The 265,198-nt window shown below is 41.3% G+C and overlaps 2 protein-coding genes across 2 annotated transcripts in view; both read left to right on the forward strand.

The window, feature by feature from the left end:
• The window catches only part of LOC126109419 (uncharacterized), an 84,339-nt gene extending 77,901 nt beyond the window's left edge, over positions 1-6,438 (forward strand). The window contains exon 10 of the mRNA XM_049914454.1: positions 6,248-6,438. Within this exon, the coding sequence (XP_049770411.1) occupies positions 6,248-6,438 (191 nt within the window). The remainder of the gene's footprint in view (positions 1-6,247) is intronic.
• Positions 6,439-29,682: 23,244 nt separating this feature from the next.
• On the forward strand, positions 29,683-222,135 carry LOC126109420 (guanine nucleotide-binding protein subunit alpha-14-like). The gene is made up of 8 exons (XM_049914455.1): positions 29,683-29,818; positions 127,603-127,787; positions 147,314-147,468; positions 158,072-158,206; positions 167,425-167,548; positions 181,629-181,782; positions 199,608-199,715; positions 221,578-222,135. Exons 1-8 carry the CDS (start codon positions 29,683-29,685, stop codon positions 221,658-221,660), a joined length of 1,080 nt encoding a protein of 359 aa, XP_049770412.1. The 3' UTR covers positions 221,661-222,135.
• The last annotated feature ends 43,063 nt before the right edge of the window (positions 222,136-265,198 follow it).

A 265,198-nucleotide genomic window follows, 5' to 3' on the forward strand; every position in this document is an offset into this window, starting at 1 on the left:
CTGTTGTTGAGGACATAGAGAGCTTTGTGTATGTTATAAATTCTATGGAGGTTGTTGAACCACAACAGCCTACTATTGGCTGATCAGGCCACAGCTGCAGTTTAGTCGAACCCCCATTGAGCTGCCTTATGTTTTTGTAGCAGTTGGGCCTACTCTTACTCAATCTAACAGATACCTATCTAAAGTTACACCAAGGTGATGGAAAAAAATACAGGGAGCAAAGTGTTATCTATAACTTGTACATAAACCAAACTGCAATTTTTAGTGCTGAAGGACATGAAAGAGAGGTACTGGTTGAGAAGCAAGTGAGACAGAGTTACAATCTACCCCCCACCCCATGGTATTCAATTTGCGTATTGAGCAAGCAGTAAACAGAAGCAAGGAGACATCTAGAAAAGGAGTTAAAGTTCAGGGGAAGGAGATAAAAACATCCAATTTCGTCTGATACTGCAATCTTGCCAGAATTGGAAAAGAACCAAGATGATCCACTGAATGGAATGGAAAATGTCTTGAAAAGAGATTGGAAGGTGAACATCAATAAAAATAAAACAAGGGTAATGGAGTGTAGATGAATTAAATAACGAGAAACTGAGGGAATTAGATCAGAAAATGAGATTGGATGTAGTAGATAAGATTTGCTATTTGGTCTGTAAAATAACTGATGATGGCAGAAGTAAAGATATAAAATGCCATAGAAAGAAAAGCTTTCTTAGGAATAAAGATATAAATTTTAGAGTATGAAACATGTTCTTAAAATATTTGTTTTGAAGCAAAACTTGAGCAACAAACAGTACAGACGAGAAGAGAGTGGAAGCATTTGATGTACAGCACTATAGGAGAATATTGAAGGTTAGATGGATGGATAGAGTAACTAATGAAGAAATTCTAAGCTGAATTGAAGGGAAACCATTTTAAGGCACAACTCGACACTACAATTCCCACTAAAAAGGCATAGGTTACTAAAATACATATTGAGGCAAAAAGGAATAGTTAATTTGGTGATGGAGGGAGGTGTGAGGCATAAAAATTGTATAGTGATACTCACACTTGACTGCAGTAAATTAGGTTCAAGTGGTATAGAGTACGTCAGTTAAGTAGTTACAAAAAGATGTGCACAGCATAAACTTGCACGTAGAGCTGCATCAAACCAGTCTTAAGAATGATGACAACAACAATGATTTGCAGCTGGACCTCCATAGTGTCAGTTTTAGCACCTATGTGTGCTTGTTGTCCTCTTTTGAGTTTGCTGTTATGCCCCACTTTCTAGCCTATTAAGGCCTCCTGGAAGTTTCTTGTTGTGATGTCCCTACCTACACTGATGTGTCATTGGTGTATGTGTTTGTGGCAGCTACTCACTCTCCAAAAGACGACACAGTTTCACTCAGCTTGAGATTTAAACAGTGTGTACCTTCTTCACTGTTGCAGATGTAAGTGAAAAGACTCAATAAATCCAGAGTACACGCTGACATGTAGTAATTTTTACTTAGTACAAGATTACTTCCCCACTGAAGTCGGGGAGAATATAGCACAATAGCTACAAAACTGTATCTTTAATGCTTTTAAAGCATATCTCTTTATGGCAGGATTATGCACGACAACTCTTCTGTGCCTGGAGTAACTACTTCAGAAGTGTCCAACTTGGCGCAACTTAATCTACCAAAGTGCAATTAAGTATTTAATAGAAAAGATTTATAAAAGAAAACAAAGAACTTCAATAGTGAATAAAAAATGTATCAAAATTTGGTTTTCAGTGCAGAGTTTGTTATGTAAATAACAAATAACCGTAAAATTTCATCTTTGCAGCACCTGTAGGAAGTTCACTAAATTGGTAATTTTGCGCAAATTACTCTGCCAGGTATGGTCAGTAGCTATGTGTTAGACTACCAGTCAGTTCTAAGGTCAAGCGTTTACTCCTCAGGTGGTCCAAGAATTTTTTTTGGACACATGTCATTTCTTTCACCTGGGGCCAAGATTTCTTATGAAACACTGTATTTTCAACCTTTGTTACATCCTGTACCAGACAACGTCGTTGTTGTTGTTGTGGTATTCAGCCCTGAGACTGGTTTGATGCAGCTCTCCAAGCTACTCTGTCCTGTGCAAGCTTCTTCATCTCCCAGTACCTACTGCAGCCTACATCCTTCTGAATCTGCTTAGTGTACTCACCTCTTGGTCTCCCTCTACGATTTTTACCCTCCACGCTGCCCTCCAATACTAAATTGGTGGTCCCTCGACGTCTCAGAACATGTCCCACCAACAGATCCCTTCTTGTAGTCAAGTTGTGCCACAAGCTCCTCTTCTCGCCAATTATATTCGATACCTCCTCATTAGTTATGTTATCTACCCATCTAATCTTCAGCATTCTTCTGTAGCACCACATTTCGAAAGCTTCTATTCTCTTCTTGTCTAAGCTATTCATCGTCCACGTTTCACTTCCATACACGGCTACACTCCATACAAATACTTTCAGAAACGACTTCCTGACATTGAAATCTATACTCGATGTTAACAAATTTTTCTTCTTCAGAAACCCATTCCTTGCCATTGCCTGTCTACATATTATATCCTCTCTACTTCGACCATCATCAGTTATTTTGCTCCCCAAATAACAAAACTCCTTTACTACTTTAAGTGTCTCATTTCCTAATCTAATTCCCTCAGCATCACTCGACTCAATTCGACTACATTCCATTATCCTCGTTTTGTTTTTGTTGATGTTCATCTTATATCCTCCTTTCAAGACACTGTCCATTCCGTTCAATTGCTCTTCCAAGTCCTTTGCTGTCTCTGACAGAATTACAATGTCATCGGCAAACCTCAAAGTTTTTACTTCTTCTCCATGAATTTTAATACCTACTCCGAATTTTTCTTTTGTTTCCTTTACTGCTTGCTCAATATACAGATTGAATAACATCGGGGAGTGGCTACAACCCTGTCTTACTCCCTTCCCAACCACTGCTTCCCTTTCATACCCCTCGGCTCTTATACCTGCCATCTGGTTTCTGTACAAATTGTAAATAGCCTTTCGCTCTCTATATTTTACCCCTGCCACCTTCAGAATTTGAAAGAGAGTATTCCAATCAACATTGTCAAAAGCTTTCTCTAAGTCTACAAATGCTAGAAACGTAGGTTTGCCTTTCCTTAATCTATTTTCTAAGATAAGTCATAGGGTCAGTATTGCCTCACGCGTTCCAACATTTCTGCGGAATCCAAACTGACCTTCCCCGATGTCATCCATTCGTCTGTAAAGAATTCGTGTTAGTATTTTGCAGCCATGACTTATAAAGCTGATAGTTTGGTAATTTTCACAGCTGTCAACACCTGCTTTCTTTTGGATTGGGATTATTGTATTCTTCTTGAAGTCTGAGGGTATTTCGCCTGTCTCATACATCTTGCTCACCAGATGGTAGTTTTGTAAGGACTGGCTCTCCCAAGGCTGTCAGTAGATCTAATGGAGTGTTATCTACTCCAGAGGCCTTGTTTCGACTCAGGTCTTTCAGTGCTCTGTCAAGCTCTTCACGCAATATCATATCTCCCATTTCATCTTCATCTACATCCTCTTCCATTTCCATAATATTGTCCTCAAGTACATCGCCCTTGTACAGACCCTCTATATACTCCTTCCACCTTTCTGCCTTCCCTTCTTTGCTTAGAACTGGGTTTCCATAAAAGCTCTTGATATTCATGCAAGTGGTTCTCCTTTCTCCAAAGGTCTCTTTAATTTTCCTGTAGGCAGTATCTATCTTACCCCTAGTGAGGTAAGCCTCTACATCCTTACATTTGTCATCTAACCAACCCTGCTTAGCCATTTTGCACTTCTCGTCGATCCCATTTTTGAGATGTTTTTATTCCTTTTTGCCTGCTTCATTTACTGCATTTTTATGTTTTCTTCTTTCATCAATTAAATTCAATATTTCTTCTGGTACCCAAGGGTTTCTACTAGCCCTCGTCCTTTTACCTATTTGATCCTCTGCTGCCTTCACTATTTCATCCCTAAAAGCTACCCATTCTTCTTCTACTGTATTTCTTTCCCACAGTCCTGTCAATTGTTCCCTTATGCTCTCCCTGAAACTCTGTACAACCTCTGGTTTAGTCAGTTTATCCAGGCCCCATCTCCTTAAATTCCCACCTTTTTGCAGTTTCTTCAGTTTTAATCTACAGTTCATAACCAATAGATTGTGGTCAGAGTCCACATCTGCCCCTGGAAATGTCTTACAATTTAAAACCTGGTTCCTAAATCTCTGTCTTACTATTATATAATCTATCTGATATCTTTTAGTGTCTCCAGGGTTCTTCCATGTATACAACCTTCTTTCATGATTTTTAAACCAAGTGTTAGCTATCAGACAACGTGAAAGATATAATATGTTGCATACGATTACTGTGTGCATCCTAGTGGGCCCTGGATAAGCAATGGCCTGCAAATGTAGAAATTGCCAGAGTGCAGTGAGTTCAAAGAAAATAAGGATCACATTGTATACAACTGTCCTAAAAATAACTTAAATAAAAAATCACAAATTATTCACTTTTTTATGAATAAATTACACTTAAATTGCAGTTCTTTTATATTTTATGCATTGCTAATTTGCCATTATCAGGTCATCCCGTAGACAATATCTGGTACAGTAAATCTCTTATACATTTATGTTTACATCCATAGTCTCCAACCCTCTGTAAAATGCACGGCAGACAGCTCTTAGTGTTTCTCATTGTACCAAGTATTGTGGTTTCTTCTCAATCCATTGACAAACGGAGCATGGGAAAAGTAATGCATAAAAGCCTTTGTGTAAGCTGTATAAGAACAGAATACAAGATGGCGGGACAGAATACAAGATGGCGTCTAGTGCGGTTGTGTGTAGTGATCAAGTGAACAAAAGTTACAGTTGTGCCTTAAAAACAGGCGTCTATGGGAATTGTAGTTGTGAAATCGTGAAGCTAAAAGAACGAATTTCAAGTTTACAAAAAAATTGTGGATGTTTTGAGATATGACATTTCGCATTTAAGAAACGAAAATGCTGAGCAGCTGAAAGTCCCTCGCAACATGGCGCCTATTGTAAATAATCAGTCGAATTGCTCGACAAACAAGAGTAAAATTTACGAAAATACGTGTTGCTTATGTAAAAAGTACAACACTCTCAGTGACAGGATGTGCTTAGCTTGCACTAAAATATCAAAAGTTGCGGAAAGGAGACATGCAGAATCGGAGAAATTCCAGTGTGTAGCAACTACATCTAACGAACAAAATCAGTATATTACGCCTAAAACAACATCTAAAGCTGTGAAAAAATTGCGAATGATTCCTCGTTATACATTACGACAAGGAACAGGTTTGATGTGCTAAAAAAAGATGTAAATTGTGAACAACAAAGCACTGGGGTAAATAAAAACTTCATAGTTCAGGACAACAGCATAAGTAGCAAGAAACATTCGTACAACTGACACAGCACTAACACAAAAAGTTCACCTAAACACAAAAAAAGAATAACAGTGTTTGCAGACAGCCATGGGCGATCAGTTGCAGCTAACTTAATGCATCAAAGTCATAATAATTTCGTAATCCAAGAAAATGTTATACCAGGTGCACCATTAACTTCAATACTTGAAAGCTGTAACAACTTACAAGATCTCATAATGAATGACACAGTTATAATCTGGGGTGGCACAAATGATGTAGCCAAAAACGAAGCAGACAAGGCATTAAATGCTATAACATCAGCATTAATTAAGCTTCAGCACACAAATGTAATCATAGTAGGGATACCCCATAGATATGATCTTGAAAGCTGGTCTTGTGTGAACGATGAAACCAGGCGAACAAATAGGAAAATAGCCAAAATAGTGAAATCTTTCCAAAACACTCAGTTTGTAACAGTCCCTGAGAACAGAGACTGGTACACTTCTCACGGACTACACCTAAATGCTAATGGCAAGGAAGAAATGTCCAGAACTCTGCTTGCAGCCATCTCTCCAAAAAATCAACTGAAGCCTGCAATATCACTTGAGTGGAAGGATCCAGATGGAACTGAGCAAATAATACCACAGCAAGAAAAAATTACAGTACCAGAAATCGACCACAATGTTGTCAAGAGGACAGTAATGAACAATGGAGTAGGAAGATCAGTTTGTAGGAACAGGATATTCAAAAGTCCAAAAAAACATTGTGCTCCTAGAACATCCTCAAGATCAATAAAACCCAGAGTTCAAAGTGACATGTTTTTGTGGGAAAGTAAAGCAACTAACAAATTCCCAGGACTGGGTAGAAACAACTGGCCAAGCCAGCTAGTTAAAACAACAGAAGCTGTTGCATCAACTGCAGACTCTTCAGCATCACTTACTCAATCAAATGTGGTGGAGTATACAACTCCAGTTACTGCAACACCAGGCAGCTCGGCAACTCCTCCGACTGCACGGAGCAAGAAGGCACCTCAACAGCGACCTTGACAACTAGACAGACAGAAGCCAGGTTGGGTAGTAGACCGAGAAATGCAAGATCGCCAAAGAACAGGAACACTTATAGTGCCTGGATCCAGAACTTATGTAAGTGAACCAACTCAGTGCATTTTAAAGGAAGATAATCAGAGTGACCAGTTAAAAATACCACTAAGGCTCATGCACCTAAACATACAGTACCTTAGAAATAAGCTTAATATATTACAGGTTTTTGTAAGTGAACAGTCACCTCATATAGTAGTGTTAACTGAGCATGGATTAAAATCTGATGAAATTATTTACTGTAAACTAGAGGGCTACTCCTTAGCAAATAGTTATTGTAGACAGCAACATAAGGGCGGTGGTGTGTAGAGAGGTTATGAGAAAACGTAAAGTTATTGGGATTTACCATCCACCAAGGGCTGATGTAGTTAGCTTCATAGACATATTTAGTAGAGTAGTGGGATGCTGTGGTCCCAGTGACCTAACTATACTTGGTGATATGAATATTGAGGCAAAATCTTCCAGTTTGTGTAATATGAGGTTAATAGATACTCTTAACTCATATAATCTCATAAATGTAGTAAATAGTGATACCAGGGTAACAAAGTCCATATCTAGCAGAATTGATTACATTATACTATGTTAACATATTAAAGACAGTGTTCGGTGCTGGAATATGGATTTTCACTACTCTGACCACAAATGCCAGCTTGTAGAGTATGTAAACACAAGCATCCCAAAAATGACAAAAGTTATCGAAAATAAAAGAATCCTAAAAAAGGGTAACATCCTTGCCCAAAGAAATAAATTAGCTATAGAGGACTGGGATCTGGTTTACCAGACTGAAGGATCTGAAAACAAATGGGCCAAATTCTATGATACTATGCTAAGACACTTTGACAGATGCTACCCTGTTAAGAAAACACAAAGAATGTTCACCCATAACCAAAGTGCAAAAACCAACAGACTGATACTTCCAGCAAATATGATAAAACTCAGGCAAAACATCCAGGACCTGGATGTGTTACACAAGTCAACAAACCTGCAGGTTTTTAAGGCCAAGTACAACGAAGCCAAGAAAATCTTTAAGAAAGAGCTTTCAAATCTAAGAAAACAGATATATAGCAGTGAAATAGCTCAATCAGACAATATAGCCAAGACCTCATGGAGAATTGTAAATCAATTTCGCAAAGCCACGCCGAAGCCAGAAACTGAAATTTTAATTATAAGACATGAAGGAAACACAATTAAAGATCCTAATAAAGTCTGCAATGTTTTCAATAAATACTTTATATCTGCAGCTGTTAGTCCAATTAATAACACAGTTGTGAGTATGAGATAAAGTTCTGCCCCTTTGAAGAGCCACCTTTTGAATTCAAACAAGTAAGTGAAAAAGAAATAGGCAGGATAATAAATAACCTAAAGAATAAGTTCTCATCTGGATGGGAGGGTTTGAGTAGTATCGTGATTAAAAAATGTAATAAGGAATTAGTTAAAATAATCACCCACCTGGTAAACTGCAGTATCAGAGAACATACATTTCCAAATGTATTGAAATGGAACACAGTTAAACCAGTGCATAAGAAAGGATACAAGGAAGAGGTTCCAAATTTCAGGCCCATATCATTAATACCTGTCTTCAGCAAAGTATTTGAAGTTGTGCTGCTGACACAACTTAGTGACTATTTCTTGAAAAATAAGTTCCTAACAGAGACACAACACGGATTCCGAAAAGATCATAGTACTATCACAGCAATTACGGAATTTCTTCACAAAACGTATGGTGCCCTTGATCAAGGAATGCAAACAGCTGGCGTATTTCTAGACCTTACTAAACCATGAGTTACTTTTAAGTAATCTTGACACATACAATGTAAATGCTGCATCCATGCAATTGCTGGCTACATATTTATTTAACCGCATGCAGTGTACAAAGCTGACTTACAAAATCAATAATCAGATCATTAATTTCCAGTCCAAATATGACAGTCACACAAGGTGTACCCCAGGGCTCAATTTTGGGCCCTTTCCTTTTCCTAGTGTACATAAATGATATAGAGCAACCTTTCAACTCCCAATTGGTAACCTATGCAGACGATACCTCACTGTTATTTCTTGGTAAACAAAATGATAAGTTAACGTTGGTAGCAACTGACGGACTACAGCAAATAATTACTTATTTCCAAGATCAAGATTTGAAAGTTAATATCAGTAAATTTCAGTTATTGGCATTTAAACTTACAAACTCACACCAAACCTCTATCAGTAACGTAGGTGGAATTGAAGTAGTGGACACAGAAGGCTGCAGATTTCTAGGTATTCATCTAGATGAAAATCTAAGATGGGTAAACCATATCAAATTTTTATGCAATAAAATCAGCAGTTCATTACATCTAATCAGCCAGTTATCAAAAGTAGTTCAACATCAGACATTAAAAACAATTTATTATGGAACCATTTTTGCACAGATTAATTACGGGATAGAGATATGGGGTTGTGCTGCTGACATACATATGAACAGAATATTAACCCTACAGAAAAAAGAGCAATCAGAATTATCCATGGATTAGTGTATAGAGATTCAGGCAGGGAAATCTTTGTTCATCATAAATACCTCACAGTCTACTCACTGTATCTTTACAAATTAATTATATTTTTTGTGACACATCAAAACAAAGAAACAAAGTGCTCTAATATGCATGCCTATACTACAAGAAATAAAGACTATTACTACAGACAAAGAACAAAATTAAAAACAACTGACCATAGTACATGCATTAGTGGTCAAATATGGTACAACAGATTACCGAGCTCTATAAGGTGCCACAAAGGGAACTTATTCAAAGTGAAACTGAAACATTTCTTGATTGACAAGTGTTTATACTCTTTAAGTGAATATTAATATTAAACTAAAATAAATTATTGTACTAAACTTGTAAAAAAATGCTATGACGTTTGCAAAAGACACCAGTTGGTGTCTCCATGCAAAAAAAAAACTACAATAAATAAAAAATAAATAAATTACGAGGGCAGTTCAATAAGTAATGCAACACATTTTTTTTCTCGGCCGATTTTGGTTGAAAAAACCGGAAATTTCTTGTGGAATATTTTCAAACATTCCCGCTTCGTCTCGTATAGTTTCATTGACTTCCGACAGGTGGCAGCGCTGTACAGAGCTGTTAAAATGGCGTCTGTAACGGATGTGCGTTGCAAACAACGGGCAGTGATCGAGTTCCTTTTGGCGGAAAACCAGGGCATCTCAGATATTCATAGGCCCTTGCAGAATGTCTACGGTGATCTGGCAGTGGACAAAAGCACGGTTGGGCAAAGCGTGTATCATCATCGCCGCAAGGTCAAGCAAGACTGTCGGATCTCCCGCGTGCGGGCCGGCCGTGCACAGCTGTGACTCCTGCAATGGCGGAGCGTGCGAACACACTCGTTCGAGAAGATCGACGAATCACCATCAAACAACTCAGTGCTCAACTTGACATCTCTGTTGGTAGTGCTGTCACAATTGTTCACCAGTTGGCATATTCAAAGGTTGTTCCCGCTGGGTCCCTCGTTGTCTAACCGAACACCATAAAGAGCAAAGGAGAACCATCTGTGCGGAATTGCTTGCTCGTCATGTGGCTGAGGGTGACAATTTCTTGTCAAAGATTGTTACAGGCGATGAAACATGGGTTCATCACTTCGAACCTGAAACAAAACGGCAATCAATGGAGTGGCGCCACACCCACTCCCCTACCAAGAAAAAGTTTAAAGCCATACCCTCAGCCGGTAAAGTCATGGTTACAGTCTTCTGGGACGCTGAAGGGGTTATTCTGTTCGATGTCCTTCCCTATGGTCAAACGATCAATTCTGAAGTGCATTGTGCTACTCTTCAGAAATTGAAGAAACGACTTCAGCGTGTTTGTAGGCACAAAACTCTGAACGAAGTTTTCCTTCTTCATGACAACGCAAGACCTCACACAAGTCTTCGCACCCGAGAGGAACTCACAAAACTTCAGTGGACTGTTCTTCCTCATGCACCCTACAGCCCCGATCTCGCACCGTCGGATTTCCATATGTTTGGCCCAATGAAGGACGCAATCCGTGGGAGGCACTACGCGTATGATGAAGAAGTTATTGATGCAGTACGACGTTGGCTCCGACATTGACCAGTGGAATGGTACCGTGCAGGCATACAGGCCCTCATTTCAAGGTGGCGTAAGGCCGTAGCATTGAATGGAGATTACGTTGAGAAATAGTGTTGTGTAGCTAAAAGATTGGGGAATAACCTGGTGTATTTCAATGCTGAATAAAACAACCCCTGTTTCAGAAAAAAAAAGTGTTGCATTACTTATTGAACTACCCTCGTATTAGTCTAATAAACTCCCAATTCCTTAAGGAATCAAACTCCATGAATAAAACAGCTTCAAATGCCTGATTACTTTAGAAATGACTTAATGTGATGAATATTTGACGTAAAGGATGTAAATGAGAAAAAAGTTTAGAAACTGTTTGATATTATGCTTAGAGTTGGTTAGAGCTCACTAAGTGCACTTCATTCTGAAACACTGGATAATTACAGTCTGGGTAATTTGCACTCTATTTTACACAAAATCCAGTTTTTCACATATATAAATGTTTGTGAACTGTGCGTCTTACAGTGATATAGTTTTGCAGGTACATTCAGTTGTATATGTAGATATTGTTTACAAACTGTATTGTGAATAGAGTCAGAAGTAAAAAGTAATAAATTAAAACATCTGCCTGATGCCAGAGTTTGACTGCATGAGCAGGGAAAATGTGTGAAACAATAAACTTCTTTCCTTTCATCATTTTATGTTAGGTATCATTGAGAAAAAGTTTCGTGAAGGTTTGAAATTATGTTTAAAGTTTGCTCGAAGGGCGTCTCATTCTCAGATACTGAATGAATCAAGTCCAGATACATGCACGCCATCAGTTATGAATCCTCAAGACAAAAAAACTGTTTCTAACTCTAATACTTGTCTCAGTGTATAAAAATTTTTAACAGCTAATTATAGCTCTTGAGGTGTAGATTATGACAAAGTTTCAAATTTTCAGATTCAGTCAATAATGATGCAATATATTGAACATCAAATTTTTGTTGCCACTGGAAGCTGTTAGACAGGCAACCTACAACTTCTGTCGTGTTCCAGGATAGTTGTTTGGTAATATAGGTGTGAGCAATACATAAAGGGGCTGCAGTACATACCTACATACTTAATACTGGTTCTCAAAACTCTTTTGGTATGTTTTCGCATGACATTTGGCATTTGTCTTCAAGTGTCTCTCAGTTATGTTTTTTCAGAATGTTTGTGATGCTCTCTTGTGAATAATAGAACATTGCGACCATTCGTGATGCCCTTCTATTTATTTATATTTATTTATTTGTGTGTGTGTGTGTGTGTGTGTGTGTGTGTGTGTGTGTGTGTGTGTGTGTGTGTGTTCAGTATCCCTTTGCAAAGTTGCTGACTTGTTTTTAAGTCTCACTGTTATTCTTCAGCTAGTTAACAAGTTCTTTCAGATGTAAATAATTACATAACACATCACACAACACAAATGTGCTCACTAGCTTAGTTCATATGTGCTTGTTGCTTCAGACATATGAAGATCTGCGTTTAGTTGACAACTTTGGCAGTTAATTTTATTCTGGTCAACAGCTCACAAACAAAATGGCGCAAGTGGCAACACAGACAATTAACATAGCAGTAACTTTGCTCACTGAATACTAACCAATGATTGAATATGTGAATGAACGCACTCAGTAACATGAAGGTGGTACTGATTTTAAAGCTTTCTCCTGACACAGTGACCGAATGTTCACCGACAGCTGACTGACATGGTACATTAAATTTTGACCACCAAATGTTGACTGAATGTGTGTGTAACGCCAACATAAATATGTGTGCAGTATAAAAATTACAAAATGGTTAAATACTCAATAATTACATCTTGAATAATAATATAACAGGTAGCAAAATTAGAAAAACGAAAGGGCATTAAGAAGTGAAGTCATGTTGATTAACTAAAAGATGTATAAAGAAAAGGCAAAATGATACATACTATTTTATGAAGTGAATGTTTTAATGTGCACTGGAATTTCCAAAGAATGTCAAGAATGTTCTGGAAAGTTAAATTTTATAATTGCAATATTTTATAAACTAGCATGTTCTTCTAGGAAAGTTATACATTTTTGGAACCAGAAAAATTGGGGCTACACATTGATAACACCTCAATTTTTACATGATTATATTTTAAGATACAAACATTCCAGAATACAATAGCTTTGAATACTAATAATTTTTTAAACATACCATTTCTGGAAAAATATGATTTTCATTGCAAAGGAGAATGAAGACTTCAATTTATGTGAATCTTAGAACAATTAATTATTAACGGGATCAAATTTTGAAGAGCATATGGTTTTTGTGAATCATCATAAATTTACAACATTTCATCAAAGAAAATGTTTCCTTAAAAACTGATTATATGATTATTAGCAGCCATCTGATAACTTAGACTGAATAATAAAGTTTAAAGAAATGCAGCATGGATAAGGATTTAACAGTTTTTTGTAGTCATAGTATACGCATTACATGTATAGTAGAAAATAACAAAAGAAAAATATATTTAATGAGTGGAATTGTAGCAAGTTGAGGTATTCCACATTGCTCATTGTTTCAGTAGCTGACTTGTACAGACTTAAAAACCTACCAAGGTTAAACCTCTCGACAGAATAAAATGCAGTAACATACTCCATAGGACTGTGTCACACAATCAAATGTACTCTACGTTGTGCTTAGGAATAGAAGCTGGAATCCTAATACATTTGGAGGCAGATAATAAACAATCTTGCTTATTTGGATGGGTTAAACATTAAATCATGCATGAAAACTTCACAGAAACACACTGAAAGATGGTAGTCAATGATATTGTAAGACTAGAAACACCTCATTTAAAATGAATAGCAGCCAGATGGAATATTCTGTTTCACTTAGCAGTGTACATCATTTGGTGCAAGCGTATATTATGAAACAAGTTTTAACTGGGACAACTCAGAATTATACAAGTTAGAAATATGCTGGGAAAACAACTGGTCACTAAATATAAATTCCTTTCTGTGCCTCCTTGCCAAGGAAACATGGGAAGAAGTTTACAAAATCAAAGTCATCAATGAAAAGTTTAAGGCATTCACTAATATTTTCATCTTTTCTGTACACGGGTGCAATTAGATACCAACACTGGACAAGTTAGTTTGTAATAATGCTGATACTATAACAGGACCAAGATCAATAAATAACAGTAAAGTCATTGGATACATTATAAATTTTCAACATGAAGCCGTGTATACAACTAAAAATTCTAAAACACAGAAGCTACAATGCAAGAATAAGATACTATAACAATATGACAATACTAGAATAATACAGTACTGATACAACTGTATTACATAGGCCCTGACATGGTAACTTCTTGTGAAGTGTTTTCCCTACTAGTAGAGGTCCATCTTGCCTCAATTTTGTTTTTGAACATTAATTATACAGTTCCACATTCTGTTATGTATTATATTCATGAACTCTTTATTTTTATACACTACACTTCTTAATTAACACATTACAGCCTATGTATATAGTTGTCTTATTAGCAACGTCTTGTTCTTGTACTGTCATATTATTGTATTGTCTAGTTCTTGCATTGCAGTCTATGTTTTAGAGTTCTTTACTATATACAGTGGTTAATGTTGTAAACTTGTAACGTACTACATGATTTTATTCTGTTGTATTACTATACTCTCTTAAATCATCTAAAACATAGTCTTATGGTAACACTATCATTACAAACTGACTTGATAATATCTAATTGTACCCATGTACAGAAAGGATGTAAATGGACAATAAATAAATCTAGAACAAATAATTTCTGTCCACAATATTGTAACTTAACTTCATAATCATGAACAGCAGACCAGTGGGGGACGGAACATACACCAGAAAATGAAACTCTAGTGCTAGTTTATGATATGTACAACTTGATTTAATAAATTAACAAGCCAACTAATACATTCTTAAAATTTGAAAATTTGCAGTTTCTTGTCAGTGACCTATTACTATTCCACAATGATTCTCAAAGGTTTAAAAATAAAAAAAGGGATAAAAGTAAAAACCGGACACGAAGTTACGTTTAGCCTGACATGGTTCCCTAAAAGCCAGACTATTTATATAAAATAGAAATAGCCGGTTGGGTATTTTCTGTCGTTTATTAGTAATCAATTACAGTCAATTTTTTGCGATATCAACTTTAAACGTGGTAAAAAACAAAAGCTGTAAATGGCCTTATAATCTGTAAATTACGATAGAAACTAACAAGGGAAACCCCGCAACGCATCTCCCCTCATATTTAATGTACCAGCATTTCAAATTTGCAATGGCATATTAACCTGTAATCTTGCAATGTTAATAACTTAAATATGTTGCCTAGATAAATGTATTCTCGAAATTTCATTACTCTACATTAACTATTTTCGGTGTTGCGATTTTTTTTCCATCAATATATTTCACCTTGTTAGTTTAGCTGTAAGTGTTTTATTCTTTATTATCTTATGTTGCCGTATTTCCACCGACAAAAGGTCAACTCGTACAGCTTTAACCTCAGTTGTAGAGACCGTGAAGGCAAGACGCCTGAGATGCAGCCGCCTAAGGAGGTACCATCAGCTGACAGTGTCAGGGTTGGCGCACCACATCCAACAGACACACGCAAAGTCTCGCCGGCTCAGTAACTGCTCACAAGGGAATCTCCCCATCGCGGTCCCATAAGGTTTAGTGGTAAGATGGCCCGTCAAAAACTGAACACAGATCAAGCATGAACGAGGAGTAGGTGTATTAAACTGTGAAAAAAAAAAGCCAAATTGAAACAGTGGACGGAGAAACAAGAACTACAATAAAGAGGAGCCAAAGAGAACCGCGGCGACGTGGTTAAAGTGGTCATTGTGCGGAACTACGAAACGAGCGAGCCATATTCCCAACTCCCTCGTGCTGATTATTTTATTTTCTTTTTTTTTTCGCATCATATGAACAGTCCGTCAGTCATTGAAATACACTCCTGGAAATTGAAATAAGAACACCGTGAATTCATTGTCCCAGGAAGGGGAAACTTTATTGACACATTCCTGGGGTCAGATACATCACATGATCACACTGACAGAACCACAGGCACATAGACTCAGGCAACAGAGCATGCACAATGTCGGCACTAGTACAGCAATGCAGGCTGCTATTCTCCCATGTAGACGATCGTAGAGATGCTGGATGTAGTCCTGTGGAACGGCTTGCCATGCCATTTCCACCTGGCGCCTCAGTTGGACCAGCGTTCGTGCTGGACGTGCAGACCGCGTGAGACGACGCTTCATCCAGTCCCAAACATGCTCAATGGGGGACAGATCCGGAGATCTTGCTGGCCAGGGTAGTTGACTTACACCTTCTAGAGCACGTTGGGTGGCACGGGATACATGCGGACGTGCATTATCCTGTTGGAACAGCAAGTTCCCTTGCCGGTCTAGGAATGGTAGAACGATGGGTTCGATGACGGTTTGGATGTACCGTGCACTATTCAGTGTCCCCTCGACGATCACCAGTGGTGTACAGCCAGTGTAGGAGATCGCTCCCCACACTATGATGCCGGATGTTGGCCCTGTGTGCCTCGGTCGTATGCAGTCCTGATTGTGGCGCTCACCTGCACGGCGCCAAACACGCATACGACCATCATTGGCACCAAGGCAGAAGCGACTCTCATCGCTGAAGACGACACGTCTCCATTCGTCCCTCCATTCACGCCTGTCGCGACACCACTGGAGGCGGGCTGCACGATGTTGGGGCGTGAGCGGAAGACGGCCTAACGGTGTGCGGGACCGTAGCCCAGCTTCATGGAGACGGTTGCGAATGGTCGTCGCCGATACCCCAGGAGCAACAGTGTCCCTAATTTGCTGGGAAGTGGCGGTGCGGTCCCCTACGGCACTGCGTAGGATCCTACGGTCTTGGCGTGCATCCGTGCGTCGCTGCGGTCCGGTCCCAGGTCGACGGGCACGTGCACCTTCCGCCGACCACTGGCGACAACATCGATGTACTGTGGAGACCTCACGCCCCACGTGTTGAGCAATTCGGCGGTACGTCCACCTGGCCTCCCGCATGCCCACTATACGCCCTCGCTCAAAGTCCGTCAACTGCACATACGGTTCACGTTCACGCTGTCGCGGCATGCTACCAGTGTTAAAGACTGCGATGGAGCTCCGTATGCCACGGCAAACTGGCTGACACTGACGGCGGCGGTGCACAAATGCTGCGCAGCTAGCGCCATTCGACGGCCAACACCGCGGTTCGTGGTGTGTCCGCTGTGCCGTGCGTGTGATCATTGCTTGTACAGCCCTCTCGCAGTGTCCGGAGCAAGTATGGTGGGTCTGACACACCGGTGTCAATGTGTTCTTTTTTCCATTTCGAGGAGTGTATTTGTTCTCTTTCTGTAGTCTTGGCAATTGCCATACTATGCATTAGAAAATGAGTCACGTGGTAAGAACACGTTACTGTCGCAGGTAAACGTGCCGAATAGTGGGAGCGGACGAAATACCACACAGACGTCTGACAGAAATGAAAACAACAAATAAACGGGTTTGAACTATGTTACAACAAAGGAATTCAAGAGTCAAAACTTCCAAAACGGAACGAAAGTTCAAAAACGTGAAAAACTTATGTTTTGACAGAGCATTAAAAAAAATGAAATGAGCGTATGGCACTGTTAGCCGGGGGAGTTCGGCCGCCGCATTGTAAGTCAATTTTAGTTGACGCCACTTCGGCGACTCGCGAGTCAATGAAGTTGATAATGATGGAGACACAACGCCCGGCCCCCTGCCGGGTAACGAACGCTGGCCCACTGCGTGGTTGGCGGTAACGCTACCGCTACGCTACGCAGGCGGACACTGAGCATAAAGAAACTGTTTGACTTTGATGCTGTTTTCATTTGTTGCAGCTTATGTGATAAATTATTGTGATTTCATCATTTCCTTGGGAGTGATCATATTCGCATTCATTTGAACACCTAAATCGAGCAAGGAGGCATATCTCATTCACTGACCAGGTGTACAAATTAGGTGCGGCGGTAAGAGATTCCCATCATATGACACACGTACTGGCACTAATGCCGTGTATGACACACAAGCCGTGTTTTCCGGTGGAGGATTCAGCTGACTGGTCGCCTTGTCATCAAACGTTTGCGGTTCCCATTTGAAAGCCACTTCCTTTTGGCTGCTGAAAATAAACGTCGTGTGACTAGGGCCTCCCGTCGGGTAGACCGGTCGCCTGGTGCAAATCTTTCGAGTTGACCCCACTTCATCGATGGGGGATGAGATGATGATAAAACAAGACACAGTCCCTGAGCGGAGGAAATCTCCGACCTAACCGGGAATCGTACCCGGGCCCCTTTGCACGGCATTCCCTCGCGCTGACCACTCAGCTGTCGGGGCGGACTTTTTGGGCGCTAACAGAGTTGTCCGGATCAACTGTCATCAAAGGTCCCTACCGCACGCCTCGCTGTTGAAAAGGGGCGTTACACCACGACACAGACACCAGTTTAAATACAGTGAACAGCGAAAAACAAAAGAAGAAGAAGGAAACGTTGGCACGAAGGAGATTTGAAAACGTCTCGCCCGCATGGCACTCGTTGATCCATACACTCAGTTTTTTATTACAGAGGGCAGAAAACCTTAAAAGCGCACATGCTGGGCTACCGTGCAGGCTACCACGCCTGCTCTATATTCCATTTCTTGTTCTTGAACGGTTCACTGTTTCTATTTATTAATTTATTTATTTAGTTTTCTCGCAGTCCAGTACACTTTCTTCCTGTTTCCATGCTTGACCTGTGGCGGGCTGTCCGCTGAGCCCTCTTACCCCTAAATCTGAGGGGGTGCGATGGGAAGTCTCCCTTGTGTCTTCTTCCTAGCATAATCTAATGACAGAAAAGACGGTAAACAACATAAAAAGTTATCTATTTTTCTAACGGAAAAGAAAAAAAAATGTTTTTTGTGATTGTGGCGGCGGGAGGAGGTAGTTGGCATCGGATCGGCTGACATGAACATTCTACCTTGCCTCGTTCGCTCTGCGCATATTGTGGTTGTGACATTTTGTGTTAGGTTTGTTCGGCCTACGAAGAAAAACATTGGGCAAATACATAAGAGCAGCATTGGCCGGTATGTCTATATATCCTTATGGTATATCTCCTTTTCCCTCCTTTACCTCCCATCCTTACGTCATTAGCTCGGAACAGGACTTAGTTGAGCGTTCTCGTCGCTAAGAAGCCTAACAAAATCCGGACAGACTACAGTTGTGTATATTTAGCTGAGCACGGCCATAAAAAGCTGGACACGTCCGGCTAAAGCTGGACACCTAGCAATCGTATCACATACCAATGCAGTACTTTATCAAGTTTCAGTTTGCAATGAGTCCTTACCAATCGCATTATAATGTCTGGAATTTCATCTAATTTCTCTTTCGTCTCGGGTATCTTCATCTGTTTGCCAGACACTCCCCTGGTAGGCGAGTGGACAGCGCGATAGAATGTCATACCTAACGGCCCGGGTTCAATTCCCGGCTGGGTTGGAGATTTTCTCCGCTCACACGCAAGTCGGCGAAGTGGCGTCAACTCGAAACACTTCCAACAGCCGAACGGTCTACCCGCGGGGGGGGGGGGGGGGGCCTAGCCGCTCGGCATTTCCATTCATTTGTCAGACACTTCGCTTTGTACGTTAGCTATTCACTTCACCCATACACATAGCTTCTGTTGACGTGCGCTACTTCGTTTATCCTTCACTGATCTGGGTGAACTACTTCGTCTTTACTGTATCCGTACCCCGAAGAATTAAACAGACCAAACTTAAGTATATAACTACAGCACACACAATTCATGAACATTCTGACACAAAAACTAGAACTACGCGCAACAATACTACAACAAGTGGAACGCAAGGAAATAAATGCTGTATAGCAATCTTTCCTCACAACGCCATTGTGCAACAAATTTATTTTCGCTAGGTTTGAAAAATTTTAAAACAAAATCCAAGCGTTCGAATCTGTTATCATACAAAGAAAGCAACGTTTAATGTGTACTCATTTACAGATTTGGACTGATGTTTTAAAACTTACGTGTCTTCCAGTGTAGGTAGCTTTTACTAGTTTCGGCCTTTAGCTTCGGACGGCCATATTCTTCGTTCCTTCCTGTTTTCCTTCAGTTGTTATCACCGACTTGGCTGGGGAAAAGATGGCACAATACATGAATTCGTGTTTGTCCAGAATATGACACATAATAATTAACTTACATAAACATGTCTTTACTGTACATACTACATTTCAGTATATATCAGACTTTATTCCTATATTACCGTTCACTGCATGTCCCCTGTCGCCCAATATATAGACTCCCAGATATATTACTTTTGCTAATCACTCAAAATATTAGCTTTTAATTATATTTTACTGTGCAAATTTAATGCAAAGAAATTATTACACTTGATGTATTTTAATATTAAGGTACACTCACCAATTTATTAACAACACTGCAAGCAAATCAATATGACTGTTCTATAAAACGGTGCGGACAGTTTAATGGGCCGCGGTAACAAAGCTCTACGCACCATCGACCAGCGATATCTCGTGCAATATTGGTCGCTCCGTGGGTCGCTCACTTCGACTCCGCCACAGACGAGCGATCTACGTGGCAATTTCAAGCAGAATTTCGAACGCTATGTTTCCGTCTCGTGAGGTTTTGATGTGGAAAGTAAATTCCTATGTTTAGCTACAGTGCCAATAGATCCTCATATGTCGACTAAGACATGGAAAAAAACGAGATTTATTAAACCCGTAATGGAGTGCTTTTCTTGGGAAGTAAAGCTACGTTACAGAATACACAAAATGTTTCATTAATCCCAAGTGTACATATCTCCATCCCGCATTTCGTAAATATGCGGTATCTTAGGAGTCCTCAGTTCCTGTTTAATTTATAAAGAGAGCAAAGTTATTTGCAGTCTTGATGAGTGTTACGATTATTATCAACAGGACTACTACCGGTGTCTATATTTTTCTTGTAAACTGTACGAGGGAGAGTTCTATCATATGAAATGAAACTATGGCTGTAGAATGGGCTTTCCCTAAATATTTAAATTAAACATTTAGATCAGAATGTCAACTTAATGTTATGTCATTCTGTAATAATAATGCTAACCAGCAATGCTGCTATTGGCGACATTTCTACAGACACACATGTAAGACGTATGCGTTGCCGGCGATGGGCGAGGCATGGCAGAGTCTCTGACCAGAGAGTAGTATGTAGTTAGTTGTTGCTTGTCGCGAGTCGGCAGTAGTCTTGTGTAGTCTGCTGTAGTCGACAGTAGTCGGCGCGTGCCTGCGCGTGTCGGCAGTCTGCTCTAGTCGCGACTCTGGAGGATGAGTATTATTGTAGAAGGTAAAGAAGCAGCCTTGCGCATATCTAGTAATGTATATTAACTGTCATTAATTTCTTTAAAAAAATGCCCCAATAATAATTTTTATAATATAAAAGTAATTAAAAAAAGCATTCATTTCAATTTAAAGAATATTTCCAATGCATGATCATTCCTTCCAAGAATCAGAAAAAAATAAACGCCAGCATTGCACGAAGCTGTGCCAAAAAATTTCTACATAAGAGCAGATATATTTGCAGTTTTTATTGAGGGAAGAATTTTTCCTTTTTTATTCAGAATACAGGGCCGAGGCGCAGCGCTGCTGTCATCATAAAATTTACCAGGTTACTGAATTTTCTTTATGATTTTGGTGTTTAGGAATTTTTCTGTTTCTAACTTACCATTAAATGAGAAAAGAATTTTGTGGGTACATTAAATGTGAATGCATTTCTGCACGGAGACTATAAATGGGAACCAATTCTGTTCAGAGGTTACAATATATAAAATTCATTTAATTATTATTTTTGTGCGGAGGTTACGTTTGGTTCATGGTTAATTATAAAATAATTTTGTGGGGAGGTTACAACATAGACACATCGAGACTGCAAAACAAATTGCGTATACTCGAAATTACGCTATAAGATTTATGAATGAAAAAAGAATTGAGGTCTAATAAACCAACAAAGCACTGTATTAGGGCACTGGTAAGCATTACAAAGGCCACTTGGTGTTAGTGAAGAATGTGCTATATTCTGTAAAGCGTTTCGAAACAAGCTTAATAAATTACGATTCCTGTTTTTCTAAATTTATTTTTTATAAGTATTGGTGCAGATACGGAGATCTACTGCGACTGCTGCTAAACATAGCAATTCATTATTCGTAGCAGAACTCCTCGACACAGTGGCGTTCGTAATACTCAAGGAACGTAGAATAAGAACACTAGTTGAAATTGCGTGGCAAATCGCTTGTATATGGCGAGTTCTATGTGAGCGACCAATTGCAGTGATTTCACACGGCGAGCTTCAGATTGTTCTTTCAGATTATAGTGGGATTACGAACAACCAACGATCGATCGCTGCAATTCGCGGTTTGCCCACATTGATAAGATCTATGGACAGATCGCGCTGCCTGGCGGCAGATCCGTCGCTCGTGTGTGGGGCAGCAGCGTTAAAACTACAACGGAAAAATCTCAATGACGGGTGCGAAGTAAAAAGGGAGATGTTGAAGTAATTTTTGATGACGAATCTATTTCTCACTGAGAAAGTGTGCGTTAAATTCTAGCTTCCACGCGCTGCAATGCGAAGTTATTTCTTACGCATTTCGTATACCGGTTGCTCATCAGTATCGCGTGCATCTTCCGCTAGTTGCGAAGTCACAGACAAATAATTCTGGAGTTCACACGCATTTTTTACCACATCGCCTAACGCCTCTAGTTTACTTTCGAAAGATTTCCTACATACTCGAAAGCGATTAGCCATAAAACAAGAAATCGGCAACTGAATGCTTCGTTGCCCTACTAATCGGAAACTTGCCACTGCAACAAATGTAGCACTAAATTTTCGAGTGATAGAAATGCCACGCCCCACGCTAAAACTATGGCCATTCCTCGGAAGACACCGCATTGGTTGCAGTCTCTCTGCGCTACTGAGAACCCTACACACACGCACCAATCAACCAACCAACAATCTGGTTGTTTGTAGCACTGTTGACCAACCACCGACCAACTTTTTATATCGGGCGGTTGGTTGGGTTGACCACCCCACAATTTCACCCTATCCCCACCACTATTTCAGCCTACAAATCTCGCCATGTATAGCGCTGTCGTACACCAGCTTCTTAACCTTACCAATCTTCTTTCCCTCCAACTTCCCATCACTCTGCTATCTTTGTCTCCCTTGACCTCCAGAACGACTACGATCGTATCTGGCATCCTGGGCTCCTCTTCAAACCTATGCTCTCCCTATCAATTTTGTGTATCTCGTTGCTTCCTTCCTCTCGCGTCGTCCCTCCTATGTCACTATCCACAATTCCAACTCCCATACCTTCTATCCCTCCACAGGCGTGCCCCAAGGCTCCGTCCTTTCTCGTCTAGTTTATCTCCTGTACACTGCTGATATCCCCAAACCTCCCCCATCTGTTCAACTCATCCAATTTGCTGATGACACCGCATTCCTAGCCCTTCAGAGGTTCCAACGTACTCTCTAAACCCACCTTGACCAGTTCACCACTTGGTACAACCAGTGGCTCTTTCAGATCATCCCCTCCGAGACCCAGGCTATGATCATAGCCTGCATCACCCGCTCCTTCCATGACTTCTACCTTACCATTTATGGCCGTCCTATCCACCTACCCCCAAATACCTCGGTCTCACCCTCGACCGCCACCTCACCTGGACTCCCCATCTCCTTACCATCCAACACAAAGCCCACAACAGACTCTACCTCCTGAATCTCCTGTCTGGTCGGACATGGGGACTGCATCCTTCCACCATCCTTTGCACCTACAAATCCTTGATTCGCCCCATCCTTTGTTATGCCAGCGTCACTGGGATTTCCGCTCCTCCCAGGTTCTATAAAGCCCTCCAAATCCTAGAACATCATGCACTCCACCTCGCCTTCCGTATCCGCCTTCCATCCCCCACACATATCCTCTGCGACCTCATCCCCTTCCCCCACCTTCTCCTTTTCCTTGACCACGTCTGCACCCTGTATATCGTCTGCCGACTCGTTCCCCTCCACCCCATGGTGTCCCCCTTCCTCTCCATCCCCAGCCCATTGCTGCACCTTTAGCCCTCCCAGATGATGAGCTTCGCCTCCTCCTCAGCACTCCCTCTTCTCCCCCGCCCATCTTTTGAGTGGCTTTCCCCCTCCTACACCCCCTCCCTCAATTGTGCTCCCCTTCAGTGTCTCCTCACTCCCTCCTGCCTTGTCTTCCCTCTTCATCTCTCGCTCTACCCATCCCCTGACTCTTGGTGAGACTCCTGCCCCATTTTTCTCCTCTTCCTGCCACCCCCCCAACCCCCCACCGCACCTTCCTCCCGTCTTTTTCCCTCCTCTCCAGCCTCCAGTCCCTTGGCAGGTCCCTACCAGCAGTTCTTTATTCTTCATTTCTCTATCGTTTCCAGTACTTTTTTTAAAGTGCCTTGCTCTGTGTGTTTTTTCACTTCTGTGTTTGCCTCCAGTGGTTATTAAGTACACTTTGATTTGTGACCTGTGTTCCTTTAACTATATGTCGACTTTTTAACTATCCCCCATTGCATCTCCCCATCTTAGTGTATATTTTAACTCCCATCATCTCCATTTGCTGTGTTTTTTATGTCCCCCTTTTTATGTAATCACCCTTCCGTATTTTTGTAAAGCCAATTGGCTGAAGAGCGGTGGGCTGGGCCGCTGCCAGCCCTCTCCTGCCCATATGGGGCAGGGGAATGAAATTACAATAAAGAAAAAAAGGTGCTGTCGTGCCAACCGCATGAGACGTTGAACAGCTGTCTGTCCGCGGGAAATACACTCGCACAGTAGTGCAATACACGCACGGTAGTGAAATGGCAAGCAAGACAGATTCTGAGGGTGAGCGTCTTAAAATGACAGAATTATAGGAAAACTACAGAGGTGACAGATGACTTTGGAACATTATTCGTAAGGAGTATAGTAACAGGGAAGCAAGAAATGCAGCACTGTCTTCCTTTTTGTAAATATTTATACAGTTCAATTCAGACGCCGCACCATTGATTTTGAGGCGTAAATTACTAATATGCTAACGGCATATAAAAGAGAACTAAAGAAGAAATATACTTTCCTACAGTAGAAACGTTGTAGAGCAATCAGATTATAATGAACAGCACACAACTGTCGTAAATGTTTGTAATACATATTACTTTTTTTCCTTTATTTGTCTGCGACTCCCCCCGAAGGGGGCGGGCTGGCAGCAGCTTGGTACACCGCTCTTCAGCCTGTAGGGAAGCAGCCTACTCACGCCGTAATAAATTCACATCAGTCTTTCCATTGTGTGCCAGCCTAGTCCGCTGTAACTAGCTCTGACGTCATAAATGTTGCGCAATACTTTAAAAATCAAGTCTATAGCCTGAAACGTTTCTAGCATGTCAGGAGTAATACTAAATCAATATAAGTTAAATATCAGTTCGACAACTTTAACCATTTTCGAAATTTGGATGTTTTTCTGTAAAAATCATTGGCGCAACAGAAAAGAGCTAGAGACTTATAAATTTATATTTAGATTCCTTTTTCATAATAATTTAATAGAAACAGTACTTTGGATCTCACAACTTAAAATTTTAGTTGAAATTCAATATTTTCTGGTTTTTGTCTTAAAAATTAAGGAAGCAGGATAGATTAAGTAGGCTAATAAATAAGGCTAGGATGTTTATATTTAAGTAGAATGGAGATCCGCTATAATCATAAAGATGTGAGAAATTTCAATTGAATAACTATAAAACCATAGCGATAGCGTATCTCCAAAGGGCAAGTTCAGAGCTCGTCTACTGCGTGTAGTGTAATTAAATTAATTATCTCGCCCAAAATAATTGACTTAGCCACGTCAGACTTTTATTATGATTACTTACCTGTGTGCTGAGAGCTTCATCAGCCATCAGCAAAAGAAGCTATGATTTATTCAATGACTTAAAGTAGTGCATTACTAGCCCAGCGGCTAGTTGGGAGAGCCGATTTGATGAGGCGTTTCCTTAGCTGTCCGCACCGCGGCTTTATATATAAGAACGCTGCGCGAAGCAGGAAGACCCCAGTTCTCTCCAGACGCTGAATAGCACACCACCTGTGCCGGGAGTCGCGTCGCGTCGGTATCATTGCTATAAACAGCCTCGGGTGCCGTATTAAGTTACTCGGGATATGCGTAACCATGAAATCATTTTCAAGTGAAGTGTTAATTCTGGGATTAATTATCTATCTTCAGTTTGCGTATGTCGTATTTTCACGTGCCGCCGCGGAACAGACATTCTACCATTATTTAGCGTGGTGTTTGATGAGCATTCATTTAAACATTTAATTTGGACAGTTATAGTTGCATCAGCGCATTAGACTCTGAACTGCTCTGTTAGTCAGGTTGTGTGGATTCTTTTTTTTTTTTTATCTGTGACTTTCAGAATACAGAGAACATTTTTTTTCACGATCGTTTTTGGTTATGAATCCCAGACAATCTCCTAATTCCTCAGAGCTATAAGCTGTAGCTATAAGTATATTTCTCAGATGAAGTGGGCACTAGGAATTCTAATTACAGGCTTCACGTTTTACTAATCACTTTCTGGTTGCCAATATTGTAGTTAGAGAGCCAGTGTTGAGAACGGCCCGCATCTCGTGGTCGTGCGGTAGCGTTCTCGCTTCCCACGCTCGGGTTCCCGGGTTCGATTCCCGGCGGGGTCAGGGATTTTCTCTGCCTCGTGATGGCTGGGTGTTGTGTGCTGTCCTTAGGTTAGTTAGGTTTAAGTAGTTCTAAGTTCTAGGGGACTTATGACCACAGCAGTTGAGTCCCATAGTGCTCAGAGCCATTTGAACCATTTTTGTTGAGAACGGCAAAAGACAGCATAAATAATAGGAACATTTATATAACAATTAATTCCACCTGCTGGCCCACATATGGTTAAACGGCAGGAAAATGCGTTCTTTTATGCATCTTTTCTACTTTACATTCTACATTTTAAAACCAATTAATTCTACCCGCCGCCCCACAAGCCTACATAATTTTTAAAACTTAAGAAGATAAGAAACAATAAAAACAGGCGATAAATACAGTGATGTAAAATGTAAAACGGCAGAAAATTGTGGAAAGTTAAAACATGAAACAAATGGTGGGCGATTATAATAAAATACACAGGAAGCAGATAGGGAAAATAGTAGACAGACAATTAAAGAACACGGAGACATATAAAAAATCACACCCTGCGACAGCATGATGTCCATTCGCAACACTTCGGAAAAGACGCACAACACTTAAACCAATCACTAGGAACACTCCACTAAAAGGTGGGCATGAAGATGACACACCACAGGCAAGGGCAGTTGGGGGGAGGGGGGGGACATGGACAGAGGAGGGGGAAGAAAAAGAGAGGAGGACAGGAAAAACGAAAGGTGGGGGGGGGGGGACGAAGGGAGAGGATTCAGAAGGAAGGGAGCACGGTAGATATTATTTTAAGTGCTGTGTTAATGTGTTATCGATTGAAATATTGTGACAATTATGGCGTGTGAAGAAAGTAATACAAGACTCCAAACTAAACTGAGAAATTACGGTGAAGACGAAAGCAGTGTGTTAGAGCCACCGTGTAATGAATTAACTAATGTTCAAAGTAGTAATTCTGGTAATTGTGCATGGGGGAATGGATCAGGCAATAAATAATCGCGTAGGCAGTGAAACAGCTAGTGAAGAGGGTAGTATTGTCGACCGGTCGGTCGGCAACAGCTCGCCACACGGATCCGAAATGACAGGACACAATTTTGCAAATACCGTAGATTCAGCTTTTGCGTCATTACCCGTTTCTCAATCAAGTCAAGACACATTTTCTGCTTTTCAAAATGCGAATGTTGCCGGTGGAAATGCACTGCCGTCAAGTACAGAGGAGCATGTTTCAGACACCAGTGCATTGTTATTGCATTTAATGCAACAAATCGGACAACAGCGTCAAAAGTTAGACACGATGGAACAAAATCAGAGACAAACACAGCAACAGCTTCAAAAGTTAGACTCAATGGCACAAACGCTTGAACAGACAAGGTATTAATCTTAATAATGTTCAAAAGTCATCATAGATACAGGGTGTAACAAGAAGGTACGGCCAAACTTCCAGGAAACATTCCTGACACACAAATAAAGAAAAGATGTTATGTGGACATGTGTCCGGAAACGCTTAATTTCCATTTTAGAGATCATTTTAGTTTCCTCAGTATGTACTGTACTTCCTCGATTCACCGCCATAATTTCATACGGGATACTCTACCTGTGCTGGTAGAACGAAGTACGACACAACATGTGGTTCATGCACGATGGAGCTCCTGCACATTTCAGTCGAAGTGTTCGTACGCTTCTCAACAACAGATTCGGTGACCGACGGATTGGTAGAGGCGGACCAATTCCATGGCCTCCACGTTCTCCTGACCTCAACCCTCTTGACTTTCATTTTTGGGGGCATTTGAAACCTCTTGTCTACGCAACCCCGGTACCAAATGTAGAGACTCTTCGTGGTCGTATTGTGGACAGCTGTGATACAATACGTCATTCTCCAGGGCTGCATCAGCGCATCAGGGATTCCATGCTACGGAGGGTGGATGCATGTATCCTCGCTAACGGAGGACATTTTGAACATTTCCTGTAACGAAGTGTTTGAAGTCACGCTGGTACATTCTGTTGCTGTGTGTTTCCATTCCATGTTTAATGTGATTTGAAGAGAAGTAATAAAACGAGCTCTAACATGGAAAGTAAGCGTTTCCGGACATACGTCCACATAACATGTTTTCTTTCTTTGTGTGTGAGGAATGTTTCCTGAAAGTTTGGCCGTTCCTTTTTGTAACACCCTGTATATATCAGTTCGTGATATCCAATATTACAAATTTACTCTTTCTGATGGACACACACACGTCCAGATCGTCCGCTCTCAAAATTCTGCCATCTCTCTCCCCACATCCACCACTGCTGGCGGCTCACCTCCAACTGCGCAACGCTACGCGCTGTTAACATCCAGCTGCCCAACACTACAATAGCGAATATTCCAACAATGCAAACCAGCCACAGACTTCGCACAGCACGGCCAGTGATTTTCACGCAGAGCGCTACGTGACGTTACCAACATAAAAACCTAAGTAGCCTACTTACAAATGGACCACCCCGTATAGACCTTGTAGAAACCGATGTAACAACTGCGCCAGACACTTGTTGCCTTACACAGGCGTTGTCGACGGCAGCGCCGTATTCTGCCTGTTTACGTTGAAACGTCCCGTTAGAAAAATTATACATGACTGTGCTTAAACTGACACACAATATGTTTTTTGCGCAACGCAATCTGACTTTCAAAAATCCCTACCAAAGAATGGCCCTGACTAACATTAACCTATAGGTTTCACAAATCACTTACCTCACAAAAATCTTGGTTACTCGAACTATTGCAATACAGCAAGCGCCACTACTGCCAGCTAAATAAAAGATCCAAACTACTGAAGGCACTAACTACTGATAGGCATAGTTAGCAAATGAAAGATTTTGATAGAGAACAAAGAATGTATTTACCTTAATAGTCGTCAAAAGTCATATATATAGCAGTTCATGACATCCAATCTTACAAATTTCAAAATTCCGCCATTTCTCTCCCCACATCCCCACTGCTGGCGGCTCACCTCCAACTGCGCAACGCTACGCGCTGTTAACATCCAGCTGCCCAACACTACAATGGCAGACAACAATGCAAACTAGTCACAGACTGCACACAGCACAGCCAGTGATTTTCATACAGAGAGCGCTACGTGGCGTTACCAATAAGAAAACCTAAACAGCCTACTTACAACGTATCTCTGTATTTGGATTCGCACGCCTGTACCAGTTTCTTTGACGCTACAGTGTATAAACTCGGCTTTTTACGTGACCCCGATGTCGATTTGGGAGCTCAGCGCGGAAGAAACAGGGAAGTGCGCCGTCTATATGTAGGTGTGATCTAAGGCTGGGGGGAAGTGACGGACGACGGAAGGCGCGCGAGGAAGCGGTCGGCGAGCGTCCTGCCGCGTCTTCTGGCGAGCCGCGGCAGAGGCAGCGGGCGCGCCATGGAGGACGACGGCTGCTGCTACCGGGACGCGCTCAGCGTCTTCCTGGCCAACCGGCGGCTCACCATCGAGGTCCAGCGCGAGCGGGAGCTCTACCGCCGGCTGCGGGCCCGCGACGTCAAGACGCTGCTGCTGGGTGAGTCCCGCCGAGCTGACTGAAGCCGGCTGTCCAACGTCAAGTTCAACGTGCTGCTGAACGCTCAGGAACGATGCGACTCGTGCATACGGCACGTGGGCCCCAACGTGGTATACGCGATCGCAACGCACTCCAGCGGCAGTTGAGGGATGTTTCTAGTTCGTAAATCACACTGTTCACTCAACGGGCCAGCCTAAAATTCCCACGTGAGCTCTATTAAAACGCACATTTCATCCATCGTTCACGAAAAGGAAAGTACTATGTCCAATCTGTACCTACAGGTGCAGAGCGCACCAGTGTTTAAGAAGGGTAGTAGGAGTAATCCATCGAACTACAGACCTATATCATTGACGTCGGTTTGCAGTAGGGTTTTGGAGCATAGCCGGCCGTGGTGGGCAAGCGGTCAAAGGCGCTACAGTCTGGAACCGCGCGACCGCTACGGTCGCAGGTTCGAATCCTGTCTCGGGCATGGATGTGTGAGATGTCCTTAGGTTAGTTAGGTTTAAGTAGTTCTAAGTTCTACGGGACTGATGACCTTAGACGTTAAGTCTCATAGTGCTCAGAGCCTTTTTTTTTTTTTTTTTTTTTTTGGAGCATATACTGTATTCAAACTTTATGAATTACCTCGAAGGGAACGATCTATTGATACGTAATCAGCATGGTTTCAGAAAACATCTTTCTTTGGCAACACAGCTGGCTCTTTATTCGCACGAAGTAATGGCCACTATCGACAGGGGATCTCAAGTTGATTCCGTATTTCTGGATTTTCGGAATGCTTTTGACACCGTTCCTCACAAGCGACTTCTAATTGAGCTGCGGGCCTATGGGGTATCGTCTCAGTTGTGCGACTGGATTCGTGATTTCCTGTCAGGAAGGTCGCAGTTCGTAGTAATAGACGGCAAATCATCGAGTAAACTGAAGTGATATCAGGTGTTCCCCAGGGAAACGTCCTGGGACCTCTGCTGTTCCTGATCTATGTAAATGACCTGGGTGACAATCTGAGCAGTTCTCTTAGGCTGTTCGCAGATGATGCTGTAATTTACCGTCTAGTAAGGTCATCCGAAGACCAGTATCAGTTGCAAAGCGATTTAGAAAAGATTGCTGTATGGTGAGGCAGGTGGCAGTTGACGCTAAATAACGAAAAGTGTGAGGTGATCCACACGAGTTCCAAAAGAAATCCGTTGGAATTCGATTACTCGATAAATAGTACAATTCTCAAGGCTGTCAATTCAACTAAGTACCTGGGTGTTAAAATTACGAACATCTTCAGTTGGAAAGACCACATAGGTAATATTGTGGGGAAGGCGAGCCAAAGGTTGCGTTTCATTGGCAGGACACTTAGAAGATGCAACAAGTCCACTAAAGAGACAGCTTACACTACACTCGTTCGTCCTCTGTTAGAATATTGCTGTGCGGTGTGGGATCCTTACCAGGTGGGATTGACGGAGGACATCGAAAGGGTGCAAAAAAGGGCAGCTCGTTTTGTTTTATCTTCCGAACGCGAAAATATTTTGTTGAGCCCAACCTACATAGGTAGGAATGATCACCAAAATAAAATAAGAGAAATCAGAGCTCGAACAGAAAGGTTTAGGTGTTTGCTTTTCCCATGCACTGTTCGGGAGTGGAATGGTAGAGAGATAGTATGATTGTGGTTCGATGAACCCTCTGCCAAGCACTTAAATGTGAATTGCAGAGTACTCATGTAGATGTAGATGTAGATGTAGATCAATAAGGACACAGGCTTATAAAACTTCCATAACAAACAGTGCGGTACAAATTTTGGAATACTTCTCCGCATAAGAATAATAAATAATGTTTATTATTTCATCATTCCCACATTTTAGTAAAACCCCAAGGTCAGTCTTACTCGAGCACTGTTCCTACCCAGTAGCAGAATCTTTGCAACATATGAATTACGAAGCGTAAAAGAAAAAGGAGCAAAATATCTTTATACAAGTAGCGCAAGCTGTCTAGTAGATTAAGCCAATCGAACAGTCACCGCTCAAAAAAAGGTGAACTTATATTTACGTAACATCAAATATTATAGTGTATACTTATATTAAACTAATAATAAAGTAACAGAACCTAATAAAAACGCGAATGTTAAAGAAAAAAATTTGGAACTGTCTAGAGTGGAATGGTAGAGAGATAGTATGATTGTGGTTCGATGAACCCTCTGCCAAGCACTTAAATGTCATCTCATTACAAGTCGGTGATTCTACTCATTACGCTTTTTTTTGTGTGTTAAATCGCATTTTGTTCGTTGCATCTGCTCAGGGCGGACGTCGTAAGACATCCGTTTAACTTCGTTGTTGATCGATTAACTCAGTTTTTTTATTACAGAGGGCAGCTAACCCTCTGACCGAACACACTGAGCTACCGTGCCGGCTGTTGGAAACCTTAATTGTAGATAATTACTAATTGAAATTTAATTTTAACAAATTGTACCAAGAACAATGCGTTTTGGGTGGATCTTCAGTGTGTCGGTGCCTTCAAATAGCCTACTCTCATAATACGCAAGTTACAATAACTCTTTTGCCACGAATATGATGTTTCTCATTATTTTATTGGAACGGATCATACAGTTAACAACGGGTTTTCCAGTGATTCTCAGTTTGCTGGTGCTCAGAAACGGCATATACACATATCGGCTTGACATGAATGCCAATATGGCGCCTCACAACTCCGTACTGAAGGGAGACGGCGTGCGTGTGACGTAGGTGGCGTTGTGCCATCTCATTGGTCAACGCTCAGTCGCACGCTCAGAATATCTGACATGCCAGATATTGCTCTGCACGTTCGGAAAGACTCCTGAACGTGCTATTCGACGCTATGACGTCAGAAACTCGGCTCGCTCAACGTTCGGATGCACGGTCCGTGTGCCGACGGCTTGAGGTCGTGGGACAGCGATATGCACACAGGGAGGTTGCGGCAATATCGCGTACACAGAGTACATTGGCGCAGCTGTCATTTGCACCCAGGCGACGCGTGTGAAAAGATCCGACGATGGCTAGTTGGCGGTAGACGCATTGGGCATCCCATTTCGGAAATCGTTAGCGAATTCAATATTGTGAGATCGACAGTGACAAGAGTGTACCGAGAATACCAGATTTCAGGCATTACCTCTCACCGCGGACAAGGCTGTGGCCGACGGTCTTCACTTAACGACCTAAGGGGATACCAATCCGATTCTACACATAGTACGCTAAAGAACTTGCCCCCCTTCTAACAGCCGTGTACCGCAAGTCTCTAGAGGAACGGAAGGTTCCAAATGATTGGAAAATAGCACAGGTAGTCCCAGTCTTCAAGACGGGTCGTCGAGCAGATGGGCAAAACTATAGGCCCATATCTCTGACATCGATCTGCTGTAGAATTTTAGAACACGTTTTTTCTCGCGTATCGTCTCATTTCTGGAAACCCAGAATCTACTCTGTAGGAATCAACATGGATTCCGGAAACAGCGATCGTGTGAGACCCAACTCGCTTTATTTGTTCACGAGACCCAGAAAATATTAGATACAGGCTCCCAGGTAGATGCCATTTTTCTTGACTTCCGGAAGGCGTTCGATACATTTCCGCACTGTCGCCCGATAAACAAAGTAAGAGCCTACGGAATATAAGACCAGTTGTGTGGCTGGATTGAAGAGTTTTTAGCAAACAGAACACAGCATGTTATTCTCAATGGAGAGACGTCTACAGACATTAAAGTAACCTCTGGCGTGCAACAGGGAAGTCTTATGGGACCATTGCCTTTCACAATATTTACACTCCTGGAAATGGAAAAAAGAACACATTGACACCGGTGTGTCAAACCCACCATACTTGCTCCGGACACTGCGAGAGGACTGTACAAGCAATGATCACACGCACGGCACAGCGGACACACCAGGAACCGCTGTGTTGGCCGTCGAATGGCGCTAGCTGCGCAGCATTTGTGCACCGCCGCCGTCAGTGTCAGCCAGTTTGCCGTGGCATACGGAGCTCTATCGCAGTCTTTAACACTGGTAGCATGCCGCGACAGCGTGGTCGTGAACCGTATGTGCAGTTGACGGACTTTGAGCGAGGGCGTATAGTGGGCATGCGGGAGGCCGGGTGGACGTACCGCCGAATTGCTCAACACGTGGGGCGTGAGGTCTCCACAGTACATCGATGTTGTCGCCAGTGGTCGGCGGAAGGTGCACGTGCCCGTCGACCTGGGACCGGACCGCAGCGACGCACGGATGCACGCCAAGACCGTAGGATCCTACGCAGTGCCGTAGGGGACCGCACCGCCACTTCCCAGCAAATTAGGGACACTGTTGCTCCTGGGATATCGGCGAGGACCATTCGCAACCGTCTCCATGAAGCTGGGCTACGGTCCCGCACACCGTTAGGCCGTCTTCCGCTCATGCCCCAACATCGTGCAGCCCGCCTCCAGTGGTGTCGCGACAGGCGTGAATGGAGGGACGAATGGAGACGTGTCGTCTTCAGCGATGAGAGTCGCTTCTGCCTTGGTGCCAATGATGGTCGTATGCGTGTTTGGCGCCGTGCAGGTGAGCGCCACAATCAGGACTGCATACGACCGAGGCACACAGGGCCAACAACCGGCATCATGGTGTGGGGAGCGATCTCCTACACTGGCCGTACACCACTGGTGATCGTCGAGGGGACACTGAATAGTGCACGGTACATCCAAACCGTCATCGAACCCATCGTTCTACCATTCCTAGACCGGCAAGGGAACTTGCTGTTCCAACAGGACAATGCACGTCCGCATGTATCCCGTGCCACCCAACGTGCTCTAGAAGGTGTAAGTCAACTACCCGGGCCAGCAAGATCTCCGGATCTCTTCCCCAGGAATGTGTCAATAAAGTTTCCCCTTCCTGGGACAATGAATTCACGGTGTTCTTATTTCAATTTCCAGGAGTGTATATAAATGACCTAGTAGATAGTGTCGGAAGTTCCATGCGGCTTTTCGCGGATGATGCTGTAGTATACAGAGAAGTTGCAGCATTAGAAAATTGCAGCGAAATGCAGGAAATCTGCAGCGGATAGGCACTTGGTGCAGGGAGTGGCAACTGACCCTTAACATAGACAAATTTAATGTATTGCGAATACATAGAAAGAAGGATCCTTTATTGTATGATTATATGATAGCGGATCAAACACTGCTAGCAGTTACTTTCGTAAAATATCTGGGAGTATGCGTGCGGAACGATTTGAAGTGGAATGATCATATAAAATTAAGTTTTGGTAAGGCGGGTGCCAGGTTGAGATTCATTGGGAGAGTCCTTAGAAAATGTAGTCCATCAACAAAGGAGGTGGCTTACAAAACACTCGTTCGACCTATACTTAAGTATTGCTCATGAATGTGGGATCCGTACCAGGTCGGGTTCACAGAGCAGATAGAGAAGATCCAAAGAAGAGCGGCGCGTTTCGTCACAGGGATATTTGGTAACTGTGATAGCGTTACGGAGATGTTTAGCGAACTCGAGTGGCAGACTCTGCAAGAGAGGCGCTCTGCATCGCGGTGTAGCTTGCTGTCCAGGTTTCGACAGGGTGCGTTTCTGGATGAGGTATCGAATATATTGCTTCGCCCTACTTACACCTCCCGAGGAGATCACGAATGTAAAACCAGAGAGATTCGAGCATGCACGGAGGCTTTCCGGCAATCGTTCTTCCCGCGAACCACACGCGACTGGAACAGGAAAGGGAGGTAATGACAGTGGCACGTAAAGTGCCCTCCGCCACACACCGTTGGGTGGCTTGCAAAGTATAAATGTAGATGTAGATGTGGATGTAGAGATTCATTGGAAGAATCATAAGCAAATGCAGTCCGAGAAAAAAGTAAGTAGGTTACAATACACTTGTTCGCCCACTGCTTGAATACTGCTCACCGGTGTGGGATCCGTACCAAATAGGGTTGATAGAAGAGATCGAGAAGATCCAACGGAGAGCAGCGGGCTTCGTTAGAGGATCAATTAGTAATCGTGAAAGCGATCCAGTGGATGACTCTGCAAGAGAGACGCTCAGTAGCTCGGTACGGGCTTTTATTTAAGTTTCGAGAACATACTTTCACCGAGGAGAAGCAGTATATTGCTCCCTCTTACGTATATCTCTCGAAGAGACCATGAGGATAAAATCAGAGACATTAGAGCCCACACGGAGGCATACCGACAATCTTTCTTTCCACGAACAATACGAGACTGGAATAGAAGGGAGCACCGATAGAGGTACTCGAGGTACCCCCCGCCACACACCGTCAGGTGGCTTGCGGAGTATAGATGTAGATGTAGATGTAGATATCAGCGGTCGTTGTGTAGAGTTGTCGGTGCTAACACACAAGCAATACTGCGTGACATAACCGCGGAACTCAATGTGGGACGTACCGATACGACGAATGTATCCGTTAGGATAGTGCGGCGAAATTGGACGTTAATGGAGTATGGCAGCAGGCGACAGACGCGAGTGCCTTTGCTAACTGCACGACATCGCCTGCAGCGCCTCTTCTGGGCTGGTGACCACATCAGTTGGCACTTAGAGGACCGGAAAACCTTGGCCTGGTCTGATGAGTCCCGATTTCAGTTGATAAGGGCTGATTGTAGGGTTGTAGGGCCTGACTGTGCCGGAGACCCCACTGTGCTGTGGACCCAATTTGTCAACAAGGCACCGTGCAGGCTTGTGGTGGCTCCATAATGGTGTGGACTGTGTTTACACGGGATGGACTGGCTCCTCTAGTCCAACTAATCCGAACAACGACTGGAAATGGTTACGAGGTGTGGCTAGAAAAAAACCGGACTAGTACTGGTGAAACAATAAAACGAATGCAATAAGACTGAAAGTCGCGTGGCCTGTCACGTGACTCTCGCTCCGCCTACTGCTCGAGTTTCATCTGCCTCCTGCACTCAGTCTGCCCGCGGCGTCTGTTTTAAGTAGTTGACGTTTTGTCTGTGCGTCGGAATATGTTGAGTGTACAGAAAGAACAGCGTGTTAACATCAAATTTTGTTTCAAACTAGGAAAATCTGCAAGTGAAACGTTTGTAATGTTACAACAAGTGTACGGTGATGATTGTTTATCGCGAACACAAGTGTTTGAGTGGTTTAAACGATTTAAAGATGGCCGCGAAGACACCAGTGATGACACTCGCACTGGCAGACCATTGTCAGCAAAAACTGATGCAAACATTGAAAAAATCGGTAAACTTGTTCGACAAGATCGCCGTTTAACAATCAGAGCAGTGTCTGAGTTAACAGGAGTTGACAAGGAAAGTGTTAGGCAGATTCTTCATGAAAGTTTCAACATGAACAAAGTGTGTTCAAAAATGGTTCCAAAGTGTCTCACAATTGAACAGAAGGAACGCCGAAGAATGATTTGTTCTGACATCCTGGAAAACATTGAAAGTGATCCCACCTTCTTACAAAATGTTATTACTTGCGATGAATCGTGGTTTTTTACTTACGATCCCGAAACTAAACGCCAATCGATACATTGGAAAACTCCTGGTTCTCCACGACGAAAAAAAGCACGAATGTCAAAATCGAAATTCAAGGCAATGATGATTGTTTTTTTTGACATCAAAGGGATTGTGCACATTGATGGTGTGCCAGAGGGACAAACAGTGAATCAGCATTACCACATTAGCGTCCTGATTACCCTACGTGAGCGAGTCACCAAGACAATGCCCCAGCTCACAGTGCGTTGTCAGTGAAGACGTTTTTGGCAAAACACAACATTCCCATTTTAGATCATCCACCCTACTCACCTGATTTGGCCCCCTGTGACTTTTTTCTTTTCCCTAAAGTCAAGTCAGCTTTGAAAGGAACTAGATTTGAGACTGTTGAAGCAGTAAAAGAAAAAGCGACGGAAGTAATGTATGGACTTACCGAAAATGATCTGCAGCATTGCTATGAACACTGGAAAATTCGTATGGAGCGGTGTAGAGACCGAGGAGGAGAGTACATTGAAGGAGATAACATGAAATTGTAAATAATTGTAAATAAATGTTTTTTCCAGCATCAGTCCGGTTTTTTTCTAGCCGCACCTCGTATGTTCTGACCCAGGACAGCATTTGTTGCCATTCGTGGCGTCCATATTTCCAAACAACTCGTGCCGTCCATATTTCCAAACAACTATGGAATTCTTGTGCACGAAACTGCGGCATGTCACCAGGCTGCTTTGTTCAAATGTTCAAAATGTGTGTGAAATCTTATGGGTCTTAACTGCTAAGGTCATCAGTCCCCAAGGTTACACTCTACTTAACCTAAATTATCCTAAGGACAAACACAAACACCCATGCCCGATGGAGGACTCGAACCTCCGCCGGGACCAGCCGCACAGTCCATGACTGCAGCGCCAGTCTGCTTTGAAGAATGTTCTGGGCAAGTCGAAAAAAATGGTTTGGCCATACAGATCGCTCGATATGAATCTCGTGGAACATTTATGGGACTTCATCGATAGGTCAGTTCGTGCAAAACATCCTGCAGTTATGGACATCTATAGAGGCAGCATGGCTCAATATTTCTGCAGGGGAGTTCCAACCACTTATCGAGTCCACGCCACGTCGAATTGCTGCTCTGCACTGAGCAATGGTCCCGGGTTCGATTCCAGGCCGGGATGAAGATTTTGTCTGCCTGGGGACTGGGTGTTTGTGTTGTTCTCTTCATTCCTTCATCAGCATCATTCTTGACATTGCCTGGATTGGATTGTGTAAAAATCAGACTGTGTAAAAATTGGGACTTTGTACGGGCGCTGATGACCGAGCAGTTAAGCGCCCCACCAACCAAACATCGTCATCTACCCCGGGCAAAAGGATGTCCGACTCGATATTAGTAGGTATCATATGACGAGTCACCTCAGTGCGGCGACGCTGCAAGTACGGCGTCGCTGAAGGCAGCGGCGACCACAGCGTTCGAGTGACTCCGGCTGCGTTCGGGCAATGCGGGCAGCATTCGCCTGCGGTTGTGAGGAGCAGCGTGAATAAAAAAGAAAGGTCTCAGCTATTTATTGGGGTTCCGTACCTCAGCCGGTAAAAACGGGACCCTTATTGGATCACTTTGTTGTCATTCTGTCTGTCCATCCAACTGGAACTCTTTGTCTCAGGGTAGGTAGGTAGGTGGTAAGTTCCTATCGGAACAACCTGCTGAGGTCATCGGTCCCTTGTCTTACACACTACTTAATCCTTTGCCTTACGGTTTAAGTTCCGTTAGCGTGAGCCGTAAGTGGCTGCAAGGTAGGGATGCGCCTTACGGTTCCCGGCGCTCACACACGCTAAGGCTGCGCTGCACGACGCCTGGTGGCGTCCGAAGTCGTGCAGGCGCCGTCGGGATTTGCAAGTACGTGTGTGAGGTGCCAGTGACGTGACACTTCTACATGTATCGTAAATAATGACGGCTAGTTGCCCATTGGAAACGAAACATTCATTGTCTCAAACGCAACGATATATCCACAAGCGTTTTATTTCCATTTATAAGCAAACATACATTGATGGAATACATCTTAACAATAATATTCACAACAATGCAATGATCTAAGACTGCATAATATTTTGTACAAAACATTCTGGGACCTTTTACGTTAGTACGTTGGCAAACATATTTTCAAACGCAACGTCTTCACAATGACATGTACACGCATTTAACAGGCTTCGATTGTATGATATCGTTCAAAACAATCTGGCACATGCAATGCAACCCTGCACTTTCTGCATTCCCACGTTGTTTCGCTGCGTCGTTTACGCTTTCTGCACACTACACAAGCTCTCGCAGTAGAGATGGGCAAAGTGAAACATGTAACTGTTTCGAAACAAATGAAACAGTACAATGTAATGTTTCGATACGTTGCTTGGAAACAGTGAAACAATTTGTGTTTTGTAATCCAATAAACCTACACAATTTATCATCTTGAATGTCTACTGTATAAGTATGTCCATATAAACACAAATGAGGTGCGAAGACGCTAATCATATAGCAGGAAGTATGAAACTATCACTTAGGCGTCTTGGCAATTTCGTATTTCCTGCAGCAAATGCACTGCTTTCGTGTCGTGTGACTTTCATACTTTTCAAATGGCTGAGGACAGCCATAGCTGAAGACAGAAGAACCATCACGAACGGAACTGGAGGTGGGAGGGAACTGCAGAAACTACGGATATGCTACTGGGATTCCCACATTCCGTTAGTATGGCTAATATACCCATCCTGCTAATTGCCATGCACACAAAGGGAATCATTGAGGATAATAGGCACAGTGACTATAGATTCACAAATAACGCCAAATAATTCGAATAAATAACCAAATATAACAGAAAAAAATTTTGTCTTTCAAGGTGTTTCGAACCGTTACTATAAATTCACCATGCTTCCCAGCCCTTCCCGTACACCATTACACTATCAGTGATTTGTCAAACAGATTGCTTCCAATTATACCTACATCAAATTTATGTATATGTCTAATAACTGTCACTCTACGCCTTTTTTTATTCAAAATGTTGTACGCTTACTTGAGTTTCTTAATATGATTACTGTACATGAACAGAGAAGCGTATGTTATCAAAAAGTGTAATTTAACTGAATGATTTTCACATATTTATTAATTTGAATGTGAATAGTATGCGTTGTTTTATTGCTTGGTTAGTGTTTATAAAGCAGATGTTACGCCATTTCGGAATATGGCAGTCAGCTAGAAACGAAGCTTTATTTTCGGATATCTTAAGCTTCATGCTATTGCTTGTCAAAAAGATTTTGACACTCTTGAAAGTGTTTCATGAAGTGGTATGTTGAATGTGTTTCAGTGCCTGTGCCGAGCCCGAATCTCGTCCGACACAGAGGGGAATGAAACATCACTGTTTCGATACAATTAGTCCGTTCCAAGCACTGGTGGACTGAAACAGCCTTATTTTGAAACAACGATACAGTTTCTGTGTCTGGCTCGAGACCGAATCTGGCCCAGTTATCCGAGACAGGGGTGGAATGAAACACCACTGTTTCGAAACAGTGAACCGTAGCCGTTCCGAAACACTGAAACAGTTCCACGTATCGGTACACTGTATCGAAACATAGAAACAGTGGCCAAGTCTACTGCATAATATTTTGTACAAAACATTCTGGGACCTGTTACGTTAGTACGTTGGCAAACATATTTTCAAATGCAACGTCTTCACAATGACATGTACACGAATTTAATAGTCTTCGATTGTTTGATATCGTTCAAAACAATCTGGCACATGTAATGCAACCCTGCGCTTTTTGCATTCCCACGTTGTTTCGCTGCGTCGTTTACGCTTTCTGCACACTACACAAGCTCTCGCAGGATTTACTTTTGATGGTGTTGGATCAGTATGTTTGGGAAAATGTGCCCAATGTTGCGCGTGTAGCCTCTGTGGTACCATCGCCGGATGCTAATCGTCCCTTCCGATAATATTCCGGTAAAGGTGTAGTTTTCAACAGTGATTCTGCAATGTGAATCCTATATTCTGCGTAGCTCTGTCGTTTGCCGCAATGTATTTTATAATACAAAATGTACGTGTTAAATAAAGCAACATCAAATAGGTAAAAGAATATATTGCGGTATCCTTTCATACATTTTCTCCTCACAGGGAAGCATGCGAGCGTCTCATCTTGGTGATCAATTCCAATCGTGCCTCTATTGTATTCGACGACACATTTCGGTTTCCACGAGCATTGCGGAGAGATGTGTCTGTGGCAATCATTTCTGCTGTTGAATGTTTTGTGGAAAGCTTGTAAACGTCTCGATTATCTTTCCATTTTAGTGCCAATATTCCATTACAACACCTTACTGTATATTCTCCCTTCTTTAAGTCTGTGGGCAAATTTTTTCTGTTTGAGCGCACTGTTCCAATCACATTAGTTTTATTTCTGAGAAGTGTTTTGAAAAGTTTCGGTGAAGAAAACCAGTTAACTAAATATAGAGTATGCCCTTTGTGTAATAGCGACTACACTTTCAGAGGCACTACCACTAGCATCGCGTTTGTCACTACCTGTGTATATCTTAAAATCCTAGCACTATCCTGAACTTGACCCACACAATTTATAAATTTTAATACCAAACCTCGCTCTTTTCGATGGGTTAAATTGTTTGTAGGATAAGCGCCCGTTAAATTTCATTAATGATTCATCAATGGCAATATTCTCTTGCACTGTGTACACTTCCATAAATTTTTGACTGAACATATCTGTGACTGGCCTTAGTTTGTACAGCTTATCTGTGTTGTTAGCTAAACTGTTATTCGCTAGTTGCAGAACTGTACTAATGTGCAGAAGTCTCCTGAATGGCATCCTCTTCCTAAATATTGGCGTTTCTATAACGGCCAATACATGTGAATCGACGGTTTCCTCACTTCAGCCATGATTATACATAGCGCAATGTATATTTTTATTTAATTACAGCCGATAGGAGACCACTTGTGGTCTATTTCTCGTCTCTTCAGTTCATTGTTGAGTACGTCTTGTGCATATCTACTCGTCTCAGTTACGAAGTTTTCCCAAAATGTACTATTAAATATTACATAGAAAACGTCTAATTCTCTTATGCTTGTACTCACGTGCTGTAAAGCTGCTTCGTTTATTCCGGGAATTTCCGTATAAGTCCAGATTGTTGGTTCATTGTCTTCCTTTTGCCACATCCACGACTCTCATTGTCGCTGGTAGGTTTGCTCTTCTTCGTCAGTGTCATCTTCAATCACCAGCCGCTTGCACCGGTTTCGTTCAGGCGGTAAAACGTCGCTACCTCTGTCACTGCCGCCTGTCAAAATATCCTGCAAAATCATTGTTGGCTATGCCACCACATATCTACCTTTCCTCGTGAACACGTTTGCTACACTTCGGGAACATTGTGAAAGTGTTTCTGTAATGTCGCAGGTCCGAATACGCCGAAGAACACTTGGCCACTGTTTCTATGTTTCGATACAGTGTATCGATACGTGGAACTGTTTCAGTGTTTCGGAACGGCTGTGGTTCACTGCTTCGAAACAGTGGTGTTTCATTCCGCCCCTGTCTCGGACCAGATTCGATCTCGAGCCAGACACAGAAACTGTATCGTTGTTTCAAAATAAGGCTGTTTCAGTCCACCTGTGCCTGGAACGTACTAATTGTATCGAAACAGTGATGTTTCATTACGCTGTGTGTCGGACGAGATTTGGGCTCGGCACAGGTACTGAAACTCAACGTACCACTTCATGAAAGTCTTTCAAGAGTGTCGAAATCTTTTTGACAAGCAATAGCATGAAGCTTAAGATATCCGAAAATAAAGCTTCGTTTCTAGCTGACTGTCCTGTTTCGAAATGGCGTAACATCTGCTTTATAAACACTAACCAAACAATAAAACAACGCATACTATTCACATTCAAAATAATAAATATGTGAAAATCATTCAGTTAAATTACACCTTTTTTATAACATACGCTTCTCTGTTCATGTACAGTAATCATATTAAGAAACGCAAGTAAGCCTACAACATTTTGAATAAAAAAAGGCGTAGAGTGACAGTTATTAGACACATACATAAATTTGATGTAGGTATAATTGGAAGCAATCTGTTTGACAAATCACTGATGGTGTAATGGTGTACGGGAAGGGCTGGGAAGCATGGTGAATTTATAGTAACGGTTCGAAACACCTTGAATGACAAAAAAAATTTCTGTTATATTTTGTTATTTATTGGAATTATTTGGCGTTATTTGTGAGTCTGTAGTCACTGTGCCTATTATCCACAATGATTCCCTTTGTGTAGATGGAAATTAGTAGGATGGGTATGTTACCCATACTAACGGAATGTGTGTTTCTGCAGTTTGCTCCCACCTCCAGTTCCGTTCGTGGTGGTTCTTCTGTCTTCAGCTATGTCTGTCCTCAGCCAACTGAAAAGTATGAAAGTCACGCGACACGAAAGCAGCGCATTTGCTGCAGGAAATACGAAACTGCCAAGACGCCTAAGTGATAGTTTCATACTTTCTGCGACATGATTAGCGCTCTCGCACTTCATTTGTGTTTATATGGACATACTTATACAGTAGACATTCAAGATGATAAAATGTGTAGGTTTACAAAACACAAACTGTTTCACTGTTTCGAAACAACGTATCGGAACATTACATTGTACTGTTTCATTTGTTTCGAAACAGTTACGTGTTTCAGTTTGCCCATCTCTAATGGCGCGTGTACACGACCAGCTCCGCAACGTGTCAGAGACGTTCTGTTTACATTTGGCACGACGTCTCCCACGACATGCGCTTGTTCGGCGCGGTAAACGTACCACGTCTCTGATACGTCTAGCTGATGTTTGGCCAGGTCGGCACGCTACGTCTCTCACACGATATTGTAAGCTAAGGGGTTAATCTCACTTACGCTAAGGGCAACACACACACGCCTATGCCCGAGTGAGAACTCGAACCTCCGACGGGGGGAACCGCGTGAACCGTGCAAGGCTCCCTAAACTGCGCGGCTAGCCCACACGGCTCTTTTTCTCAGGAACGTGTGGGTGTATCAATCTGAAATTTATACCACATACTAAGGTTTACGATACCTTGGGGACGTAAAAACATGAAGCTTCTAATTCAATACAACCAAAAAATTCAGCCATTTATGTCACACGTTCTGATACTTGCAAACTCTGTCATCCCAACCTTTAGGGTACTTTCCGTTGGCCCAGAATCACGAAATATAGCAAGAAGCAAGGTTTCAAACTACAACCAAAGACAAAAAATCGAAAAATGTTAATTTATAATTATATTATTTATTTTGAGCTTTTCCTCATTACAGAGGCTTATCTCCAACATAATAATTTACTCGGAAATTACGATACAAAGAATAAACGTTCTTAATTTTTTTTTTTTTTCAAAATATTCCTCCAGGTGTTTCGATCTTGTGTGTCTTCTTCCTCTGCGCCCATTCTCCTCATTGTGTGGTGTACATTTTGGAGCCAGGTGGTCATAGGTCCTCTTCTTCTTCTCCCCTCCGGTTCCCACTCCAGTGTCAATTTTGGTATTCTGGTTTCCTCCATTCGTTCTCCATGCCCGTACCACTGTAATTTCTTCCTATCCATTGCGTCATATATTCTTTCTTTTATTTCCATTCTCCTTATTATTTCGGTTTTCCTTATCTTTTCTTTCCTGGAGATTCTTGCCGATCTTCTCTAGAGATTGTAATTTTTTAATGTGCTTCAGGTTAATTGTCCAGGTGTCCGTTCCATACAGAACCAAACTCTCTAATACGGATTTGTATATTAATTTTTTAGTTCTGCTCATTACATTCCTGCTCCATAAGACTGAGTTAAGCATCCAAATGACCTTCCATTCGCTACTAATTCTTTTCTCGATTTCTGACCCTGATTTTCCCCCGATTTCTAAAATAGATCCCAAATAACAGAAAGTGTTTATCTTCGTGATTTTCTTTCCTTCAATGTGCAGCTCATTAGTCAAGTATTTCTTTTTTTGGTAATTAATCTTCAAACCCCAAGTTTTGTATGCTACTGCTAGTTGATTGCACATATAGTTAGCATCCTCCACATCTTGTGCTACGACTACTTGATCATCAGCAAACAATAAATGATATAGGTAAACTCCATCTCTTATTTCTAATCCAATAGTATTACATTTACGAGACCATCTTCTAAGGCTAATACCTACATAGGTTTTAAATAATGATGGTGACATGGGACAGCCATGTAAAAGGCCTTTGCTTGGTCTAAATTTCTGTGAAAGGTTATTACCAACTTTCACTTGGTAAATGTTATCTTTATACATCTGTTGTATTATTTTCATCAAGGAAGGGTTTATGTTTGCCGTAGGTAGTGTTCTCCAAAGTAATTCCTTTCGAACAGTATCATACGCTTTTTCTAGATCTATGAAAATTAATCCTATATTTTTTGATTTTTCCGTATGTTATTCGAAATCTGTCGTAATGTTTCTCCAAAATCTATAATTATATGATATATAATTATGTAATTTATAATTATAGCACACGAAAATAAAACTTTGCCATTTGTTACCAGATTGTCTGCTAAGACTTTTCGTTTTTTTTTTTTTTAATGGGCAGATGTATCAATTTGAAATTTTTGTCACATTCTAAGGTCTACGATTCTTTGGCGGTATAATAAACGTTAGCGTCTGAGTCAATGCAGTCAAAAGATACTACCATTTGTGTCATATATTTTGGTTCTCGCAAACTCAGTCATCAAAATGTACGCGGTCGCTGCGATTGAAATTTGCCAAGAAGTAAGGTTTCGCAATACAACCAAAGGGAAAAAAATCCGAAAATTATTAACTAATAATTATATCACACAAAAAAACTTGTTATTTGTTATCAGATTGGGTGTCTGACCGTCCGTCGGTTAAGGCCATTTTTCTCAGAAACGTGAAGACGTATCAAATTGAAATTTATGTCACATACTGAGGTCTATGGTTCTTCGGCGACGTAAAAATGTTACGTTTATACGTCAATGCAGTCAAAAGATACGCCCATTTATGTCGTACATTTTGAAACTCGCAAACTCACTCATTAAACCTATAGAGTAACTCCACCTGATGTAGAATCGTGAAATTTGGCAAGAAGAAAGGTTTCACAGTACACGCAAAGGAAACGAATCGGACAATTGTGAATTTACAGTCGCGTCAAACGAAAACAATATTTCTTTTGTCATTTGTAATCCGACTTCACACTTGAAACTAAACATTCTCGGAACTCTTGGACTCCTTAGGAACGACATCTTGCCAGTATCATTGTAGATAACAGATAACAATCGTCGAAATAATCTATTCCCGGTATGTTTCATCTGTCGGGCAAAGTAAATCGCCATAATGTAATCGGATAAAGTAAACCACCATAAAGTAAGAATTTGGGAGTCACAAAATCCTGGCGTCGTCGTCAAAAATGTAAGAGACACGCCAAAACTGAGTGTGTTTTGTGCTGTTTCTGTTCAAAAGTTTATGTACCTTTTTTGCGGAGGAAATGGTGGGAGGAATGTCACGCCTGGACATGCTGCAAAAATTGGTTGTTTCCTCAACTTCAAGAAGATCCCAATTATTTCATTTTTATGTATGACGTCGCCCCGTCTCAATTCCACCTTGAAATGTGGCGTTGTCTTAACAACATCAACCCCACAATATTGGATTGGAAGAGGTGGACAACAAGATCTTGTTCACTGTTTTTGGCCTCACAAGTGTGTGTGAAATCTTATGGGACTTAACTGCTAAGGTCATCGGTCCCTAAGCTTACACAATACTTAACCTAAATTATCATAAGGACAAACACACACACACACATCCATGCCCGAGGGAGGACTCGAACCTCCGCCGGGACCAGCCGCACAGTCCATGACTGCAGCGGCCGAGACCGCTCGGCTAATCCCGCGCGGCGACTCCCAAGTCACCTTGCAATTTTTTTCCAAGGGGGTGCATAAAAGACAGAGTGTTTGTCACACCTATGGCAGCTTCTCCTCAAGAGCTGAGAAATGGAAAATGGTTCAAATGGCTCTGAGAACTATGGGACTTAACATCTGAGATCATCAGTCCCCTAGAACTTAGAACTACTTAAACCTAACTAACGTAAGGACATCACACACATCCATGCCCGAGGCAGGATTCGAACCTGCGACCGGAGCGGTCACGCGGTTCCAGACTGAAGTGCCTAGAACCACATGGCCATACCGGCCGGCTGAGAAATGGAATGTTGAAGCTGTTGATTCTACAGATAGGGACCTGTTGATTCGTGTGTGGAATGATGTGGACTATCGTTTCGATGTTCCTCGAGCAACTCAAGGCGCTCATGTTTAGTACATGGTATAGTGCCTATGTGAACATAAAGCTTTGAACCTTCATCTAACTAGTGCGCCATGTGTTCCTGTTTGTCACAGTTTGTTTGTAATAAACAACTCAAATCTGTTCTTTCTTTTCGAGTCACCCTGTGCTGTTTCTGGCGCTTGTGTTTCTTTTAATGTAATGTTGAGAAAACGATATCAGTGGATGCCATGATATCAGCTGTTTTTTCTCCGCGTCCTTCTGGGACCAGCGAGAAAGCAATCATTACAGCTGATTCATTTTGGACAAGTTGTGTGAAGAGGTGGCAGCTGAATTACACACTACAAGTACAGAATACATTTCCTTAACCTATTATCTTGTTCATTCTCTTAAAATGAGAGCAGATAAAAACGTTGTAGTAACATCAATGACAAACACATGAAAAACGTGTTTTACTGTGTGAGAAAAAGTTTGCACTAACGTCTTTTATTTGCACAGCTGCATTTGATGCTCCGTTAAAATTTCACCCTGTCTGATAAGTGCTAGATTTCTACTGCACGTTACTCGTTCGACACCCGGGGATCCTTCTAGGTCAATGATAGTATTGTGGAAAACACATGTACGTTTCACAATATCGCTAGCAAATTGTGGTGAAGTTTCTATTGGCTTCCAAAATATGCTCCACTTAGCGCACATTAACAAGAAGGTACATTCAATTAATCGTCTTGGTCTGAAATGGCATTTGTTGAAATGTTGCTTCCCCGGGAATACAAGAAGTCGACTGTAAGATTAATAAAATGCCTCAACAATGGATACGCCTCACCTCCAACAAAAAGAAAAGGCAATACAATTGATGTCTTTGGTAGCAGAAAGTCTGGCGGTATATTGAACTCCCCTTCTTGCTTCGAGAGAAATGCACTAGATCAATGATATCTACCACCACCGCTTGGCTTCCCATAACCTTCCAGCATCGCATATAATGAATTTTCCGTGAGCATCTGCAACTTCTTGTAGCAAGATTGAATGAACATGTTGATAGCTATAAAACATTGTACCAGAATCTTCTGTGCATTTTAGACGAATATGTGTTCCTAGAGAAACATTTCCAGAAGGCACTCTGCTGTGGAGTGGCTGGATGCAGCCCTGTTCTGTCGGTCTGTTAGCTCGTAGCATTTTTGTTTTACATGTTGGTATTCTGACTGCTATGGGTTTAAAATTTTTTAAAACATTATCAGCGATCTTTAAAATTAAATAATTACTATTAAAAACAGTCTTGATCACGATTTATTTAACAAGGTGACCGGTTTCGACCACTACTGTGGTCATCTTCAGACCATTGAGTAGGAACCCCTTTCTGTTGGAGAATCACAACAGAAAGGGGTTCCTACTCAATGGTCTGAACATGACCACAGTAGTGGTCGAAACCGGTCACCTTGTTAAATAAATCGTGATCAAGACTGTTTTTAATAGTAATTATTTACAAGACATTGATCACTGCTGTTCCCGTAATGCATTCAAAAGTAATTTAAAATTAAAATTTAGAGATTATTAATAGCTCCATCGCAAATTTTTATTTTATTTTGAGCAGTTATTCCAGCGTCGAGGGTCGGCGCTACTTGCAGCACGGAGTCCACCCGCCGTTATGGAGTCTGAAGATGGTTGTTAAATACACTCCTGGAAATGGAAAAAAGAACACATTGACACCGGTGTGTCAGACCCACCATACTTGCTCCGGACACTGCGAGAGGGCTGTACAAGCAATGATCACACGCACGGCACAGCGGACACACCAGGAACCGCGGTGTTGGCCGTCGAATGGCGCTAGCTGCGCAGCATTTGTGCACCGCCGCCGTCAGTGTCAGCCAGTTTGCCGTGGCATACGGAGCTCCATCGCAGTCTTTGACACTGGTAGCATGCCGCGACAGCGTGGACGTGAACCGTATGTGCAGTTGACGGACTTTGAGCGAGGGCGTATAGTGGGCATGCGGGAGGCCGGGTGGACGAACCGCCGAATTGCTCAACACGTGGGGCGTGAGGTCTCCACAGTACATCGATGTTGTCGCCAGTGGTCGGCGGAAGGTGCACGTGCCCGTCGACCTGGGACCGGACCGCAGCGACGCACGGATGCACGCCGAGACCGTAGGATCCTACGCAGTGCCGTAGGGGACCGCACCGCCACTTCCCAGCAAATTAGGGACACTGTTGCTCCTGGGGTATCGGCGAGGACCATTCGCAACCGTCTCCGTGAAGCTGGGCTACGGTCCCGCACACCGTTAGGCCGTCTTCCGCTCACGCCCCAACATCGTGCAGCCCGCCTCCAGTGGTGTCGCGACAGGCGTGAATGGAGGGACGAATGGAGACGTGTCGTCTTCAGCGATGAGAGTCGCTTCTGCCTTGGTGCCAATGATGGTCGTACGCGTGTTTGGCGCCGTGCAGGTGAGCGCCACAATCAGGACTGCATACGACCGAGGCACACAGGGCCAACACCCGGCATCGTGGTGTGGGGAGCGATCTCCTACACTGGCCGTACACCACTGGTGATCGTCGAGGGGACACTGAATAGTGCACGGTACATCCAAACCGTCATCGAACCCATCGTTCTACCATTCCTAGACCGGCAAGGGAACTTGCTGTTCCAACAGGACAATGCACGTCCGCATGTATCCCGTGCCACCCAACGTGCTCTAGAAGGTGTAAGTCAACTACCCTGGCCAGCAAGATCTCCGGATCTGTCCCCCATTGAGCATGTTTGGGACTGGATGAAGCGTCGTCTCACGCGGTCTGCACGTCCAGCACGAACGCTGGTCCAACTGAGGCGCCAGGTGGAAATGGCATAGCAAGCCGTTGCACAGGACTACATCCAGCATCTCTACGATCGTCTCCATGGGAGAATAGCAGCCTGTATTGCCGCGAAAGGTGGATATACACTGTACTAGTGCCGACATTGTGCATGCTCTGTTGCCTGTGTCTATGTGCCTGTGGTTCTGTCAGTGTGATCAGTGATGTATCTGACCCCAGGAATGTGTCAATAAAGTTTCCCCTTCCTGGGACAATGAATTCTCGGTGTTCTTATTTCAATTTCCAGGAGTGTAGAATCGAAACCGGCCACTCCAATAAAAATAAAAAGTTGCGATCGAGACTGTTTTTAATCTTTAAAATGCTATGGGATTATTTGTCGATTGTCATTTTTATTTGCAGTTCACTGCTGCTATTTGAGCTTACATAGCGTCATTTTGTCGTTTGGAGATAGTGAGTGGAACTGCGGACGCTAGAACGCGGAGTACCAAGTGGAAGAATCGGAACATTTGCGAAATATTCTTCTGTTTGAGTTCAGCAAAGTGGTGACAGCAGCGGAGGCAGCCAGAAACATTTGCACCGTGGGTGAGAATAGTGCCACTGAACAGAGCACGGCGAGAAAATGCTTTTCTCGTTTTAAGCAGGATAATTTTGACATCCGTGACTCTCCACGTTCAGGAAGACCTCCGGGGTTTGGTGAAGATCGGCTAAACGTGTTAATCCACAATGATGCACGTCACTGTACTCGCTGTGGTCATTCCACCATCACGTGACATTTGCATGCATTCGTCCGCTCCCGGTAGCTGAGTGGTCGCCGGCACGGTAGCTCAGAGTGTTCTGTCAGAGAGCTGTTTAGCCTCTGTAATAAAAAAAACTGAGTGGAAGGATCAACGAACGAACTTGAACGGATGTCATGTGACGTCCGCAACGACCAAACGATAAAAAAAAAGTGGTTAGCGCGACAGATTGTCGATCTTAAGGAGCTCCGGAACGCCCTATACTTGCAATGTTAAAATAACGCTTATAAATTACATCTTTCCTCACAAAGTATTTGAGGTAGGAAGTTGAACTTTTTACAGATTATTTATTGGAATATGGGCTACAACTTAACACAGGGATTTTACAAAATTTTAGTTCAGTTATTAAAGATGATTTTTTTTCAATTGTAATGAAAATTCACAACATTTTTTTGCAATTTTTTATTTGTACATTCAAAAATATACAGTTTTTTGGAAAAAGCCTGTGTTAAATTATGCAGAAGGTACTGTGTAACATTTACTGAAAGTTTGAAACAAATATGTTTGGAAGATCCTTAGAAAACATGTAATTAGTATGAGAAAATAAAAGTTTTGGGAATCGAGCGACAAAGATTGGATTAACTTTTTAGTGCATTCCAGGTCCATAGGATGGATTATCTTCATCCTCTGCAAACTCCTCCTCCAGCTTCCTCTTGTTCCTCCTCCTGTTTACTCTTGCTTGTATTTCTAGACTCTTTACAGCCCTGTCTGCAGCCCGAAGCCGTTCCTTGTCTAAAGCAAGCATCGCTCGTATCATGTTAGAACCTATCTTCATTCCCATATTTCTAAATACCTTGCACCTTACAATGTTGCCATCATTGAAAGTCGCAACAGCGTCATACACACCAAAGTGAATTGTTTCTATTCCAACAAATACAGTCTTGGGGATTCTCGACCATATAACACTATTTACACTTTCATTGGGGTTTTGAGTTTTTCCGTGAATACACTTTTTCAACAGCTATATATATTGAACCATCACAGGTTAGCCACAACACATACTTTATCTCACATCATTAAAATGTACCTGATGAACACGGACGTTAATAATAACACCATTTGACAGCAGTTTAACAGCGCCACAGTGGGTCACGCCCGTGTACAACAAATTTCAAAAAAAAATTAAAAGTAGTTGTAGTCTTCGGAATTGAATAAATTATATATCTATTAAAAGGTAATAGTCTGCAGATTCAGAAAACGCAAACAAAATTGAACTTTTCATGATTTTGAGCCTTTCCGGAGCCCCTTAAGGGCCCGGGTTCGATTCCCGGCTGGTCGGAGATTTTTCTCCGTTCAGGGACTGGGTGTTGTATTGTCCTAATCGTCATCATTTCATCCCCATCGACGTGCAAGTCGCCGAAGTGGCGTCAAATCGAAAGACTGGCACCCGGCGAACGGTCTACCCGACGGGAGGCCCTAGTCACACATTTATTTTCTTCCATGTAATCAGGAACATAAAAAAAATGGGGTGTCTGGGTAACGCATCCTCTAAGCCAAAATCATACAAATCAGCGGGTGGCCATATGTACAGCTAGAAATGGTTAAAATAAAATGGCTCTGAGCACTGTGCGACTTAACTTCTGAGGTCATCAGTGGCGTAGAACTTAGAATTAAACCTAACTAACCTAAGGAGATCACACACATCCATGCCCGAGGCAGGATTCGAACCTACGACCGGAGCGGTCGCTCGGCTCCAGACTGTAGCGCCTAGAACCGCACGGCCACTCCGGCCGGCTAGTTAGTTCTAAGTTCTAAGCGACTGATGACCTCAGAAGTTGAGTCGCATAGTGCTCAGAACCATTTGAACCATTTGAACTTCGGCGACTTGCGCGTCGATGAGGATGAAATGATGATGATTAGGACAACACAACACCCAGTCCCTGAGCGGAGAAAATCTCCGACCTAGCCGGGAATAGAACCCGGGCCCTTAGGATTGACATTCTGTCGCGCTGACCACTCAACTACCGGGGTCGTAGAAATGGTGTCTTTATGTTAAATAAGGAGAAGAAAGGAACGGTTGAGCCCATACAAAGCATCAACTCCACGTACAAAGATCCATAAGAGATGATGTTACGCATCTGGTGGAACAGTGGCGGTGTCGCGTACTACGAATTGCTTCCCCGAGGTGTAACCACCACTGCTGACGTTGTTTTATTGTTAACAACTGACACGTCTTGCAGACACAAGAACAACCACAAGAAAGACAGCTGAAGTGATGCAACTCGACGACAACGCCCAGCCGCATTCTGCTGTTGTTGTTGTGGTCTTCAGTCCTGAGACTGGTTTGATGCAGCTCTCCATGCTACTCTATCCTGTGCAAGCTTCTTCATCTCCCAGTACCTACTGCAACCTACATCCTTCTGAATCTGCTTAGTGTATTCATCTCTTGGTCTCCCCCTACGATTTTTACCCTCCACGCTGCCCTCCAATACTAAATTGGTGATCCCTTGATGCCTCAGAACATGTCCTACCAACCGATCCCTTCTTCTGGTCAAGTTGTGCCACAAACTTCTCCCCAATCCTATTCAATACTTCCTCATTAGTTATGTGATCTACCCATCTGATCTTCAGCATTCTTCTGTAGCACCACATTTCGAAAGCTTCTATTCTCTTCTTGTCCAAACTATTTACTGTCCATGTTTCACTTCCATACATGGCTACACTCCATACAAATACTTTCAGAAAAGACTTCCTGACACTTAAATCTACACTCGATGTTAACAAATTTCTTTTCTTCAGAAACGCTTTCCTTGCCATTGCCAGTCTACATTTTATATCCTCTCTACTTCGACCATCATCAGTTATTTTGCTCGCCAAATAGCAAAACTCCTTTACTACTATAAGTGTCCCATTTCCTATTCTAATACCCTCAGCATCACCCGACTTAATTTGACTACATTCCATTATCCTCGTTTTGCTTTTGTTGATGTTCATCTTATATCCTCCCTTCAAGACACTATCCATTCCGTTCAACTGCTCTTCCAAGTCCTTTGCTGTCTCTGACAGAATTACAGTGTCATCAGCGAACCTCAAAGTTCTTATTTCTTCTCCATGGATTTTAATACCTACTCCGAATTTATCTTTTGTTTCCTTTACTGCTTGCTCAATATACAGATTGAATAACATTGGGGAGAGGCTACAACCCTGTCTTACTCCCTTGCCAACCACTGCTTCCCTTTCATGTCCCTCGACTCTTATAACTGCTATCTGGTATCTGTACAAATTGTAAATAGCCTTTCGCTCCCTGTATTTTACCCCTGCCACCTTTAGAATTTGAAAGAGAGTATTCCAATCAACATTGTCAAAAGCTTTCTCTAAGTCTACAAATGCTAGAAACGTAGGTTTGCCTTTCCTTAATCTTTCTTCTAAGATAAGTCGTAAGGTCAGTATTGCCTCACGTGTTCCAGTATTTCTACGGAATCCAAACTGATCTTCCCCGAGGTCGGCTTCTACTAGTTTTTCCATTCGTCTGTAAGGAATTCGTGTTAGTATTTTGCAGCTGTGGCTTATTAAACTGATTGTACGGTAATTTTCACGGCTGTCAACACCTGGTTTCTTTGGGATTGGAATTATTATATTCTTCTTGAAGTCTGAGGGTATTTCGCCTGTTTCATACATCTTGCTCACCAGATGGTAGAGTTTTATCAGGACTGGCTCTTCCAAGGCCGTCAGTAGTTCCAATGGAATGTTGTCTATTCCGGTGGCCTTGTTTCGACTCACGTCTTTCAGTGCTCTGTCAAACTCTTCACGCAGTATCGTATCTCCCATTTCATCTTCATCTACATCCTCTTCCATTTCCATAATATTGTCCTCAAGTACATCGCCCTTGTATATACCCTCTATATACTCCTTCCACCTTTCTGCTTTCCCTTCTTTGCTTAGAACTGGGTTTCCATCTGAGCTCTTGATGTTCATACAAGTGGTTCTGTTATCTCCAAAGGTCTCTTTAATTTTCCTGTAGGCAGTATCTATCTTACCCCTAGTGAGATAAGCCTCTACATCCTTACATTTGTCCTCTAGCCATCCCTGCTTAGCCATTTTGCACTTCCTGTCGATCTCATTTTTGAGACGTTTGTATTCCTTTTTGCCTGCTTCATTTATTGCATTTTTATGTTTTCTCCTTTCATCAATTAAATTCAATATTTCTTCTGTTACCCAAGGATTTCTACTAGCCCTTGTCTTTTAGACTGACCAAAAACACTGTACCGGAGTTGGGTTTGGAAGTCATTCCGCACCCATCTTATACCCACTGATGTTCACCTTTTCCGCTCTTTATCGAACAACTTTCAAGGAAGCTCGTTTCAGGGTGAAGACGCGCTCCGAACATGTCTCGACGAGTTCTTCGCCTCAGAACCGCGTGACTTCTACAGTCGCGGAATCGAGAAGGTACCACAGAGTTGACTGTTGTGAATAGAGGAGGAGAATATATTATTGATGACTGAAGTCTCTACCGAGCGAGGTGGCGCAGTGGTTAGCACACTGGACTCGCATTCGGGAGGACGACGGTTCAATCCCGCGTCCGGCCATCCTAATTTAGGTTTCCCGTGATTTCCGTAATTCGCTCCAGGCAAATGCCGGGATGGTTCCTTTGAAAGGGCACGGCCGACTTCCTTCCTCATCGTTCCCTAATCCGATGAGACCGATGACCTCGCTGTTTGGTCTCTTCCCCCAAACAACCCAACCAACTAAAATCTCTATTATGTGTATCTGTCGTGGTTATTAAAATTATGGAAAAACACGATGAGCTTATGCACCAAACCAATACAACACTTGGCTTACAGTGGCTGTGAATCCTGTTGCAAATATCAGAGTCACGTCTGGGAAGCTTCTTCCGGCCGCCGCAGTCACGCCATCCCGCTACCCACCGCGCTTCTGCCTGGCCCCATTCCGCTACCCCAACGCGAAGCAGCGCTGATCTGGGGCTTAAGTCCGAGCGACTCCCTCGTCTAAACTGACTATTCCCCGCAAGTGAGTGCCCCTGGCGTTTTATTCCTGCGCTGTGTCTCGCTTCTCACGACTGGTCGTTTTCGTTGCACCTCAGCTAAAAGCTTATCATACGTCCGGCATTAGCCCGGATGGTCCTCATTCTTTTGTGCTGTGCAGGTTGCAAAAAATGTCCGAGATTTGAGAATTTGCGAGGATATTATTTTAAAATTTTAGAACTATATGTTCGACATTTGGAAATGGAAGAGGACGTACATGAAGATGGAATAGGAGATAGGATACTGCGTGAAGAGTTTGACAGAGAACTGAATGACCTAAGTCGAAACAACGCCCCGGGAGTAGACAACATTCCATTAGAACTACTGATAGCCTTGGGAGAGCCAGCCCTGACAAAACTCTACCATCTGGTGAGCAAGATGTATGAGACAGGCGAAATACCATCAGACTTCAAGGAGAACACAATAATTCCAATCCCAAAGAAAGCAGTAACTACCAGATGTGAAAATTACCGAACTATCAGTTTAATACGTCACGGCTGCAAAATACTAACACGAATTCTTTACAGACGAATGGAAAACCTGCCGCGGTGGCCGAGCGATTCTAGGAGGTTCAGTCTGGAACCGCGCGACCGGACATGAATGTGTGTGATGTTCTTACGTTACTTAGGTTTACGTAGTTCTAGGGGACTGATGACCTCAGATATTAAGTCCCATAGTGCTCAGAGCCATTTGAACCATTTTACAGATTAAGGAAAGGTAAACCTATGTTTCTAGCATTTGCAGACTTACAGAAAGCTTTTGACAATGTTGACTGGAATACCCTCTTTCAAATCCTAAAGGTGGCAGGGGTAAAATACAGGGAGCGAAAGGCTATTTGCAATTTGTACAGAAACCAGATGGCAGTTATAAGAGTCGAGGGGCATGAAAGGGAAGCAATGGTTGGGAAGTGAGTGAGACAGGGTTGTAGCCTATCCCCGATGTTATTCAATCTGTATATTGAGCAAGCTGTAAAGGAAACAAAACAAAATTTCGGTGTAGGCATTAAAGTCCATGGAGAAGAAATAAAAACTTTGAGGTGAAAGAGCAGTTGAACGGAATGGACAGTGTCTTGAAAGGAGGATATAAGACGAACATCAACAAAAGCAAAACTAGGATAATGGAATGTAGTCGAATTAATCGGGTGATGCTGAGGGAATGAGATGAGGAAATGAGACGCTTGAAGTTGTAAATGAGTTTTGCTATTTGGGGAGCAAAATGACCGATGATGGTCGAAGTAGAGAGGATATAAAATGTAGACTGGCAATGGCAAGGAAAGCGTTTCTGAAGAAGAGAAATTTGTTAACATCGAGTATAGATCTAAGTGTCAGGAAATCGTTTCTGAAAGTATTTGTACAGAGTGTAGCCATGTATGGAAGTGAAACGTGCACGATAAATAGTTTAGATAAGAAGAGAAATAGAAGCTTTCGAAAGGCGGTGCTACGGAGGAATGCTGAAGATCAGATGGGTAGATCACATAAGTAATGAGGAGGTACTCAATAGAATTGGGGAGTAGAGAAATTTGTGGCACAACTAGACTAGAAGAAGGGATCGGTTGGTAGGACACGTTCTGAGGCATCAAGGGATCACCAATTTAGTATTGGAGGGCAGCGTGGAGGGTAAAAATCGTAGGGGGAGACCAAGAGATGAATACACTAAGCAGATTCAGAAGGATGTAGGTTGCAGTAGGTACTGGGAGATGAAGAAGCTTGTACAAGGTAGAAGAGTAGCATGGAGAGCTGCATCAAACCAGTCTCTGGACTGAAGACCACAACAACAACAACAACAACAACTGACAAGAGCCACGGTTTCCCAGTCGTCTAGGGTCCAACCGATATGGCCACGAGCCCACGAGAGGCGCTACAGGCGGTGTTAGCAAAGGCACTCGCGTCGGTCTTTCGCTGCCATAGCCCATTAACGCCAAATTCTGCCGCACTGTACCAACGGATACGTTTCTCGTACACCCCACATTGATTTCTGCGGTTATTTCACGCAGTGTTGCTTGTCTGTCAGCACTGACAACGCTACGCAAACGCCCCTGCTCTCGATCGTTAGGCGATAGCCGTCAGCCACTGTGTGAGAGGAAATACCCGAAATTTGGGATTTTCGGCACAGTTTTGACAGTGTGCATCTCGGGATATTGAACTCCCTGAGGATTTCGAAATGGAATGTCTCATCCGTCTAGCTCCAACTATCATTCCGCGTTGGAAGTCTGTTAATTTCCGTCGTGCGGCCATAACCACGTTGGAAACCTTTTCACATGAATCAGCTCAGTACAAATGACAGCCCCGCCAATGCAGCGCCCTTTTCTACCTTGTGTACGCGACACTACCGCCATCTATATATGTGTATATCTGTATGCCGTGACTTTTGTCACCGCAGAGTATTCTTCTTCTTCTTCTTCCAATTTCTTCATTTGGGTCATCTTAGGACCACGCACCGATTTCAATGCTTCCTTCTTTCTTGTTCCTCCAGTATTCTTTCATCTTTTCACTATGTATCCTTTTCTCTCCTCGGACCATTTTGACCCTGTCTTCTTCTCCATTCTGCCTTGGAATCCTTCCATTTTTAACTCTTTCCTCTTGAAACACTCTGTTGCATCTTTTTCACTTATGTTGTTTCTTTCCAAATCTTTCCTAACTTCTTGAATCCAGGCTATTATTGACTTCCTCTCCCAAAGACATTTAAAAAAATGTTTGGTTAACCTGTTGCTGTTCATTCTGTATAACTGTCCAAAAAAATAGCAGTCGCCTCTTTCGTAGTGTTTCATTTATGTTTTCTATGTTGCGATAAACTTCTTCGTGCTTCTTAATTTCCATATCTCTGTATTTTGTGGTGGTCCAAGCATATATCGAATGATTTTTCTTTCTAGGACTACAAGTTTGTGTAATATGTAGTTCAGTACTAAACATTCACTTGCATACAGACATTCTGTTTTGACTACTGTGGTGTAGTGCTGTATCTTCAAATTTTTAGATAGACACATTTTGCTGTAGACATCCTTAGTTATACCATAAGCTCTCTCCATTTTACGTACTCTTTCTTCTATAGCGAATTTTTCTAAGCTATTTTTTTGGATAATTTCTCCCAAATATTTATATTTATTAACCCTCTTTATCTGGCCAATATCCGTTGCTAGGGATTCTGGACCATTTTTTTATATTTGTCATAAATTTTGTTTTTTCTGCAGATATTCTTAAACCTGCTTTGTTGGCTATTTCTTCATTTGTATTCCAGCATTTGTTAGGTTTTTAGAAAGAATGGCAAAATCATCCGCAAATGCTAAACAGTGAATTTCTGTACCTTTGTTTTTAGTTCCCAGTCTGACTGGTGACAGCTGAAACGTCCCCTTAGAAAAATTAATTAATTACTGTGCTGATAAACCTCTTACATTATTTGATTTTCAAACAGCTGAGCAGAACAAAACGCAATCAGACATTTCGCTCTATACCTTGAGTCGAAACAAGGCCCCGGGAGTACACAACATTCCATTAGAACTACTGACGACCTCGGGAGAGCCAGTCCTGACAAAACTCTACCATCTGGTGAGCAAGATGTATGAGACAGGCGAAGTACCCTCAGACTTCAAGAAGAATATAATAATTCCAATCCCAAAGAAAGCAGGTGTTGACAGATGTGAAAATTACCGAACTATCAGTTTAATAAGTCACAGCTGCAAAATACTAACACGAATTCTTTACAGACGAATGGAAAAACTAGTAGAAGCCGACATCGGGGAAGATCAGTTTGGATTCCGTAGAAATATCGGAACACGTGAGGCAATACTGACCTTACGAGTTATCTTAGAAGAAAGATTAAGGAAAGGCAAACCTACGTTTCTAGCATTTGTAGACTTAGAGAAAGCTTTTGACAATGTTGATTGGAATACTCTTTTTCAAATTCTGAAGGTGGCAGGGGTAAAATACAGAGAGCGAAAGGCTATTTACAATTTGTACAGAAACCAGATGGCAGGTATATGAGTCGAGGAACATGAAAGGGAAGCAGTGGTTTGCAAGGGAGTAAGACAGGGTTGTAGCCTCTCCCCAATGTTATTCAATCTGTATATTGAGCAAGCAGTAAAGGAAACAAAAGAAAAATTCGGAGTAGGTATTAAAATCCAGGGAGAAGAAATAAAAACTTTGAGGTTCGCCGATGACATTGTAATTCTGTCAGAGACAGCAAAGGACTTCGAAGAGCAGTTGAACGGAATGGATGGTGTCTTGAAAGGAGGATATAAGATGAACATCAACAAAAGCAAAACAAGGATAATGGAATGTAGTCGAATTAAGTCAGGTGATGCTGAGGGTATTAGATTAGGAAATGAGACACTTAAAGTAGTAAAGGAGTTTTGCTATTTGGGGGAGCAAAATAACTGATGAGGGTCGAAGTAGAGAGGATATAAAATGTAGACTGGCAATGGCAAGGAAAGCGTTTCTGAAGAAGAGAAATTTGTTAACATCGAGTATAGATTTAAGTGTCAGGAAGTCATTTCTGAAAGTATTTGTATGGAGTGTAGTCATGTATGGGAGTGAAACATGGACGATAAATAGTTTGGACAGGAAGAGAATAGAAGCTTTCGAAATGTGGTGCTACAGAAGAATGCTGAAGATTAGATGGGTAGATCACATAACTAATGAGGAAGTATTGAATAGAATTGGGGAGGAGAGGAGTCAGTGGCACAACTTGACGAGAAGAAGAGACAGCGAGCGCCACTACTGCCAGCTAAATAAAAGATTCAAACTACCGAAGGCTCTAACTACTGATAGGCATAGTTAGCAAATGAAACATTTTGATAGAGAACAAACAATGTATTTACCTTAATAGTGTTCAAAAGTCATAATATATATAGTAGTTCATGACATCCAGTCTTACAAATTTCAAAACTCCGCCATTTCTCTCCCCACATCTACCACTGCTGGTGGCTCACCTCCAACTGCGCAACGCTATGCACTGTTAACATCCAGCTGCCCAAAACTACAATGCAGACAGCAATGCAAACTAGCCACAGACTGCACACAGCACAGCCAGTGATTTTTAGAGCGCTACGTGGAGTTACCAATAAGAAAACCTAAACAGCCTACTTACATAGCCCCCATGCTCCCCACAAAAAATTTTACAAATTGCTTTGTGCAGTGACCAATACATATTTGTTACAATTTTTTTACAATTACAATAACAAAGAAATCAAATGCACACACTTATTGATACAATGTTGGTCAAAAGCTAAAATTTTCTCACAGTCCATAAAGACAGTCCTGATCATTCATCACAGTAAAATAGCAGTGTTTTTCTCAAAGTCTGAGCAGTAAAAGAAAATGCACACGGAAGTAGTGGATTTCCATGCAGTCTTGAAGAAGCAGTGTTGTCCTTCCAATGGATGGACAGTGCTGACTCTTGACATGCAGACAGGTAATGGGCCACAACAGAGCAAACCCACAGCAGAGTCAGTCGAAGTTGAAGAATATTGGTAGGTAGGTCATCACAGAGCAGACTGCTGTAGTCTTGTTAGAGATTATGGTATTGGTGAGTCATCAAAGGTGTAGACCCACTGTAATCCTTGTAGAGATTTGCTATTGGTGGGCCATCAAAGGTGCAGACCCACTTCAGTCCTTGTAGAGATGGCCAGCAGCCATCCGTTGAGACTGTGCAGGTGCACAATCACCATCGAAGAGTCTTGCGGAGAACATAGCAAATCGATAAACCACCACTTGTGCACTCACAAAGTTTTTTTCTAATTATCCTTAGAACCAGCAATGCTGTTAACCAGTCCCTTGCCGAATTATTAACACACGTGCAAACACTATCAGTCCCTACTTCTCACATATTGTCCATATACTATGACCAACAGAATCGTGTGCAGTGAAATGTAACGTACAAGTTACTTAATTTGATGAACTGGTGTCAATTACAATTTTATAACATAAGAATACAATAACACAGGTACAAAATACATCATTAAAGAACATAACAATACAGATAACATTTGTAGTAAAACAGGCTTTACAAAAGAATATAAATAAACATGCACATCAGTGTTACAAAAATTATGACATAAGTACATACACAAAGATCAGATTAACTTTTGAAACATCAACTTCACATATGAGCATCAAAACAGAACAGATAAATAATGTCTAAACATCTTTACTAAGTAGATGACAGTATTAGAAAAATTCTACAACATAACTCATATCAGCTAAACACATAGAGACAGGAAAAACACAAATTCACATAGTGTAATAACACAAAAATACAGGACAGGGTTTGTTTTCAGTGTAACATTTGGTACTGCAGTCCAGCCCAAAACTTCATTCCACAGATCTTTCGTCTTATTTCAACATTTGTTTCCACCAAAAAGTCCTATCCAAGCATGCTTTCTGTATTTATATGTTCACATATTTCTTACCTCGTTATTTATTTTCCATTATCTTACCTCATCATTTATTTCCAAGAAAATCCTACCTAAACCTGTTGTCCCTAAACCCTACTTTTTTGTTCATATCCTCTTTCAAAATACTTTTTTGGCCAAACCATTTTCTTATAACTTCTCAATGCATTTCTTTCCATTCATCACAACTCGTTCTCTTATGTAGCCTACCCCATCTTAAGCTAACTTAAATCTACTGAGCCCAGATGCTAAACTAAGGGATGAGGCAATGCAGCAGCACAAAACAATTAATACAAACAGCAATGAAAAAATGGAAATTGTCAAAGCAAGCAGCAAAAAAATATAAATTAGCAAAGCAATTGCAATATTACAACTAATATAAGGCAATAAGTTGTAATATTGCAATTGCTTTGCTAATTTATATTTTTTTTGCTGCTTGCTTTGACAATTTCCATTTTTTTCATTGCTGTTTGTATATAACTAATGAGTTTGTATATAACTAATGAGGAAGTATTGAATAGGACAGGGGAGAAGAGAAGTTTGTGGCACAACTTGACCAGAAGAAGGGATCGGTTGGTAGGACATGTTCTGAGGCATCAAGGGATCACCAATTTAGTATTGGAGGGCAGCGTGGAGGGTAAAAATCGTAGGGGGAGACCAAGAGATGAATACACTAAGCAGATTCAGAAGGATGTAGGTTGCAGTAGGTACTGGGAGATGAAGAAGCTTGCACAGGATAGAGTAGCATGGAGAGCTGCATCAAACCAGTCTCAGGACTGAAGACCATAACAACAACAACATAAGGCAATGTGCAGCAAACAAGAAAAATAAATCAGTAGTGAAACTGGCTTAACAGAGTAATACAAAGTGACATTCAGTAGCACTATGCCTGGCAAACAGCAGCAGAAAATGCAATTACTTATATCTAAACATGACAAAGCTCAAGCAGAAAAAATATTACAGTAAAAATGGCCATGTTTAATACCTATGTCACATCTTAACACATCTTAACTTACTCTACCAAAACAATTACCAAGTAGTTGAAAAGAAAATTATGTATGCAGTTACTGTTATCAATCCCTTCTTATTGCTCTTGCCATCCAAGTGCTCCTTTTTCGAAGAATGTGAATAGTAAAATTTTTGTTTAATAGATCTGTTGGCAGAAAGTGTTCACATTAGCAAATGCATTTAATTTTATTGTATAAAACCAATGTTGCAACACAGCTGGAAACCAGGTATCAAATGAAATAAGCAACTATGTACAAAGTAAAGCATAAAAATATCATTCAATAGTCATGTGGCATTTCAAAAGTTAGTAGAAATTTTCTCAACTCTCGTAGAAAGACGCTTGTCATAATCAGGTGTGCAGATGTAAGTATCTTTCCAACTAATGAGTGTGTCGTATTTCCGATGCTTTCTAGAAAGGAATGTCAATAGCGAGGTTAATGGCCTCTCCTTTTTTTTCCACCTGTGCCCCTGGAAGGCACATACTATTGGCTTTTTCCCAGACGACTGTCGCGCAGCTGGGTGCCCACGACGCTTTACGTGAAGGTGGTCACTTAACTTTCTTACCGAAATATTTACGACACCAGTTTGCACTACAGTGACATTTTGATACAAATAAAATTTCACAGGTCGAAATATTTGCATTACAAATCTGTAGAAACAAAATCCTATAAATATAAAAGTGTTCAAAAAATTTTCGCCGGCATTGTGATACATTCACGCATTTACACACATTTCATAACTCTTAAAGTACGATTCTTGGTTTCCAACACCCTATTTCACAAGTCAGAGTCCCTAACCACTACTCATTATTCCTTATCTTATTACACATATACATATTCGTCGACACATCTTCAATATTTCATCATAATAAATACATAGCATAATCAAATTCCTCATATAGCATCAGCTTATTGATCATAAACATACCTCAACAGCATAATACACATTGTCATCATAATAATAACATCATAAAAACTCAGCCAAATCTCAAAAACGTCGTAGCTTTCTGCAATAATTTCAAAACCTAAAAAATATTCTCTGCTCATTTCAATAGTGTCATCTGCCTCAAACGTACTTTAAAAATCATGATCTCATACCAAATACATCATTCAAAGCTCTCATAGTATTACAATGGTTCTGAAAAAATATGAAGAGTTCACAAAGTACATACAAAATACAGTTTCGTAAGTGTGAAGTTATCCAACTGTGTAATTACATAAACATCTGTCACTGACGTCGTAAAAAAAATGTTTGTTTCTCTGTTAAATTATCAGGTAGGTGTGTAATTCTGTGTTGGAGAAATATGGTACCGATGTGTAAAGTTGTATAAGCAAATACCATATTAGCTAGGTCTCCTTGTGCTTGCCAAACACATGGTGCAAAAGTAGGCGTGTACCCCCCTGAGGATTAATGTAATTATACCCTCAGGTGTTACAGATTACAGCAATGGAATGAAATGTATCACGGAAAACCTTTGTATCATTATACTTCAAATATCTTTAAAAATAAATGTTTTAAGTACAAAATTAATCACTCAAATACGTGTACTGTAGCGCTAAACTGTGCGTCTTGTTGTAAGATAATCTCTGTGGAAGTGTCGTAGTTATCGTCCTGCGAAAGCTAAGTTCTGCAGAAGCCAATGTACTTACCTCATGATAAACAAAAGTGAAATGCTGTGCGTATAGATATCTTAGTTATTACGCTTATTGCCGTGATGAAGAAAGTACTGTGCTGTAACGTATTTTTGTGCTGCGGAAAAGGCTGTCTCATTGTAGCTATACCACAAAAGTGACTACTAAAACATGTTTTACTTTCTAGAATAATTCAGAAAAACTGTGCAGATATAAAACAGAAACACCGCAAAAGCAACATTGTAAATTGTCACTCATTAGTAGCGTCATGATAAAATCGTGTAGCTGTCACATAAACTAACCACTGTGTCATCTGGTATCTCACAGAAAGTACTTTAAATCCAGAATGTATTTTCAAGTAAACCAAAATGTTGCATTAAAATCTCATTAGCAGTATTGGTAAATGCTCTAAGTAGGTGATCCTTATAGTCGTTACGTAATCGTGCAACTAACAAGCAAGAATGTACACACACAATAACACTGTGTCCTCTGTTCACAATAACAATGCATTCGTAATTTCTGTTTAAATAAGTTCTCTTGGTCCTTAACTGGATATTTAACTTCAAACATTGTTGCATGTTAACAGATTCTAAATCTGACAAAGCATACTAGTAATGTAAGTGATAAGTTATACGGCAAAGACAAAGTTAAAAACCAGATTATCTTTCAACAAACAGGTTTACATGTGTCATTACACACTTTCTGACATTTCGATTCAATGTTATGTAACTCAACAGTTAAATCTTCACGTGTTTGTTCGAGAGTTTGTTCCAATGAGTCTAACCTAACCTGTGTCAGATGTGACCTGTAATTGTTGTCTTCCTGTTTTCGCGTTCTGCTATTGTCAGTGTCAATTTCCAATTCTTAGTTTCTCTTCCCGTGTTGGAGCGCGGGTGTCCTCTGATATATGTAATTCTTGTATTACTTGTGCCAACTGATCTTGTACTGCCCGGATTTCTCTTTTGTATTGCGCATTAATTTGATTCTGATTTTGTTTGAAATCCTTAATTTGTTCATACTCTTCTGTGTGAGTGAAGGCTACAGCTCTTGTGTCATTCAGATCATCATCTACCTTTGCAGATAAGTTAGTGATCTGTTCTGAAAGTTTTTCTACTTTCTCCAATAGTGTACTTATTTCCTCAGGGTGTTTTTCTGAACCAAGTTTCAGAGTGTACATTTGTGTTGAAATCGTATCTATTGTGCCCTTTAAGATTTCCTGAGTTTATGCAAGTAGCATAACCGAATTGGTAGATGCACCTGGGTCACTTTTTGCCCACAAGGTCTTATAATTTTCATGAGCAATGGTTTGCAGTTGTTTTATGGCTGCTTTGTGATTCTGTAATGCATTCTCATGCAGCGAAAAAATAGGTTTCAAATACTCACAGCTTCGTGTTTTTACAACATTACAGACTTTTTGACATATCGATTCAATGTTATGTAACTCAGTAGTTAAATCTAACTTGTGAAGCTTTTGCTGTGTTTGTCTCTGATTTTGTTCCATTGTGTCTAACTTTTGAAGCTTTTGCTGTGTTTGTCTCTGATTATGTTCCATTGTGTCCAACTTTTGAAGCTTTTGATGTATTTGTCTCCAATTTTGTTCCATTGTGTCTAACTGTTACTGTGTTTGTCTCTGGTGTTGTTCCATTGTGTCTAACCTAACCTAACCTAACCATTGTGTCTAACCTAACCAAACCTAACCTAACCTAACCTAACCTAACCTAACCTGTGTCAGATCTGACCTGTAATTGTATTGTTCCTGTCTTCGCATTCTGCGATTATCAGTGTCAATTTCCAATTCTTGTAACAGTCCCTGAAAAGCTTCAATGTCATCCTTGCAACAGCCTGCCAAAATAATATGTCGCAAATGTTCAGAGAGTTTGATTAAGCAAATGCGGATGAGTTCTGGGGGGCTGTATGGGTTTGACAGGTACTGATTCTTGTGCAACATGTCTTCAAAATATTTCACAAGACTGGAAAATTCAGATTGTTCGAAATGTTTCATCATTATGATGCAATGTTTTACTCGGTCTTGTGTATCTTGAGACCAATATGCTGAGAGGAAGGCATGATGAAATTCTCCTTCACTGTGACAATCGTGAATGACTGATCAAATTCATTCAGCTAGTTCATTCTCTATGTAGCCACACATAAATTCTAATCTGTGCTCTATTGACCAGATGGAAGGAAAACAATGAGAGAATTGATGGAGGCATGCTTGTGGATGAATGTTGTCGCCAGATTTCTCAAATGTTTTGAATTTACGTGTAGTAATGAACAGATTATAGTCAAAATCATTGTGTCGGCGAGTAGCATATCGGTCATTGTTACGTCATGTCGGCGGTTCCATCTCAAAATTCTGTGCACCTTGCCAATTTCTTTCATAATTTCCGAAATGCCCTGTGTTATTATTTTGTGACTTTTCCGTATTTCTAAGTTCCTCTTCCCATGTTGGAGCGCCGGTGTCCTCTGATATATGTAATTCTTGTATTACTTGTGCCAACTGATCGTTTACTTCCAGGATTTCTCTTTTGTATTGCGCATTAATTTAATTCTGATTTTGTTTGAAATTCTTAATTTGTTCATACTCTTCTGTGTGAGTGATGGCTACAGCTCTTGTGTCATTCAGATCATCATCTACCTTTGCAGATAAGTTAGTGAACTGATCCGAAAGTTCGGCTACTTTCTCCAATAGTGTACTTATTTCCTCAGTGTGTTTTTCTGAACCAAGTTTTATAGTGTCCATTTGTGTTGAAATCCTATCTACTGTGTCCTTTAAGTTTTCCTGAGTTTATACAAGTAGCATAACCGCATTAGTAGGTGCTAATGAGTCACTTTTAGCCCACAAGGTCTTATGATTTTCATGAACAATGGTTTGCAGTTGTTTTATGGCTGCTTCGTGAGTCTGTAATGCATTCTCATGCAGCGAAAAAATAGGTTGGAAATACTCACAGCTTCGTGTTTTTTCGACAGTACAGACTTTTTGACATTTCGATTCAATGTTATGTAACTCAGTAGTTAAATATTCATGTGTTTGTTCAAGTTTGGTGTCTAACTTGTGAAGCTTTTGCTGTGTTCTCTCTGATTTTGTTCCATTGTGTCTAACTTTTGAAGCTTTTGCTGTATTTGTCTCTGATTTTGATCCATTGTGTCTAACTTTTGAAGCTTTTGATGTGTTTGTCTCCGATTTTTTTCCATTGTGTCTAACTGTTGCTGTGTTTGTCTCTGGTGTTGTTCCATTGTGTCTAACCTAACCTAACCTAACCTAACCTAACCTAACTAACCTAACCTAACTTGTGTCAGATGTGACCTGTAATTGTTGTGTTCCTGTCTTTGCGTTCTGTGATTGTCAGTGTCAATGTCCAATTCTAGTAACAGTCCCTGAAAAGCTTCAAAGTCATCTTTGCAACGGCCTGCCAAAATAATATGTCGTAAATGTTCAGGGAGTTTGATTAAGCAAATGCGGATGACTTCTTAGGGTCTGTATGGGTTTGACAGGTACTGATTCTCGTGCAACATGTCTTCAAAATATTTCACAAAACTGGAAAATTCAGATTGTTCGAAATGTTTCATCATTATGATGCAATGTTTTACTCGGTCTTGTGTAGCTTGAGACCAATATGCTGAGAGGAAGGCATGATGAAATTCTCCTTCACTGTGACTATCGTGAATGACTGATCACATTCTTTCAGCTGGTTCATTCTCTAAGTAGCCACACATAAATTCTAATCTGTGCTCTATTGACCAGATGGGAGGAAAACAATGATAGAATTAATGGAGCCACACTTGTGGATGAATGTTGTCGCCAGATTTATCAAATGTTTTGAATTTACGTGTAGTAATAAACTATAGTCAAAATCATCGTGTTGGCGAGTAGCATATCGGTCATTGTTACATCATGTCGGCGGTTCCATCTCAAAATTCTGTGCACCTTGCCAATTTCTTTCATAATTTCCGAAATGCCCTGTGTTATTATTTTGTGACTTTTCCGTATTTCTAAGTTCCTCTTCCCATGTTGGAGCGCCAGTGTCCTCTGATATATGTAATTTTTGTATTACTTGTGCCAACTGATTTTGTACTTCCCGGATTTCTCTTTTGTATTGCGCATTCATTTGATTCTGATTTTGTTTGAAATTCTTAATTTGTTCATACTCTTCTGTGTCAGTGATGGCTGCAGTTCTTGTGTCATTTAGATCATCATCTACCTTTGCAGATACGTTAGTGAACTGATCCGGAAGTTCGGCTACTTTCTCCAATAGTGTACTTATTTCCTCAGTGTGTTTTTCTGAACCAAGTTTTATAGTGTCCATTTGTGTTGAAATCGTATCAATTGTGTCCTTTAAGTTTTCCTGAGTTTATCCAAGTAGTGTAACCGAATTGGTTGATGCAACTGAGTCACTTTTAGCCAACAAGGTTTTAAGATTTTCATGAACAATGATTTGCAGTTCTATTATGGCTGCTTCGTGATTCTGTAATGCATTCTTATGAAGCGAAAAAATAGGTTGGAAATGCTCACAGCTCCGTGTTTTTACGACATTACAGACTTCTTGACATTTCGATTCAATGTTATGTAACTCAGTAGTTAAATCTTCACGTGTTTGTTCAAGTGTGATGTCTAAACTTTGAAGCGTTTGCTGTGTTTGTCTCTGATTTTGTTCCATTGTGTCTAACTTTTGAAGCACTTGCTGTGTTTGTCTCTGATTTTGTTCCATTGTGTCTAACTTTTGAAGCTTTTCATGTGTTTGTCTCTGATTTTGTTCCATTGTTTCTAACCTAACCTAACCTAACCTAACCTAAATTAAAATAACCTGTGTCAGATGTGACCTGTAATTGTTGTGTTCCTGTTTTCGCGTTCTGTGATTGTCAGTGTCAATTTCCAATACTTGTAACAGTCCCTGGAAAGCTTGAATGTCATGTTTGCAACGGCCTGCAAAAATAATAAGTCATAAATGTTCTGGTAGTTTGATTAAGCAAATGCGGATGAGTTCTGAGGGGCTGTATGGGTTTGACAGGTACTGATTCTTCTGCAACATGTCTTCAAAATATTTCACAAGACTGGAAAATTAAGATTGTTTGAAATGTTTCATCATTATGATGCAATGTTTTACTCGGTCTTGTGTAGCTTGAGACCAATATTCTGAGAGGAAGGCATGATGAAATTCTCCTTCAATGTGACAATTGTGAATGACTGATCGCATTCTTTCATCTGGTTCTTTCTCTAAGTAGCTACACATAAATTCTAATCTGTGCTCTATTGACCAGATGGGAGGAAAACAATTAGAGAATTGATGGAGCCACGCTTGTGGATGAATGTTGTCGCCAGATTTCTCAAATGTTTTGAATTTACGTGTAGTAATGAACAGATTATAGTCAAAATCATCATGTCGGCGAGTAGCTTATTGGTCATTGTTACGTCATGTCGGCGGTTCCATCTCAAAATTCTGTGCACCTTGCCAATTTCTTTCATAATTTCCGAAATGCCCTGTGTTATTATTTTGTGACTTTTTCGTATTTCTAAGTTCTTCTTCCCGTGTTGGAGGGCGGGTGTCCTCTGAAATATGTAATTTTTGTATTACTTGTGCCAACTGATCTTGTACTTCCCGGATTTCTCTTTTGTATTGCGCATTAATTTGATTCTGATTTTGTTTGAAATTCTTAATTTGTTCATACTCTTCTGTGTCAGTGATGGCTACAGGTCTTGTGTCATTAAGATCATCATCTACCTGTGCAGATAAGTTAGTGAACTGATCCGAAAGTTCGGCTACTTTCTCCAATAGTGTACTCATTTCCTCAGTGTTTTTTTCTGAACCAAGTTTCAGAGTGTCCATTTGTGTTGAAATCGTATCTATTGTGTCCTTTAAGTTTTCCTGAGTTTATGCAAGTGGCATAACCGTATTGGTAGATGCAACTGAGTCACTTTTAGCCCACAAGGTCTTATGATTTTCATGAACAATGGTTTGCATTTGTTTTATGGCTGCTTCGTGATTCTGTAATGCATTCTCATACAGCGAAAAAATAGGTTGGAAATACTCACAGGTTCGTGTTTTTACGACATTACAGACTTTTTGACATTTCGATTCAATGTTATGTAACTCAGTAGTTAAATCTTCACGTGTTTGTTCAAGTGTGGTGTCTAACTTGTGAAGCTTTTGCTGTGTTTGTCTCTGATTTTGTTCCATTGTGTCTAACTTTTGACGCTTTTGCTGTGTTTGTCTCTGATTTTATTCCATTGTGTCTAACTTTTGATGTGTTTGTCTCCGATTTTTTTCCATTGTGTCTAACTGTTGCTGTGTTTGTCTCTGGTGTTGTTCCATTGTGTCCAACCTAACCTAACCTAACCTAACCTAACCTATCCAAACCTAATCAAACCTAACCTAACCTAACCTAACCGTAACCTAACCTAACCTAACCTAACCTAACCTAACCTAACCTAACCTGTGTCAGATGTGACCTGTAATTGTTGTGTTCCTGTTTTCGCATTCTGCGATTCTCAGTGTCAATATCCAATTCTTGTAACAGTCCCTGAAAAGCTTCAATGTCATTTTTGCATTGGCCTGCCAAAATAATAAGTCCTAAATGTTCTGGTAGTTTGATTAAGCAAATGCGGATGAGTTCTGAGGGGCTGTATGGGTTTGACAGGTACTGATTCTTCTGCAGCATGTCTTCAAAATATTTCACAAGACTGGAAAATTCAGATTGTTTGAAATGTTTCATCATTATGATGCAGTGTTTTACTCGGTCTTGTGTAGCTTGAGACCAATATGCTGAGAGGAAGGCATGATGAAATTCTCCTTCAATGTGACAATTATGAATGACTGATCGCATTCTTTCAACTGGTTCATTCTCTAAGTAGCCACACATAAATTCTAATCTGTGCTCTATTGATCAGATGGGAGGAAAACAATGAGAGAATTGATGGAGCCACGCTTGTGGATTAATGTTGTTGTCAGATTTCTCAAATGTTTTGAATTTACGTGTAGTAATGAACAGATTATAGTCAAAATCATCGTGTCGGCGAGTAGCATATGAGTCATTGTTACGTCGTGTCGGCGGTTCCATCTCAAAATTCTGTGCACATTGCCAATTTCTTTCATAATTTACGAAATGCCCTGTGTTATTATTTTGTGACTTTTCCGTATTTCTAAGTTCCTCTTCCCGTGTTGGAGTGTGGGTATCCTCTGAAATATGTAATTTTTGTATGACTTATGCCAACTGATCTTGTACTTCCCAGATTTCTCTTTTGTATTGTGCATTAATTTGATTCTGATTTTGTTTGAAATTCTTAATTTGTTCATACTCTTCTGTGTGAGTGATGGCTACAGGTCTTGTGTCATTTAGATCATCATCTACCTTTGCAGATAAGTTAGTGAACGGATCCGGAAGTTCAGCTACTTCCTCCAATAGTGTACTTAGTTTCTCAGTGTTTTTCTGAACCAAGTTTCAGAGTGTCCATTTGTGTTGAAATCGTATCTATTGTGTCTTTTAAGTTTTCCTGAGTTTATGCAAGTGGCATAACCGTATTGGTAGATGCAACTGAGTCACTTTTAGCCCACAAGGTCTTATGATTTTCATGAACAATGGTTTGCAGTTCTTTTATGGCTGCTTCTTGATTCTGTAATGCATTTTCATGCCGTGAAAAAATAGGTTGGAAATGCTCACAGATTTGTGTATTTACAACATTACAGACTTTTTGACATTTCGATTCAATGTTATGTAACTCAGTAGTTAAATCTTTACGTGTTTGCTCAAGTGTGATGTCTAACTTTTGAAGCTTTTGCTGTGTTTGTCTCTGATTTTGCTCCATTGTGTCTAACTTTTGAAGCTTTTGATGTGTTTTTCTCTGATTTTGTTCCATTGTGTCTAACTGTTGCTGTGTTTGTCTCTGGTGTTGTTCCATTGTGTCTAACCTAACCTAACCTAATGTAACCTAAGATATTGTTCCATTGTGTGTAACTTTTGAAGCTGTTGTCCCATTTGTTGCATTAATGCACTGGTGTCTGAAACATGTTCCTCAGTGCTATTCGGCAATGCATTTGAACCGGCAATATTCGCATTTTGAAAAGCAGAAAATGTCTTGACTTATTTGAGAAAACGGCGAGGATGCAAAACCTGAATCTACAGTATTTGCAAGATTGTACCTTGTCATTTCGGATTCCTGAGGCAAGCTGTTGCCGACCGATCGATCGATAATGCTTCCCTGTTCACTAATTGTTTCACTGCCTACACCATTATTTGCAGCGCGCTCCATTTCCCTATGCACAATTACCAAATTACTACTTTGAACATTAGTTAATTCATTACACGGTGGCGCTAACACACTGCTTTCGTCTTCACTGTCATTTCTCAGTTTACTTTGGAGCCTAGTATTACGTTTTTCACACGCCATTATTGTCACAATATTTCACACGACAACACACAAAAGCACAATTTTAAGAGCAAAATAAGAAAACAGATTAACATAGCATTGAAAATAATATCTCGTTAATTGCAAGCGCAGCTGCGAAACACTTGGTGCAAAGCTACATGCATGCCACAACTTTTTTACTGTACAAGAATGAAAGACTACAACTACAAAGGAAATTCTCTCTATAATTACGCGCTAGCAATAAACAATAGCTACACTAATTACACAAACTACAAGAAAAAATCAGAAGATTCCAGTGAGGTATCCTCGGCTAAGGGTCGACATATGAAACATCCCCTTAGAAAAATTAATTAATTACTGTGCTGATAAACCTCTTACATTATTTGATTTTCAAACAGCTGAGCAGAACTGAACGCACTCAGACATTTCGCTCTTTACCTATTCTGATCAACACTAAACTGACACACAACATATTTAGCGCAATGCAATCTGACTTTCAACAATCCCTACAAAAGAATGGCCCTGACTAACATTAACCTATACCTTTCACAAATCACTTACCTCACAAAAATCTTCGTTACTCGAACTACTGCAATACAGCGAGCGCCACTACTGCCAGATAAATAAAAGATTCAAACTACTGAAGGCACTAACTACTGATAGGCATAGTTAGCAAATGAAACATTTTGATAGAGAACAAACAATGTATTTACCTTAATAGTGTTCAAAAGTCATAATATATATAGGTCATGACATCCAGTCTTACAAATTTCAAAACTCCGCCCGCCATTTCTCTCGCCACATCCACCACTGCTGGCGGCTCACCTCCAACTGCGCAACGCTACGCGCTGTTAACATCCAGCTGCCCAACACTACAAAGGCAGACAATAATGCAAACTCGCCACAGACTGCACACAGCACAGCCAGTGATTTTCATACAGACGTGGCGTTACCAATAAGAAAACCTAAACAGCCTGCTTACACAGCTACTCTTCTTTTAGTTTCTGTTTCCATTCTATTACTATTTTCTCTAGTACGCAGTTAAAGAGGATTGTAGACAAGATATCATCTTGCCTTACACCTGTTTTTATGTAGAATGCCTTCTATATTTCACCCTGAAACTTTACTTTTGATTTGGTGTCTGTGAGCACTTCACGAATAAGTATTCTATTAATTATTCTATTAGTTAATTCTGTTAATTCCATTATTCTATTAATTAATATTTTTATAAAAAGCATGAAAAGGCAAGGTAAAGAAACACTTCGAATTGCAAATAAATTAAAGGCATACTTGAGAACTTCGACTATAAAATTAGATACAGTTGATGATTTACACCTCCTGTTAATACTCATTGTAAAAACAGCGGAAACAAAAATTTTCTCGGCACCTTGCACATGTTAAAAAGCCACATTATTACAATTACACGGTTGTTTCAAAATTTCTACAGAAAAGCAAACTTGGTTTACATTCATAAAAGATTCTCTCCCACAGCACAGTTTGGCAGCAAACCACTCATAACGAATAATTTCGCCAAATATTGGCGAGAATCCCTGGTGGTGTACAATGGAACGTATTTTGAGGCAGTTTTCAAGGGGTGTGATTTCTTTCTCTCCCCAACATTATTAGATAAGAGCAGTTTTGCAGCATTTCGATCAAGTTCTTTGCCTAACTATAAGAACAGAGATCTCAGGGTGGCACTATTGCGGTGGTTTCGGGGGCAATACGTCTTCAAAAATCCTGTATAATTGTGGCTTATGCCCAAACCCTGTGATATCAGGCAGGCACATAAGTACCAAATGTTGTATATCGACAGAGTATCAATCAGATCTCCCATATATTCTGTGCTACGTGTTGCTGTACAAGAAAACATGCCTGACGGCAATAGATAACACATGAGCTACTGAGCACAAGAAAAGCATGTGTGAGCGGCTATCGCCTGGGGCTTCCGTGGGGGTGTCGGTAGAGCGTTAGTCATACACTATGTGATCAAAAGTATCCGGACACCCCCCCCGAACATACGTTGTTCATATTAAGTGCATTGTGCTGCCTCCTACTGCCAGGTACTCCATATCAGCGACCTCAGTAGTCATTAGACATCGTGAGAGAGCAGAATGGGGCGCTCCGCGGAATTCAAGGACTTCGAACGTGGTCAGGCGATTGGGTGTGACTTGTGTCACACGTCTGTATGCGAGATTTCCACACTCCTAAACATCCCTAGGTGCACTGTTTCCGACGTGATAGTAAAGTGCAAACTTGAAGGGACACGTACAGCACAAAAGCGTACAGGCCAGCCTCGTCTGTTGACTGACAGAGACCGCCGACAGTTGAAGAGCGTCCGTAATGTGTAATAGGCAGACATCTATCCAGTCCATCAAAAATGGTTCAAATGTCTCTGAGCACTATGGGACTTAACATCTAAGGTCATCAGTCGCCTAGAACTTAGAACTACTTAAGCCTAACTAGCCTACAGACATCACACACATCCATGCCTGAGGAAGGATTCGAACCTGCGACCGTAGGAGCAGCGCGGTTCCGGACTGAAGCGCCTAGAACAGCTCGGCCACAACGACCGGCCCAGACAATCACACACGAATTCCAAACTGCATCAGGATCCACTGCAAGTACTATGACAGTTAGGCGGGAGGTGATAAAACTTGGATTTCGTGGTCGAGCTACTGCTCGTAAGCCACACATCACGCCAGTAAATGCCAAATGACGCTTCGCTTGGTGTAAGGAGCGTAAACATTGGACGCTTGAACGGTGGGAAAACGTTGTGTGCAATGACGAATCACGGTACATAATGTGGCGATCTGCTGGCAGGGTGTGGGTATGGCGAATGCCTGTGAACATCAGCTGCCAGCGGTGGAGGCGGTGGTGTTGTGGTGTGGTCGTGTTTTTCGTGGAGGGGCCTTGCAACCCTTGTTGGTTACCGTTACACAATCACAGCACAGGCCTACATTGATCTCTTAAGCACCTTCTTGCTTCCCACTGTTGAAGAGCAATTCGGGGATGGTGATTGCATCTTTCAACATAATCGAGCACGTATTCATAATGCACGGCCTGTGGTGGATTGGTTGCACGACAATAGCATCCCTGTAATGGACTGGCCTCCACAGAGTTCTGACCTGAATCCTATAGAACACCTTTGGGATGTTTTGGAACGCCGTACCAGGCCTCACCCAGCGACATCGATACCTCTGTTCAGTGCAGTACTCCGTGAAGAATGGGCTGCCATTCGGCAAGAAACCTTCCAGAACCTGATTGAACGTATGCCTGCGAGACTGGAAGCTGTCGTCAAAGCTAAGGGTGGGCCAACGCTATACTGAATTCCTGGATTACCGATGGAGGGCGCCACGAACTTGTAAGTCACGTTTAGCCAGGTGTCCGGATACTGTTGATCACATAGAGTACAAAGGATCCCGGGTTTGAGTGCTACTCTCACCAGTTTTTGAACTGTGATGCATGTGGAACTTGTTCCTGACATGTAAAAGGACTATTCGGAATTTACAGCAGTGTTCTATTGGCAGTCCACCATCCCTCCAAAACCCAGGCGATCGTTGTCGGCAAAACCACCCCTTCCTTCCGCCTCCTTGATTTCTATCTCACCATCTATGGCCGTCCTATCGCCCTCGCTCCCACCCTTAAGTACCTTGGCGTCACCCTCGACCGTCGCCTCTCCTGGACCCCCCCCCCATCTCCGGACAATCCAAGCCAAGGCACGCTCCCGCCTCAGTCTCCTCAAGCTCCTCTCCGGCCGTACGTGGGGTCTGGACCCCTCCACCATCCTCCACACCTATAAATCCCTCATCCGCCCTATCCTTTGTTATGCCCATCCGGCTTGGATCTTCGCCCCCCCTACCTTTTACAAATCCCTCCAAATTCTTGAACGCCCTGCTCTCCGCCTCGCCTAACGCATCCGTCTCCCCTCCCCCATGTGGATCCTCTACGATCTCATCCCCTTCGCCCACCTCCTCCTTTTCCTTGAAAGGATACAGATCCTGTACACCTCCCGTAAACTCGATCCTCCTCACCCGCTTGTCTCCCCGATCCTCTCCCACCCCCGCCCGCTGCCGCGCCTGTATTCCCACGTCCCACCCGGTCTCCATCTCTCCACCCTCCTTACCCTCTCCCGAGGTGGCTTCCGCCAGCTCCCCCTCCCTGATGATGTCCTCCTCCCTTCCATTTACCCCTCCTATCAACTTTGATCCTCCCCCCCACTCCCTGTTTCCTTTCCTTTAGGCACCCTCCCTCCCTTCTCTTTCCTTTTTTCCCCGTCCCCCATCCTCCGCCCCTCTTCCCCCGGGCTTCCCCTCCCCCTTCCTCCCTCCCCCTCTCTCCCCTGCCCTCTCAGTCTCCCACTCCCCTTCCTCCTCCTCCTCTCTTGGCAGGTCCCCGGACTCGCACACGCTCTGTGAACATTCGCGCGCCGGAGATCATCGCCATCAGTGTCTCGTGTGTGTGCCTTCATCTGTGTTTAGTGTTCTTTCGTCGTCACGCCTCCACTGTTCACGTGTGCCGTCGCAGTCGTCCGTGTTATGTGCGCCGTGTCAACAAGTGTTAATGTTTTTTTCATCCGGCGTGAACGGCTTCATGTTTCTTGTTTTTGTATCTACATTTTTGCCCGCCGTTTTTATTGTATTGTTTGTGTCACCTATCTGTCATCTTAATGTACCACTTAAGGCTGAAGAGCGGCGTAATATGCTGCTGACAGCCCACCTTGTATGAGGTGCTTAAAATAACAATAAAGGAAAAAAAAAGCAGTCCGCCTCGAGATGACTGCGTGTTTGTGTTGTCCTCATAATTTAATCACCATTCATGAAAGTGGCGAGACTGGACTGAGCGAAGGTTAGGACTTTGAACGGGCGCTGATAACCGCGCAGTTGAGCGCCCCACAACCCAGACATCATCATCATCATCTATTGGCAGTCCGTTTTCGATGCGTGTAGTTGAGAACATCAAACATATAGAATACACTCCTGGAAATGGAAAAAAGAACACATTGACACCGGTGTGTCAGACCCACCATACCTGCTCCGGACACTGCGAGAGGGCTGTACAAGCAATGATCACACGCACGGCACAGCGGACACACCAGGAACCGCGGTGTTGGCCGTCGAATGGCGCTAGCTGCGCAGCATTTGTGCACCGCCGCCGTCAGTGTCAGCCAGTTTGCCGTGGCATACGGAGCTCCATCGCAGTCTTTAACACTGGTAGCATGCCGCGACAGCGTGGACGTGAACCGTATGTGCAGTTGACGGACTTTGAGCGAGGGCGTATAGTGGGCATGCGGGAGGCCGGGTGGACGTACCGCCGAATTGCTCAACACGTGGGGCGTGAGGTCTCCACAGTACATCGATGTTGTCGCCAGTGGTCGGCGGAAGGTGCACGTGCCCGTCGACCTGGGACCGGACCGCAGCGACGCACGGATGCACGCCAAGACTGTAGGATCCTACGCAGTGCCGTAGGGGACCGCACCGCCACTTCCCAGCAAATTAGGGACACTGTTGCTCCTGGGGTATCGGCGAGGACCATTCGCAACCGTCTCCATGAAGCTGGGCTACGGTCCCGCACACCGTTAGGCCGTCTTCCGCTCACGCCCCAACATCGTGCAGCCCGCCTCCAGTGGTGTCGCGACAGGCGTGAATGGAGGGACGAATGGAGACGTGTCGTCTTCAGCGATGAGAGTCGCTTCTGCCTTGGTGCCAATGATGGTCGTATGCGTGTTTGTCGCCGTGCAGGTGAGCGCCACAATCAGGACTGCATACGACCGAGGAACACAGGGCCAACACCCGGCATCATGGTGTGGGGAGCGATCTCCTACACTGGCCGTACACCACTGGTGATCGTCGAGGGGACACTGAATAGTGCACGGTACATCCAAACCGTCATCCAACCCATCGTTCTACCATTCCTAGACTGGCAAGGGAACTTGCTGTTCCAACAGGACAATGCACGTCCGCATGTATCCCGTGCCACCCAACGTGCTCTAGAAGGTGTAAGTCAACTATCCTGGCCAGCAAGATCTCCGGATCTGTCCCCCATTGAGCATGTTTGGGACTGGATGAAGCGTCGTCTCACGCGGTCTGCACGTCCAGCACGAACGCTGGTCCAACTGAGGCGCCAGGTGGAAATGGCATGGCAAGCCGTTCCACAGGACTACATCCAGCATCTCTACGATCGTCTCCATGGGAGAATAGCAGCCTGCATTGCTGCGAAAGGTGGATATACACTGTACTAGTGCCGACATTGTGCATGCTCTGTTGCCTGTGTCTATGTGCCTGTGGTTCTGTCAGTGTGATCATGTGATGTATCTGACCCCAGGAATGTGTCAATAAAGTTTCCCCTTCCTGGGACAATGAATTCACGGTGTTCTTATTTCAATTTCCAGGAGTGTATAATTTTACTTTCGAAGAATAAACATAAACAATCGGCACAGAAGAATAAAGAAACAACTGCGTCGCACGTGCAGAAATATTCATACTAATAATAACAATAATAATTGACAGCTAGATGTCAGCATGTGTAAACTCCGAACAGTCATCATACATGTCATGTACATGTTGTCCCATATAACAGTTCCGCACGTACAGCAGTACAAAAACTGGCATGACCAGGGCTCGAACCCACGACACTCGGTACGACTAACTAACACTCTACCCACTTCTCCACGGGAATTCCACACGACAAACCCTCACAGTTATGCTTTTCCTGTGTTCCATAGTAATGTGGTACTTATTACTTAGGCCGGTATCACACTATCAAATTTCTTTGTCAAAGATTTGATCAAAGATGTGATCCAATATTCCGTCCAATATATTTGACAAAGATCAGGTATTACACTGTCATCAAATTTTTCGTCAAAGTTCAAGATGGCTGACAACAACTTGTTACTAACCGCAGCAGTTCTACGTACTCCAATTGCATTGTGTGCACATGCGGAAAAGAAGTGGGGGAAAAATGGAACCATACATACGAGGTTGACAGTCTTAAAAGTCCTGGGATTACAACTTGATAATAAATTCTGTTGGGAGGAGCACACCACAGAACTGCAGAAAGGCCTTAACAAATCTGTATTTGCAATTCGAGTGTTAGCAGACACAGGAAACATAAAAATGAAAAAGCTTGCATACTTTCATTCCATAATGTCATATGGGATAATATTTTGGGGTAAATCTTGAAGTCAAACAAGTTTCCAAGGTCCAAAAGCGTGTAATACGTATTATTTGTGGAGTAAAGTAACGGACCTCCTGCAGAAACCTCTTCAAAGAACTGGGTATACTAACTACTGCCTCTCAGTATATTTACTTCTTAATGAAATTTGTCGTAAATAATATATCTCTTTTTCCAACAAACAACTCAGTTCATACATACAATACCGGGAACAAAAATGATCTGCACAAGGACTTAAAAGCGTCTGTGATCTATTCTGTTACTCGTTTTTATTCTCTGTGGGTGTTTTTAGTATTTGGAAAAAGGGACCGATGACCATCGCAGTCTGGTCCCTTTAATCCCACAAACCAACCAACTTACTTTAGTTCAAAAAGGGGTCCACTACTCAGGAACACTCATCTTCAATAATTTGCCAGGAAACATAAAAAATTTAGTTAGAAATAAAGATCAGTTTAAAAGGAGCCTGAAAGACTTACTACTGGCCAACTCCTTCTACACCATTGGCGAAATTTTTAATAGAAACAAATGATGTATTGTATTTATTCATACTATTAGTATTGTTATTTCAGCTTAAAAAAATCGACATGTTCCACATCCACGAGGCTCTCCTCAGCACGGATCTATGGAACGAAAAACTGATCTAATTTGGGTGAAGCCGTGGGTTTTACGACGACACGATAAAAGCATTCAACAAAACTTGTTACGTGAGCTTACAGTGGAAGACGTCAAGTCGTACATCAATTACTTAAGAATGAATGAGCATACATTTCTGTATGTGCTCAATGAAGTGTATCCTCATATCACAAAGCACAATATTCACTTAAGAACTGCTCATCTTCTGAAGACAGGCTCACTATAACACTCCCATTCCTTGCTACAGGAGAGGGTTATGTTAGGTTAGGTTAGGTTAGATCAGGTTAGGTCTCCAATCTTCTTAATCTATTTTTGTATTCAGGGTGCCTCACGTTGTAAAGCGCCTCATCAGCTTCAGACATCTCTATTAATTTTGTAGTTGTCGGCACACACCAATTGTATTTACTGGCAATGGTTATAAAAACACTACAGACGACAGTACACTGTAGCGATGCTAGCGCTCCATGTGGTAACATGTCACATTGCAGTGAACAGAAGACAAGCAGTTTCTTTGATCAAATATACAGCGAGGCCCTAGATTTGATCAAATATTGGACGACATTTGACAAAGTCCCTATTACACTATCAAATATCTTTGACAAAGATATTGGACAAAGAAATTTGATAGTGTAATACCGGCCTTAGCGTTAACGCACTTCTCCTGGACGACAACGTATAGCACGAACCATGTCGGTGTTTTGCTTGATATTCAAATTCATTCCGAATTTCTAGATTTCCAAAAGGCTTCTGACACTGCACTATACAAACGGCTTATGCTTGCGTGCTTGTGGCATACCGTCTCAGTTATGTGACGGGATTCGTGATTTCCTGTCATAGAGGTCACAGTTCGTTGTAACTGATGGAAAGTCATAGAGTAAAACAGAAGTTATTTCTGGCGTTCTCCAAGGAAGTGTTGCAGGCCCGCTGCCGTTCCGTATCTACATAAACGACGTAGGAGACAATCTGAGCAGCCATCTTAGGTAGTTTTGAGATGAGGCTGTCGTTTCGTACTAGTGAAGTAATCAGAAGATGAAAACTGTGTCACCGCCAGACACCACACTTGCTAGGTGGTAGCCTTTAAATCGGCCGCGGTCCGCTAGTATACGACGGACCCGCGTGTCGCCACTGTCAGTGATTGCAGACAGAGCGCCGCCACACGGCAGGTCTAGAGAGACTTCCTAGCCCTCGCCCCAGTTGTACAGCCGACTTTGCTAGCGATGGTTCACTGACAAATTACGCGCTCATTTGCCGAGACGTTAGTTAGCATAGCCTTCAGCTACGTCATTTGCTACGACCTAGCAAGGCGCCATTACCCGTTTATATTGAGATTCAAATTATGTATCATCAAGAGCGATGTTCTACAATTATGGATTAAAGTCAAGTATTCAAGCAACTACGTACTTTATTTACTAGACTCCTCCTTTAATGTTCCAGACCTCACGCCATCCTGCGTGAGCTTATAGCGTGCATTTCGGCCTCCTCTAGCAACACTGTGTTGGCTCTTCTGCCAACACTACAAAAACAAACTGCAAAACGATTTAGAAAAGATATCTGTATGCTGCGTAAATTGCCAATTGATCCTAAGTAATGAAAAGTCTGTGGTCATCCACACGAATCCTAAAAGGAATCCGTTAAACTTCGGTCACACGAAAAACCAATCAAATGTAAAGGCCGTAAATTCAACTAAACACATAGGAATTACAATTACAAACGATTTAAATTGGAATGAACACACATAAAATGTTGTGGGGAAGGCAATCCAAAGACTGCGTTGAGTCGCGCTATGCGATGGATTAAACCTTCGCTGCGATTCTCTGTTTAGTCTCCCGCGGTTATCGCGATTATGCTATTATTCTCTCCTTCCGTGGGTGGCAGCAGCAGTGCGTATCGTTATTTGTACCTTGGACTATCTTTGACCTGGTACTTATAGTTACCGGCTGGGCGCTGTATGACCAGTCGGACGGTTGGCGTGGAGCAGCGAGGACTTCTCCGCTGGACGTAGTTTGGCCGGGGCCACCGACGGCCTCTACACGGTGTCGGAGTGTATGGGGCTGTTCCCATTGCTACGAGGTCCACGGCTCATCGACCCTGCACACGAAAGTTGAGTTTCGATGTAATCTACCAGCAAGTCAAGACTGTTCACATTGTGTCCTTGGGAGTTCGTTGGCCGGCCGATGTGGCCGAGGGGTTCTGGGGGCTTCAGTCTGGAGCCATGCGACCGCTACGGTCGCAGGTTGGAATCCTGGCTCGGGCATGGATGTGTGTGATGTCCTTAGGTTAGTTAGGTTTAAGAAGTTCTAGGGGACTGATGACCTCAGATGTTAAGTCCCATAGTGCTCAGAGCCATTTTGGAGTTCGTTGTCGGCTGTTGGGGTATTCCATCGAGCAAAAACGTAGTTTTCAAGTTGGAAAGTTCTAGCCACCCTCCGTTGGAGTTTGACTGTATTTGGTTATTTGAATTGAAGTGCACCAGCGGAATCTTCTGCTTTGTGGCCATTAATGTACCGGTTACCTGCCCTGGCCGTTGTAAATTTCAGGCAGTGTAGTTTCCTCATCGTGTTGTTTCTGTCCAGCACGGTGTGTAGTTTGACAGCTCCGTGTATGATTGGTTGTGGGCGCCAATATCTTCTACGTTGAACTCCCTCTTGTGCCCTGGTCGGGTTAAGTGTAAGTTATCTTGTCGGTGGGTCCTCTGACTGTCGGTTGGTTGGGTTGTCGTCGGATCGTGAATGGTTGGCCCGACTGCCTGTCTCACCCAAGCGAGCGTTAGCGTTTGAATTCCAGGCCGACCCTCGAACACCTGAGCGCCCTTGGGTGTACTGCCCTATTTTTTTATTTGTTGTTGTTGTTTGTACGTGTATGGCTTCTAGCCGAGTTTTTAAAATTAAGGTTTTGCCCTTAAGGCCTTCAGCCTAGGTCAAGGAACTGTTTCACTTAAGGCAGTTGGCATTTTAAAAATTTTGAGTTTGAATGTTTTGCTCTTAAGGCCTTCAGCCTAAATTAAAGAACTGTTTGACGTAAGGCCTTTGGTATTTTTTTTAAAGAAAATTAATATCATGGAGTTTTAAGTGTTAGGCCTTCAGCCGATTTGAATTTTAACTTGTTTGCTCTTGAAGTGTCTGATTCTTTGGGCCTTCAGCCTAGCTAAGGAACTGTTTTAAGATAAGACGTTGCCTTTCAAATTTCTGTTTTGCTTGAGTTTTGCCTAATTAAGGACTGTTTTACGTAAGGCCTTGTGTTTTTTTTTTAATTCTTAATGTTGTTTAGCCTTAAGTTTTGGGCTTTCAGCCAATTTTGAATTCAAATTGTTTGCTCTGAAAATCTCAGATTCTTTGAACCTTCAGCCGAAATAAAGAACTGTTGTAAGATATGGCTTGCCTTTTAAATTTCTGATTGTGCTTGCGTTTTAAGTTATTGGCCTTCAGCCGTTTTTAAAGTAAAGTCGCTTTCAGCCGGTAATTAAGTGTGTTAAAAGAAATTGTTTTTGGGCTCTTCTAATGTTTGATCAAATAATAAAGTTGTATGTCCGAGTGTAACTGACAGCCTCTTATTTTGGCCCCTTTCCGCAATTTAATCTCCTGTCCTGTCCTGCGGGTTTAGCAGGGCGTTTCATGCGTTTTATTGGCAGAAAACACTTAGAAAATGTAAGAGACGGCCTACACTACGCTTGTCCGTCCTCTTCTGGAGTATTGCTGGGCAGTCTGGGATCCTTAGTTATCCAGGCCGGTTTAACGGAGTACATCGAAAAAGCTCAAAGAAGAACAGTATGTTTCCTATTATCGCGAAATAGGGGATACAATGTCACTGACGTGATACGGGATTTTGGGCGGACACTACTAAAACAAAGGCGTTTTTCGTTGCAGCTGAATCTTCTCACGAAATTTCAGTCACCAGCTTTCTTCTCCGAGTGGACCGACATGGAGAGAAACGGTTATTGTAATAAAATAGGGAAAAATCAGAGCTCGCACGGAAAGATATAAATGTTCGTTTTTTCCGCTCGCTGTACGAGAATGGAATAATAGAGAATTATTGTGAAGGTGGTTCGATGGCCATGCACTTTAGAGTGATTTGCAGTGTGTCCACGTAGATGTCGATGTGGTTGTGGTGGTAGATAGCCTTTGGTTTTATGCTGTTAGTAAGGAAGTTTGGTCGCGGAGTGTGGCGAACAAAATCCTCGAAACATAGGGCAATTATTACTTTTGGGAAAAGCTATACACTCTGTAAATTACTAACATAACCGTACATGTGAAAATTTTTTCATTACTTCATTCGTCCGACATAATACGATGCTTCCGCCGCTTCGTCATTGAGACTTTAATAACAACGTGTAGTATCAAATTCAACAGCGCGTTTTCGTCAATCACACTTTACCGATGATCAACAGAGACATAAAGAAAAAGTCCTGATAGAGTAAAAAATACTCGTAACTAAGAAATGAACAATCAAACGGTACACTACAATGGTTCCGGATAAACATTGCGCTTATTCTTTGTGAGTGCAACACTTTTCATAATTTAGAGCGTTTTCGTCAGTCTCTGCAAATATAGTCTATAAGCAAGTATTGTGAAAACAAGATATTATACTTATGTATATGCAATGAAAGTCAAAGCCTAGTGAAATATTGTAACTTCCATTACTTCCCAGCTTCATTTAAATAATGTTAATATTACTAACCTAGCATTGGCCCCTTGGTGTTGGAAATGGAAATGTCGTGTGGCTAGGGCCTCCCGTCGGGTAGACCGTTCGCCTGGTGCAGGTCTTTCGATTTGACGCCACTTCGGCGACCTGCTCGTCGATGGGGATGAAATGATGATGATTAGGACAACACAACACCCAGTCCCTGAGCGGAGAAAATCTCCGACCCAGCCGGGAATCGAACCCGGGCCCTTAGGATTGACAGTCGGTTACGCTGACCACTCAGCTACCGGGGCGGACCCCTTGGTGTTACCAGGATTAAACACGTCTGTGCAACGTAATGTTATTGCCGGTATTCATGGAACAGGGGGAGGATTGCACAAGCGAGTATATTCACTAATACGGTAAAGTTGAAAAGTCACGGAGAATATAACTTTTTCGAAGTGAACCAAGTGTTACACGTCGCATATTATATGGAGACATCTGCCAACCAAAATCATCCACTTCCACCCACCACAGTATGGATGAAACACGTCGAGGTCACCATCATACTGCATCGTGAATGAAACGATAAAAACATTTGCACATACACGGTGAAGTTCCTAAGTCCTATATTATTGTTCTTTATCTAAGAGTACATTATTTATTGCTCAATATTTTGCGGACTTTTGCCCACCAGACTCATCCACTGCTATGCACCGCGACTAAACTGCCTGACTATCATCGTTAATGATACAGGGTGTTTCAAAAATGACCGGTATATTTGAAACGGCAATAAAAACTAAACGACCAGCGATAGAGATACACCGTTTGTTGCAATATGCTTGGGACAACAGTACATTTTCAGGCGGACAAACTTTCGAAATTACAGTAGTTACAATTTTGAACAACAGATGGCGCTGCAAGTGATGTGAAAGATATAGAACACAACGCAGTCTGTGGGTGCGCCATTCTGTACGTCGTCTTTCTGCTGTAACCGTGTGCTGTTCACAACGTGCTGTAGACAACATGGTTTATTCCTTAGAACAGAGGATTTTTCTGGTGTTGGAATTCCACCGCCTAGAACACAGTGTTGTTGCAACAAGACGACGTTTTTAACGGAGGTTTAATGTAACTAAAGGACCGAAAAGCGATACAATAAAGGATCTGTTTGAAAAATTTCTACGGGCTGGGAAAGTGACGGATGAACGTGCTGGAAAGGTAGGGCGACCGCGTACGGCAACCGCAGAGGGCAACGCGCAGCTAGTGCAGCAGGTGATCCGACAGCGGCCTCGGGTTTCGGTTCGCCGTGTCGCAGCTGCGGTCCAAATGACGCCGACGTCCACGTATCGTCTCGTGCGCCAGAGTTTACACCTCTATCCGTACAAAATTCAAACGCGGCAACCCCTCAGCGCCGCTACCGTTGCTGCACGAGAGACATTCGCTAACGATATAGTGCACAGGATTGATGACGACGATATGCCTGTGGGCAGCATTTGGTTTACTGACGAAGCTTATTTTTACCTGGACGGCTTCGTCAATAAACAGAACTGGCGCATATGGGGAACCGAAAAGCCCCATGTTGCAGTCCCGTCGTCCCTGCATCCTCAAAAAGTACTGGTCTGGGCCGCCATTTCTTCCAAAGGAATCATTGGCCCATTTTTCAGATCCGAAACGATTACTGCATCACACTATCTGGATATTCTTCGTGAATTTGTGGCGGTACAAACTGCCTTAGACGACACTGCAAACACCTCGTGGTTTATGCGAGATGGTGCCCGGCCACATCGCACGGCCGACGTCTTTAATTTCCTGAATGAATATTTCGATGATCGTGTGATTGCTTTGGGCATCCGAAACATACAGGAGGCGGCGTGGATTGGCCTCCCTATTCGCCAGACATGAACCCCTGTGACTTCTTTCTGTGGGGACACTCGAAAGACCAGGTGTACCGCCAGAATCCAGAAACAATTGAACAGCTGAAGCAGTACATCTCATCTGCATGTGAAGCCATTCCGCCAGACATGTTGTCAAAGGTTTCGGGTAATTTCATTCAGAGACTACGCCATATTATTGTTACGCATGGTGGATATGTGGAAAATATCGTACTATAGAGTTTCCCAGACCGCAGCGCCATCTGTTGTTGAAAATTGTAACTACTGTAATTTCGAAAGTTTGTCTGCCTGAAAATATACTGTTGTCCCAAGCATATTGCAACAAACGGTGTATTTCTATCGCTGCTCGTTTAGTTTTTATTACCGTTTCAAATATACTGGTCATTTTTGAAACACCCTGTATATACGTCTGTAAGCATCTCATATCTAGACTGGTACTCATGCCTTCTCCCATGCCATAACTTCTGACCAGGGCAACGCCAGGTTTGTCAGCTAGTACAGTAAACTGATCATTATTTCGCTTTATTTGCAACTTATATAACGTAAAAACTGAAAAGAATAAAAGAGCTTCCGCATAGGGAATCTACTCCACGACCCCCGGATTTCCGCTGCGTCAGCGTTTCCTGGAAGCTGCGCCAAAATAAATGCCTCTCGTGTCGACCGACCCGCGGCAAGAACGCTATTTTTTTGTAAACGCTTGACCCTCTAGAGCTCCTGCTTCCGCCACTTAACATTTCTGTCCAAACCCTGCATACACCATCAAATTTGGATGGTCGCCTTCTTAGACATTTCACAACTTAACAGGTACAATCAGTCCAGTCAATGGAAGAAAGTTACCGGGAAAAATGGTGTAGTACAGTGGTAGGAGGGAGTGTCATGGACAACATGCCAAAAATACTGACCGCAGGGGTGTCAGCGTGGGCGTAACTCGAAAACGCAGCTTCTAGTTCAAAATGTTCAAATGTGTGTGAATTCCGAAGGGACCAAACTGCTTAGGTCATCGCTCCCTAGACTTACACACTACTTAAACTAACTTATGCAAGATCACCACACACATCCATGCCCGAGGGAGGACTCGAACCTCCGGCGGTAGGGACCGCGCATTCCGTCACATGACGCCTCAAACCGCGCGGTCACTCCACGCGGCGCAGCTTCTAGTGTAAATATTTCCTAGCACAAAATTGACCTGCATTAAAGTGCCAACAAAAAGAGTTCTATTCACTTTTTTCCTCTAGGAGTACTACCGTATTTACGCGAATCTAGTGTGCACTCCTTTTTACCACAAGAAGTACTCAAAATTGGGGTGTGCGTAAGATTCGATAGCGCGTTAGATTCGAGAACAAACTTGAATCGTTCACCGGTATTTCTTACCCTATGTGATCCGAAGTAGCAAAACATTTATTAAACTCTACCAAGAAAATATAAGTACGCTATCTGTGAATTAAAGAAAATCGGGTAAGAGATTATCGAGTTAAAAAATAGCTGGTATACATTTCCTGTTCTGAATTCTGTTCGCAGGCGTCAGAACAAAATTCATTACTGCCACGAGAGGAAATTTTCTTGAGTCGGCGGTTCAAATAGAACAGTCGTTTATTTTTGTTTATTTTTTATTTGCTTTTAGAAATTTAGGTACTGCCCAGTACATTACGAGGCATTGTTGAACTTCTCAACCTCGTTACATTATTGTTGGCCTACTAAGGTACTTCGCATTGTGTTTGCATTAGGTAGTTCAAATGGCTCTGAGCACTATGGGACTTAACATCTGAGGTCATCAGTCTCCTAGAACTTAGAACTACTTAAACCTAACTAACCTAAGGACATCACACACATCCACGCCCGAGGTAGGATTCGAACCTGCGATTGTAGCAGCAGCGCGGTTCCGGACTTAAGTGCCTAGAACCGCACGGCCACACCGGCCGGCCATTAGGTAGTCACGGAATGGAATGCAAGCATAGAAGAATACCGTATGAATCTACTTTCAAGCGTAAAGTAATTTTCTATGCTGAAAAATATGGTAACGGAAGGGCAGGAAGAGAGTTCAATGTAACTGAGAATAGCGTTGAGTTGTGGCAGAAACAGAAACTGGGATTGTTTGCAACTACCGCTGCTAGAGAGAAATTCACTGGACCTTGCAAAGGAAGACATCGTGACGTTGAAGTAAATGTTTTGGAATTCGCTCGAGAAAGGAAGAAGAATGAGTAGCCTGTAAGCAGTGACACCGTAATAAAAACACAGCAAAAGTGGTGGCGTGGCTGCAGTTCTTAATACACCGAAACAAGAGTTTCAGGTTAGTCGGAACACGGTTTATCGCTTTATGAAACTAGCGGGCTTATCTCTGCGACAATATGCCAAAAGCTTCCACAGGATTTCGAGAAGAAATAAGAATTCCAGCTGTATGTTATCACACTTCGGAAAGAGAAGACTCTTTCGATGGGCCAAATAGGCAACGTTGATGGGACTCCAATTTGATTTGATATGTCATGTCTTTACACGACTGGCGAGAAGAGTACAAAATAAGTTACCATCAAGCCGGCCGCGGTGGTCTAGCGGTTCAGGCGCTCAGTGCGGAACCGCGCGACTGCTACGGTCGCAGGTTCGAATCCTGCCTCGGGCATGGCTGTGTGTGATGTCCTTAGGTTAGTTAGGTTTAACAAGTTCTAAGTTCTAGGGGACTGATGACCACAGTAGTTAAGTCCCATAGTGCTCAGAGCCATTTGAACCATTTGACGCTGTGGTCGAGCGGTTCTAGGCGCTTCAATCCGGAACCACGCGGCTGTTGCGGTCGCAGGTTCGAATCCTGCCTCGGGCATGGATGTGTGTGATGTCCTTAGGTTAGTCAGGTTTAAGTAGTTGTAAGTTCTAGGGGACTAATGACCTCAGATGTTGAGTCCCATAGTGCTTAGAGCTATTTGAACCATTTGCTACCATCAAAACATCTGGCTGTGAAAAACAGCGCATAACAGTAATGCTGGCAGTCACAGCAGATGGGAGCAAACTTCTCCCTTTTTTAAAAACAATCGCCAAGACTCCAAAAAATGAGAAGATATTCCCTGATGACGTCATTGTTCGGAATCAAGAGAAAGTATGGATGACTGAAACTTTGATGCTTGGCTGGCTCCACGATTTTAATTTTTAAAATTGGGGTGCGCATTATATTCTATGGCGAATTAGATTCGCGTAAATACGGCAGTTTCCGTGTTGCATAGGACAGGAAAATCGCAGATTTGTATCGGTTATTAACAGTCTTGGTTGCAATTTTAGTTTGTTTATTTTTCAACGACGCGTTTCGCCTTATTTAGGCATCTTCGGGTTATCTTTTCAAGATGGACGCGAGAGACACCAAGATCTGCATAAAGCGTTCGCGTTCACAGGAGCAGATTATTGAAAATATTGTTCTAGCTGTATAACATTACTGTTTGCTATTAAATTACGTGGGTTAAGAACCAATATTAAATGTGCGTACCACGTCTAAACGCCGTAGAGCCGTATTAAAGGATAAATTGTGTCCTGGGGGTGTAACAGCGTTGAATGGGCAGAAAGGTGAGGGAAGGTAGATCGCCAGATTTTGGTCATGCACTTCCCTCCTTCATAGGTCTGTAAAATGAAGAGCGAGCAGACGATTCCCCGCTCTGTCTTTCCCGCTATGTCGCAAGAAGCAACCACACGGTGTTTCACAGACATACACCCACACCCACACACTGCAGCGCGCTTTGTCAATCACTGGCGATGCAGTGCTCAGGCACGACCACAGGGTGTTTATTTTCTACAAAGTTCGTTAACACTATATGGAATGCAGATACGAGTTACTACGAGGGCAGTTCAATAAGTAATGCAACACATTTTTTTTCTCGGCCAATTTTGGTTGAAAAAACCGGAAATTTCTTGTGGAATATTTTCAAACATTCCCGCTTCGTCTCGTATAGTTTCATTGACTTCCGACAGGTGGCAGCGCTGTACGGAGCTGTTAAAATGGCGTCTGTAACGGATGTGCGTTGCAAACAACGGGCAGTGATCGAGTTTCTTTTTGGCGGAAAACCAGGGCATCTCAGATATTCATAGGCGCTTGCAGAATGTCTACGGTGATCTGGCAGTGGACAAAAGCACGGTGAGTCGTTGGGCAAAGCGTGTGTGATCATCGCCGCAAGGTCAAGCGAGACTGTCTGATCTCCCGCGTGCGGGCCGGCCGTGCACAGCTGTGACTCCTGCAATGGCGGAGCGTGCGAACACACTCGTTCGAGATGATCGACGGATCACAGTCAAACAACTCGGTGCTCAACTTGACATCTCTGTTGGTAGTGCTGTCACAATTGTTCACCAGTTGGGATATTCAAAGGTTTCTTCCCGCTGGGTCCCTCGTCGTCTAACCGAACACCATAAAGAGCAAAGGAGAACCATCTGTGCGGATTTGCTTGCTCGTCATGTGGCTGAGGGTGACAATTTCTTGTCAAAGATTGTTAGAGGCGATGAAACATGGGTTCATCACTTCGAACCTGAAACAAAACGGCAATCGATGGAGTGGCGCCACACCCACTCCCCTACCAAGAAAAAGTTTAAAGCCATACCCTCAGCCGGTAAAGTCACGGTTACAGTCTTCTGGGACGCTGAACGGGTTATTCTGTTCGATGTCCTTCCCCACGGTCAAACGATCAACTCTGAAGTGTATTGTGCTACTCTTCAGAAATTGAAGAAACGACTTCAGCGTGTTCGTAGGCACAAAAATCTGAACGAACTTCTCCTTCTTCATGACAACGCAAGCCCTCACACAAGTCTTCGCACCCGAGAGGAGCTCACAAAACTTCAGTGGACTGTTCTTCCTCATGCACCCTACAGCCCCGATCTCGCACCGTCGGATTTCCATATGTTTGGCCCAATGAAGGACGCAATCCGTGGGAGGCACTACGCGGATGATGAAGAAGTTATTGATGCAGTACGACGTTGGCTCCGACATCGACCAGTGGAATGGTACCGTGCAGGCATACAGGCCCTCATTTCGAGGTGGCGTAAGGCCGTAGCATTGAATGGAGATTACGTTGAAAAATAGTGTTGTGTAGCTAAAAGATTGGGGAATAACCTGGTGTATTTCAATGCTGAATAAAACAACCCCTGTTTCAGAAAAAAAAATGTGTTGCATTACTTATTGAACTGCCCTCGTAATAATACTAAGACAAGAGAGGCGCATCTGCGTAACTTTATGCACACTGTTCTACGCTGCTAGAGGGAAATTGATCCTTAGTCATCGTGCACGGTACGGCCACTCTACCGCTCTTCCGGGAAATGCAACTTCCCCCTGCACGAGCGCTCTTTGTATGTCAGTTCACCGACAGACGATATCTTCCCAGCATTTCCTGCCCAGTTCTCTTATATGAGGAGACAAAATAACTTCACTCAGCCCGTGTTTGTACAGAGCAGATATTTCCAGTTTATTAGATGAGTACTTATCTGCAGTCGATAAGTGAGCTTTAACTAAAATGCGATCCCATAAATAACGGATGAGAAGTGTTAATTTGTAAGTTTGATGTTGCCAGTGACGCCGGCCGCTGTGGCCGAGCGGTTCTAGGCGATTCAGTGCGGAACCGCACTGCTGCTGCGGTCGCAGGTTCGAATCCTGCCTCGGGCATGGATGTGTGTGATGTCCTTAGGTTAGTTAGCTTTAAGCAGTTCTAAGTCCAGGGGACTGATAACCTCAGATGTTAAGTCCCATAGCGCTTAGAGCCATTTTGTTGCCTGTGAGCTTTGCAGTGTCGGTGGGAAAGGCATTGGATTGGTCAAGGTAATAGGCTCTGAGCACTATGGGACTTAACATCCATGGTCATCAGTGCCCTAGAACTTAGAACCACTTAAATCTAACTAACCTAAGGACAGCACACAACACCCAGCCATCACGAGGCAGAGAAAATCGCTGACCCCGCCGGGAATCGAACCCGGGAACCCGGGCGTGGGAAGCGAGAACGCTACCGCACGGGATTGGTTAATGTGGCAGCTTGATGCCGACTACCGTTGGCAGCGAACTGCAAAGTCGTGTAATTGTACTGTAGTCACTTGGTGGTGAATTAATGAGTGACCCAAAAGTTACTGTAGTTCTCTCGCCAGTAATTGTCTTACTAGTAGAATGCGTAAATGTTTTCCATTCGGGAATTGCTGGCTGTTGTAGAGCGGACTGAGTAGAGGCACTTACCACACACGCACAGTGTATCTTGCAAGGTGGGTTTGAATGTGTGTGATAGAAAGGGACTATCGTGTTGAACTCCAGAACAGTAATCTGCTGTAACGCATTGCGTAACTTATGTCGGTTATCTGAAGTTCCGTAACACGTGGGTGACCTCTTCTGCTGCAGAGAGAGGCAATTCAGCCCTCTGGGCTTCTTCAGATGTTGGGAGGGATGAGGGTGGGGTATTGCATTTCATACCCCTCATGCTGTGAAAAGTATTCCAGCCAGCCACAGTGGAGGCAATGAAATCGATATTTTCGGATTCATATCGACAGCGTGTTACATTTAGAATACGCTCTTAAATGTAGCAGACGGTTTACAGCTCCAGCTATTGAAATTCTTCACACAATAGCTCACTGAACAACTGCATATAAGTACTCAGTTAATAAAGTGAAAATGACTTCACTCTATAAATCCGAATTCAGTGAAGTTACATTGTCTACTCAGATAAGGGAACTGGTCGGGAAATGTTCGGGAAGTATAATCTGTCTGGAAATGGAACAGCGAGCAGCGCTCGTGGTGGGGGAAACTTCCTTTTCCTGAAAAATGCTACAAATGGCCTACGGCATGACTGTGAATCAAATCCGCCTACCGAGTACAGACTGGGACGTCCATTATTGACTCGTTGCAGGGAGTGCAGACAGACAGTCTTGCGATGTACTTTTGAACACGTTTTCCTAAAACTGCCTTGAACATACAGTTCGGCAGCCCACACACAAAATGGACGTATCTTAGACCTTGTAGCTACAAACGGGCTGGACCTTATCGTAGGCGTCAGTATACAAATGAGCATTAGTTATCGTGATGTCGTCATGCCGACTATGGTTATGAAAGTTAATAAATTAGTCGAGAAGACTAGGAGAGCGTTTGTACTAGAAAGAGCAGATAAGCAGTTGTTAGTATCTCATTTAGATAATGAACTGCAATCATTTAGTTTAAGCATGGTGGAGCAAACTTTAAACAAACTGAAAATCATTCTCTGCACAAGTCGACTGAAGAGGTAAAGAAACTGGTACACCTGCCTAATATCGTGCAGGGCCTCCGCGAGCACGCTGAAGTGCCGCAACACGACGTGGCATGGACTCGACTAATGTCTGAAGTAGGGCTGCAGGGAATTGACACCATGAATCCTGCTGGGCTGTCCGTAAAGCCGTAAGAGCACGAGGGGATGCAAGTGGTCAGACAGGATGCTTCCGTACGTGTCATCTGTCAAAAGCATATCTAGACGTATCAGGGGCCTCACATCACTCCAACTGCACACGCCCCACACCATTACAGAGCCTTAAGGGGCTCCGGAAAGGCTCAAAATCATGAAAAGTTCAATTTTTACTTTTTTGCGTTTTCTGAATCTGCAGACTATTACCTTTTAATAGATATATAATTTATTCAATTCCCAATGCTACAACTATTTTTAAATCTTTTTTGAAATGTGTTCTACATGGGCGTGACCCACTGTGGCGCTGTTGAACTGCTGTCAAATGGTGTTATAATTAACGTCCGTGTTCATCAGGTACATTTTAGTGATGTGAGATAAAGTATGTGTTGTGGCTAACCTGTGATGGTTCAATATATATCGCTGGTGTGATTGTCGATTGTTTCATGTTTATTTACTCTGTCGTTATCTCGAAAATACTCGTAATTAATTCTGTTTCTTGAGTCTCTGTTTTGTTGAAGTGTAATAATGAGTAAAAGTAATGTTATTAGAAATCCTCTGAAGGCTTTTAAGAAAAGGAGAAATGTTGGAAAGCCAAAGGTATGTGTTATTACCGTAAATAATAACATTCTAACATGGTACGAGTGATGCTTGCTTTAGACAAGGAACGCCTTCGGGCTGCAGACAGGGCTGTAAAGAGTCTAGAAATACAATCAAGAGTAAACAGGAGGAGGAACAAGAGGAAGCTGGAGGAGGAGTTTGCAGAGGATGAAGATAATCCATCCTATGGATCTGGAATGCACTAAAAAGTTAATCCAATCTTTGTCGCTCGATTCCCAAAACTTTTATTTTCTCATACTAATTACATGTTTTCTAAGGATCTTCCAAACATATTTGTTTCAAACTTTCAGTAAATGTTACAGAGTACCTTCTGCATAATTTAACACAGCCTTTTTCCAAAAAACTGTATATTTTTGAATATATAAATAAAAAATTGCAAAAAAATGTTGTGAATTTTCATTACAATTGAAAAAAAAAATCATCTTTAATAACTGAACTAAAATTTTGTAAAATCCCTGTGTTAATTTCCAATAAATAAATTCCAATAAATAATGTGTAAAAAGTTCAACTTCCTACCTCAAATACTTTGTGAGGAAAGATGTAATTTATAAGCGTTATTTTAACATTGCAAGTATAGGGCGTTCCGGAGCCCATTAACAAGCTTGGACAGTCCCCTGTTGACATGCGGGTTACATGGATTCATGAGGTTGTCTCCATACCCCTATTCGTCCATCCGCTCGATACAGTTTGAAACGAGACTCGTCCGATCAGGCAACATGTTTCCAGTCATCAACAGTCCAGTGTCGGTGTTGACGGGCCCAGGCGAGGAGTAAAGTTTTGTGTCGTGCAGTCTTCAAGGGTACACGAGTGGGCCTTCTTCGGCTCCAAAAGCCCATATCGATTATGTTTCGTTGAATGGTTCGCACGCTGACACTTGTTGATAGCCCTGCATTGAAATCTGCAGCAATTTGCGGAAGGTTTGCACTTCTATCACGCTGAACGTTTCTCTTCAGTCGTCGTTGGTCCCGTTCTTGCAGGATCATCTTCTGGCCGCAGCGATTTCATGTTTTACCGGATTTCTGATATTCACGGTACACTGGTAAAATGACCGTACGGGAAAATCGCCACTTCATCGCTCTCAGAGATGTTTCCCATCACTCGTGTGCCGACTATAACACCACGTTCAAACTCACTTAAATCTTGATAACCTGCCATTGTAGCAGCAGTAGCCGATGTCTTACATAGGTGTTGCCAACCGCAGCGCCGTATTCTGCCTCATTAAATATCTATTTGCATACTCTTGCCTTTACCAGTTTCTTTGGCGCTTCAGTGTATGTGCCTAGTAAGTGGATTAAGGACGGAAAAGGCCCACGGTGGATTAGCAGCGAAATTCGGAAAATGCTGAGGAATCATATGCTGTTACTCTCGATTCAAAAGAGAACGCGCAAATTACAAGCGGTAAAAGTTAGTAGAGATTCGTTCGTCTGTGAAAAGATCTCTGCGCCAGGCATACAACTACCACCATCATGCCTTAGAGTAACGTAAGTAGAAACGACTGCATTGATAATGTCTTGGGTAAACCACGCCAAAGACTACTATTTAGAAAATGCAACAGGTCTACTAAAGAGGCTGCCTACACTACGCTTGTACGTCCTCTTCTTGAGTTTTTGCTGTGCGGTGTGCGATCTGCATCAGATGGGATCGACGGAAGACATCGTAAAAGTTCAAACGGATCAGCTGGTTTTGTACTATCGCGAAATAAGGGAGAGAGCGCGACGAATATGATACGAGTACGTGAATTGGGGTGCAATCATTAAAATAAAGGCGTTTCTCGTTGCAGCAGGATCTTCTCACGAAATTTCAGTCAACACCTTTCTCCTCAAAGGGTGAAAATATTTTGTTGGTATCCACCCACGTAGGATGAAATGATCATCATAATAAAACAAGAGAAATCAGAGCTCGCACAGGAAGATTTCAGTGTTCGTTTTTCCTGCGCGCTGTTCGAGATTGCAGGGTGATCATGTATATGTAGATGTGCAAGTAGATGTAGATGTAGAAGAAGATTTGGCCGAGAACCAGAGAAATTTCTAGTCCAATATAAAATCGCTAAGAGGGTCTAACGCTTCCATACATTCACTCGTTGACCAATCTGGTGTGGCAGTTGAAGACGGCAAAACGAAAACAGAAGTTTTAAATTCCGCGATAGAGAAATTGTGCACGAAGGAGAATTGTAAGGGGTGTTCAAAAGTCTCTCCGCAGTGCCGTATGATTGTTAGCCACGCGTGCCGTATGCCGCAGTGAATGTACCGAAATGAAACTCAGTGAAATACAAGTTATTAATTTACTGAATATTCATTTTTACTAACAAATTTTCAGATTAAATGTTGAAATTGTCCCCCCTGTTGTTGAATACACAATTCAATCCGTCTAATCATGTTTCCAAACTCAAGCTGTAACATTTCTTCTGTAACAGGAGCAGTTCAAATGGTTCAAATGGCTCTATGCACTATGGGACTTAGTATCTGAGGTTATCAGTCCCCTACAACTTAGAACTACTTAAACCTATTTAACCTAAGGACATCACACACATCCATGCCCGAGGCAGGATTCGAACCTGCGACCGTAGCGGTCGCGCGGTTCCAGACTGAGGCGCCTAGAACTGCTTGGCCACACCGGCCGGCCAGAAGCAGTGAAAGTGGATATTGAAGTTTTCAATTCATCGATGGATTTTGGACGGTTTTTATAGACAGTTGCTTTCGCTGCACTCCAGAAGGAAAAGTCAGGTGGTATTAGGTCAGGCGATCGTGAAGGCCAAAGTCCCTGTGAAATGGTGCGATCACCGAAAACATCAGCAAGCAGCGACATTGAAACGCGATCTGTATGCGCGGTTGCACCATCTTGTTGGAAATAACCGTTCAGTATTTCACTTAGCACAATGTCTCCTATGAATGGGTATTGAATATCACTGCAGTATCGTTGTGCGTTTATTGTTTCGTTGAAAAATATGGCACCCACAATCCGACGTCTAGAAATCGCAATCCGAACAGCTATTTTCACAGAATGAAGTGGTTCCTCATGAATACACAACGGATTTGCAGTACTCCACATACTGTATATACTGTGTATTTACCGCCAGCTTTGAACACTTGTTCGACTAAAAACACACGTTCTTCAGTGGTTAGCAGTTTAAGCGACAAAAACGAAACAAACGAACAAAGGAAGTAAACTTAAGTTCACTTCAACACGTAACGACACACGCCAACGATACTACCGACGCTGGCTGAGATAAACGAAACAGTGGAATGTTGGGAGAGACCACTTGAAGTGAAGTAACCCAGCAAGGCGAACAATCATACGGCACGCGCGGCTAACAATCATACTACACTGCGGAGATACTTTTTCAACATGCCGTACAAACATCCTGCTGTTATGCCATCGCACAGAGCCCCATGTGGAAGACGTAGTAATGAGTATCCCTGGCGGAGAGAAACAACTGAAACCGTTGAAAACAAACGAGATGCCAGGTCCGGATGGAATCCGAATTCGGCATTACGAACTGTGCTGAGTTTGACCTTTTAAACTGCTTGCATGTATCGCGAATCCCTCGCCCAGCGCAAAGTTCCAAACAACTGAAAAAAAAAGAAACCGCAGATGACTGCTTTGTATAAGAGTGAGAAAAGAACAAAATTCAGATGGCTCTGAGCAATATGGGACTTAACATCTGATATCATCAGTCCACTAGAACTTAGAACTACTTAAACCTAACTAACTTAAGAACATCACACACATCCATGCCAGAGGCAGGATTCGAACGTGCGGCTGTAGCTGTCGCGCGGTTCCGGATGGCAGCGCCTAGAACCGATTATGTCCACGAATGAGCACGCTTTTAGAAGGCATCGCTTGTCTGAAACTCAGCTTGCCCTTTGCTCACATGATATATTACGAACTATGGATGAAGGACAACTGCCAGATTCCATATTTCTAGATTTCTGAAAACCATTTGCACGGCATCCAATGCAGGCTGTTAACGAAGGTACAAGCATACAGAATAGGATCCCGCATATGTGAGTGGCTCAAAGACCTTTAAGTAATAGAACTCAGTATGTCTGTGGGTAGTTGAGTCGTCGTCAGGGGGAGAACTAAGGATGTCTGTGGTTAGTTGAGTATTCGTCAGGGGTAGAACTCAATATGTCTGTGGTTCACATACACTCCTGGAAATTGAAATAAGAACACCGTGAATTCATTGTCCCAGGAAGGGGAAACTTTATTGACACATTCCTGGGGTCAGATACATCACATGATCACACTGACAGAACCACAGGCACATAGACACAGGCAACAGAGCATGCACAATGTCGGCACTAGTACAGTGTATATCCACCTTTCGCAGCAATGCAGGCTGCTATTATCCCATGGAGACGATCGTAGAGATACTGGATGTAGTCCTGTGGAACGGCTTGCCATGCCATTTCCACCTGGCGCCTCAGTTGGACCAGCGTTCGTGCTGGACGTGCAGACCGCGTGAGACGACGCTTCATCCAGTCCCAAACATGCTCAATGGGGGACAGATCCGGAGATCTTGCTGGCCAGGGTAGTTGACTTACACCTTCTAGAGCACGTTGGGTGGCACGGGATACATGCGGACGTGCATTGTCCTGTTGGAACAGCAAGTTCCCTTGCCGGTCTAGGAATGGTAGAACGATGGGTTCGATGACGATGTGGATGTACCGTGCACTATTTAGTGTCCCCTCGACGATCACCAGTGGTGTACGGCCAGTGTAGGAGATCGCTCCCCACACCATGATGCCGGGTGTTGGCCCTGTGTGCCTCGGTCGTATGCAGTCCTGATTGTGGCGCTCACCTGCACGGCGCCAAACACGCATACGACCATCATTGGCACCAAGGCAGAAGCGACTCTCATCGCTGAAGACGACACGTCTCCATTCGTCCCTCCATTCACGCCTGTCGCGACACCACTGGAGGCGGGCTGCACGATGTTGGGGCGTGAGCGGAAGACGGCCTAACGGTGTGCGGGACCGTAGCCCAGCTTCATGGAGCCAGTTGCGAATGGTCCTCGCCGATACCCCAGGGGTAACAGTGTCCCTAATTTGCTGGGAAGTGGCGGTGCGGTCCCCTACGGCACTGCGTAGGATCCTACGGTCTTGGCGTGCATCCGTGCGTCGCTGCTGTCTGGTCCCAGGTCGACGGGCACGTGCACCTTCCGCCGACCACTGGCGACAACATCGATGTACTGTGGAGACCTCACGCCCCACCTGTTGAGCAATTCGGCGGTACGTCCACCCGGCCCCCCGCATGCCCACTATACACCCTCGCTCAAAGTCCGTCAACTGCACATACGGTTCACGTCCACGCTGTCGTGGCATGCTACCAGTGTTAAAGACTGCGATGGAGCTCCGTATGCCACGGCAAACTGGCTGACACTGACGGCGGCGGTGCACAAATGCTGCGCAGCTAGCGCAATTCGACGGCCAACACCGCGGTTCCTGGTGTGTCCGCTGTGCCGTGCGTGTGATCATTGCTTGTACAGCCCTCTCGCAGTGTCCGGAGCAAGTATGGTGGGTCTGGCACACCGGTGTCAATGTGTTCTTTTTTCCATTTCCAGGAGTGTAGTTCAAATGGCTCTGAACACTATGGGACTTAACATCTGAGGTCCCCAGTCCTCTAGAACTACCTAAACCTAACAAACCTAAGGACATCACACACGTCCATGCCCGAGGCAGGATTCGAACCTGCGACCGTAGTGGTCCCGCGGTTCCAGACTGTAGCGCCTAGAACCGCTCGGCCACTCTGGCCGGCAGCATATCTGTGCTCAGCGGATAGGGTGGGCAGCAATCTGCTGTTTTTTTTATCGATGATGCTGTGGTGTGCGGAAAGGTGTAGGAGGATACAGGATGACTTAGACAAAAGTTGTAGTTGGTGTGATAAATGAAAGCTGGCTTTAAATGTAGGAAAATGTAAGTTAAAGCGGGTGAGTTCGAAAAACAAACCGTTAATGTTAGGATAAAGTGTTCGTAATGTCCTACTTGAGACAGTCACGTCGTTTAAGTATTTGGACGTAACGTTGCAAAGCAATACGAAATGACAGGAACATATGAGAACTGTAGTAGGGAGAATTTTAGGAAAGTGTGATTCATCTGTAAAGGAGACCACGTGTAGGACACTGGCGCGACCTATTCTTGAGTCCTGCTCGAGTGTTTGGGATCCACGCGAGGTCGGACTAAGGAAGACTTGCGAAGCAATTCAGAGGCGGGCAGCTAGATTTGCTACCAGTAGATTCAAGGAGACTCGAGTGTTACAGAGATGCTTCGGGAACTCAAATGGGAATCCCTGGAGGAAAGGCGACATTCTGTACGAGGAAAACTGTTGAGAAAATGTAGAGAACCGGCATTGGAAGGTGACAGCAGAACTATCCTATTGCCGCCAACGTACATTTCGTGTAGGACCACGAAGATAAGATACGAGAAAGTAAGGCTGAAACGGAGGAATATAGATAGTCGCTTTTCCCTCGCCCTGTCTGCGACTGGAAGAGGGAAGGACACGCCCAGTAGTGGTACAGGGTACTGTCGGCCACACTCCAGATGGTGGCTTGTGGAGTACGCATTTAGATGTAGATGTAGATGTCATGGTGATTCTGGCCATATGCGTTTCTTGCGTTAGTATTATTAGTAAGTCATATTTGTATTCCATGCAGTGTTAAAGAACTCTGTGGAAAATAAACACCCTCCGAGCACGTCTGCGCTCTGCATCGCCGTTGATTCTTAAGGCGGGCTGTGGAGGGTTGGTACAACTTTATGAAACAACCCGTAGCTGCTTCTTGTAACGCAGTGGGGTAGATAGAGTGGGAAATCATCTGCTCGCTCTTCAGTTCGCAGACCTATGGAAGAGGGAAGAGCTTGTCTATAATCCGGCGACCTTCCTTCCCTCATGTTTCTATCCTCCGCCAGCCCCCATTCCATCTTATTAGACCCCAAGAACGCAATTTATGTCTTAATAAGCATCTACTGGTCTGAGACGTGGTCCAACCATTTATGTATATTCTTATTCCAATTCATTTAACGATAACATTAATTTTGTACCATTAAAACACTATTTTTTAATAATCTCCGATTTTTCCATCACCCACAATGCAGAAGCTATTACCACCAGAGGAAAAATGAATAGGGCTTTTTTTGTAGGGAATTTAATCCGGTGTAATTTTGTACCAGAAAACATTTTCGGTAGAAGCCGAAGTTTTTGTGAGTTATTCGAGGAAAACCTAAAAAGGTGACATTTAAACGCCCTCCCACCCCCACACTTACACCCCACCTGTGGGGATGTTTACTATGTTGTTGACGGCACTCCGTCCTGCTGCTGCACAAAAATTTGCGACTGCACGATGTTTTTCAATTATTCGACCATTTTTGGTCTTCGTTGACTGGGCTAAATGTGTTTATGTTGCTTTCTAGTGTGAAGTAACTCGGCTGTGCGTTTTTTAATCAGTTGATCTGTATTCGTCCGCCTCAGCAGCTGAGTGGTCAGCGTGTCCGGCTGCCATGCAGAGGACCTGGGTTCGATTCCCAGTACTGCCAGGAATTTTTCCTAGGTGGGAGGAACGGTACGGGGTATACGCGGCCTCGTGATGTCATCTGAGGAGCTACGTGATCGCGCAGTAGTGACTCGACCGTCTGGAAAGTTTTCAAAACGACAGTGAGAGCGGAGTGCTGCCCACATCCGCCTCCATCCACCGACGCACGCCTACCAGAATACGCGGTGGTTTTCACGAGCTGCCTGCGCAGTAGCGAGCCGCGCCGCGCCGCTCACGTCAAAGGGAACCAAAGCAGCCCGCAGTTACCGTTGCGTATTGTGTTGTAATTGCGTGTACGAGTGAAAGCGAGGTTGTCTGTGTCGGTGTGAATTTTTATCAGTGACGCGGTTGAGTACAGAGTCACGCCGTAATTAACAGTTTATTGAGGGTTTTTAGAACAAGTTTTTGAGTGAAAAATGGTTCGCTGCGCTATCGCCAGTTCTACTAACCACAGTAGACAAAAAAGTAAGATAGAGATGGAGTTTCATATATGAGTTCGTAGACTTTCCCGGCATAATAACTCTTGGAAGTTTCTTCGGATTTGCTGCCGGATCCTAAAATCAACTCGATTCAATATATCGGCGATCCAACAGCTCTCCACCTTCAGGAGAATGCTGCCTCTGCTGATGAGTCCAGCTGAGAACTGACGCCAGGCTCTATTTTTTTTCCCCTTTATTGTCATTTGGATACCTTACAAACAAGGTAGGCCGGGAGCGGCCTATTTATGCCGCTCTTCGGCCATACAAAAGACATACCGTACAACAGGAATACACAAAAACAAACATACATAGAGGGCAAAAACGGGAGACAAACGTAATAAAATAAACCAATTCGTTGACTGACGAACTGCTCGGATATTAAAAAAAAATTTAAAAAAAGGGAGGGGGGGTATCAAGTTAGCGAGAGGTGTAAAGCAACTATATCCGTTCGAGCAAAAGGAGGAGCTGTGGGAACGGAATTACACTACTGGCCATTAAAATTGCTACACCACGAAGGTGACGTACTACAGACTCGAAATTTAACCGACAGGAAGAAGATGATGTGATATGCAAATGATTAGCTTTTCAGAGCATTCACACAAGGTTGGCGCTGGTGGCGACACCTACAACGTGCTGACATGAGTAAAGCTTCCAACCGATTTCTCATACACAAACAGCACTTGACCGACGGTGCCTGGTGAAACGTTGTTGTGATGCCTCGTGTAAGGAGGAGAAATGCGTACCATCACGTTTCCGACTTTCATGAAGGTCAGATTGTAGCCTATCGCGATTGCGGTTTATCGTACCGTGACATTGCTGCTCGCGTTGGTCGAGATCCAATGACTGTTAGCAGAATATGGAATCGGTGGGCTCAGGAGGGTAATACGGAACGCTGTGCTGGGTTCCAGTGGCCTCGTATCACTAGCAGTCGAGATGACAGGCACCTTATCTGCATGGCTGCAACGGATCGTGCAGCCACGTCTCGATCCCTGAGTCAACAGATGGGGACGTTTGCCAGACAACAACCATCTGCACGAACAGTTCGACGACGTTTGCAGCAGCATGGACTATCAGCTCGGAGACCGTGGCTGCGGTTACCCTTGATGCTGCATCAGCAAACAGGAGTGCCTGCGATGGTGTACTCGACGACGAACCTGGGTGCACGAATAGCAAAACGACATTTTTTCGGATGAATCCAGGTTCTGTTTACAGCATCGTGATGGTCTCATCCGTGTTTCGCGATATAGCAGTGAACGCACATTGGAAGCGCGTATTCGTCACGCCATACTGGTGTATCACCCGACGCAATGGTATAGGGTGCCATTGGTTACACGTCTCGGTCACCTCTTGTTCGCATTGACGGCACTTTGAACACTGGACGTTACATTTCAGACATGTTATGACCCGTTGCTCTACCCTTCATTCGATCCCTACAAAACCCTACATTTCAGCAGGATAATGCACAACCACATGTTGCAGGTGCTGTACGGGTCTTTCTGGATACAGAAAATGTTCGACTGCTCCCCTAGCCAGCACATTCTCCAGATCTCTCACCAATTGAAAACGTCTGGTCAATGGTGTCCGAACAACTGGCTCGTTACAATACGCCAGTCACTACTCTTGATGAACTGTGGTATCGCGTTGAAGCTGCATGGGCAGCTGTACCTGTACACGCCATCCAAGCTCTGTGTGACTCAATGCCCAGGCGTATCGAGGCCATTATTACGGCCAGAAGTGTTTGTTCTGGGTACTGATTACTCAGGATGTATGCACCCAAATTGCATGACAATGTAATCTCATGTCAGTTCTAGTATAATATATTTGTCCAATGAATATCCGTTTATCAACTGCATTTTTTCTTGGTGTAGCAATTTTAATGGCCATTAGTGTAAGTCGTAGAGGATCCGCATGGGGGAGGGGAGGCGGATGCGATAGGCGAGGCAGAGCACATGGCATTCCGGGATTTGAAGGGATTTGTAGAAGGTAGGAGGGGCGGCGATCCAGACGGGATGAGTATAACAGAGGATAGGGCGGATGAGGGATTTTAGGAGTGGAGGACGGTGGAGGGGTGCAGACCCCATGTGCGGCCAGAAAGGAGCTTGAGGAGGCAGTGTCGAGAGCGTGCCTCAGCTTGGATCGTCCGGAGATAGGGGTTTCAGGAGAGGCGACGGTCAAGGGTGACGCCACGGTACTTGAGAATGGGGGTGAGGTTGATAGGTCGGCCGTAGATAGTGAGATAGAAATCGAGAAGACGGAAGTAAGGGGTGGTTTTGCCTACAATGATCGCCTGGACGCCAGACTCCAAAACGACGTCCTACATAGGTGTCTGTACGGTACACAGGGCATGCGCCACCCATCACTGTTGTTGTTCTCCAAGACTGGTGGCGCCGCCCTTAGTAGAAGGCTGGCAGCAACGACGTGTCGCACTCAGGGACGATTTTCGAACACTCGGACTGGCTGCAGCGAAGAATGATGTGGGACATTACAGGGTTCCACGTCCTGCTAAGAGGAAACCCATTGTCTCTATTAATCAAATTATCTGCCGAACTTATTTGTATTGCCTCTTCATGAACACTGTTCCTGAAACAGGAAGTGTTGGCAACTATCACAGTTTCGTCAAATTTCATACTGTGCCGATTTTTCCAGCTGTCGTAGCCTCGTATGACGGCGATGTTCCACGCACGTGTCATGGACTGGGTGAATCGAAATTCCGATGGAAGCCTTCCCACACGGACGCGGAATTTTGTATATACTGGGCCTCCTAACCTCCAAATCATTTTTCACAGAGCCGAGTAGTACCCTAATCTTGGAAGGTGGACGGAATACTACTAATGTTCAAACGCCTTACAATTCTTCCAATCTTAAACGATATGCCCCCCAGAGTAAGGAATAAAGGCCACCGATCTATGCTCCTCTTCGTAGACCTCCGGTGATGGTCCAAAACTCCGTAGCCCGACGAATCTGCTTCTCGGAGTATCCATTTTCCTTAAAAACGGCCATCAAATGCGCAAGTTCTTGGGTTAAGCTGTCCGTGACAGAAATGGCATATGCCCTGCGTACCAGAGTGCTAAGGACACCACTGCATTGCTGTGGTGGATGACCACTCCTAGCATGCAGATACCGATCAGTGTGCGCCGGCTTTCGGTGAACACTATCTCCCAGAGTACCAACTGGTTTTTTGTAAACCATAACGTCCAAGAATGGAAGCATCACACCACTTTCAATTCATGGTAAATTTAATGCTGGGATGAATGAATACATTTGAAACGCCCATGTCGCCAGATGAAAAAGGTGTCATCTATCATCTACATACCTCCAAGAGCACGTCGGCTGCAAAGCCGAAGTCCACAGTGCCATATCCTCGAAGTCCTCCGTAAGTAAATTGGCGAGACTATGGGTGATAAAGGACTAGCCACAGCCACTCAGAGCCGTGCTGCAGATCGCCTTGGTGCCATTGACAGCTTGGCATCGTGTATTGGGATTGTCACCTCTGGTTTTCTTAGACTGTTCACTGGCGCCACTACGTTTGCTCGCTTTTTCTGTCCGTCAGTGGCAGCAGCAGTGCTTATCGATAGCAAGTACTGTGGCAGTATCTTTGGAGCGACCTCTAGTATTTCCGGATCATCGTGTGTCAGGCAGTTGGCTTAGGACGGAGCACCAGTGAGGCCCGCACAGTGCGAGTACTACAGGGTGTTTCAAAAATGACCGGTATATTTGAAACGGCAATAAAAACTAAACGAGCAGCGATAGAAATACACCGTTTGTTGCAATATGCTTGGTACAACAGTACATTTTCAGGCGGACAAACTTTCGAAATTACAGTAGTTACAATTTTGAACAACAGATGGCGCTGCAAGTGATGTGAAAGATATAGAAGACAACGCAGTCTGTGGGTGCGCCATTCTGTACGTCGTCTTTCTGCTGTAAGCGTGTGCTGTTCACAACGTGCAAGTGTGCTGTAGACAACCTGGTTTATTCCTTAGAACTGAGGATTTTTCTGGTGTTGGAATTCCACCGCCTGGAACACAGTGTTGTTGCAACAAGACGAAGTTTTCAACGGAGGTTTAATGTAACCAAAGGACCGAAAAGCGATACAATAAAGGATCTGTTTGAAAAATTTCAATGGACTGGGAACGTGATGGATTAACGTGCCGGAAAGGTAGGGCGACCGCGTACGGCAACCACAGAGGGCAACGTGCAGCTAGTGCAGCAGGTGATCCGACAGCGGCCTCGGGTTTCCGTTCGCCGTGTTGCAGCTGCGGTCCAAATGACGCCAACGTCCACGTATCGTCTCGTGCGCCAGAGTTTACACCTCTATCCATACAAAATTCAAACGCGGCAACCCCTGAGCGCCGCTACCGTTGCTGCACGAGAGACATTCGCTAACAATATAGTGCACAGGATTGATGACGGCGATATGCATGTGGGCAGCATTTGGTTTACTGACAAAGCTTATTTTTACCTGGACGGCTTCGTCAATAAACAGAACTGGCGCATATGGGGAACCGAAAAGCCCCATGTTGCAGTCCCATCGTCCCTGCATCCTCAAAAAGTACTGGTCTGGGCCGCCATTTCTTCCAAAGGAATCATTGGCCCATTTTTCAGATCCGAAACGATTACTGCATCACGCTATCTGGACATTCTTCGTGAATTTGTGGCGGTACAAACTGCCTTAGACGACACTGCGAACACCTCGCGGTTTATGCAAGATGGTGCCCGGCCACATCGCACGGCCGACGTCTTTAATTTCCTGAATGAATATTTCGATGATCGTGTGATTGCTTTGGGCTATCCGAAACATACAGGAGGCGGCGTGGATTGGCCTCCCTATTCACCAGACATGAACCCCTGTGACTTCTTTCTGTGGGGACACTTTAAAGACCAGGTGTACTGCCAGAATCCAGAAACAATTGAACAGCTGAAGCAGTACATCTCATCTGCATGTGAAGCCATTCCGCCAGACACGTTGTCAAAGGTTTCGGGTAATTTCATTCAGAGACTACGCCATATTATTGCTACGCATGGTGGATATGTGGAAAATATCGTACTATAGAGTTTCCCAGACCGCAGCGCCATATGTTGTTGAAAATTGTAACTACTGTAATTTCGAAAGTTTGTCCGCCTGAAAATGTACTGTTGTCCCAAGCATATTGCAACAAACGGTGTATTTCTATCGCTGCTCGTTTAGTTTTTATTGCCGTTTCAAATATACCGGTCATTTTTGAAACACCCTGTAGCTGGGACACCTGGCGATATGTGCACTGCCCGATGGGAGGATGTGGTTGCAAGGGTGCACGACCACGTTGCAGTCTGGATTCAGCGAGTTTAAGTTGAATGAATTGTTATATTCGAGTAGTGCAACCTTCACTTGTGTCTGTGTGTCTGTCTGTGGAAGTGACCTCAAGGCGATAAGCTGTCAGTCGACGATTCATACTGGCACCTTTCCCATGCCCGATTTGATCAAGAGCGACCGTTGGTTGGTCGTTCGGTCAGTCGTCTCTTCGGACGACGGGGAATTTGTCTTCGACCGCTTCTGGGTCCTCTGTGTTTGTGTCGACTTGTGGTTCGTCCTTGTTGTTCCACAGTGACTGGTTTTAGCATTGTTCGAGTTGTTGGTGGAATTGTTTTCGCTGGTCCGTGTGTATCTAGTATGTTTGAATGAGCAGTTATTTTAACCCTGTCTGCGCACTGCATTTGTGGACTGGTTCCTTCTGCCTTTCGGTGTTTTAAAAGCTGGATGCTGCAGACTCAGTGCTGTCTGTCACTTTGCCCTCACCTGAGTTATTCCATCGTTATCAGATGTTATGTGTATTTGGTAAGATAGCTGGCGTTAAACTGTCCCTAGTCTGAGTCGCCATCCTGTTAGGTGAGCATAACTCTTCGCTGCCTGTCTCACCGCTTAACGCAGCTGTAGGGACTTTTCTCAGGTCGATCCTTGGAGCACTGTCTGTGGATCACTCCTTTTTTTATTTGGCCTGATTGTGTCAATTGTTTAAAAATAATATTTTGTTTAAATTATTTCTATTGCTTGTGGCCTTCAGCCGACAAGTAATTTGAATTCTCCTTAATAAAGCCTTCAGCCGTCAGTGTAGCTTGTGTTACAGTCAGTTTTTTTAATGATTGTTTTAAAAATTATTTTGGTATTTTCAACGCGTAGTTGTGTTCCTCACTTATAATTCAGGCCTTCAGCCGCTAATTGTTCTGAAATATTGCTTGTGGCCTTCAGCCGACAAATAATTTTAATTATTTCTTAATAGCGCCTTCAGCCATCAATGTAGCTTCTGTTGCAGTCTTTTTTTTTTTAATGATTGTTTTTAAAAAAAATATATTCTTACGTAAAGTGTATGTGTTTACTGTGCAACCAATGGTAACTGATTAGGCACACCTTTTCCTGCCTTCCCTAACTCCCATGTCTCACCGTCATGCTGTTAAAAAATATTGCCGTTAAGTGAAAAATACGTGGATCTCAATACATGATGATAAAACTTCACCAATCCTTCATCCAGTTTTTCACTAATCAAACTAAGAGATCCTTCTAGAGGGACAATTGTAAACAGAGATACAACATCAAAACACACTAAAAAATCTGAAAGACCCCAGCCTCAAAGATTTCAATTGCCGAATAAAATCCACCGAACTGGTGATACGGTGTTCACAACTCCCGTGGCCAATAGTGACGTACCCTATCATGTATTTAAGTGCCTACCTCTCATTCAGTGAGGCAGTATGATATTCACGTGAGTCTCTCAATATTTCGCTTACAGACATCATGTTTACTGTGCTTATTCCGTGTTTGAGTGGATGTTGTCGGTTTTGTGAGGTTTTCGCTTGTGACCCCATTGCTTCTTGTGTGTTGTTGTTCTTAGTGTCTTGCTCGGTTGTCAATTGTTGTTCGCATCCATCCTTTCCCATTCATCTGTTTTCGTTTGTTCATGGGCCTCTCCCATTCGGTCCCGCCACGTTTTCGTTCACGGCAACCCCTCGACCATTCTGGTCGTGGTTACAACATTTTGGCAATGAGATAAACGGTGGTAGCTGTAGTTGTTAGCACGGAGGTGAAGTTGGTCTGTCTTCTGGAGCAACAGCAGCAGCTCATGCAGCAGCAGCAGCTCCAGTTAGACATCTTACATCGGTCACTGCAGTTGCCAATGGACAAAGTTGATGCAAAGGACGCACTACCACAACAGCTTCCAAGTCTTCGGGTGTCCGACGCTTTCCCACGACCTTCGTCATTACCCACATTTGATGATGCTAAAGAAGACTGGGAAACAACATCATCTGAAACGGCTTTTCGAGTCACGGATGACTCCTGCAGCGGTCGTTATTTTTGTGTCGGGGCTCCCCAGACGCGTTCTTTCGTCTCTGCAAGTTGGCACCATTGTCTGATGCTGTGCCCTCTCTTTCCAGGAGATATGCCTTTTGCTGACAAACTATTATTCCCGACGCTACCGTGTGGTCGCCTCTCGGCCAGAGTTCCACCAGTACCATAAACGGCACGGTCAATCCTATCATTCCTGGGTCACGGACTTCCAGGGTCTCAGCTGTCGACACGATTTTACGTGCACCGATCAGCAGTGTAAGGCTCTGTATGCGGACTCCCTGATCAGGGATGTGGTGGTTCAACTGGCTCCCGACCCTCAGGTCTGCACTAGTGGCCTCTTGCTGAGTTCAAACTTGGTGTGCAACTGCACTGACAGGATCACTGGCCATTATCCCCTTAATTATATATATATATATATATATATATATATATATATATATATATATATATATATATATATATATATATAGTTATAATAGAAGGAAACATTCCACGAAGGAAAAATATACCTAAAAACAAAGATGATGTGACTTACCAAATGAAAGTGCTGGCAGGTCGACAGACACACAAACTAACACAAACATACACACAAAATTCAAGCTTTCGCAACAAACTGTTGCCTCATCAGGAAAGAGGGAAGGAGAGGGAAAGACGAAAGGATGTGGGTTTTAAGGGAGAGGGTAAGGAGTCATTCCAGTCCCGGGAGCGGAAAGACTTACCTTAGGGGGAAAAAAGGACGGGTATACACTCGCGCACACACACACATATCCATCCACACATATACAGACACAAGCAGACAAATACAGAGGCAAAGAGTTTGGGCAGAGATGTCCAAGGACTGTCATGCATGTTTTTATATTACATCATTAAAATACTGCCAATATATTCGGTGTAAATTACTTGGGGATCTGTATGAACCCAGTGGTACTCAATGAGACAAATAAATCCTGATAGTAGGAGGGTTAATATGTTGTTCAAAAGCTCTCTGTTACATGGAAGAACACGGACCACCAGAAAATATGTTCTGCACACATGCTGCAATTGTCCATCTATATTGATAGAACTTTGTCTATGAGAAGTTTGTTGTACATTTCACAGGATATTCTTTTATAAAACAAAATTAATATGATTTTTTTGTCAAAATCAGCCAGATTCAAGGAGCCATTGAAATTTTCATTCTTAATATGTGACATTATTTCATCCCACTTCAATGTCTCCAACAGAGTGACTAGGAACTGCTTTCCCCATTAGCTCTCATAATTCCTGCGTTTAATTCTTATTTGTTTCCTGTCTGTTTAATAATACTTCTTTTCCTTTTTCAGGAGTGTTGTGGTCTATCTGGCGTGGGCCATGACCACTTCCTATTTATCTTCTAGTGGATGTAGGTTTTGCTCCTTCCTAAAAATAAATAGACACAGACATCTGTAGAGAAATAACACAAGAGAAAAACAGTGCTAACGCACAGTGCTTTAAGGCAAAAAGAGCGCTAACCCCCAAATGCATTTATTATAGTTTTTTTTTAATGACAAGATAAAATGAAATAGTGACTGTAGCAACCTTGCAGGTGGTTATTGATAAATATTGCATTACACTACATTTAGACACTCCTGACATTAAAGAATTCTACAAAATTTCAGTAAATAGTATGTCTAAATCTTTTGAGATTATGTTGGTGACAGTGTAATGCTAAGCCACACTTGAACATCTGATGTATTCCCTAGTGCATAACCATGGTCTGCATCACTGTCATCAGTACATGAACACTGTCATCATTAAAATCCTAACTAAATATGTATCTCATTATTTGATAATAAGATAACATCACTGCCATGTTGAGATTGTGGCATGGCACAATTTTCATCCAAAGACAAGGACGAAAATATAGTATACAACCACCAAACACTTTCTAGTGGTTCAAATTGAACTATTTTTAGCCAGCACGTGATATAGTGAAAACAAAAGCAGATGCTTTAATCATACTAATTCTCACTAAATTGTTAGTTAGCATTTTCTTCTATCAACCACTTCAGTTCAGGAATGTGCTGCTATGTTTGTTACCAGCAGGTTCGAATGAACTGTTAGTATTATGGAAATACTCTGCGAAATCAAACGGGAATTGTTGGAGGGAAGATGATGTTTTTAGGATTCCATATCTCAATTGGTAAAAATAGAACCGTTTTTCTGAGGGGTGGGTAGAGATATCAAATTGAGATTTATGTAAAATACTAAGGGTTATGGTCCCCTGGGAGTGTAAAAGATTTAAGCTTCTAGATCAATGAAATCAAAAGATATGGTCATTTATGTTACATATTTTGGTACTCAGAACCTCACACATAAGAACCGGTAATGCACTACCTACACACATAATTAAGTTTGTAAGGAACCCTCAGAGCACAATTCCCTACTCATACTTGTCTTTTTTTCTTTTTTTTTTTTCTTTTTGCACTTTTTGCATGAAGCACTACTGAGAATGTTTAAATAACCAGCATTTGTGGCTGACAGCAGAACAATACATACATTTTGCGTATGGTCTGTGAAGGAAAGATAAGAGTAATTAAGTCATATACAGAGGCATATAGATAGTTGTTTTTCCCTCATTCCATTTGTGATACAAAAAGGAAATGGAATGAGTGGTGGTGGTGCAAGGAATGCTCTGCCAAGCACCATATGGTGGCTTGTGGAGTATGTATGTGGATGTAGAAGTTGACACTGTTTGTTTCATTTATCTGTATGGTCCACAACATGTCTTATTTTAATCCTTCTTTTTTCTGTTATTTTTGTGCTTTTGAATTTCCATAACTCCTCTGTACACCCTAGCATACTAATGAAATAAAACTATTGTATAACAACTTCCCCATATGGAATGGCAACATTTACAAATACCCCAAGTTATCTAATGGATAACTTTCACACGTCATGTGCCTTGGGACACACCTGAAGTTCCTTTCATATCTGATGGATTTCCTTATTTTAAGAATGATGTGGTGAATTATATCTGCAATGAAACATTCAATCCAATCACAAAGCCAGCTCAATTCACTGTGGCCTCCCATATTGTTCAGCAGATAACAGTGTGGAACTTGATTCAGCTCCTACTTGAAATATATGAACACAGCATCATTCTAGGTTCCACCATCTACTGCATCCCAAACTCTGTGGACTAAGAAACCAAGCTGAGATTCACATGAGATCTGTCAATTCTCAAATTCACCCATGCCAGCCAGCACATACATGAAAACATCGATTGTCTGAAACCGAACTTGTGACTTTCCGATAATTATGGCATCTTGAAAGCCATGCATAAGGCTGTCAAGTGGATGCAGTATTTCTTGACTTCCAAACAGCATTTGATTTAGTATTGCACTAATATTTATTTTTAAAGTATGAATATATGAGCATATCAAATGAATATTGTAACTGGAGTAAGAGTTATCCACATACGTAAAGTAACTTCATGTATGCCCCAGGGAAATGTGTTGGGTCTGTGCATGGTTTATATTAATTACCTGCAGACTGTATCTATAGCAACTTCCAAATTTCTGGAGAGGATGCAGTAATCGAACATGAAGTACTATCTGAATAAAACTTCACAAATATACTGTCAGACCTTGATAAGATATCAAAGTGGTGCAAAGGTTAGCAACTTGGTATGAGTGTTCAGAAATGTAAAACTGTGCTCTTCACAAAATGCAGAACCATATGTGTAGTATCTTATGACTATAAAATAAATTAGTTTCAATTGAAGTCAATCAAGTCATATAAATATCTGGGTTCATTTGGGAAATACTGGGAAAATGGAGTCTGTCTACAAAAGAGATTATGGAACACTTGTATGGTCCGTACTAAAACACTGCTCAAGTGTGTGGGAGTCATATCAAAAGGACTAACAGGTGTACTGAATACATACAAAAGAGGGTAACATATATGGCCGTAGGAAATACTGAAAAACCCAAACTGGAATATGTTTGAAGATAGTCAGTTTTCTTACAAAGCCTATTTACAACCTTCAAGAAACAGCGTCAAGTAATGAATCTAAAAAGATAATGTCACCTGCTATGCATTGCTCACCGAGAAACTGTGCAGACAAGCTCAGACTAAATACAGATACAGCAAATTTTAAGTCTGGCAAAAAGTGATATGACATTTGTGACCATATTGATACATATAAAACTTATAACAAATGCTGGTAGATTGCTAATAACAGTCACAAGATGTTAGTTGAACTTCTTTATTGTATTACAAGTTTTGGGTGTAGCCCATCATCAGATGATCGGTTAAAAAATTATTATACTATCATGACCACAAAGGTGATCCATACCACGTTGTAAAACAAAAGTATGTAACCCATGAAAATACAGGAGGTACAAATGATACACACCAAAATATGAAGTTGATGAAAAAAAAATTAGATGCAACAATGTCACATCTACAGATCTACAATGACAGGATAGTAGCGCCAAGTGATAAACATCACCGTCAATACACAATTGAAGGAAACTATTGTAACAGGATTCTGCACATTGTCAGGAAAGTGAAGGGTTTGGTGCGTTTCCATACACAAAAGAAACTTGGACTTGTTTTGTGGCATAGTCTTGATGATAAAGCTGACAAGTTTAAGAACTCAGGTGTTTACAGAATCAAGTGTAGTTCTTGTGATGACATCTATGTGGGCCATACAGGAAGAGATTTTGTAACACAGCACACGTACAAAAATAGTAGTGTACTTGGGTGTCATTTGAGAGAGAATGGTCATTTGTTGCCCTCATTAATGATAGTTTAGCCCTCAATATCCTTGAGGAGTTGAAAATTTACATGTATCATCGGTCTGATACAGAGGTTGTCATCAGTGGGCAAGTGGAAAAATATAGCCATTGGTTTTTTAATATTTTTCATGATTTACTGATTTATTAGTCAGTCTATCATCTCTCCATTACCTGTATCACAATTATCATCAGTTAATTCAGCTTAATTTACTTTCTATTTTTATAATATTTTCTGTAATATTATAGGATTTTTAATAAAAGATCTACGCTGCTCTTTCTTTTATGGCACCTTTTATTGTACTTAGTGTCATTATTATTTCATTTAATTCATTCATTTTGCTATAGTGCCCATTTACTTTAATTGAATTTGAATGGATGCACTGCGTTAGTTGGTATGCTTAAGCTCATCCCTGTGCATAAGGGAAAGCAGATACGGCTATATTCATTTATGTTACAGGCCATTTATGTTGGTTTCCCCACTTTATTACTTTCTACTACTTTCTACACAAAACATATCCAAATTTTATGATTTTAAATCAGGTTTCTCCAATACTCGGTGGTGGCCTGTATAACAGTGCTTTAACCATTATTGTGATACTTTTCATATTTATCCATTTTATTCTATTTATCCCTTGTATGTAAGTTGTTATGGCATATTTGTAATAACAAAATGTAATAAAATTTCTTTCATGGCCATATGCAGAGCCACTGGTTTTCATGCCCTCTGATGTGTATAATGTTAATCTTATGGTTATAATACTGTAGAAGGAAACATTCCATGAAGGAAAAATATACCTAAAAACAAAGATGATGCGACTTACCAAATGAAAGTGCTGGCAGGTCGACAGACACACAAACGAACACAAACATACACACAAAATTCAAGCTTTCGCAACAAACGGTTACTTCGTCAGGAAAGAGGGAAGGAGAGGGAAAGACGAAAGGATGTGGGTTTTAAGGGAGAGGGTAAGGAGTCATTCCAATCCCGGGAACGGAAAGACTTACCTTAGGGGGCAAAAAGGACAGGTATACACTAGAGCGCGCACACACACACACACACACACACACACACACACTCACACACACACACACACACACACACACACACACACACACACACACACAAAAAAAAAAAAAAAAAGACCAATCGGTAATCTGTCAATAAGAGAGCTGGTCTGCCCGTGTCTGCGCATATGCGGCCGGATATGCGTGTGTGCGCCACGGGCAGACCAGCTCTCTTATTGACAGATTACCGATTGGTCTGCTTGTGTCTGTGTATGTGCGGATGGATATATATATATATATATGTGTGTGTGTGTGTGTGTGTGTGTGTGTGTGTGTGTGTGTGTGTGTGCGTGTGTGTGCGCGCGCGCGCTCTAGTGTATACCTGTCCTTTTTTCCCCCTAAGGTAAGTCTTTCCGTTCCCGGGATTGGAATGACTCCTTACCCTCTCCCTTAAAACCCACATCCTTTCGTCTTTCCCTCTCCTTCCCTCTTTCCTGATGAAGCAACCGTTTGTTGCGAAAGCTTGAATTTTGTGTGTATGTTTGTGTTCGTTTGTGTGTCTGTCGACCTGCCAGCACTTTCATTTGGTAAGTCACATCATCTTTGTTTTTAGGTATAATGTTAATCTTAATTGTAGATGAGCATTTCTTTCACTTGTTTATTGACAATAATGTTTTACACTTGGCACTACTATCTTATCATTGTGGATTTTTAGATGTGACATTGTCTTCACCAAAAAATTTTTCATCACCTTTGTATTTTGGTATGTACCATTTGTACATCGAATCTTGTCATCTGTTATATATTTTATTACAACTGTGTGGATTACCACTGTGCCAATGATTGTATAATAATTTTGACAGTTCATCTAATGATGGGCTACACCTGAATGTGTAATGCAATACAGAATTTCTACTGTTATTAGTGACCTATCAGTATTGCTTATAATTTTTACAGATACAGCACACTCAGTAGCAGTTAGTCATTCTTTCCATACTCCAAATGGGAATGGAACCCTAATAAGCGATGCAATAGGAATTACCTACAGCTGTACATGCCCAGTAGTTTGCAGAGAACAGACATAGATGTAGATGTGCGTAGAACTGACCTACAAAGGTGAAGTATCTAAAAGATAATCCAAGAACACTACTGGCCAATAAAATTGCTGCACCAAGAAGAAATGCAGATGATAAACGAGTATTCATTGGACAAATATATTATACTAGAACCGACATGTGATTACATTTTCACACAATTTGGGTGCATAGATCCTGAGAAATCAGTACCCAGAACAACCACATCTGGCCATAATAACGGCCTTGATACGCCTGGGCATTGAGTCAAACAGAGCTTGGACAGTGTGTACAGGTACAGCTGCCCATGCAGCTTCAACACGATATCACAGTTCATCAAGAGTAGTGACTGGCGTATTGTGATGAGCCAGTTGCTCGGCCACCATTGAGCAGACGTTTTCAATTGGTGAGAGATCTGGAGAACATTTTCTGTATCCAGAAAGGCCCGTACAAGACCTGCAACATGCAGTCGTGCATTATCCTGCTGAAATGTAGGGTTTCACAGGGATCGAATGAAGGGTAGAGCCACGGGTCGTAACACATTTGAAATGTAACATCCACTGTTCAAAGTGCCATCAATGCGATTCAACCAGAAAAATGACGTTTTGCCATTCGTGCACCCAGGTTCGTCGTCGAGTACACCATCGCAGGTGCTCCTGTCTGTGATGCAGCACCAAGGGTAACAGCAGCCGTGGTCTCTGAGCTCATAGTCCATGCTGCTGCAAACATCGTTGAACTGTTCGTGCAGATGGTTGGTGTCTTGCAAACGTCCCCATCTGTTGACCAAGGGATCGAGACGTGGCTGCACGATCCTTTACAGCCATGCGGATAAGATGCCTGTCATCTTGACTGCTAGTAATATGAGGCCATTGGGATCCAGCATGGAGTTCCATATTACCTTCCTGAACCCACCGATTCCATAGTCTGCTAACAGTCATTGGATCTCAACCAACACGAGCAGCAATGTCGCGATACGATAAACCGCAATCGCGATAGGCTACAATCCGACCTTTATCAAAGTCGGAAACGTGATGGTACGCATTTCTCCTCCTTACACGAGGCATCACAACAACGTTTCACCAGGCAACGCCGGTCAACTGCTGTTTGTGTATGAGAAATCGGTTGGAAACTTTCCTCATGTCAGCACGTTGTAGGTGTCACCATCAGTGCCAACCTTGTGTGAATGCTCTGAAAAGCTAATCATTTGCATACCACAGCATCTTCTTCCTGTCGGTTAAATTTCGCATCTGTAGCATGTCATTTTCGTGGTGTAGCAATTTTAATGGCCAGTAGTTTATTTAGAAAAACTGATGAAAAGATTGTATTTTCCACATCATGCAAAAAGGCACATTACAAGTTGCTTCTGTGAGAGTGTTTTTGGCTTTTAGTGTACTGAATCTAAAGGCCTGCTTATTGCTAGAGTAGACTCTGAGGGGGAAATAAAAACCACTCATTTTGCACAAGTTGTGTTTACTGAGTATGATTCCATGGTATTCCTTTAGGCAGCAAAAATATTTTCAACTCCTCAAGTGTATCAAATAAGTTACCTTTTCCGACTCTGTGTATTACTTGTAAAAGAGCAAGATGGAGTCATCTTACTTGTTCTTGTACCATTCCTGAGATTAATATAATTTTTTTTCTTTGTTTAATTTCAGTTTCTCAAAAGCATGTACACTGTAGTAGCTCAAAAATAGCTAATTTTGTATTTGTGCCTTACTACATTTGTTTCTTCTGGAAATACTGTGTATTTTATTTAAAAGAAAATTCATGATTTATGATTCATACAAGACATACAGAGTTGAAGTTTTCAGTCACCAAGTAACTGTTTGTTTCTAAATTGGGTTAGTTCTTTTGAAAGTCCTCATTCTCCTCTTCCCTGCAAATGTGTTACTTTTTTAAAACTTAATATTTCAAAAATTATTCATATTCAAAATTTTTATTTTCCAAAAGGTTCAGATGTTAAATAATAATTATTCCAAAATTCAGTAACATAGTTCTGTAGTTCTGATTTTTCTGACTTCAAAAATGCATATTTTCTCTATAATGTCTTCAGCTCAAAAAATTTCACCTCTTCCAAACTTTTTGGTAGGCTTTGACAATCATCATGTAAACACAAATCATATTCATGAAATAGTACCTATAGCATTGCCTTTTTTCTGATCATATAGCTCACAGTTAAATAGACTTGCTCTTTTGGCTGTTTTATGTATTCTAATTAATGTAATCACAAATTTTTATTTTTAATCTTAGTCATGTCTATGAGCAGGAATGTCATACAGAAATTAAGTCAGCCAGTGGAGATGAACAGGTGGCACTAAGTAATTAAAATAAGAATATTTATGTGTATTAGTCTGCACTGGCACCTATATGTCTCTATTAGTCAGTTATTTGGTGTTAAACTATCAAAATATTAACTTATTCTGCAATGTTTCTGGATCTTTCAAAAGCATTTGACACCACTGACCATGAAATGCTGATACAAAAATTAGGAAACTATGGCATTCGAGGGCAACCAGGTGAATGGATAAAATCATACTTGTGCAACCGCAAGCAGTATGTATCATTAGGAAACTCGTACCAATCAGAAACCAAACCCATCAAAATGGAGTGCCGCAGGGTTCAGTAATGGGGCCATTGTTATTTAATGTGTTTGTTAATGATGTAGGTGTTGAGGAGGAAGAAAAGAAAGTATTATATGTTGATGACATGACAATACTAAATAGTGACCAAAATATGGAACAGCTTGAGAGAAGAGCATACATATCTGCAAATATCGCAGTTCAGTGGCTGTTGGAAAATGAACTGGTTATAGATCTAAAAAAGACTGGAAGAAGTAGAATATGCTAGATTCTTAGGTATTCTTGTGGATAATAAACTGAAATGGAAAAAACATATTAATAATGTCTGTAAGAAACTGAGCTCTGTCATATTCTTAATGATGCAGCTACCACAGTATTCAGACAAGAACCTTATGTGTACAGTGTATCATGGACTTTTCGAACCATACTGGCGGCAATTAGGACCATTTTAAGAAGAAAGGCCTCTGAAACGTGCAGACGTGCAGAAACTGTTTCAAGAAGTTAGGTATCTTAACTTTTTCAACATTGTATATATACAAAACAATAATGTACAACACAAAAGATAGTGAGGACTGGATTACAAATGCTAGTGTACACACCCACAATACAAGAAGGAAGAATGAAGTATGGTGCGTACCCCACCAACTGGCAATGCTAGAAAAAGGGCCCCAGTACTCTGGTGTCAGACTACTAAGACGTCTGCCTAAAAACCTGCAAGATAGTGTACTTGACAAGTACTTCCCAAAGAAATGTAAAGACTATTTCATTGAAAAAGAGTTTTAGTGTTGCAGAATACTTATGCCATTAAATTTGTATATATTGTTACTCATTATCAATGATGTAAAAATGTAAGCTAAAGGGGTAGAAAAATAAGTGATAATGAATGTTAATACTTTGACATGCCTTATATTACATGTACATTTACTGTACACAATGTAATCTTACAGGATCAAATAAAATTCAATTCAAATTCAACTTAGCCATCAAAAATGTGCATTTAGTATCCAGATAGGGTGAATCTACATATTACACAATAAGAAAAGAAACTGCACCATGAAGAAATTATCTGAATGGGACATAAATTGGTAGATGGGATGTACGTGTGCAGACAAGCAAATGATTACAGTATTAGAAAAATTGCATGATTTGATTAAAGCTTCACAAACTGAGGAAGTCAATAATATGTTGTTCCACCTCTGGCCCTGATGCAAGCAGTTACTGACTAGCAGAGTTGTCGGATGTCCCTCCGTTGTCAATATCCTGAACTGGTCGGAGGGCCCTGCCCGCAATGTCCCACGTGTTCTCAATTGGGGAGAGACCCAGTGACCTTGCTGGCCACGGTAGGGTTTGGCAAGCACGAAGACAAGCAGTAGAAACTATCGGTATGTGCGTGTGGGCATTATCTTGCTAAAATGTACGCCCAGGTTTTCTTATCGTGAAGGGCAACAAAAATGGCATACGGCATATCATTGACGAGCGGCTGTGCTGTAAGGGTGTTGTGGATGACAGCCAGAGAGGTCCCGCTATGAAAGGAATGACACCCCAGTCCATCACTCCTGGTTCTCGGGTCTTATGCGGGTGACACTAAGGTTGGTTTTCCTCTGCTGTTAGGGTTGTCTCCACACATGTCTTCACTGGTCAGTGGCACTCAGTTCAATGTGGGAGTCATCACTGAAGACAATTATACTCCAGGCAATGAGATTTCAAGCTTGTCTTAATGCTTGGCAAATTCTACCTTGGCCAGCAAGGTGGCAAGTGCAGAACAGGGAATCAGTGATCATAAGGCCGTTGCAGCATCCCTGAATTTGGAAGTTAATAGGAATATAAAAAAAGGGCGGAAGGTTTATCTGTTTAGCAAGAGTAATAGAAGGCAGATTTCAGACTACCTAACAGATCAAAACGAAAATTTCTGTTCCGACACTGACAATGTTGAGTGTCTATGGAAAAAGTTCAAGGCAATCGTGAAATGCGTTTTAGACAGGTACGTGCCGAGTAAAACTGTGAGGGACGGGAAAAACCCACCGTGGTACAACAACAAAGTTAGGAAACTACTGCGAAAGCAAAGAGAGCTTCACTGCAAGTTTAAACGCAGCCAAAACCTCTCAGACAAACAGAAGCTAAACGATGTCAAAGTTAGCGTAAGGAGGGCTATGCGTGAAGCATTCGGTGAATTCGAAAGTAAAATTCTATGTACCGACTTGACAGAAAATCCTAGGAAGTTCTGGTCTTACGTTAAATCAGTAAGTGGCTCGAAACAGCATATCCAGACACTCCGGGATGATGATGGCATTGAAACAGAGGATGACAAGCGTAAAGCTGAAATACTAAACACCTTTTTCCAAAGCTGTTTCACAGAGGAAGACCGCACTGCAGTTCCTTCTCTAAATCCTCGCACAAACAAAAAAAAGGCTGACATCGAAATAAGTGTCCAAGGAATAGAAAAGCAACTGGAATCACTCAACAGAGGAAAGTCCACTGGACCTGACAGGATACCAATTCGATTCTACACAGAGTACGCGAAAGAACTTGCCCCCCTTCTAACAGCCGTGTACCGCAAGTCTCTAGAGGAACGGAAGGTTCCAAATGATTGGAAAAGAGCACAGGTAGTCCCAGTCTTCAAGAAGGGTCGTCGAGCAGATGCGCAAAACTATAGACCTATATCTCTGACGTCGATCTGTTGTAGAATTTTAGAACATGTTTTTTGCTCGAATATCACGTCGTTTTTGGAAACTCAGAATCTACTATGTAGGAATCAACATGGATTCCGGAAACAGCGATCGTGTGAGACCCAACTCGCTTTATTTGTTCATGAGACCCAGAAAATATTAGATACAGGCTCCCAGGTAGATGCTATTTTCCTTGACTTCCGAAAGGCGTTCGATACAGTTCTGCACTGTCGCCTGATAAACAAAGTAAGAGCCTACGGAATATCAGACCAGCTGTGTGGCTGGATTGAAGAGTTTTTAGCAAACAGAACGCAGCATGTTGTTATCAACGGAGAGACGTCTACAGACGTTAAAGTAACCTCTGGTGTGCCACAGGGGAGTGTTATGGGACCATTGCTTTTCACAATATATATAAATGACCTAGTAGATAGTGTCGGAAGTTCCATGCGGCTTTTCGCGGATGATGCTGTAGTATACAGAGAAGTTGCAGCATTAGAAAATTGTAGCGAAATGCAGGAAGATCTGCAGCGGATAGGCACTTGGTGCAGGGAGTGGCAACTGACCCTTAACATAGACAAATGTAATGTATTGCGAATACATAGAAAGAAGGATCCTTTATTGTATGATTATATGATAGCGGATCAAACACTGGTAGCAGTTACTTCTGTAAAATATCTGGGAGTATGCGTGCGGAACGATTTGAAGTGGAATGATCATATAAAATTAATTGTTGGTAAGGCGGGTACCAGGTTGAGATTCATTGGGAGAGTCCTTAGAAAATGTAGTCCATCAACAAAGGAGGTGGCTTACAAAACACTCGTTCGACCTATACTTGAGTATTGCTCATCAGTGTGGGATCCGTACCAGATCGGGTTGACGGAGGAGATAGAGAAGATCCAAAGAAGAGCGGCGCGTTTCGTCACAGGGTTATTTGGTAACCGTGATAGCGTTACGGAGATGTTTAACAAACTCAAGTGGCGGACTCTGCAAGAGAGGCGCTCTGCTTCGCGGTGTAGCTTGCTCGCCAGGTTTCGAGAGGGTGCGTTTCTGGATGAGGTATCGAATATATTGCTTCCCCCTACTTATACCTCTCGAGGAGATCACGAATGTAAACTTAGAGAGATTAGAGCGCGCACAGAGGCTTTCAGACAGTCGTTCTTCCCGCGAACCATACGCGACTGGAACAGGAAAGGGAGGTAATGACAGTGGCACGTAAAGTGCCCTCCGCCACACACCGTTGGGTGGCTTGCGGAGTATAAATGTAGATGTCATTGGATATCTCCTCAGATGAGAACGTTTGGAGTATTACAGGCAGGGCATTCCAACCAGCAATGGATTTTGATGAAGTAATGTGCCAGATTGAAAGAAATAAGCACGATATCCTCAGGACAACATCCAACAACTCTATCAATCAATGCCAAGCTGAATAACTACTAGCATAAGACCTAGATCTGGATAAGTGTTTTACTGACTTGCTCAATTTTAAAGCTTCTTCTCATGAATAAATCATCCACTTTTTCTGAAACTGTAATCATTTGTTTTTCTATACACATACATTACATTAACTGATTTCTCCCCATTCAGATAATTACTTTTTTGTGCACCATCTTTTTTATCTTTTAGTGTTTTATACCACCAGATAACTGAGTTGTATAGTGTATATGAATGTAAGTGTTGTTCTGCTCATATGCTTAGGCTATTGCTTCTGTCAAAAATGATCATGGGATAAGGATAGTTAATTGTACATAAAAATGAGGAGATCAAAAACTAAGTACAGCAAATGCTTCAACATTTGGAAGACTTCTATAACTGAGCAAGTTCACATCTCCTGAAGTCTTAATATCAGGTGAGCAAAATTGCAAAGTGTTAAACTATTCTGCAGACCTTGGCTGTTGTGGCCTATATTTTTGATTTGGGTTTGGTTAAACCACCACCACCACCACCACCACCATCTTCTTCTTCTTCTTCGATTTATCTGCTGCATGGAGATCTCTTCAAGGCATTCTATTCATCATGATCTTCAGCTTTTCACATGCAGGTCTGTCCTGATTTTTTTTTAAAAGGTTGGCAAGCCACCTTCTGTAAGGCTCTCTGTCTTTATTATCATGAAGAATCTGACACAGAACCTCCTTGGCCCATCTCCAGTCATTTGATGTCCATTTCAGTTCCATAACAGCCACCATCACATCCTCTACTTTTATTTCTTTTTCTTCCTTGTATTTGTTTTATTTTCATTTTTTGTGCCCAACATAATATTAGCACATTACCATGAGTTTTTTTTACTTTCATAGGTTAGTACTGGCAGTGTGAACTTTATGTTGAAATACATATTGAAAATTTACTTCTGAATACATTGATTAGTTTATTAGAAAAACTCGAGGCCAGTTTTACCTTCCCATTTATTTCTTTAAGTCTGCATCTGGTTGGTGTTTTCTTTTGTTCCAAGTACACAAATTCGTCAACTGTTTCTACAATTCTGTTGTTATACTGTTGTACCTTCCAGTTGGCAGAATGTTTGTACATTATTTTGGTGTTATTGTAAAAGAAAGATCTTCTGGTATACTATCATACTTGGTTTGATTGGTTCCTATGCCCTTTTGCAGAAGTCATTCTAGATGTGAAGTAGTCAGAACAGTGTCATCTGCAAGTAGAAGGTCTTTCCAATAAGATCCATTTCTGCTCATTCGTTCTTTCTTTGAACTTAATGATTTGAAGACCCATTTCGAGGCTGCAAAAAACAGTTTTGGTGAAGTGGACTCATCTTACCTAACTTCATTCTCAAACCTGAACTTTTCACTATATCAGTGTAATCAGATTGAAACTGTAACCTTATACATATTCTCCAGCAAATGGATGTAGTTATGTTGTGTTTCTTGGTTCTCAGGTGCTGCCAGCACAGATTTTATTGTGACAGAGTCAAACACTTTCTCATACTCTATAAATCCCAGTAGTAGCTGATATTTGTTGCTTTTTTGTGTATCTCAGTTGAGAATCTGTAGCTGGTTCATTGACTAGATCCATCTCTATGCTCAGCTTTTTCTTTACCTGGTTAAAAGATATTTCTTGAATGTTAGTAAGGCATTTTATAAAAATCTTGTACAGCAAGTTGACAAAAGACTAATTGGCATAGTACATCACCTTTCCCTTCTACCTTTTTTATAAATCACATTAGACAGCTCCTGTATTTTACCCTATATACCCATGTTCATTAGAAAGCACAATTTCTTCTCTGCTTAGCATTCCATAACCAGGTGCCTTGCTTTTCTGACATAGAACATGCGACTTGCACACCCCTGTTTCTAAAATAATATTTCACCTTTGTAGGACAGCTTTACGCATATCTACGTCTACATCCATATTCTGCAAACCACTGTGAATTTCATGGCAGAGGGTACTTACCAATGCACCCTATTAGGGTTTCATCCTGTTCCATTTGTATACAGAGAAACACCACTCAAATGCCCCTGTGCATGCAGCAATCTGCCTGATCTTGCTGCTGCCATCCATGCAGGGGTGGTACATATAAGGGGCACTAAAAAAGAAATGAGTTGGAGGCATAATTACAGAAACCAGTACCTGCATGTTAGAAGTATTGACCCTGGCTGTTGAAATCTAGTCCCACTGTGACACAGTGTGGTAAATGGCCATCTCATAAAATTCCTGGGGCTGTGATGTTAACCAGTTCCACACATACAGCTGGACATTGTCATCCAACGTGAATCATTTGCCCCTCAGAGTCTTTTTAAGGGGACCAAAAATTCGTTCCTTCTGGTTCATTTCCTGCAGCATGGGACAACAGTGAACGCCCAGTATTACTCGCAAACCTTGACAACCTTTCACCGAGCGATCAAATCAAAATGACCAGGCAATCTCATCCTTGGGGTCATTCTGCTCCACAACAATGGAAAGCCTCACAAGGCCAACACAGTCGTGGCACTCCTGCAGGAATTCAAATGGGAGATTCTCGGCCACCCTCCATACAGTCGGACCTCTCTCCCTGTGATTATGCCATTTTTGGGCTGCGCTATTTTTAACTTTATTCTCATTTTAAGAAACTTGAAAATGGATGAGTGACATCTGTAACTGACCACTAATAATTTTTTGTGCAAGTCAGAGTGTGTGTTACATAGTATATCTTGGGATTTGTCAGCCGTACTTCACCATCTCTGTCTCGCTGAATAATTGGACAGATAAAGCTAGAATGGATGATGACATCCATTCTTAGTGTGCTATTTGTGCACAGTCTATGGTCTAACTTAAAGGTTTATCAACCAAAATTTATGTTCTCACATCATTGGCTGCATTTTTGTAACCACTTCACTCCGTCTTGCTCTTGTAACAGGATGTTACCACATCTAAGTTACACTGATGAAAACTTTTATCCTGATTTTAGGATGTGGTTCATCCGGAAAATCAACTTTTATGAAGCAGGTGAGGATTATTGAAGAAGGCGGTTTAACTGAAGAAGAACGGAAAACATTTAAGCCAGTAATTTGCCAAAATGTTATCACATCTACTCAGATGCTGATTCTGGGAATGCAGTTGTATGAGCTTCAGTTTGAGTCCAAAAAATCAGAGGTAAGAATACAAACTAAAGGTAGCTTGTAAAAATGTTAAAATATATTGTGTGTGTGTGTGTGTGTGTGTTAGTTATTTGCATGTTCAATGGCACATAATTTCTGTCTCTTACTATTACATGGTATCAGTCACTTTGTTGACAATTACAGGCCAACCACTTACTTGACTGTTTATTACATTAATTTTATGTTAACTCTCTTTCCCTCCCCCCCCCCCCCCCTCTCTCTCTCTCTCTCTCTGCAGATATGATTTCAGTTTGTATTTGAAACTAATTTTATTTTTTGGAGGTGGAGGTTTTGTACTGCTTTGGGTAGTCTCTCAAACATCTCTGGTTGAACAAGAAACATTTGAAGCAAGTTCCCATTTATCCCACAAATAAAGATTCTGTCCAAGTCATGCTGAATACCTCTACAATCTCTCAATGATGAAACTTTCTTGCACACAAAAGCATCACCAGCAGTCTCAGATTGCTGTCCACAATTCCCTAATGTTACCTTTGTCTCTCGCAAACATTTACCACCTGGGAAAACAGACTGTGTTTCATTACTCAAAACATTATCGATGCAGTCTCACATTTGCCGAAATACTCTGCATACTCAGACCAATTAATGAAACTAGAGTTATTGATATTTATATGCAGATTTTGCTTGCTCTAAAAGCAGAGGAATCTTTTAATTCAGAAAGTAACTGAAGCATACAGGTAAGCAAGAATTAAGATTCATTCCATAAATGTCAAATCACACTTCAGTAACCTAGTGCCAGCAATAAAATGATTCGAGAGATCAAAACTGCCTACAGTGCAATTCCTTTACTCAGAGGCAGTAGTGTGATGATGTTGATGTACCAGTCTCTGTTAAAATAAGAGGTGGATAAAAATTGTGTTGGGTAACATTTCATTCGAGATCTCAGATCAATGACAGTGGACATAATAGAGAAACATTTGAATGGTTACTCTTCTACAGACGTTTCTGATGTGCAATAAAGATGAGACAGTGTTTTCTAACTTGCAAAATGTTTTGTCATGTAGAAGAAAGCATTTATTTAAGAGAATGTGCAAATATATTTTGTAATATACAATAACAGGGATGATTAACATTCCTGTTGTCAGCCTGGGCACTGTTTCTGTGGTGTCACCGCCAGACACCACACTTGCTAGGTGGTAGTCTTTAAATCGGCCGCGGTCCGCTAGTATACGTCGGACCCGCGTGTCGCCACTGTCAGTGATTGCAGACCGAGTGCCGCCACACGGCAGGTCTAGAGAGACTTCCTAGCACTCATCCCCCGTTGGATAACCGACTTTGCTAGTGATGGTTCACTGACAAAATACGCTCTCAATTGCCGAGATGATAGTTAGCATAGCCTTCAGCTACATCATTTGCTACGACCTAGCAAGGCGCCAGTACCAGTTACTATTGATACTGTAATCATACCTCACGCCAGCCTGTGTGAGCTTAAACGCGTGCCTTTCGGCTTCCTCTAGTACCCGGTGCTGGCTCTCCTGCCAACCCACAACATTTTCAGTGCATCTGTCCTCCAGGCTAGTCAGTCTTGTGCAAGTTCTTTTCATATCTACACTGCTGGCCATTAAAATTGCTACACCATGAAGATGATGTGCTACAGACACGAAATTTAACCGAAAGGAAGATGATGCTGTGATATGCAAATGATAAGCTTTTCAGAGCATTCACACAAGGTTGGCGCTGGTGGTGACGCCTACAACATGCTGACATGAGGAAAGTTTATAACCGATTTCTCATACACAAACAGCAGTTGACCGACGTTGCCTGCTGAAACGTTGTTGGGATGCCTCATGCAAGGAGGAGAAATGTGTACCATCACATTTCTGACTTTGATCAAGGTCATATTGTAACCTATCATGATTGCGGTTTATCATATCACGACGTTGCTGCTCGCGTTGGTCGAGATCCATTGACTGTTAGCAGAATATGGAATCAGTGGGTTCAAAAGGGTAATACGGATTGCTGTGCTGGGTTCCAGTGGCCGCATATCACTAGCAGTCGAGATGAGAGGCACCTTATCCGCATAGCTGTAATGGACCATGCAGCCACGTCTCGATCCCTGAGTCAACAGATGGGGACATTTGCCAGACAACAACCATCTGCGCGAACAGTTCGACGACGTTTGCAGCAGCACGGACTATCAGCTTGCAGACGATGGCTGCGGTTACCCTTGATGCTGCATCAGCAGACAGGAGTGCCTGCGATGGTGTACTTGACGACAATCCTGGGTGCACGAATAGAAAAACGACATTTTTTCGGATGAATCCAGGTTCTGTTTACAGCATCATGACAGTCGCATCCGTGTTTGGCGACATCACGGTGAATGCACATTGGAAGCGAGTATTTGTCATCGCCATACTGGCGTATCACCTGGCGTGATGGTATGGGGTGCCATTGGTTACACGTTTTGGTCGCCTCTTGTTCGCACTGACGGCACATTGAACAGTGGACGTTACATTTCAGATGTGTTATTACCCATGGCTCTACCCTTCATTCGATCCGTGCAAAACCCTACATTTCAGCAGGATAATGCATGACTGCATGTTACAGGTCCTGTACGGGCCTTTCTGGATACAGAAAATTTTCGACTGCTGCCCTGGCTAGCACATTCTCCAAATCTCTCGCCAATTGAAAACATCTGGTCAATGGTGGCCAAGCAACTGGCTCGTCACAATACGCCAGTCACTACTCTTAATGAACTGTGGTATAGTGTTGAAGGTGCATGGGCAGCTGTACCTGTACACACCATCCAAGCTCTGTTTGACTCAATGCCCAGGCGTATCAAGGCCATTATTACGGCCAGAGGTGGTTGTTCTGGGTACTGATTTCTCAGGATCTATGCACCCAAATTGCGTGAAAATGTAATAACATGTCAGTTCTAATGTAATACATTTGTCCAATGAATTTATCATCTGCACTTCTTCTTGGTGTAGCAATTTTAATGCCTTTCTCTTTTTTTTATCAGTCATCTGACTGATGCGTTCCACCACAAAATGTTCTCCTGTGTCAACATTTCAAACTTTTCATCTTAGAGTAGGATTTGCAACCTACGTCCTCAATTATTTGCTGGATATATCCCAGACTCTTGTCTTCCTCTACAGTTTTTACCCTCTACAGCTGCCCGCAGAACCATGGAATTTATTCTCTGGTGTCTGAACAGATGTTATTCTTGTCAGTGTTTTCCGTGTATTCTTACCTTGCTGATTCTGCACAGAACCACCTCATTCCTTACCAAATCAGTCCACCTAATTTTCAACATTTCTCCGTAGCACCACAACTCAAATGCTTTGATTTTCTTTTGTTCTGATTTTCTCAGAGTCCATTTTTCACTACCATACAATGCTCTGCTTCTGATTAACATTCTCAGAAAATTCTTCCTGAAACTAAGGTTTTTGTTCAATACTAGCAGACTACTTTTGTCCAGGAATGCCCTTTTTGCAATTGATAGTCTGCTTTTATTTTCTCCTTGATCCATCCATCATGCACTATTTTATTTTCTATGAATCAGAATTTCTTAACTTCATCTACTTTGTGATCGTGAAGTCTGATGTTAAGTTTCTGACTGTTCCCATTTCAGCTACTTCTCATTACTTTCATCTTTCTTTGATTTATTTTCAATCCATGCTCTGTACTCATTAGACTGTCATTCCATTCAACAAATCCTGTAGTTCTTCTTCACTTTCGCCGAGAACAGCATCGTCACCAGCAAATCTTATAATTAATATCATTTCACCTTGCATTTTAATCCCACTCTGGAACCTTTCTTTTATTTTAGTCATTGCTTCTTTGATGTATAGATTGAACAATAAGGGCAGAAAACTAATCTCTGTCTTTCACCCTTTTTGTTCTGAGCACTCCATACTTAGCCTTCCACTCTTATTGTTCCCTCTGGGTTCTTGTACATACTGTATATTACCTGTCTTTTCATATAGCTCACCAATATTTTTCTCAGAATTTGGAACATCCTGCAGCATTTCTCATTGCTGAACACTTTTTCCAATTTGACAAATCCTATGAACGTGTCTTGATTTTTCTTCAATCTATCTTCCATTATGAACTGCAATGTCAAAACCGCCTCCCTGGTGCCTTTACCTTTCCTAAAGCAAAACTGACTGCCATCTAGAAGATACTTAATATTATTTTCCATTTTTCTCTATACTGTTCTTGTCAGCAACTTGGATGCATGAGCTGTTAAGCTGATTGTGCAGTAATTCTTGCACTTGTTGGCTCTTGCTATCTTCAGAATTGTGTGGATGATATTCTTCTGAAAGTCAGATGGTATATTAGCAGTTTCATGCATTCTACACCCCAATGTGAATAGCTGTTTTGTTGCTATTCCCTCAATGATTTTAGAAATTCTGACGGAATGTTATCTATCTCTTTTGTGTTATTTGATCCGAAGTCATCTAAAGTTCTTTTAAATTCTGATTTTAATACTGGATCCCCTATCTCTTGACTGTCAAATCATGTTTCTTCTTCTGTTGTGTCATCAGGCATGTCCTCTCCCTTATAGAGAAATTCTGTGAACTCTTTCCCACATTTAACAGTGCAATTCTGATTGCACTCTTAATGTTATTGAAATTGCTTTTAATTTCACTGAAGGTGGTTTTGACTTTCTGTACACCGGGTCAGTCCTTCCGACAATCTTCACATTTTTCATGCAGGCACTTCACCTCAGATTCCCTGCACTTCCAGTTTATTTTATTCCTAAATGACTTTTGTTTCTGTATTCCTGAATTTCCCTGCACATTAATGTCCTTCCTTCTTTCATTGAACAGTTGAAGTGTTTCTTCTGTTACTCACAGTTTCTTCACAGCTACCTTTCTTGTTCCTATATTTTTCTTTCCAACTTCTGTAATTGCCATTCTTCCTCTCCAACAGAAATCCCTACTAAGCCTTAGAGAATTTCAAACATATCTCTTCATCCCTTGTTGTTGTTGTTGTTGTTGTTGCTGTGGTCTTCAGTCCTGAGACTGGTCTGATGCAGCTCTCCATGCTACTCTATCCTGTGCAAGCTTCTTCATCTCCCAGTACCTACTGCAACCTACATCCTTCTGAATCTGCTTAGTGTATTCATCTCTTGGTCTCCCTCTATGGTTTTTACCCTCCACACTGCCCTCCAATGTTAAATTTGTGATCCCTTGATGCCTCAGAACATGTCCTACCAACCGGTCCCTTCTTCTTGTCAAGTTGTGCCACAAACGCCTCCCCAATTCTATTCAATACCTCCTCATTAGTTATGTGATCTACCCATCTAATCTTCAGATTCAGATTCAGATTCTTTATTAGTCATTCATCAGTTCACTTAACCTATTAATTTTACAAAATAAATTTTTACATATTTAAGCTGATATTGGGCATTTCTAAAAATTCTTCTAATGAATAGAATGGATTAGTTAACAAGAAGTTACGAACATTGTCTTTAAATAATTTGTCAGGCTTGATTGACCCATTTTTAGACAGTTTGTTATATATTTTAATTGCCATATACTTATGACTATTGTTAGTTTTAGCTAATCTATTTTGTGGCAACAGCAGAGAAGTACACGTTCTTGTATAGTAGCCATGCCTTTCATTTGTTACACTTAAATTAGGTAGTTCAGCAAGTATGTAGTTAACACTGTCAAGAATATATAAACTAATTACTGTTAAAATTCTATATTTAATGAACAATGGTTGCTTTCTCATTTATTTTTCTGCTGTTTCCCCAGAGTATTAACCCATACCTTAAAACAGACTGAAAAAAGGCAAAGTACGCTGTCGTTACATACTCAAATGTCACACAACACATCAGTCTCTTCAACAAATATATAACTGTTGACAACCTAACCACTATGTGATCAACATGAGAGTTCCATGTTAGACTGTTGTCAAGTACAATACCTAAAAACTTTGCCTTCTGTTTTTCTATTTTTGAGGTCTTTGATAGACTGAACCACATATTCTGGGTCTTCTCCTCATTTAATAGCAGACCATTGGCATTAAACCATGATGTTGCATTTTCTTTTGCCAATTTCATATCACTTACAAGGTTATCAACTACATGGTTTACAGATAGAAAAGTTGTGTCATCTGCTTACATATATGTCTTTACATCTATATTTCCTGGTAAGTCATTTATGTGTACAAGGAAAAGAAGTGGTCCCAATTTAGATCCCTGTGGCACACCGTGATGAACCTCGAGTATGTTTGACAGATGACTTCCTGAACTCACCACCTGCTTCCTTTTATTGAGGTATGATTTGATGAGTTTTAAACTTTTATCACATATTCCATAGTACTCATGTTTAGAGAGCAGAAGTGAGTGGTCAACACAGTCAAAAGCTTTGCTCAGATCACATAAGGTTACCTGTGCATGCGCATGGTCCTCAAATGCTGCTACAATGTCTCTGACTAAGAGCTCTATGGCATGTATAGCTGACCTTCCTTTTCTGTAACCAAACTGTGATGCACTTAACATACCATTTAGTTCTAGGTACTCATACATCTGCTTATATATTATGCCTTCAAAGACTTTTCCTAGTACTGGAATTAGTGAAATTGGTCTGTAGTTTTCAGGATCTGATTTGACACCCTTCTTAAAGACTGGAGTTACCTTGGATAGTTTGAGAGGATCAGGAAAAAACCCTTCTATGAGACACAGGTTTATAGAATATGTTAATGGAGCTGCAATGTAATGTATGATTTCTTTCAATAGATCGTTTGACATACTAAAAATATCTGTACTGTATGAATTTTTGATTTCTTTGACTATTTTAAGAACTTCATGTTGACATACCTCTTTTAAGTGTTTCAGTGATGATCTGGCCCTATTATGATTTAGGTTTGCTCTCTTCAGATAATCTATACATGTTACATTAGGTTTACCGATCAGCTTTTTGATATCATCAGCACAGCTTACAAAATATTTATTGAATGTATCTGCTGGTATTGGGACGGTCTTGTTGAAGTTTCTGACTTTTTTAACTATATATGACGGTAGTATCTGTTCCCGAAAGAACAGTTACCGTGGATGACCATGCAACTTTGCTAGAAATGAAATGATGATTAAATGGACATCCTAGCTGCAAACAGGCGTTGATGAACTTCATTGGGGACATGCTGAAAATGTGTGCCCCGACCAGGACTCGATCCAAAAAATATGGCTTCTCGGCCATTGATCTTCTTGTGCAAATGCACACGCTATGCCTGAACTCGTACGGGACTTGGTAGATTCATCTGCCACGAGTAATGAGTATAATGGGCAAACATCTATTAGGCGCACTACGAATGTAGTGGTGTGGACATGTTGGGAATGTGGATCTCATGGGGAGCGTGCAAGGGATAAGTCCCTGCAGATCCACTATCCTCTGTGCCCGTGGTGGCTCAGATGGATAGAGTGTCTGCCATGTAAGCAGGAGATCCTGGGTTCGAGTCCTGGTCGGGGCACACATTTTCAACATGTCCCCAATGAAGTTCATCAACGCCTGTTTGCAGCTAGGGTGTCCATTTAATCATCATTTCGTATTATGTTTTGTTAACTTTTGTGGAGCCTTGCTCTCATCCCCTTTTATAAAATGTCTTAACTCTACTGTTAACATGGAGTGGTCTGAGAAAACAAATTCATTTACCTTGGTGGAGTACATATCACAAGCACAGTTGACAAAAGCATTATCCAAGCACACTTGTAGTCTTGTTGGTTCTGAATTTACATGATGGAAGTTGTGCTGCCTTAGCATATTCAGTAACTTATTTACACTGGGTTTGTTACATGTTACATCAAAGCTTGAATTAAAGTCTCGCCCAATTACAGTTACATACTGTTTCCATTTCGTTATGTAGCAGAGTACACTGTCTAAATTATCTAAAAAAGTTTTATTATCTGAGTCAGGGGAATGGTAGATACATACTATGATAAGTTTCATTATATCACGTATGATCCCGATAATTTCAAAGTGTTTCTCTACACATGCCCAACTAAGATCTAGTTCTCTACACTCTATTTCATTTGAACCATAGATAACAGTACCACCATTATGGTACTGAGATCTGCAAAAACTGTTTCCATATTTAGAACCTTCTGGTTCATAGTATTGTATTTGTTCTGCTTTAAGCCAATGTTCTGATAGACATAAGAAAGAATACTTATTCTGTGGCAATGACTCCTCCAGAATTTCAACTTTATTTTCAAGACCCTGAATGTTTAAAAATAGGATGTTGTTGTGACTTATCTGTGAGTTAGCAGGCTGGTTTTTCACATTTTTATTTTCTTCTTGGCTTGAAACCATAAAAAATTATCACTGAATGACACAGATGTATTTTTCCTTTGGCTCCTCCTTAAGCATTGCTGTGTTGCTGCCCCAGTCGTTGTTGGTTCTGCTGCTGTTGCTGCTTCTGCTGATAATGATGGTGCTGCTGCTGTTTCACTTATTTCTGGTGTTTGTTGTTCCATAACTGCTGTGCCTTTCTGTGAATTATTAACATTTGGAGTGTTCACTTGCATTAATAAAATTTCACATTTGTCTTGGAGAGGTGTAGCTTCACTGACAGCAGATTTCACATTGGAGTCTACAGGATACACACACTTCCTGTCCATGAGAGGTATGACTTTTCTATCATCACACTGCACATCTGAGATTTTATTTACAAGTTCTAACATTTTTGATACTATTACGTTTTATTCAAGTACATTTAGATGGGAACCATGTGTTGTGTGAAATCTTTTCCCTAAATTGCTGATGCTCACAAATGTTACATTTTCAAACCGCTTGCAAATATTTTGCATCTCTTTATGTGCAGTTTCAATTTCTTTATTTACACAGGACCATTCTATCAAGTCGTAACGGTGTGGCACTGAAAAAACAATAACATTTGTTCCTCTCAGCTCATACAGTTTTCTTTTTAGCAAGATTAAGAGATCGTTTTTTTTTTGTTCCTAGCTTCCCGCCAGGAAGATGGAAAAATCCTTTTTGCTCAATGAGGAAATTATTTCTTGACTCATTGACGTAGCAGCACTGAATTTTGCTCCTGGTTTTATTGTACAGTTAAAACTAAAATTCTGACTACTTGTACACCGAAATTCAGCAGCTGTATTTTGTCCTTGGCATACAGTTCAATTTTACCGGTACTTGCTGTTCCGAGATTACCTGTTTTCTGCCTACCTTTGCAGTAAGCGAAGTCTTGTTTGGCACTATTTATTATGTCTTTTTTGCTAACACATGCCGATATTGTCTCAGTAGAGCAGCTTAGCGGTGGAAGATTTTTCATGACCACTTTCACATATGATCTTTTACTTAACTGCTGCTGAAATATTCCATGTTTTACCTTATTCACAAAGTCGTTTGGTTTTCCACATGGTACACTCACACTGTTAACTACACTTTCACAATCCATAGTCGAAAGAGCTTGAAAGTAATTTTCATTCACTATATTTATGTTTCTTTCACCATTTTCTGTATCTTGTATTATCTGCTTGCGTCTTTTGTACTTCACTTCCATCCAATTCTCTGACATATTCGTACTTTCATGGCACGAGTTTTTCATGTTTCATTCACTTTTTTCTTCTTTAAGTTTCTTGATATCCATCTTCAAGGAACTGATAATAAATTGTAAACTAGACACCCGTTCGCTGAGCTTTGTAATTTCATCCTTACAACTGTCACAATTTTTCATTTTCACGGCAAAATTCACACTTTTTCTTGGACACGCACAATGAATTTTTACACTAGCCGCCATCCTACTATGATATTCTTCTGTAGCTCCACATTTTGAAAGCTTCTATTCTCTTCTTGTCCAAATTAGTTATTGTCCATGTTTCACTTCCAAACATGGTTACACTCCAGAAACGAATTCCTGACACTTAAATGTATACTTGATGTTAACAAATTTCTCTTCTTCAGAAACACTTTCCTTGCCACTGCCAGTCTACATTTTATATCCTCTCTACTTTGACCAACATCAGTTATTTTGCTCCCCAAATAGCAAAACTCCTTTACTACTTTAAGTGTCTCATTTCCTAATCTAATTCCCTCAGCATCACGCGACTTAATTCGACTGCATTCCATTATCCTCGTTTTGCTTTTGTTGATGTTCATCTTATATCCTCCTTTCATGACACTGTCCATTTCGTTCAACTGCTCTTCCAAGTCCTTTGTTGTCTCTGACAGAATTACAATGTCATCGGTGAACCTCAAAGTTTTTATTTCTTCTCCATGGATTTTAATACCTACTCCGAATTTTTCTTTTGTTTCCTTCACTGCTTGCTCAATATACAGATTCAATAACATCGGGGAGAGGCTACAACCCTGTCTCACTTCCTTCCCAACTACTGCTTCCCTTTCATGCCCCTCGACTCTTATAACTTCCCTCTGGTTTCTGTACAAATTGTAAACAGCATTTCGCTCCCTGCATTTTACCCCCGCCAACTTTAGAATTTGAAAGAGAGTATTCCAGTCAACCTTGCCAAAAGCTTTCTCTAAGTGTACAAATGCTAGAAATGTAGGTTTGCGTTTCCTTAATCTTTCTTCTAAGATAAGTCGTAAGGTCAGTATTGCCTCAGGTGTACCAACATTTCTACGGAATCCAAAGTGATCTTCCCCGAGGTTGGCTTCTACCAGTTTTTCCATTCGTCTGTAAAGAATTCATGTTAGTAGTTTGCAGCTGTGACTTATTAAACTGATAGTTCAGTAATTTTCACATCTGTCAACACCTGCTTTCTTTGGGATTGGAATTATTATATTCTTCTTGAAGTCTGAGGGTATTTCACCTGTCTCATACATCTTGCTCACCAGATGGTAGAGTTTTGTCATGACCGTCAGTAGTTCTAATGGAATGTTGTCTGCACCCGGGGCCTTGTTTCGACTCAGATCTTTCAGTGCTCTGTCAAACTCTTCACGCAGTATCGTATCTCCAATTTCATCTTCATCTACATCCTCTTCCATTTCCATAATATTGTCCTCAAGTACATCGCCCTTTTATAGACCCTCTATATACTCCTTCCCTTCTTTGCTTTCCATCTGAGCTCTTGATATTCGTACAAGTGGTTCTCTTTTCTCCAAAGGTCTCTTTAATTTTTCTGTAGGCAGTATCTATCATATCTCTAACAAGATAAGCCACTACATCCTTACATTTGTCCTCTAGCCTCCCTGCTTAGCCATTTTGATCTCATTTTTGAAACATTTGCATTCCTTTTTGCCTGCTTCATTTACTGCATTTTTATGTTTTCTCCTTTCATCAATTACATTCAATATTTCTTCTGTTACCCAAGGATTTCTACTAGCCCTCGTCTTTTTACCTACTTGATCCTCTGCTGCCTTCACTACTTCATCCCTCAAAGCTACCCATTCTTCTTCTACTGTATTTCTTTCCCCCATTCCTGTCAATTGTTCCCTTATTCTCTCCCTGAAACTCTGTACAACCTCTGGTTTAGTCAGTTTATCTAGGTCCCATCTCCTTAAATTCCCACCTTTTTGCAGTTTCTTCAGTTTTAATCTACAGTGCATAACCAGTTGATTGTGGTCATAGTCCACATCTGCCCCTGGAAATTTCTTACAATTTAAAACCTGGTTCCTAAATCTCTGTCTTACCATTATATAATCTATCTGATACCTTCTAGTATCTCCAGGATTCTCCCATGTATACAACCTTCTTTTATGATTCTCGAACCAAGTGTTAGCTATGATTAAGTTATGCTCTGTGCAAAATTCTACCAGATGGCTTCCTCTTTCATTTCTTACCCCCAATCCATATTCACCTACTATGTTTCCTTCTCTCCCTTTTCTTACTCTCAAATTCCAGTCATCCATTTTTGTCTCCCTTCACCACCTGAATAATTTCTTTTATCTCATCATACATTTCATCAATTTCTTCATCATCTGCGGAGCTAGTTGGCATATAAACTTGTACTACTGTTGTAGGCGTGGGCTTCATGTCTATCTTGGCCATAATAATGTGTCCACTATGCTGTTTGTAGTAGCTTACCCGCACTCCTACTTTTTTATTCATTATTAAACCTACTCCTGCATTACCTGTGGTGTCACTGCCAGACACCACACTTGCTAGGTGGTAGCCTTTAAATCGGCCGCGGTCCGTTAGTATACGTCGGACCCGCGTGTCGCCACTGTCAGTGATTGCAGACCAAGCGCCACCACACGGCGGGTCTAGAGAGACGTCCTAGCACTCGCCCCAGTTGTACAGCCGACTTTGCTAGAGAAAGTTCATTGACAAATTACGCTCTCATTTGCCGAGACGATAGTTAGCATAGCCTTCAGCTACGTCATTTGCTACAACCTAGCAAGGCGCCATTATCAATTGCTATTTATCTTGTGATGCCTGTACCGTCAGACCGATGTTCACCAATTATGAATTAAAGTTAAGTATTCCAGATGCTATGAACTATTTTTGCTACTATAAAGACCTTGTCCTGTTCCAGACCTCACGCCATCCTGCGTGAGCTTAAACGCATGCCTTTCAGCTACCGGTCATAGTGGCTTGGCTGTCTTGCCAAGTCACAACATTACCCGTGTTTGATTCTGTATTTATAACCCTGTATTCACCTGACCAAAAGTCTTGTTCCTCCTGCAACCGAACTTCACTAATTCCCACTATATCTAACTTTAACCTATCCATTTTCCTTTTTAAATTTTCTAACCTACCTGCCCGATTAAGGGATCTGACATTCCATGCTCCGATCTGTAGAACACCAGTTTTCTTTCTCCTGATAACGGCGTCCTCTTGAGTAGTCCCTGCCTGGAGATCCGAATGGGGGACTATTTTACCTCTGGAATATTTTACCCAAAAGGACGCCATCATCATTTAACCATACAGTAAATCTGCATGCCCTCGGGAAAAATTACAGCTGTAGTTTCCTCTTGCTTTCAGCCGTTCGCAGTACCAGAGAAGCAAGGCCATTTTGGTTAGTGTTACAAGGCCAGATCAGTCAGTCATCCAGACTGTTGCCCCTGCAACTACTGAAAAGGCTGCTGCCCCTCTTCAGGAGCCACACGTTTGTCTGGCCTCTCAACAGATACCCCTCCGTTGTGGTTGCACCTACGGTGCGGCCATATGTATCGCTGAGGCACGCAAGTCTCCCCATCAATGGCCAGGTCCATGGTTCATATCCCACTTCTTTGCACCAGGATTCTTCCTGATTAGTTTCTTTAAATTTCAGCATACTCTTCATCATTACTAAATTGTGATCTGAGTCTATATCTGCTCCTGCTTACGTCTTAGCATCCAGTATCAGATTTCGAAATATCTGCCTGACCATGATGTAATCTAACTGGATTCTTCCCGTATCTCCTGGTGTTTTCCAAGTACACATCCTCCCTTGTGATTATCAAGTGGAGTATTCACTATTACTAGCTGGAATTTATTGCAGAACTCAGTTAGTCTTTCTCCTCTTTCATTCTCAGTACTAAGCCCATATTCTCCCGTACCTCTTCCTTTTACTCCTTTCCTTTCAACCACATTCCAATCCCCCTGACTATTAGTTTTTCATCTCTCTTTATATACTGAATCATCTGTTCATTATCCTAATATATTTTCTTTCTCTCTTCATCCCCTGCCTGCAGCATTGGAATGTATACATGAAATATTGTTGATGATGTTGGTTTGCTGTTGATTCTCATGAGAACAATCCTATCACTGAACTGTTCCCATTAACTCACTTTCTGTCCTACCTTCCCATTCATAAGGATTCTACTCCCATTCTACAGTTTGCTGCTACTGTTGACATTATTCTATACTCATCTGATGAGAAAACCTTATCTCCTTTCCATTTCACTTCAGTGACTCCCACTAAGTCTAGATTGAGCCTCAATCTCTAGCTTCCCTACCAAGTTCAAACTTCTGACATTCCGCATTTCGATTTGTAGAACATTACCTTCTCATTGGTTATCCAATTTTTTCTCACTGTCACTTCCCCGTTGGTAGTCCCTTTCCAGAGATCTGAATGGGGGACTAGTCCGGAATCTTTTTCCGGTGTTAAGATCATTGTGTCACCTTTTCCATTATGGGCCACATGTCCTGTGGATACACATTACGTGTATTTAATGCAGTGGTTTTTATTGATGTCTGCTTCCTCATGCTTGATCAATGCTAATTCTTCCACATTTTACGGGCAGTTCACGACCCCAAGGGCGAGAAAGTATCCTGAATCTCTGTCGGCTCCTCCGCCATCTTTGACAAGGCTGTTGACAGAACAAGGGTGACTTCTTCTGCAAAGAGTCTTTGGCCACCATAGCTCATGATTTTTATTCAAAATTTAAGCAGTGGTGAGGTTCAAATCCAGGACAAAGAACGTTTTTATTACTAGTGAGAGACACTCCACATAGACCACAGGTGCACCACTGCACACTACATCCATCTAAATCTGCTGCTGTGTTCAGACCTTGGTCCCTTCCTACACTTTTTACTCCCCACACTTTACTTCATTATTAAATTAACATTCCTAGTAGCTCAGCATGTGCTCTATCAACGAATCCACTCTTTAGGTCAAGCTGTGCCACAACACTCTCCTCTCCTCTCCTCAACTCAATGCAGTACCCATCATTAGCTACTTCATATGCCTATTTAAACTTCAGTATTCTTCTGTAGCACAACATTTCAAAAGCTTCTGTTTTATTCTTAATGATGTGGCCTACTATCTACATTTCACTTCCATATAAGGGCATACTTTAAACACAGATTGCTGACTGAGAAAACGCAGGGCGTCCAATGAAGAAATCTCTGATTTCAGAGAAGGTATCTTTATTGTGAAAGCTGTATGAACTTTATACAGAAGTTATATACAACTTTCAAAATAGTTCAAAAAGTTGCCAACAGATGGTACTGCACGCTGTGCAGCTCGTAATGAATCAGTGCGCATAATTAAACTCGTCTTCTGCAAGTAGTCTTTCCAATCACGTCACAATTTTTTTTGAAATGTCAGCCACTCGCAATACAGAGGTGGTACAAATCAACAGTGAAATTTTCCATCACATGTTGTAGTGTCTCAATGAAAATGGTTTCCGGTGCCACAAAAATTACTGATTGAAGCTCATTCATCTCGGTTGGATGGTTCCGATGGACAGTGTCTTTCAGTGTGCCCCACAAAAAAATGGTCACAGGGAGTCAGATCAGGCAAATATGGAGGCCAATCTGTCCTTGCACCAGTAAATTTAGAGTAATCCAACTCAATGATTATGTTCTCAAAGTATTCATCAAGAAAGTGAAACATCTGTTTGGTACGATACAGGTTGGCTCCATCTACCGTGAACCATTCGATGTCTGGTGGATCCTCCGACATTAGGTGTGTGGTGGCAAATTGTCCAAAAACTACAACATAACATTCAGTAGTGACTGTTTCTTGCATGAAAAAGGGCCAATAATACCATGCTTTATACCACAGTCCAAACACTAATTTTGTGAGAATACATTTGTTTCATGTCACACAAGTCGGGATTTTCAGAACCCTAAAATCACATTTGTTTATTCACGGCTCCATTCAGATGCAAGTGTGCTTCATCTGTGAACCAGATGCAGGAAATACTGAATCCTTCATTTTCAGTTAGGGTGTGAGAAGGTGTTTCGCACAGACAGCCCTCTGTCGTACAGCTATGGACGGGCGGCTTTGGACTTTGAATTGAAACATATGTAGGCTGCAATGCTTCAAACCTGTCTTGCTGCAGTTCTGTGGACAGATTTTTTTGGTAAATAATTCCAGAAATGGTGGTGACATTTCAGGAGTAACTATAGTCTGCCTGGGGCTACGATTCTCTGCTAGGTCACCAGCCTGTCTGTCACAATTTGGTGAAGAGCCTGTGAATGGTTTTCACATTGGGTCCTTTTGGAACATTAAATGTTGTTTGACAACTGTGCCTTGTTGCAGTAGACCTGTGTTCTTAGGTATGGCATTCCAGTACCCTGGAAAACACTTTTTCAATGGAAACTGATTGCGCTGAGCTGTGGCGTACTATTTATAGGCACTACCTATTGCGATTAAACTGTCAACAGTTAGCAGATTTTTGAACTATTTTGAAACTTCTGTATAAGATTCTTAAAGCATTTACAATAAATGTACCATTTGTCACACTCATCTACTGATCTTAGTTTTCGAGATATTTAATTTTGAAAATTATGCTTCTCCACTGGATGCCCTGTCCGCCCCCGGTAGCTGAGTGGTCAGCGCGACAGAATGTCGATCCAAAGGGCCCGGGTTCGATTCCCGGCTTGGTCGGAGATTTTCTCCACTCAGGGACTGGGTGTTGTGTTGTCCTAATCATCATCAATTTCATCCCCATCGACGCGCAAGTCGCCGAAGTGGCGTCAAATCGAAATGACTTGCAGCAGGCGAACGGTCTACCAGACGGGAGGCCCTCGTCACACAACATTATTATTTTTACTGGATGCCCTGTCCCTCTTACCACTGAAATTAATTTGATTTAAAACATTTCTCTTTTACAGAAACAGTTTTCTTGCTAGTGCAAGTCTACATTTTATGACCTCTTTACTTTTGCATTTGTCAAAGATTATTCTGCTTGGGTAGCAAACTTCATCTACCACCTTTACTATCTCATTTCCTAACCTAATTCCCTCAGCATCACCTGATTTAAATCCACTGTATGCAACTATCTTTATTTTACTTTTGTCGATGTTCACTATATACCTTCTTTTCGATGCTCTATCCATTCCACTCAACTGATGTTCCAAATCGTATGCCTTCCCTGACAAAGTAACAATGTCATCAATGAACCCCGAAACTTTTACATATTCCCTCAGTTTCTCTGCAGTTTCCATTACTGTTTGCTCAATTTAAGGAGTTAATAAAATGATTGACTGATTGCTTGACTGATGGGGGTTACCAGGCTAAATGGCGAGGTCATCAGTCCACGATCCAAAAGTTACGTACATAAGATACAGGCATCTGCGACAAGTGAGCAGAACCGATCACAGGGATCAAACTATAAAGCAAGGAAGATAAAAACACACACAGTAGAAGGCATAAAATGATAGGCCAAATCTGAGAACTGGTAAAATACAGGGATAAAACAGCGGTCTTTGCACGGGAGAGTGGTCATAGGTCCCAGATTCAGAAAACACAAAGAGTGGCCCCAATGACAACCACCCTGTCCCTGCTCCAGGAGTAAAGTAAAACCTTTTAACTGAAAATAAAAACCACTTCCATGAAGGAAACTGAGGACCAGTTCAACTGTCCGTGAATAGTCTGCTAATCTTAGAGACAAGGAATCTAGAAGGCTATACTTAGTACGGAGGGCCAAAAGAAGAAGACATTCCACCAATATATGTGCTCCCTAACCACGCTGTGGGGGTGGCTTGCTACACAAGAGAAAGCAACGGGCAAGGCCTAGTACGTCCCAGTGCGTAGACGGCATAAGACAGTAGACTTCTTCCGAGAGGAGTGGAAGGAAGTGTACCAAACTGCAGTAGTCTCCTTGATTGTGCAGATTTTATTAATGAATCCTCCAGATGTCATTCCACTTTTGGGCAGAGAGATTTGATGTGTATCCCCATATCTGTACCTAGAACCAAGAGAGGGAATGGGAGAGTATTGTACCGTATGGAACTGGGGACCTACAAACGATGAGAGACTTCGTCCCTGCCATACCCTGCAGTGGTTCACAACCCCACAACAGGCTACAGCAGTCCAGTCACCCCACTGGTGCCCCGCACCGAACTCAGGGTTACTGTGCGGTTTGGCCCCCAGTGGACTTTCCCTCAGGAACATCTCCTACCAGACAAGTGTAGCCACAATGTTTGCGTGGTAGAGTAATTATGGTGTACGCGTATGTGGAGGAAGTGTTTGCACAGCAATCGACGACATAGTGTAACTGAGTCCACGCAAATAACAAACTGTTGTGAAAACACACCTGACCTTTTAGCAACAAATAATCCTGAGCTAATAACAACATCAAAACAGATACAGTGATTAGTGAATGTAGGGTTGTCATAGCAAGATTGAATATTGTAAGCCCCAAATCCTCCAAAAATAAACAAAAAATATACCAATTCCAAAAAGCAGATAAAAATTCACTTGATGCCTCCCTGAGAGACAATCTCCACTCCTTACAAATTAACAACATAAGTGTAGAGCAGATGCTGCATTGTTAGAAGGATTTTTTAACCAGTTTCTGATACTGCATGCCGATGGTGTGCTGAGACTTTTAGCTATTATAAGCAAAAGGGCATCATAGATGCCCAGTTTAATACTTATATTTTACAAAGCTAACTTATTAATCATGAATTAGAGACTCCCTTACCATATTACCTAATTACAAATACCATTTGATTTGTTTTGAAGTACTTATTAATGGGATGATTTGTAAACAGCTTTGTCATAGATAATGACCATCACCATTGTCTTCTGCACAAGCTGATTTTCTGCACAAATATACTTTCTGAAATGACAAAAATATTTGTCACTGTCACCTTCATTCATGGTTATAATTTCACATCATTCAGTTCATTTTTAAAGATGTTGTCTCTTCATTTCCACAACAGCCATTATCTCAGTGACTACATTTATTCCAAATACTGTCATTATTTAAAGCTATAAAATTCTTAAAGTTTTGCATGGGTCTCCTAGTTTTATATATGATGGTTGGTTGGTTGATTTGGGGGAAGGAACCAAACAGTGAGGTCATTGGTCACATTGAAATAGGGAAGGATGGGGAAGAAAGTCAGCTGTGCCCTTTCCAAGGAACAATCCCGGCATTTGCCTAAAGTGATTTAGGGAAATCATCAGAAACCTAAATCAGGATGGCTGGATGCGTGTTTGAACCCTTGCTCTCCCAACCTGAGATTGGTCTACAAAAAAATACCTACTCTTCAGCACATGCATGTCCCACAATATTTTTAATACACTCTCATCCTATTATGCTATCACTTTCTGTAGGCCATTTTATTAAATTTTTTATTTCTTTAACATTAGTAATTTCCACTTTCCTGTTAAAGTAATGAAAGAAAAAAGACTTTTGTAAATATTATGCAAAAACTAATTACATTTACAATTTGATCTTAGCTTAACCCTTACAAGCACAGTAGTCTCACAGTAAGAAGACCAGGGATGAAAAATAATTTAATTGTTAATTTTATTGTATTCACAAAATTTTTAGGTAAAATTTTTACACACACACACACACACACACACACACACACACACACACACACACACACACACCAGAACACATGACCATTGTTCCCTCTGGGCATTGTGTGGCTGCTGCCCAAAGACAGTATACATAGAAGTGTATACATGGGTATCAGTCAGCAACAAAAACAATTCAAGTGAGTGTAAGAATTTAAAAATTCTTAAAAAGCCCTCTGTAAGATGTATGTTTATCTACTTTACACAATTTTCTTACTGTCCACTTCTGCCAAATAGATACTTCATTAACTTAAATTGCATAAGACAAAATGGGAGTGAGTGCATCTTTTCGCTCGGAATAATGACCATTTTCTTTTTGAAAACTTTTGCACCTTATCTCACTTGTTTTATCATACCACAATTCTTATCACAAATATTCACAGGAATGTGCAAAACTGATCTTGGAACTGGAAGTGAGGGCGGTGACAGAGCTAAATGCCACTGTGCTGGCAGCTGTGAAACAATTGTGGAGGGATAGCGGTATACAGGCCTGCTACAAACGCCGTGATGAGCTGTACCTTTTGGATTCTACAAAATAGTAAGTGATTATTCATCATATACTGATGAGTATGCACAGTGTATGAGGGGTTTTCAATAAGCAATGCAACACTTTTTTTTCTGAGAGCAGGTTGATGTTATTGAGGACTCTAATAAACCATATTAATTCTCAACCTTTTGGCCACAGAACCCTATTTTTCAGCATAATCTCTGTTCAATGTGATGGCCTTATGCCACTTTAGTGGGAGGGGCTGTATGCCCACATTGTACCACTCTACCGTTTGACATTGGAGCCAACATCATACCGCATCAATAACCTCCCCCTCATCGAAGTACTGCTTCCCGTGGGGTACATCCTTCATTGTGCCTAACAGATGGAAGTATAAAGGTGTGAGATCCGGGCTGTAATATGGATGAGGAAGAACGCTCCAGTGGAGTTTTGTGAGCTCCTCTCGGGTGCACGTACTTGTGTGAGACCTTGCATTGTTGTTGAGGAGGAGAAATTCATTTGCATATTTGTGGAAACCAACATGCTAAAGTCATTTGTTCAGTTTTCTGAGGGTAGAATAATACACTTCAGTGTTGATTGTTGCACCATGATGAAAGACATCAAGCAGAATAACCCCTTTAGGGTCCTAGAAGACCATTACCATGACTAATGGCAGAGGGTGCAGCTTTGAACTTTTCTTCTAAGGATGGATAGTGTGGTGCCATTCCATAGACTGCTGTTTTGTATCAAGTTTGAAGTCATGAACCAATGTTTTGTCACCTGTGATGATGTTCATCAAAACATTGTCAAGATCAGTCTCATAACATGCACACACAGATTGTCCTTTGTCGCTCTTTGTGCTTTCTGTTAGGTGGCGAGAAACCCAGAGGGTACAAACCTTTGAGAGTACCACAACTGATGGACGAGTGTATCAGCACAACCAGTGAAGACGTCCATTTGAGCAGTGACAAGTTTGAGTGATCACCTCGAATGAGAGTGTCCACACGTTCCAAATGGCTGGCACACGGTAGATCAGACAGGTTTGCACGACCTCGTTGTGTTGACGACTCGTGCCTCAGCCAATGACTCACCGTGCTTTTGTTCACTGACGAGTCTCTGTAAACATTCTAGAAGTGCCCATTAATATCTGTGATGATCTGGTTTGCTGCCAAAAGAAACTCAATGACAGCTCCCTGCTTGGAACACACCTCTGTTACAGACGCCACTTTGGAGGATATGCATAGTGCCACCACCTACTTGAACTTCATGAAACTGTGGGGCTGAAGCAGGAATATTCCTCGATGTCCCACAACAAATTGCACATTTTTCAGCTGAAATTGGCTGAGGAAAAAAATGTGTCGCATTACTTATCGAATGCCCCTCGTATAACGTAAATGTGTGGTCGAGCAATATGTTTTAATGTTTTATAATGAAATATCAGAGGTCTTTCTAGAACTTGGACTAAAACTAGTAGTCACAGATACATCACATGGTCAAGCATGTGGTTGAGAGGGTTGCAGGAACCACTAGCTATTCCAGTCAGACAATAAAGAGAATAAAGAAGGGTGAGGAGGACAGACAAGGAAGAATGAGAAGAAAATTTTGTATTTATGAAGTAACAATGAAAAGGTTGATGTGGGAGTGACACACAATTCTCATGTGACACATTCTTTATTTTACTTTCTCAATATCAGAGTTATTGATGATGTTTGCTGTGCTACATTTTTTTCATCTTTTTTTTGTGAGGTTTACTTGTGACAGCACGTGATCGAAAAAATAGTTTGCTTTTGTCAATTCATTGTTTAAATGACTTTTTCTATTTTGGTACTCTAGTGAGGAACTATTCTCTTTCAGTGTCTGTATTTGTCAAATTATTGCTCATACTGACCTAACATGTTAACTTGAGTGTCTGTGGACTCACTAGCTATAGCTTACAAGTTATGTGAGATACGTGTCTGCGCATAGGTTCAACTATTGCGCATTGGCTGTCCACCACTAACGCTGTCCCCTCCCCTAACATGCTAACTGTGCAGGTATGGGCCAGTTTATTTTTGAGTGTACTCTCTACCACCAATAGACACAAACACTATGTGATCAAAAGTATCCAGACACCGCCAAAAACACATGTTTTTCATACTAGGTGTATTGTGCTGCCACCTACTGCCAGGTACTCCATATCAGTGACCTCAGTAGTCATTAGGCATCGTGAGAGAGCAGAATGGGGCACTCCACTGAACTGACTGACTTCGAACGTGGTCAGATGATTGGGTGTCACATGTGTCGTACGTCTGTTTGTGAGATTTCCACACTCCTAAACATCCCTAGGTTCACTGTTTCCAATGTGATAGGGAAGTGGAAACGTGAAGGAATACGTACAGCACAAAAGCGTACAGGCCGACCTTGTCTGCCAACTGATAGAGACCGCCGACAGCTGAAGAGAGACGTAATGTGTAATAGGCAAACATCTATCCAGACCATCACACAGGAATTCCAAACTGCATCAGGATCCACTGCAAGTACTATGTCAATCAGGTGGGAGGTGAGAAAACTTGGATTTCACGGTCGATCGGCTGCTCATAAGCCACACATCACGCCGGTAAATAGCAAGTGACGCCATGCTTGGTAAACATTAGACGATTGATCAGTGGAAAAACATTGTGCAGAGTGACAAATTGTGGTACACAATGTGGCGATCCAATGGCACGGTGTGGGTATAGCGAATGCCCAGTGAACGTCATCTGCCAGCGTGTGTAGTGCCAACAGTTAGATTCGGAGGCAGCGGTGTTATGATGTGGTCGTGTTTTTCATGGAGGGGGCTTTCACCCCTTGTTGTTTTGAGTGGCACTATCATAGCACAAGTCTGCATTGATGTTTTAAGCACCTTCTTGCTTCCCACTGTTAAGATCAATTCGTCGATGACGATTGCAACCCTATCAGGCACCTGTTTACAATGCACGGCCTGTGGCAGAACTTTTACATGACAATAACATCCCTGTAATGGACTGGGCTGCACAGAATCCTTACCTGAATCCTGTAGAACACCTTTGGGATATTTTGCAACGCCGACTTCGTGCCAGGCCTCACCGACCGACATCGATACCTCTCCTCAGTGCAGCACTCCGTGAAGAATGGGCTTCCATTCCCCAAGAAACCTCCCAGCACTTGATTGAACGTATGCCTGTGAGAGTGGAAGCTCTCATCAAGGCTAATGGTGGGCCAGCACCATACTGAATTCCAACATTACTGATGGAGGGGGCCACAAACTCGTAAGTCATTTTCAGCCAGATGTCCGGATACTTTTGATCACATAGCGTATAAAAGTAGAAGGTATAGACTAACTAGCTTCACCAGGGTATAGAGAGGTGTAGGTTAGAGCCCCATCTGTAATCTACACACCTTCTGGCATCCTCGGCAATCTACATCAAAAATGAATGTTCAATAACGTTCTAGTTATTCTGGTTATCACTGATGCCAAAGAGACATCATAAACAGCATATAATTCTGCTTGTATTTCATCACACATTTTTTTCAACACAAAGCAAAAGAGCAAATTATTTTTATCATCTTAGTGAAACCACATAGTACAGCTAACGGAAATGGCAGTGACATCCAACTAACGTGTGAATTGCTGTCATCTTACTGGTAGCACTGTCTGCTAGGTGCCACCACACTGTGGTAACACCGAGATCTATTATCGACAAATTTTGACTTCAATGATAGGTACTTTTTGAACTGCCTATATAATTACGAGGGGCATTCAATAAGTAATGCAACATTTTTCTCTTCTGAAAACAGCTTGACTTTATTCGTAATTCCAATACACCATATTATTCCCCACTCTTTAAGCTATAGAAACCTATTTTCCAGCATAATCTCTGTTCGATGTGACGGTCTTCACCACCTTGCCGGGAGGACCCGTATCCCCACACGGTACCCTCCACTGGTGAACATAGGAGCAAATGCCTTACTGCATCAATAACCTCCCCATCATCCACACACTGCTACCCACAGGGTGTTGGGCCAAGCAGATGGAAGACGGAAGGTGTGAGATCTGGGCCGTAGGGTGGATGATGAAGGTCAACCCACTGAAGTTTTGTGAACTCCTCTCAAGTGCACAGATTTGTATGAGGCCTTGCATTAATAAGGAGAATGAGAAGTTCATTTGCATTTTTGTGGCAACGAACACACTGAAGTTGTTTCTTCATTTTCCTGAAGGTGACACAATACACTTCAGGGTTAATTGTTGCATCGTGTGGAAGACATCAAACAGAACAACCACTTCAGAGTCCCAGAATACCACTGCCACAACTGTAGCTGTAGCATAGGGGAGGTGATGTGGCACCACTCCTCAAACTGCTGTTTTGTTTCCAGTTCGAAATGATGAAGCCGTGTTTCATCACCTGTCATGACATTTGACAAAAAATTGCCACAGTCAACCTCGTAATGCACAAGAAATTCTGCACAGACGGTTCTCCATTGCTCTTTACGGTTTCCGTTGGGCAGCGAGGAGCCCACTGAGCACACACCTTTGAGAACTCCGTCTGGTGTATGAGTGTGTCAGTACTGTCAACAAATACATCCAGGGGAGCAGCAAGGTGTTTGATTGTGACCCACTGATCACCTCAGTTGAGAGTGCCAGCACATTTGAATGTTTCAGGACTCACAGCAGTATGTAGCCGGCTGCAGGGCAGGAGACCAGAGAGGTATGCGCGACCTCGTCGCTACGGTGACGGATGCCTCGTCTGACTACTCGTCGTGCATTTATTCGCTGCCAGGTCTCTGTACACATTTTTAAAAATGCCTACGAATATTTGCCACGCTCTGGGTTTCATAAAAAAGAAACTCGGTGACAAATCTCTGCTCAGAACACACCTCCATTACAGAAGCTATTTTCGAGGCTGTGTATAGGGCTGCCACAAATCGGAACTACATGAAACTATAAGGGCCGAAGTGGGAATATTCCACAATGTCCCACAACAAATTCTGCATTTTTAACCAAAATTGGCTGAGAAAAAAAGTATTGTATTACTTATTGAATGTTCCTCATATATTTATTTCATGTGAAATGATATACAGGCTGCATAAAAAAAATGTATGCACTATATGCACTGTCATGGAAAATTTATTTTCATACCTACGAGGTGCATTCAAGTTCTAAGGCCTCCGATTTTTTTTCTAATTAACTACTCACCCAAAATCGATGAAACTGGCATTACTTCTCGACGTTATCGCCCTGCAGATGTACATATTTTTCACAACACTGACGCCACGATTCCATGGCAGCGGCGAAGGCTTCTTTAGGAGTCTGTTTTGACCACTGGAAAATTGCTAAGGCAATAGCAGCACGGCTGGTGACTGTGCGGCCACGGAGAGTGTCTTTCATTGTTGGAAAAAGCCAAAAGTCACTAGGAGCCAGGTATGGTGAGTAGGGAGCATGAGGAATCACTTCAAAGTTGTTATCATGAAGAAACTGTTGCGTAACATTAGCTCGATGTGCGGGTGCGTTGTCTCGGTGAAACAGCAAACGCGCAGCCCTTCCCGGACATTTTTGTTGCAGTGCAGGAAGGAATTTGTTCTTCAAAACATTTTCGTAGGATGCACCTGTTACCGTAGTGTCCTTTGGAATGCAATGGGTAAGGATTACGCCCTCGCTGTCCCAGAACATGACACCATCATTTTTTCAGCACTGGCGGTTACCCGAAATTTTTTTGGTGGCGGTGAATCTGTGTGCTTCCATTGAGCTGACTGGCGCTTTGTTTCTGGATTGAAAAATGGCATCCACATCTCATCCATTGTCACAACCGACAAAAAGAAAGTCCCATTCATGCTGTCGTTGCGTGTCAACATTGCTCGGCAACGTGCCACACGGGCAGCCCTGTGGTCGTCCGTCAGCATTCGTGGCACCCACCTGGTTGACACTTTTCGCATTTTCAGGTCGTCATGCAGGATTGTGTGCACAGAACCCACAGAAATGCCAACTCTGGAGGTGATCTGTTCAACAGTCATTCGGCGATCCCCCAAAACAATTCTCTCTACTTTCTCGATCATGTCGTCAGACCGGCTTGTGCGAGCCCGAGGTTGTTTCAGTTTGTTGTCACATGATGTTTTGCCTTCATTAAACTGTTGCACACACGAACGCACTTTCGACACATCCATAACTCCATCACCACATGTCTCCTTCAACTGTCGATGAATTTCAATTGGTTTCACACCACGCAAATTCAGAAAACGAATGATTGCACGCTGTTCAAGTCAGGAAAACGACGCCATTTTAAGTATTTAAAACAGTTCTCATTCTTGCTGCTGGCAGTAAAATTCCATCTGCCGTACGGTGCTGCCATCTCTGGGACGTATTGACAATGAACGCGGCCTCATTTTAAAACAATGCACATGTTTCTATCTCTTTCCAGTCCGGAGAAAAAAAATCGGAGGCCTTAGAACTTGAATGTACCTCGTACAAGGTTAAATTTCTGTTTCAACTTTTCCTCAACAGAAGGCATTAGAGCTGTGGATATAGCTGCAGAATCCAATCAGTTACTAAAGTGAAGATGGTAGTTGTATGTATGAGCCTCCAAAGCGGAAACATAGATATGTAATTTTCAACCTTTTAGGTGGATCAGTCCCATACTCACAAGGTTAAAAATTACATGGCCACTAGAAAAATTTGATTCCTTGAAACAATGAATGATGTGCATAAATAATAATTGGGATGACCTTGCTCAGCTGACGAGAGATAACTGTTTCGGTATTCACCACAATGCAGCGGTCATATGAGAGTGGTGTAAGTGCTAGTAATGTATGAAGCTTTCTGAAGAGAAGCAGCTCACATTATTTCCCTCCAAGACTTGTGCAAAAGATAAGTGATGGTGATCCAGATCACTGGATAAAATTGTGAGTAGGTTCAGGAATGGTTAGACTTGAACTGGGATTTCAAGGTAGAATTGTTTAGCCAAAGGAAGCACAACTTAAAATGAATTAAACTGTTAACTGGCAAATTGTGTATATCATTTAATAACCTGCATCTGTTCTTCAAAGACCAATCATACATCCACCATTTTGACATTAGTCTCCTGGGACTGACAGTTTTGCAGGTAGGTTGACGATTCCCTGCCATCTGTCGGGGAAACGTAAAATTACTGTTTTCCATACATTTAACCTTGCAAGTATGGAAATAATTTTCTATGACAGGTCAAAGTGAGTGTACATTTTTTTGGACACATGTCTATGCAAGGGGTATCATAATTAATAGTACAAGGTGACACGAATTTAATGTATGACAATAAAGGTAAAAAGTATATGTCAACAAATGAGCCATTTACAAAATTACTGTGAATGTGTGGTTACAAGCAGCCATTGATATCAATATGTAGTATCGTCCAACTAGGTACAAATGTATTTGTAATGAAAACTTTTTGATCGTCCCCATCTTGTTGGGCTCAAATATCACTCATACCTACCTTAACTAGAACTACAATATTATTTCAGTTCATTATGTGTTACAGTTTACTGTATACTAGTACCTGTTAAAGAGGCTGTTTCATGTGTCATCATTGTATATATATAAAAGACTGTACTGCCTCTGGCAACATGTTACAAATTCTTTAAAACTCTCCCAGATCGTCCTGCATCTCTTGAGAAGACTGTGCAATTTGCTGGTCCAGTACTTTAACTGTATGAAAATGCTGTGTGGCTAGAGCCTACCATTGGATAGACTGTTCTCCTGGTGCAAGTCTTTCAAGTTGATGCCACTTTGGCAACTTGCATGTCGATGGGGATGAAATGATGATGATGATGATGATAAGGACAATGCAACATCCAGTCCCTGAGCAGAGAAAACCTCTGACCCAGCCGGGAATCGAACCCGGGCCGTCAGATACGACATTCCGTCGAGCTGACCACTCAGCTACCAGGGGGGGACACTTCAACTGTATCACCGAGGGAGTTATACACTTCACTTCTGAGATGACCACAGACGGGAAAATCCCAATGATTGAGGTCAGGTGATCTCAGAGGCCAAGGTATGGGCCCAGCTTGACCTGCCCGTCTCGGACCACGTTGCATTAGATGTCATCTTACTTCAGCAGCAAAATGTGCCAGCCCCATCGTGCGTGTGCCGTATTCCCCAACTGTGGGTCACAGGTGAAATTTGAGCCCAATTAGTTGGAGGCTTAATCTATACTGATAAGAAATCTGTAGCTCCAAAACTGCTAGATGAATTTTCAGGAGGTTTTCACAGGTAGCTTGAGCATAACTTGTTGTCACCATAAAGGCTTTATTTCATCAAAATTGGATCACAGAAAAAGTACTGAATCATTCAAAAAGATGGACCCAGTTTAACTAATTTTTATTTCATGGTGTATAAATTGAACATTAACAGTCTACGTACAAATGAAAGAAGGAAGTTTCAAAAGCACAAGTTATAAATCAATAACATTCTTCTGGACATGTGAGCACACTGTCAATGTGCAAAATTCTCTGACGTTTTGGCCACTATTGCAAATGACCTTCCACATGGTGTTTTTGTAAACTGTGACAACAGCCATGAGATCCTATGCTTACACGGGTTGTAAATGTTCAGTGTGTTTCCCATTTGCTGCACAGCAAATACCAAAGTAGTAGTCAAATTTATCGCACATGTGAAGAAGCATGGCTTGTGTTACACAGCAGTGACACAGTTCCAGAGGTCAACCAGAGTTGTTGGTAGAAATGGGACACAAACAACCTCCTGAACATAGCCCCACAAGGAAGAGTCGTAGGGCACGAGATCAGGAGAGCTCGGTGGCCAGAACTTCTCATCGACCACCGAGGTAGGGATCAATTTAAAAATCCTCAGACGTAACAGTGTCAGTGTGGTGGAGCTTCATCTTGTTGGAAAGCTGAGGAAAATTCCATCGTACCAACATGTCCAGGTAGGTGGTTGGCCTGGATTTTTCCTTCACAGAGACATCCAGTTTGTTGAAATTGGTTGAACAAACAGCTTAAGCATTTTATAGTTGGGGGTTCAGTGCCAACTCGGAGATGAAATGCCCACTGCACTGTAACTGCCGACTCACCTCTTGCAGTCCGCCTTCACAGTCAAGTGGTCAGCGTGGCAGAACGCCACGCACGGTGTCCGGGTTCAATTCCCGACTGGGTCCGAGATTTCCGCCACTCGGGGACCGAGTATTGTCTCGTTTCCGTCGTCGTACTATCCTCGTTGACAAGCGAGTCACTAAAGTGGCGTCAATTAAAAGCACCGAGCACCAAGCAACCGGTCTACCTGATGGAAAGCCCTCACCACACGACACTTCTTTTCATTTAACTTCTTGCACACTCAAGAATGCAAAAAACCTTCTGCTGCACCGTAGCCATTTTACTCACAACTGCATATTGACACGAGTACCCTAGCGGTTGTTTACACAACTTTCACCTCCTCAGTGGCTATTCGTGCAAACAGTGGTTAAGAAACAGAAAACTGGACCTTTCTCTTTTCTTCAGTATGTAGACTCTTGTGAACTGCAAATAAATTAAACTGGGTCTGTCTTACTGAACAACACTATATATCGTGATTTAAAATTTTATCTAAAACTGCCATATGTCTGTCTGAACACGCTAATTTTTTTCGTGGCGTTTTTACAGTTAACTTGAGCATCATATAGGCTTTATTTCATTGAAATTTAATCACAGGGAGAAAAAGATATTGTGATTCAAAGTTTTATCCGTACTATTATTATTAAGCGAAAGTAATTCTGTCTGTTAAGTTTTCACGACTAACCTGCTCAACCGATTTTAATGAAATTTGGTATGGAGATAGCTTGAATCCTGAGAAAGAACACTGACTACTTTTGAAAGTGTGTAGTACAAGATACTTTTTGATTTGAAGGCTGTTATATGAATTAGGGAATAATACTTGCTCTTCAAAGAAGCTATTTACTCTCTGACTCTTGATCTTTATCATATTTCTGAAAATGTGTTTATTTGTTGACATGTGCTACACGATATGAAAACTATGCTTATGTAATCTTCGGTGTATTAAATCCATTGCTACTTCATTGCGCTCCTGCCCACGCCCCTCTGTACGCACTGCTCGTCAGCGACGCTGCACACGCCACCTCATCACGCGTTGGACATCTCGGGACGGGGAAGAGTGAGGTGCACATTATGAGCTGTGATTACCTGAAGAGGCAGACACATGAAGGCAGTTGACATAATCACACGTATAGTATCTTTCTTACTCACCGTCTCCAATCATCATCGTAACAAAAGCACTGATATGCGAGTACAGCTGTGGGTTAACAACTGGTCGAAAATAAATTTGAATTCATTAGAGCAAATATTTAATACTGGAGTATATGGCAGCTCGTAACCACACATTTGCAATTATCTCACAAGCGGCTCGTTTGTCGACCCACGTTTACTGGAATACCTCCGATTCTCTTACCGTATGCTTTCACCTGCATCAGTTCTTATTATTAATGGTGCTACACATTGTATAGTCAGGTTCCAATGACAGCATTAACCCTAATAACAAAGACAACAACAATAATAGCAGAGTTTCAGGAGCAGTGAAGGAAAGAAAAATATGTAAGTTAGCAGCAGTGAGACCTAAACGGTACAAATTTCTATAACAGTTTTATCTAAAGAGTGCTTGTAACACTGCTTTGCACTGTTCCAGTTTCATGAGGAGGCTGGACGTCATGTCTGCACCCGACTATATCCCTACAGAGCAGGATGTCCTCAGGTCCAGGAGCCCCACGTCGGGTGTCATCGAGTATCGTATACCCATCCAGAACTATGAAAAGAAACTATGGTATGCTTTTATAAGTGTATGCATTTAATTTCTATTTGGCTGTACTTAAAAGCTCACAAGGATGAGGAGTAATTACTGTAAAATGGCTGTTACGTGCAAGAAATAGACCAACATTTTTTGTATGAAAGCACTTTTTTATTTCTTAGTTTGATCCATGCTACTTGTTTTTAGTCCATCTTCTCAATTCCTGTTGTTAAATCCATCAGTGTTTTGTTACTTGTTTATGTTCTGTTAAGGCTATTTGCTTGTCATTGGTGAAGAATTACCTCTTTCTTTTTAAAAAGTACTTGCACCTCTTGGGTCATCATTACTTATTAAGTGTAACTTGTGTTAAAAGTACGATACAGATGTGGATCACTAAGGGCTATTAAAACATAAGGCAGCTATTGCTCTAATTATTTTCTGAAACGTGTTTTTATTAGAAGATAAAGCTTTTGAGAGTACTGATTGAAAGACACTCTTTGAAATTATGAAGTTATTAAGGATAAAATACAGGAAACAAGAAGCATTCTACTACGTTTACAGGCACCAGGTGGGACAGGAAACAGAGCCTGTAGTTGAGAAGGGAGTGGGGCAAGTTTGTAGCCTGTTCCCAGAGTTATTCACACTGCACATAGACCGAGTAGGAAAGGTAACTAAAGTTCAGCAAAAAGAAATAACAACTGTGAGGTTTGCAAATGACGCTCTAGTGCTGTCAGAGATGGCACTGAACCTCCAAGATGAGTTGATCTGAATGGATAGTGCCTTTAAAAAAGGATATAAGATGCACCTCAACATAAGTAAAACATAAGTAATGGGGTGTGAGGGAATTAGAGACTGAGAAACTGAAAGTCGTTGACAAGTTATGCTACAAGTTGTACAACTTTGCTTCCGCTGTTTGCCGATAGGTGGCGACAGTGGTAAGTAGTGGTTGACAGAAACAGATCACAGACAGCATGCAGTTTGCTTGGACCTTGGCCAACATAACCTCATTCAAACATTAGTCACTTTGTGTCTGCATCATAAAGTTGTTCTTGATTGAAAATGTCAGTTTACGAGCATAATTCTCTCCATTTGTGGGAAATGCTACTGTTTTGTTTCAGTATTACAGAAACAACAGCTGAATCTCATCAAATGCTCTCAAGTACATTTGGTAAGGACACTATTAGTGAAAGAATGTGTCATGAGTGGTTTCAAAGCTTCAAGTACAGTGATTTTAACATTGTAGACCAGCATAGTGGTGGAAGAGAGAATGTTTTCGAAGATGCAGAATAGGAGACATTGCTGAGAGAAGACTCACATCAAACTCAAGAAGAATTGGCACGATTAGTGGGAGTGACACAGCAAGCCATTTCAAAACGTCTCAAGGCTATGGGCACGATTCAGAAAGAACGAACTTGGGTCCCGTGTGAGCTGAAACCAAGAGACGTTGAATGGCGTTTGTGTGCTTGTGAACAGTTGCTTCAGAGGCAAAAATGGAAGGAATTTCTGCATCACATTGTGACGGGGGATGAAAAATGGGTTCATTGTGATAACCCTAAATGCAAAAAATCATGGGCATATCCCAGCCATGCTTCCATGTCAACGGCCAAACCGAATATTCACTGCTCCAAGATCGTGCTCTGCATTTGGCGGGACCAGCTCGGCGTTGTGTACTATGAGGTGTTAAAACCAGTGAAACAATCACAGGTGCTCATTTTCAAATGCAATAAATGTGTTTGAGCAGAGTATTAAAAGACGAACAGCCGAAATACAGCGAGAGGCACAATAAAGTGATGTTGGAACACAACGATGCTCGACCCCACATTGCAAAAGAGGTCAAAACGTACTTGGAAACGTTAAAATGGGAAGTCCTACCCCACTCACCATATTCTCCAGACATTGCTCCCTCTGACTATCACCTGTTTAGATCAATGGCGCATGGCCTGGCTGACCACACTTCCAATCTCACGAAAAAGGCACAAATTGGATCGATTCGAGGATTGCTTCAAAAGATGAACAATTTTTTCGACACGGGATTCATACACTGCCCAAAAGATGGGAGAAAGAAGTGGCCAGTGATGGAAAATACTTTGAATGATACATGTGTAACCAATTCATTCCATTAAAGCCTCAAATGTTGGGGAAAAAACGGCGGAAACAAAGTTGTAAACCTTGTATTTTGGCAGCAACTTACAATACTGTTTGTAAAAATTGAACACTCTGAAGCAGTGGTCAGCAGCATTCCATTTTAAGAGGATGTGCAGAACAGAGGAACCATAATAAGTGATTTAAACAACAGAGAGGTGGTGTGAACGTAGGCCCAACTGCGTCCTCTCTTGTGTGACTGGACAGGTCAGTATTACACAATGCTCAGCCAGTGTGGAGCCATCATATGAAGTGGACACGTGTAACCGAGTGCCACTGTGCCTGCTGATATCACAGGGTGGAGTATCGGCAAGTGAGCGCATTCGAACGGGGCAGAATGATCGGTCTCCGGGAGTCGGGTCTGTTGTTCCGTGACATTACGTGTCGTACAGTGCTCAGTGCTTCAGCAATGAGGCATACGTGGAACTGAGGAAGAGAAGAGGGCTGTACGCAGTGCTGACACGGTACCGGACGACACAGTGTGACCAAAATGCGGGACAACCACCATCTCGTCTGCTCGGCCATAACAGACAGAATAGCTCGATCTACAGCACTGACGCGATGCTGGAGTACGGCAACGGGTGTGGACGTGTCTGTGTTGACTTCCTGACACTGTATCCTGTGCATTGTACTTGTGGCACACGTGCCATTATGTCAGCTTCCACTGACCAGAACCCACCAACACTGCAGACTGCAACGGGCACGTGAACACTGAGACTGGCATGCCGAGTGGCAAAATGTAGTATTTTTGCTCGAGTCCCGCTGCGACTTGTCCTACAGTGTGTATGTGTTCGACATCACAGAGGTGAAAACAATGTGACAGACGGTATTGGTGATAAACATAGTGGACAAATGCCAAGTGTGGTGGTTTGGAGTGCCATTGCCTATCTTTTAACATGGGATCTTGAGAGTAATATGAACAGCTACCATCACATCAGGGAGGTTTCACAGTCTGAGGCATAAGATGTAACATGTCTTACATAGAATGAGATGTTCCACATCCTTGGTATCCATTGGCAAACAAAAGATGTTCACGGGTTAAGGTAGTTAGGAAGTAGGAAGCTACCCCTTTCGGGACCTTTTTTGATGGTTTGTGCAGATCAGAATTGTACTGATCCTGTGCTATTGGTAATGCTGGCTGTGGACTGGCACATCTGCCTGCCAGGTGGAATTGTTTGCTCTGTAGGGCCATGAGGGAAAGGCACAGAGCACGTGTGATGTCCACGACACCAAAGAAATCGTCACAGAATCGATGTTCAGGTTTTACTTTACTATTGTTCAAAATAGTTCAAATGGCTCTAAGCACTGTGGGACTTGACATCTGAGGTCATCAGTCCCCTAGACTTAGAAATACTTAGACCTAACTAACCTATGGACATCACACACTTCCATGCCTGAGGCAGGATTCGAACCTGTGACCGTAGTAGCAGTGTGGCTCCAGACTGAAGCGCCTAGAACCGCTCGGCCACAGCGGCCAGCTATTGTTCTGAGTCTTATGTGAGACAGATGCACGACAGCATCTAGCTGGAATGTAAGGCACGTCCAGTCAATCCATTAAGAGACATTAGAATTGTACATTATAGGAAATACACCGAGTTCAACATCTCCGACTGTGTTATACCACTGGAACAAGGGAAGTCTCTTTCAGCATCTTCGATGCAACAAATCAAAGTCCACTGGGGAGAAACAGTGTCACAGTTCAAGGGTACTGATCAGCAGGACCCTTCCAGCATCGGTATTGTACAGTGCCCGCAAGAAAAAGTAAGAGAAGCAAGAAATTTAGTGAGATACAAAAATTATGGATTGACTACCGGACTCTTTCAATGGCGTATTCCTAACACCTCCAGTAGGGAAATTAAGAAAACATTCCAGGCACTGCCCCTCCTGCAAGCCATTGTGCATACCATATTTCAGAAGGACAACACCCAGCCGCATCTTTCAAGGAATGTGCAAGCCTTCAAATAACGATGGGTACCACTGTTTCCCTGCCTGCCCATTTGCCTAACATGTCGCCAATCAAACGTGTCTGGGATACAGTCAGCTGACAACTTGTTCATTCAGGTCCTCATGCAGCCACAGATGGTGCTTTGTGGATGCACCTAGAAACTGCACAGCAGAGTACTCTCTGGCAGCATATTCAGGTGCTCTTTGATTCCGCGCCACAACATCTAGTGGCTCTGAATGCGGCACATAGTGGCACTATTCTGTTCTGAATTTAAACAGTCACAGTGCATGTACAGGCCTGTAATCCTTATAATTTGTGTAATGTCATTTCCCTAATTGGTGGAATAAGTTTCCTAGTGATCACATCTATCGGTCTTGGTGTTCACTTTTTCCAGACAGATGTGGAATATTGATAATGGGTGAAGTAGGGAGGATATAAAAATGCAAACTGATAATAGCAAGGAAGTCTTTTCTGAAAAAGGAAAATGTGTTAACACTGGATATAAATTTAAATCATAAATAGCATTTTTTTTTATTTTGTGGAAAGCAGCCTATTACAGAAATGAAATGGGGTGATGAAAAGTTCAGGTGAGGACAACTTACAAGCTTTTGAAATGCTGTGTTACAGAAGAATACTGGTGATTAGATGGGTACTAATGCAATATATTGAATCAAACTGGCGAGAAAAGAAATTTATGGTACAACTTGATTAAATGAAGTGATTGGTTGATATGACATCCTGCAACATTGAGGAACCACCACTTTGGTAATGGAGGGAAGTGTGTGTGTGTGGGGGGGATTGTAGAAAGAGACCAAGCTTTGAATACAGTAAGCAGATTCATACAAATATCAGATGCAGTAGGACAGACTAGCTATAAGAATTACATCAAACCAGTATTCAGACTAAAGGGCACAACAAAAAAGTTGGAGTCTGTCCCATATTCTCCTCCGAGTACTGGAAACAAGATGGAAACTGTAAATTTTGTTGTGGATGAACTCTAGTTGGGGGAAGTTTTCTGTTGCCTTCTGCCCACCTGTTACTGAGTTAGGTGTACAATATGTGATCTGTGGGCAAGTTTTTTTGTATGTTTGTATGATCTTGTGTCATGACTATCCTGTTACAATTGAGTTCAGAGTTAAATGGAGGCAAAAGAGTGTGTTCTGGTGCCAGTATGCAGTCAGCTACTCTGTAACAGCACCAGATGGTTCATAGAGCTTAATGTCCCCATGTGAATGACACATAATGAGTTGAGGTGTAATTCCCAAAAGAATTAAATATGTAATGATGACACCCATTTTTAAAAATGGAAGCAAACAAATGACTCAGTTGTAGACTCATCTCCCTCCTTCCTCCATTCTGAAAAAGTTTTGTGAAGTAGCATACTGAACCACTTTTTTGAGAAGCTGCTTTTAACATCTACTCAGTTTGGTTCTGCAAAATCTCTGCAGACAAAGCAATGTATGCTCTCACAAGCTGCATTCTCGTTTGACTAAATAAGAAAAATATTTTGTTGCCATTGTCTGTAATTTTGCTAAGAACTTCAATCATTAACATTAATTTTCCCATGACAATGGTGCTTGAACTTAGAGCTCCGTATTAAATTACTTGATGAAATACAACAATTGCACCCTTTCTATGTAACGTCTGAAGTTCCATAAAATGTTTTCAGAAACTGCTAGGCAGCTTGAAACTTGCCATGGTTTACTGAAATACACATATTTAAAAAGGCGATTGGTTGTGGTAATCTCTTCAAACCTTCTCATATTACAGTCACAGTGTTCCACATCCACAATGGATAAAACTTACATAAAATGGCTGATTACTGTATTTCAAATAACCTTCAATTTTGTTGATGATAACATTCCAGTGGACAATCTGAAATATTACAGCATCTAAGGTACTCCTCCTAATAACAGAAAATGGATGGTCCATTAATAAATTATACCCCAAATATAAAGCTATGTTCAGAGTGGGGAAACATGAAATACAGTATCCCACAAGATATGATGTTTGGCTCATTCTTGTTCTCAGATTAGACAAATGATTTACCTGCGACATTAGAGAAATCCTCGCAATGTTTACTGAGACAATAATATACTGCAAAAGACCCCAAACATATCCATACCAGACTATACTAGTCGAATAACAGAACAGTCTTACAACTGGTTTGAAGGTACACAACTTAATATTTAATCTTATAATGAATGATACTATGAAATTCCAAACAAATGAGAAATGACAAAGATACCAGAGATAGAGATTAATGAGCACACACTCTGTGAGGCTCCCTGTGTGCAATTTCTGGACATCCAAATGACTAACAGACCAAGATGGCACCAGCATGTTAAGAAGTTAACCATAAAAGCTCAGTCCTTTTTGCTTTCCACTTAGAAAACTCTCTCATTGTGTTGAACTGTAGACAGAACTGCTGACATATTTTCACTCAGTTCTGACCTATGGTATAATCTTCATGAGAAATTCAGCTGAGTCTAAACAAGTATTTATTCTAATTAAGCATGCAGTAAGAATACTATGTAAAGTAGATAATGAGCATCTTGCATTATCCTCCTCAGAGACCTATGCATTTTTACACCTACTGTTCAATACACTTACTCCCTGATGGTATCTGTGGTTAAAATAAGAGATTAAAATCATGATGCTAGAGAGACATGTAAGTTTTGGTCTCTAGTAATAATTTTTATTTCGCCTACTGGCTACCAGTTTTGGTACGCAGCAGCATCATCATGCCATCCACCAACTTGCAGTTGTAACACTCGCTTCCCAGATAGTTGTATTTGATACACCTACTCCTTAATTGAACAGGATGCAATGGCACACATACAATATATTTTTTAATATTTTGGAAGATAAATGGCAACTTGTAAGTAGCCATAAAAAATTTTCAGATCTGGCCTTGTTAAAAGCCTGTTTAATAGTGACTTTCAAATTATATTTTTATTTCAAATAAAAACACCTGAATGCACTATATTTTTCCCTGTCCCTTAGAGATAGGAGGGACCGCAGTCTCCCCTTGCCTGCACCCTTGGCATGAAGACTGCAACTGGTGGATGGCCTGAGGATGTACTGAAACCTGTAGCCAGTAGGCAAAACAAAAACTGTGATCATACAAGGTGTGGCAATAAAGAAATCCTGACCCCTGCTATGCTCCATGCGAATTTTCCTCTGTCGGAAGCAGGCTGCAAGTCTTTTTCTGTTGTGCTGTTGAGGAGGCTTGTCACTTTTTCCTTCACTGCATCCATGGACTCGAACCTGGTTCCTCTGAGCACAGACTTCAGTTTTGGGAAGCCAAAGAAGTCACACAGTACTAGGTCAGACAAATACAGTGGATGTTTCATTACTGGAATGTCGTTTTTCACCAAAAATCTCTTCACAGGCATTGCGTTATGGGCCAGCGCATTGCCCTGATGAAGAATTTGTGAGCAATTCTTCCACAGATCTGGTCTCTACCATCACATCCTTTCATGAGGGTTTTCAGAACTGTTACATAATAAGACTGATTGACAGTTTAACGTTCAGGCACCCAATCAATGTAGATAACTCCTCAGATATCAAAGAAAACAATCACCATTGCTTTGAATTTTGACTTACTCATGTTGCTTTCTTCTTCCTAGGGGGCTGAGGGTTATTCCAATGCCTGAACTGTCACTTAGCCTCACGATCATATTGGAATATCTCTATATAATCACATGTAATTACTCTGCTGAGGTAATCAGGGTAATTTTCAATGTTTTCAAGAGCATCACCACAGCAGTCCACTCGATGTTGCTTTTGCTCGTTTGTGAGGATTCTTGGCACAACTTTAGCACAAACCCTTGTCATGCCCAGATCATCATGCAAAATCTGTCTAACAGTTTAACAGTTTCCTTATTGATGTAGGCAAGTTCTGAAATTATTCGAATGCTCAGGTGGCGGCCTTCTTGAACAATTCTACTGATCTTCTCCACATTCTCTTCAGTTTTTGAAATGGAAAGATGGCCCAATTTTGGATCATCTTCGACCTCTTCCCTACTGTCCTTGAACTTTTTAACCCACTTGGAAACTTGCGAATGAGATAGACACTGATTACCATCAACTTGTTTCGACAACTCTTAAGTTTCTGTGGTGGAATTTTCAAGTTTTGTGAGTAATTTGATGTTAACGCTTTCCACTTTAGAGTGCAAAGTAATTCTGACAGAGGTCAGACACATGACCCATTTCTAAGAAGGCTCACAGCCAGACTAAAATTGTGTGAGGGAGAATCCCAAGGTTATTCCCTGACTCTTCCCTTTGTCAGCAATGAAACCAGAAATGCACACAACAACAGTGCAGTGTCTTTATTGCCACACCTCATAGAGTGAAACATATATTTTTTCCAGTTGTGTTGGTCATTGTTCCAACTGAAAGTATGTCAGGAATATGCATAATATCAGAAGTAAAAATAATTGGGTAGAATTAGAAAGTTTTTTTATATTATGGTGCGAAAGTCTTTAACTTGTTGCTGGAAGACATCAGGCAGCAAATTCACAGTTCCCCAATATTCAAAAATAATGCTAAGGTCTATCAAGACATTTGGATTTAGAGGATGTACATTTTTGCTAACACTTAAGACCACAATAAATAGGCTTCAACTTTACCAATATATAGATAATTGTTAATGTTCTGTGTAACACTACTTAAATGATTAATTTAAATTAAGGCAGCAGTTGTATAGCATAATAGGTGGAACAGTGTTTTTTTTTATTTTTTCTTCTCTAAAATAGCCACTTTACTGATAACACACAAACACAAAGTAATCAAGAAGAAACCCTTATAATTGGCAGTATCACTAGATAAGAACTAATTGAAATATGCTACTAGTAGAATAAACGAAAAGTTGCCCGCAGTGGGTTTTTCTGCATGTTAATGTGTGACTCAACTCTTTCCATGTTCCTGGAGGTTTTTCTTCAAGATGGGATTTACAGAAAACAAGATGCAAAAAAAGCATAAATGAACTGAAACATTTGTCCACCAACAGTTCTGGAAATTAAAAAAAAAACTTTACCATTGTTTTTGGAACAGACCTTCCATGACTTTTCTATTCATATACATTTCATAACAACAAGTTTTACCATACGGACACTTCCTGATGTGTTGTGGGGTGATTAATTAGTGCTATTTTGTATTCCAGCATTGTCGATGTAGGAGGGCAGAGGTCTGAGCGCCCCAAATGGGTTCACTGTTTTGAAAACTGTGTCGCATTTATTTTTATATCCGCCATAAGTGAGTACAACCAGCTCAATGAACGTGGCCAGGTAAGAAACAAAGCTAGCTCTACTGATAATGACCATAATATTTCTTAATCTTTTGTTGATTTTGTGCAGAAATACAGACAAGTCAGTTTTAAAGAACTGTACAACCCAGAGAATCAACAAGACACACACACACAAACACACACACACACACACACACACAATAATTACTGTTTGTCAGCCTAATTTTGACAGCTTGCTAGGTACCTGACAGCACTGAAACAATCAAAACTGCAGCATAAACATATGAGGCACAGTAAGAACAGAACATACATTCTTGAAAAAACTGTCAATGTAGGCAATTTATGTATTTCTTAGTGCCACAGGAACTGTTAGACTCAAGCATCTTTTTCAACTCAACTGAAGAATTTATTAATGGACAGAGCATATTTTCTGATACATGGCACTGCTGTGTACATCACTATAAAAATCACTTGTAGTTCTAGTTTCATTATTGTGAACAGGTAACACATACATATTACCAGATGTGTCACATATTAAATTGTTTTAAAATGTTCTATTTCATTAACTCAGATGTGCAGTTTCAAATTTTATATGATTATTCTGTAGCACTTGCATTTCCATCACAACAGAATGCCATACCATAACATGGTATTCATATTTATGAAGTGAATACACAGAACTGTATCAATTTAACATCAGTCCGTAAGTGATCTTTAGAGATAACTGCATTTACTCTACCTTTTGTTCAGTAGTTCACCATATCATAAATAAACATTTAACTACAGTCCTAGAAACACTGTAAGGTGTTTGTTAAAGGCTACCACTCTTTAATCCTATGATTATATTGCTTCTGGATTTTGTTCTTGTATCTGTACAGCTCATCAGTAATATCTATTTTTTATTTACCACAGTGCAATTGTCCCTAGACCACTTTTATGCTTCTGCTGTTGTTACAGAAATAGTGTGGCCAGGAGATTGATAATGCACTTTGAATGTAAAACTGTTTACTTCATAAAACATGAAAATTTAGTAGGACACTATTGACATACAGTCAAAATCATATTAATTATCTGCAATATCTGCCTAAAGAATTTGTATGTATTAAATGCCCTCTTACCTCCTTTCAGCTTACTCCCAAATCATTTTTGGATGCTACCCTGTGTGTATGAATGGGTAACAAAACATACATAACGTAGAGTAACACATCTTTGTTTTTAGATATATAAAGAAGATATGCAGTTATTGATAATATGATGTAAATCGATAGATAAAAAATCTACTCACCAAGCGATGGCAGGGGAACACACACACAAAAGGATTTAACTTTTACAAGCTTTCAGAGCTAGTGGCTCCAGATCAGGAGAGACTTACCGAAGAGGACGAGAAGGAAAGAAAGGAGTTTTTCCTTCTCATCCCGCCTGGTAAGTCCCCCTGGACCCAGAGTTCTGGGTGACTTTTCTGAGCTGTATCCCTTTCCCTAAACCTCTCCAATCCTTTTCCTTCGCCCCTCTTCCTTCCCCTTCAACTCTTCTGCCAGAGAGAGCCACTACCTCCAAAAGCTTGTAGAAGTTAAATCCTCTTGTGCGTGTGTTCCTCTGCCGCTGCTTAGTGAGTAGATTTTTTATCTAGCCATTTAGAGTGACACAAGGATCCTGTGACAGGATACTATTATTCTAAGTTCAAGTGTAATGAGATATCTCAGATGGAATGACCTCCTCTGTGCCAATGAGCACAGATTCTGGAAACATTGATTGTGCAGAGGCCAACTTACGCTTTTCTCACATGACATCCTGAAAGCCATGAATCAATGTAATCAGGTGGAGGCAGTATCTCCTTGTTTCCAAAAAGCATTTGACTTGATATCCCACCAACAGTTATTATTAAAGTATAATCAACTGGAGCTATCAAATGAAATTTGTAACTGGAGTGAGGATTTCTTGGAATGGAGGTCAGAGCATGTTATCTTGGAGGGAGTCATTGACAGAAGTAGAAGTAGGATAGAATAGAATAGAATATTTTTATTAGCCTTTCAGTATTTTTCATACAATTGGCTTCGTCAAAGTTTACAGAGGGTTTTCGTTTCAGTATGATATTCAAATAGTTACAGAAAGGGGAGAAAAGGAACTAAAGACCTTTTCTTCAGCATTGTGTAAAACAATGTTTTATACAATAATTAAATACACACGTAAGAAAAGAATCACAGTAAATAACTAGCTTATATAATATCAAAACATTTTCTTCATAACTTAGGTAAAACATATATAAGAATTCTTCAGTTGTATAGAATTTGTTGTTTTTTAGCCAGGTTTGCAATGTATTCTTATATTTATTTATTGGTACTGTACGAGCTGAGTGTGGTAACTTATTGAAAAATTTTATGCTTGAGTACTTATAGTTATTATGGACAACAGCAAGTCTTGTGGTAGGCAAGTCAAGCAGGTGACTGTTTCTTGTACTGTGTGCATGCACATCACATCTCATGTTCAGTTTTTTCAGATTTTCTCTGGAATATATTAAACAGTTATATATGTACATGCTCGGCACTGTCATTACGCCAAGAGATTTAAAATAAGTACAGGAGGGTCCCAGGCAAATGGATTGCAACTCTTGCTGTTCATGGTCTACATTAATGACCTGCCTGAAAATATTATAAGTTACCTCAAGCTCTTTGCAGAGGATGCACTGATACACTATCAGCAAGAAGGTGCCAAAATTGAAGCAGATTTCAGTGTGGTCAGGAGATTGACAAAGCACTTTAAATGTAAAACTGTTTACTTCATAAAACATGAGAATTTAGTAGCCTACGATTACAATGAGTCTGGTCACACAAATGCCTGTGTGGTTCCATAGGGATCGCAAAGATGGTTTTAGATTTGCAATCTGATGTTTTCTTGGCATATTTTCAATATGTAGAATTCTTGCACGTTTGGCCAGGTCGAGTCATAATTATTCCACAATACTTTGGCAGACAGACTCGTCGCTATCTTGAAGTGTCCCCTGAAAACTGCTGCTCTCCTCTGGTGAGCATCCTATATATGTTGGTCATTAGCTTCTCCATCACTGCACTCCTATCACTGTCCCTGCAGCCACTTATGTGGTGGTGGCAGTTGTGGGAGTAGTGGCACTGCTCCGAATTCTGTTTCCAGTGTCCGAGCTATTGCTGTGAGGTGCAGACCTATCTGTACAGAAACACTTGTCTTTATGAATGCAGCATTCCGTGCAGCATTCCACCCTAATTTCGAGGGCCTCTTAAATCACATAATCCCCAGGAGGAGGAAGATTGCGTAAGCGATATACATTTAACGTTATGATGTTCCAAGATCTTGCCAATGTTTATGGGAACATTGGCAGGATCTCAGAGTGATGTAATGTTAAACGTGTCATCTCCCTAGTACCTTGACACTACTAGTCTCAGTGAAGGATGATCTAAGCCTTCACAAACCAGAGGTCTACCAATTTGCCAGTGCAGCAAAGAGTAAACTGGAGAAACTGTACACATGGTAGAAATGAGGTGCTGTGAGCATACATGGCATACTGAACTACATCAGACCTCCAAATCAGCCATAGTATTAGACTGGCCTTACTGTGGATTACAACAATACCAAACTGCTTAGACAATCTTTCTCTTTCTAGGACTGCAGGATTAGAGACCACTGAAGTTACGGTCCAAGATAATCTATTTAATAAAGGTGGTGCCCTTCAACTCAATTAGGCAAGGAAACCTGTACCAAGCCTAGAAAAAGAAAAGTGTTTCTGTGCAAAGAGGTCAGCACCCAGCAGTGGTAGCTCGGACATTAGAGACCGAGTTCAGAGCAGGGCAACGATATCCCCACCACTGCCAAAATCCAGTGCGGTGGCACAGATAGTGACAGTGGCAGATTCGTGGAGGGGTAATTGTCGTCATATATAGGATGCCAACAGGAGCGGAGCAACAGTCAACAGACCCACCTGAAGATGGCAATGAGTCTGTTTGCAAAATATTGTGGAATAATAAAAGAATAACTGAGCCGGACATCTGAGATTTTTACTAATGATATTAGATTGAGTACATGCACACAGAGGTATTCATGTGCTTCATATGTGTATGGTACAGGAAGAAATCCTAATACACAGTACAATGGGAAGGATCCTGTGCTTTGCATTTCACAGTGGTTTATTGAATACTGATGTAGGTGTAGATGATAACACAGAACTGATGCTTGGAAAGAGCACTCTAAAATTTTACTTTGACATCTGATACCGTAGTCTTGTAGTCAAGATGTATAGTGGCTAAATCTGCATTTGTAGACTTATCCAATCTGTATAATTGCTTACAGGAACAAAACTCCTGACACACTTGGATGTGGCTAACTTTGTGACTGACATTTCAGGGAGATGAGTGGTAGGAGCCAACCACTAGCAAACTGCAGCTCTTTCTCGAGCACCACACATTCACCGTGTTGCCCATTTTGTAGGTTCACACAGAGCCTATCGAGTGAGACTGCCTATAAGGCGAGGGTGATACGAAGATGCAATTGGAAGGGACAGGCTGCTATTCCACCATTTAGAGGGGTCATAGGGTGGCAGACAGGCAAATTTGTTATCAGTTATCGGACTGCGTCCTCCATCACACAAAGACAAAAAAATGCGCACATTCATACGTGCATAAGTAAAAGACACACAGGGCCACTGTCGTCTCTGGGCACTAACTGTGTCTGCAGTGAGGAGCAGTATTTGCTGGGCCGGGTAGAGGGAGTACAGAAGACGTGTGGAGTGGGGAAGGAGGAAGATGGTGAGCTTCCTGTGGGAGATAGAGTAGGGACAGGATAAGGCTGCTAGGTGCAGCGTTAGGAGGCTGTGCTGGGGAGGCAGCAAAGGGGAGAGGAGAGAAGTACACGAGGGCAAAGGACTCAGCAGGTGGGACAGAAGGTACGTGTATGGTGCAGTTGGAGGCAGGTAAAGGACAGGGACTAGCCAAGGTTGAGGCCAGGGGGTTTATGGGAACATAGGGTATATTGAAGGGGGGTTTTCTATCTGCACAGTTGTGAAAAGCCGGTGTCACTGGAAGGAATCTGGACGGTACAGGCTGTAAAGCAATTGTCGGAGTAGAGAATGTCGTGTCGGGTGGTACGATCGGGAACTGGGTGTTCCAGCTGTCTCTCGGCCACAGTTTGGCGGTGGACATTCGCGTGGATAGACAGCTCATCAGTTGTCGTGCCCGAGCAGAATGTGGCACGGTCGGTAGGTCACCTGGCTGCTTTCCCAGGTGGCCCTGCCTTTGGTGGGCTAGGAGATGCCTGTGACAGGACTGGAGTAGGTGATAGTGGGAAGGTGTATGGGACAGGTCTATTGCAGGTATATGAGCCATGGGGCCTGCAGTTGGGAGCAGTGGTGGAATAAGGACAGTCAAGGGCATTGTGTAGGTAATGTAGGTGATGGTGTACCGCTGTGGGAGAGGTAGGGAGGACAGTGGAGAGGATCTCATTTCAGGGTACAATGAGAGGTAGTTGAAACTTTGGCAGAGAGCATGATTCAAATGCCCCAGCATTGGACAGCAGTGATAGTCATAGCTGAAATAACTGGTTTTAAGTTATACTGGTTTTTTCATCTACAGGTTAATCCAGCTCTTGAAACTGCTCAAAATACCTGGTTTCTGAAATAACCCATTTTTGATTTTTTATTGCTGTTACTTCCAGTAGCAATCATATACTTTAAAGAAAGATTGAAAAATTCAAATTAAGATAAAGGAGTAGGAGACATTGATCGATATGTGTTTGGCAGTGGCAGAAATTGGTCTCGCTGTCTCCAATGGAGATTGGAAGGTGAAGGAGATGGGCGTGTCAATGGCGAGACCTAAAGGTCACAAGCTGATGACTTCCGTGCATCACCACTACCATCCCGAAGAAAGCACAAAATCAAGGGTTTGATTATTATCCCAAGTTTATAATACGTCAATAAAGTTATCGGTATATCAATAAAATTTACCTTCTATTCCACAGAAAAATTGTGGATGTTTTCTCCTTATATGTGGTACAAGTTTGTTGTATATCCCAATCTATTAAAGTAAATGCAGCATTGTACTTCATTGCTACCACACTTCATAAAATACTTGTTTTGTGTGGCACTATCACAGCACATATTCTGCAATACGAATTATGTCTGATGATGACAACAAGAAACTACCATATAGACCAAGTACACTATGTAATCAAAAGTATCTGGACACTCCCAAAAAACACACGTTTTTCATATTAAATGCATTGTGCTGCCATCTACTGCCAGGTACTCCATATCAGCGACCTCAATAGTCATTAGACATTGTGAGAGAGCAGAATGGGGTGCTCCGCGGAACTCACGGACTTCGAACATGGTCAGGTGATTGGGTGTCACTTGTGTCATACATCTGTACGTGAGATTTCCACACTCCTAAACATCCCTAGGTCCACTGTTTCCAATGTGATAGTGAAGTGGAAATGTGAAGGGACACGTACAGCACAAAAGTGTACAGGCAGACCTCATCTGTTGACTAAAGAGACCGCCAATAGTTGAAGAGGGTCTTAATGTGTAATAGGCAGACATCTATCCAGACCATCACACACGAATTCCAAACTGCATCAGGATCCACTGCAAGTACTATGACAGACGGGAGGTAATAATACTTGGATTTCATGATCAAGCGGCTGCTCACGAGCCTCACATCACGTCAGTAAATGCCAAACGACACCTCGCTTGGTGTAAGGAGTGTAAACATTGGACAATTGAACAGTGGAAAATGTTGTGTGGAGTGACAAATCACAGTACACATTGTGATGGTCCGATGGCAGGATGTGTGTATGGCAAATGCCCAGTGAATGTCATCTGCCAGCATGTGTAGTGCCAACAGTAAAATCTGGTGGTGGTGTTATGGTGTGGTCGTGTTTTTCATGGAGGGGGCTTGCACCCCTCCTCGCTTTGTGTGGCACTATCACAGCACAGCCCTACATTGATGTTTTAACCACCTTCTTGGTTCCCACTGTTGAAGAGCAATTCGGGGATGGTGATTGCATCTTTCAACACGATTGAGCACCTCTTCATAATGCAGGGCCTGTGGTGGATTGGTTACATGACAATACCATCCCTGTAATGGATTGGCCTGCACAGAGTCCTGACCTGAACCCTACAGAACACCTTTGGGATGTTTTGGAACTCTGACTTCGTGCCAGGCCTCACTGACTGACATCGATACCTCTCCTCAGTGCAGCACTCCATGAAGAATGGGCTGGCATTCTCCAAGAAACCTTCCAGCACCTGATTGAACATATGCCTGCGAGAGTGGAAGCTGTCATCAAGGCTAATGGTGGGCAATCACCACACTGAATTCCTGCACCACTGATGGAAGGCACCACGAACTTGTAAATCATTTTCAGCTGGGTGTCCGGATACTTTTGATCACATAGTGTAGATGTAAGTCTTGCACACTGATGTGCATGTGTACTGTCTAATAGGCATATCACAAGGCAACAGGTGCAAGGTTCTAACTGTAGACATTTTTATCAATATGGAACTTATCAGTTTTCCCATTTTCTACAGTAACTCAATATTTCAAATAATGGAAGTCTAACACATTAACACTACCCAGTTAAAAAAATTAAACCAAAAATTTTAGCAGTGCTGTTATAGAAAACTGATATGCTGGTTTTTATACTCGGTTATTTGTAAAAAATTGAAAAAGACCTTTTATAATCAAGACAAAACAAACATCAAAAAATACCAGTTGCTCAAAACAAAATACTGTTATCAGTTTTAACCGGTCAATTTTTACCATCCCTAGTCCTGGGGTGGTACTGTGTCACAAGTGCGGTGCTCGTATGTGCCCAAACAGTAGTATATGGGGGATAGCAAATAACAGGGGAGACGAGGCATGGGAGATCTGGTTCTGGACAAGGTGAGGAAGGTAATTTCGTTTTGTGGAGGTGTGATTGAGACACACTGCATATTTGCAGAGGGACTGCTCATCACTATAGATGCGACAATGACAGGTGGCTAGCCTGGACCGAAGTGATTTCTTGGTGTGGAACGAGTTGCAGGTGTCGAAGTGGGTCTGGTGTGACAGAGGTACTGATGTAACCATTCTTGGGCATTGAAAAGGTTCAGTCAGGCTGAGGAGGACTAGATGACGCGAATGTGGGATAAAGTGTTGAGGTTCTGGTAGCATGTGCATACTGTGTCCTCACCCTCAGTCCAGATCATGAAGGTGTTATCAGTGAATGTGAAAAAGTGAGAGTTCCTATTGATGCATCCTTATATGTGCCTAATCTTGTATACTTAATTAACTGTCCCTTCTTCTTCTTCTTCTTCTTCTTCATATTATCATCATCATCATCATCATCATCATCATCATAGTATTATTATTATTATTTCTTTTCTTTCTCAGACGTTATGTCTGGTCAAAAATGGAAAGTGACGCGGACCTCGATCAAGCGTGACTTCCTTTTAACTGTACGGTACATGTTATATTGCATTTAGGAACTTTCGGGTAATTGAACATGTGTCAATAATTAAAGTGTGTTAACTGTAAGACGGCAGAGTTGTGAGGGGAGTGCAGGGAGAGGAGGAAGCAAGTATTGGCTGCGAGGGGAGGGGAGTGGACCATTTTGGGGGGGGGGGGGGGGGAGGGAGGCACGCCTACCAGTTGCAGTGCTGGCATTACAAATTGCGCGTCATGCTTACATGGAAGCAGATGAAAGGCTTCTTGTAACTGTAGGCCTACCGGTAGGAGTTGTTGGCGACTCCTGAGATGGGCCAGCAACTGCATCTTCACTCACTTTGATAATGTTCAGCACAACTGCACAATAAAAACACGCAGAACAGTACAGCGCAAAACAATAACAAAGCAGATGACAATGGCTATCTTGTACAACACAGTCAGCTACGTAATGTTGGCAGCAATCGAAACTGCGTGCCTACCGAAGCCTCCCGACGTTTACCGACTTCTACTGATTCAGGACTAGGGAGAGGTCTGCCATCTAAAAGTTTACACACTGTACAGATTTCTGTAGTTGTGTATATAAGTTTGGATGTAGCTGTATTGCATTGATGTACTGGTGGATATTGTGTGGTATGACTCCTGTAGTTGATAGTATAATTGGTATAATGTCAACTTTATCCTGATGCCACATGCACATGTCCTTGACTTCCTCAGCCAGTTGGATGTATTTTTCAATTTTTTCTCCTGTTTTCTTTTGTATATTTGTTGTATTGGGTATGGATATTTCGATTAGTTGTGTTAATTTCTTCTTTTTATTGGTGAGTATGATGTCAGGTTTGTTCCATGGTGTTGTTTTATCTGTTATAATGGTTCTGTTCCAGTATAATTTGTATTCATCATTCTCCAGTACATTTTGTGGTGCATACTTGTATGTGGGAACATGTTGTTTTATAAGTTTATGTTGGAGGGCAAGCTGTTGATGTATTATTTTTGCTACATTGTCATGTCTTCTGGGGTATTCTGTATTTGCTAGTATTGTACATCCACTTGTGATGTGATCTACTGTTTCTATTTGTTGTTTGCAAAGTCTGCATTTATCTGTTGTGGTATTTGGATCTTTAATAATATGCTTGCTGTAATATCTGGTGTTTATTGTTTGATCCTGTATTGCAATCATGAATCCTTCGTCTCACTGTATATATTGCCTTTTCTTAGCCATGTGTTTGATGCGTCTTGATCGATGTGTGGCTGTGTTAGATGATACGGGTGCTTGCCATGTAGTGTTTTCTTTTTCCAATTTACTTTCTTCGTATCTGTTGATGTTATATGATCTAAAGGGTTGTAGAAGTGGTTATGACATTGCAGTGGTGTAGCTGATGTATTTTGCTAGTTTCTGCTCATTCTAGAAAGAATTTTCTTAAATTGTCCACCTGTCCATAATGTAGGTTTTTTATGTCGATAAATCCCCTTCCTCCTTCCTTTCTGTTGCTGAATGTATGTGATGTATTCTATATTTGTGGCATTGTGATCGTGTAAGTGTATTGAGTGCTTCTAGGTCTGTGTTACTCCATTTCATTATTTCAAATGAGTAGGTCACTATTGGTATAGCATAAGTATTTATAGCTTTTGTCTTGTTTCTTGCTGTCAATTCTGTTTTCAGTATTTTTGTTAGTCTTTGTCTATATTTTTCTTTTAGTTCTTCTTTAATATTTGTATTATCTATTCCTATTTTTTGTCTGTATCCTAGATATTTATAGGCATCTGTTTTTTCCATCGCTTCTATGCAGTCGCTGTGGTTATCCAATATGTAATCTTCTTGTTTAGTGTGTTTTCCCTTGACTATGCTATTTTTCTTACATTTGTCTGTTCCAAAAGCTATATTTATATCATTGCTGAATACTTCTGTTATCTTTAGTAATTGGTTGAGTTGCTGATTTGTTGCTGCCAGTAGTTTTAGATCATCCATGTATAGCAAATGTGTGATTTTGTGTGGGTATGTTCCAGTAATACTGTATCCATAATTTGTATTATTTAGCATGTTGGATAGTGGGTTCAGAGCAAGGCAGAACCAGAAAGGACTTAATGAGTCTCCTTGGTATATTCCACGCTTAATCTGTATTGGCTGTGATGTGATATTATTTGAATTTGACTGGATATTAAGTGTGGTTTTCCAAGTTTTCATTACTATGTTTAGGAACTGTATCAATTTAGGATCTACTCTGTATATTTCCAATATTTGTAGTAACCATGAGTGGGGTACACTATCGAAAGCTTTTTGGTAATCAATGTATGCGTAGTGTAGCTACCTTTGTTTAGTTTTAGCTTGATATGTCACCTCTGCATCTATTATCAGTTGCTGTTTACATCCTCGTGCTCCTTTGCAACAGCCTTTTTGTTCTTCATTTATAATTTTGTTCTGTGTTGTATGTGTCATTAATTTCTGTGTAATGACTGAAGTTAATATTTTGTATATTGTTGGTAGGCATGTTATGGGGCAATGTTTAGCTGGATTTGCTGTGTCTGCTTGATCTTTAGGTTTCAAATAAGTAATTCCATGTGAAAGTGTATCAGGGAATGTGTATGGGTCTGCAGTGTAACTGTTAAATAATGTAGTTAGATGTGAATGTGTTGAGGTGAACTTCTTTAGGCAGAAATTTGCTATTTTATCTTTTCCAGGGGCTTTCCAATTGTGGGTAGAATTAATTGATTGGGTGGCTTCATGTTGCAAAATTATCACTTCAGGCTTTTGTGGTATCATCTTGTATGAGTCTTTTCTGCTTGTATCCACCGTGCATGCCTGTTATGTTGTACCGGGTTTGACCATATGTTGCTCCAGAAGTGTTCCATGTCTGTTATGTTTGGTGGGTTGTCTATTTTAATGTGTGTGTTATCTATTGTCTGGTAAAATTTCTTTTGGTTTGTGTTGAATGTTTGGTTTTGTTTCCTTCTATTTTCACTTTTTTTGTATCTTCTAAGTTGTTTGGCCAATGCTTGTAATTTCTGCTTCTTTTCATCTAATTGCTCTATCGCTTCTTGTTGTGAGATTTTACCTAACCTTTTTCGTTTTTTTTCTGATATTTCATTTCTTATCAATTGTGTTAGCTGTCCGATGTCTTTTCTCAGTTTTTCTATTCTGATCTGTAGCCTGGGTTGCCATGCTGGTTTTGTGGGTTTCTTCTGTGTGTTGGTTGGTACTGATCTCTGTCTAGTGTGTATATTTAGTGTAGTTGGGTGGTTGGTTTGTGGGATTAAAGGGACCAGACTTTAGTGTAGTGAGTGCTCCTATATAAACCAGTAGTTGTAACTCTTCCATAGTTGTGTTTTCATTTATTTTGTTGTGTATGATTGTGTTGATAGTTTTTATTGTTGTTTCGACTTGTGGGTTATTTGGCGGTCTATGGAAGAATGGTCTAATGTCTGTATTTGTGTCTTTGTATTCTATATATGTCAGCTGAAATTTTTCTTCTATATCTAACATGTGTGTCACTTCGTGTTCTATTTGTGCTTGTTCTGGTGGCTGTCTTAAGATTTCGTTTTCCTCTGATTGTCTAATTGATGTGTGTTGTTCTTTGTTTGTTTGCTCTGGGATGTTTGAGTCCATTACTGTATTTTCTTCTTCTTCTGATTGCACATTATTTTGTTCCATTATTTGTTGTACTTGTTGTTTGATGTTTTCTAATTCTGACTGGGGTATCCTGTTATGTTTGATTATGACACGGATCTGATCAGCTAGTCGTTGTTCTGTTAAAAATTTTAATTCTGGGTATCTGGTAATAAATGTTGTGTATACTTGTGATCTGTATCCAATTGTGTTGGTTCCTAGGTTTGTTGCTTGGTAATAACAGAACGTGAGGTGTCGATTAACTTCATCTGACCATCTCATCCTCTGTCTTTGTTTTCCTTCTAGGGTGGTTGCAGGAAGCATATCCTGCAAAACACCTCTATTTGGATTTAAATCATTTTCCGTGTGGCTAGCAGTGTTGTTACCATTGTGGGCGGGCATAGGGTTCAAGCACCGTCCCCGACCATGACGGCGCTTGTCTGAGACTTCTTTAGTTCTGTCCTGAACCAACTAATCACACTAAAAGGGGGGTTAGCCCTATTAGTGGTTTGTTCTTTTCGTCACCTTTTACGACTGGCAGACCATATCGGAGGCCTATTCTTTTCCCGGGCCTCCACGGGGTTTATTATTATTATTATTATTATTATTATTATTATTATTAAGTAATCCTTCCTTGTCTGCTTCAATGAATTACAAGGGTGATTCAAATGAAAACCTTGAAAGTGCTATAATATTTTCAGTAGTGAAAATGAACAAAAAACTTTATATATATATTTTTTATGTAGTATCCCTTACATTGAGTGCATGTATTCCATCACTTTAGAAGTGCATAGACACCACAATGAAATAATTCTTTTGGTTGTATGTGTACCCAGTTCTGCACTCCTGTTTTCACCTCTTCACCACTTGTGAAATGCCTGCCTCCCATTCATTGTGCGCCAAACAGGCAAAAGTCACTAGGAGCACAGTCTAGTGAATAAGAAGGATGTACCAGACATTCAAATTTAATTTCCTGAATAGCCTCAACTGTCTTAGAGGCTGTATGTGTGTTGTCATGCTGTAGTAATATTCCTGAAGTCGAAAACCCTTGTCGTTTACTCCTGATTGCAGGGCAGAATTGATTTTTCAGCATGTCTCAATAAGAAATACTGGTTACCATCATGCCTCATTGTGTGCCAAAACTAATCCATTTGCATCTCAGAAGAGAATGAATGTGACTTTTCCTGTGTACCATTGAGTGTGAAATTTTTTTAGTTTTAGTAATGAGCTGTGCACCATTTCTTACTTGACCTTCTCATTTCTGGTTGGTGATAGTGGAGCTAAGTCTCATCACCTGTAACCATTGTTCCCTGAAATGTATCACGTCTGACATGGAAAGAAACGAAAATTCTTAACTGAAATAGACAGGACGGTCTTTCAATTCGGCAGCCAGCTGAAGTGGCACCCATCTTGAAGACACCCCATTGAAGAAGTGCAGTACATTGTGAACAATATTCTGCACTGACCCAATACTTATCTTCAAAGTTGTGGCTATTTCGGTCAGAGTTACATGTCTGTTCTCCTTTACAAGCTCCTCCCCTAATGCAATGTTCTCATTTGTCGCTACACGGTGAGCCTGCCCTAGTCTTAGGCCATCCTCCAAAGAAGTTACACCACTTATACACTTGCTGTAACAACAAGCACAAATCATTGTACTGCACTGTCATTCTGCGATGAACTTCAATTGGTTTGACACCTTCACTGTAGAAAAAATGCATCACAGGTCACTGCTCAATCATGATGCACATTAACAGCAGCGAGACCATCTCGTTGTGGACGCTGCTGCCTTCTGTTACATTATAGCATCACTCTGCCACCTGGTGGTCACTTTCTGAACCAAAAGGAACACTACTGCCACCTACCAACTCCATCGCCCAACTTTTTGAAATTTTATGGAACTTTTAAGACTTTGATTTGAATCACCCTTATAAATGCATTTTATATATTATTTGGGCATTTTGCAGAAGCATAACGTTCTGCAGAGCACATGACCCCAACTGCTGTTTTCTGGTAGCATCTGATTTATCAGAAAAGATTGTGAGAAGATTAACGAGAGCCTTCTTTTAAAACAGAATCGGGTGAGCGAGAGCTTGGCACTCTTCAAGGTGTTGCTCACGTGTTCGGCATTTCGTTACACTTCAGTTATTGTTTTCCTGAACAAAGTGGACATTTTTGATGAGAAGATCAAGAAACACCATCTTACTCACTACTTCCCAGAATACAAAGGTGAGTTTTTGATGAAAACACACAGTCATTAAAACTACATTTGACTCGGTAGATTTAAGTCAACCCTAAAAAAAATGCCAAAGACTGGTATCAGTAGTTAGTCCATGTAGTATAACCTCGTACCAGACAAATCGCAATTTATGAGTCATATAAAATAGCTTAGTTGCATTGCAGAAAGCACAGTGTATTGGTTCCATGTCCAGTATTTAGTACCAGGCATTCAGAGTTTGAAGCAATTGGACACGGTGTACCACTGAATTACGAGGGTCGTTCCAAAAGTAAGATCTCCTATTTTTTTATAAGTACATACACCTGTTTATTTCTACAATGGTTTACATCAGTTTACAGCTTGAACATTTAGCTATTTTTCGACATAATCACCATTTCTGTCAATGCATTTTTGTAGATGCTGTGGCAGTTTTGGTATGATCATGTCATACCAGCTTGCCACCATGCTGTTCAGAAAGTTATGAACCTTTTCTTTCACCTCGTCGTCAGGGCTGAATTGCTTTCTGGCGATGACCAGGTTTCATCACCTGTGAAAATTGAGTTCAGAAAGTTGTCTTGTTCAGCTGCAAGCTGGTGAGGAAATGCATGGGAAGCAACAACTCGTTGCTGCATGTGGTCCTCAGTCAGCATGTGTGGCACTGATCTTGCGCACACCTTCTGGTAATTCAACGCTTACATCAAAATTCCGTGAGTGGTGCTTCAGGAAACCTCAGGAACCAACTTGCAGAGATCATCCAGGGTGATACGCCCACCAATCTTCATGCATGCTTTGCTCAACCTTCAACACTGTCTCCTCAGAAATTGACAGTCTCCCGCTCCTTTGTTTGTCACAAATTTTGGTCCTACCACCTGCAAACTCTGTACACCACTTACAAACATTTTTGACATCCATGCATGACTCAGCATACACTTCCATCAATGGGCGACGGATTTCAATTGGCGCAGTCCCCTTTGCGTTCAAAAAACCGAATAACTGCATGCAATTTGCACTTGGCGGTAACAACCAATGGGAGCTCCATTCTCAATGGCTGCCAAGTCAGGACTGAGTGTCTCAGCATGGCGTGCACATGTTTACATACAACGCATGAAGCCCTCTTCGTAACTGTGTGACCAACCACCACACAGAGTTCTGCATTTCTAAAAAAATAGGAGACCTTACTTTTGGGATTACCCTTGTATATTAGTGCTCTATGGTATGCATCAGTTTTTCTTGAAGTTTGGATTTTATCTTGAGCAATGGATACTAAATATTAAATATTACACTGCTCACATTTTTGTCGACTGTTACTCTGTCAATTTATTCTTCGAATTGTGCTGTGCATTTTATTTTGAGTGCTCTGTTGTTTCTGATACACATAAATTATCTTCCACTTGCATTGTCAGCAAATGCAAAATTTATCTTTCTGCATGATACAGGCATAGAAATAAAAAGCAGTATTAGTTCTGTTACTGAAAAAGCAACTATCAAAATATTTGAAAAAATGAACAAGTTGTTGAAGGCAAATGGATTATTATTAAATTTTGACAGGACTCAGTACATACAATTTAGTACAGCTCAAGGAGTTCCTCAAGCTGCAAAAATACACTCCTGGAAATGGAAAAAAGAACACATTGACACCGGTGTGTCAGACCCACCATACTTGATCCGGACACTGCGAGAGGGCTGTACAAGCAATGATCACACGCACGGCACAGTGGACACACCAGGAACCGCAGTGTTGGCCGTCGAATGGCGCTAGCTGCGCAGCATTTGTGCACCGCCGCCGTCAGTGTCAGCCAGTTTGCCGTGGCATACGGAGCTCCATCGCAGTCTTTAACACTGGTAGCATGCCGCGACAGCGTGGACGTGAACCGTATGTGCAGTTGACGGACTTTGAGCGAGGGTGTATAGTGGGCATGCGGGGGGCCGGGTGGACGTACCGCCGAATTGCTCAACACGTGGGGCGTGAGGTCTCCACAGTACATCGATGTTGTCGCCAGTGGTCGGCGAAAGGTGCACGTGCCCGTCGACCTGGGACCGGACCGCAGCGACGCACGGATGCACGCCAAGACCGTAGGATCCTACGCAGTGCCGTAGGGGACTGCACCGCCACTTCCCAGCAAATTAGGGACACTGTTGCTCCTGGGGTATTGGCGAGGACTATTCGCAACCGTCTCCATGAAGCTGGGCTACGGTCCCACACACCATTAGGCCGTCTTCCGCTCACGCCCCAACATCGTGCAGCCCGCCTCCAGTGGTGTCGCGACAGGCGTGAATGGAGGGACGAATGGAGACGTGTCGTCTTCAGCGATGAGAGTCGCTTCTGCCTTGGTGCCAATGATGGTCGTATGCGTGTTTGGCGCCGTGCAGGTGAGCGCCACAATCAGGACTGCATATGACCGAGGCACACAGGGCCAACACCCGGCATCACGGTGTGGGGAGCGATCTCCTACACTGGCCGTACACCACTGGTGATCGTCGAGGGGACACTGAATAGTGCACGGTACATCCAAACCGTCATCGAACCCATCGTTCTACCATTCCTAGACCGGCAAGGGAACTTGCTGTTCCAACAGGACAATGCACGTCTGCATGTATCCCGTGCCACCCAACGTGCTCTAGAAGGTGTAAGTCAACTACCCTGGCCAGCAAGATCTCCGGATCTGTCCCCCATTGAGCATGTTTGGGACTGGATGAAGCGTCGTCTCACGCGGTCTGCACGTCCAGCACGAACGCTGGTCCAACTGAGGCGCCAGGTGGAAATGGCATGGCAAGCCGTTCCACAGGACTACATCCAGCATCTCTACGATCGTCTCCATGGGAGAATAGCAGCCTGCATTGCTGCGAAAGGTGGATATACACAGTACTAGTGTCGACATTGTGCATGCTCTGTTGCCTGTGTCTATGTGCCTGTGGTTCTGTCAGTGTGATCATGTGATGTATCTGACCCCAGGAATGTGTCAATAAAGTTTCCCCTTCCTGGGACAATGAATTCACGGTGTTCTTATTTCAATTTCCAGGAGTGTAGTTGACTCATGGTTGTGGCGTCCAGGTCACTGTGCGCCACGTTTTATTGGATTGCGTTTTATTTTCTGACCAGCAGGTCGCAGCTGACTTGCCAGCGGACCTGCCATCTCTTTTAGGCAACACTCGGACGAATGTGGTTAAAGTTTTAAAGTTCTGTGCCCTGTCAAATGTTTTTACAAAGATTTTAGGGAGAGGATTTTAATTTGCTCACTGTGTGACAAGCTCGCCCATTTTTTATGTAAGTGGCCAGCCAATAACAATTTCCTGTGACATTTTTGTTGCTATGTTTCCCCTTTCCTTAGGTTTTACTTTCTTATGTAGCATTTTCCTTCTTTTCCTGCTTTCTTTGAGTGTGTGCTTTAGTTTTCTTAGGTCTGTCCACATTCGTCCACACACACACACACACACACACACACACACACACACACACACACACACACACACAACTCAATTGACAAAGCACGAGAAATAGAAAATATACAGATGGGAAAAAAATCGCCACACCAAGAAGGAGTTGTGGAACATAAAGTAAGGTTGACAGGCATGTTACTACATTTGAAAGATGATGTCTGTTCAAATTTCACACCATTTGCACAAGAATGGTGCTAGTAGTGCAAATCAGGTTTGTTTTAAATACACACTGTAACAGTCATGAGTCTTAGTAACCTCTGAGACTAGATATAGGTGAGTAGATGTCAGTGAAGAATGTCTCTACGGTGACAAAGACGCCATTATCAGCACCTCACTGGGTGTGAAGACGGTTGAGTAATAAGGCTATGAGAAACTCGAGGTTTCTTCTGTGATATCGTAGAATGATTTGGCAGGAATGTACGAGGGGTGTTTGAAAAGTCCGTGCAAAGCCCGAGAGATGGCACCACCGGTGCATATTGAGGTCGTGTTTAGTTAGTAGCATCTTTGGAAAGAACGCACACCAAGTTTCAGCCATACTGGTCTATTTCTTTGTGTTTGGCATTCGTGTGAATCAAGGAAGTCGAGTGATTGTCAAAAAATGGATGAAAAAGGATTTCGTGTGGTGATTAAACATTACTTTATGAAAGGCAAAACGCCTCAGGAGACTAGAGAGAAGCTTGTTAGACATTACGGTGACTCTGCACCTTCAATTACAACAGTTTATAAGTGGTTTCAAAATTTTTGGAGTGGCTACATTGGCACAAGTGATGCTGAACGTTCTGGACGCCCCGTGGAGGTTATGACTCCAGAAATCATTGATTAAATCCAAGATGATGACAGAAGTGTTAATGTGTGTGAGATTGCTAGTGCTGTAGGAATCTCGAATGAATGGGTACATAATATTTTGCATAAACATTTGGACACGAGAAAGCTATCCGCAAGATGGGTTCTGCAGTTGCTCACGCTTGGCCAAAAACGGAATCGTGTGAACCGTTGCAAGGACGGTTTGCAGCTGTTCAGGAAGAATCTGCAGGACTTTAACTGTTGTTTCGTCACTGTGGATGAAACATGGATACATTACTATACTCCTGAGATCAAACAACAATCTAAACAATGTGTTACCAAGGGACAATCTGCACCAAAAAAGGCGAAGACCATTCCTTCGGCCAGAAAGGTTATGGTGACTGTCTTTTGGGATTCGCAAGGGATAATCCTCATCGACTATCTAGAAAAGGGTAAAACTATTACAGATGAATGTTATTCATCATTATTGGAATGTTAGAAAACCAAGCTGCAAGAAAAACAACGGCGATCGGACTGCAAAAAAGTCCTTTTCCTTCACGACAATACACCAGCACACACCTCTGCAGTTGTGGCCGCAGAATTAATGGAAATAGGATTCCAACTCATTTCACATCCCCCCCCCCTATTCTCCAGACTTGGCTCCCTCAGACTACTATTTGTTCCCCAATTTGAAGAAATGACTGGTGGGACAAAAATTTTACTCATACGAGGAGGTGATTACAGCAACTAATAGCTATTTTGCAGACTCGGACAATTCCTATTATTCGGAAGGGATCAACAAATTGGAACAGTGTTGGGCAAAGTGTATACATCTAAAAGGACTCTATGTTCAAAAATAAAAAAAGGTTATCCCAAACACTTAAGTAGTATTTATTTTTGCACAGACTTTTCAAACGCCCCCCATAGCCACTGTACACGAGTGCTGGCAGCAGTGGTCACTGTAACGTACAGTCGCAGGAAGACAGGGCTCCGGACGATCACACAGCACTTCTGAGAGAGAAGACGATCGTGTTCAGGCTGTGGCCACTAAACACGCAGCAGCAATTTGAGCGGCATTTGGCACCACGGCGACAGTTCTGAGCAACGCGCCCTGTAATAAGCGTGCCACCGAACCCAAACCCCACTATCTGTGACTTCGGTGGTGTCGAGTGAGAGCTGGAAGACAGGGTGGAGGTCTGTCGTGTTTTCTGATGAAAGCTGGTTCTGCCTCAACGTTAGTGATGGCCGTGAGTAGGTTAGGAGGAGGACAGTCGAGGGCCTGAAACCAAGCTGTCTGTGTGCTACACACACTGACCTGCACCTGGTTGGGGTGTGGTGTCATATGACGGCAGGAACACTCTCGTGGATAGTCCGTACTCCCTGACTGCAGATTTGTATCTCAGTCAGCTGATTTGACTTGTTGTGCTGCTGTTCATGAACTGCATTTCTGGGGAGTGTTTTTCAGCATAATAATGCTCACCCACATACTGCTCTCGTAGCCCGACATACTGTACAGTGCGTCGAAATGTTGCCTCGGCCTGCTCGATTGTCAGATCTGTCTCCAATCGAGCTCATATGGGACGTCATCAGACAACCGGCATTACCCGTACCTGTACTGGCCGACCGAGTGCAACGGGCACGGAATTATATCCCTCAGACTGACATCTGGCACTTGTACAGCACAATGCGTGCACATTTGCCAGCTTGTATTCGACATTCTGGCAATTATGATGACTATCAGTGTACCAGCATTTCACGTTTTCAATGGCTTATCTAGCATTTACATTAACCTGTGGTCTTGCAATGTTAATCACTTAAATATGGTACCTAGGCGAATGTATTCCCGAAATTTCACTACTCTACATTAATTATTTTTTGATGTTGCGACTTTTTCTTTCCGGCACTGCACCAAATTTTAGATGTTACAGATAAATCACAACCTTAATTTTTAGGAATCCCACACCCTCAAAATTAATGAAAAGCTTTAGTTCAGCTACACTTGCAGTCACATGATTACTGCTATAGGTGATTTAAAAATGAAAAAAAAAGACTGTTTAATTTGGGGTATTTCCGTGCACTGTCAGTTTCTGGAATGAAACTTCCTGGCAGATTAAAACTGTGTGCCGGACAGAAACTCAAACTTGCGACCTTTGCCTTTTGTGGGCAAGTGCTCTACTAACTGAGCTACCCGAGCACGACTCACACCTTGTCCTCACAGCCTCACTTTTGCCAATACCTCGTCTCCTACCTTCCAAACTTCACAGAAGCTCTCCTGTACTGGCAGAAGGGAGACTGTGAGGACAAGGCGTGAGTCGTGCAAGGGTAGCTCAGTTGGTAGAGCACTTGCCTGCGAAAAGTGAAGGTCCCGAGCTTCAGTCTCGGTCCGGCACACAGTTTTAATCTGCCAGGAAGTTTCATATCAACGCACACTCTGCTGCAGAGTGAGAATCTCATTCTAGAGAGTTTCTGGAATCATTTTTTGGGAGGAATTGAACTTCCAGTGATAGTATTTTCAGAATCCAGAAGGGTCTTACAAGAATTATATCTGCACTGATAACCCCAAAGGAAGTCCAAATTGCAATTAATGCCATGAAAAACAGAAAGTCACAGGTCCAGGATTAATTTATATAGAACTGGTTAAAGCAGCACCGTCAAAACTCTTTGAGATATTGGCAGTGATTTTTGACAAATGCCTTAGAGATGATGAAGCCCCAAAGGAGTGGAAAAAGGCAACAATGACATCAATATTTAAGAAGGGCAACAAGAGAAATTGTGCAAACTATCGTGGTATTAGTGTGATGCCATCCGTGGCGAGAGTCTATGGCCGTATCCTAAAAAAGAGGATAGAAGAAGAAATAACTGAATCTGAAGAACAAAATGGATTCAGATCTGGTCGCTCCTGTACTGATGGAGTATTTACCCTCAAAAACCTAGTGGAGAAAAGAACAGCAAGGGGCCTTACAACCCACCTTGTCTTTGTAGACCTCCAGAAAGCTTATGACGCAGCTCCACAGAACAAGCTATGGACAAGTCTAATTGATAATGGCGTGTCACCAAGCTATGTGAAAGCTGTCAGACTCCTCCACCAAGGTTGTACAGCAATGGTTAAAGTGAGAAATCAACTATCTCAAGAGTTTGAGGTGACAAAGGGACTATGCCAGGGATGCACACTTGCCCCTACACTCTTTGAGATCTACCTACAGGAGGCACTAAAATCAGGGAAAAGAAAATGCGGAGGAATGGGTGTCCCTATACATGACGAGATCTCGTTCACTCTATTTTTTGCTGACGACCATGTGTTAGTAGCTGGAGATGAGGAAGATGCAAATTACATGCTCCACAAATTAAAAGAAGAATATGAAAAACGGGGTCTTGTCATAAACGTATCTAAAACAGAATATCTGAAAGTGGGAGAAAATACTGTTAACGACTTACAGCTCGGTTCTGATACTGTTAAAGGGTGTCATAATTTTAAGTACTTGGGAGTGACACTGTCGTCCAATGGTAGAAGTATGGATGATGTAAACAATAAAATAGGCCAGCGCAAGTGAGCCATAAAACAACTAAATGGTATTCTCTGGAACAAAAACATAACATGCAGAACAAAACATACCATCTACCACACAATTATTGAAAGTATCACAACATATGGTGCAGAGTTGTGGGAACTAACTCAGAGGCAGAAAGATCGCCAGCTGGCTGTTGAGATGGATTTCTGGAGATGGACTTGTGGATACTCCAGACTTGACCATATTAGAAATGATACGATCAGAGAGGTTATGAATGTCAAAAGCACAATTCTAGACTACATAGAAAGGAAGCGCCTACTCTGGTATGGTCACTTACAGTGTATGCCAGACACAACGCCAAAACGGGTATGGCAATGGACTCCACATCAAAGAAGAAAGCGCGGTAGACGTGTGCGAGATGCTGGAAAGACGACGTCAACAAAACAATGGTGGCGAGAGGTCTTAATAAATGAGACTGGAATGACTGAATGATGGAGATTGGGATGCGAGAGGTGGCGGCAGCCATAGAAACCTCGCTCATATATAATAGTAATGAAACTTGCTGGAGAGATAGTTTCAAAAGACTTGGTAGTTTGACAATTATTATACAATACATTTATCCATTAATATTAGCCATCGTCACAAATACTTGTTCTCAAAAGTAATGCAAACCGTGAATGTTACTCTATGACCAAAACAATTTCTACAAAGACTTCAAAAGGGCTTAACAGTAGTACAGAAAGAAGTCAGATATGTGGATACACAAGTATTCTACATCATACCAGAGCTTATTAAGTGTCTTGTAGGCAAAGTGGTAGGGTTTAACAGATAATTAGAGAGCTGTGTAGTGTGCAACCTCTTCTACTCCACTGACAAACATCTCCACAGAAGGTCTTAAATTAATGTAGTAGCTTATTTGATAATTAACAGAAGCAATGTGATGATAATAATAATATTTCATTATGTTATGTCATTTCAGAATAATTCACTTAAATAAAATGTAAAACTTGACTGATTCAGCTGCGGGTTCTTGGTGGAACATTGTATATTATATTAACTGAACAAAAACTCTCTGTGAACCTTCCTGGCAGTTTAAAACTGTGTGCCGGACCGAGACTCGAACTCGGGACCTTTGCCCTTCTTTATGCTTTGTGAACTGGAAAATGGGCTGTCAACCAAAACCTAGGTCACACAAAAAATAAAAAAAAATTGTAAAACATGACAAAAGAGTGCTTTCGTTTAGTTCATACGAAAAGTACATCTGCAACTTTCCACATTCTAAATACTTCTTTCCACAGGATCCACGGAATACGACTAATGTAATGTAAGATAAAAAATACTCGTTCTGCCAGTTAAGAATGAAGTGGTACATAAAAACAATATTTAAATAATTTAAGAAGAAAAGGAATGGTTCTTTCAAATTAGCTGCTGTTTTCCCATAATGCAATTTTAATTCTTTAGAGCTGGTCATAACTGGTTGTTTGTATAAAAAACAGTTAAGCCAGCAGTGGCTGCTGCTGCCTCTTAATGTATGATGTGCTCGTTCCACATCCCCAATGAGATTTGCAGTGTAATGGACTTAATTTGGTGCACCAGCTGTCCTTTGTGAGGCCTTTTCCGGTATTCAGTATTACCAATTCGGTAAATTATTTAGAAGGAAATGGGCAATCATATGGCTTTGTTCTCCAGGGGGACTAACTGTGATATTCGACCCCACCTCAGCTGAGGAGTGGTCAAGGAGAGCTGAGCAGAAAAAGGACAGGAGTTTCCTCACTGGACGGAAAGAGTTTAAGTTTGTCTGCAATGGCTGAGCGAGCGAATGAGTGAGTGTTAGATTGCTCTTTTTGTAGCCAATTCTTAACCCAGAATTGTCTGCCAGTGTACTCACTTTCCCAAGTGATCTTGTTTGGCAGGCAGTTGAAGAGATTGGGGATACCCTCCCTCCTCAATGCTAGATGTTTAGAATTAAACTGCTGGTATTCAGAGTGCTACAGTGCAGGCCGTATACGTCGCAGGATGCTGAAACATCGTAGGTTTCTTCATTAAACAGTGTGCTCACCTAAAGTGATGAAAAAATAATAGTTCCACTTTCTGCCAATAAGTGAAAATATGGCCCTGTAAATAGCCAGTATGTCAAATTTTTCCTGTTTTGCCATCAGTATGCCATTTGTTGCTAAGTGACACCTGTTGATTACTTTTGTGAAGTACCTGTTAATGTAAAGGATTCAAAAGTTTGACGTTTTCCATATGAAATGTAATGGCTATTGAGTGGTGGCTATTGAGAGGAAACACTGTGCACTGCTTGTAAAGTTATTTCACCCGAATGGCAGCAATAGCAGTAGTGCATTGTAGGAGTATCGCCAAACAGAAGCAGCTGTGAAGAGGATCCTCACCAATAAATGGTTTAAAGAACACGATCAAGAAATCTGAAGAATGAGGCGAATTAGGCAGTGCAGCAGGGAGAGGAAGGCAGTCCACTCCCATGGCAGTTGCTGATGATGTTGATGTGTTATCGTTGTACCACATGTATAAAAATTCTCTTAAATATGGAATGGAGCAGAAAGTTGAATTGTACAAAGCGTATCTTGAATGTAAGAGAACCTACAGAACTAAGATTAGAATGGCAAAAAGAACAGCATACGAAAGATACATTGAAGGGGCTCCTAATAAGTGCAAAGCTGCATGGAATGTTGTTGCGCAAGATCATTGCAGGAAAGATGAACATAGCATAGCTCTTGACCCAGATATAGGTAATCATTTTTTCATGGACTCTGTAAGTGATATTAGGAACAAAATTGAAACAACAAATACTAATGCAAGTGGTCTACTTAAGCAACATCAACCTGCAAACAATACCTTTAAATGGAGGACAATCACACCCACTGTGATTACAAAGGTATGGCAAAGTTCTCAAACTCCAAGACCATGGACTACTATTGGTTGTCCAATTACATAATTAAAAAAAACAGTGCATATAATTAGTGAACCATAGGCCTTCCTGTTAAATAGGTGTCTAGAGTTTGGAGTCTAGCCTACAACTCTAAAAATATCAAAAGTTAACCCAGTGTATAAAAAAGGGGACAAACATGAGCTCAAAAATTACCAACCAGTTTCAATAGTTCCCATTTTCTCGAAAATATTTGAATCTCTTATTTATAACCAACTAAACTTCTACTATGAGTCGCATAACTCACTCTCTAACAGTCAATTTGATTTCCGCAAGGGAAGAAATACCACCACTGCCGTTCTTTCAATTGTGAATGGAGTAAAAACAGCCTTAGAGAATAAAAATCAAGCCTCACTTCTTTTATGTGATTTAAGTAAGGCATTTGACTGCATTTCTCATGATATCTTACTTGTTGTTGTTGTTGTGGTGGTCTTCAGTCCTGAGACTGGTTTGATGCAGCTCTCCATGCTAATCTATCCTGTGCAAGCTCATTCATCTCCCAGTACCTACTGCAACCTACATCCTTCTGAACCTGCTAAGTGTATTCATCTCTTGGTCTCCCTCTACGATTTTTACCCTCCAATGCTAAATTTGTGATCCCTTGATGCCTCAGGACATGTCCTACCAACCGATCCCTTCTTCTAGTCAAGTTGTGCCACAAACTTCTCTTCTCCCCAATCCTATTCAATACCTCCTCATTAGTTATGTGATCTTCCCATCTAATCTTCAGCATTCTTCTGTAGCACCACATTTCAAACACTTCTATTCTCTTCTTGTCTAAACTATTAATCGTCCATGTTTCACTTCCATACATGGCTACACTCCATACAAATGCTTTCAGAAACGACTTCCTAACACTTAGATCTATACTCGATGTTAACAAATTTCTCGTCTTCAGAAATGCTTTCATTGCTATTGCCAGTCTACATTTTATATCCTCTCTACTTTGACCATCATCGGTTATTTTGCTCCCCAAATAGCAAAACTCATTTACTACTTTAAGTGTCTCATTTCCTAATCTAATTCCCTCAGCATCACCCTAGTTAATTCGACTACATTCCATTATCCTCATTTTGCTTTTGTTGATGTTCATCTTATATCCTCCTTTCAAGACACTGTCCATTCCGTTCAGATGCTCTTCCAAGTCCTTTGCTGTCTCCGACAGAATTACAATGTCACTGGCGAACCTCAAAGTTTTTATTTCTTCTCCATGGACTTTAATACCTATTCCAAATTTTTCTTTTGTTTCCTTTACTGCTTGCTCAATATACAGATTGAATAACATCTGGGAGAGGCTACAACCCTGTCTCACTCCCTTCCCAATCACTGCTTCCCTTTCATGCCCCTCAACTCTTACAACTGCCATCTGGTTTCTGTACAAATTGTAAATAGCCTTTCGCTCCCCGTATTTTACCCCTGCCACCTTCAGAATTTGAAAGAGAGTATTCCAGTCAACATTGTCAAAAGCTTTCTGTAAGTCTACAAATGCTAGAAATGTAGGTTTGCCTTTCCTTAATCTATTTTCTAAGATAAGTCGTAGGGTTAGTATTGCCTCACGTGTTCCAATATTTCTACGGAATCCAAACCGATGTTCGCCGAGCTCGGCTTCTACCAGTTTTTCCATTTGTCTGTAAAGAATTTGCGTTAGTATTTTGCAGCTGTGACTTATTAAACTGATAGTTCGGTAATTTTCACATCTGTCAACACCTGCTTTCTTTGGGATTGGAATTATTATATTCTTGTTGAAGTCTGAGGGTATTTCGCCTGTCTCATACATCTTGCTCACCAGATGGTAGACTTTTGTCAGGACTGGCTCTCCAAAGACCGTCAGTAGTTCCAATGGAATGTTGTCTACTCCCGGGGCCTTGTTTTGACTCAGGTCTTTCAGTGCTCTGTCAAACTCTTCACGCATTATCGTATCTCCCATTTCATCTTCATCTACATCCTCTTCCTTTTCCATAATATTGTCCTCTGCTAAACTCAAATTCTATAGTGTACAAGACTCTGCATTGGCAGTAATTGAATCATATCTAAACAATAGGAAGCAGAATGATATTTTTACTCTGCAGCGGAGTGTGTGCTGATATGAAACTTCCTGGCAGATTAAAACTGTGTGCCAGACCGATAGGAAGCAGTTTGTCTCTGTCAGAAACAAAGACTCACAATTGCTAGAAGTTAAGACAGGAGTCCCACGAGGTTCTGTCCTTGGGCCCTTCTTTTTTATAATTGCACTAAATGATTTCCCCATTGTATTTGTTATGCTGATGGCACAACTTTGCTTGCTCAGCTTGAGAACATATCAGTTCAGCGAGATATGATTCAAGATGGCCTGGAGGCAGCACTAAATTTGTTCTCATTAAATATACTGCTTTGCAATCCTGATAAAAACCAACAGATTATACTAGGATTGTCAAAAGAGGTAGAAGTGAAAGCAGTTAAAATTCTAGGAATTCATGTAGACTCTAAGTTAATGTGCAAACACACATCAAACATACTTGCACAAAATTGTCTCGAGTTGCATATTTAATGTGGAAACTGAGAAGCCTGGTGACAAAAGAATATTTAAGAGTTATTTATTTTGGACTCTTTCATTCACATATAGAGTATGGACTGGTGATATGGGGACACTCTCTTCACGTCACTGAAGTTTTAAAAATTCAGAAGAAAGTGATACGGGCAATGAGCAATTCTGGTAGATCAGAGCACTGCCAGCCACTGTTCATTCAGCTGAAAATATTAACAGTTATTAATCTTTATATATACGCCTCAGCATTGTATGCAAAAACAGTGTACAAGATTTTGAAATGAGGGAAAACATACACCACCACAATACCAGAGGCAAAACAAAATTAGACATACCTAGGCACAGGCTGACAAGAACAGGGAATTTCCATCTAATCAATAGTCTAAAAATATTTAACAAACTTCCATTTTCTTCTCGGTTGGCTCACATAAGTAGCTTCAGGAGCAAGCTACTAAACTGGTTACTAATCAATACTTTTGACAATATAACAGGAGCAAGCTACTAAACTAGTTACTAATCAATCCTTTTTACAATATAACAGAATTTATGAATATAAAATCAATTTACATTAATTTTTAAGGATTTCGTTATGTGATGTCACTGAATGTATTTATCTTATGTTATGGTGTATGTTATCATCTATGGGCACTATTTGCAATGCTCATTTATTTTTAAGGTACTATTCAAGGAAGCTCTCTCTCTCTCTCTCTCTCTCTCTCTTTTGCACTATAAGATTCAGAATAAGCACCAAACAAATTCCCCAAGATAGGCTACAATGCTATGACTTTGCCCAGTGTTTTTATGGCATGCGTCAAAATGGATGATATGTGGAAGGAGAATATTCTTTTGATGGACGAGTCAAATTTTACTCTGCACGGTGCCGTGAATGCACAGAAATGTCAGATTTGGGTTCCACTCCAACACATTATATGAGAAAATCCACTGTGCTCAGCTTATATGACTGGTGTGGTTTCACAAGCTCCTTCATTCTCGGCCTGTTTTTCTTTGAACAGATGACACCTTGCCAGCCCGTTATGTGTACACAATAAGGACCTTCTGGTGCAAAATGTGATTCCAGCTTTGCCAGCACATAACTGTGTCCACACCACTATTTTTGTGCAAGATGGGGCGACACCTCATTTTGCCTGACAGGTGAAAGATTTTATTTGAGAAATGTTCAGTAATGACCGCACGATCTTTGTGCAGTTTCAAGATGTGCGGCCTTACAGATCCACCAACCTAAGTCCGTGTGACTTTTGGTTGGGGGAATATCTGAAGGATCACATCTGTCTGGGATGTATCTGGATCCGATGGATAACATACGATGACATATCACTCTAATTACACAGGACACGCTGAGAGCAACTGTTGACGGTGCCGCATTACAGACACAGCGTGTTGTAACCTGTGGTCATATTCTAATAAACATGTCATAGAACCACAATTATCATGAGTTTGATTGTTTCTGCCCTTTTCCTACACCAAACTACATTCTGACTGCTTGAAACGCCTATTTTAATCTGGTGACAGAAAGTGGAACTATTACTTTTGTTAGCATTCTCTGTAAGCACACTGATTAATGAACATACCTCTGATGTTTCATTCATCCTGTGATGCATACAACCCACACTGCAGCACTTAGAACACCATCAGTTTAATTACACTGAGGTAACAAAGGTCACCGGATATTTATTTATTTATTCCATGTAATCTGATGGTACACAGTGTGTTGCAGATGTCGGAAAATGTCATTTATCATTGTTAACATGTATTAATGTAAGCCTATAGTATTCTAATTGCTCAATGTTTTCAATTTAGCACAAACAGCAAGATTACTGTTCTAAGTATTCATTTACAGAGTAAAAACAGTGACACAACAAATATGACTTCACGGCTTTGATAAATTTTATGTTGTCTTCGATGGACTTAATACTAGTGGGAAGATTGTTGAACAGTTGGAGGCCCATGTGGAAAACTCCCTTTTTACACAGCTGAGGGTTTGTACGTATAACATGCAGGTTTGCGTTTTTCCTGGTGTTGTGTTCATGTATTTCATTATTTTTTACAACTCTGGGGTCAGTTGGCACTATATATTTAGAGACATGCACATGTAGAGATGGCAGCAGTGTCACATATGCAAGGTATAAAAGGGCAGTGCATTGTTGAAGCTGTCATTTGTACTCAAGTGATTCGTGTAAAATAGTTTCCGATGTGATCATGGCGACAAGACGCAAAGTGACCCAAGTTGTCAACAAGGCACTGTGTAAGCTGAAGGTGGCTCGAATTTGGTGCGGGCTGTGTTTACATGGAATGGACTGGATTCTCTAGTCCAGCTGGATGGATCATTGACTGGAATTGGTTATGTTTGTGTTCTCAGAGACCGTTTGTAGCCATTTGTGGACTTCGTGCTCCCAAACGTGTCACCAGGCCACAAGTGTTTGTGACTGGTTTGAAGAACATTCTGCACAATCAAGTGGAGGATTTGGCCATCCAGATCACTCAACATGAATCCCATAGAACATTTATGGGACATAATCGAGACATCAATTTGTGCACAAAATCCTGCACTGGAAACACTTTCGCAATTGTGGACGGGTATAGAGACAGCATGGCTAAGTACACTCCTGGAAATTGAAATAAGAACACCGTGAATTCATTGTCCCAGGAAGGGGAAACTTTATTGACACATTCCTGGGGTCAGATACATCACATGATCACACTGACAGAACCACACGCACATAGACACAGGCAACAGAGCATGCACAATGTCGGCACTAGTACAGTGTATATCCACCTTTCGCAGCAATGCAGGCTGCTATTCTCCCATGGAGACGATCGTAGAGATGCTGGATGTAGTCCTGTGGAACGGCTTGCCATGCCATTTCCACCTGGCGCCTCAGTTGGACCAGCGTTCGTGCTGGACGTGCAGACCGCGTGAGACGACGCTTCATCCAGTCCCAAACATGCTCAATGGGGGACAGATCCGGAGATCTTGCTGGCCAGGGTAGTTGACTTACACCTTCTAGAGCACGTTGGGTGGCACGGGATACATGCGGACGTGCATTGTCCTGTTGGAACAGAAAGTTCCCTTGCCGGTCTAGGAATGGTAGAACGATGGGTTCGATGACGGTTTGGATGTACCGTGCACTATTCAGTGTCCCCTCGACGATCACCAGTGGTGTACGGCCAGTGTAGGAGATCGCTCCCCACACCATGATGCCGGGTGTTGGCCCTGTGTGCCTCGGTCGTATGCAGTCCTGATTGTGGCGCTCACCTGCACGGCGCCAAACACGCATACGACCGTCATTGGCACCGAGGCAGAAGCGACTCTCATCGCTGAAGACGACACGTCTCCATTCGTCCCTCCATTCGCGCCTGTCGCGACACCACTGGAGGCGGGCTGCACGATGTTGGGGCGTGAGCGGAAGACGGCCTAACGGTGTGCGGGACCGTAGCCCAGCTTCACGGAGACGGTTGCGAATGGTCCTCGCCGATACCCCAGGAGCAACAGTGTCCCTAATTTGCTGGGAAGTGGCGGTGCGGTCCCCTATGGCACTGCGTAGGATCCTACGGTCTTGGCGTGCATCCGTGCGTCGCTGCGGTCCGGTCCCAGGTCGACGGGCACGTGCACCTTCCGCCGACCACTGGCGACAACATCGATGTACTGTGGAGACCTCACGCCCCACGTGTTGAGCAATTCGGCGGTACGTCCACCCGGCCTCCCGCATGCCCACTATACGCCCTCGCTCAAAGTCCTTCAACTGCACATACGGTTCACGTCCACGCTGTTGCGGCATGCTACCAGTGTTAAAGACTGCGATGGAGCTCCGTATGCCACGGCAAACTGGCTGACACTGACGGCGGCGGTGCACAAATGCTGCGAAGCTAGCGCCATTCGACGGCCAACACCGCGGTTCCTGGTGTGTCCGCTGTGCCGTGTATGTGATCATTGCTTGTACAGCCCTCTTGCAGTGTCCCGAGCAAGTATGGTGGGTCTGACACACCGGTGTCAATGTGTTCTTTTTTCCATTTCCAGGAGTGTATTTCTGCAGGGGACTTCAAATGACTTAATGACTTGTTGAGTCCGTGCCATGTTAGGATGCTGTACTACACTGAGCAATAGGAAGTCTGACACAATATTAGGAGGTACCCGTGACTTATGTCACCTCGGTGTATAACCACCCACCAGTCACCTGCCTCTATTTTGCAACTTCTTCTCTGAGTTTCACTTCGGCTACAGTGCTCTTAAAGTGTTTTTCAGCACTGTACCCACGGTGATAAAGGTCTACGACTCTTAACAGTTTGATCAATGTGGCACAGTATAGTGAGATGACAGTCCAAATCTCTGACCGGCCCTTCCAATTTAGATTATTTGTGATTTTCCTAGATCACATAAAATGAATGTTAGGATGGTTCCTTTGAAAGAGCACAGCTGATTTCCTTGTCCAGTCCACCTGTAAGAATGTGAGACACTAATCTTCCTAGCCACCTCAGTTGACAGAACAAACGACTTAAATACGTCCATAATTAATGAATTCTTTGCAACTGATGCTGTTTTGTGTTTTATTTACCAATTCTCAGTTACCTTTCATTTCATGATAAAAAAATAATTCTCTTCTTTTCTTTCTCCGCCAGGGCCAAAAAAGGATCCAGAGTCAGCAAAAGAATTTTTTGCCGAGAAGTTTCAGAAATGTTGCCACGATGCGAGAAAGAGTGTCTATGTACGCTATACTTGTGCCACAGGTAAGATAGGGACTGCCGCTCACATCAAAACTGAATCTGATAATGGACTCTAATAACAGTACGATATTGCCATTACCGTCATTAAAAGTAGAAGGGAACAATGGAAAGTAACACACAATAGTTTTATTACCAGAAAGATTAATAGGTAACAAAAATAAATTATAAATGAACTTACATCTTTTACCTACTTTTCTACATAGTCACTAACATTCTCAGCACATTTCTCCCATCACAGTACCATTTTCAATGTGCCCTGTTTGTAGAAGTTCATTTGGTTGGAGTACAGCCAACAGCAGACTGTCGATTTCACTTCCTCACCTGTGACAAAGTGATGGCCAGCTGGGAATTTCTGCATAGGACTAAACAGATGAAAGTCTGGCTGTACACAGTCTGAACTGTACGGTGTATGCCTGAGCAACAACCACGCAAATTTGGCGATTTCCTCACGAACAGGAGCAGCCGCATGGGGTCGGGCATTGTCACGAAGAAGTCTGATGCTGACACTATTAATGTTGTGGCATTTGTCATGTAGGGTACGACATAACTTAATCAAAGTTTTAATGTAGGCTGCAGCATTCACAGTGGTCCTGCATTCAGCGAAGTCTACCAATAACACGCCACACATATTCCACAACACTGTCACTACCACTTCCTAACAGACTCTGAATGTTTTGCATACAGGGGAGCCAACATGTTTCCATTCCATAGAAGCCTGTTTGGTTTTGGATATGTAGTGGTATGCCCACGACTCATCACCAGTGACAACTCCTTTCAGAAAGTCATGCGCTTCTGCAGTACGAGCTTGTCATCATCCGCTGGGCCTTGTGGTTATCTGTCAGGTTCTTAGGCACCCAGTGAGAACTAACGTTATGAAATTCCAATGTCTCATGAACAATATCACACATGTCACAACAGGAAATGTTGTACTGATACAATAAGGTTCGCAGTTGCACAACCCAGTAGTTCAAAATTGCTACCTCAATGGCTCCGACATTCTGCGGCATTGCAGCTGTTACCAGCCGGTCAGAGTGTGGCTTTTGTGATGGCTCCCAAACCCGAGGTCCTCAGTGGTACTTTTGGGGCAGCCATCACAAATTGTATAAAGCGTGGGTAGTGACCAGGATGTAGCTATGTCTGTTGGCCGAAAAATAATTAATGATAAGAATTGTGCCAGCTAGAATGAAGAGAGAACTTATCTTTATTTCGGACAAAATGTGCACCAGCAATACAAGTCCAAGTAATATCCAAGAGTAATCCATGTACTGAGCGTAGCCAAATACAGTAGCAAATATCACACTGCAATGGCTCTGCTATAAACTCCACGAAAGGCTTGCAATAGACAATTGACAATAGACTGTCCATCTCGGGGCCAGCGCTCCTCCTTATATGCAAAAGGCAGAGGGTGCTGCGGAGCCAAGCTCAGCTGTGGCATGGCCTCTTTCATCAGCGGTAACTCCCTGAGACGCCGACGGCCACGACAGGAACTGTGGCTAGCAACGTCACGGTCAGGGCATGCATGCGCGAGTTGGTCGGGTCCGTGGATATGACAGTGGCAAATCACTGAGGTTCACCCAACCCTCTTGGAAGAATACACACCACCCAGAGACATTGCTACAGTCCATACAGTCATCCCCATACACATGATGCATGTCACTGTGAATTTCATTCAATTTACGCTCTACAGTCCACAAATATGGAACTACGGAACTACATTTTGCTGCTGAGCTGACAAGAGTAACGTGTGTGCCACATTTTTTCACGGTTCAGGCTTATCTCACAAGAGCTGCACATGAAAACTATATTGTCATGAAATTCCAACATTCCATCTGCAATACTAGGGGAGAAAAAAATTACATTGTGTTATTTTTCCAGCCCTCCCTTTAAATTAAAACTGCTATAAGACTGAAGGTCTGTGTGAACACTGAAGAGCTTTAGTTGGCACAGTTCTATTGGAGACAGTATGTCCTCACCTTCCTCAAGCCTTTGAATGTATTTAGCTGGCTGATTACAGGGGAACTGATGGTTTAATGTAGACTCTGAGTTGTAGTGCACTTTCACACTTTTTTTCATAAAAAAATAATTGCCAGATACGAAAGAAGCAAGAAGTGACAGTAAAAGGTCCTGTGTCTAGCCGGATTCTGAGTCTTTCGTCTGCTCCACACTTTACAAAAGGTGACTTTTCTGAGGGAAACTGGTCAACTCGTACAAATAGCTGGGTGTAACTTCTTGTAAGGATGTGAACTGGAATGGTTATGTAGGCTCAGCCACAGGTAAAGCATGTGCCCAACTTCGGTTTATTGGTACGATACTTGGAAAATTCAATCAGTCTACAAAGATCACTTGCGAAACAATTGTGTGATCCACTCTAGAATATTGCTATATTGTTTGAGACCCTTATGGTATAAGGCTAACAGAGGACATAAAACATATGAAAAAGAAAGGCACCACGAATGGTTACAGGTTTGTTCGACCCGAGAGAGATCGTCGAGGTAATGCCGACATAGCAGAATGGGCAGACGCTTGAAGACGTACTGACAATCTTGCGATAGGCTGCTTACGAAGCTTTAAGAACCAGTTCCAAACCGAGGGATGTACTACGAAATCCTACGAAGGGAATGTTAAACTAATTACAACTGACAAAGAGGGACGAGATGAATTATTCTTTCTGCACTCCGTATGTGAACGGAACAGGAACAAGTCCTCGTAACCGGTACAGTGGGGAGCACCCTCTGCCGTGCACATCACAGTGGTTTGCAGAACACAGATGTAGAAGTTGAACTGTGGAGAATGCTCTCAGTTACATCTTAGTGAGAATGGCAGGGCAGATTCCAATCTCGATTTTGTTGTTGTGGCCTTCAGTCCAAAGACAGATTCAATGCAGCTCTCCATGCTACTCTATCCTGTGCAAGCCTCTTCATCTGCGAATAACTACTAAAACCTACATCTTTCTGAGTCTGCTTACTGTATTTGTCTCTCAGTCTTCCTCTACGATTTTTAACCCCCACATTTCTCTCCGATATTAAATTGGTAATCCTCTAATGTCTCACAATGTGTCCTATCAACTGATCCATTCTTCTAGTCAAGTTATGCCACAAATTCCTCTACTCCCCAATTCTGTTTAGTATCTCCACATTAGTTACGTGATCTGCCCATCTAATCTTCAGCATTCTTCTATAGCACCCAATTTCAAAAGCTTTTGTTCCTCTCCCTCTCTATACTGTTAATCATTTATGTTTCACTTCCGTACATTCCAGGCAAATACCGTCAGAGAAAACTTCCTAACATTTTAGTCTATATTTGATGTTAACACATTTATTTCCCTCAGAAACTCTTTTCCTGCCATTTCCAGTCTAATTTTATATTCTCTCTACTTTGGCCATCACTCGTTATAGCAAAACTCATATACTACTTTAAGTGTCTCATTTCCTAACCTAATACCATCAGTATTAGCAGACTTAATTCGACTGCATTTCTTTATACTTGTTTTGCTTTTGCTTTTGTTGACGTTAATCTTATATCTTCCTTTTAAGACACTGACCATTCCATTTAGCTGTTCTGTCAAGTCCTTTGCCATCTCTAAAAGAATTACAACTGAGCGGGGTGGCACAGTGGTCAGCGCACTGGACTCGCATTCGGGAGGATGCCATTTCAAACCTGTGTCCGGGCATCCTGATTTAGGTTTTCTGTGATTTCCCTAAATCGCTTCAGGCAAATGCGGGGATGGTTCCTTCGAAAGGACACGGCCGACTTCCTTCCTAATCCAATGAGACTGATGACCTCACTGTTGTCCAAATCAGGCAGTCAACCAACCACAGAATTGCAATGTCACTGGAAAATCTCAAAGTTTTTAAAACAATAAACCACTTCCACGATTACCAGTTTCAGTGCAACTAAAGCCACTGTCATCAGATCTTAGGACACGTACAGGTTACAACATCAAGGCAAACAATGGTAATATTAACCCATTAGCTGTGTGTAAAAGGCATAAATTACACAACAGAGATGTTTCGACAAAAGTAATTACCACCATTAGCGAGGTATTTGATGTTGCCGTATGGCAACGCTAGGCACTTTCACTACCTAAATTTATACGGATTATAACTTCAACTAAAATAAGTAGGTTATTGAAATTTCTTATTACATATACAAGTTTTGTGCAAATTTATTATTCAGTCTTCATCATACAAATGATATTTTATAACACAGTACAATTAATAATCAAAAATCAAACCTTGAACTCAGCATTATTTTACATGAAATGGAATAAAACAGTCAGCACACAATCCCACATTACACTTTGAACACATTGTTCTCACAATAGATTTACAGTCCTTGTGTGCACACCTTTTCTTCTTCTTTCCTTCTGTGTGCTGGACGAGGTGGTCAGTCTTATCAAACCTAATTGAATCTGATATGCGGCTGTCGGAACGTGCCCTCGATGCAGATGGTCTCCCGGCTCCTTTTGGCAAAGCTTGGTGTCTTTACAAGTACACTGTTGCTACTTCTCTCTTGAAATTGAGCTGAGAAATAGTTTGGTTTCGTGCTTTATTATACAAAATCCAACTGTTTTGTATGACGACGTCTAACATCCGTGTAAAGAGACACCAGTACCATTCCTTGCTTCTTATTGCAATGCGACAGCATGCTAGATTCTGATCCATCTGATCAGTACTGATATGTATTATATTTGGCTACCAGTTTTGGTATGGGAATCATTATATTTTGCTTTTTTATTTGCGAGAATCTCTTGACTTGGCCAACTTTTTGTGCACCACATGAAGAAGAGATCATTGTGACAACTGAGTTGTCCAGCCACCGCACATACAATAATCCATCATTCTTCTCTATTCGGATCTGAGGGCTCAACAAACAAAATCACCTCCAATATCATCATTATAAAGAATCTCCAGCGCCTCAGCAAGCAAGAAACCTTTTCTAAAACAAAAAAGAAAAAATTCGTCCTTTTACTGAGTACAAGCACCTAGCGTTGCCATATGGCAACACTGACGTTCAAACAGCCTAAATGAACATAATTTATTTCACAGCAAGCAGTAACCTCCAAAGAATATATATTTGAGTAATTAAAGCACAACCATAATAATAAACCAAATTATATATTGTAAGTTACTGAGTAAAACATACTTACTCAAACTTGTACTCCATTTTTCTTCGTCATTCAGCAAACGATGACTTCCAACACTGCTTACGCCACAGAATTTAAATGTATTGTTAAACCTGTTGAATTGTAGTGGTCTTTACAGTCTTGCGGAATGGAATCCAGTGCTGCCAACACTCTCGCTTCGTTGATGTCGTGGAATCAACAATTTTGAAAAAGTGTCACAAACGTTGCCATATGGCAACACACAGCGCTAATGGGTTGATAGTTGCCTACAACACGCAAGCCTTACAAAATTGTTGTAAGTAGCACATAGACATCCAAGAGAGATGACATTATAAATGTTAAGTGTCTCCATCACATACAAGCGCAAGCAAGAGACACTGAACATTTATAATGTCATCTCTCTTGGATGCCTATGTGCTACTTACAACAATTTTGTAAGGCCTGCATGTTATAGGCAACTATTAATATCACCATTGATTGCCTTGATGTTGTAACCTGTATGTGTCCTAAGATCCGATGATGGCGGCTTTAGTTTCGCCAAAACTGGTAATAATGGAATAAAAAGAATTCCTGTAATCTTGGCTACCAGTTTATTGTTTTACAAGCATCTGTATCGCTCCCACATGAGCACAATGTGCTCCCTATAAAACATCAAAATTTTTATTTCTTCTGCCAGAACTTTAATTCCTACTCCAGATTTTTCTTTTGTTTCTTTTACTGCTTGCTCAATGTACAGATTGAATAACATCGGGGATAGGCTACAGCCCTGTCTCACTTCCTTCTCAATCACTGTCTCCCTTTCATGCCCCTCGACTCGTATAATTGCCGTCAGGTTTTGTGTAAAATATGTAAACAGCCTTTCACTCCCTCTATTTTATCCCTGTGAACCTCTGAATTTTAAACAGAGTATTCCAGTCAACATTGTCCGCTATCATCATAGGTTTGCCTTTTCTTAACCTATCGTCTAATATAAGTTGTATGGTCAGTATTGCCTCGCATATTCCTGTAGTCCTCTGGAATCAAAAATGATCTTCCCTGAAGATGGCTTCTACTAGTTCTTCCAGTCTTCTGTAAGTAATTTGTGTTAGTATTTTGCAACCATGACTTATTAAACTGATAGTTCAGTAATTTTCACACCTGTCAGTGGCTGCTTTCTTTGGAATTGCAATTATTACATTCTTCTTGAAATCTGAGGGCCTTAAGCCTGTCCCATACATCTCGCTCACCAGATGGAAGAGTTTTGTCATGGCTGGCTCTCCTAAGGCTATAAGTAATTCTGACGGAATGTCGCCTACTCCAGGGGCCTTGTTTCACTTTATGTCTTACAGTGCTCCATTAAATTCTTCTCACAGTATCATACCTCCCACCTCCTCTACACCTCCTCCATTTCTATAATATTGCCTTCAAATTCATCTCCATTTTATAGACCCTCTACATACTCCTTCCATCTTTCCCTTCTTTTCTTAGGACTGATTTTCCATCTGAGTTCTTGTTATTCATACAGATGCTTCCAAAGGCTTCTTTAATTTTCCTGTAGCTGACATCTGTCTTTCCCCTGGTGAAATATGCTTCTTAATCCTTACATTTGTCCCCTAGCCACTTTGCACTTCCTGTCAACCTCATATTTAGACGTTTGTATTCCCTTTCACCTGCTTCATTTGCTGTGATTTTATACTTTCTCCTTTCATCAATTAAATTCAGTATCTCCTCTGTTATCTGAGGATTTCTATTGTGCCTTATTTTTCTACCTATTCGATCCTCTGCTGCCTTCACTATTTCATCTCTTAAAGCTACCCGTTTGTCTTCTGCTGCATTCCTTTCCCCTGTTCCAGTCAACCGTTATCTGACGCTCCCTCTGAAACTCTCAAAAACCTCTGGTTCTTTCAGTTTTTCAGGTTCCATCCCTTTAATTTGCTGCAGAGCTAATTGGCATATAAACTTGCACTGTTGTGGTAAATGTGGGCTTCACGTCTATCTTGCCAATGATAATGTGTCCACTATACTGTTCATAGTAGGTTACCCACATTCCCATTTTCTTATTCATTATTAAACTCAGTTCTGTATTACCCCTATCTGACTTTGTATTTATAACCCTGTATTCACCTGAGCAGAAGTCCTGTTCGTCCTACCAGCGAGTTTCACTAATTCCCACCATATCTAACTTCACCTATCCATTTCCCATTTTAGGGGATCTAACATTCCACACTCCAGTCTGTAGAATACTAGTTTTGTTTCTCCTGGTGATTACATCCTCCTGAGTAGTCCCGCCTGGAAATCCAAATGGGGGACGATTTTACCTCTGGAATATTTTACCCAAGAGGATGTCTGTTGTGACTCGCCGATCTTTCAAAGTGCTGCCGTGCAGTTACGCGTGTTGTCTACATGCGGCGCTGTCTGCCAGCCATGCAGCAGCTGCGCCACCTAAGCGGCCAGCCAGCCAGCAGCCGCTAGACTCGGACTCAGTTATGATTTGACTGTTAAAGTGACATACGTCTTACTCTGTTTACTTGATCTGTGACTTCCATGGATTTCACCTCAAATGTATCAGTTGTCGTTGCAATTGGCTCCTTTGAAAGATCCTGCGTCTTTGTCCTCTGCTGAAATGTGCTCATTTCTTTCTGTCTATTTTCAAAAGCAAATGCATGTGGTAGCCTCTTGTGTTGCCTTTTATCATTGTCAAAAACAACCGAATCAATCCTACCGTGCTTGGGCTGCTGAACTTCACAGCCTCAGTAGAAAGTGTCAATTTGTTACTGAGGTTCACAAGGAATCCTACGCCGATTCCATGGTACGGGATGCTATTATCTGGTCGGCGCCTGACAAAGAAGTTAGGCAACGTGCCCTTCAGCTGGCAAATCCAACTCTCGATGAAGCCCTATCCATTGCTCAGTCTTTTGAAATTTCTCGCGCTGCTGGAGCGCAAATAGAGGCACGGGGTGACGTCGGGGAAATACAACCTCTGTCCGCTGTTGACGAAGCGTGTGGTGTGTCCCCGCCAGCTGACGTGACCGCAGTACGCTCCCAAGCTCAGCCTCGGCCTAACCGTAAACAAACCTCTAAGAAACTGCAGCAAAACCCACGGCAACTTCCTTCATGTCCGTGGTGTTTTACGAAACATTCACGAGAGGATTGGCCACATTGTTGGGCTGTGTGTCACAAATGCAAAAAAAAAGGGTCATGTGTCATCCGTTTGCAAATCCGACCGCATACGTGACGTTCATGAACATGGCACTGATTCTGAATCTTTGTTGTCTGGCAATTGTACTTCTTCCATTTCAGGGAAGTTATTCCTCACTGTCCAAATACTTGGTCGAGATGTTCTGCTGCCACTATCATCAATTCTCAGACGTATCTTCAGTTGGGTTCTCCAATCCTGTCACCTGTCACTAGGCAATTACGGACTTACAATAAACAGAAGATTTCTCTCTTGGGACAATTTGATACTGAGGTATCTTACAAATCTGTCGTTCACACTGTTCCCGTATTTGTGGTCAACCATAGTAATCCGGAGAATCTTTTTGGTTTCGATGTTTTTCGCGTTTTTGGGTTCTCCATAGATGACTCTGTCAATATCGTCTCTGATGCTATCCCTTATGCTCAATTGGATTCCTTGTCGATGACATTTTCGTCCCTTTTTTCTCCTGGGTTAGGCCGTGAAAACAACTTTGAAGCTCATATCGCTCTCAAACCCACTGCTCGGCCTAAGTTTTTTCGGGCTCGGCTCATTCCTGTGGCCCTTCGTGATTGGGTCAAACGGGAGGTGGATCGTCTCACTGCTTCAGGAGTCTTGCTTCCTGTCACTTCCAGTGAGTGGTCCTCTCCTGTCATTGCTGTTGCTAGGCCAAATGGTGATATTCATCTCTGTGGCGATTTCAAGGCCACTGTAAATGCTCAATGCCTTATCGACACTTACCCTATGCCTCGACCTGAAGAATTGTTCACTAAACTTGCTGGAGGCCAGTATTTTTCTAAACTTGACCTGTCAGAAGCTTATCATCAACTTCTCCTCGACGCTGCTTCCCGGCAGTTTCTGGTCCTTAACAAGCCCTTCGGCCTCTATCAATACCAATGATTGCCATTCGGGGTTGCTAGTGCCCCTGCTCTCTTTCAGCGATTCTTGGAACCGTTATTGCTCACTGTCCCTGGGTGTATAAATTACATGGACGATATTGTTTTCACTGGCTGCACCACTGAAGAACATCTTCAGAATCTGCGCACACTTTTTCATGTCTTACAGACTGCCGGTCTTAAGTGTAATCTTCAGAAATCAAAATTTTTTCAATGTCATCATCACTTAACCATACAATAGAGCTACATGCCCTCAGGAAAAGTAGAGCTCTAGTTTCCCCTTGCTTTCAGCTGTTTGCAGTTCCACCACAGCGAGGCAGTTTTGTTGATATTACAAGGCCAGATCAGTCAATCACTCCTGCCCCTCTTCAAGTACCACTCATCTGTATGGCCTTTAAACACATACTCCTCCATTGTGATTGCACCTACAGTACAGTTATCTGTATTGCTGAGGTGCAGGGTTCATGAGGAGCCAATCCAGATATATGTGGCTAAATAAACAATAATGTGGACTTCAGAAACACAATTTCTTTTTATTTAGGGACAATAAACTGCAGAACTTTAGTGGCCAAAGTTAAAGCAATTGGAAATGGGGTTACAGACATTACATGGAATATAGTAGGTTTATCAATGGTGCAACACAAAAGTGAAGAGCTAATATAATTAAAAATATGTCAAATTTGTTGTTATCAAGGAAGTGAACAGAGAGGAACTGCAGGTAAAGGCTTTATTGTAAACAGGAAATCTACAACATTAAAGACACTGAAGTAATCCCAGACAAATAGCAAGGCTTATCTGCTGAACTTATTCCACTTCATGCCTTCTAGATAAACCCTATACTGAAACTTCCTGCCAGATTAAAACCGTGTGCCACAACCTCACCTTTTGTAGTCAGTGCTGTTAGTGACTGAGCTGTTCAGTACGACTCAAGACCAGACCTCACAGCTATACTTCAACCAATGTTCTCTTGTCTTCCAAACTTCACAGAAGCTTTCATGCATAGGACATACCTAGTGGGACTGCAGCTCTAGAAAGAAAGGATATTGTGCAGTCCTGGCTTCGCCACACCCTAGGGCAGAGCTGCCCGACCTTTTAGCTTACCTGCGCATCAATATACTTAACACTTGTGATATCCTCTGGGAGGGGGGTGGGTAGGGGGGTGGGTAGCAGCTGGGAGCAGGGGCAGTCGGAGTTGTTCTAAAAAGGCGAGATGGGATTAATTTGATGATTTATATATGAGACTTCATTAATAATTTTATTTATAAGTAACTGTAAATCTGAATAAATGTGACATTTGACTTTTAATTTGGGAAACTAATCTATCATTATCAGGTTTGATCAATGTGGTTGCAATTCTCAAGGCGTTCATGTGAGGTTATGGTTTTATTTTTACTCTTTGTGTGCTTTACTCTTGAAAATAATTCTTCAAAAACATATGTACTTCAAAATGAAGTTGACATATATAACACATGGCTGTGCAGCAAGGAGATTTGTCTCTAGTCAGGTATCAACGAGGCGCATTCAAGTTCTAAGGCCTCCGATTTTTTTTCTAATTAACTACTCACCCGAAATCGATGAACCTGGCGTTACTTCTCGATGTAATCGCCCTGCAGACGTACACATTTTTCACAACGCTGATGCCATGATTCCATGGCAGTGGTGAAGGCTTCTTTAGGAGTCTGTTTCGACCACTGGAAAATTGCTGAGGCAATAGCAGCACCGCTGGTGAATGTGTGGCCATGGAGAGTGTCTTTCATTGTTGTAAAAAGCCAAAAGTCACTAGGAGCCAGGTCAGGTGAGTAGGGAGCATGAGGAATAACTTCAAAGTTGTTATCACGAAGAAACTGTTGCGTAACATTAGCTCGATGTGCACGTGCGTTGTCTTGGTGAAACAGCACACGCGCAGCCCTTCCCGGACGTTTTTGTTGCAGTGCAGGAAGGAGTTTGTTCTTCAAAACATTTTCGTAGGATGCACCTGTTACCGTAGTGCCCTTTGGAATGCAATGGGTAAGGATTACGCCCTCGCTGTCCCAGAACATGGACACCATCATTTTTTCAGCACTGGCTGTTACCCGAAATTTTTTTGGTGGCGGTGAATCTGTGTGCTTATATTGAGCTGACTGGCGCTTTGTTTCTGGATTGAAAAATGGCATCCACATCTCATCCATTGTCACAACCGATGAAAAGAAAGTCCCATTCATGCTGTCATTGTGCTTCAACATTGCTCGGCAACATGCCACACGGGCAGCCGTGTGGTCGTCCGTCAGCATTCGTGGCACCCACCTGGATGACACTTTTCGCATTTTCAGGTCGTCATGCAGGATTGTGTGCACAGAACCCACAGAAATGCCAACTCTGGAGGCGATCTGTTCAATAGTCATTCGGCGATCCTCCAAAACAATTCTCTCCACTTTCTCGATCATGCCATCAGACGGGCTTGTGCGAGCCTGAGGTTGTTTCGGTTTGTTGTCACACTATGTTCTGCCTTCATTAAACTCTCACACCCACGAACGCACTTTCGACACATCCATAACTCCATCACCACATGTCTCCTTCAACTGTCGATGAATTTCAATTGGTTTCACACCACGCAAATTCAGAAAACGAATGAGTGCACGCTGTTCAAGTAAGGAAAACTTCGCCATTTTAAGTATTTAAAACAGTTCTCATTCTCGCCGCTGGCGGTAAAATTCCATCTGCCGTACGGTGCTGCCATCTCTGGGACATATTGACGATGAACGCGGCCTCATTTTAAAACAATGCGCATGTTTCTATCTCTTTCCAGTCCGGAGAAAAAAAATCGGAGGCCTTAGAACTTGAATGCACCTCGTACATCTACATCTACATTCATATTCTGCAAACCACTGTGAGATGCATGGCAGAGAGTATGTCCCATTTCCCAATTATTACGGTTTCTTCCTGTTCTGTTCACATATAATGTGGGAAGAAATAAGCTGGTTCTCCAAAATTTGTTAATGGATTTTCTCGGGATAGTTTATGTCTATTTTCAAGAGTCTTAAAGTTCAGTTCCTTCAGTATCTCTGTGACACTCTCCCACAGGTGAAACAAACCTGTGACCATTTGTGCTGTCCTTCTTCATATACATTCAATATCCCCTGTTAGTCCTGTCTGGTATGGGTCCCACACACTTGAGTAATATTCTAGAACCGGCCACACAAGAGATTTGTAAGGAATCTTCTTTGTCAACTGATTGGGTTGGGTTGGGTTGTTTGGGGGAAGAGACCAAACTGCGAGGTCATCGGTCTCATTGGAGTAGGGAAGGTCGGGGAACGAAGCCAGCCGTGCCCTTTCACAGGAACCATCCCGGCATTTGCCCAGAGCGATTTAGGGAAATCACAGAAAATGTAAAACAGGATGGCCGGACGCGGGATTGAACCGTCGCCCTCATGAATGCGAGTGCAGTGTGCTAACCACTGTGCCACCTCGCTCGGTATGTCGACTGATTGCATTTCCCCAGTATTCTACCAGAAAACTAAAGACTACAACCTGTTTTACCCATGACTCAGCTATGTGATAATTCTATTTCATATTCATACATAGCGTTACACCCAGATATTTTTTATGAGTTGGCCAATTCCAGCAGTAACTCATTGATGTTATAGTCATAGGATACAATGTTTTTTTTGTTTTGTGAACTGCACAATTTTACATTTTTTGAACATTTAAAGCAAGTTGCCAGCCTTTGCACCAATTTGAAATCTTATCAAGATCTGACTGAATATTTATGCTGCTTCTTACAGATATTACTACATTATAGACAACTACATCATCTACAAAAAGCATGGTTTTACTATTAATATTGTCTGGAATGTCATTAATATACAAAATAAACAGCAAGAGTTCCAATACACTTTCCTGGGGCATACAAGAAGTCACTTGCACATCTGACAATGATTCTCCATCCAAGATAAGTTGCTGCATCCTTCATAACTTAGAAATCCTCAATCCAGTCACAAATTTCACTCAATACCCCATACGATCTTACTTTTGTCAATAAATGTAAGTGCGGTACCGAGTCAAATGCCTTTGTAAATCAAGAAATACAGCAAATACGTGATTGTTTTGATCCAAAACTTGCAGAATGTCATGCAAGAAAAGTGCAAGTTGGATTTCATACGATGATGGTTTCAAAAGCAATGCTGGCTGGCACTGAGGAGGTCACTCTGTTCAAGATATCTCACTATGTTCGAGCTCAGGGTACGTTCTAAGATTCGACAACAAATTGATGTCAAGGATATTGGACGGTAGTTTTGATGATCACTTCTATTACCCTTCATGGACATGGGTGTGACATGTGCCTTTTTCCAAGAATTGGTCATGGTTTTTTGTTCAAGGGATGTACAAGTTAGAAGAGGGGCTAACTCGTCCACAAATTCAGTGTAGAATCTGTCAGGGATTCCATTGGGCCCTGGAGCTTTGTTCAGTTTTAACTATTTCAGCTTTTTCTCAACACCACTGACAGTAGCACTTACTTCATTCATCTTTTCAGTGGTATGAGGATTAAACTGGGGCAAGTCTCCTGGGTTTTTCTTTGTAAAGGAACATTTTAAAACAGAGTTAAGCAGTTCAGCTTTCGCTTTGCTACCCTCAGTTGCAGTTCCTGTCTCATTCACTGAAGACTGGTGCTACTAATATGACATACGACCAGAATTTCTTTGGTTCTGTGAAGGATCATTTGTCAATATTCTGCTGCAGTAGTCATGGAAGGCATCATGCATTGTTCTCTTGACAGCCAAATGTGTTTCATTCAGCATCTCTCTACCTATAGCACTATGCTTTGTTTTACACTTACTGTGCAGTAATCGCTGTTTTTTTACAGTGACTGTATACTATTGGAGATTCCCTCCCATTATGAGCTGTTGTACTGGGTACATATCTACCCAGTGCATGGTCAGCTACTCTTTTAAACTTGAGCCAGAGGTCCTCTACATGTTCCCCACACTGTGCTGAAAGTATTAAGTTCCTCATTGATATATGATACTACTGATTTTTATCTACTTTACTGCACATATACATCTTTCTGCTTGTTTTAGCTATCCTTTGTACTTTGGTAATAATTGTTGCCACAACTGTGTCACGGTCACTGGTACCCGCTACAATGTGGACATCATCAAAGAGGTCAGGTCTATTTGTTGCTGTTAGATACAATGTATTTCCATCGTGAGTGGCGTTCCTAACTATATGTTCTAGGTAGTTTTCAGAGAAGGCATTTAGTAAACTTTCGAAGGATGTCTTATCACACCCACCCATAACAAAACTGTAAGTTTCCCAATTAACTGTTGGATGGTTACTGTCTCCATTGATGATTACAGTATGATTGGGGAGCTTATGTACAAGCGAATTGAGGTGTTCTCCCAAGTTTTTGGTCACATCAGGAGTGGAGTGTGGTGGGCAACAGAAGGATCCAATTACCATTTTATGCCCATCCTCAATATTGAGTCTTGCCCAAAAAATCTCACATGGAGCTTCAATTTCTACCTCGGTGGATTTAAATTTCTTCTCTACTTTGACAAATACACCACTTCCGGTTCCCATTTGCCTATCCTTTTGATATACATTTATTTCCTTCCCAAAAATCTCACTGGTATCAATTTCAGGTTTCAACCAGCTTGTATGATCTGTAAAAGTCCAACAAAGGCACACGATCAAATTTTTCGTTTAGTTGGATGTCAGACTGCAGCTCTATGCATTACATATACAAATCTTCAATACTACTGGTAAAAGGTGTCACACAGATAGAAAAAATCTAAATATTTTTTTTGAAAATCTTGAAACTGACTTTACAATTCTTGCATCAAATCAAAAAGTATGGCTCAAATTTCATCCCATCTTTAGCGTTATGTTTGGCCAACATGTTGGTAGGGAAGAAAGACAAAGAAAAGTTTGCCTTTACTTGTACTTGGCATAATTCAGTTTCATTTGGAATGTATTTATTGTTTGAAATATTGTACTGATAAGTAGGTTTCTACCTTGAAGGTGCCTGTTTTAAGTCACCCAAATTAGCAGTCAAATCTGCCAATATACAAAATCTGTCCATCGTCAAGTTCTGGAATAGATTTTGCTTTTGATGTCACAAATGATTTGATTTCATTAATTATGCTATAAAATCTTTCAAACATCTGTCTTTGACTGAGCCACCTATTCTTTTTTTAGTCAACAGTCTTCTGACTAGCTCGATGTGGCCTGCCATGAATTCCTTTCCTCTGCCAGCTACTTCATCTCAGAGCAGCACTTTCAGCCTATGTCTTAAATTATTTGCCGGGTGTATCCCAATCTCTGTTTTCCTGTACAGTTTTTACCCTTTACAGCTCCCTCTAGTAGCACGGACGTTATTCTTTGACGTCTTAACATCTGTGATGTCTTATCAGATTCCCTACCATCCTGTCCCGTCTTCTCGTCAGTTTTTTTTCCATATATTCCTTTCCACCCTAATACCCCAGAGAACCTTCTCATTCCTTCTCTTATCAGTCCACCTAATTTTCAACATTCTTCTGTAGCAGCACATCTCAAATGCTTCAGTTCCCACAGTCCATGTTCCACTACCATACACTGTGCTCCAAATGTACATTCTCAGAAATTTCTACCTCAAATTAAGGCCTAAGTTTGATACTAGTAGACTTCCCTTAGCCAGGAATGCCCTTTTTGTCAGTTCCAGTCTGCTTTTTTATGTTCTCCCTACTCTGTCCATTGTGGGTTATTTTGCTGCCAAGATAGCAGAATTCCTTAACTTTACCTACTTCATGATTATTGATCCTGATGTTAGGTTTCTTGCTGTTCTCATTCTGCTACTTATTAATTTCGTCTTCCTTTGACTTACTGCCGGTCTATACACTGTACTCATTAGAATGTTTATTCCATTCAGCAGATCCTGTAATTCTTCTTCACTATCATTGCCTCTTCGATGTATAGACTGAATAGTAGGAGTGAAAGACAACATTCTCGTCTTATACCTTGTCAATCTGTATATTGAGCAAGCAGTAAAGGAAACAAAAGAAAAATTCGGAGTAGGTATTAAAGTCCGTGGAGAAGAAATAAAAATGTTGAGGTTCGCCAATGACGTTGTAATTCTGTCAGAGACAGCAAAGGACTTGGAAGAGCAGTTGAACGGAATGGACAGTGTCTTGAAAGGAGGATATAAGATGAACATCAACAAAAGCAAAACGAGGTTAATGGAACGTAGTTGAATTAAGTCGGGTGATGCTGAGGGAATTAGATTAGGAAATGAGACACTTAAAGTAGTAAAGGAGTTTTGCTATGTGGGGAGCAAAATAACTGATGATGGTTGAAGTAGAGAGGATATACAATGTAGACTGGCAATGGCAAGGAAAGCGTTTCTGAAGAAGAGAAATTTGTTAACATCAAGTATAGATTTAAGTGTCAGAAAGTCATTTCTGATAATATTTGTATGGAGTGTAGCCATGTATGGAAGTGAAACATGGATGATAAATAGTTTGGACAAGAAGAGAATAGAAGTTTTCGAAATGTGGTGCTACAGAAGAATGCTGAAGATTAGATGGGTAGATCACATAACTAATGAGGAGATATTGAATAGGATTGGGGAGAAGAGACGTTTGTGGCACAACTTGACTAGATGAAGGGATCGATTGGTAGGACATGTTCTGAGGCATCAAGGGATCACCAATTTAGCATTGGAGAGCAGCGTGGGGGGTAAAAATCGTAGAGGGAGACCAAGAGATGAATACACCAAGCAGATACAGAAGGATGTAGGTTGCAGTAGGTACTGGGAGATGAAGAAGCTTGCACAGCATAGAGTAGCGTGGAGAGCTGCATCAAACCAGTCTCAGGACTGAAGACCACAACAACAACAACAGTGCAGAAATAACCCTGACCAATTTGAAGAGTTTTGCTTGCCTAAATATCTGTGCTAGTTTCAAAGTTTAAACACCAATAAGTACATGCAATCACTCTCATCCTGACTATGAACCAAATAGCACTGAACTTTCAGCAACATGAGTTTGGGCTACCTGCCGAGTACGTGACATGACTCAAAACTGAGGGACAGCACACTGAAGGTCAGGACTGAGATGCACAAATAAGAGGATTGATAGCACACAGGGTAATGAGGTAGAACATGTTTAAATCAGATGAAAGGAACATAATATTTTTCTTTGGAGTCTTAGACAATATTCCCACTGCAATTTTAGATTGAGAACCGGCTCACCATCTGAGGTCTTAATATTTGTAAGGCTATGGATGTCCATCTTACTGCATGGACAAGTGACTTCAACTGATGACATGTATGAGAAAAAGTACCACCACAATTGTATCTTTATTCTGTCACACGGCTAGTTTCAGCGGCACACTACCGCCATACTCAGGCCCCACCACTCCAAAAGAGTATTTGATTTCTTTGGTGCATTTACCGTGGGGTCCTCGTTACTAGCACATGTGGGCTAACTTTCGTCGGGAGTCTATTCTCAACACCACATTGTCTCCATGGAGAATGTCTTTGGGATCAGAGACAACACAGTGTCGACAGATTCCTGATGGTTCAAATGGCTCTGAGCACTATGGGACTTAACATCTGAGGTCATCAGTCCCCTAGAACTTAGAACTAGTTAAACCTAACTAACCTAAGGACATCACACGCATCCATGCCCGAGGCAGGGTTCGAACCTGCGACTGTAGTGGTCTCGCAGTTCCAGGCTGAAGTGCCTAAGATTCCTGATGAAAGTTAGCCCATGTGTGCTAGTAACGAGGACCCCACAGTAAATGCACCAAGGAAATCAAATACTCTTTTGGAGTCGTGGGACCTGAGCATAGTGGTAACATGCCGCTTACACTAGTTGTGTGATAGAATAAAGACATTCTTAAGATACAGCTGTGGTACTTTTTCCCATTTATAATCCTGCTTCCCTTTTCTCCAGAGATCACTTTAACTGAATACTTGCTAGCAAAAATGTAGTAAGCCTCAGGGTTTTTCAGGAGAGAAGAAAAACAACTAAACAAGTGAAATGTGTGCAGATACTTATCCTGTAATTGATATTCAGTTTAAATTATTGTTGTTTCTTGTTGTGGCCTTCAGTCCGGAGACTGGTTTGATGCAGCTCTCCATGCTACTCTCTCCTGTGCAAGCTGCTTCATCTCCCAGTACGTACTGGAGCCTACATCCCTTAATCTGCTTAGTGTATTCATCTCTTGGTCTCCCTATATGATTTTTACCCTCCACACTGCCCTCCAATACTAAATTGGTGATCCCTTGAAGTCTCAGATCATGTCCTACCAAACTATTAATGTACAATAATTTTGACAATGTTCATCTTTAAATGCAAGGTATGAGAGATGATCATTGGACGTCTATGCAAAAACCTTTTAGCTATAATGGAAGTAGCACATTTTTGCAGTCTTCAATGTCTGTGCCACTGAAAGTATTTGTATAATACTGTTTCTTGGTCTTATTATGTATAAAAATAATGAAACAGAAACAATACTTGCAATTTGTATAATTTATTGTTAAAAGTTTTCCATTGTTTAACAGAATTTGCTTAAGACTGGAAATATTGTTGAGAAAGAATGTTTTACATTGATTAAGCATCACATTGCCAATTCACTTTATCTTTAGGTTGTCGTAAAGGTGCCATATTTTTCAAAAACATATGTACACCTGTCTAGCAGATTAGCTTTCTTTTCCACAAATACAGGCAGTAGGTACCTGTACAGTCTGGGTAGGATGTTCACGCTAATTATCACGTGTTATGTTGTTTTTACCTCTACAAAGTTTTGCTAAGTTTGTAGAGTACCAAGGTTGTCAGTAGTTGTGACTCTTGAGCACCAAAGTACTATTGGAGAGTCTGAGCATATCTTCACCCAGACATAATTCTTTATTTTGCATTTTGAATATTTGCAGATTTGCTTTCCAGTAGTGCTCAAATCAATAGTGCCGACTGTGTGTAACAATTAAAAAATTAGTTGTCTGGTCTTCCAGTTGCTGTTATCGGTCTCTGTCAAATGGCTCATACACAATGTGGTTCCTCTTGTTTTTTCTCAATTAATACTAAATCTTGATCACAGGGCAAAAATCTGTGCTCTGTGATTCAAAATTTTTGCTCCGCAGATGTAATGTACTTCAAGTTCACAAGATATTGATAGAAATTACAGTTATTGTCCTGTCCTGTACATTGATATGACCGTGCCACTGAAGTTCTTTCTTCACACGATTTTGGTACTGGAAATTCAGAGGTTATAAGACTTCAGGAGGCAAGAGGTAATTTCTGACGATCTCTGTCTGGCTACATTTCCAGTCCGTACACAAAGCCACACCTTATTGTCACCAACATTATGTATTGCTTCATTGTAGGCTGATATTGGTAGACTACTGCAGAATGGGTAAGGGTAGGACAGTGCAATGGCTGTTGGAGATCTGTGCATATGAAAACATAGTTTTTTTTTTTTAGCCTTCTCTGTATCATTCTGCAGCACTGCATAAATTGCTTCTATATGAAAATGGTACAGTTTGCTCACTTCTTCAATTTTCTTTCTTTCTCTTTCGTTTCACTTTTAACTAATTGGAGGAATAGTCTGTCACAATAACCACGTCAGTCCAAATGTTGTACTCCAAAGCATACATCATATTCCCTCCTGAAAATATCTCTGTATACTCTTTCACTACATTGCCGTGTAGGATCCGCTTCCTTAAAGAGTTGGTAAGGTTTATTAACACTCAAATTGGAACTGACGCAGTGCTGTTCATTCTTATGCTCGAATAGTAATTTTCTTGTTTTGGTAACTTCTCAGTGTGGTTTCTTATCAAATCCTTCTGATCATCCTCTAGTTTCTTTTGATGATTCTCATGCCCAGCCCTTCTTCCACATTTCAGATATACCTGAATTTGTTCTGTATTGCTTCTCAGAAAGTACTTAAATGTGCAATGTCGATGCAAAATGGTCGCCTTAGTCTCCCTGCATTTGATATCAGCTATTTCAGTACATGACAAAGTTAAATGTCTTGTTTGTGTATTATAGTTTGCATTGCAGAATTCTTCAGACAGCATTCTGTTGACCTACAAACTTGTTTTCTACACTGATATTTACATTTATCATCTGTGAATAGAGCAATATGTACTTGAAATTTTAAACATTTTTGTTAGCTGAGATCCAGCAGCCATACATTAATTTAATTGCACAAATTTTGTGCAACCAATGTGGCTATATATACATCCTGTAATTAAATCAAGATGTATTTATAAGTAATGTTAATTATAATACAGGTGGCGATAAAGGCTCTGATTATGCATTACAATACAATACATTCAGTTAATCTTACGAATTACTTTCTCGTAATATGGATCTGCAACATCTATAATTTTTTTAAATGATGCCCTCATGCTTTCACATGAAAAAAAAATCTTATTAATTTCCCATTAAACACAATGATTTTGTTAAATTGACTTGCAACATTTTTGTACCCACCTGTTCATCAGGACTTTCCCCAGCCAGCAGTTTTTTTACTGGGAGACAAATATTGTTGCCCTGAATTATGTTTGTATTTCTTCTGATCCCTCTTCCATTTATTATACTTAATTTCACATTTCACTCCTTGTTTTATCTTTGCACATACTCTGACTTAGCATCTCACGACTTTCCTCCTCAATTGTTATGAAGTTTCTGCATTGTAACAAAAGAAGGAAGGTGCTTATTGTACATGTTTGCCAACATAACTTTATACATGTCTCACTCTTAGCGAATACAATGTTTATATGTAAAAACCCAGCATTCTAGAAAAGTTAGGGATACAATGTTTTGAAACAGGTACTCAGTTTTGCTATAGATAGCACCTATCTTTCTCATATCAATGTATGATTCTATAGCTTCGTACTTCTCCTACAGCTATTCTGGCTTTGCCATTTTGCACTTTCTGACAATATTATTTTCTAGATGTCTATATTCCCATTCACCTGCTTCATTTTTATATTTTCTCCTTTTTTCAATTGAATTCAACACCTCATGTGTTCTCCAAGGATTTCTATCGGACCTTGTTTGTCTATTTAATCCTCTGCCACCTTCTCTGTTTCATCTTTCAAAACTCCCTATTTATCTTCTATTGTAACACTTTCCCACGTTTCAGTCGATCATGGTCTAATCATCCTTTTGAAACTTTCAACAACTTCTGTATCTTTTAATTTATCCATGTCACATTTCCCTAATTTCCAAGCAATCTCCAATTAATTAGTTTTAATCTCTATTTTACAATCAATAAATTGTGGTTAGAATCCACATCTGCTCCTGGAAACATTTTGCACTTCAAAATCAGGTCAAGAAGTGTGTCTTATCATTACAAAACTGATGGAAACCTTCTAGTGTTTACAGGTGTCTTCCACATATTCAACCTTTTTTCTTTCGTTAATTTATCTGATAAAAATTAATTACAGCACTTAACATTAGCCTACATGTTAGTCACTTCTTGGAATGATACTACATCTATTGGTGCTTCATAAGTAACATTTTTCTGTCTCATTTGAACAACTGATAGAATTCCTTAGAGAACAATTTTGAGTGGAAAAACGATTATTTTTAAAAAAAATCTAAAAAGGCAATTCACAAAGTTTTAACCTTGCTTTACCAGCCATATATGTATCTCATAGTTGAGAGATTTATGTCAGAGTTACATAATATGATTTTCTGCTTCTTTCAGATACTGAGAACATGACAGCGGTATTTTCCACAGTTCGAGACTTCATCACGAAGAGGATGATGTTGCAGTTCAATGTACAATAATATAGACTACATTTTCCCCCTACAGTTCCTCTCAGGTTAATGATTACAGATGTAAATATCATTTTCGAACCTGACATGTGTTTTCAGTATTATAAACAAAAATTATGTCTGAACAATTAAAAAAGTACATACTTAAATTTCAAAACCTGTAGTGTGCAAGAAAGTGCAACTGGGGAAAACAATTTGACAAGACTGCATTTATTTTTGTATGTGATACTGTTTAAATACTATAAACTTTAATAAATAAAAATTAATATTTAACACTAGCAGTACATGCATCACCCATAACGAATCTGCACACAGCTACCAAACAAGGCAAATAAATGATGTACATGTACATCAGACAAACACAGCACTATTACAGAAAAGCATACTCCATCCTGGCATCAACCTATATAACGCATTACCGAAATCCACAAAAATAACAGACAGAAACAATTTCAAATCAACAGTGATTGGTGATGCATTGCTTCTATACAGTAAGAGAGTGTCTAGAAAAACAAAACTGCAGCAATAACTAAGATTTGTAAAGTGTATAGAAAAATAAAACATTGTGTACATGTCTTTTGCTAAACTGATATATGTGTGCAAAAATTTCAAGAAATGTATACGGTAATTAAGGAATTGACCAATATCTTTTCTACACTGTACAGTCCTAGATTCACAGGACTATTTAAATACATTCAGTGAATCAATTTATGAATACTTTCTTTCAACAGACTGCTAGTTGTACAGTTAGGTAGTAGTCATTTGAGAGGAATTAGAGAATCCGTACAGAATTCTGTATGATGTGATTACCAGGTACTAACATCATATTAGAACAGAGTTTCACGATTACAAAAGGAGAGATACTTTGAGGGACGTGAATCTTGAAAATATCAGCACAAATTTGCATGAAGAGCCATCATTATCATCTGTGACAGAGACAGCTGATGCAGATAGAAACTTTACAATGGAAGGTAGTTCTGCAAACACTGCCAGGGAACTGTTTTGAGCAGCAAAGGTACGATCTGTTTGTGCTGGTGCGGGGAAGACAGATGCCTCACACAGTAATTCACTGTGCAGTTGCTCACTGCTAGGTCTCCAAAGAGATTCTGCAGGTGCATATGAATATCTGTGATGCTCAGGTTTTTTGCTAAAAGAAACTCTATGACAGTTCTCTGTTTGTAACACACCTCCATTACAAATACCATTTTGAGGAGCATTTACAGTGGTGCCACATATCATGTTGTTGTGGTCTTCAGTCCTGAGATTGGTTTGATACAGCTCTCCATGCTACTCTATCCTGTGCAAGCTGCTTTATCTCCCAGTACCTACTGCAGCCTACATCCTTCTGAATCTCCTTAGTGTATCCATCTCTTGGTCTCCCGATTTTTACCCTCTACGCTTCCCTCCAATACTAAATTGGTGATCCCTTGATGCCTCAGAACATGTCCTACAAACCGATCCCTTCTTCTAGTCAAGTTGTGCCACAAACGCCTCTTTTCCCCAATTCTATTCATTACCCCCTCATTAGTTATGTGATCTACCCATCTAATCTTCAGCATTCTTCTGTAGCACCACATTTCAAAAGATTCTATTCTCTTCCTGTCCAAACTATTTATCGCCCATGTTTCACTTCCATACATGGCTACACTCCATACAAATACTCTCAGAAATGACTTCCTGACACTTACTCGATGTTAACAAATTTCTCTTCTTCAGAAACGCTTTCCTTGCCGTTGCCAGTCTACATTTTATATCCTCTCTACTTCGACCATCATCAGTTATTTTGCTCCCCAATAGCAAAACTCCTTTACCACTTTAAGTGTCTCATTTCCTAATCTAATTCCCTCAGCATCACCCTAGTTAACTCGACTACATTCCATTATCCTCATTTTGCTTTTGTTGATGTTCATCTTATATCCTCCTTTCAAGACACTGTCCATTCCGTTCAACTGCTCTTCCAAGTCCTTTGCTGTCTCTGACAGAATTACAATGTCATCGGCAAACCTCAAAGTTTTTATTTTTTCTCCATGGATTTTAATACCTACTCCAAACTTTTCTTTTGTTTCCTTTACTGCTTGCTCAATATACAGATTGAATAACATCGGGGATAGGCTACAACCCTGTCTCACTCCCTTCCCAACCACTGCTTCCCTTTCGTGCCCCTCGACTCTTATAACTGCCATCTGCTTTCTGTACAAATTGTAAATAGCTTTTTGCTCCCTGTATTTTACCCCTGCCACCTTCAGAATTTGAAAGAGAGTATTCCAGTCAACATTGTCAAAAGCTTTCTCTAAGTCTACAAATGCTAGAAACGTAGGTTTGCCTTTTCTTAATCTATCTTCTAAGATAAGTCGTAGGGTCAGTATTGCCTCACGTGTTCCAGTATCTCTACGGAATCCAAATTGATCTTCCCCGAGGTCAGCTTCTACCAGTTTTTCCATTCATCTGTAAAGAATTTGCGTTAGTATTTTGCAGCTGTGACTTATTAAACTGATAGTTCAGTAATTTTCACATCTGTCAACACCTGCTTTCTTTGGGATTGGAATTACTACATTCTTCTTGACTCAGGTCTTTCAGCGCTCTGTCAAACTCTTCATGCAGTATCATATCTCCCATTTCATCTTCATCTACATCCTCTTCCATTTCCATAATATTGCACTGAAGTACCTCGCCCTTGTACAGACCGTCTATACGCTCCTTCCACCTTTCTGCTTTCCCTTCTTTGCTTAGAACTGGGTTTCCATCTGAGCTCTTTATATTCAGCACAGATTTGCATGAAGAGCCATCATTATCATCTGTGACAGAGAATGCTGATGCAGATAGTAACTTTATGATGGAAGGTAGTTCTGCAAATACTGCCAGGGAAGTGTTTTGAGCAGCAAAGGTAAGATCTGTTCGTGCTGGTGCGGGGAAGATAGATGCCTCACCTAGTAATTCACTGTGCAGTTGCTCACTGCTGGGTCGCCAACTCCATGAAACTAAAGGGGCTGAAGCATGAATATTCCACTATGTCCCAGAACAAATTCTGCATTTTTTTTTTTTTTTTTTTTTTTTCAAATGAAGCTGACTGACAAAAAGAATGTGTTGCATTACTTATTGAACACCCCTTGTACTACAGAGAATAACAGTGACAGCAAAGTGGTCAATAAAAGTGGCATTTCAGTCAAAGAAATAATGCCTCATGCAGAGGCAATAGTACTACTGGAAAAACTAATGGTTTTCCTAGCTTTTCAGTCAGAAACAACTCCAGCTGAACTGATGTTAGTGAAACATCTACACAATCATGCCACTCTCAAGCACCACATGCATTTGAAATAAAAGACACTTACACACTATTTCAGTAATGAGTAGACTACAGTACTATAGAGCAGATGTCTACAAAATACGTAGGTTGGAACTTAAATAGTGGCAACACTACTGTGGAGACACTATGCAATGGAATCTACTATTGTCACTGATAGCACACGTTGCTGGCATACTTACCTTACCTCCGTGCAAACGGACTCGCCCTTCCCACGTAACCGACGTGTGCACAGTAAAGTGTAACACAGTCACTTGTGAGTGAACGGTAATGTAATGGTGTCATTACGTTTTCGAAACAGGAACAACAGAGTTGGATCAAGAGTGTATGTGCCAAAGGTTGTACAGCATGAGTGTGTCATCAGCATCTTCGAGAGGAGTGTGGGGAATCGGCATTGCCGTACATAACAGTGGCACGTTAGGTAAAAGCCATCAACGAAGGTTGGCAAACTGTGGCATAGATGCATCAGGCAGGTTGTCCTAGTGTCTCTGAAGAAGAAGTGCATGCTGTTGCCGCGTTAATGGACAGAGATTGACGCCATACGATTTGTGAGCTCACTCATGAAACCGGATTAGCGCATACGACTGTGCTTCACATCCTGAAGGAATACCTGGGCATGCGAAAATTTGCATCACAATGGGTTCCACATGACTTGACAGAAATGCTGAAATGGATGTGTTACGACGCTGATTAAACGCACATGGAGTGCTATGAGCACGAAGGAGAGGCTTTCTTATGCCATATCGTAACACTGGATGAGACATGGGCCACATCGTATGAGCCAACACTGAAATGCCAATCCAACAAATGGTGTCATACGGGTCGCCGCGAAAGTCGAAAGTGCGTCGGAGCTCCAGTATGGTGAAAGTTAATGGTGATTCTCATGTATGACTGTGATGGTGTTATCCCAACGCATTACATTCCTCCATAGGAGACCGTCAATGCACAGTACTACTGTTCGTTTTTGGAGCATCACTTTGCTTTGCAAAAGAAGCGGCGACACTTTCTGCGCAACCCACCCCTCACTTTGCATAGCAATGTGCGTGCACATACAGTGCAAGCTGTGGTTGCTCTGTTTGGTCAATGGGACTGGGAAGTACTGTACCATCCACCATACTCCCCGGACTTAAGTTCTTGTGACTTTGATTTGTTTCTGAAGATGAAGGAACCACTTTGTGGCATTTGCTTCATAACTGTTCCAGAGATTCAACAGCCCGTAGACTGCTACATTCACACCATCAGCAGAACAGGCTCTGCTAACAGTATACTACACCTTCCACATTGCTGGCAATGGATTCTACACAACCCTGGTGACTACTTTGAAAGACAGTAACAAATGCAAACATGTAACTTTATCGATTGTGAATAAATAGTTGCCACTATTTAAGTTCCAACCCTCGTAGAATCTGTGGGCTGTTGCATCCAACCTGTGAAGGGATTTAATTTGGACAGCGTTCGAGCGAAAGATGGTTTAAGTACCACGCAATTCTTCCATTCGTTATACTCTAGAGAGGCCTTTAGGATCATTACCTTCACTTTTTCTTAAGTAACAGATACACTAACAGGAGCACTATCTCTGCAGCTGACAGTGACTTTCTGGCTGTGATGTTATTTCAAGATTTCACTCAAATAAATGTGCAATATATGTATTGAAACTGAAAAGAGAAAAGTGGTTAGTGAATATCGTATCTTCAATACACCGTGGGCCTCGAAATATTTCATTATAGAGATGAAAACAAACCAATGGGTGTTGTCTATAACAAACTTATTGCTATTCTTAAGGAATACAAGGTTCACGACCACTACTAAAAGAAACACAGTGCGCAATTCGATAACAAGTTATGTGAACGTGAACTCAATACATTGAAATGTTGAATTTGTTTTCAACAAAACTTTTTGGGAATGTGTTCCAGGAAGTGAAGCTACTATGAAATCAAGTTCACGAATGGCCAATGAAATCACCAAATAAGGCAATTGCATAAAGAGGTGTATTTTAATTACAGCCAAAGAACTGTTTCCTAACAAAACACTACAATGTAAAGGAGTCACTCTTTCAGAAAATATAGTTGTGCATTTAGTTGAAGATATTGCCTGTGTCAGTAGGAAAAGGGAGAGAAGGAAACATAGTAGGTGAATATGGATTGGGGGGAAGGAATGAAAGAGGAAGCCGCTTTGTAGAATTTTGCACAGAGCATAACTTAATCATAGCCAATACTTGGTTCAAGAATCATAAAAGAAGGTTGTATACCTGGAAGAATCCTGGAGATACTAAAAGGTATCAGATAGATTATATAATGGTAAGACAGAGATTTAGGAACCAGGTTTTAAATTGTAAGACATTTCCTGGGGCAGATGTGGATTCTGACCACAATCTATTGGTTATGAACTGCAGATTGAAACTGAAGAAACTGCAAAAAGGTGGGAATTTAAGGAGATGGGACCTGGATAAACTGAAAGAACCAGAGGTTGTAGAGAGTTTCAGGGAGAGCATAAGGGAACAATTGACAGGAATGGGGGAAAGAAATACAGTAGAAGAAGAATGGGTAGCTCTGAGGGATGAAGTAGTGAAGGCAGCAGAGGATCAAGTAGGTAAAAAGATGAGGGCTAATAGAAATCCTTGGGTAACAGAAGAAATATTGAATTTAATTGATGAAAGGAGAAAATATAAAAATGCAGTAAATGAAGCAGGCAAAAAGAAATACAAACGTCTCAAAAATGATATCGACAGGAAGTGCAAAATGGCTAAGCAGGGATGGCTAGAGGACAAATGTAAGGATGTAGAGGCTTGTCTCACTAGGGGTAAGATAGATACTGCCTACAGGAAAATTAAAGAGACCTTTGGAGAGAAGAGAACCACTTGTATGAATATCAAGAGCTCAGATGGCAACCCAGTTCTAAGCAAAGAAGGGAAGGCAGAAAGGTGGAAGGAGTATATAGAGGGTTTATACAAGGGCGATGTACTTGAGGACAATATTATGGAAATGGAAGAGGATGTAGATGAAGACGAAATGGGAGATAAGATACTGCGTGAAGAGTTTGACAGAGCACTGAAAGACCTGAGTCGAAACAAGGCCCCGGGAGTAGACAACATTCCATTTGAACTACTGATGGCCTCGGGAGAGCCAGTCATGAAAAAACTCTACCATCTGGTGAGCACGATGTATGAGACAGGCGAAATACCCTCAGACTTCAAGAAGAATATAATAATTCCAATCCCAAAGAAAGCAGGTGTTGACAGATGTGAAAATTACCGAACTATCAGTTTAATAAGTCACAGCTGCAAAATACTAACGCGAATTCTTTACAGACGAATGGAAAAACTGGTAGAAGCCGACCTCGGGGAAGATCAGTTTGGATTCCATAGAAATGTTGGAACACGTGAGGCAATACTGACCTTACGACTTATCTTAGAAGAAAGATTAAGGAAAGGCAAACCTACATTTCTAGCATTTGTAGACTTAAGAGAAAGCTTTTGACAATGTTAACTGGAATACTCTCTTTCAAATTCTGAAGGTGGCAGGGGTAAAATACAGGGAGCGAAAGGCTATTTACAGTTTGTACAGAAACCAGACGGCAGTTATAAGAGTCGAGGGGCATGAAAGGGAAGCAGTGGTTGGGAAAGGAGTAAGACAGGGTTGTAGCCTATCCCCGATGTTATTCAATCTGTATATTGAGCAAGCAGTAAAGGAAACAAAAGAAAAATTCAGAGTAGGTATTAAAGTTCATGGAGAAGAAGTAAAAACTTTGAGGTTCGGCGATGACATTGTAATTCTGTCAGAGACAGCAAAGGACTTGGAAGAGCAGTTGAACGGAATGGACAGTGTCTTGAAAGGAGGATATAAGATGAACATCAACAAAAGCAAAACGAGGATAATGGAATGTAGTCAAATTAAGTCGGGTGATGCTGAGGGAATTAGATTAGGAAATGAGACACTTAAAGTAGTAAAGGAGTTTTGCTATTTAGGGAGTAAAATAACCGATGATGGTTGAAGTAGAGAGGATATAAAATGTAGACTGGCAATGGCAAGGAAAGCGTTTCTGAAGAAGAGAAATTTGTTAACATCGAGTAAGTGTCAGGAAGTCATTTCTGAGAGTATTTGTATGGAGTGTAGCCATGTATGGAAGTGAAACATGGGCGATAAATAGTTTGGACAGGAAGAGAATAGAATCTTTTGAAATGTGGTGCTACAGAAGAATGCTGAAGATTAGATGGGTAGATCACATAACTAATGAGGAGATATTGAATAGGATTGGGGAGAAGAGACGTTTGTGGCACAACTTGACTAGATGAAGGGATCGATTGGTAGGACATGTTCTGAGGCATCGAGGGATCACCAATTTAGCATTGGAGAGCAGCGTGGAGGGTAAAAATCGTAGAGGGAGACCAAGAGATGAATACACCAAGCAGATTCAGAAGGATGTAGGTTGCAGTAGGTACTGGGAGATGGAGAAGCTTGCACAGCATAGAGTAGCATGGAGAGCTGCATCAAACCAGTCTCAGGACTGAAGACCACAACAACAACAGTGCAGAAATAACCCTGACCAATTTGAAGAGTTTTGCTTGCCTAAATATCTGCGCTAGTTTCAAAGTTTAAACACCAATAAGTACATGCAATCACTCTCATTCTGACTATGAACCAAATAGCACTGAACTTTCAGCAACATGAGTTTGGGCTACCTGCTGAGTACGTGACATGACTCAAAACTGAGGGACAGCACACTGAAGGTCAGGACTGAGATGCACAAATAAGAGGATTGATAGCACACAGGGTAATGAGGTAGAACATGTTTAAATCAGATGAAAGGAACATAATATTTTTCTTTGGAGTCTTAGACAATATTCCCACTGAGTATGGCACTACCGCCATACTCAGGCCCCACCACTCCAAAAGAGTATTTGATTTCTTTGGTGCATTTACCGTGGGGTCCTCGTTACTAGCACATGTGGGCTAACTTTCGTCGGGAGTCTATTCTCAACACCACATTGTCTCCGTGGAGAATGTCTTTGGGATCAGAGACAACACAGTGTCGACAGATTCCTGATGGTTCAAATGGCTCTGAGCACTATGGGACTTAACATCTGAGGTCATCAGTCCCCTAGAACTTAGAACTAGTTAAACCTAACTAACCTAAGGACATCACACACATCCATGCCCGAGGCAGGATTCGAACCTGCGACTGTAGCGGTCTCGCAGTTCCAGGCTGAAGTGCCTAAGATTCCTGGTGAAAGTTAGCCCATGTGTGCTAGTAACGAGGACCCCACAGTAAATGCACCAAGGAAATCAAATACTCTTTTGGAGTCGTGGGACCTGAGCATAGTGGTAACATGCTGCTTAAACTAGTTGTGTGATAGAATAAAGACATTCTTAAGATACAGCTGTGGTACTTTTTCCCATTTATAATCCTGCTTCCCTTTTCTCCAGAGATCACTTTAACTGAATACTTGCTACCAAAAATGTAGTAACCCTCAAGGTTTTTCAGGAGAGAAGAAAAACAACTAAACAAGTGAAATGTGTGCAGATACTTATCCTGTAATTGATATTCAGCTTAAATTATTGTTGTTTGTTGTTGTGGCCTTCAGTCCGGAGACTGGTTTGATGCAGCTCTCCATGCTACTCTCTCCTGTGCAAGCTGCTTCATCTCCCAGTACGTACTGGAGCCTACTTCCCTTAATCTGCTTAGTGTATTCATCTCTTGGTCTCCCTCTATGATTTTTACCCTCCACACTGCCCTCCAATACTAAATTGGTGATCCCTTGAAGTCTCAGATCATGTCCTACCAAACTATTAATGTACAATAATTTTGACAATGTTCATCTTTAAATGCAAGGTATGAGAGATGATCATTGGACGTCTATGCAAAAACCTTTTAGCTATAATGGAAGTAGCACATTTTTGCAGTCTTCAATGTCTGTGCCACTGAAAGTATTTGTATAATACTGTTTCTTGGTCTTATTATGTATAAAAATAATGAAACAGAAACAATACTTGCAATTTGTATAATCTATTGTTAAAAGTTTTCCATTGTTTAACAGAATTTGCTTAAGACTGGAAATATTGTTGAGAAAGAATGTTTTACATTGATTAAGCATCACATTGCCAATTCACTTTATCTTTAGGTTGTCGTAAAGGTGCCATATTTTTCAAAAATATATGTACACCTGTCTAGCAGATTAGCTTTCTTTTCCACAAATACAGGCAGTAGGTACCTGTACAGTCTGGGTAGGATGTTCACGCTACTTATCACGTGTTATGTTGTTTTTACCTCTACAAAGTTTTGCTAAGTTTGTAGAGTACCAAGGTTGTCAGTAGGTGTGACTCTTGAGGCACCAAAGTACTATTGGAGAGTCTGAGCATATCTTCACCCAGACATAATTCTTTATTTTGCATTTTGAATATTTGCAGATTTGCTTTCCAGTAGTGCTCAAATCAATAGTGCCGACTGTGTGTAACAATTAAAAAATTAGTTGTCTGGTCTTCCAGTTGCTGTTATCGGTCTCTGTCAAATGGCTCATACACAATGTGGTTCCTCTTGTTTTTTCTCAATTAATACTAAATCTTGATCACAGGGCAAAAATCTGTGCTCTGTGATTCAAAATTTTTGCTCCGCAGATGTAATGTACTTCAAGTTCACAAGATATTGATAGAAATTACAGTTATTGTCCTGTCCTGTACATTGATATGACCGTGCCACTGAAGTTCTTTCTTCACACGATTTTGGTACTGGAAATTCAGAGGTTATAAGGCTTCAGGAGGCAAGAGGTAATTTCTGACGATCTCTGTCTGGCTACATTTCCAGTCCGTACACAAAGCCACACCTTATTGTCACCAACATTATGTATTGCTTCATTGTAGGCTGATATTGGTAGACTACTGCAGAATGGTTAAGGGTAGGACAGTGCAATGGCTGTTGGAGATCTGTGCATATGAAAATATAGGTTTTTTTTTTAGCCTTCTCTGTATCATTCTGCAGCACTGCATAAATTGCTTCTATCTGAAAATGGTACAGTTTGCTCACTTCTTCAATTTTCTTTCTTTCTCTTTCATTTCACTTTTAACTAATTGGAGGAATAGTCTGTCACAATAACCACGTCAGTCCAAATGTTGTACTCCAAAGCATACATCATATTCCCTCCTGAAAATATGTCTGTATACTCTTTCACTACATTGCCGTGTAGGATCCGCTTCCTTAAAGAGTTGGTAAGGTTTATTAACACTCAAATTGGAACTGATGCAGTGCTGTTCATTCTTATGCTCGAATAGTAATTTTCTTGTTTTGGTAACTTCTCAGTGTGGTTTCTTATCAAATCCTTCTGATCATCCTCTAGTTTCTTTTGATGATTCTCATGCCCAACCCTTCTTCCACATTTCAGATATACCTGAATTTGTTCTGTATTTCTTCTCAGAAAGTACTTAAATGTGCAATGTCGATGCAAAATGGTCGCCTTAGTCTCCCTGCATTTGATATCAGCTATTTCAGTACATGACAAAGTTAAATGTCTTGTTTGTGTATTATAGTTTGCGTTGCAGAATTCTTCAGACAGCATTCTGCTGACCTACAAACTTGTTTTCTACACTGATATTTATATTTATCATCTGTGAATAGAGCAATATGTACTTGAAATTTTAAACATTTTTGTTAGCTGAGATCCAGCAGCCATACATTAATTTAATTGCACAAATTTTGTGCAACCAATGTGGCTATATATACATCCTGTAATTAAATCAAGATGTATTTATAAGTAATGTTAATTATAATACAGGTGGCGATAAAGGCTCTGATTATGCGTTACAATACAATACATTCAGTTAATCTTACGAATTACTTTCTCGTAATATGGATCTGCAACATCTATAATTTTTTTAAATGATGCCCTCATGCTTTCACATGAAACAAAATCTTATTAATTTCCCATTAAACACAATGATTTTGTTAAATTGACTTGCAACATTTTTGCACCCACCTGTTCATCAGGACTTCCCCATCCAGCAGTTTTTTTACTGGGAGACAAATATTGTTGCCCTGAATTATGTTTGTATTTCTTCTGATCCCTCTTCCATTTATTATACTTAATTTCACATTTCACTCCTTGTTTTATCTTTGCACATACTCTGACTTAGCATCTCACGACTTTCCTCCTCAATTGTTATGAAGTTTCTGCATTGTAACAAAAGAAGGAAGGTGCTTATTGTACATGTTTGCCAACATAACTTTATACATGTCTCACTCTTAGCGAATACAATGTTTATATGTAAAAACCCAGCATTCTAGAAAAGTTAGGGATACAATGTTTTGAAACAGGTACTCAGTTTTGCTATAGATAGCACCTATCTTTCTCATATCAATGTATGATTCTATAGCTTCGTACTTTTCCTACAGCTATTCTGGCTTTGTCATTTTGCACTTTCTGACAATATTATTTTCTAGATGTCTATATTCCCATTCACCTGCTTCATTTTTATATTTTCTCCTTTTTTCAATTGAATTCAACACCTCATGTGTTCTCCAAGGATTTCTATCGGACCTTGTTTGTCTATTTAATCCTCTGCCACCTTCTCTGTTTCATCTTTCAAAACTCCCTATTTATCTTCTATTGTAACACTTTCCCACGTTTCAGTCGATCATGGTCTAATCATCCTTTTGAAACTTTCAACAACTTCTGTATCTTTTAATTTATCCATGTCACATTTCCCTAATTTCCAAGCAATCTCCAATTAATTAGTTTTAATCTCTATTTTACAATCAATAAATTGTGGTTAGAATCCACATCTGCTCCTGGAAACATTTTGCACTTCAAAATCAGGTCAAAAAGTGTGTCTTACCATTACAAAACTGATGGAAACCTTCTAGTGTTTACAGGTGTCTTCCACATATTCAACCTTTTTTCTTTCGTTAATTTATCTGATAAAAATTAATTACAGCACTTAACATTAGCCTACATGTTAGTCACTTCTTGGAATGATACTACATCTATTGGTGCTTCATAAGTAACATTTTTCTGTCTCATTTGAACAACTGATAGAATTCCTTAGAGAACAATTTTGAGTGGAAAAACGATTATTTTTAAAAAAATCTAAAAAGGCAATTCACAAAGTTTTAACCTTGCTTTACCGGCCATATATGTATTTCATAGTTGAGAGATTTACGTCAGAGTTACATAATATGATTTTCTGCTTCTTTCAGATACTGAGAACATGACAGCGGTATTTTCCACAGTTCGAGACTTCATCACGAAGAGGATGATGTTGCAGTTCAATGTACAATAATATAGACTACATTTTCCCCCTACAGTTCCTCTCAGGTTAATGATTACAGATGTAAATATCATTTTCGAACCTGACATGTGTTTTCAGTATTATAAACAAAAATTATGTCTGAACAATTAAAAAAGTACATACTTAAATTTCAAAACCTGTAGTGTGCAAGAAAGTGCAACTGGGGAAAACAATTTGACAAGACTGCATTTATTTTTGTATGTGATACTGTTTAAATACTATAAACTTTAATAAATAAAAATTAATATTTAACACTAGCAGTACATGCATCACCCATAACGAATCTCCACACAGCTACCAAACAAGGCAAATAAATGATGTACATGTACATCAGACAAACACAGCACTATTACAGAAAAGCATACTCCATCCTGGCATCTACCTATACAACGCATTTCCGAAATCCACAAAAATAACAGACAGAAACAATTTCAAATCAACAGTGATTGGTGATGCATTGCTTCTATACAGTAAGAGAGTGTCTAGAAAAACAAAACTGCAGCACTAACTAAGATTTGTAAAGTGTATAGAAAAATAAAACATTGTGTACATGTCTTTTGCTAAACTGATATATGTGTGCAAAAATTTCAAGAAATGTATACAGTAATTAAGGAATTGACCAATATCTTTTCTACACTGTACAGTCCTAGATTCACAGGACTATTTAAATACATTCAGTGAATCAATTTATGAATACTTTCTTTCAACAGACTGCTAGTTGTACAGTTAGGTAGTAGTCATTTGAGAGGAATTAGAGAATCTGTACAGAACTCTGTATGATGTGATTACCAGGTAGTAACATCATATTAGAACAGAGTTTCACGATTACAAAAGGAGAGATACTTTGAGGGACGTGAATCTTGAAAATATCAGCACAAATTTGCATGAAGAGCCATCATTATCATCTGTGACAGAGACAGCTGATGCAGATAGAAACTTTACAATGGAAGGTAGTTCTGCAAATACTGCCAGGGAAGTGTTTTGAGCAGCAAAGGTACGATCTGTTTGTGCTGGTGCGGGGAAGACAGATGCCTCACCCAGTAATTCACTGTGCTGTTGCTCACTGCTAGGTCTCCAAAGAGATTCTGCAAGTGCATATGAATATCTGTGATGCTCAGGTTTTTTGCTAAAAGAAACTCTATGACAGTTCTCTGTTTGTAACACACCTCCATTACAAATACCATTTTGAGGAGCATTTACAGTGGTGCCACATATCATGTTGTTGTGGTCTTCAGTCCTGAGATTGGTTTGATACAGCTCTCCATGCTACTCTATCCTGTGCAAGCTGCTTTATCTCCCAGTACCTACTGCAGCCTACATCCTTCTGAATCTCCTTAGTGTATCCATCTCTTGGTCTCCCGATTTTTACCCTCTACGCTTCCCTCCAATACTAAATTGGTGATCCCTTGATGCCTCAGAACATGTCCTACAAACCGATCCCTTCTTCTAGTCAAGTTGTGCCACAAACGCCTCTTTTCCCCAATTCTATTCATTACCCCCTCATTAGTTATGTGATCTACCCATCTAATCTTCAGCATTCTTCTGTAGCACCACATTTCAAAAGATTCTATTCTCTTCCTGTCCAAACTATTTATCGCCCATGTTTCACTTCCATACATGGCTACACTCCATACAAATACTCTCAGAAATGACTTCCTGACACTTACTCGATGTTAACAAATTTCTCTTCTTCAGAAACGCTTTCCTTGCCGTTGCCAGTCTACATTTTATATCCTCTCTACTTCGACCATCATCAGTTATTTTGCTCCCCAATAGCAAAACTCCTTTACCACTTTAAGTGTCTCATTTCCTAATCTAATTCCCTCAGCATCACCCTAGTTAACTCGACTACATTCCATTATCCTCATTTTGCTTTTGTTGATGTTCATCTTATATCCTCCTTTCAAGACACTGTCGATTCCGTTCAACTGTTCTTCCAAGTCCTTTGCTGTCTCTGACAGAATTACAATGTCATCGGCAAACCTCAAAGTTTTTATTTTTTCTCCATGGATTTTAATACCTACTCCAAACTTTTCTTTTGTTTCCTTTACTGCTTGCTCAATATACAGATTGAATAACATCGGGGATAGGCTACAACCCTGTCTCACTCCCTTCCCAACCACTGCTTCCCTTTCGTGCCCCTCGACTCTTATAACTGCCATCTGCTTTCTGTACAAATTGTAAATAGCTTTTTGCTCCCTGTATTTTACCCCTGCCACCTTCAGAATTTGAAAGAGAGTATTCCAGTCAACATTGTCAAAAGCTTTCTCTAAGTCTACAAATGCTAGAAACGTAGGTTTGCCTTTTCTTAATCTATCTTCTAAGATAAGTCGTAGGGTCAGTATTGCCTCACGTGTTCCAGTATCTCTACGGAATCCAAATTGATCTTCCCCGAGGTCAGCTTCTACCAGTTTTTCCATTCATCTGTAAAGAATTTGCGTTAGTATTTTGCAGCTGTGACTTATTAAACTGATAGTTCAGTAATTTTCACATCTGTCAACACCTGCTTTCTTTGGGATTGGAATTACTACATTCTTCTTGACTCAGGTCTTTCAGCGCTCTGTCAAACTCTTCATGCAGTATCATATCTCCCATTTCATCTTCATCTACATCCTCTTCCATTTCCATAATATTGCACTGAAGTACCTCGCCCTTGTACAGACCGTCTATACGCTCCTTCCACCTTTCTGCCTTCCCTTCTTTGCTTAGAACTGGGTTTCCATCTGAGCTCTTTATATTCAGCACAGATTTGCATGAAGAGCCATCATTATCATCTGTGACAGAGAATGCTGATGCAGATAGTAACTTTATGATGGAAGGTAGTTCTGCAAATACTGCCAGGGAAGTGTTTTGAGCAGCAAAGGTAAGATCTGTTCGTGCTGTTGCGGGGAAGATAGATGCCTCACCCAGTAATTCACTGTGCTATTGCTCACTGCTGGGTCTCCAACTTCATGAAACTAAAGGGGCTGAAGCATGAATATTCCACGATGTCCCAGAACAAATTCTGCATTTTTTTTTTTTTTTCAAATGAAGCTGGCCGACAAAAAGAATGTGTTGCATTACTTATTGAACACCCCTTGTACTACAGAGAATAACAGTGACAGCAAAGTGGTCAATAAAAGTGGCATTTCAGTCAAAGAAATAATGCCTCATGCAGAGGCAATAGTACTACTGGAAAAACTAATGGTTTTCCTAGCTTTTCAGTCAGAAACAACTCCAGCTGAACTGATGTTAGTGAAACATCTACACAATCATGCCACTCTCAAGCACCACATGCATTTGAAATAAAAGACACTTACACACTATTTCAGTAATGAGTAGACTACAGTACTATAGAGCAGATGTCTACAAAATACGTAGGTTGGAACTTAAATAGTGGCAACACTACTGTGGAGACACTATGCAATGGAATCTACTATTGTCACTGATAGCACACGTTGCTGGCATACTTACCTTACCTCCGTGCAAACGGACTCGCCCTTCCCACGTAACCGACGTGTGCACAGTAAAGTGTAACACAGTCACTTGTGAGTGAACGGTAATGTAATGGTGTCATTACGTTTTCGAAACAGGAACAACAGAGTTGGATCAAGAGTGTATGTGCCAAAGGTTGTACAGCATGAGTGTGTCATCAGCATCTTCGAGAGGAGTGTGGGGAATCGGCATTGCCGTACATAACAGTGGCACGTTAGGTAAAAGCCATCAACGAAGGTTGGCAAACTGTGGCATAGATGCATCAGGCAGGTTGTCCTAGTGTCTCTGAAGAAGAAGTGCATGCTGTTGCCGCGTTAATGGACAGAGATTGACGCCATACGATTTGTGAGCTCACTCATGAAACCGGATTAGCGCATACGACTGTGCTTCACATCCTGAAGGAATACCTGGGCATGCGAAAATTTGCATCACAATGGGTTCCACATGACTTGACAGAAATGCTGAAATGGATGTGTTACGACGCTGATTAAACGCACATGGAGTGCTATGAGCACGAAGGAGAGGCTTTCTTATGCCATATCGTAACACTGGATGAGACATGGGCCACATCGTATGAGCCAACACTGAAATGCCAATCCAACAAATGGTGTCATACGGGTCGCCGCGAAAGTCGAAAGTGCGTCGGAGCTCCAGTATGGTGAAAGTTAATGGTGATTCTCATGTATGACTGTGATGGTGTTATCCTAACGCATTACATTCCTCCATAGCAGACCATCAATGCACAGTACTACTGTTCGTTTTTGGAGCATCACTTTGCTTTGCAAAAGAAGCGGCGACACTTTCTGCGCAACCCACCCCTCACTTTGCATGACAATGTGCGTGCACATACAGTGCAAGCTGTGGTTGCTCTGTTTCGTCAGTGGGACTGGGAAGTACTGTACCATCCACCATACTCCCCGGACTTAAGTTCTTGTGACTTTGATTTGTTTCTGAAGATGAAGGAACCACTTTGTGGCATTTGCTTCATAACTGTTCCAGAGATTCAACAGCCCGTAGACTGCTACATTCACACCATCAGCAGAACAGGCTCTGCTAATGATATACTATGCCTTCCACATTGCTGGCAATGCATTCTACACAACCCTGGTGACTGCTTTGAAAGACAGTAACAAATGCAAACATGTAACTTTATCAATTGTGAATAAATAGTTGCCACTATTTAAGTTCCAACCCTCGTAGAATCTGTGGGCTGTTGCATCCAACCTGTGAAGGGATTTAATTTGGACAGAGTTCGAGCGAAAGATGGTTTAAGTACCACGCAATTCTTCCATTCGTTAAACTCCAGAGAGGCCTTTAGGATCATTGCCTTCACTTTTTCTTAAGTAACAGATACGCCACCAGGAGCACTATCTCTGCAGCTGACAGTGACTTTCTGGCTGTGATGTTATTTCAAGATTTCACTCAAATAAATGTGCAATATATGTATTGAAACTGAAAAGAGAAAAGTGGTTAGTGAATACACCGTGGGCCTCGAAATATTTCATTATAGAGATGAAAACAAACCAATGGGTGTTGTCTATAACAAACTTATTGCTATTCTTAAGGAATACAAGGTTCACAACCACTACTAAAAGAAACACAGTGCGCAATTCGATAAATACGATAACAAGTTATGTGAACGTGAACTCAAAACATTGAAATGTTGAATTTGTTTTCAACAAAACTTTTTGGGAATGTGTTCCAGGAAGTGAAGCTATTATGAAATCAAGTTCACGAATGGCCAATGAAATCACCAAATAAGGCAATTACATAAATAGGTGTATTTTAATTACAGCCAAAGAACTGTTTGCTAACAAAACACTACAATGTAAAGGAGTCACTCTTTCAGAAAATACAGTTGTGCATTTAGTTGAAGATATTGCCTGTGTTTATCAAGTCAGTTACAAGAAAATCATTTATTATTAACACATACCTCAAAGTTGGTAAACAAATAACAGATCTGATTTCCTAGCATGGCACAACAAAGGAGAACATGTATTTCAAGAGGTACAATTAACTTTAATTGAAAAGTACAACTTTCCTCTTTCTTGGCCGAAATGTTTTACAACAGACAGGAGAAGAATTGTGTGTGGGAATTATGCAGGTTTTGTTGGAAGACTTAACTCGGAACATGAAGCCAATGGTGTTACCAAATCTCAGACAATACATTATTCTTCATTACAAAGCAAAAGCACTGGATATGTTCTGTTTGGTGAAGTTTGAAATTTTTGTTGTGAATGTAATTCACTGTTATGTACATAAGCAGCATCAATTCAAGTCTTTCCTAGGAAAGGTAGAATCTTTGTCAACTGATCTTTGAAATATTTCTGAAACAGAAGAACAGTTCTTTGGAAGTACTGTCATACAAAGAATGGGTATGAAAACTAGCTCTCTTATCCGATTTTGCTCTCCATTTGAACTGGAAAAACAACCCACATTCTGAGACCTTTAGACATATGTTAAAGCTTTCACACAGAAACTGATACTTTTTTACACATTAGACAAAAATTTTCTCACACTTTTCCAATTGTCAGTTGGTGAAATTTTCCACTCCTTTCTGTAATGGAATTTCTTGGTGGTCAGAAGAAAGAGTTCTCTACCAGGTTCTCAGATTTAGATGCTCATTCCAAAGTGGTCCAGACTTTCCAGAGCTTCTTTTCTTGCAAAGTGGAAGATGTTCACTCAGTGCTGCAAGAGGAAGTCACTGATCTGTAAGCACCATATGACACCATAAAACACACATTTAAATAAGCAAGCCTTGTTCAGTTTTGTAGTTTTCTTCCAGAAGTAGACTACCCCAAGATTAAAGGCTGCGGTTTGTTATCTGTTTTTGGCACTACCTACAGGTGTGAACAAATATTTTCTTTGTTGAAATTTACACACTCTACATACAGAAGTAACATGGTTGGATGGTTTGTGGGATTAAAGGGACCAGACTGCGATGGTCATCGGTCCCAGAAGTAGCATGACTTATGAACATTTATGATATACTTTACTCATGCGACAGACTAAATTAGAGGCACAGTTTGAGAAAATTCTGGATTCAAAGCACAAATTTCCTATCTCTCACAAAGTGAAATAAAAAATTGTTAAGGTGTATCTGAAGTTTCCACTGAATACTGTGTCTGTGTCAAACAACAATAAATTTTGATATAACTTTCTTCTTTAATTTCTGAGAAAACATGTTATCTGGCCTCCATTGAAATTCAAAACTGGATTCGTGGTCCTGAATGTCTATTAATTTGGATGCCAAAATAAAAGATTTTTATATTGTAGTACATATTTAGAGCTTTTGCATTTAGCGTAATATGTCTGGATTATCCAGATTTTCAGTTGCCCGGAATACATCCAAACCCACAAAGTCTGGATAAATGAGTTTCTTGTGTACTTGGGAAACAAGAATGAGATGGTATTAAAGGCATTCCCTTTGAATGAATAGAGTTTTAGCTCTATGATATGACATGAATTTGATTAAATTTGGAATGAGGAAACATTGAGTATGGTATCCATCAAGGTTTGCTGGTTGGCCCACTTCTTATCCTGATGTACATAAATGACTTAGACTGGACACTGGAGGACTTTTTACAAACTGCAATGTTTGCTGCTGACACATATACACTAAGAAAGGGCTGAAATACAGCAAAGACAATAATGGAACAGGTTCGCAACAACTTGATAGCAAACAGCTCAACCCTTAAATTCACAAAGATTCATATTATGAAATTCCAAAGAAATAAAAGTGACTCGCAGGTACCAGAAGCAGAGGTCAATGGGCATGCAGTGGATAAGGCTGCACATATAGAGTCAATGGACACCCACACGGATAATAAACTGGGGTGGATAAGTTAACAAAATAGCTGTCTCCCACTGTGCAATTGGGAATCTCTCACATTGTGTTGATCTGCAGATGCGATTGTTAGCATATGTATGCTCAATGGTCTTGTGTCAATATTCTGGAGCAACATAGCTTAAGTCTAAACAGTATTCATTCCACAAAGTGTATGGTAAGAATGTTGATTAAAATTGATAACTAGACATCTTACAGAAGCCTCTTCAGAGACTTTTGGATTCTTACACTTGCATATTCTCATCATAGTATTTGTGGTTAAAAAGAAGAGGACTGAGGATGAACTGTGCAATTCACAACTACAACACTAGAAGTAAAAATAATTTTCATATGGATTATGCATCACTATCTGGGCTTTTGTATAACAAACAGGAGTGTACAATTTGGGCATCTCTGTGGTCGTGTGTGTGAATGTGTGTATTTTTGTTAGAAAAAGAGCTAGTACTCGAAAAACAGTGTGGATGTTGTTTCTTCTATGTGTCTGTGTTCCACACATTGATCTGCTATATATGAGTGGTTGCCTCTCTCTTATTTTACTTATTACTATCTGGGATTTTGTATTATTGTGAACAAGTCTGTAGCGACAGGTCAGTAGCAAGCACAAAGGAAACTTAAGACTCCTAAACCAAAAAACAAAGTAAAAGACTACCTCATTAGCCACTCCTACAATTTATCTGAATATTCTGATTCAGGAATGTAAATTCTGCATCTAATATTTGTGTTAGATAGCTCCTGGCTTTTTCAGATGATTCTGATCTGTGTAAAGTTAAATAAATGCTTTATTTGAAATATTAGATACAAACAGCAGCTGAGTAATACGATTAGCAATGGCTTTATTTATTTATTTTTATTTATTTATTCCATGTGATCTGATGGTACAAAGTGTGTTGCAGATGTCGGAAAATATCAGTTGACATTGTTAACATACATTAACATATAGTATCGTAATGTATTATATTGCTCAATGTTCTCAATTTAACACAAACAGCAAGATTACTGTTCTAAGTATTCATTTACAGAGTAAAAAGAGTGACACAACAAATATGACTTCACGGCATTGCTAAATTTGATGTTGTCTTCGATGGACTTAATACTAGTGGGAAGATTGTTGAACAGTTGGAGGCCCATGTGCAAAGCTCCCTTTTTACACAGTTAAGTGTTTGTACGTAAAACATGCACTGGTGTTGTGTTCATGTACTTAATTATTTTTTATGACTCTGGTGTCAGTTGGCACTATGCGGTTTCTGAAAAATTTTAGAGTCTCGAGAATGTATAGGCAAGGCAGTGTAGGGTTTCCAACTTTCTGAAGAAGGGAGTCTCTGGGTTTGATCCCAGTAACAATCCTCATTGCTCTCTTCTGGATTCCGAATGTGCTCAGCGCAGTTGGACAATTTCCCCAGAATATCAAACCATATTTTAGGTGGGCTTGTATGTAAGCGTAGTACGCGCTGGTTAATGTTTTCAGGCTAGCACATGATTTCTGTACACTCAATGCATAACAGCCAGTACTAATTCTGGCATTTACATTTCCTGTATGTGTATTCCATATCAGGTTATCATGAATTCACGGACCCAGGAATTTGTAAACCGTGTCGGTATCTATTGGCTAGTTATTTATAGCGACAAATGGCTGAGAGGAATTTGCTTTCTGTGTTGTGTGAAAGTTCATGGAAGCTGTCTTTTTGGTGTTGATAGTTAATCTGTGGATTTTAGCCCAGTTGCTGAGTTGTTCAGTGGCCAAGTTCACAGCTTTTTGCACAGCCTCTGTATTCTCCCCTTTGAGGAGTACAGTTGTGTCATCAGCAAATATTATTGTTTTGTGTGCATCAACATTCAGGCTCAAGTCATTAATATACAGGAGGAAAAGTAGGGGTCCCAGTACTGAGCCCTGTGGAACACCTTGCTTTGCAGTTTTATTACTTGATAGTATTTCGGTTATTGAGTTGCTTTGTCTATTAGTGTATTTCATGCTGACACTCTGCATCTGATTGGTTAGGAATGTAGCAATCCAATTGTTTGCAAAATTCCTCTGATACCTTTTTCCTCCTACATTACATACACAATACAAAGTAATCGAAAAATAATTCCCATAATTGTCAGTGTAAGTACATTACTACTAGTCATAATTTGTTGTTAGTATACAAATAAAATCTTTTCGGGTTTTCAGCAACATTAGGTACTTACCGATCCACAAGGTTTGGGCCAAATTCTCCTTGTAACAGTCACATGGTAGTCGATTGCCATTCAGTTGTTAAACATATTCAGTACTGATTACAATGCCAGTGGCACTCAGTCCATCATTCTACAAGGCAATGTTCTCACCCCACAATTACCAAACCCTCTTTAACATCACAAAGGCTGGTTTCCACACTGTGCACACCACCATCTTTGCTGATGCTTTTGATCTCGAGGTCACGGTGGAATAGGGTTAATGTCTTTGACTAGTAATACAGAGGTCCCAGGTCCTGAGTTCAGTCTCACCAACTGCTCAGATTCTGAATGAAAATCATCAGAAATAATGAGTGTAATTTTTGACACACAGGGTAACACTCTTCCTGCCAACAGGCTTGTCACAGAGGGCAGAGGAGCAGATAAAATCTCAGGATATATTCTTTCTCTTGGGGTGGGAAACTGTCCCTAAAGGTAGAAACAATCAGCGACATACAAACCCGCAGGAAATGTGACCCATAATTGAAGAAGTGCCATAATGATCTCTCAATTGGCGGAAGATTTCAGATTAACCTCCCCATTTAGCTCACCACAAAGGGACTGCCAAAGAGGATATGAACATAAAAAAAGCTTGAAAAATCAATGAAATAGTGATATACTACTAGTCGGAGCACGGAACGTCAGAAGTCTGAATGTGGTGATGCCAGACAGTGCTTTCAGCAACATGTTCAAATGTGTTCCACATAGTGATTATCATGTTGTTTGACGTTTAATGGTAAGTGTGACCTACCTATCACACTCGGAACTACTACTAAACTGAGTTGTATTTAGAACTGCGTCAATTGGAAGCTACCACGTTTCACATCTCCAGTTAATTGTTAACCATTTAACAGGGACTGGACCCCACTTCTGCTGTGTTTACTTTTACAGACCACTCTTACTCCGCTCTACCAGATTTATTAAAATACTCTCACTGTCAGCAGTACTCTAAGATGAGAAGCACAAGTGATTTGTAACATAGACTCCAAGGACGTAAGTTCCACACACTTCAACTATATTCCATGATGACACGCAACTGCTCTGCACGAAGTCTTTTTTATAGACTGACTTGCTTTGTTCCAGGATACTGCCAATGAACCAAAGAGTGCTACCTACCACAGGTACGAGTGAGCCTAAGCCTAAGAGATCGTTCTATTTGTATCCTAAAAATTGTTAAACCTATGAGGTGAAATAAACAAAATGCAGTTAATGTATTTTTTAGCAGCAACTGCTGAAACTACAACCATTTGATGTAATTTGTCTGATAGCCCGATCCACTGAGACAGGCAGTGTGACATAGGAACACATTCAGACATGTCAGTCAGCACCCAGAGATGTTAGAGTAGGCTGTATTTACCGTGTCTGTCATATATCACAGATTTCGAACAACTTGTGAACATTAAGCTCTGTTTTAAGTTGCAAAAAAGTGCCAAAAAACTCACGAACTGTTGAAATTAGTGTAAGACAATAATGCTGCAATTCTGAAGACTATTTATAAGCATCTTGAGTGATTTAAAAGTGGAAATGAGTAGGTAGAAGACGAGCAATGTATGGTGCCTTGAGTGATTTAAAAGTGGAAATGAGTAGGTAGAAGACGAGCAATGTATGAGATGTCTGATAACCACAAAAATGGAAGAAAATGTGCAAAAAGTAGCAAAACTTGTCATTCAAACAGCCAAATAACTATTCGAGGGCTTACCGAAGAACTTAATATCTTGTACATGTCCCTGCACAGCATATTAACTGATAATTTGCAAATGAGATGAGTGTATGCAAAATTGTTCCACGACTTTTGAGTGCTGAACAGATGGAAAATCATGTGTCAGTTTGCAGGGAGTTGATGCATTATCTTCATTTAGATTTAGAATTCGTGCCCAAAATAGTAATTAGAGATGAAACTTGGGTCTATTGTTTTCCTAATGGAAAATCACCGATTATTCTCACCCTGAAAGGCACATCAGTCAAAATCGAGTAAGAGAGTCGTGCTCATTGCTTTTTTCAGTATTGAGGGTATAGTGTGGTCGGGGTTCAATCAAAGGGGGACAGTTGTAAATGCCAAATTTTACAAGGGCATACTGCAATGTTCACGAAACGATGTACAAAGGAAGAGATCAATAATCCCTTTTCATCACGACAATGCACTGTGCCACAACTTGCTTTTGATTCGAGAGTTTAAGTCCAGAAAAAATGCCCCTGTCTGTTCACATCCACCTTGTTCACCAGATTTAGCACCATGCGACTTTTGGCTCTTCCCAAAATTACAACTGTGCTTAAAGGAAATATTTTGGCAGCATTCTTGACACAGAGAGAGTTAGAACAGAGCAGTTGAACACCCTTCAAAAATAAGGCTCCGAGAAATACTTTCAGTCATGGATTCAATGATGGGATAAGTGCACTGCTAACCAAGGACAGTACTTTGAAGGAGATTAAATCAAATTCCATGTAAGCTAATTACTTTGTTTCTAACAAAATTATTCACTGTATTTTTTGATCACACCTTGTAGTTACTCATATGAGTTGGCTGACTTCAATTGTGACACATCAACATTTTAGTCATAAAATACCATGGTTTTTTGCCTCATAAAACATACAATTTTAATACAGATTGTCAGTATTTGCACCACTAAAAAATCTTATTAGATCTGGATGATGTTGAAAAACCTTGAAGACACACACCAATTATCCCTTGAAAGCCTCCTTACCAAGTTTCAAAGACCAGCATTAAGTGAAGAGTCTAGAGATATAATTCAATCTCCTACATATCCTAGTGAAGAAAAGATTGCACCAATTGCAGCACACAGATGCATTTAAGCAGTCACTCCTCCTGTGTTCCATATACAAGCAGCATAGGAAGAAACCTTAATATATGATACCGTATTAAGTACCATCTGCCATGCACTGCACTGCGAATTGCAGATATGGGAAAAAACTTTTCCATTTTTGTAATTTTTAGTGCTTGGGATTCATTACTATACAATGCCAAAAGACAACGGGATGGCACAGAAGATGCTAAATCCTGAAGTAGAAAATATTCAAAACATTGTTGGTGGTGGTGGTAACTCACTACTTTTCATAATGTTTCATGGGTGCTCACGATGTTAATCTTGTCATTTTAATTTGTTTGTTCTGTGCAGTTACTTTGACTTCCAACACTGCAGTTTAAATACTGAACATACATGACAACACAGTGAATTGTTAACACTGTCAATTAAAATTAACTTTCGTTGAATAGTAACCCATTTAAAATATCTTACTTCAGATGGATGTCATCATTCAAACTTTATAATTATTGAATTTGCTTTCGATAAATGTGCACTGCACGTTGTTACGATTTCACGCACCTGCCGTTATCATTGTCCATTAGCTAGATTAGTTTAAACATAATTAAAGTTAAACATCTGACAATTCTGTCATATGACTTGAACAATGAAGTATTACCGGTGTTGGAATTCTCTGATGCATACATGAAAATTTCAAGGAATAAACAAAAGGAGTCAACAAGAAGGAAGTGACTAGTTTGCGCAGTGGAGTTTTTTAATACTTTCCCTAGTTATGGGTTGTAACTAGGTTCTGAAGTGATTCTCAGAACAGTGCATAAGATAGTGACATTTTTCCACAGCTTCTGTAAACTGTTTTTTGGGTGTTTACATTTTAAGCAGAGCTGCTTCCTCTTCGCTTTCCAAAACACTGCCAAGCCACAACACGAAAGTATAAATGCCACCTCCAGAGAGACTCTTGACAGCATCACACCTTGCCAATGTCCTGTGCTCATGCTTCTCTCATAGCCTCTATACACACAGAAACTGAAGTGCACACAGTGGATATTCTCTACCTGCTAACTATCTAAAGAACATTTTTATACAAACATCTTCCATGTAATTATGGAAACGTGGAAAAACTAGTTACATCAACAGGTGAAGACCGCACTGCAGTTCCTTCTCTAAATCCTCGAACAAACGAAAAAAATGGCTGACATCGAAATAAGTGTCCAAGGAATAGAAAAGCTATTGAAATCACTCAACAGAGGGAAGCCCACTGGACCTGACGGGATACCAATTCGATTCTACACAGAGTACGCGAAAGAACTTGCCCCCCTTCTAACAGCCGTGTACCGCAAGTCTCTAGAGGAACAGAAGGTTCCAAATGATTGGAAAAGAGCACAGGTAGTCCCAGTTTTCAAGAAGGGTTGTCGAGCAGATGCGCGAAACTATAGGCCTATATCCCTGACATCGATCTGTTGTAGAATTTTAGAACATGTTTTTCGCTCGCGTATCATGTCGTTTCTAGAAACCCAGAATCTACTCTGTAGGAATCAACATGGATTCCGGAAACAGCAATTGTGTGAGACCCAACTCGCTTTATTTGTTCATGAGACCCAGAAAATATTAGATACAGGCTCCCAGGTAGATACCATTTTCCTCGACTTCCGGAAGGCATTCGATACAGTTCCGCACTGTCACCTGATAAACAAAGTAAGAGCCTACGGAATATCAGACCAGCTGTGTGGCTGGATTGAAGAGCTTTTTTGCAAACAGAACACAGCATGTTGTTCTCAACAAAGAGACGTCTACAGATGTTAAAGTAACCTCTGACGTGTCACAGGGAAGTGTTATGGGACCATTGCTTTTCACAATATATATAAATGACCTAGTAGATAGTGTTGGAAGTTCCATGCGGCTTTTCGCGGATGATGCTGTAGTATACAGAGAAGTTGCAGCATTAGAAAATTGCAGCGAAATGCAGGAAGATCTGCAGCGGATAGGCACTTGGTGCAGGGAGTGGCAACTGACCCTTAACATAGACAAATGTAATGTACTGCGAACAAATAGAAAGAAGGATCCTTTATTGTATGATTATATGGTAACGGAACAAACACTGGTAGCAGTTACTTCTGTAAAATATCTGGGAGTATGCATGCGGAACGATTTGAAGTGGAATGATCGTATAAAATTAATTGTTGGTAAGGCGGGTGCCAGGTTGAGATTCATTGGGAGAGTCCTACAAAATGTAGTCCATCAACAAAGGAGGTGGCTTACAAAACACTCGTACGACCTATACTTGAGTATTGCTCATCAGAGTGCGATCCGTACCAGGTCGGGTTGACCGAGGAGATAGAGAAGGTCCAAAGGAGAGCGGCGTGTTTCGTCACAGGGTTATTTGGTAAGCGTTATAGCGTTACAGAGATGTTTAGCAAACTCAAGTGGCAGACTCTGCATCGCAGTGTAGCTTGCTGTCCAGGTTTCGAGAGGGTGCGTTTCTGGATGAGGTATCGAATATATTGCTTCCCCCTACTTATACCTCCCGAGGAGATCACGAATGTAAAATTAGAGAGATTCGAGTGCGCATGGAGGCTTTCCAGCAGTCGTTCTTCCCGTGAACCATATGACTGGAACAGGAAAGGGAGGCAATAACAGTGGCACGTAAAGTGCCCTCCACCACACACCGTTGGGTGGCTTGCGGAGTATAAATGTAGATGTAGATGTAGATGCATTTTTGTTTCCTTTCAAATCACCAAACAACCTTTACCAAAGTAAAATAACTTTGAGGACTATTACTACACTCTCCACAAAATTGGGCAGACATTGCACAAATAGTCTTGGTGTGATATGGTGCTTTTGTAAGCCAAAATTGGAATATTGGATGCTTATTGGATCAGGTTAAATATGTCAACCCTGAGACTGAATTCCTCTTCCAACATTTATGGGTCTTTTACTAGACATATCATGGCAACAACTGTCCATTGTAAACACATATGTACATTGACATGTACAGTTATTGAAATGTTTTTCAGATAGTAATTACACACCACTAAGAACATTCTTTTGTACAATGTTGATGTACATTCATAGTTTGCTGAGTAATTTGCAGGTGGTATTGAACACACATTAAGATGAAGAAACTATAGCATAAACTTCTGGTGCTAGACATCAAATAGAGTAAAAACGAAATGGTCTGTAATTATGTCAGAGGGACACAAAATATTCTTTAACAAGTGAGGCCACAGAACTAAAAAACTCACATCTCCACTAGAATCATGTCTAAAAATCCATAAAGAGTAGGGGAATGGCAGGCAGTACGGAGCACTTGTTATTCATCGGGTTTGTCGCTACTCGGCCAATGCGTGGAGTGCTTGGAAGAAAGTGGAGACATCATTCTACCACTGGCTAGAAATTGACTGAGCTATTGAGTTCTGGTCGTAAGCAAATTTTGTTTTTGAGCATTAAAGCTTGTGAATGGTATGATTTTCACCATCGGTTTTCACTTTAAAGGTACGAAGTAATACACTAGACTGTCACCTACCCGGTCATTCCTTGCACATACGGGTACCGAATTAGCGGATGCGCCGGATTGTTGTGAGGGTCTGAAATTTGGTTTAAACACTTAGGAACTATGCTTTATTCAATCCAAAGAAACATTCATTTTCATAGTAAACCTAATCCTTCAGTAGGTACATATGCTGTATCACAACTCACTATGAAATATGTCACAAATTTTCAATTGTCTCGATGATGACACATGATGGCGGCATGCTTTATGGGTGCAGAACTGCATGTTGCGTAATGTACACCAGGAAACAGTCTACAGGTACAGCACCAGCTGTGTGAGAAATTTTTGTGCTCTCTCCTCCTACGCTGTCTTCTTCATCACTTTCACCATTACTTTTTCTGCATGCTTTTAAGTATTTCTTCATCTGTTAAAGTTTGGCCTATCCCGTCGTTTTCCTCATTCAGCCACTTAGCAACAACTTCTTTATACTTCAGACAACTTTAATGAGTTTTTCGTTCTCTTTCACATAAACTAGCATTTTCCCAACTTGCTCTCCATTTGTGATGAGTGCTGTCAAATACCATTTTGTTTCTTTTTGATGTCATAAACAGTTGCTCATCTGACACTGTATTCAGCACCAATGGCTTCATGCAAAGTACCTGGTAAACTTATGTGACATTTCGTGTTTCTGCTTAAGGCCTACCATATCGTGTTTCCTTTTGGAAAACATGATACTAAAGCGCAAAGGGAGCCACAATTTCCAATAGGTATAGCACTGTTTAACGTTCTTGCGCATGATCAGTCATTATTGTGTGCATCATTTCTGCTTGAATAACTAGGTACCTGATGTGGGCCAGATTACTGAGAGATTAAATTGCTGGGCACCAGACAGCGAGATTTTAGTGTATTATCACTAAATTAAACAACAAAGTTACTGTTACCAGTCACCGTTTTATTTATGGAAATAAACAACAAGTTTACTGTTACCAGTCACCGTTTTATTTATGGAAATAAATAAAACGGTGACTGGGTGACTGGTAACAGTAAACTTGTTGTTTCATTTAATGTCAATAACAGTCACAGTAAAGCCTAACCTAAAATGTTTGCATTTAAAGAGTGTTATCACATTAGTATTAATAGTTAATTAGTCTAATGTAGATTGCATGATAATAACTAAATCCCACTTGCTCAAATGGGTTTCTTTTTCTGCCACATCATTTGCATAGTACGGGCCATGTAAGTAAATCTTTTTTGTTTTTGTTTTTAAAGCACAATGCCGACATTCAAGAAGCCTGTTGATGAGAGTCAAGGGGAATGATACAAAACAGCAATCAAGTGAGCGGTTTCAAGTGTTTCAGATAATGAAATAACTGAAATGACTGCTGCTGATCATTTTGATGTTCCTAGAGCTACACTGTAAAGGAGATTAAAATCAGTTGTAGGAAATCACTAGACGTTTATGACACCATAGCTGGAGTTTTCAAACTAAAGTTTGAAGAAATTTATGAAGCAATGTTTGTAGCACACAAGAGAGATTTATTTTACAGGTTAATGCTGCTATTTAAGATCGTATTTAAAAAATTGGCTTTGGATTTGATAGAAAATTTAAAACTGACTCACAGATTTAACACAGAAAACAGACTGGCAGGTACAGATTTGTGTCAAAACTTCATGCAGAAGCATCCAGAACTGTCTTGCAGTAAATCTCAGTGCACAAATTTAATGCAGCACATCAAGTTCAATTGACCACAAGTTGAAAGGTTTTTTAGTCAACTTTCTTTTTTATTTGTTTTTATTATCTTGTACTTTTGATATATAAACAGATTACTTTGTTTTTGAACCACAGAAACAACTTTCTTATTTAAAAACTTAGACATTGTTGTACAGCCGATACTACCTGACACATCCTTCAACATCTCAAATTGTAAGTCTCCGAAAATCTTCAATTAGAAATCTTTTTTCCCCTATTTACACCAAAACAAATGTTCAAATCAAGGTTTTATGCAGTTACACCTCATTTCAAAAACAACAACAAACGTTTTATACCAATATTGGCTTAAGTGGCTCATGCTATCCACCATTCCCCCATATTTGTAGTGAAAAGGCTTTGCCAAAGGTTTTGTCATCATGCGTGCCACTTTTAGGTCTTAAGATACATGCTGTACACAACACAGTCACTTGGTCTGACTCAAATGTTTCTCTCATAACGTGATGTCTCATTTTTCAGCCTCTACTCTTCAACAGGTCAATTGCAGCCTTGTTGTCACACAGTAGATTGACGAGATCCTTCCTGAAGTTTGGAGATATTTCACTGTCTAGTCTTTGAAGCAACAGAGCCTCCTGACATGCTAAGTTCAGGGCCATATCCTCTGCTTCAGTTGTGGATAACACCACTGATAGCTGTTTCTTAATATGCCAGGATATCACTGCTCATCGAGATTAAAAAAAGATTTCCTTGACGGCTTTTTGTCTTCTGAATTTCCAGCCCAGTCTGCATCACAATAAATGTTTAACAGAACAACTGATGTGGTTTCCATTATTTGTTAAGCTTACCAAAATGTTGTTATTCACTGCATAATTTTTCAATTACTGATTCACTGCATAATTTTTCAATTACTGATAACAATAATACAATTGGCCCATCTCAAAACAGTGCAAGCAGTTGTTTATTTCTAAATTGCCACAGCTCATTTAAAAGCTCTCATTCACCTCCTTACTGCAAATGTTTTATTTTTTCCATAAATTTTGTATGTCAAAAGTTATTTGTTTCAAAAATATACAAGTTCTGGTAAGTTCCAGTCTTAAATATAGATTACTCCCAAAATTCAGTACCATAGTTTTGTACCACTGCTTTTGCTGCTTCCAAAAATGCCTCCATTCATTAAAAGAATTTGTCAGTTTGTTAATTATTCAAATTACATAATTTCACTTTCTCACAACATTTTGGTGTGCTACGGGAGACCCCAGTGTAATGCTTCGAGAATTTCGGAGGTAATTCTAGAATCACTTGGCCTTCCAACATTTCGAACACCCGATATTTTAGATACAAGTAAGAGAAACGAATCAGCCGACTGTGCATAGTTTATTTGTATGTGCAGGTCAAAAAGAATAGCCACGAGGAAAAAGATGGACAAGGTGACCGAACGGTTGCAGAAAAGTACTTGCTGTACTGTTCACAGAGTTTCGTGTATGGGCGAAGAAAAAAGAAGAACAAGAAAAGCTTATGTAGTATTCTGTGTCCTTTAATGCCTGTGATGATTTAAAGAGTAGTGGACAGTTGAAAGTAGTTTCCTAAGGACACTCACGTGTTGGATTTGAATGACAATACAGACTTTTAAACTTTTCACGTCTCAGTTACGATTGAAGCGAGACACGTGTAAGCTATTTTGAAGAAGTGTAAACGATTCTAATGTTCGAAGAACGAGTCAGCTTGCCAAAGTTATTGTTTATGAACGTTGAAAATATATTGTGATTGAATCATGAGTACACAAATGATTTCAAGAATAGAAAAGTAGTTAGCAGATTCCCTTAAGCAGCAACATATCTTTGGAGAAGAAGCTGTCAGGAGACTGATGTAGCGGATTAACCAGAGAAGAGGATCTGCTACACATAACGGGCAAGTCAACCGAATTGAGAGACGTGCGAGTCTTGCACCCCAGCAGCACACTCTCACTTGATGTTGTCTGGAGAACGTTACACCAATTATATCAATGTCCCAGTTATATCAATGCCCATTAAATAAATCTGTATCACTGCTTATTGTGTCTTTTGTCTCTTTCATAGTTTTCCTGATTTTTATGTAAATATTCATAATGCATGAGCCGTGCACGACTCGTGTTCGTGCCATTTATTGTTTGTCATCTTCTATTACGGTACCCCTGCCTCATTTTCTTATTCCATTTTCTGGCGTCACTAACTTCCCGCCTTACTTGCTCGTGAGCAACAGCAGCAGTGTGTATCGATAAGTGCACTGTCGTACCATCTCCGGAGTGACCGATAATATTTCTGGGTCAACGCGTGTCTGGCAATAAGCAGTGCAGTCGGGATGCAGCGGCAGTGAAGTCTGGGGACGGAGTGCTGGTGGGGCACTGACAGCCAGAGCTCACCGACCACTGGCGATACATATGAACTGTCCGACGGAGGGAGATCGGAGTGGGACAACCGTCGGTCGGTCGTCTCATCGGCAGATATATACTCGGTCCTTTCACCGTTTTAGGGCCCGGGCAGTTGGTCGGTCGGTGTGGAGCAGCAAGGAAATCTCCGCAAAGCGTAATTTGGCCGGGGCCCCCTGGCGATCTCTATGTCGTGTCGGAATGTGCGGCAATGTTCCCATTGCTACGAGGTTCGTGGCTCACTGATCCTGAACGTGAAAGTTGAGTTTTGACTTAATCTACCGGCAAGTTACGACTGTTCACATTGTGTCGTTTGGAGTTCGTTGTCAGCTGTCGGGATATTCCTGCGAGCAACAATGTGTGTTTCCAAGTTGATAAATTTTAGCCACCCTCCGTGGAGTTTAACTGTACTCGGCTATTTGAATTGAAGTGCACCAGCAAAATCTTCTGCCTTGTGGCCGTTAATGTTCCGGTTACTTTCCCTGGCTGTTGACATAAATTCAGGCAGTGTATTTTCCTCATCATGTTGTCACTATCCAGCACGGTGTGTAGTTTGACAGCTCGATGTATAATTGGTTGTGGGCGCCAATACCTTTTACGTTGTTCCATTGAACTCCCTGTCGTGTGCTGGTCGGGTGAAGTGGACATTATCTTGTCGGTGGGTTCGCTGACTGTCTGTCAGTCGGGTTGTCGTCGGATCGACAATGGTCGGGTTGACTGGGTTTCTCACCTAAGCGAGCTTTAGTGTTTGAAATTCCATGCCGACCCTTGAACATCTAGCGCCCTTGAGTGTACTGCCTTTTTTTTTATTTGTTCTTGTTTTTGGTACTTGTATGGCTTCTAGCCAATTTTGTTTTTTAAATTAAGGTTGTTTTGCCCTTAAGGCATAATATTCTTTAGGACTTCAGCCTAATTTAAAGAACTGTTTCACGTAAGACCTTTGGCATTGTAAAGGTTTTAATGTTGTTGAATTTTAAGTGTTGGGCCTTCAGCCTAAATAAACAACTGTTGTAAGATAAGGCTTGCCTTTTAAATTTCTGATTATGCTTGCGTTTTAAGTTATTGGTCTTCAGCCGTTTTTAAATTAAAGTGGCTTTCAGCTGGTAATTAAGTCCCAAAGATTAAAGCTGTGTATTTAAAAGAAAAATTCTTTTTTGGGCTCTTGTAATGTTTGATCAAATAATAAAGCTGTATGTTCGAGTATAACTGACAGCCGCTTATTTTGACCACTTTCCACAATTTAAACTACCTGTCCTGTCCTGCGGGTTTAGCACGGCGTCTCATGTGACAGCTCTTTATTCTAACAAATTGTGAATTTTCATATTAAACCCATATATACACAGATGTGGCAACCGATTCAGAGTCAGTAAATGCCCGACAGTCAAATTGTAAATATCCGTGTAAGTCAGTTATTAGTTACTCATAGCATTTGTTATGTCAACAGCACAGAGTCACTATTTTATAAGTTAGTACATGTTCAGCAGTCGTTACATTAATATCATGTAGGCAGTCTGTAATTAGGTACCTATATCTGCAGTCATGTCTGCATCGTATAAATTCAAGTGCTAGTCTGCCACCAGAGAACTTCGTGATATAGTACTTAATAATGTAATTTGCCAGCTCGGTTCAAGTATTTAGATTCTTGTTTGTGACAAGATGACCACCATGCAGGGAACACTGAAGATACACGGCATGAGCCAGACCTCAACTGACAAACTTTCAGATGTGGCAGAATGGACCAAAACAAGAAAAAAGCCTAGCAAACATCGACTATAAAATGCTTGCTTCAAGAGCTATGAGGACTTATTCATTTTCAGTACTGTGAAATACATCTCTTCTATTGAAAGCTCTTTACTTTTCATATTTTGTTTTGAGATATGGTAATATTTGTGTGTGTGTGTGTGTGTGTGTGTGTGTGGTGGGGGGGGGTAAGTCCAATATACCAGGTGTACCGGTATGAAATGAGCGTTTTTTTGTGAAAACGAAACACTAATTTTTAATTGAAAAGTAAAAACATTTTATTCAAAGTACTGACCATTACTTTCTATACATTTTGACCACCTTTCTGGAAATTTGTGGACACCATGCCAATAGAAATGTTCGTCTTTTAAAGCAAAAACCAATCAGACACCAAATTTTCAACTTCTTTGTAGGAATTGAAGTGTTCCTCAGCCAATGCGTGTCCCATTGATGAAACCAAATGGTAGTCGGAAGGAGCCAAGTCTGGTGAATACGGCGGGTGGGGTAGCAGCTCCCAGCCAAGTGTTTTGATTGTATCCTGAACCAGTTTTGTTTTGTGTGCAGGTGCATTGTTGTGTAAAAAATTACTTCGCCATGTCTTCTGGCCCATTCTGGTCTTTTTTCGATCAATGCATAGTTCAAATTGATCATTTGTCGTCTGTAGCGATTAGTATTCACAGTTTCACCGGGTTTTAGAAGCTCATGATACACCACACCTTTCTGATCCCACCAAATACAGAGCATCGGCTTCTTGCCGAATCAATCTGGTTTTGCAGTCGATGTTGATGGTTGTCCCAGATTAACCCATGATTTTTCCTGTTTAGGATTCTTAAAATAAATTTATTTTTCATCACCAGTAACAATTCGATGCAAAATTGATTTTCTTTCATGTCTTTGAAGCAAAATTTGACAAATGGTTTTTCAGTTTTCCATCTGTCTTTCATTCAATTCATGTGGCACCCATTTTCCACACTTTTGGATCTTTCCCATAGCTTTCAAACGGTCAGAAATTGTTTGTTGTGCAACATTTAGCATCGCAGCCATTTGCTTCTGACTCAAAGTATCATCTTCATTCAATATTGCTTGCAATTCGCCGTCTTCAAACTTTTTTGGTGGTCTTCCACGTTCTTCATTTCTTACGTCAAAATCATTATTTCTGAACCATTGAGACCATCTTTTGCACGTTGCTTCTAATTAGAACACGATCACCATATGCCTCGACAAGCATTCGATGCGACTCTGCAGCACTTTTTTTCAAATGAAAACAAAAAATTAATGCTTTCCGCAAATCATCACTTTCTGGTACAAAATTCGACATTGTTAACACGATGAAAACATATGATGATGTTTGTTCCGTGACTTGATGTATACTAAATATCTTTGACAGATGTCATACCAACAAAAAAAAAAAAAAAAAAAAATATTAAGGCTCGTTCACAACAAATGTACTCTATCGACACATTTGTATCTTAACAATCATTTCATACCGGTACACCTGGTAAATATGGGCTCTATCATGCATACCTTAAGAGCCATATTCACTACTGTGAAACATCTCTTGCACTGAACAAGTGCTCACAGAGCTTGAGGTGTGCATTTTATGTCTCATGTTTCGGTCCGTACTGCCAACTGTGAAAGGTTGTCAGTGGAGTTCTGGTTCAACCTGTATAAATATCGAGAGATTGAAAATCAGTTACTGCAGTGTGGTGTACATTATTTGACATAAGTTCATCAGCTCCATTAACAGCTGGATGACAATCATCATCGAGAGACCAGGAGAAGACCGAGGCTAATACAATGTGAGAGAAATTAGACAACATACTGAGAAAAATGAAACAGTTGAACAACATAATGTATAACAAATTTGCAGTCTGTTAACATTCACACACTTACACGATTTGATTTCATATTACAGCATAGAAATAGGTTAAAAATTTCTAGGCCGTAATATGACATCAAATCTTATAAATATGTTAAGGATAACAGACCACAAATTTGTTATACATACTGTCATTCTCCTACTGTGTTTTCCTCCACGTCATATTATATGTTTGTAGAGGCTAGACAATGGCCCATATGCTGAAACTGCAGCAGCACAATAAAAACAGTTACAGTCAAAGCAAAAACAGTACCATTTAAAACTTTTCCCCTACCCACTATATGATAACTAAGATCTCACAGCATTTTCTTTATCTATACTATGAGAAGGGAAGTTGCTACTCCCTATATAGCGGAGATGATGAGTCACAGATAGACCTATCTGTGACTCGGAACCTCCGCTATATAGCGAGTAGCAACTTTCCTTCTCATAATATTGTTCCATTCCATCCTGGATTTTCCATTGTTTCATCCTCTTTTTATCTGCTGCATGCTCATCACTGGCTTGATTGCTTGCCATGGGAAGGACTTCCCATAGTCTGGGTGATATCCTCTCATATCTATGAATACTATCACATTAATTTACAACACCTACACTGAGATGACAAAAGCCATTCGATAGCAATACAAATATACAGATGGCAGCAGTATCGTGTATACAAGGCATATAAGGGCAGTGCAGTTGTACTCAAGTGATTACGGCGACACAATGGGAACTCTGAACGTGGAATTGGTAATTGGGGCTAGACACATAGAACACTCCATTTCAAAATCGTTAGAAAATTCAATATTCCGCAGTCCACTGCATCAAGAGTGTGCGAAGAATACCAAATTTCAGGTATTACCTCTCTCCACAGACAATGCAGTGGGCCACCAGCCTTCACCTAACGACCAAGAGCAGTGGCATACGTATACAGTTGACAGTGGTAGCAGACAAGCAACACTGCAGAAATCAGTGTGGGATGTATGATTAATGTATACATTAGAACAGTGAGGCAAAATTTTCTATTAATCGGCTACAGCAGGAGACGATCAAAGTGAGTGACTCTGCTAACAGCATGACATTGCCTGCACCGCCTTTCCTGGGCTCAGGATCATTTCAGTTGGAGTCTAGATGACTGGTAAACTGTGGTCTGGTCAGATAAGCCCGTGCTTCATTCGGAAAGAGCTGATGGTAGAGTTTGAGTGCGGTGCAGACCCCGCAAAGCCGTGGATCCAGGTTGCCAATAAGGCACTGTGCAAGGTGGTACTGTGTTTACATGGGCCCTCTGGGCCAATTAAACCAATCATTGATTGGAAATGGTTATTTATGGCTGCTCAGAGACCATCTGCAGCCATTCACGGACTTCACGTTCCCAAACAACGATGGAATTTTTACGGATGACAATGTGCTATGGCACCGGGCCACAATTGTTCGTGACTGATTTGAAGAACATTCTGGACAATCAAGCAAATGATTTGGCCACCCAGATCATTCCACACTAATGCCGTCAAACATTTATGGGACACTATTGAAAGGTCAGTTCGTGCACAAAATTCTGCACCGGAAATACTTTCACAATTATGGGTGGCTATAGGGGCAGCATGGGGACTTCTAATGACTTGTCGAGTCCATTCCACGTCAAGACGCTGCACTACACTAGGTACGAGGAGGTCCGACGTGATATGAGGTGGTGTTGTATGACTTTTGTCACTTCAGTGTATATTGGTCATTATCTTTTTTATGTACACACAGTTACTCAGGGTGTATACGCGGACAAGGAAAAAAAATTCCTAGTTAAAATTACACTTTCTCCCGGGTGAAAATACACTTTTTCCGTGATAAGTGACAGTATACTTTTCCTCGGAACTATAAAACTTATCAATCCTTTGAATGGTTATGGTTTTATACACCAATGTATTACTTGAGGACCTTTAGAAAACCAAACTCAGTAAAAAAACATGTTTTGGAAAGATCTTTGATGTGCAGCATCATGTACGCTGCATATTTTCGTATTACGAAAGTGTAAATTTAAATTCCACAAAACGCCGCATGTTACTTTCCGAAGCATTGAAATCGAGATTGCAATGCGCTTTTGCAGCCAGTCATAGCTCGTCACATGATCTCGCCAGCTGATGACAGCGGATCTCCTAGTGTAGGATACGTGATGTAGTCAGCCAACAGCAATATTACTGTCAAGTAGCGCGTACACTCAAATAGGAAAAGTTAATAGTTAAATTAACATACACAGCATTACTACAAGAAAAGCAAAGCTTTCACATACAATATTGGCCTCGAAGATCAATAAGATGCAAGAGAAGCTAAGCTTTCACATATAATGTTGATTACTTTTTGCGCGTGTTACACTTTAAGGTACATCACACAAATGTGTCAGTAAAATTTTTAATAAAGACATAAATGTCTGATCTTCTGAGGTCGAAATTTTTCTAAATGTACGTCCTCAAAGACGTGATTTTTAAATGAGAGTCAAACCCGCTCTGATTTAAGAAATTCATCGCCATTCTCGCTCATAATTCATCTTGCATAAAAGGAAATTTACTTTGAAAGTAACGCTTTTCAAACAACCATTCGTAATAGTTTCCCGTGACCTGTTAGAAATATGTTTGTTTCAGTAGTTTCCAGAGAGCGCCAGAAACAGGCGTCGCCGCGCTTACGCAGCTACGATGACGCAGGAAGCCCGTATGTTCGTAGGTGTAAAACATTAAAAGATCTTACACTATGTCATAAAAGAAACAAGACATCACGATACTCCAAGAACATCGTAATTTCATGAACCATACTAAAATGCGTAATTCAGCTTAAAGTGCACATTCGTATGTCCAGATTTGGATGTAAATTTTCTTGAGTACTGGTACTGTATTATCTCATGTTTGGTTTTTTATTATGATATAATGTCATATGTGCTAGAAGTAGAAAACATGCACTTTTGAAATGCAGCGAACAGTTGAAACTAGCCCATAATATGAAATCAAACATTTTGTTTCAAATAAATTGACAGCCAGCGGAAAAGATTAATAAAAGCCAAATTTATTTAGCAAACTGAGAAAAATAAATTCATTTTTCTGCAACGCGATTAATGACTGAGAAAGGCGGAGATAAAACCTGAAACTAATAACATATTTTAGCCTTCCGTAATTATGCGAACGTATTTTAATTCATTTGATAGCTAATGGCCATAGATATCCATTTTGTTTTCATTTAATGTGAGAGCAATAAATGAAGAGGAAACAGCAAAATCACTAAACGTACACACGGGTCACACGGAGACACCCCTCTACAACTCAGACTGCTCTGTGGATCAGCCCCGGATCTCCGATATTTCTGAACCGGGGCAATACTAGATAGTGGCCCCCAACCACACGTCTGTAGCCAGAAACAGGAGAAGGTACTTCTCATATGCGACTCAACTGCACATGCACAAGAGCCCCCTCGCAACTGCTCAAACGAATCTGAAGTAAACAGTTGTGACGTCACGCTCATCGGAGGCAATTTGTTGTTAGAAAGCATTGCATAGTCTTCCCAAAGCTTTTGACACACTTTGCAGTTGGCAAACGCTTGTATGAGCACTTTGTTTTATTGTTGTATATGGCGTATTTCCTTTGTGACGTAAGTTTTATTTTCGACTTTTTTCTCTCATTCATGTTTTGTTGCTGCAGTATTATTCTGCAGAAGCAGGACACAGTAATATCTTTTGTTAGAGTATTGGTTCTTACCCATCAAAATCACAAAAATTTACCTGAAAACTAAAACAATGAAAAATTCCTGGAATTCCGAAAAATTCCCGGGTTTATCCCGGTTTTCTCCCGGATGAAAAAATTCCCGGGTTTTTTCCGGATCTCCCGGGTCGTATACACCCTATTACTGACGATTTTGTACTATATAATTTACAATATTTTCCTTACACCTTTTTATTTTATTACATCTGTCCTTGTGCTTTTTAAATTATTTTATTTAACCGCCAAATGTTCCAACCACTCAGAAGCCACTAAGGTCTCTGGACTTCAACCTCACATCACTCTCGTGTTCCATTCACCTTTCCATATGCAGCACAACGATATCTTCCACTGTGTGAGTGAGGGAGACAGAGAATTAGCTACTGCGTCGTCAGGATCTGCCCGACATCCAGCTTACAGCAGCTCCAAAAATGTTACAGTACAGAAACTAGAAAATCTGAGATGGGAAATGCAAAAGCTCAGTACAGACATAACAGGAGTCAGTGAATTGAACTGGAAAAAGATAAGGATTTCTGGTCAAATGAATATAAGTAATATTGACAGGAGCAGAAAAAAGTGTAATGAAAGTAGGACTCACGATGAACAGCAAGGTGAGACAGTGAAAAGTTCGGCGATAGGATTATTCTTGTAAGGATTGACAGCAAAGTAGTCCATCAATACGTACCGACATCAGCAGCATAAGACAGGTTAGAACACTGAATGGGTAACAGTGCAAAAAGGGAGATGATAATCTAATCAACGTGGAGGACTGGAATCCTACAACAGTGGAAAAAATAGGACAGAGCATTAAAGGAGAATATGGTCTGTCAGGAATGCACAATGGCTCATCACTTTCTGGATGGCCATCATTTTTGAGAAAATCAAGTAATTTGTTATATACAATAAATATTTTTATTTTTCACAACCAAACTTACAACATAAAAAGAAGGATAATGTTCAATTTTTTTATCATCAGTTTACGCACCTTGCTTAAAATATGAGCTCTTTACATAAGAATACCTATAAAACTGTGATGCTCGATATAATTCACTTATTTCAAAAGCTATAAATACATTTTCTCTTTGGACAACCTCTCACTCATTTCACACATACATTATATCAGCTTAAAAATGTGATGTTACGTGTCCAAGCAGAGAAAAATCAGTGTATCTGAAATGGGAAAAAAGTGCTAGATATTGCTGAAAGCTCACATTACAGCCAACGAGAACAAAAGTGACTAAACCTTTTGAAAACATTACGTAACTACTTTTGAGATTCTGCGAGATTCGTGGGGAAACGAAGAAATAAAACTGCACGACAACTTTTCCACTCAGCAGCACACAAGTTGAAACACTCCCATGACATAACACAAGGCAATAAAAGTGTGACCTGCAAGAATCACATTTTTAAACTGTTACTAAAGTTTTCTTCTAACACTGAATTATTACAAAATATAAGTACAAATATATTAAGGCCATGAATCAGTACAGTAGCACAATCACTACAAACCTTTGGCATTCTCTTTTTCTTCAACTATTTTACATTTGGGTCTGCTCTAACACAAGCCACTACAGAGAATTCACACAATTCTCTTGGCCAGCATTACTAAAATTACTTCCAAGTAATAAATATTCAGGTACACTATAGAGAGTACTTGGAGCAATAGTACTGTCTGTTTGAAATAACATGTTCTTCACTGGATATTAAGTTGCAAGATGAAACTCTTGCAAAGCAGAAATTAAGTTTTGTTCAACATGACACTTCTCTAATAAGAAAAAGAAAAGAGAGAGACAAGACAAAGAAAAATATCTGAGAACATATATTGTAGCCTCTGCTTCATGATAATTTATTGCAACATTCTATCTGACTCTCATGTAATTGAAACGAGTAACTATGGTATACAGATATGTTAAACAAGATCTAGAAGAAATACAGATACAACATACTGTTGCAGAGTTAGCAAGTACGAGGCACTTGAAGAGGTGGACCCGAAGAAAAGTAATTTATTTGTTCTTTCTTAAGATGCGAATTTTTAAGCACCAAGAATTCACACATTTCTTTATTTGATGATGAAAGCTCTCTGAAATATCTTTCATCCTGGAATTATGGCCATACCCTAGTGTTATGTTAATGTTCAACAATTGCACATTAGCTATTAGCTATTAGTCAGCACACAATAAAACTTAGTTAACATAAAATGCAGTGAAAGACATTAAAGTTAGTGGTATTAGTTATAAAGCACAGTACGCAGACTCTAAAAACACTGCTAATGTTCGTTAATTTAAAACCTCAATCATATTTAAAAATCAGATGTGAGAATATGAATAACAAACAGGGCAAAGTTATCTTGGCTCCCAAGTCACAAATGGAAAGCATAAAAAATAAGAACAGCATTTGAGAGAAAACGGGAATCTTACCGACAGAAATAATTTATGTTGATCATGGGAAAACATATTCTTTAGCTTTTCTTGTTTCTGATGAGACCAGAATAAAGGTTCAGAATATTAAGACCTTGAGCAAAGATGGAAAACACAACCTCCAGAACAAACAAATGAAATTTTTGCACTGTTGAGGAAGAGTTATCAAAATAAGAGGAAAATCCCAACTAACAGAAAGCTATATTTGTCTCCATCGAAGCTATGCAGACATCTAATTAGATGACAGGTGAAACGTATTTTGCGGATACACAAAGATCACAGAATATTGATCCAAATGAACACACATTGTTAACATGATAAACTCAAGTAAGAACCATGTTTTGAAAGCAGAATCAGTAAAAATGATGCACTAATTTTGGTAGTAGAGATGATGTTAAATAAAGGCCAAAAAAAGGAGAGATTCAACTGTGGAGTTAACAAACAAAACAAAAGATAAGAATGAAGCTTCCAAATAAATGCTGAAGCAGACATATAATCAGCTCATCTGTCATAGATGAGAAAATTCAATGTTTTGAAAGACTGAGATTCAGCTGTACATTTCTGCACATTTAAACAGTTGTTAGTACCATCGAATGAACTTTCCTGCTACATACACTATTATGCCTATGCACTATTGTGCGTATTTCAGTTTGTAGTTGGAAACACGCAATCATTTTCTTGCCACTTACTAGCTGCACCACAGCAGCAAATCAGTTAAAATGTAAACACATTTTCGAAAATGTGTACATTTTAATTTTTGTGACACTAATTGTAATTTTCTGAACTCACTGTTTCTTCCTTAGGGTGGCAAGAGGGATTTACTGGAAAGCAGGGGCAGTTGAGTCAGGCCCTAGGATGACATGGACACACCTGTATTAAGGATAAGGAGAAAAGTAGATGAAGGGGAGACTTCAAAGAGAGTAGGGAGCATGTCGATAATCACTGTGCCAGCATCAGTCCAGTGATAATATAAACTCACAATGAGACATAAACATGAACAGAAGACAAGAAATGACAAGTGAAATGAAAGTGCAATTAAAACTGAAAAGGAGACATGAAAAAGCCAGAGAGAGAGAGAAGAGACGGAGGGAAGGGAAGGGAGGGGGTGGGGGGGGGGGGCGGAGGAGGAGGAGAGAGAGATTGGGATGGGAGGAACAGGGATAAATAACAAAATGAAGCAAATAAATAAATAAAATATGCAACAGTAATGGAAGTGAGGGTACTGTATATAAGTATGTCAGCCTCATGTACCCATGCATCACCACTTAACTCCAGTCTCTCAACTGGCTACGGGTATGCAGGACCAGCTTCTCTGAA

This window comes from Schistocerca cancellata, chromosome 12 (assembly GCF_023864275.1).
Source record: "Schistocerca cancellata isolate TAMUIC-IGC-003103 chromosome 12, iqSchCanc2.1, whole genome shotgun sequence".
Lineage (NCBI taxonomy): Eukaryota > Metazoa > Arthropoda > Insecta > Orthoptera > Acrididae > Schistocerca > Schistocerca cancellata.

Coding starts and splice junctions, on each gene's coding strand:
- LOC126109420 (XM_049914455.1), top strand. CDS start 29,683: ATGGAGGACGACGGCTGCTGCTACCGGGACGCGCTCAGCGTCTTCCTG. Junction 127,788..147,313: donor TTGAGTCCAAAAAATCAGAG/GTAAGAATACAA, acceptor AAATATTCACAG/GAATGTGCAAAACTGATCTT. Junction 181,783..199,607: donor CTACTTCCCAGAATACAAAG/GTGAGTTTTTGA, acceptor TTTCTCCGCCAG/GGCCAAAAAAGGATCCAGAG.